The sequence below is a fragment of the Aquila chrysaetos genome, chromosome 25, assembly GCF_900496995.4.
Source record: "Aquila chrysaetos chrysaetos chromosome 25, bAquChr1.4, whole genome shotgun sequence".
Classification (NCBI taxonomy): domain Eukaryota; kingdom Metazoa; phylum Chordata; class Aves; order Accipitriformes; family Accipitridae; genus Aquila; species Aquila chrysaetos.
In genome coordinates, this window is record NC_044028.1 from 18,328,614 (window position 1) to 18,607,229 (window position 278,616).

General features: G+C 49.6%; 8 protein-coding genes, 2 long non-coding RNA genes and 1 other non-coding gene across 31 annotated transcripts; 6 read left to right on the forward strand and 5 right to left on the reverse strand.

Annotated features, from left to right (window-relative positions):
• Positions 1–344: 344 nt before the first annotated feature.
• SEC14L5 (SEC14 like lipid binding 5) lies at positions 345–47,411 on the forward strand. 7 transcript variants are annotated; one of them, XM_041120119.1, is made up of 19 exons: positions 345–454; positions 909–997; positions 3,938–4,041; positions 4,688–4,808; positions 5,985–6,060; positions 22,049–22,198; positions 22,337–22,468; positions 24,429–24,557; positions 25,242–25,461; positions 27,223–27,335; positions 32,182–32,371; positions 32,713–32,801; positions 33,340–33,410; positions 34,051–34,222; positions 34,905–35,039; positions 35,447–35,584; positions 36,415–36,660; positions 37,088–37,266; positions 38,411–47,411. In XM_041120119.1, exons 5-19 carry the CDS (start codon positions 5,998–6,000, stop codon positions 38,514–38,516), a joined length of 2,133 nt encoding a protein of 710 aa, XP_040976053.1. In that variant the 5' UTR covers positions 345–454; positions 909–997; positions 3,938–4,041; positions 4,688–4,808; positions 5,985–5,997; the 3' UTR covers positions 38,517–47,411. The 7 variants fall into 7 exon arrangements, with proteins under 7 accessions (XP_040976053.1, XP_029857475.1, XP_029857473.1 ...); XM_030001615.2 differs by lacking the exon at positions 4,688–4,808 and having other exon boundaries at positions 909–1,023; XM_030001613.2 differs by lacking the exon at positions 4,688–4,808.
• A 342-nt stretch (positions 47,412–47,753) lies between these two features.
• NAGPA (N-acetylglucosamine-1-phosphodiester alpha-N-acetylglucosaminidase) lies at positions 47,754–71,096 on the reverse strand. Its single transcript, XM_030002402.2, has 13 exons — positions 71,050–71,096; positions 70,664–70,869; positions 69,812–70,298; positions 55,458–55,597; positions 54,776–54,884; positions 54,319–54,447; positions 53,241–53,449; positions 52,053–52,100; positions 51,592–51,720; positions 50,342–50,473; positions 50,096–50,156; positions 49,194–49,439; positions 47,754–48,367 (listed from the first exon to the last, which is right to left on the reverse strand). Exons 1-12 carry the CDS (start codon positions 71,094–71,096, stop codon positions 49,217–49,219), a joined length of 1,920 nt encoding a protein of 639 aa, XP_029858262.1. The 3' UTR covers positions 47,754–48,367; positions 49,194–49,216.
• A 10,980-nt stretch (positions 71,097–82,076) lies between these two features.
• On the forward strand, positions 82,077–93,436 carry ALG1 (ALG1 chitobiosyldiphosphodolichol beta-mannosyltransferase). 2 transcript variants are annotated; one of them, XM_030002149.1, is made up of 13 exons: positions 82,077–82,290; positions 82,447–82,524; positions 83,121–83,224; positions 83,721–83,869; positions 84,493–84,582; positions 85,255–85,365; positions 86,277–86,398; positions 87,155–87,193; positions 87,787–87,846; positions 89,368–89,478; positions 90,452–90,566; positions 91,339–91,414; positions 91,752–93,436. In XM_030002149.1, exons 1-13 carry the CDS (start codon positions 82,077–82,079, stop codon positions 91,884–91,886), a joined length of 1,404 nt encoding a protein of 467 aa, XP_029858009.1. In that variant the 3' UTR covers positions 91,887–93,436. The 2 variants fall into 2 exon arrangements, with proteins under 2 accessions (XP_029858009.1, XP_040976330.1); XM_041120396.1 differs by lacking the exons at positions 82,077–82,290; positions 83,721–83,869 and adding an exon at positions 83,919–84,033 and having other exon boundaries at positions 82,320–82,524.
• Positions 93,437–93,771: 335 nt separating this feature from the next.
• Positions 93,772–99,818, reverse strand: EEF2KMT (eukaryotic elongation factor 2 lysine methyltransferase). 2 transcript variants are annotated; one of them, XM_030002151.2, is made up of 8 exons: positions 99,568–99,818; positions 99,422–99,484; positions 98,726–98,806; positions 98,401–98,502; positions 98,078–98,211; positions 96,947–97,254; positions 95,435–95,584; positions 93,772–94,728 (listed from the first exon to the last, which is right to left on the reverse strand). In XM_030002151.2, exons 1-8 carry the CDS (start codon positions 99,643–99,645, stop codon positions 94,628–94,630), a joined length of 1,017 nt encoding a protein of 338 aa, XP_029858011.1. In that variant the 5' UTR covers positions 99,646–99,818; the 3' UTR covers positions 93,772–94,627. The 2 variants fall into 2 exon arrangements, with proteins under 2 accessions (XP_029858011.1, XP_040976331.1); XM_041120397.1 differs by lacking the exon at positions 98,726–98,806.
• On the reverse strand, positions 99,738–99,810 carry TRNAK-UUU. The gene has a single exon. It is a non-coding gene; the product is annotated as a tRNA-Lys (tRNA).
• A 109-nt stretch (positions 99,819–99,927) lies between the features above and the next one.
• Positions 99,928–102,528, forward strand: NDUFB6 (NADH:ubiquinone oxidoreductase subunit B6). Its single transcript, XM_030001506.2, has 4 exons — positions 99,928–100,211; positions 100,295–100,387; positions 101,021–101,065; positions 102,377–102,528. Exons 1-4 carry the CDS (start codon positions 100,032–100,034, stop codon positions 102,443–102,445), a joined length of 387 nt encoding a protein of 128 aa, XP_029857366.1. The 5' UTR covers positions 99,928–100,031; the 3' UTR covers positions 102,446–102,528.
• Positions 102,529–107,166: 4,638 nt separating this feature from the next.
• Positions 107,167–108,584, reverse strand: LOC115335593. The gene is made up of 2 exons (XR_003921469.2): positions 107,596–108,584; positions 107,167–107,433 (listed from the first exon to the last, which is right to left on the reverse strand). It is a non-coding gene; the product is annotated as an uncharacterized LOC115335593 (long non-coding RNA).
• Positions 108,585–114,417: 5,833 nt separating this feature from the next.
• Positions 114,418–170,657, forward strand: CAPN15 (calpain 15). 9 transcript variants are annotated; one of them, XM_030001497.2, is made up of 16 exons: positions 114,418–114,818; positions 114,910–115,096; positions 117,709–117,749; positions 119,412–119,557; positions 125,403–125,722; positions 154,593–156,090; positions 159,791–159,999; positions 160,248–160,431; positions 164,364–164,587; positions 165,630–165,755; positions 166,525–166,677; positions 166,911–167,072; positions 167,391–167,620; positions 167,830–167,990; positions 168,313–168,492; positions 168,681–170,657. In XM_030001497.2, the coding sequence occupies exons 5-16, from the start codon at positions 125,547–125,549 to the stop codon at positions 168,714–168,716; spliced, it is 3,339 nt and encodes a 1,112-aa protein (XP_029857357.1). In that variant the 5' UTR covers positions 114,418–114,818; positions 114,910–115,096; positions 117,709–117,749; positions 119,412–119,557; positions 125,403–125,546; the 3' UTR covers positions 168,717–170,657. The 9 variants fall into 9 exon arrangements, with proteins under 9 accessions (XP_029857357.1, XP_029857355.1, XP_029857362.1 ...); XM_030001495.2 differs by lacking the exon at positions 119,412–119,557; XM_030001502.2 differs by lacking the exons at positions 119,412–119,557; positions 125,403–125,722.
• A 3,915-nt stretch (positions 170,658–174,572) lies between these two features.
• On the reverse strand, positions 174,573–207,049 carry LOC115335607. The gene is made up of 4 exons (XR_003921472.1): positions 206,733–207,049; positions 186,434–186,861; positions 181,547–182,613; positions 174,573–175,002 (listed from the first exon to the last, which is right to left on the reverse strand). It is a non-coding gene; the product is annotated as an uncharacterized LOC115335607 (long non-coding RNA).
• Positions 198,844–224,918, forward strand: PRR35 (proline rich 35). Of its 2 annotated transcripts, none has more exons than XM_030001560.1 (3): positions 198,844–199,438; positions 218,339–220,050; positions 221,099–224,918. In XM_030001560.1, exons 2-3 carry the CDS (start codon positions 218,429–218,431, stop codon positions 222,030–222,032), a joined length of 2,556 nt encoding a protein of 851 aa, XP_029857420.1. In that variant the 5' UTR covers positions 198,844–199,438; positions 218,339–218,428; the 3' UTR covers positions 222,033–224,918. The 2 variants fall into 2 exon arrangements, with proteins under 2 accessions (XP_029857420.1, XP_029857419.1); XM_030001559.1 differs by lacking the exon at positions 198,844–199,438 and adding an exon at positions 206,196–206,459.
• Positions 224,919–236,693: 11,775 nt separating this feature from the next.
• On the forward strand, positions 236,694–274,591 carry PIGQ (phosphatidylinositol glycan anchor biosynthesis class Q). 4 transcript variants are annotated; one of them, XM_030001562.2, is made up of 11 exons: positions 236,695–236,800; positions 241,172–241,872; positions 246,955–247,086; positions 248,289–248,409; positions 253,950–254,076; positions 255,114–255,267; positions 257,845–257,956; positions 259,847–259,927; positions 260,942–261,056; positions 264,883–264,944; positions 269,317–274,591. In XM_030001562.2, the coding sequence occupies exons 2-11, from the start codon at positions 241,199–241,201 to the stop codon at positions 269,467–269,469; spliced, it is 1,731 nt and encodes a 576-aa protein (XP_029857422.1). In that variant the 5' UTR covers positions 236,695–236,800; positions 241,172–241,198; the 3' UTR covers positions 269,470–274,591. The 4 variants fall into 4 exon arrangements, with proteins under 4 accessions (XP_040976070.1, XP_029857422.1, XP_040976071.1 ...); XM_041120137.1 differs by lacking the exon at positions 269,317–274,591 and adding an exon at positions 268,589–269,281; XM_030001564.2 differs by lacking the exon at positions 236,695–236,800 and adding an exon at positions 236,942–237,063.
• The last annotated feature ends 4,025 nt before the right edge of the window (positions 274,592–278,616 follow it).

A 278,616-nucleotide genomic window follows, 5' to 3' on the forward strand; every position in this document is an offset into this window, starting at 1 on the left:
AGGGAGCGGGAAACGGCAAACCCTGTGGTAAAACCTGTGGTAAAATCCCCGCGGCGGCCTCGCCGCGCTCTGCCAGGCGCTCGCTCCTGCCCAGGCCCCGCCTGCCCAGGCCCGCCGCGGGGACCCGGCCCGCTTTTGCCGAGGCCACCGGGGAAGCCCGGCCGCGCCTCAGCTCCGCTCGACGACATGGCGCCGGGCGGCGCACGTGCGCGTGGGCGGGGCCACCGTCCCGTTCCGCCCCGCCCCACCCCCCCTCGCCCCACCCCCCCACCCCCCCTTTCCTCCGTAGCACAATGGACAGCGCTCTGCGGCGCCGCGCGGGGCGGGGAGGGGCCGGCGGCGGGGCGGGGCCGGCGCGCGCGGCGGTTGAAGCGGCGCGTGGAGCCGGCGGCGGCCGCCGGGGTCGGGTCCGCCGCGCTCGGTATGGGCCCGGCCGGGCTCCGCCGTGCCCGCGGTGAGGAGGCGTGGGGCGGAGGCGGGGGGGGGGGAAGGAGGGTAGGCGGCCGCGCTGGGCCCCCTTCTGCGGGGGTCCCTCGGGGCGGCCGTGGGAGGGAGGGGGCGCGAGGCTTTTCCCGGCGCGGGGGGCTGAGGGGCGGCCGCCGTCCCTCGCCGTGTGCCCGGGCCCTTCGTACGGCGGCGGAGCCGGGGTTGGGGGGGGGGGCGAGGGGACCGGTGAGTGGGTGTGGGGGGGTGCCGGGAGCCGTTATCCGTGCAGCTAAGGGAAGCTGAGAAGGAAATTTTAGTCATAATCCTGTGGGGATTAGGGAGGGAGCGGGTGAGAACCCGAGTGGCGGTGAGCGGCAGGCTCGAGCTGGCAGGCTGGCTGAGCATTGCTTCAGGTTTACTTAAAAAAAAAAAATCCTTCCAAACCCACGGTTTTAAAGTTTTCTGGTTTCTGTCCTACTTAGAGGAAGTTGGATAAACGTTGGATCTCCTCTCGACGAAAGCTGGCGGTGGTTTGCTCCAGAGCGGGCTCACCAGCAGCGTGGAGGGAGCAGTGAGTAGGACCCCAGCTCCTTTTGTGTGAGAGCATCAGCCTTACTGCTGGCGTTGCTCCTGAGAGCTTGGCTTTCTGTCTGCTGAGCTCTCTCTGGGTGTTAAAAGTTTAAAAAATAAAACCAAACCACCCAAAAAACTGGCACTGAAGTATTTGTAAACTCAAAGGCTGACCCTGGTAAGTTGCTACTAAATGTATTGATGTATTTGGGTCAGCTTCTATATAAAACCCCACTGGCTTTAGGGCAGGGTTAAACCAAGCATGTGCTGTTCTCTGGGTCACTTGGCTTAACTCCTCCAAGTAGTAAAATCGGCTTGCGGGCAGTGAGAAGGGAGTTGTGCTGATGGCACCGCTTGTCTGATTGGGCTAATGAGTGAGCCTCTGTACAGCATACCTGTGTTCAGAGAAAATATGACTGCAAACTTTACTTGGGGCAAGCTGAAATGGTTTGTGCTGGTGCTTTGTTGCAGTCAAGTGACCTGCTGACTGGACCTGCTCTTCTTTTACGTGTTAAGCTGAAGCATGTCTCCATTCTTAAATTGAACTTGAGTATTTAACAATTGACTATAGTGTTGATGGATAAAATGGCATAGTATGACTTCCTATGGAGTAGCAAGGTAAGAAATGAGGGGCTTTCCTTCAAGAAAGCTTATCTACTGCTGCAGGTTGGCAAATACCAGGGATTTAGTATGCAGTTGTGTGTAAAAGGTCAGTAGTGGTTCTTTGGTGAGAAAATTAACTTATGAGATGAAGGTGTGGAAGTGTGAGGCATGGAACTTATTTTGATACATGCATGGAAGAAACTGCTGGCTTTACAAGGCTTTGAGAGCAGAATGCTGTATGCTGTTGCTTTTTCTTCTTCCCCTCTCAGCCAAAGAGACTGTTCCTTATTGTGTTGTAAAGAACATGTGAGTGTTGTTGTTTGAATGTTTGTGTTGCTTGTCTTTGATTATAATCCGCAGCAGGACTCCAGGCATCTCTGTGAGGTGTACAGAGCGGTGGCCAGGCTCCACAGCAGTGTGCTGGCTTGCAGCCCTCTGTGCTGCTTCACCCCTGCACCATAGGTGTTTCTCAGGGGTTAAGATGAAGTCTGGCCTGAGAAGATGTCTGCTTCTAAAAGATAGTAAAGGCTTATGTTGGTGCTGTTCCACTTTGAGCCTTCCTTCTATCAAGCTACAAAAGACTTGTTCCTGAGTTCTTATGTGAAAGAACTCTAATAAATATCCTACAGCTTGGTACCATCTTATTATGTGTGTAAAGCATCAGCTCCTGTGTCAGCATCTACCTAAGTGAAAGGCATTTCAGGCAGAGGAAATGTCACACACCTTTCTCTCCACCTTACTCTGGAAGCAGGGAGGAAAGACTACAGCCCTACAGTGTCCCCCTTTTTCTAACTGGAAGTATCAACTTAGCTGGGTGCCACAGCTGGCTTTCACATGTTGTAATAGTATTTGAGGAAGTCTGGAATTCTGCTATTTTCAGCAGTTCTTTGCCAAAACAAAGCAAAAAAACCTGCTCAGTAGTTCTCTTCCAGCTGAAAAGAAGCCACCACAGGTGGGAGAGGTTAATAAAGTCACTTGCTGCTGAGTTTCACCATCCAACAGGCAGCTCTAATGTGGAAAGAGCTGAATGAGTTCATGCTAGCCTGGATGAGAAGCAGGGGTTGGCGACTTTGATTCAGGGCTTTATGTATATTTAATATATGAACTCAATTTCTGATTTCCAACCATCTGGCTGTATTCTGTCAAGTAAGCCTCTCCTACAAATAGTAGAATGAAAGTTAAGTATATGGAAAACCCTTCAGGTACATACTGCATGATTCTAAATAATGTGGAAACATGTAGTTAATATCACTGCCTCTCGTCCCTTTGCTGTGTGTGTACTGATGTGTATCCCTCATGGGAGTCCTCACAGTCTCCAAGCTCGGCTAATACGTAGTGGTAGCTTTGCATGCTGTGTATACACCACTTCTTATTAAGAATTTGCCATTTCTCTGAAATGTTACCCAAGTTACAGCAGGGAAATGCATGTGCTGTCAGGGGTTTATATCCTTCCATTCCATGCTCCCCTTCCCCTGGTACAATGCCAGCTGGTGTATCTCAAGCTTATAATTAACTCTCTGCCTTCTAGGGTTTGGTTCATCTGTGAATTGCTGTATGGGTTGTAGCAAAAAGGGGTACGTAGGCCAGCTGGACTCTGCAGGGAGCTGCAGGCTGTTGAGTCTGTGCTGTTGGCACTGCTGTCAGTGTGTCATGGGATGCTTTGTGAAATGTGGTAGCTGCCACTGTTTTCTGTGCTCAGGTGTGCTATTGAAACACTTTTAATATCTAATTGGGATGGCTAAAGTGATTATTAGCTAGATATGCTGCTTCAATGCATTGACAGCTCCAGTCTCTCTGAATTTTTACAAACTGCACTGGGCTTGGCCAGCTGAAATCATGCTCTTCCCTGGTGTTACCCAGTGAATGGCTACAGGTCTGCCTCTAGCTGTGGATTGGGGTTTCTAAGTGATCATGCTGCAGTTGAGTGAGTCACTGCTCTTCATCTGAGCTGTGTTTCCTCATATGTGCTTTTACCCAGATGCAAATACAAAGTAGAGCAGGTAGCCTGGGCTGCTGTAGAGGCTGGAGTGGTATGATGGATGTTTAAGAAGCAGACATATTCGATAGTTGTGTAGTTTCTCTCTGTTTTTCTTCACAAGGTGGTTGAACATGTCTGTTTATAATTTGAGTGGAATACATGAGATGACTTTAAAAACATGTCTGTCTTTTTGGTTCTAAAGCCCTATGAGGATGTGTGTCTTTAGCTAATATGGCCCAGCTGCCCAGTGGTAACACCTGAAAAATCTTACATCATTATCAGTGCTGATCATCCATCTGTATCTTTGTGCACTGAGTAGCTACCTTTCACTGCCTTTTCTGATTTTATTTTTTTTCCCAGGAGTCATAGCTGGAGTCCCTCTGGCTTTGAGAAGCAGAATGATTGTCTCGCAGCTCTGTTTTGAGGAGAGGGCATAGAAGGTCTGCCACTGCACTTTCCTCAAGGTATGAAAGGTTTCTAGGGCAGGTGTGAATTATCAGCTGTCTGTCTTTCCCAGCTTCCCATGGATATAATAGTCACTGGCTCTTTTTCTTGATCTTCCCTCAGCTAGAGAAACAGGGGGTAATAAATCTGTGGCAGTCAGGTGCTACAGCTGCCAGGGAGCAACAGATCTGTCCAAGAAGCATGGTTAAGGCTGTTGAACTACAGCTTGTGCCATCCTGTTGTTCTGTTGCTGGTGACTTTGTTTCTGGGCTGTGGGTGATGCTAGACTGGCTGATCTGTCCTGAGACTTCCTCCTGTGGAGGTCCCTGACCCCCTCCTACAGAGGTGCAGGAATTCTTGGTTTAGCAGGTGAGGTCAGAACAGGGAGCAAGATCACAGCTAAATACGTTTGATGAGGCTTCTTTTGCTATATTTGCACTTACTCGGAAGGTTCCTGCACAGCCTAGGTATTGCGCTTGCATAATCATATTACAGCGTTGCGTTACAAGGTGCCCCATGCCTCTTGGCTCGGGTATCTGATATGTGATAGCAGCCCGGGCTTCCTGGGTGTTTGCTTGTCCCTGCTCCACTCACTTCACTTTGAGTTGGATGCTCTGCTGATGCATTCTCTCTGGATTTACTTGTTCTGCGTGGACTGGCTTTTAGTACCAGTAAGACTTCTAGAGATCCAGCAAATCCTGAACATTGCTCCTTGGGTAATGTGATCCTCTGCAGAGTAACTGTCTGAATGCGAGACCCTTCTTCTACAAAAATTCCCTGTTCCCAGGTACTCAAACTTTTAAAGTCTTTTTGCCCTCTCCCTTGCTTAGATTTTATTGTGTAATGGCATTTTGCAGCAGTCTTTCTGAGGGAGAATCTATTGCTGTCTGCCTTTTAATTCATATTTTGCCTCCATTTTTGGGCTTAAAATGTCAGGGATAAGTTGTCTTAATGCTCTGACTGTTGAGTTCAGTGCTACACTGCGTCATGTTGCCGAGGGCTGTGTCTGCTTAGCCATGGAATTTGAGTGGGGTGGAATCAGCACAGTGTCTCAAACCAGCCATCCAGTCTTTTGTGTTTCTGATGTTCATAGATGGTATTAATAGGAGTGATATAAAGGAACCTAAAGGAATTGCAGAAAGCAGCCTAATAACCTTTTTTTAATGGTTTATGTACTTACTCGAGATGCTGGTTATTTATGCACATTTGAGGGTTAAAACCCCAGCAGGAGAGTCTGAGGGAGGAATCCTGATGAGAACAGTGAGAGGTGGCTAGAGAAATGAAATGCTGAGAACTGAATTGTTTCCATTGCATGCAGTTATTTCCTCAGTTCAGCTGGAAGCAGTGGGCATCCAGTCAGTGGGATGTGATTGCTAGCTTAGCATCAGGCATGTTCTTTAAGCATGCTGTTTCCTTTTCCTTTCTTCTAGTGTGTTAAAACAACTGAATGCTACTTTGTGCACAAAAGCTTTTAAAACACCAAGATATGGGAAGCTGTGGAAGCTTTCAGCAAGGGAGATTTTGTGTAATGATTACAAACGTAATGCAGAAAAGGGGGATAGAAGAAAGCATTGCCATTTAAGCTTTGCAAGGCTCCTAAGACAGGCTCCTTCTCCAGAGTACAATTGATTCTGGCTTTACATCTCTGTTTTGTGCTTTAATTATTGTGAGTTTTGCTGGACCTCTAAGTTGAATTTACTGCAGTAGTGTTGGGAAGCAGCAAAGGACGCTACTGTGTGCTGGACACAGCACTGACTGGGACTGCAGAGACCTGTCTTGTTCTGTCTCTGCCACTGACTTGCTAAGCTATGCTGGGCAAGATACTCTACCTACTGTGTCTCCTCCTCTCTATTTGTGAGAAAGAGTTAAGGCTTCTAGTTAGGTCTGTCTGTGAAAATTGCTAGAATGTATTGTGGTGTTTGGTGTAAGGGAACTGAAATTTTCCAATTTCTTTCTATTACAGGTGTATAGTAAAAATGGTGCAGAAATACCAGTCCCCAGTTCGAGTCTACAAATATCCTTTTGAGCTCGTCATGGCAGTGAGTAATACTCAGCATTTTTACTTCTCCAGCTGTTAAGGGCTGCAACCTCAGGCCAGTGGGAGGTGGGGGACTGCAGTTTTGGCTAGCACGTCTTTGTGGCAACCTTATGGGTATGTTGCGGGAACAGAGTTTTACCTCTCATTATCTTTTTGTCCTTTCTTCAGTTTTCCATGAAAAATAGGAATCAACATCTCAGTGTTTTGAGAGGCAGTTTAGCCATTAGAAGGGGAAAAAAACCAACAAAACCCAACCTTCTGTAATTACTCTTTCACAAGGAAGGAAAAAATTTTGACATTCAGGTAGGCAGGGCTGATTTGTGGCCAGATACTGTCTTTGCCTTATCACCAAATGCCATTCAGTTTAGAATCTCTCTAGATATGATCCCAATCAGTGTTGTAGGATGTATGTATCTAGAACTTGATTCTAAATCATACCGAGCTTTTTGATTTGGTTAAAAGCTAGAAATCTTTGGAAAAACTCTTCCATATTGTTCTTCCCTGTTCATTCCCTGACTGAAATGTTGGGACATCTCTCTCCAAATTTTGTTATTTCCACAAGGGGCTTGAGGGCTGTAATTTAAGTTCTTTTGCTGGTGATGCAGATAGCTGATGTGACCACAGCAGCTTCCTTAGGTAGAGTTTAAAGACATTTATGATATTCTGGACTTTGTCACAGCTCTTCAAGGTGTGAGTCAAATATCTTTCTGAAAGGTTTGCTGTTTACATTTCAAGGGCAGCACTGAGCATTTGGACATTTATCCAAAATACTTGCTTATAGACTTTTGCAAGGCTTTGTTTTGTAATCTGTTGGGCATTTCAGACTACTGTAGGGATCCCCAAGACTTAGTATTTGCCACTTTTCATCTGCTGCTTTCTCCATTGTCTCTCTTCCCTGCTGAACATGGACACCAGTTTTCTTCAGTCTATGACAGATCAAGAATGAAGATGGAAAGCTATAGCCATTGCAGGTAGCTGACATCATTCCCATGAATGGAAGGGAGAGCCTGATGTAATACATTGTGTTCCTCTTGACAATGTTGCCTCTTCTAGATTCCTGGGAAATAACTGCCAAAGAGGGTTTTTTTAATCCAAAATGGCCTCCAGTCTTCTATTTCAGTAGTTAAAACTGGGGGAGAGATTTTTTGTTTGGTTCTAAGTGTGAGTAATGGACCCCAAAGGTAGCAGCAGTTCCTCAGCTGAGAGTGGTTGCCATTCACTTCAATGCTCTCTGATCATCAAAATGAACGCTTTTTTTTTTCCACAGTTGTGCTCCATCCCAAATTCCACCCCCCCCCCCCCCGGTCTTATCCAGATTTCCCATGTCTGTTAGCCAGCTAAGCCAGTAACACGCTGTAGAAGTGCCCCAACCAGTCTGGGGCTAATGTTTGTGGTCGTGAAACTTTTCTGGCAATGTTCTTTTGCTCTCTTAGCGCATCCTGTATTAGAATAAGACACCAGTACTTGTTACAAAGATACTGGTAGTCTTTGCTCTATGCATACCTCTCCACATTCCTGTTGTCTATATTAGCAGGATAAACCTAACACCAGATGCCCGTCGATAGATTGGCTGCTAATATAGGAGGGCTGTCTCTAGACAAATCCTTTGTAAGCTTGTTAGCAGAATGCCTAAAGGCCAGGGTTTGATGGGTTTATTTTTCAAGTGGTTTAGTTTGATTTGCTTTCAGTTTTTCAACATAACAGGACTTAAAATTCCCTTGGATTTCAGGGCTGGGATTGTAAATGTCATCCTTTAGTTGTTCAGCAAACTCAAATTCTCATTATCTTAGCAAAGTTATTAGTCCTCTTTCTTACGAAGATCAAGTTACTTGTCCAGGGTCACCCGAAGGACTGTGTAGTGGAATAGGGAGCTGACTATAGACCCCTTAGTCCCACTCTAACGTCCTGTGGAAATCATATGTTCGCAGCAGGATCTGCTTTATTATGAATACTGGCATTATAAAGTAGTGTTTCAATCTAGTGGCAGTCCATGCAGGCTGAGTTGGATGCAGGCTTTGTTATCGCTTTTGATACGTTCAGATGGAGTCTTTCATTTGTGTGGAGGCAGTGCAGATTTCACAGAGCTGTCAGGTGCTAGCTGTCAGTTGCTGGAAGTTTTGCAGGGAGAGTGGGCGTACAGTGAAGCTGTTTTGCTCCTCAGCACGTGGCATTGGTGTTAATCTGCTTCAACATAAATCTGACAGCAGCTTCCTCAGCACTGGGAACCTGATATTCAGCTGCTTTCAACTTTTCCCCTCAAATGCTTTGTGTGAACCTTTGGAGTGTTGAGGTCTCATGCTGTGGTTGAGGGTAGGAGAGCAGAGGTCATATGGGTGACCTCAAGACATCTCCTTATTTTATGGGTCTCTATGCACCCTTCAGCTTGATACACTTGTGCTTGATTCCTCATCTGTATAATGGGGAGGGTCACACTTCCTGTGGTCTGTTCAGGCTATGTCATGAGGTAAGCAGTGTTTGTTAGGAAAAGTATTTTTCCCCCAGAACTTCAGATGTTTGGATCACACTATAGAAAACAGTGCGTGTGCTTCATTCAGATATGAGGATCTGAGAAATAGGGTTGTCATAGCCAAATGAGGCAAACGATTCATTGCTTCCTGGCCTTGTTCAAACATACAGTGTTTCCTATGCCTTTTGTTGAGCCCTGCCATCAGGAACACCATTTATCTTCCTTGGACTTGTACAGAGTGCATGTGTGTGCAGCTCATCCTCGAGACGGCACAGGGCTGTGCTTGACAGATGAGCCGGTGCTTTTACTGTTAATACCTTTGTTATTGTGTGTCTCTGGATAATTGTTTATGGATTTACACTCTGCTGCTTACTAATGCTTCTGCAGCTTGAGTTCTGGCATTTGCAGGCAGTAGATTTGATGTATCTTCCCAGTCCTTGGAAGGAAGACTACATTCCCCTTCTTGCTCTCTTTGCCAGTCCTGTGCATCTGAGGAAGTAAAAAGGAATCGGCTTTCCAAGTCTTTTTTGGTCATTCAGGAGTTCTGAATCTTTTCTTTTTCTTGTTAGAAGAGTCCTCCCTTCTAAAAAGATTTAAACAAATGACAGTCTTTCCACACCTGTCCAAATTCACAGTAGTCGTTTTCACCTGCTTTGTTCCTAATCTGCACTTGCACTAAAGGATCAAAAATGTTACGCTCTTCAAATTATAAGCAGTGCCTGACACCTTTATCCCTTATACCTGAAAAGAACCTTGACATTTGTTATGCTTTGTTATCTTGTCATGTTTTTCCTTTCCATTTTATATCTCTTTTTTTTTTTTCTTTTGTGTGTGTGTGTGTGTCTCTTTTTAAATGGAGCTGTTTCCCTCAAATGGGTTGTCCATGGCTCTCTGGTCCTGATCTTGTCTTTTCAATTAGATCAGCAGATTTGAGATTGTATGTCTCCTGATTTTATTTTACAGCCAAGAAAATCCCCAAGTATAAACATACTTTTTGTTTTCTTTGTGTAGTAGTTGTAGTTTTAAAGCTAAAAGTTTTTTTTTTTAATGAGATGTTATAATGAGGGAAGAATCCAGAAGGAGGGGTAATTCTGCCACATAGCTCATGAGTGATAACTTACTCCGATGTAAACTGTTGTGAGCCTTCTCTGATGTATGGAGATGAGAATTTGATTTGGGTGAGCAAGTCCAAAATATGCATAGCTGTACAGGAAACAGAGCTAAGAGAGATTGCATATTTAATATTATTTGTTGCCAATGAATTATTAGGTTAGATGAGATAGTTCCAGCTGGAGAATTTTAGCTTTGAAAGTAGTAGGGAGTTTTGTTCCCATTTATTTTAGTAGTGCACTCAGCCATTCACACTTGCAATTGATATCTGCCATTTTCACACACTTTATAGTATACACTGAGTTTGCTTAGGATGGTTCCTAAAGCTACAGATCTGAAATAACCCCCCAGAGACTCTTACATGGTCTTCTGTACTTGATGTATAGTTTGAGTTGCTGCAGTAGTGGTGTAAATGAGAAACTTCATGACAGCGCTTCTGTCAATTGTTTGGTCCTCTTGCCACATTTACAATACACTTCATGTTCAGCTGTTATTGCGACTAATAGCAATTTATGGTTTCTGCTGCAAGCGAGGGGTCTTTCTGCACAGCCTGGTGCCAAGGGAATGGTAAAGGATGCAGATCCTGAAAAGGAGAATGTTCTGCTTGCGGGTTTTACACCTTGAACCAAATCAAACCTTTATCACTTTACTATCTGAGATTCTATCTTTTCTATTAAATGAAAGCTCTGCAAAACACAACTAGTAGGTTAAAGGCTGAGTTTAGTTAAAAGCTAAAGCACTATATGTATATGTGAAAATATATATATGTAACTTGACATTTAAGCTTACTCCATACAGGATATCAACTTTATGTTTGTAGCCTTTGAGAGGTTTACTACTGTTCTCTAAAAATAAGTCATGGTCTTGAAAAGACAGAATATATCATGGTTTTGGAAGTTTGCAGTAGCATCGGTTCTCATTCTGTGTACCGGTTGTACTCCATGCTTAAGATGAAACTGTTCTTGAGCCCCACATGTGCATGATGTGAGTCAATGCTGCTTTCTGCTTGACCTCATTTCTTGGTGCTGCCCACAGCATGTGTTGACACATATATGAGCAGCGGAGAGCCTGATGTCTTGAAAATGCACACATGGACAGCAGTGGTGTATGTTTCTCACTGCAGTAGTTGAATGGTAATCTTCAGTCTAGGGTGCTTCTGCTATGTGCAGTGTTAGTTTGGGATGGGGGGTGGTTGTTCTCTGGGTTCATGTGTGGTGTACAGGCATTTCTTATCTTGAGCATCACTCAGACTCTCTAATGGATCTATTAGGTGGCAGCTCGTGATTCCCTCGCCTGTGCCTGCAAGTGAAAGCTTGGTCATCTGAGGTCCTGGCCTGCCACTTGTACTTCCAAGCAGCTCTGTGACTCTCTCTTCTAGTTTTAGCAGCAATTCAGTGTTCTCTGCATTTAGTTGATCTGCAGTTCTTTATTTTTCAGGTAAGATAAAGTAGGAAATTAATGGTGTATACTTCTGTTTCTTCTCAGTATGATTGGAGTGTTGGGGGGCGCTAACAAGCTGGGAGGCAAATTTAGTTCAGGCTACAAATGCTGCAGGTTTATTTAGAGTCAGAAATTACTTCACATGGATTAAGCAGCAGAAAGTATTCCTTCTCCATCGTCTTTACTCATGCTGTAAAACAGGGTTGTAGCCCTTCAAAAGCAAACATCCGTGGTCCCTGTGTGAGATTGCTTCAGCAGGGTCAGGTGTGTGAGACAGTCTTGATGATAGTCACTGGATTTGGCAGGGGTCCTCGTTCTTGCCCATGAATAATGCACCAGCAGATCAGCCTTGAGTACACTGGCTATTTGCATGCTCACAAAGCTGCTTTGCAGCCACTGAAGTTTTTGCTCATTTACAGCAGTTGAGGATCTGGCCCACAGTTACATACAAGAGTCAAACATCCAGTATGACTAAAATAAAAATGCATCACTTACTTCACAATTGTCCCAACATTCTTTTGTGCCAGTGGTGTTGGGAGGCTTGTATATGCAGTCTAATTGAAAGCAGCTCTTTGCTATTTTAGCTGTCAGGTTTAGCTGCAAGAGAAGAAACTGTGAATACTGAAGTTCAGGTCCTGACAGCTAGAATTGTTTCCAAACACTTTTTCAAAATTATTTTTATTTGTGCCTTTTCAGTATCAACATGCATTGTGTTAAAGATGTTCGATCTTTAAGTAGCTTTATTTAAAGACTTCTTCCTGTTGCATTTAGCACACTGAGTGTATAAAGAGACTGCTTAAATCCTGATACATCATGCATGCTCTCCTCTCTAATTCTGTGGTGTCTTAAAGGATTCCATATTTCACCGACTGATGCGGTGGTGCTTTTGCAACAGAACCTCTGAGCCCTCTTTTGCTAGGTAGGCACCACAGTGTGACCCAAACAGCTTGCAGTACACATTGGTAACAGATAAAATGGCGGGGGGCGTGGGGGGTAAGAGATAAAATGTTGTGTGAAAGCTGTATAATGTACAAGCAGACTGATGTCTAGCAAGGATCATGTTAGTTCTGTGGGTTTGTTTAGAGCGACAAGTTCAGTGTGTGTGTTCACAGCCCATCCCGGTCTCAGAAAGGCTGCTGCTGTCTTGCTACATAAGATGTGCAGATTGGCTGTCTAGGTCAACTACAGCGCAATATCTTGCAGTGCCTACAGCACAGATGCACCACGGAATACAGTTTTGGGGGTTCCTATATACTTAATTTTAATTACAGCCTGGGATAGTCCTGTCTGGAGCTCCAAGTTGTTGTCATTATTCTAGTATCATCGCAGGCTGGTGATGTAGAAAGAAAAGTAGAATCTTAACTAAAATATTTGATGCCAGTTTATAGCCTCTGTGTTCAAGTGTGACTTCTGGAACCAGAAGAGCACTTGCTGCAGGGGGGGCGGAGCGGTTTCTGGCAGCTGGAATCCCTCTGAAGCAGCAGTGGTGGTGCAGCTGATCAGAGGGCTGTGCAGAGTAGTCAGAGAGTGTGGAGTGGAGCTCTAAGTGCAGCATCTGCAGGAGTGCCAGAGAAGAGGTTCCTGCAGTGGCCTGCTAACCACTGTGTCCTTGGATAGCTGCAGATGACATGGGGTAGAGCTTTGCAGTGTGTACCCGGTATGCTCAGTGCTTGAAAGCTCCTTTGGAGCTGCTGTGACATAGATAATGACACAGTTTTCAGATACTGTCTGAAATGGTATTTCTGGTTGGCAGTACCCTAGAAACTGAGAGAATCAATGTGCAAGGGGGAAAATGCTTTAAAATAGTTATTCTTTGGTGTTCAATCCATGTCACGTATGACATGAAATGTCGCAATAGTAATCTGAGCAGTAGTTAGGAAATGGATACTCCCCTACAAAACAGAATCTACTTTCTCTGGCAGGATTGTTAGGTCTATAGAACTTGCCTCTTTAGTGCAGACAAATTGTCTTTGGATGTGGATGATATGTCTGCAGCCATGGTCTGTGCCAGGTATTTTAAAGAAGGCAGCTTCCCTTGTCTCTTCTTTTTGCCATGTTTTGAAGGTAAATTTGTTGTGACTGTCAGAAGCTACTGGGTTAACAATTTATGCACTTACAGAGGATCTAGTGTTGACTCAAGACATGATGCTTCAGTGTGACTTGATGGTTTGAAACCATGCTGTGAAGATACTCTATAAATATCCCATCATCTTACTGCTGAGAAGCATTTGGCAACAAAAGTCTGAAAGTAATGATCTCTGTGTCAGTTGGGATGATTCTTCACAGCTGTATTCATGTGTTCAGCACCTGTGCCCTGCCACCACCACCTCCTTGTATTAAGCAGGTTGAGAGTGAGCAATAGTCAGGCTGAGCAAAGAGCTGACATTTCTCTTGAGATTATGGTGTGGGACATTTCCCCTCAAGCAAGCAGAAAATGTTTGGTAAGTGCTGTTTACCACAACTGCTGGAAGCAGGTGGAAGAACTGCTTATTCATTCAGGGCTCTGGAGAACTGCTGGCAACATCTGCACATCTGGGCACCTTAGTGTGCCTTGTGGGGATCATGCAAGTCTCTTTGATAGCTTTGTATTGCCACTGCTAAGACTCCATTTGCTGGGCAAAAATGGTTTAAGAGCAAATGGTGCTGGCACCATGTGTGGATTGGAGAGAAGATTTACAGTAATTCAAAGAGTCTGTACAGGATAGTCTGTATTTTGTTTAATCACCTTCTCCAGCAGCAACATGGAGGCTTATTTCCTTGAAGGATGAATTTTGTCTCAAGCTTAATCTGATCAGTGCAGTCTACTGCTGGAATGGATGAGCTCTAAAATAAGCTATAGTTTAATGGCACGGCAGCATAGCACAAGGAGATACAACATAACTGGAGGTATCACCATTATCTTGTATTCCAGTAGTGACTAAAAACCCCTTCTCTCTTTACTGAATGTGGAGGTGCAGAAGACAAATAATAAGCTCTTCAGCAGAGACTAAAAGAGGTGAGAAAACTTGGAACCATCAGCAATTGTTACATCTCAACCAGCATGGATTTTTTTTTTTTAAACTAAGCACAGTGACCTGCCCAAGTTTGACCCTGAATTATGGCTGATTTGTATAAATTCTCACAGCAGGTTCTGGTGATGACAGATTGCCCTTCCAACTAAGCATTACTTTGTAAGCCAGCCTTTTTGATTTTTGGGGTGATTCACTGAGCAGTAAGTGTGTGATGTAACACTTGATTGCTGTGTCTTGCTCTTTAAGGTGTTAGTCACCTGAGATGTCTGCTTCCTTGCCTTCCTATTTCGGTATATCTGTCTTTCCGCAATGGGCTGTGACAAATGTGTCCAACCAGCTAGCAATGGTTCCTGGATAAGGTGTCGCTTCCATAGCTATTTGTAAAGGCCAATGCATTGTGCTGTTTATGACTTGAACTGCTCCACACCAAGTTTCTTCTCTCTGGTAAGCAGAGAATGCTATAGCAGAATAGCTTGAATGGGGTATTGTTTCTTCTCAGACAGGAGATCGGGCACGTTGGTAGTTTCCTGAGTTAGCTTTGTGCAGCTGCAGTGCATGTCCTGGTTTTAGTAGGTTTGCTGTGTCACTCAGTTGTGTGTGTATTGTAATAGACAGCTGCTGCTCCCTGAACTGTTTCTTTCACCAAATCTGAAGAAATGAAGCAAATTATTGGCTGTAGTCCAGGGAGAGATAACACTGGCTCAGCATTTGCAGCCTGGATAGTGTGGTCCAGTGGACTTCTCACTGGCAAGTCTTTTTCTTCTTTCCAGCAAAAGGTTTTTTTTCTCAGGCCACAAAGACTTTCTGCTATTCTACAGATGCTCTGCACCTCCTTAAAATGAAGTTTCATTTTCCCTGACTTCAGTGCATTTCTGCACCCAAAATATCCGTTTGATTTCTCCCTGCTCTGAATTGTTCCACGTGTATTTTATTTTGCACTATTATGGCTAGTGAGAAGCAGTATCTGTTTTAGTGATTACAAAGCAAATGGATTATTGTGTCTGGTGAATATGTACGCAGACCCTGTGGTTCCCTTCAGCAGTTAGACCAAGTAGTAGGAGGGACTGCAAGATGAAATTATTATTTTCCTAGAAGGCCATAATCTGCAAACACCTGAATCTGGAGAGAGATGTTTATGTATCATTAGAGCTGCTCAAAAGCTGGTCTAAATGCATGTACTTCCTACTTAAAAGTGATGAGGGGTCTTATCTTACTTTTCATTATCTCTTTTCAAAGGGATAATGATCTGGACATCTTTAGTTCAAAACTTGATATCATATCTCCTCCTCATTTCCTGTTCATCTCAACATAGATATACATTTTCTTCCTTTATCCTGGCAAACTGCACATGGCTGTAACATCACCTTGTGGAATCTTGTTAATACAGATTTAAACTGTGCTTTGATCATGAAAGTTTGAAGTGTTTTAGCTCTTAGAACAATGATGATGTCTTATCCTTGTAACATAGTCATATAATATTGACTATAACAGTTTCTGTCTACATCAGGTGCATAACAGTTTAGTTCCTTCATGTGTTCTACACAATATAATTTTCCCCAATAGCTGAGCTTTTACACTCTTGAAGATCCCTCTCAAGATCATCTTGGCATCATACAGGAGTCAGGCCATAGTTTTTCCATCTCTGTGCTCTTGCCCAAATCTGAAACAGCAGATCTCCATGATGCCATCGCTAAGGAAGCCCTACCAGTATATTAAAACAAACAAAAAAACAAAACCAAAACCCAAAAACCAACCAACCGAACCCTAAAGACATGAGGGCCATGCAGCCACTACAGAGCACCACTTACCAAGCAGAAGATGAATGTTTTCTTGCTAACTGCTGTTCCTAAATAGCTTGGTACATTTCTGCATGGTTTCATGGACAGCAGCATTTAGCATGCAAGCTCTGTATAGTTACTTTACTAAAGGATCTGTGTGCGGATAGGGAGAATCCAAACCAGTTTGCCTGTTTACTGTGTATTAGTGGGAAGCTTGAAGAACCAACTCTTGGGTGACTGGTGTAGGGAGAAAGCCAGAACTGCTGCCCTGGGAGTCAGTATGCAGCCCCAAGACTGAGAGGGTAACATTCCCTGTAGGATATTAAGGTATGAAACTAGATCATCTAACAAAAGCTGCCTCTGGTTGGAGCACATTGCAACCACTCAAAACTCAGCAGACACTGGTCTGGAAGAAACTGCCAGAAGCCTCGATGTGTGCAGAAGAGTTTGGTTTTTGGAGGTGTTTTGTTTCATGCAGTAATTCAGTGCTTGGAGGTCCCTATTGTTTTGGATTCCGAAGGCCTCTGTTGTGTAATTGATTTCAAGGTCACTTGCTAGAAAAGGATGTTGAAACCCACAGAGGAGAAACAGGAGTAGCTGCTATAAAAGATCCTGCCCTCTGGCCATGTTCTCTGGATCGTATAGGAAACAGCAGTGATACAGCTATTGTCAGTCTACAAGAGATTAAACTCGGGGGGGAGCAGGAACACACTTGCACTGTCAATATGTGTAACACCTTGGTACTAGGAAGGTGAAGGACTCGGAGGACCTCTGCGCTCTAGAGGGGAAGGGGTTAAGCAGGTGAAGTAGGGGGATTGTAGAGGAGGGTCATTTCCCCTTTTCTCTGTGGTTGTGAGGCTTTAGAATGTCATTTATTTGTTTTTGACACTTGTATTCTCGTTTGGCATTTGTCTGACCCTCAGGGCAATCTCTTCTCACAGATGCATTTTTTTGTACTGGTTATTGTGTATTTGACCAACAGTTAAGAACACTTTTAAGTGTGGCTTCCTTTTGTTGTTCTCAAAGACTCTCTTCTCACAAGCTGATTTTAATCTGTCACAGTGCTGGTCCCATAAACCGTTTGGCCAGCATAGGTAAAACCACTCAGATGCATCTCCCAGGAAATCGCAGGGCAAAACCTTGGTCAAAGCACTCTTTACTGATTTCATAGTCAGCCATATCACTGTTGATTAATCGTTGCTTGGTGTGATTAATCATTTGTCAGCTTCTGTGGCACTAAGGGGGCTGGGATGCAGAGGTCACTGTGTAAGCAGTTTGAAATAGCCTTGTCTGTGCTACCGCTAATCTGGGTTTATGCACTAAGGCTGGAGACCCCCCCTCCAGCACCCCATGCCGTGGCAGACCCCGTGGCTGCTTGGCCACGCACATTCAAGCAGCACATTTGCTGAGGCGCTTTGGGATAGCGGGGCAGGTCGTGCCAGTGGTATGTTCACACAAACAAGTGCTGCAGCCTTGCACAAATTTCCCTCATCTTCCCTTCAGTGTGAAAGGAAGATCTGACGACACTACTTGAGTATCTGTTATGACTTCCTTGCATGTTTTAACTTTTTTTTAGCTAGAAATTTTCCCTTGTAAATTTTTTCATTTATTTTCTACGTTTTTGAATTTTTTTAATTCCAACAGGCTGTCAGCTGTATCTAATTTTTTTTTTTTTTTTACACTTTAGATGTACCCAAAACCAATTGGTTTTATTTCCAAGCAAAATATCTTGGAGAGTTCAAACAGATCCCAAATCCCTCTGTCTTCACCCAGCCCTCTTGTGAAGTTTAATGTGTAATTTCAGTCTGAGGGAGATGACTGCAAAGATTTAAATGGCATTTGTATATTGGTCCCATTATGTATAAAGTCCACTACAAAAAACCAATATTGCGTTGTTTTTTGCAACAATTCTTCTGCAAGAAATCTGGGGAAAAACCAGCTTGATTTAGGGAAGGACACTGGTGGGCCTGAGCCACCATCTCTGGTGAAATGGTTGGTTTGGGTATGAATAGAGCACATTAATCTGAACCTTTAAGAAAATAATTATTGTAAGCTGAGTTGTTGAGATAGTTTTCTTGGTATATCAGGTGTATGCAGTGCTCTGGCTTGCCTAGACAGCTCCTGCAGCTGTGCGACTGCTTGGGGATCTTCTTCAGTCTGATCTGGTGTGAAGTCAATACTAAAGACTGATTATACTAGAAAAGGAGCCCGAGCTGGGATTCAGTGTGATGTGCTGGCTTGCTTGGGCTGGAGGATTTGCAGGAGGTGCGCAAAGTGTTAGCTGGTTCTGCCTATTGATGTTAATCCTGGTGGGGTTTAAAAGAAGGGAGGGAGTGGCTTCATGGAGCCATTCATTTTTATATACATATATATGTGTATGTGTGTGTATATATATATATATGATCCTGTTCAAGAATTCAGTCATCAAGGTGGTTGTCTTAAAGCAATGTTGCAGGTATACACTTAAGAGAAAGTAGTGGCACAGTACTGCTGTTATTCCTTCTGGGGAAGGAGGGGCAGAGAAGGAAGAGACAAATCATAGTTCCTATATACTAATCAGTGCAGAGCTACCGCAGCAAGGAGATGAAAGAGCAAATGCAGGCAGATTAGCAGCTGAAGTATTAAAACAAGCTAATATTAAGTATTCTGTGCCTTTCATTTGACTAGTATATTCTGTTGTTCACCTTGCACTCTGCAGAATCATAGAGGAGAAAGTAACAGCTAGTTCTGGCAATGGCTTGAAAAAAATTTAAAATATTTCTCTGTCTTTATAACTTCGTTCAATTTCTCTGTTGGAGCAGAAATGTACTGTTGTGTATAGATACTGATTTTCATAAGAGGATGCTGGATGCAAAAGATGGGTTGCTCTCCTGACAGCTCAGTCTCTTCAGTGTTGAAAGATCAGGCATGTTAACAGTACAACTTTACTGTGACTGCAGCATGGTGCTTCAGCTGTCCTTCATATGATCTCGGGCATCTTCAGCTGCTGTATTTTTAGAGTTGTTGTGCAAAGAAGATTAGCAAAGGACTTAATATCAATGTGCAAAAGGGATTCTTTCTCAAATATGGAAATGTTCTACCTATTTAGGTGATGGGTTCGGGCTGTTATCTTAGTTATATCACCAGGGCTGGGCATAGACATGTGACTCTCTGCCCTGACCTTTCTTCATTCTCCAGATGTTGTTTAGCTGTCCAAAATAGTGACTGCACTCTGTTAGTAGTTGTCCTGGTCTTGGTTATGCTAGATTTAATGACAGTTTATCAGGAAGCCTGTCTCCAGCTGGGTCAAGTGCATACTTAGTGGAGAAACAAACAGCTGTGTGTTGAGATCCAGTGGCTTTATCTTCAAATCAGAGCCAGAGGCATCTGGATTCAGTAGTGTGTGGGGCTTCAGATTGGCCATTGTACTCTTTCAGTGGTGAGGAGGCACTTACAGTTCAGTACTCCTGGTGAAGCTGTTGAAGTGAGGCCTTTGGAGAGTATCTGTGCTTTGATTGCTCGCTGTCCTGGTAGAACAGCTCTTGTTTCTCTGCAAAGTCCCTCAAATGTTCGTGGCACAGCTCCACTCCTGAAAGAGTAGAAGATGAGAAGCTGAGATCACCCTGCTTGGGACTTTCTTCCACTCCAGCTGCTTTGCACCTCTTAAATTTGTGGGAAGTCATGAGTATTTGGGGCAAGAAATCCTTGGCCAGCCCTAATCCTGACAGAGAAATAGATGGTGTTGGCTCAGCCTTTGCTTCCTATGGTTAGTCGTTGCTCATTGAACATGGAGCCCTGGAACGTACCATGCCCAGAGCTGTGAGCTGAGGCAGTGGAGAGCGTGTCTGAGTTCGGGCAGCAAGGGATATGGTGCCTGTGTAGCTGAGGGCGAGGAGGGCCTGGCAGTCCTTGCAGGAACGGAGGTGTGGGATTTTAGGAGTATTGAGGCGGACTTGTGATTTGCTGTCAAGCCTGTGGACAATCCTAGTACCATTCTCACGTGATCTTCTGGCACTCAAGGTGTTGTCTAGCCTCTGCGCTAGCTGCTGTTTTCCGAAGTCATGGGATTAACTGGAGCAGCCTTCTTTTGGGATAAGTTTTTTAGGTACACCTACAAGTGTGATAAGGGCATGTGTAAGGAGCGGCATGGAACAAGCAGTTGATAAATAGTTGCTAAATGTTCTGGTATTCCTGTGGCCTACAAAGGTGTTCACAGCTTTCACTGCCTGAACACTGAGACTCTAGTAACTAAGAATGGGTGGGTTGGAGACACTCTCGCTTGTATGTGCTAGAATAGAAAAGATTAGTGAGGGAGAAGAGGGTAAAGAGACCTCAAGATAGCACAAGATGGTAGGTTGGAGTCTAGAGGATTGGGAGAGGGCAGGTGGAGGCAGGAGTAGGAAGCATTAACTTTGAGAAGATTAATGTGCTGGCAACTGCAGATACCAGAGAGCAGGTAATAAGGGATGCACCCATTATGCTCTGTGACCTTTGAGGAAAGTGCAGTATACCAGGAGTGGATGGCTGAAAGCATCCTGTGGCAGTGCCTGACAGCCATCTGTGAATTTCCGTCATAACAAATTAAGCTTAAAACAATGAGTTTGCTTTTGTTGTATGGAGCCGGGTGGATTGGTGCTGGAAATAGTCACTTGCCATGGGAAGTTTTATATCTAGAATGTTTTAGTTTTTCTTGTGGTCAAGAGAAAAAAGCACAGGTAGAAGCCTCACAGATATGGGGAAAGTTCTCCAAGAAATGTAGCAAAGCAAGCAGAACGTTACTCAGTGACTTGGAGAGGATGATTTAAAGACCTGTGTGCTTTGTTTGTGGCCAGAACTCCAGCTGGTAGTCTGCTTGCACTTTCCTCCTGATACTAGAGCAATATGATAATCCGAAATAACTTCTATTCGTTCAGAGGTCTAGGAGCAGGAGATATGGAATGTGTCCTTAAGTGCCTGAGCTATTTTAAGAGCAGGTATTATTCACAGCACCAGGGTATGTGAATATGTACATGGGCAACCAGCCTTTGAACTGCTGTGGTAACGGAGAATGCAGCCACCCTAAGGGTGCCCATGGTGCTGTGCATGTGCTGACAACTGAGCTGATCTTGAACATTATCACATTAATATTTTCTTTTGTGGTAGATAAAACTATAAATACTCATGAGAGAATTATGTGCTGGATAAAATGGTTGTGTCTTACAGAAGATGGGAAAATGGCAGCAGTTCATAGAGGTTAGGCTCAGCTGTGAAATGATAGCAAAAAAACCTTATGACCAAAATGGTGTAGCTCTCAGAGTGCAATGGGAAGAGAGCACAGGTTCTCCTCCTGTCACAGCTGTAGTTGAATCCTGGGCTTCTTGTGCAGCTTGTGCTAGTCTTGCTTCAATTACATATTTATAACAGCATTGCAACATGCAAGACACTTTCAGAAATCCAAGGAAAACATTCCATCCTGCAAAGATATTTCAGTATAATGAGAGATGGAGAAGTTAGGGAAAGAGGAGCAATGGTAGGTACCATTTACACAAGTTAACTTTGTTTGCTGCAAGTGTTGTGGAAAGCTGTGTTTTTGCTGGAGCTGATAAAGAAGCTTTGGATAAAAGGCTTTTCAGAGGGATGTGGGTTAATTTAAACAAGGAAGATTCAGAACCAGGACAGAATTGTTTTAGAAATGGATAAATCAAGGCAAAGTGAGTAGCCAATAATTGGTGGCCTTACCCCTGATAGTCTAGGGCAACTAGAACTGTTTGACACATCACGTTTTAAGGTACAGGAGTATTAAATATTTTTCAATAGCTTCTTCATAAAGGCAGTATGTCTGACTTGGATTTTATTATCTCTGGGTCAAGTCTTTAGCTAGAAGAAATCAGCGGAGCTGTGCTTGCTTTTGCTAGCTAAAGATAAGGTTCCTGATGCTCAAGTTGTTATGAGTCCCTTCCTAGTACTCTTTAACAACAGGCTTTTCTTTCTACTTCATGTGTGAAAGAAAAGTTATGTTAAGACATGCTTAGCTTGATGACTGACATGAGCAGATGCTGGCTCTGTTCGTAACTACTTTGCTTTAACTTCAACCCCTGCGTTGCCTCCCCTTTTCTCAGAGGTGAAGGGCCTCTGTTTTGTTGGACTTTTATTGTAAGGGAATTAATTCAAAGAGTTAAAGCTGATCTAGCCAGAAGCTGAAACTTGCTTTGTTTTTACTTTCAGGCATATGAGAAGCGCTTTCCTACATGTCCAGAGATCCCAGTCTTCCTGGGGAGTGAAATCCTGCATGAATCCAGGAGTGATGATGGAGCTATACATATCATTGAACGGAGCTGCAAACTGAATGTGGATGCTCCCAGGCTGCTAAAGAAGGCAAGTGGAACCTAGGGGACAAAGAGTCCTGGATTTTGTTGGCTGGCTCAGATAGGTAAAGGCTCCTAAAGTTACTCTTTTTCTCTCTCTCTGTTTCCTACCCCCCCCCCCGCCCTTTTGATTCTTCATCCTTCTCAGATTGCAGGGGTAGAGTATGTTTTCTTCATCCAGAAAAACACAGTGAACTGGAAAGAGCGAACTCTCCGCATTGAAGCCCACAATGAGACTTTTGCCAACCGTGTTGTTGTCCTTGAGACATGTAGCTACTCGGTAAGTGCTTTGTTTCTATTTGTCTGTGAAGGAAGTGTTGAAAGTCATGCACTAATATACAGGGCGAAGTTGCTTGAATGAATTTGAACACTGGACCATAGCGTACTATGATTAGATACTCTTGGACTGGAAAGGCTGTTGGGTCTTAGGGTGCAGGATTTTTTCCAGTGCTTTCATAAGGCTTGAGAAACTTTTTAGGTTGATTGTGATTCTCTGATTGGAGTGTTAGGCCCTAGGGTGAGAGTAGAAAACACAGATGGTGCTCCAGAGCTGCCAATATTCCCTGAGTTTCTTTTTGGTTGAAATTCAAGTTGTTAAAAGCTTCTGGAGCTTGGGCATGTATTTAGATCTGGATATTTAGAAGGAAACCCTTAATATTTATTATGATGAGGGCCAGAGGGAAGTCTGGCAATTACTTTTACCCACAAATAAGTAAAAGTTTTAGCACCTTGTCATGATCTTCATGCTCTAAATATTTGGAGAAAGGTCTTGAGCCTTATTTGTGGCCTGGGGTGTCTCGCTTTGTGGCTGTATCTTCAGCAACAGTGTGCCATTTCATTGTAATTGTGCTATTAGGGCTCAGTCACCATTAAATAGCTTCATCTGTTTCTAGAAGCAATCAGATACTGCTTTTTGTTCTCTAAACAAAAGTCCAGATCCTGTTACTTACCTGCTCTTTTGGCAACTGGACAACAGCTCAGCTTCTTGGGAGTAAGCAAACTGTAAGTAGCTTCTGTTTCAAGCAAGACAAAGAGTTGAAAAGCTATTAACGTTTTGGATGGTGAGGGGGTTTCTTGAGCCAGAGATCACTTGGTGACTATGTAGGGCTTCCTAAAAACTACAGTAAATCAAACTTCCATCATTGTGAAAGGTGCTGACAGTTCTGAAATGCTCCCAGGTCAACTCGGGAATTGCTCAGACATTGCTGCACTTGCTGATTTTGGCTGTGTTGCCTCTGGTTTGGGTCCTTCGGAAGGAAATGTCAGCAGCTGGGCTTTGAGGGGAGCGCTTTTCCTGGAACAGGTCAGGAGCTAGCTGTCTACATCCTCAAGATGGTTCCCTGCTCTATTTTTACCAGTTCCCTTTTCCCTGCCAGAGTGCACCGGAAACAGGTTTATTCTCATCTTTCCTTTTCTGCGGTGTTCTCTGAAGCAACTTGGAGAAATAAGATCCTGCTCTTACAGTTACTTAATATCTCCCCTGGGGGAATTTGTGTCCTTTATAGAGCTAGTATCTTTGTGTGTGGGCTGGAATTTTTTTCTTTCATGTCAGTTTGTGAACAGCAGCACCTACAGAGAAAAGGCAGAGCCCTCTCAGAAAAGGGTTAAGTTTAAAAGAGGAAAAGATTATATAGGTTTTTACCATATATAGAGTAACTGAGGGGAAATGACTGGAAAAGAAAGGTGTATATTGATCTGACAGTGGGAAAACTCCCTGCTCTGCCATGTCTCCTGTGTTTTGGGGTGAAGGCTGACATTAGTGGCTGAGTTTCCTATCCAAAACTAGAAAAAAACTGTTTTGCATTTTTCTTCCTTTGCAGATATAGGGGTTTTTAATTGCATGTTCTGAGAGGCCATCCATGTCTCTCTGTAACAGGATCTTGACATGATGGTTTCAAGTGGGCAGTCTCACTACTATTTTAGTGCAACTTTTGCTATGAATATTACCGTTTGGGTCTGCTGGGGCAGGGATGGGTTTTAATCTTGATTTCCTTGTGCATGTGAAGAATGCTGGGTTAACCGCAAACATCCATATGTCCAGTTCATTATGTGCTCCTATTACTGAGTGAGTTAATCTGACTGTTAAATATGGGTCTGTTGGTGCCTCATAGGAAGCCTCGTCTGCCCCCTCACTCTGTAGCTCTGGAGATTAAACAGCCCGTTTGGTACCAGAGACAAGGGCCCTGCCATATTGTGAGCTGTCTGCTACCATCCAACCCTATGTATATCTCTGCACTTAGGTTCACCCTGAGAATGAAGAGTGGACTTGCTTTGAACAGTCTGCGTCTCTTGACATCAAGTCATTTTTTGGCTTTGAAAGCACAGTGGAAAAAATTGCCATGAAGCAGTACACTTCAAACATCAAGCGGGTAAGATGGGCTTCCGTTTGTGCCATAAAAAACAAAATCAAACACCTGCTCTCAGTGTGCCTCTATTTTCTTTTCTGTAAAATAGACCCAGTATAGTTTTATACCCTTGCTTATGTCTCTGAAATCATTCAGTAAGGCAAACGAAGAAAAAGCCAGTGTGCAATGAGCAAAAAAACAATCTGCTTGCTGGAACGTGTCTGTGCAGGGGAGGGAGCAGGCTGTACCAGAGGAGGATTGCAGTGGATGCTGTGGGTGCCAGGCTCCTCAGACACTGAGGACACTGTTCTCATGCAGGAAGAGAAAGTTCTGGGTAAAAATCAGCACCCTGTCTCTCCAGTAGCTCGGGCAGAGGTGCTTCCTTTCGGTGGCCGTTTCCCCTGGGCTGCAGATGAACAGGGCAGCTAACTGATGGTTTGGGAGCAGGAGAATGGGATGAAAGTGTTTATAATGGTAGCTGCATCCATGGCATTGGAATGTGCCTGACCAGTGTTGCAGTTCACCACTTGTATGGTGCTTTCATACTGAAATTTTTCCAACAGGGTCATGCAGATGGAAGGAGATAACTATTTCCCTTCTGTTTATCTTTAACAGCGTTAGTCATCTGTCCTGAGGAAAGCTCTTCTGCACCTTGCTGGTTCTGGGGAGATGGGATTGTTTTTTCCTAATGAGAGTTTTCCCCTTCAGGGCAAGGAAGTGATTGAACACTATCTGAAGGAGTTGATCTCCCAAGGGATCACATTCATCCCCCGCTGGACGCCTCCCCCAGTGTGCAGACAGAAGGATGAGGGAGCCCCAGCTGTTGGACACGATGCTGATGACTTACCCCTTGAGTCTGGGACTCGTGGAACTACCAAAGAGCAAACTGGCAGCTCCTGCCCTCCAGCAGAAGCTGTCAGCCCTGATGGTATGCGGTGTCTGGGCAGTAGCAGCTGCTGGCAATCTAAATGCCTTGAGTAGCACTGACTAATGAGTTTATTTTTATTTTTTTGGCATGAGGTTTTTCTTTTGGGTTGTGAGTGGGGAGGAGGGAAAGTTATTTTCTTTCTTCAAGAAAAATGCAAACATAAACAATGGAACTTTTTTCCCCAAAACTGAAAAGCCAAGAAAAACTGTGCAGGCAGTATGTTTTTGTTTGAGCTTAGAAAAACACTTGGTTTTGATCTGACCCTTAAGGTATTTTATACCTTAAATTGGAGAAACTTAAAGGTATCTTGAGTATGCTATGATTGAATTACAATGAAATATTTTGGCTGTTTCAAAATTAATGTTCTTGGGGATTGGTTTGGATGTTCTTTGCACCTATATCGGCCAAGACAAACTTGCAGAATGTTGCCTAACGCATTTCTTGCACAAAATGCCGGAACTGGACTTTATCTTTCTGTGTGTTGATCTGATGATATCTTCTAGACTAAATAAAATTCTTTTCTGACAAAAAGAAATAGGGGGGGCCTTTTAATTTAGACCTGTGGTATTAGAAATAGGAGTTGTCGTTCCTCAGAAGGAAAGACAGCATTTGTTTTGCTGAGTGTAACTAGGGCAAAAGCTTGGAATTCAGAATTATCAATGGTTCTGGTCTCACCAGACCTTCTCTGGTAGCTTCTCTGTATTGGAAACCATCTGGAAAAAGGATCGAAATCCACAGAGGAGCTAACTATAAGAAATGTTCATGTGCTTTGAGGTTAAACTTAATCTAAGAGTGGCAGACCCCATCTAGCAGAAGAGGAGAGTAACTCTTATTTTTCTGCTTATATTCATGTTTAGGAAGTGATTAGCTTCCCTGGGACTGCTCCACAGCTTGCTAGCTCTGTGGATTTGGTGGGGGCGTAGTACTTAGAGAAATTACATTTGCTATTATCAGTCAGCAACAGCATATCCTGTGGGTGTCCAGGCCCTATTCTGTAGTTAATGGTATGTGCTGAAAAAAATCCTGCCTGATGAAGAGCTAGCTCAGAGGTGGTCTTCCCAGCCCTCCTTCTCATGTGCCTGCATGCCTCCAGCACAACTACTGGCCTGTGCTGCTCCCCTTTGGGTACCACGTTCTCCTTGCTGGCATCTGGACATACAAGCCTCAGATGGCACATCTGCTTCTATCTCTGAATGCTGGCAGTCTCAAACCGCTTGTCCTTTGTCTCTGATCTGGAGGGACCTTGAGCTGCTGGCATGCACAGAACTTCTCCTCATGCCAAAAATCTCCCTTGCTGTCAGAAATGGTAGTGTTATTCTCCCTGTCTCTCTGGTGTCTGTAAGCAGAATAACATTTCAGTTTTCAGCTAGATGCTTTTTTAGCCTCTTGTCATTGGAATTGTGTGAGATCTTTAGGACACCAGGGGATTTAAGTGCCCAGGTCTTGGAGTGGTTAATGGCAGAGCTCATGATATTTCTTTTAAAGCTGCTGCTGGAGCATTTCAGGGTTGAGTGAAATACTAGTGTTCTAAGAGACAGGCGGCATGATCTAGCTTTGATACCTTATGTGCTGTCTGCGTCCTCATGCCCTCATCACCGTAAGAATATCACTTACTTTCCTCAGGCAGCTAAAATGAGGGCTTCTGTGCTCTTCCAGTGTAAATCATAAGTAACCTGATGTGTAGAAATAACTGCACATCTCCTTTCTGGCTATGCCAAGTCTCCTCTGAATTGTTCTTTTTTTTTTTTTTTTTTTTTCCAGCTGACAAATTGGATGCTGATTACATTGAGCGATATCTGGGCCAACTGACTCCAATGCAAGAGAGTTGTTTGATCCGCCTTCGCCAGTGGCTTCAAGAAACGCACAAAGGCAAGGTGGGTAGGTGAGGCAGAGAGTACCCCTTTGTAAGCCTGAACACAGTTGTTCTCATAGTTTGTGTGCCTTCAACCCTCCAATAAAACTCAGGATCACAGACAATTTGTGTGTTGAGACTCACCTGTTTTGGCAAGGTTAGGTAAAATGCCAGACATGGAGAATGGCCTGTGTGATCTCGCAGCAGGATCCAACGGTATCACAGACTGCACCTGCATTGCCCAGTTCAGTGCTGCCAGTATTAAAAAGGCCACTCTGTTGTCCCCAGGCATAGAGCCTTTGCTGTGTATTGAGAGTAGGCATTGACGAGGGCTTGGTTGCCCAGACTGGCCTGTCTGGAAGGGTGGTGCTTCCCAAAAGCTGCAGGGTGGGGTGGGAGAAATGGTTAGCTGCAGTGGTGGTGCAGCCCATGTCTCTGGACAATGCTGCTCAGCAGAGGCAGTTGGTAGCACTGAGCTCTCAGCTGCTGACATGCAGTAGCTATGCTGTGTGCGTTACATCAGGCAGGTTGTGTAAGCTTGTATGGCTAAGGGCTGAATTATTCTGAGGAGAATTCATTCTGTTCTTGTTTTAATCTCCTTTATCTTAATGTACTATTTCAAAACCACATAGGATTCAGGAAGTAGAGACAGCCTCACCTTGTGGTGTGAGGTACATTGTGTAAGTCTCTAGAGCTGAGGGCACTAGATTAGGGGAAGTACAGCTGGGGTTGGCCAGCTAGTATAGAAATATTTTTCCCTGAAAAGCAGCATGGGTGTTATGGGCTTAGATGTATCTCTGCTCTGCTGTAATGTTCAGCAGCTGCTTGGCCTTCTGCTGGTTGAAGGGGAGTCTCTATATCAGGTCAAGAGGGTAAGGGGTATGTGGCTGAGAAAAGATCTAGGGCAGCTTGGATGCCTCAAGAGGGATCTAACTGAAGATTTCCTGATGGAGAGAGGTTGGGTGGGAAGGAAGGACTGACCAAGGATAGCAATAGACAGAATAATTGGGTGGGCTGAGTAGATAGAGTGCTTAGGAAGAGGGGAAAACAGGAGAAAGATGGTTGGAGCAAGTGATCCCCCTTGAAAACAGAGTACAGCTAGATAAGGTTTCAATAGTAATAGCTTCCTGGCTTAAAAGGTAACTGCTCAGTCAGTCATACAGAATGGGTTAGGAGGTACTCTGCATTGATGAGCTTTGGAAGATTTTTTTTTTTTGGTTTGTTTGTTTTTTGTTTTTTTTTCTTTTAACTGGCCTTTCCAAAAGAGGCTACTGTTTGCAGGGAGCTTTGCCAGTACTTTCTGCATGCCTTGCTGTATCTTTCTCAGAGTTGAGAGAGCATGTCTCATCTGAGTACAAGAAGTTTAAATGTGATTTATAAAGCCCTGTTTTTTCTTGGAAAAGCTAATGTGTCACCCATGTAGAAATAAAATGTAACAAAGATTTAGTGCTATAGTTCTGTTGTTATTGAACTTGTGAAGAAGTCCCCTTCTGTGTGAGCGTGCGCTTGGGTTTTATTGGTACTGATGAATGTGAATGGAGAAACAGTTACCAGAAAACTGCAGGCTGAAGAGAACAGTATGTGTTGAGGTAGTGTGTGAAAGTCTCCCAGCAGCTGATAAGCTCCAGAAACTAACAACGCTGTTGAATCTGTAAGAGCTGATAAATTCAGAACACCAAGCGTTTGCCAAATCTGTCCAAGGCCACTGGTATACAGTAGCATCAACAACAGGTTGTATAACTTGGACCATGTCCAAGAGTATGGTGGCTGCTAGATGCAGGTAGAGACTACAGGAATATATATAGACCCAATGGAACAAAGGACCCCTTGAAGGACTGTCTGAACACCTACCGGCAAGCTGTTATCATGTCACTGTGATGCTCTGCTTCTGAGTAAACAACTGGGGCTGGCCTCCCAACTAACCAGCTAACTGTGTGTGAGAGTGACCTGTGTGAATAGTTACCTGCTGATAATAACAGCTTAAGTAATAAAACGGGCTCCACTAAATATTGGTTGTGATCTGTCTCCCCTTATTCAGCTTCCTGTCAGATAAAAGGTGCTTGACAACAAGCAGGTGCAAAACAAAGGGCAGGGATCAATCCCCACGCATAGTTATGCTCTGAAATGTAGGACGTGAGGCTTTTCAGGTCTACGGTAACCTGTCCAGTAAAACAGTGTGGACTCCTGTGTGGTAGGAGATATCTCAGCTATTGGGTATCCAGCTGAAAATGAGCCCTAGATGAGAGTAAGACAGTGAGACTTTATCCATGCATGTGATCTGCAAGGATCTTGGTTTCAGGTGAAAGAAGCACAATCTAAACATTAGCCTGTTTTGTTCTATGGGTTGTTTTTTTTCTGTCCCTCCTAGTCAGAGGCTGGGGAATGGAAGCTGAAGAAAGTAGAAGTGACAGCATATGAGCAAAAAGTGAAACAACTGCCTCTTGGGATGCTTGGAGCTCTGAGTGTGTGCAATCCCTTGTTCTTCCTGACAGCTGCTTGCTGTGTAGGTACCTTGGCAAGGTACAGCTGATTGCAGAGTGCTTTTAGTGACAGCTGGGAGCTGTCTTGTACCTTTTGTGTAGGCTTTGTGAGCTCTGTTCCCTATGTGGTCTCGAACAAGTAGGAAGGATGGTGCTGGCTATTGAAACTTTATTCTAAACCCCCTTACTACTCCCCTGTTTGCTTCTCTTGATTGCCTGTCAGAATAATACAAAATCAGGAACTTATCCTACATGACTTGTTTTCTCTGGAGAGGCTGTTACCTTGCTGTGACAATCTGTTCTTTTAATTCGGAGCAGGGATGTCCTTATTCCTCTGTCAAAAAATATTTGTAGATCTCCTGTTTCTTGGAAAATGTCCCTTATTTTTGTCCTCTTCCTCCTATTTCACTATCCATTCCTTGTTCCTTTCAAAGCAGACATTATCCTTTAGAATCACAGTTATTAGCCTTTAAAAATCTGAGTAGTTGAAGAAACAAACTTCAGATGGTGTTAAAATTGCAGATACTTAAAGCTAGTAGTCAATGGCTCTGTACCATGTAGAAGAGTACACATAGTTTCACTAGTAAATGGAAAGCCAGGCTGAAATGAAAACTTTGTTTTCTTGCATATGGAGTTACTGCTTTGATTGGATAAAGATAAGAGACTAATTCCACTGTGGAATAAGTCCCCTCAGAGCTTCCTGCCTTTGGTCCAAACAGCAGCGCTGAATTTGCCTCTTACCTGAAGCTATGTACAGTAAGTATAGGTTTGAAAGGTTACAAAACCTTCTAACAGCCATCCCCTCTCCTGGGACTTACAGGAGATTGAGGGGCTTTTGTAGTTGTTTGTGGCTTTTGTCTGTTGTCTTGTGAATAACAGCTTCCTCTGAGCAGCAGAAATGCAAATGTAAATCATCTGATGAAAACTGCTGTCTTTAATCTTGCTATGATGCAGAAAGTTTTGGTGGCATTCTTCTAAATACATCTGAGATCCTATTTGGGAAGGCTGCCGTTTTCCTTTCTATGATATACAAATGCAGTGTTTGCAGTGTTAGAATATGCTGAACAGTGTTAATCTGCCATCTTCTCTTCAGGTGCTTCTAGGCTTGGCTTTAGGCTGCCTGAACTGTACCCCTTTCTTTAGGTGGAATCAATTCTTAATATTTCTTGCAGCTTCATACCAGCTTGTGAAACTGAGATTGCTCCCAGCCTGACACTGCTGGCTGCTTTGCTTTCTTCCCCGCTTTCTGTTTTCGTGAGCATGTCAATGAACAAACAAAAGAGCTTTGACTCCTGAACACATGCTTTTTTTGTATTACAGCAGGGCTCAGATTGCTTGCATTGTGCTAAGCGCAGTACAGATATTCTGGAGGAGACTATCCCTGCTTGACAGAATTTGAATTTTTAGTGGAAACTTGATGTAGCGAATGAGGTCAAATGCTTTTGGAGCAGTTGGGGTGAAGGGACTGAGAAATCATCGGCATATGCAGCTATAATCCAGTTGTTTTTGCAACTGACAGGCTTTTAGTCAAATTTGGCACTTCTGTGGAATCTATTAGGTTTATTGTTAATTCCTGCTGCTTAGTATTACTGGCAAATTTTCTTTGATTTCTTCCCCCCCCCCCCCCCAAGGGAACGTGGGAGATTGGGAAGAAGGTTGGAATAAGCCATTCTACAGACTTGGTTTAGGAAAGTTTTTGTGCCTGTGATGCTAGAATTACTGATAGAAAGTGTTGGGATGAGTGATACAGAGAGGGTATATTGTAGTTTTGGTTGACCTGTTTGTTTTGGCAAGAATTAGTATGATGTGATGGGGCAGGGAAGCCTGTGGAAGAACACAAAAGCTTTCCTGTTCAAACAGCACCAGGGAAGCATGGTCAACAGCAAAACAGAAGAGGCACCTGCAATAAGAGCTGGCATTGGTGCTAGTGGGTAGTCATTTGAAGACTGTACAGTCATGATCCCCTTCCAAACCACGCGTGCTTAAATTGGTTAATGTGTTACCTGTGGATGCTTTCCATTCTTTGCTGATTTGCCCTATGTGGGGAGGTAAGCTTGCAGTTCTCTCACTTTCATACCGTATTTTGTTTGTCTTGTGGATAGCTAGCTGAGGGAAACTTTAGCCAGCCCAGAGTGTGCTGGGGCTTCTGGCAACCATATCAGTGAAAGACTTCTCACAGGCTGTGATCTGGTCGCTTCTTTTGTGCTCTTCGCGCCATCTGCTGCATTCAGCTGGATTAGTTAAGGAGGGAGGGAGAAGGAATGTAGGTTTAATATTTGTTATCTTAGTTTTAAGAGATGATAAAAATGGTGCACGCTCTGCAGGCTTTATGGAACAGTGGTACAGGTAATGTACCAGTCTTGATCCTTGGACTTTCTCTTGTCTCAGATCCCCAAAGACGAACATATCCTTCGATTTCTGCGGGCTCGTGACTTCAACATTGACAAAGCTCGAGAAATGCTGTGTCAGTCACTGTCTTGGCGAAAGCAGTACCAGGTGGATTATATCCTACAGTCATGGAGGCCCCCAGCCCTCTTAGATGAATACTACACTGGAGGATGGCATTATCAAGACAAAGGTTAGAAGCTGCCCCTTACATTGACACTACAGCAGTTTGAATTATAGGACCTCATAAGTAACGTGGGATTTTTGGAGAAAGTTGTATTGATGCTTTAAACATTAACAAAGCAGTTCAACGCCTGTAAATAGCCACTCTGTTTTGCTGTAGTTTTGTTATTTTCTCTGCACAGATCAGGCAGACTAGAGCTAGTGCAAAGCAGCATCTCTTTGATAAGGTTGCCTTTAGATATGATATTTATACCTTTCAAATATTTAATGTGGCTTTTATAAAAGGTACTAGAGTGATAGCCTGGGAGACTAGAGTACTTCCCTCTTTCAACCCTTATGTTTGTTTTGAAGATGGACGACCACTCTACATCCTTCGTCTCGGCCAGATGGACACAAAAGGTTTGGTGAAAGCTCTGGGAGAGGAATCACTGCTGCGACATGTAAGTTGCACTTTCATTTCTCCCCTGAGAAACTCTATTTCCCTTGGGGTGTTTAGAAGCCTTGGTATAGTGCAGCTGGAACCTACCTGCCTGACACAAGTAATTCCTGTGTTATGTGGCTGGCAACTCAAAGTTGGCTTAGTGACTTTGGCAAAGCATAGCTTCTCTGTTTTCCTCCAGAGACAGAAGTGAAACTTTTATAATGGTATGAATGGGCCAGAAGGATATTTTCTGATAATTTGCAGTTTAGCTGTAGGCTTTCCATGGCCCTTTTGTGCAGCTCTGCTAATAACATTTGATCTTGAGACTCTTATATTTCATCTTAAATTTTTCAATATCTGTACCTTGTATGATGAGCAAAACTTTTCAGTAGAGAAGCCTTTTTTTAATGTATGCTCTTATTCTCTGTTTCGCACACTGCAAGTTCTCAAACTGGTATACTTCTGGGTTCTGTATTTTTTGAAATAAGATCTCTGGGCTATCCTGGTTTCTCGGTCATACTCAGGCTAATCCTAGTCTGTACTGTGTTTGATTTCAGGTTCTGTCAATTAATGAGGAAGGACAAAAGAGATGCGAGGAAAATACCAACATCTTTGGCCGCCCCATCACGTTAGTATAGTTAGTTTTCTTGTATCCTTACAGAGTTTGAACTGACATGATGAGAAGAATGCTCATGTGAAGGTTTTAGATTATGTCCTTAGGGTTAAACAGCAGACAGCAGTGTGTCTCCGTTATGGGCTGTTCCTGGGCTTGGGGTTATATAGGGGACTTGAATGCAGATAAATTCTACAGCTTTATATGAGATCAGGTATTGGTCCTTCCTTATATCTTTTTTTGTCCCCCTTCTGTTAAATGTAATCTTGCTAATCTTGCTGATTTTAATCCAGATCCATGAAATTCTCTTTTTTTTTTTATACAAGACACTGTCTGCCAGATTCCACTTTCATTTAAAATGTATTTTTGAATTATTTTTAGCGATAGGCCTGCATACCTTCACCCTCTTCCACACTGACAGCATATGTTCTTGCCTTTGGAGTTGGGTGTCTGGTTTACCTGAAAGCTGACTGGATTCAGGCTGTCTGCTGCCTGAGTGGAGACCTACTTTTTATTGGAACTGCTAGTCTCCCTTTGTGGGCTTCACTAGAGCCTGTACAGGCTATGGTGTTACTGAAATATTCTGTGGATCGTAAATGAGCAGCCACTGTGCAATGAAGGTTCTGACAGGTCTTTTTCTGCATGTTTATTTTAGATCCTGGACATGTCTGGTAGACTTGGAAGGGCTGAATATGCGGCATCTCTGGAGGCCTGGAGTAAAGGCCCTGCTTCGGATAATTGAGGTTGTAGAGGACAACTACCCTGAAACTCTGGGGAGACTATTGATTGTGCGAGCACCCAGGGTTTTTCCTGTGCTCTGGACTCTGGTGGGTGAAACCCGGACTCAGGATCATAAGCACTTGTGCGTGTACAAATAGCTAAATCATCCAGTCAGTGTAAGTTCTGCTTATTTAAAGAGTTAGGGAGGAAAAAGCTTCCAGGTATCTTGTGGCTAAACTCCTGAAGAGACCACAGCCTTGCTACAGAGCAAGCCATAGCATGCCTGTACCTCATTTGATTCTAGTGGCTATCATCCACCAGGGCAGGACAGGATGTTGGACCTAAACTGCAAATCCTTATGTAGCAGTGGTAGCCCAAACTTGGTGAGTTTTCATGTTGATGGGAAGAGACAAGTATTTTTTAATCTCATGCTGGAGGATACTGAAGAGAAGAGTAATAAATATGGTTCTGCCTGGTGCCTGCTGACTGTACTGGGAATGTAAGAACATGCTCGTTAAATTTCTCATGAGGCTTATGTGGTGCGATTATTACAAACTTATTTCACATACAGTAGAGAATGTTGTGAGACAATATAGTACACTTCCCATTTGTTACCTCTTTCTTTGGGGAAGTGGCTCAGAGTTGTGAAGCTCTGCACAACTACTGGTCTGCATTCCTGCTGATAAGGCCTTCCGGTCTAGAGCCTGAAGCATCTGTGTAAGATAGTATAAAAATTGTCTCTAACTTCACTCTGTGACAGTAGTGTCTTCTGTCTGCTTTTTGTTTCAGGTCAGTCCCTTTATCAACGAGAACACAAGGCAGAAATTCCTCATTTACAGTGGGAATAACTATCAGGGTCCAGGAGGGCTGGTAGACTACGTGGACAAAGATGTGATCCCAGACTTCCTGGGAGGAGACTGCATGGTGAGTTTTCCTTCCTGTTGTGCAGGTGGAATCTGCAATGTGCAAGCTCCCTCGATTCCCTCCTTCTCCACACTCTGGCCTTCCACTCCCTTCTGAAAGATGGTTAAACCTCTGTTCTGGCTGGGATACCCTTAGGCTGAGCACAGTGCAGTTAATTTGTGCACAGGAGACTTTACCCTGAAGTGGTGATGCTGCACTGGAAAAGGGGGTTAGAGGTCAGCTCTCTAAATGGAGCTTAGATAAACCATTGTAGTTCAAGTAAACTTAGTCCCACTGTGAAACCTTATACCAGCTGAGGGTATCGTTCTCTGTGTCTGACAGCTGGCGAGTGTTCATGGTACAGATGACTTGATACATTACCATTAGATTAGTACGAGCCCTCATACTTGTTTGTCTGACTCTTCCAGTGTACTGTCCCAGAAGGTGGGCTTGTTCCTAAGTCACTTTATCAAACAGAAGAAGAGCCAGAGAACTCGGATCACATCCGGTTATGGACAGAAACTATCTATCATTCTGCGAGTGTCCTCAGAGGAGCTCCACATGAGGTACAGACCAGAACCGCATAAGGCTGAAGGAGGTGCTGAATTGGTATCAGTGATGTGTTCCTTCTGTTAAGGCTGACTAGAACAATGAAGGGCTCCCAAAGTGTGAGCATGAGATGGTTAAGCAGCAACGTGCCTTTCTTGGGAAGGCTAATGCTAGTGAACAGCTAGAAGAATGGAAGTTAAGAACTGCCATTTGAGAAACAGTGTCGCTTATCTCTACTATGGCATGATCTTCTGCAAGATACAGTCTCTTCCTCCTCCTTCTTGAGGAAATAAAGCTCCCTCAGTTTCCCTTCTGATAGTACAGCTTCCATTCTCAGTGGCATAGCTAGGACAGTAATGGTGGTGATATAAGAAGGTATGTACTGGGAACATCCTGATGGGGGTCATCAGAAAACAGAATGTTCAAAACCAGAGCACTTAAGTGTCAAAACAGTCCACTAGCTTCACTGACGATGAGTAACTCTGATTTGGCCTGCTTAAGACTCCTTAAAAAGCAGCAGTGCCTTTTGGAGTCTGTAGCTGCTCAGAAGGTCTCTTTGCTTTGTCCCAAATGCTTTGCTTCAGTTCCATTGAGGTTTTCCTAGAACTAGTAAATTATTTACAAGCAACTCTGATACAGGGGAGAGATGGGGTAAAAATGCCTGAGGAGATGTACTGTGACAGAAGACTGGCAATGGGAATCAGTCTATATCCTCCTTAGGAATCAAGACCAATAGCTTAACTGAAGGATTGTAAAGAAAAGCATGTTTGCAGAGTGGGAAGGAATAAGCTGGCTGTCACCTGAAGACTTGACTCTTTGCACTGTGCTTGTTCTGTTCCCTTCTTAGATAGTTGTGGAGATTCTGGAAGGGGAATCTGTCATCACCTGGGACTTTGACATTCTGAAGGGAGATGTGGTGTTCAGCCTCTTTCACTCCAAACGTGCTCCTGAAACAAGTCATAAAGAAGCCACGTTACCAAGTACCTCTGCTGCTGGGGACAATATGCAGCTAATTGATAAGACGTGGGTCCTTGGGGTGGATTACAGCCGTATGGAATCTCCACTGGTTTGCCGGGAAGGAGAGAGCATCCAGGTGTGATGTGTTTGGGTCCTGGCAGGGACCTTATAGTCCTAGCAAACTCCAAAATGGTCTGGTGCTGGGGAGGTGAAGGAATCGATCGTGTGGGAGGCGACAGATGGCATGGGAAATCATGTATTGCTTGGAAATGGTGGTTGTGGTCATCATTCTCTGGATTGCCTGTGAAAGTGGTTGCTATTGCAATCCTAATTTAGACTGAGCCATTGGAAAGAGATTCAATAATCCATGATAAAAAGCTAATTGAAAATAATGTTTATTTTTTATACTAGCATTACAGGGGTGTGGCTCAGGCAAGTAAAATAAGTGAATGGTGTATGGTCCCCAAAGTAGTCAGCTCAATAGTTTCTTTTGACTTTGCCAAGTCATTCATCTGTTTCTTAAGATGCCTGGTAGTCACTTGATGGCACTCTTCCTCTCCCAGGGATCTCATGTGACTCGCTGGCCTGGCTTTTACATTCTCCAGTGGAAAATGCATGGCCCTCTGCCCTGTTCTGGCACTAGCCTCCCTCGGGTGGATGATGTTCTTGCCTCTCTGCAAGTTTCCAGTCACAAGTGCAAGCTTATATACTACTATGAGGTGCTTGCATCCAAGGACTTCAGGTAAGAGATTTACTGGGGGGCACTTACTGTACGACTTGCAATAGAGAAGCCAAATGAGAGGACTGAGTGTGAGTTAAACATCCAGATACCAATGACCTCTGCAGGGTGTGCATTTCATTGGTGAGAAGTTAGATGGACATGAACTTGGTGGCATTTTGCACCAAGAATCTCCTTTAGTGCTGTAGGTAATAAGGGACCCCTTGGACCAGTGCTTCAGTTTTTGCTTACAGCTACCTGAAGAAGGGGAGGTTTTTGACTGAGGAGTTTTGTGATCTTAGTTGGGAACATTTTGAGAAGTTACTTTTGGAGTAACTTAACAAATATCAGTTGGGCTATGTCATGCATATTTTGTTTGGCACTTGAGAAGGATGTCAGTCATGATTTTGAGAGTGCTTTCTGAATAGGTGAATACATCAACCTTGGCAGGATTTGCCTAGCCTCCTTTAATGCTAAAGGTACTTTTCAAATTACCCAGTAATTTGAATTCTTTGCAAGTACTTGACCTTTCACTAGGAACTGGAGGAAGTGTTAGGGATAACAGACTTGCAGATGGGCAGGTGGTGACCTTGAGAATGTGACCTGGCCAGATCCTGTGGAATCAGAGCAGCAGCAAATTCCTCACTCCAGTCATTCAAACCTGTTCCTTGTTGCTCTACCTACATAGAATGTGTCAGGAACAGTAGGCAGTCACAGCTACAGTGAACCTATTCTGCTTTTGGCAGAAGGAGCTCGAAGACCATGGCTGGACACGCTGAAGTTGGGACTGTCATGCTTAGCAGGCTGGAGTTCTCGGGTTAGCAGTGGCATTGCATTTGCTGAGCTATGCTGCATTTGGAATGCTCTTGAGTTTTCCTTTCTGCTCAGGGGCAGTGAATGCAGCCCCACAGAGGCTTCAGCTGTGTCCCACTCCCAGAATAACTGCAAGAAACAAGGTATGATACCTGTAACTAGGAAAAAAGATATCTCTGACAAATTAGTTTTTCATCATGACGCAGAGATTCTTAGAGATCAAGTTGAAAATGATGGGACAAAAAATAAAATACTTTTGTAAGTGTTATAGAATGTAAGCTGATCTGTCAGATGTGTAGAGTTATCCATTAATAGCTGCCTTCCTAACAAATATATCTGTTTTGTCCCATCTCAGGGGATCCATGTCAAGCCTGGAATCCTGCAACAGCGGCTTTTCCCAGCTGAGTGGAGCCACGACATCTTCCAGCCAGTCCCAGAGCAGCTCCCATCTTTCCAGATAGCCAAGGCTACAGCAGCAAGGAAAAATCGCTCGGGGCTTCCTGATGCCCCCCCAGAGCTGCTCTGTGCACCAAACCAAAGAGCCTCCAGGGGCTGAGACTTGAGGTAGTCGTTCGTGTGACCACAGGTAGCAGCCATTTGGACACAGAGCGGCCTCTGGGAGCTACTTTAAATGTGAAAACTTGGAATACAAATGGCAGATTTAGAAATTTTGTATCAGATGCCTACTTCTCAGTAGGCTTTTCAACAAATTGTGGGTTTTGGATGAATGTCAGTTTGCATGAATCCATGTATTACTCAACTTTAAAGGGCTCTTTCCAATCAGTCCTTTTCCTAGGTGTGGTAGAGGAGACTGATGTTGCCTTATCTGTTTGATCTGTAGGACTAGATTATTCATGTGTAGCAAAACTAATCTAGTTTTCTGGGTGCCCAGGGTACCAGTTACACATCAGAAAGTAAAGTGGGCATTTCAGGGGCAGGAACTTGAAGCAAACTGTAAATACCTTTATACAGATAAGATGTTTCAGAAATCAGTTCCAGGTCAAACCTAAAACCTCTTCCTATCTGACAGGATGCTATTAGGAAATGTGTTGGATTTTTTTAACCCGCTGAGACGCAAAAGTCAAAATGGTTTTCGAGAAAGTGCAGGCAGAGAGTCTGCCTCCAGTAAGCAGCATCTTTCTTAAAGATAGACTATTGTTCCTTTTTCCTCAGGTTTACAAGCAATAATGAGTAGATCTGACCCATCTCATCAAAGTGGATGGGAACTGAATCAAATTATAAAGGGCTAAGAAAAGCAATATTTTATTTCCTGAAGGCACAAAATTTTATGGCAGTATTATAGAACTTGCTTCTTTAAAACAAGAGCGAACTTGAAGAGAAAACTTAAAAAAAAAAAAAAAAAAAAAGCATGTATGTATTTAAGCACTTACTGAAAAGTATTTATTCAAATACTAGCTTATTTTAAATTAATTTTTAACTTATTTATAATTTCAGAAATGACTATTTATTAAATCCAGTCACCTTTTTTAATGGGATGAACTTTGTTTTAGAAAGGAGTTAACTGATTGTCTTCAATCCCAAATCTTTCTACTTAGGTTCTAATCTTTGTGATTGCTGGGTGTTCTTGTGTAAAGGGCTGTATCATACATAGCATTTGCGGTAAGGGCTGTGTGTCATCTTTTCCTGCAAGGTGAGGTTAGTCCAATGCTTTTTAGACTCAAGGGATGTTTCTTAGGATTAAGAAGCAAGGATTCTGTTCAGGAGTTATAAGAAGATGGTGCATCTTCAGAACACACCAAAAATACCCTGTTTGTCCATGATCTCCACTGATTATTCCACAGAGTAGATGTGTAGCAAAGGTGCTAGTGATCCATTTATCAGGTTGGGTAGCAAAGTTATACATGTTCTTGTCTAGGTGGCAACAAAATGAGAATAGATGTCAGATACTCAGTTGCCCTTGGGCAGTAGTTGCAGCTGGCAGACACACAGGACTTGCGATGTGGACAGATGTCTGCTTTTGGATCCAGCTGTGCTGTGTGAAGACCTCATCCCCACCAGCTGGAGGTTACCTCTGCACAGATCTGCTGCCTACAGAAGGGTATTGCAAGGGTACTGCCCCTGCAGTTGTTCAGGTTATCCCAGCCAAGTAGCTCATGTCATGTAATGTGGTGAATGTGGTCTATAATGACTAAGTTTCCAGTTCCCCAGCTGGGGAGCAGCACAGACAGTTCTGGGCTTGGGGCAGGGGAAAGCACAGGTGGTGGTGGAAGTGTGGCGGCTTCCTCCAGCACAGCAACCCATGTATCCATGGCCATGCTTCTCAGTAAAGACTTGGGGTTTCTTTCCCTCTCACCAAGTTTTTACTAAGGTTGATGGAATCTGTGCAGCTGTGAACTACAGGCGTGTCGAGTAGTTCCTTCTAACCCTGCTTTTTTAATTACTGGTTTTGAAGTACCACGCATTGACAAAGGAGAAAAGAGCCCCAGTATTTGGAACAATGGGAGATGAAGAACTTGATGTGCTTATATAAGTTGCTTGTTGTTTTTTTTTTTTTAAAGGATTGGAGCCAGGGAAATTACTCTCCCACCTTGCATCTCTCACTGTGAGAGCAGAACAGGTAACTTAGTTATGCAGGTCCCAGGAAAGTTCTGATTTCAGAGAATTCTGCAGTTGTTCTGTGGACTTTACCGTTTCTCCCAGATGAATGAAACTTCTGTCTCTGGCATGTCAGCATAATTGGAGTCTGATAGAGAGGGCGAAATACTACCTTTGCTCTGGAAAATCAAGAGTTCCAGAATTAAAAGTGCATGTGTGTATCACTTATGTAAAATCCTTTACCCCTAATTAATTCTGATGCTATTTAACAAACATACATACATACATATATATATATATATATATAAAAAAAACACCCCACTTATGCCTGTTTCTTTTCTGAGTTAAGAAAAGGTGGCCTGTCCACCTCTGTCAAGGCTGGTAATTAATGTCCAATTCAGAAAAATAGATGACATGTCCAATTTAAAAAATTAATGTCCAAATTAGAAAAAATTAGATGACATGTCCAGTTAAAAAATAGATGACATGTCATGAATCAGTCCCATACATCCCCACATACTATCATTTATATTCAAAAAAGGTCCTTCCAATTAATTACCCCAGGGGACTAGCAGTAACCCTAATTGTCGTGAAGGAGTTAGTTTTACCCTCGATGTAAGATAGAAAAGATAAAGACTTTATTGAAAAGTTCATTAAGCAATAGAATTATAATTGCTACTACAATCATACATTAAGATCTTACAGTAGTTCATGTTTGACTCGCAAATATATGCACAATAGCTACTGAAGTAAATAATGCCCTATTTGATAAACAACACGCAGCCTTTTCTTCTCGGGAACTAGAGAGTCCTAAAGCTGTTAGTACTTTGTAATTGCCTTGATACCATTTTCCACATGCTCCCAAAGGAGATCTCTATTAAATCTAATAATCATATCAAATTCAAGAATTGATGAATGCTCTTTAAGGTGATGATATTTTCTTACTTTTTCTGCCACCGCATCCACCAATGATGTTGGTTTACTCTCATATCTAATTGTAATATCTACAGCTAAGGCCTGATTTCCCTTAACAAATACTAAATCAGGTTTATATAATTGATTTTGTTCATGTTTTAACAATGGCTCTTGAAATACCATTCAATCTTTCTTTTTAGCTTCCTGCGCCAATATTTCGCATAGTTGTTTATGTCTCTTTATCCTGGCATCTTGTACCACGGGACAGTATCCAATGATATGTGAACAGGTTTCATTCTCTGCTTGACAATGCCAACATGATTTAATTTGGGACTCTTGTCTTCCTCTTGCCAAAAATTCTTTTGTAGGGTAGATGTTTGTTCTCAGCTGTAATGCTGTGATGAGTTTTCTATGGGGAATGCCTCTGTAATATTCAATCCAGTTGTTGCTGATTTTATCCTTCTCAAAGTTGGAAACCCCCCGGCCCTGGGAGACCAGCTAGGTCCAATTCACAAATTCTTGGTTTTGCCAGTAACAGGGTTTCGGAAAGATAGTTTTTGGAGCAGGTATCTCCCATTCTGAAGATGGTTCTTCATTGCCCAACTCCTCTGATATCACCATAACCGCCCTTGGGTCCCAAATGATGGAATTTTATCCTTATCTCTTCCAGCTGTAATCCATAGTCTTTCAAATTCTCTCTCAATTCCCTCTTGTCTCACAATTGCTCTTGTTGTATCATCCGAAGATTGAGCAATTCTATGCAGTCTTCAGGCTTGTACACTAGGGATCAATCCCAAGAGTCTGGTAATACCTAGGCCTGCATCCCGAGTACTGGAATACAGGATGGTGTCACAGGTACTTGCTGGTAGATGTAACCATCCCGTGACAGCCGTTCGAATTGTCAGGTCAGGTGTTTCCAGGTATGTTACTTTTACATCAGCATGGTCTGCTAGGTAGATCAATCGTGGGATAGTATATCCCTTCGAGATGTCCACCTTCAGAAATGGTTTCAAAGAGGACTTTCCATTGTAACCAATCCTTTATTTTCTCTGGTAGTTCTGGTTTCGATATTCCAGTCTGTGGGTCTATGCATAGGCCCAAGTACTTTTCAGAGCTACCAGGTTCAATTTTGTTGAGGGGGCTGCCATTAATTAGCCATGGAGGACAGTCATTGATCATACACGAGTCTCTAGTAGGTTGGATGTAGAAACCATGGCATTTTTCCCCCTGTGTCTTGAGACCTGTTAGATCGCAAAAGACCTCTAAAATTTTGATATTCTGCGTGCTGTCCCATGATCCACTCAGCAGTACTAGGTCATCTGCAAAAGCCATGGCTGTTATATGTTTTGAGCAGTGTTGGAATCCATTTCCCTCTTCCTCAAATTTACACAGTAAGAGGTCCACAGATAAGGTGAATTAATTCTGATGCTAATTAACAAAGTGTTACAGAGGCTCACACAATCAAATCCAACAGGTGTTAAAACTCAGATTTATTATTCAGTAAAAAGTTAGTTAGAACTCTGATAACATTTGTGAACCACAGGTTCAATGATGTAAGGGGAATCAGTACTACACAGCTGACTTAAGAATTCTTAAGATTTAAAATGATGACTCAAAATGCACATATCACTCACCTAAAAGATGAGGGCGCTCAACCTGCAGGAGTTACCTAGGGCAGCGTCCCAACCCAAGGGGGAGTCCCCAACTGCAGACCTGCTGCTCCGAGGAGGACTGAGTCAAAATGTCCTCTGGCGGGACCCTGTTTATACCCTTGTTGAATCTGACCTGTGGTCATTTTACTCCCTATTGGCCAAAAGGTCAACACCTCAGTGTACCTGGTGCATCTCAATTGGTCAGTTTCAGGTCAATTTTCAACCTGTGGCCTCTCGGGTTTGGGGTTTTTTTTCTTCTCCCTGCCTGGAGAAGTTTCGTTTCCTGTCGGGGCGGGGGGGTGTGTGTACCTGCCACACAAACACATATAAATTATACATATTTCTTTACCAAGTTAAGTAAAGGTGGCCTGTCCACCTATGTCAAAACTGGTAATGATATTCCAAATTAGTAAAATGTTGACATTTCCAATTGATCTTTTGTCCAAATTTAGAGTAAGTGATATGACATGACCACAAGTTCCTTATTACTCTCCCAACCTTTCCAGTGCCAAGGTTGATCCTTCCAAGATTTTACCCAGGGACTTCCCTATCTCTAAACATCGTGAGTCAAGTTAGCAATACCCCTGATGATGTAGCAGGCAGGGTAGGGGCAACTTTATTAAAGAAATAAATGGCAATACAGCAAAACAGCAATACAGCAGAATGATAACAATCAAATACTTAAGTTCTTACAGCAGTTCTCGATTGACTTGCAAAAATATATATAATATCAACAGACGTAAATAATGCTTTCTTTGATATAGAACATGCAATCTTTTCTTGCCGGGAACTTGAGATTCCCAATGCTTTTAACACTTTGTAATTGCCAGAATACCATTTTCCTCACACACCCACAGGGAATCCCTTAAATTTAGTATTTTTGGCATTCGTTAGTTCTTGAATTTGGTCTTTAAGATGACAATATTTCTTTACTTTTTCTGCTACCGTGTCTGACAATGATGTCAATTTACTTTCATATTGAATTGTCACATCAATAGCTATCGCCTGATCTCCCTTTATGATACGAGATCAGGCTTATATATTTCATTTTGTTCATCTTTTAATATAGGCTCCTGGAACGCAATCCAGTCCTCCTTTTTGGCTTCAGTTATTGATATTTCACATAACTGATTATGTCTTTTGATGCTAGCATCTTGTAGTGTGGGGCAATACCCAATGATATAAGCACATGTCTCATTTTCCGCTTTACAGTGTCAACAGGATTTTATTTGTGATTCCTGTCTCCCCCTTGCCAGGAATTCCCTGGTGGGATACACATTAGCTCTTAATTGCAGTGCAGTGAGGAGTTTTCTGTGAGGGATACCCCTATATCGTTCAATCCAATTGTTACTAATTTTATCTTAAAGTTGGTAATACCTCAGCCCTGGGACTGCAACTTGGTCCAATTTATAAATTTCTGGTTTTGCCAGTCATATGGTTTAGGAAAAATAATTTGGGGGGCTGATAGCTCCTGTTCTGAAGCTGGTTCCTCTTCGCCTGCTTCCTTAGATGTTACCCTAATAGCACTTGGGTCCCCAATAGATGGTATTTTATTCTTGTCACCTCCAGCTGTTACCCATAATTTTTCAAATTCTTTTTCAATCCCCTCTTGTTTTACTATTGATCTTATTACTTCATCTGAGGACTGCACAATCCTATGCAGTCTTTGAGCTTGTATACTGGGGATCAAATCTGAGAGTCTCGTGATGCCTAAACCTCCATCACGCTAGAAATAGAGTTTCAAACTGACTCCTAAAGCATCAGGAGAAGACCCAGCCTCGTCCTCCCTGTGCTCTTTGAGGATTTCAGCTTCTTGTGGCTTGATTCTTACATGGTTGGTCATGTCCCGTGGTGGTTTGCTCTGGTTAAGAATCTCTTCCATCGCACTGGATTTTTTTTTTTTTTTTCCCAAATGTGGCATGTGCTGTTCTCCTCCTGCCAGTAAAAGTTTTGGGTGTTTAACTCCTGTCAGTGAGGCACCTGGAACCTGGCACCCCTGGCAGGTCTCTGAATGAGCCAGGAAGAGATGAAGGGCTGGTCCTATGGAGCACTCCCTCCAGCTGGCTCCAGAGACATCACAGCCACAGTTTTTCCTCTTGTTCCTTGGTAGTACCGCTCTCCTGCCCCACAAGACACTGCTGCACACATCTGTTTGGGAAGCATTTTGTGATCTCTCTCTTGTCAATTTTAAGCAGAACTGCCTGGGTTATTCCACCTACAAATTTACTTTGCTACCAATTTAAATAATGCAATATAGGGGTTTTTTTCCCCCCTTTTTTTCCTGAATGTTAACATAACAGGAGAAAGGGGGCAGCAGCCTGGATCTTGTGGCTGATGCCGCGCTGTGCTTTTTAAATCTGACTTTGTGAACTGCAGATACAAGAGAAGCAGAATACTTCTAAAACACCTTTTCCCCCCTGAATGACATCGGCACGCTTTAGAAAATAAAACATGCAGTTGCCTTCACAGCAGCCTCTTGTGAGTTGAGAATGGGAGGAGTTCTGGATTCTGGGTCCCTGGGAGCCACTCATCTCTCAAAAGCCTCTTAAGCCAGAACCTTGAAAAACAGACTCCAGTTTTGGGTGCTGAGCTAGTGATGCAGCAAGGCCCTCCCTGCTCCCCAGCAACATCCTGGGAGCTGGTCCTCAGTGAAGTCGGTGAGCTCAGGCTGTGTTCAGGTAACTAGCTGGGTACTTTAAAAAATAACTCCTCGGTAGATTGGGGCTTTCCCCTGTTTCAAATACTCCATATGCAAAACACAATACCTACCTCAAAGAGCTGTTGCCATGTTTAATGTGGGATATGAGACCTCAAGAGCAAGGACGCTATGCCGTAGGTACGAAGTGTTGTGCCATTGTTTACAATTAAATATGGCCACATGTGAAACCTTTATTATTAGTAATTTCTACAGGTTTGCCCCATCCTGCTGTTTACTGGCTTCTGTCCCAGTAGGATGGGGAAAGGCAAACACGGAGCATGTCACCAGTGGGCACGCACTGAAGGTGGATGTCAGACTAGACTCGGGGCAAAGCTGGAATGCAGCACCTGAGTCATTTGGCCTAAACATCTTGCCACCTTTCAGCTTTGAAAAGGGCTTTTTTAACTGCTGTGGACAGAAGAGCTTAGCCTTGTGGAGGGACCGAGGGGGGGCTCTAGCCCAGGAAAGTGCAAAAAGCAGCAGTGCTGGCTGCTTTACCACTTCCATGTGCCATGGGTTAAGCTGGAAACTGGCACTCTAATGCACTCCCAGCAGGGAGGCACCAAGAGCTGCGTTGGCTGTTTCTCAGCTTCCTGTACTTGCTGTTGGGGGACGAGTGATCCTGGCTGTCATTATGTGAGGAAATTCTGAGCGACTGCAGTCGCTTTGGCTGCGCAGATGGGTGTGCTGCGGAGTTTGATGCTGCCTCATTTGCTTCAGTCTTATGGTTGGCCAGTTTGGTTGTATCAATCCCCTTTCAGCAACAGGGAAAAAAAAACAACTTTTAATAAGAATTTCTAATCCCAATTTGGTTTATTCATCAAAAAAATTTTGAAAATGCCATAATCCAGTCATCTTAAATCTGTAATGCTTACTGCAACTCAGAATTGCTGGTAGGAAGGGGTGAGCCCAGCTGTCCACTCAACTCAGGTGTGAAGCTGCTATGTATTGATGCAGTAGCTAAGGCCAGCTGTACTAGAGTCAAGAGGAATCCCTTATTTCAAAATGCATTTTACTAGCTCATGCTTCCTTAATACCTGCAATGTTTATCCTGTGAGCCAAATAATGCAAGAAACAGAGCTATTAGACTCTTAAGGACTAAAGTTGACAAGCATTTGTCAAAGATTCCTGCATGCTATTAGCTTTAATATTCTTCCAACATGTTTGTGATGATTCTTATACCTGATTATTTCTCTCTTGGAAGGCTAAATTGGAATCATGTGACATGCATTAGCTTTTAATGACATCAACATCTACTTCCAAGCTATTAGTTATGTATATAAGTTAAATGGGCATTAATTTTTTTTAGCAAGCACTTACTTTCTCTCCCTTGCAGCTGTCTTCATTTTTTACATATTGAAGTCCTGATTTTTCTCAGCCAAAAGACCCCAAACATTCTTTAAAAGCACACTAGCAAAATGCAGAGTGCTTTGTAATGTGTTACATGACAACAAATGTACTTATTTACAGTATTTGTAGGTTCTGGTAAGAGCTGTACATTTCTGTATGTTGGAAATAAAAAAAAAATCTCTAAAGAACATGTCCGATTGTTTGATGCAACTGTTCAAATTGTGATGAAATTTTCAGTTTACCACGTGTGCTGCTGTCTTTACCCACAGAAACAGAGGTAAAGCTTGCTTGTATGCAGTTATTCCTACTTTTTAACTAAAATATTCTTTAATTTTTTCCTGTAAAACCAGCATTTTTTGTTTGTTTTCTTACCACAGAGCAGGCTGGTACAACACATCATCCTGTAGTGTAATTGGTTATTTAAAATAAAGAGGGCCCACTGGGTTCAAATGGCCAGCCGAGATTAACTGGAAAAGGATCACATCTTCATTCTACAACTGCATGCTAAGAATTTGAGTTTCAGGCAGTTATCACTAAAAGACTTTATTCAAGTTTCAAATAGCCTTCTGTAAATAGTAGAAAAATAGAATCTTCCCTTTACAGATTGATTTGATGCCAACAGTGGCACAAAAAATTACATATCCTTGGAGAGGTAAAACCAGAGTGCATAAAAATGTTAATATTCAGGCTCAGACAGGCTTTAAAACCCCCCTTTGCAGCATTAGAGTAGCACATTAGAGGCTAGTTTTCCCTCACATGGAAGCAAACTCACTTTTTTTTTTTTAAATGTGTTGTGCAAGAATGTGTTCTAGTAAAAGGTCAGATTTCCAGCTGAGATGTTCAGGATCTTGGGTTGCCTGAAGCTCTTCCTGATGGAGGCCCCAGCTCGCTGCTGGCGGCTGTTCCCTCTGACAAGGGAAGGGCAGTTCTAGCAGCAGTGAGCAAGGGCCACCACATGGACTGTCCCGCTGGGCTGATCAGGCTGGGGTAGGGTGAGCCCAGTCCCACGACTCGGTCCGGTTGTGCTGACCATGCCAGGCTGCTGCTGTCTCTTCTCTTCCCTTCCCTTCCCCAGGTGGGAGAGCTCCAGGCTGCGGTCCCTCAGTGGCAGCCCACACAGCTGAATGGAGCACACCAGCTTCTGGGAGATATGAGAGAATGCAAGAATGAAATTTTTTAACTGACAAGGCTTTTTATGTTGCTGTACTGTAAGAACCTACCAAAAATGCAGTGCTCATCATGCACCCCTTCGACTACTTCTAGGATTAAGTATTTGGTAAGAAAACACTCTGGCCCTCCAGTCAACACAGGTCAGGTGCAAGAAAGCCCCAGCCCTGTGTGTCAGCCTTTGAGCCTACCACTGTGGCCAGGAGGAGGAATGCTGTGGTTTTATTGTGTACTGCACCCGTTTCAAGATTTTAAACCAACTTATTTTTTTTCAGTTTTCTGATAAAAGTCTGAGCTTACCAGGGAAGGGCAGACAGGTATAGACTACACCATCCTTAAGCCAGCTTCCTTAAGCCTAGCTTTATGCTAGGGGCAATTTATCTTGCATCTTAAAAATACTTACCACTACTCAGGTGAGAAGGGACCTTTCTGAAGTGCCTACAGCTTACATTTCTCACCCGTTTCCCTCAAGTATTGGAGGGAACCAGCCCACTTCCTCTCCTGCTAGAGCAAAGGAATTCCCTTATCCACTTGTGTGTGTGGAAGCTGGCCCCATGGCTTGTGCCCTGCATCCTCTCATGGCAACTAAGTAGGCAGTCCTGTTTGCTCCAGCCGGGGCAGCAGAGGAAGGCAGGGAAGCTAGCCATGTTCTCAGCAGGGCTGGGCCAGAAGCAAGGCAGTTTCTTGGACTGAGGGATCTTGCTGCTGCTCTGGGGTTAGTCAGCAGTTTTATACTCTAGTCTGAATAGCCTCGGTAATGGTCAGTGCTGAGTGGCAGTACAAGGGGCAGAGTGAAATACCTCATCTCTTCTCATCTGGGACTCTACAGGAGTGCCTGGCTTTGGTCCTGAGTATCTTCTGTCTCGCAGGCAGCAGATGTGGAGGTGTGACTGGCTTTCCCATTCATCTCCCTCAGGGGGTGGTAGAGATAGTTGCCACTCTCATGGCGCCTCTCTGACCTGGCCTTGAGAAAAAGGCCTACGTTTCCCATGGTGCTAATTACCAGAAGCAGAGCCAAGACAGAGGTCATGAAGATCCAGGTTTTTCTGTCAGACAGAAGCAAAATCCACATAAGCAACATCTCTTGACCTGCTTTCACATGCTCCCAGCGTGCAAATGATTTCTCAAAGTTTGTACTCCCTCCTCTGACATCACAAGCTTGCGGTGAGAACATGCTCTGTGAAAGCCTTTGAAAGGCTGCTCCGGCAGCCAGAGCAAATGGCTGTTTTTAGCTTTCCACTCAGTTAACAAGTGACCAGCTGCGCCTGCAGAGCGACTGTAGCTTCACCAACAGCACAGAAGCCATGCTCTGGTGTCAGAACTGCCCTCATCCGTTTGTTGCCTATACAGTGCATCAGTGGGAGAGGAAAGGTGGCTCTCGTTTAACTGTGAGATGCAGAGCACCAGGCTCAGAGCATCAACTGTCACTGGTGGGGGCTTCAGCTCAGCACTCGTCTTAAGGTGCTAAACGCTTAATCATGCCTTCCCTATCCTCATCTTTCCTGTCACGAGAGCTGTAGGTGATACAATGAAGTCAGAACACAGATGCTTTGGGCAATGAAGCAGCAGGTCTCTAAGCTTCACTGACACACGGCTCTGCCACCCAGGAGGTGGTGTGAACAACTCCATCTCACAGCAAGCAGCTGATGGCATGGACTCAGTGTGTACATATACATGTATATGACAAGTATTACACACTTACTCTGACAGAGAGAATTTTTCTTTGCTCCTTCCCTTATTCTGGGAAGCCAAACACCGCCCAGCTGGAAAACAAAGAATAGCGGGAAGAAAGGTAGTATTGGGGGACAGTGTAAAATTCCACTAAAAAAGAGCAAGCTTAGGTAAGATGACAGCCAGCCAGAGCTGGTAACTAAGCAAACACAACATTATGCATTAAAGCTGCTCTTCTAACTTTTTTTTAAGACACAACCACTGTAACCAGAGATACCTTTGTTTAACTGGTCCTGTACTGCCAATTCATAGGTGACATTGCAGTTGCCTGTCTCCCGGTCGCAGGGACACATGTGTTCACATGCACATCGTTTCTGGCAGTTTGGCCCATACCAGCCCATGGGACACTCTAGGGAATTGATTACAAAGAAGTCGGTCATTGTCAAAGCTCCACCTGCTTTGAAACCATCCAGCCTATGACTGCAGCTCCCCCTTGCCCCCAGCTCAACCGTGCCTGCTTCCCCAGCTGCACCAGCTCAGTGCCAGGAAGGATGGGCACACTCAGAACTTTAGGAAAGGCTCAAACCTCAGCTACATCTCACTGAGGTATTTGTGTTGCTTCTGTCACCACAGCAGTCTCTGGCCTTGTTGCTTCCAATGTGTTTTTCTTCCTGCCACATCTGAGCTACGGTCCTGCAGCTTGGGCTCATAAGCAAAGGTGGAGAGGGGGCAGCAGTGGCCAATTCCTAAAGGGAAGCAGTCAGGTTCCCAGCTCTCCTGCAGCCTGACAAAGCTGTTCCGCCTGCCCACCCTGCTTCCTCCAGCCTGAAAGCACCCAACTGTGAGTTAACTGCTATTATTTTGTTTACTTCACAGAGAAGATTTTGTAAAATAGGGATCAGGCTGGCTGGGTGTTCCTAGGCTGAGAAGAAACCATGCACACCAGAAGTTTACACCCACACTGTAATTAACTTGTCCTGTCACCAGAGCAGGCTGTTCAGTCAGGTACACGGGGGGCCTCAAGCACTTCAGAAAAGCTGGAGCTGTTACAAAATCAAGAACATCCCTAGCTCTGTTAGCACTAGCATGTGTACAGCCTGAGTTCAAAGGTCATAAGCCAGAATGGCCCTTTGGAGCATTTCACACTCACTGACCCGGACCACCTGAAGCCCAGGCTGCAGGCAGGGCCTGGTGTGACACCCTCAAGCGAAGGATATTCAAGTACTCATGTTCTACACTCACAAGCTTGGGAAAGCAGCCCAGTTCTTTGGGGCAGAGACTAAACAGGCATCCACAATTTTCTAATGATGAAGAAAACCCTTTCCTCTCCGCTCCTTCCTTTTGTTTTTAGCCAGTTTGGCTAGGACAGGCAAGCCCTTAAGAGATGGGAGCTGGCAGGTTACGCTCCAGCTGTGAAGTTCAGGCCTGAGCCTGCCTGGCAGACTTTGTGCTTGCTTTGCCCACAAGAGGTGGCCCAGATGTGACACAAAAGCCTCTCCCCAGGCCGTTATTCAGAGCAGCCCTTACCTTGCTCACAGCTGGTGCCATAGTACCCAGCCGGGCAGGAACAGGCTCCATACACAGCATCACACGAGCCACCGTTCTGGCACTGGCATTTCTGGGTGCAAGCATCCCCATAGAAACCACTAGCACAAGCTGCAGGAGACAAGCAGAGATCTCGTCAGGGCCCTCACTACAACGGCAAGCAATCCCACCCCATGCTTATACCCCTGGAGTATTCACTGGCACAGGGAGCCAACAGCTGCTCAGAGAACAGAAGCAGAATAAGGAGCAAGGGCTTAAAGTGCTTCGCACCAAGCCAATCTTAAAATGCCCAGGCTCCAATTAACCTCACACTGACAAAAAGGAAAACACTGCTCCCTCTTGGGGAGCCACCCACCACTGCAGGCTGCCAGCCATTAGCAAGTGGTTCACATTACCCTCTTGCTGGCTATGAAGAAGTGGAGTGGAGTGGAGGTCAGCATTACCTTCACTGCAGTTGGTGCCAATCCAGCCAGCATCACACCGGCATCCAGCTGTGCAAACACACACGAACAAGCATTAACAGTAGAGAAAGACTTAGAAATAGCAGGAACTCAAAATTAGGAGCTTCTGCTTCTTGGGGTGCTCTCTTAACTCTCCCTGCCAGGGAACCCACAGAAGAGGAATCCTGAACTCACACACAGGTGAGGTTTAAATATGCAACTCCCTACAGCTGCCAAACACAGCAGAACCCCCTGCCGATGGGATTTCGAGAGATTAACTCTGGGTGAACTATTAGCAACAGCTGCATCCACTGAGCTCTGCCCAGTCACTTCACTGGTGCAAACCTGACTGTGATTTGAATCAGGGAGGTAGCACAGAAACAGGGCAACAGGATTGAGCAGGCACAGAGGAGCAAAAGTTGCATGGTGTACATTATGGCAGTCCTTAGGTGCAAAATGAGTTTATGGAAGAGTAGCAACTGCATACTTGTAAAAATCATGAAGCAGGAGAGTCAAGTAAAGAAGGAACATTAAGGGAGAGGGGCAGAACTCAGCTGCTCTGTCACACAACGTAATACACTGCCCTTCCCATCAGCAGATTTACAAACAAACTGGGAGCACAGCCCCAGGGGGCAGAAAGAGAAACTGAGACATAGAGTTTGAAGTCAAGTCCTATTTACAGGTCCAGTTTCCAGATCTGAGTCCCAGCCTGGCCCTGCTGCTGTCTCCTAAAGGAAACATGTTCTGACCATCTCTACTGCTGCTTCAGATGCTGGAGGGAAAGAGGAGAGCAGTTCCATACACACAGAAGGTAAGACAAGGGCTAAGGCACACAGCACCTGCTGGCTTCCAGAGTCAGGGCATGGGCTGGCCAGACAATCAGCACCGGCAGCCCTAAAAGGCTGGGCTCCTGGGCCCAGGGAGCCTCGCCAACGGATGCTGCTCTCTGCAGCGAAGGAAGCGGCTACTGCTGGTGCCAGTTCATGTGAGCTGCACTCCTTCACACCAGAGTGGGAATGGACTTTGTGAACCAGCCAGGACTGCACACAGCGATGCGCTGAGGTGCCTTGCAGGCAGGTAAGTGATATTCCCCATGTGTACACTGCCCGGGTCTGTGCTTCCCCTAGAGCTACCCACGGGCACCCACTGGCATCTCCGTGTTAGAAGCCTTTGCATACCACAGTGACTTACAGTCGGTGCAGATGCCGTGCAGGCTGCAGTTGGAAGGGCCACAATCCAAGATGTCACAGGCTGGACCTCTCCAGAAGTCCTCAGTGCAGTGGCACTCCCCTTCCACGCAGTTCCCGTGACCGCTGCAGTCCGCAGGTTCGCAGGCAGGCTCGTGTATACACATTATGGTCGAGATGCTCCGAGGGCAACGCCACATGTTGTCAAAGGAGCTGGGGACAGAAGACGGGTCCCATAAGGCGTGCAAGCACTGTGCTGCTCCCAGCCCTACGTGAAACCAGTTGATCTAATGCACAAATTTTCATCCTGATTCACACTGGCAAACAAGAACATTAATAATGGGAAAATATAAACATAAAACTAGATTTGAGTCAATGTTTTAACTAAGTGTTAACTCCTAATGGATAGGAGTCATTTCAAACATGGAATTACAGAAAGCAACATGCAAAGTCTCCCTTTAAGCAGTCCCAGCTTCCCTTAACTTGGGCGTTCAACATGCCTTTTCTTGAATGTTATTTGCTTTGACATAAGTGACGTCGTTGCAGTTATAGCAATGCCTGCCTTTCAACTGTCAGACTGCAAACTGAATTTTAAATGTTTTCATGTTTACAGTCAGAAATGACTAAAAAGCTAAATTTAAAGTAAAATATTCTTTAGGTTCCTTCATGTAAGGCAGGGCAGGGTCTCTAAGTCAGTGTTTCTCTTTCATAATAAAAAGCTGTTGACAGATCTCTGCTAATTCCTGTGAATTTGCAGCTCTGACTCTCCCAGTCTAAGAGCTGTTTCCTTATCTGATTCCCACATCAGGCCACTCAGTGATGTCAAACAGCTTTGTTGCATGTCTGAAAACAGCTAAACTTTAATCCTGGATGACTAAGTGGAAAAAACATGTAGTCACTAAATCGCTTTAAATTTTAGGGTCACTCTCTCTCTCAAAATTTGTCGCTTGCCTTTACATTGTGATCTCCCAGCAATGCAGACTGACTCCCTTGCAGAGCAGAAGGGTAGGACTGAGCTCTGCACACTAACAGGAGCTGCATGGTTACTTGTGCAGCCCTGGACATGGGCTGCCAGCACCTACCAGTGCTCAGACGGATAGCTTGCAAGGGTCCCATTTAAGACCAGCGTTGCAGACCCTCCACCATCCAGGTTGATAGCATTGACAATTCCCTGATGCTTCAGAAATTCAGCCATTTCCCAGAGGTTGACTCTGCAAAAGCAAAGTTGTTCATTGCTCATTCATGCTATTTGACTTCAAAGAAACTGCTATGCTAGAAGCTTGGTCCCTCGCCTCAGTGGAAGGGGGGAAGCTCTCCCACCCCAGGTATGCTGACTTGCTGCCTGGAGGCTGCCTTAGCCTTTTCTGGCTCTGCCAGAAAGACACCAAACAGTGGTGTGTTCAACTGACCTCTTGAGCTCTGCCAGTCTCTGCCTTAAAATATATTACTGGCAGCCACAGAGTCCCTCCAGTTCCAGCGACAGAATTTAAAGACCGACCTTGCACCTGCCCCAAGACCTTACCACAACCCTAGCCTTACCCTCTGGATTCTGTCTGTCCATCCACATGAACCAAGACCAGCTGCCCCTGACGGTCGTGTCCAACTGCGGTCCTGGCTGATATCACATTGATGAACTTGTCAAAGGTTCCTGTGCAGGAGAGGGAATAATTCACACACCAGCTGGGTGACAGAACTGGCTGTTTAGACACATCTGTCTGCAAAACAGCTCCCAGCAAGGAGCTCATCTAAACTGAAACACAATGAGAACAGAGCTCAGGTTCCTCTTGTTCATCCAAGCCCATCTAGGAATAACATTTCCAGAAGCACTCATGTTAAGGTTTTTGTCTGGCACAGGCACAAAGAAGGGGATTCAGAAGCCCTCAGTTTAAAACTCCTGTAAGAGGCATCTGCTTTGAGTTTCTCTGGACAAGTATTAACACCAATCATGCCACCACTATTGACAGTCCTCAGTGAATTCTGTTCAACAACCTTGAACAGGTGAGTGCAGCCTCATCTTGCAGGCAGCCTATTTCTTGTACTGCGCTTGCCGCAGACTCGGGGTAAAATTTGTTTTCTGTAAAAACAGAAGAAATTTGGACCTCTTGAGTGAGTAGCAAACTGCAACTAGACAATATAGTTTCCACTGCTACGCCCTCCTTCCAACAGCCCCATCAGACGGACAATCTATACCTAGGCTGAAGCTAGGCTTTACAATATTTACCTGTGGTTTGAATTTCACCACACTCAGCCATTTGACTCTGACTGACGTACACTTCTCCATCTCTTAGGAGCCAAACTACCCCACTCACAAGCTGCACAAAAGGGTTTGCTTGATCCAAGACATCTTCCTCAGACAGGTAACTAGGAAAGAGAGAGCAGGAGGGGTTACCCACAGTCACAGCAGTCTCATGTAAAAGCCTCTTCTGCTGCCAGCAGGCTCCAGAAGCAGGGAGAAGGGGAGAAGGTGGCTGAATGAAAGCTAGCTACATCTAAAATTAGAGGCCAAGCAGTGTGAAACATCACTTTAGCAGCCACAGTGGACCCTGTTCTCCTCTATTCTGCACAAAACCACTGTTAATGATGGTCCCAGGCCACTGTGCATGAAACAACTGCCAACAATGCGGCCAGTGGACCTGAGCCAGGATAGTAAGGGCAGAGCCATTGCCAAATACTCAGGAGCTGTGGAAGCAGCTGTAACATCTTGCTGTCTGTCAGCTTCCATTCAGCAAAACAGTGACACCAAACAGCTTTTGAGAGGATTTTCAGCAACAGCATCCAGTCTGCCTACAGCTGCACGAGGGGAACACACTGCTGGATGCTACCTACTCCCCTCCGTCTGGGAAAGAGCTTCCTCTACTCTTCCAGACAGCAAAACCTTTCACTGAACAGTCAGACAGTAAAAGTACTGTTCAGCAACCATTTCCATGATCAGGCATTGTGTGTCACTGCAGAATGCTTCCCAAGGGATATTCTTCTCTCAAGAATTAGGGTGCTGACTAACATCTGCCTCATCAGAACCTGATGCTAGGTGATGTTTGCAACTGACAGGAGAAGATAGCAGCAAAGGTTGGGGCTGCAGAGCTGTGCTTTTGCTGTAAGTTCTGCCAGTGGTTTTTGGTTTAAAACTGATTGCTCTATGTGCTCCAGACATGTCTTGTGGGAGCTGGATGCTCAACTTTTAGCTTTTCAGTATCCATGACTGCAGCTGAACAAAGCTTCATGCTTTGTAGGAAAGTGTAATTGAAAATACCTGAATGGAAAACATGCAAAAAGAAATCCCTGTACCCACAGGAAAGGAACACAAAGACAAAATGAACACAGCTGAAAATGGATCAAATTGCACAACAGCTTGAGCATGGACTAATCAACAGTCAGCTTTTAAAGCCTGCAATTATCCATCCTCAGTCCAGGTGGTAGAGGCAGCATCTTTGCTAGGTGGGGGGTAACAATGCGCGCCAGTGCACCCTCCTGCTGCTTGTGATATAGTGTGAAAGCGCCAAATGTGAATTACTTTCCCCACTGCCCTGACAGCCCAAATTATTTACACCAAAACTATTTCTAGTGTCATGTTTTGGAAGCTGCAAAGACACCAAGCAGACAGCAGCTCACACAGTGCCCTGACTCCATTTAACATGGGAGACCTTGCTGGAGCAGGAGAGAAGCAGGGCAGAGCTGAGATTAAGGACTCAACGACGACCTTGCAGCTGCTGTTGGTGCCCTTGGCAGAAGTCCCCTCATTAAAGGGGACATGTCACCAACTCCGCCAGCCCCTCTGCCATGTAAATTAGGGCTGTGGTTCTCAGGGCTGTCAGGGAATGGCTGCACACTAAAGCCCAGGCTTGGTACAGTCAGTTTGGCTTTGCTGAGGTCTGAGGGCACATGGGAGTGGGCTAACAGAAGGGTGGAGAATACAGCCAACAGATGCAGCAGCTTCCAGACTGTTTCTCAGTCTTCTGAGGTGATCAGAAGGACCTCTGGGAACCCTTCTAGGACCTTTAGGGTGCCTGCTGCTGTTGGGGAAGGGTAGCTACTGGGGGCCTTTACTTCCAGCAAGTACTAACAGTTCTGTCAGCTATTCCTCATCAAAGGGTGCTTTGAGCTTTTGTCTCCAGCTGATTAGGGAGTGTCACACCAGGCTGAGACCACAGCTCCCAAGAGTCAAGAGATGTTGCAGCTCATGTGGTGGGGAGCTGGAATTTCTGTACAGGGCAGTGCCTGTGGTCAGCTCTGGTGACACACCACAGGGCACAGTCTCCAGCACCAACTTCTGCAACTATCTCTAGTACAGCAGACACCTCAATTCAGCTTGAGCTGTGGAGGGAGAAGGCAGTGCTCCAGCTCTCAGGCTGCAGGGATACCTGTGCCTCTCGCTGAAGCTGATGGTGGGAAATGGTGTCCTCGTGCATGCTGGCTGAGGAGCTACGCTGCTGGGACAAGGAGCTACAGGAGGAGGTCTGCACACTGCACAGCAGCAGGGATGATGAGAAAGAGATGGACAGATCTTTCCTAATAGCCTGCAGAAACAAAACCCTGAACCCCACAACACCCAGGAGAACCCAGGACCTGTTTGCTGGGGTGGCAATTCCTGTGATGATGAAGGCTGGAAGACTCTGAACTCTGGCACCAGGAGGGAGCTCTTCCTCCACCCAGGTTCAGTGCCCTGGCAGCAAGGAAGGGGCTGGGAGCTCTGTGAAATAAAGTGTCTGTGTTGGCTGAACCTGAAGCCTGCAGCAGCACCAGAGGAGGTGGGTGAGTGATAGGTGGAAGCTCCCTGCTGCGGGGCAGAGAGCCCCCCATTTGCTAGCCTGCCTAGCGAGGTTTGCTGGGGGCTCGGATCTGGGATGTTGTGGGGAGACTGCTGAGACTTCTCCAGCCCCGAGACTGCTATCCCCTGCCGCTCTTCCACGCAGGCACCAACAGCACTGCCAGGGGAATCTAGGAGTGTATCAAGAGCAACTGCATAGCTCCGGGGGTGATAGCCAAGGGCGGCCCAGGTGGTCCTCTCCTCAATCCTGCTGGTGAGGAGGAAGGGTTTGAGAAGCAGCAGATGGATTCTGTGGGTCACTGTGCAAGTAGCATGGCTCATGTTGACAATAGGAATTTGCTTTTTACAAAGCTAGAACCCTCTCTGAGGACTGACTGGCAGAGATGGCATCCACATGACCAAGTGAGGCAAAAGTAACTTCTGTAGAGGCAATCTGGTGGGGAAAGCTTTAAACCAGGAAAGACACAGGAGGGAAATAATCGCCCACAGTCAAGTGAGGAAGCGGTAGACCAGGCTGGCAAGTGAAGGTTACAGGGTCACATGGACAAGAGAACATGAAACAACAAAGTATTAACAAAAGGTGAGTGCACCATATGCACACAAATAAGGAAGTGGTGAGGGGACTCATGGGGAAGCTTTTGCCCTCTTCCTCGAAAATCAGTGGGTGCCTGTGGGAAGTTGTAGAGTAACGCAAGCAGTATAAGCACAAACAGGAGGAATCAGAGGTCTGTGCAGCTGCAGGGCTACAACCTCGCTGGGATCATGCAGACATGGTGGGACAGTGCATGTGACTGGAATGCTGCAATGGATGGATACAGGCTCTTAGGAAGAGCCTGTACCCAAGGAGGGTGGTGGGAGAAGTGGGAAGCAGCTGCCCTTTACATGAGACAGCAGCAGGAACACCTGGAGGAGAGGCAGTGGGGTAGCCCTGTATGTTAGGGAATGTATTGATTGTCTAGAGCTTAATGATGGTGATGATAGGGTTGAGTGGTTTGGGGTAAGATTCAGAGGGAAGGCCAACAAGGCAGGTATCATGCTGGGAGTCTGTTGTAGACCACCCAACTGGGATGAAGAGGCAGATGAAATATTCTGTAAGCAGCTGGGAGAAGTCTCACAATCGCTAGCCCTTGTTCTCATGGGGGACTTCAACTTACCAAATGTCTGCTGGAAATACAATACAACGGAGAGGAAACGGTCCAGGAGGTTCCTGGATAGGAAGATAACTTCCTGACACAGCTGGTGAGGGAGCCAACTAGGGAAAGCGCCCTGCTGGACCTCTTGTTTGTGAACAGAGAAGGACTTGTGGGTGATGTGATGGTTAGAGGCTGTCTTGGGCACAGCGATCATGAAATTCTAAGTTTTCAATTCTTGGAGAAGTAAGGAGGGGGTCAGCAGAACTGCTACCTTGGACTTCTGGAGGACAGACTTTGACCTGTTTAGGATTGGTTGACAGAGTCCCTTGGGATGCAGTCCTGAAGGGCAAAGGAGTCCAGGAAGGCTGGACGTTCTGCAAGAAGAAAATCTTAAAGGCGCAGGAGCAGGCAGTCCCCATGTGCCAAAAGACGAGCCGGCAGGGAAGACAACCGGCCTGGCTGAACAGAGAGCTTGGGCTGGAACTTGGGGAAAAAAGGAGAGTTTATGACCTTTGGAAGAAGAGGCAGGCAACCCAGGAGGACTACAAAAATGTCATGAAGTTATGCAGGGAGAGAATTAGAAGGGCCAAAGCCCACCTAGAACTTAATCTGGCTACTGCCATAAAAGACAGTAAAAAAACGTTTCTGTAAATACATTAGCAACAAAAGGAGGGCTAAGGAGAATTTCCATCCTTTAATGGATGCAGGGAGAAACAGTGACAAAGGATGAGGAAAAGGATGAGGTATTTCTTTGCCTCAGTCTTTAACAGTAAGACCAGTTGTTCTCCAAGTACCCAGCACCCTGAGCTGGAAGACAGGGAGCAGAATGAAGACCCCATAATCCAAGGGGAAATGGTTATCGACCTGCTGCACCACTTAGACACACATAAGTCTATGGGGCCAGATGGGATCCACCCAAGGGTACTGAGGGAGCTGACAGAAGTGCTCACCAAGCCACTTTCCATCATTTATCACCAGTCCTGGCTAACTGAGGAGGTCCCAGTTGACTGGAAGTTAGCAGATATAACGCCAATCTACAAGAAGGGCTGGAAGGATCCAGGGAACTACAGGCCTGTCACTCTGAACTCGGTGCTGGGGAAGGTTGTGGAGCAGATCAGCTTGAGTGCCGTCACGTGGCATGTACAGGACAACCAGGCAATCAGGTCCAGTCAGCATGGGTTTGTGAAAGGCAGGTCCTGCTTGACTAACCTGATCTCCTTCTATGACAAGGTGACGCACTTAGTAGATGAGGGAAAGGCTGCAGATGTTGTTTACCTGGACTTTAGTAAAGCTTTTGACACCATTTCCTACTGCATTCCCCTGGAGAAACTGGCTGTGCATGGCTTAGATGGGTGTACTCTTTGCTGGGTAAAAAACTGGCTGAGTTGTGGTGAATGGAGTTAAATCCAGTTGGCAGCCAGTTACAAGTGGTGTTCCCCAGGGCTCAGTACTGGGGGCAGTTCTGTTTAATATCTTTATCAATGATCTGGATGAGGGGATCGAGTGCACCCTCAGTAAGTTTGCAGACAACACCAAGCTGGGCAGGAGTGTTATCTACTGGAGGGTAGGAAGGCTCTACAGAGGGATCTGGACAGGCTGGATCGATGGGCCAAGGCCAACTGTATGAGGTTCAACAAGGCCAAGTGCCGGGTCCTGCACTTGGGTCACAACAACCCCATGCAGCGCTACAGGCTCGGGGAAGAGTGGCTGCGAAGCTGCCTGGTGGAAAAGGACCTGGGGGTGTTGGTTGATAGCCGGCTGAATATGAGCCAGCAGTGTGTCCAGGTGGCCAAGAAGGCCAACAGCATCCTGGCTTGTATCAGAAATAGTGTGGCCAGCAGGACTAGGGAAGTGATGGTCCATCCCCCTGTACTTGGCACTGGTGAGGCTGCACTTCAAATACCATGTTCAGTGTTGGGCCCCTCACTACAAGAAAGACACTGAGGTGCTGGAGTGTGTCCAAAGAAGGGCAACGAAGCTGGTGGAGGGTCCAGAGCACAAGTCTTACGAGGAGCGGCTGAGGGAACTGTGGTTGTTTAGTCTGGAGAAAAGGAGGCTGAGGGGAGACCTCATCGCTCTCTACAACTACCTGAAAGGAGGTTGTAGCGAGGTGGGGGTCAGTCTCTTTTCCCAGGTAACAAGCAATAGGACAAGAGGAGATGGCCTCAAGTTGTGCCAGGGGAGGTTTAGATTGGATATTAGGAAAAATTTCTTCACCTAAAGGGTTGTCAAGCATTGGAACAGGCTGCCCAGGGATGTGCTTTAGTGGTGATTGGCAGTGCTAGGTTAACAGTTGGACTTGATGGTCTTAAAGGTCTTTTCCAACTTAAATGATTCTATGATGCTGCCTAGGCACTGACCACAAGCTAACTGAGGGCTTATGGGATAGGATTAGAGCTCTGGCAGATCAGTGTGGGTGACATCATGGGATCTCTGCCACAGACTGCCTGGTTGAGAAATAGTAGATAAAACTTTCAGAAAACTGGAAAAAGCCTCATGTTCACAGGCCCTGGCACTTATGGGGGACTTTAACTCTCCTGGTACCTGCTGAAAGGGTGTCCTGGTTTTGGCTGGCATAGAGTTCATTTTCTTCTTAGTAGCTGGTACAGCATGCTTTGGATTTAGTGTGACAATAATGTTGATAACACACTGATGTTTTAGTTGCCGCTAAGTAGCGCTTATCCTAAGTTAAGCGTTTTTCAGTGTCCCATGCTCTGCCAGCAAGCAAGTGCACAAGAAGCTGGGAGGGAGCATGGCCAGGACAGCTGACCCGAACTAGCCAAAGGGATATTCCATACCATAGAACGTCAGTCACGCTCAGTATATAAACTGGGGGGAGTTGGCTGGGGTGGGGGTGGATTGCTGCTCGGGCATCAGTCAGCGGGTGGTTAGCGATTGTATTGTGCATCCCTTGTTTTTGCTTGGATTTTATCTCTTTTTTTTGTTTTTATATTCCTTTTTATTATAATTATTATATTTTATTATTGCTATTATATTGTATTTTACTTTAGTTATTACACCATTCTTATCTCAACCCACGAGTTTTACTTCTTTTTTTTGATTCTCTTCCCCATCCCACTGGGAGGGGGGAGGAGTGAGTGAGTGAGCGGCTGCATTGGTGCTTAGTTGCTGACTGGCCTTAAACCACGACAGTCCTTTTTGGTGCCCAATGTGGGGCTCGAAGGGTTGAGATAACAACCGATCTGACCAGAGCATGTTAAAACAAATTTGTTATAAGCATTCATTATATTAGTTTAATAGTCGCTGGTCACAATGTTGACTTATTGGCTCTTAAGAGTTGTCGCGCTCATTCTGAGTTATGTTATGTATCACCTTACCTGTGCTGCTGCTTATCATCCGTGGGAGGTGGATTAAGGTTTTCACTTTGTTGTACTATGTAACACTGATTTATGGTACGATAAAATTATCCGTCATGGCACTAATCTGGTATTTGTACTCAGCATTGCTGTCATCTCTGTACTTCGGGAGCCATCTATCGGAAACTATTAATAATTACACCCTTTACCTTTTCTCCACGGAGAGCCAACCTATGGGGTAGATGCCTGCCTTCACCTTCCCCTTCTCCTCCAGGCTAATTACAACAATGTTTGAGAATTTTTAATATCCTTGGAACGTTAAAACTAACATGGTCCTATTGCTAGGAACTAGCATGTTCCTGAATGTGGTTCAGGCCTTGTTTAAGGTTAAACAACTATTTAAGAGTATCTCCCAGATACCAGAGTGGCAGGGTGTGTGGAATACCATGGGCAAATGCCTAGGGCAGTGGGCACCTCCAGTGTTTTAGAACTTCACCTTTGATCAAGGGCAGAATCCTGAAAAACTAGTAGAACATTTGGAAAAAGTATGCTGTCACCCTGACAATTCCAGGGAGACACAAATCACTGCAATGTGCTGGGGCCTGGCCTGTGCCTACCGAGCCCTGTTCAACACTATTCAGTACCCTTAAGGGGAAGAGAAGGTCTCTGGATCTGAAAACAAAATGACAGGCACTGTGGTTACTCCAACCCCTGTGACAGGCTCTGTAGCTGAACTAGAGAACCAACCCGTGCCAGTATCAGTCACCCCTGTAGAGAAGAAGAAATACTCAAAAAAACCCCATCTTGCTTAGCAAAGGATGAAGGTGAACCAGGATCATCACGAGAACAAGAGGAAGAGACAGAACCAGAGATAATCATCCAATCCCTATCCCTGAGTGAGCTGTAAAAAGACTTCAGCTGTCATCCAGGCAAGCACATTATCACCTGGCTGCTCCAATGCTGGGATAATGGAGTCAGTAGCTCGGAATTAGAGGGTAGGGAAGCCAAGCAGCTGGGATCCCTTTCTAGGGAAGGGGGCATTGACAAAGTGACTAGGAAAAAGACACAAGCCCTCAGCCTCCAGAGGCGACTTCTGTCAGGCATGAGGGAAAGGTATCCCTTCAAGGAAGATATTGTATATCAACCAAGCAAGTGGACTACCATGGAGATAAGTATCTAGTATCTGAGGGAAATAGCTGTGCAGGAGATGGTTTATAATGACCTGGACAATGCGCAGCTACCCACAGATCCAGATGAAGTCCGATGCACACAACCCATGTGGTGGAAGTTTACATGGAGCGCACCATCCTCGTATGCCAAGTTGTTGGCAGTAATGGACTGGAAAGATGAAGAGGGACCAACGCTGGATGAATTGGCCAGCCAACTCTGGCAATACAAAGAAAGTCTCTCTTCCTCCCTCATCTCAGCTGTGGAGAAACTGCCAGAGATACTAATCGAGAAACTGTCCTGAGAGTTCCAGTGATTTGAGGGCAAGTTCTGCCTCCCACATGCACAGACCAGTATCTCAGCTATTAGGAATAAGCGTCCCTCTGGTCAAGAGAGAGGACATAAAGGTACACACCACGAGGTACCCTGTGGTCCCACCCGTGTGAACACTGAGAGGATATGATGAAGTGGGATGGAAAACTACCTTGGCCCTAGATGCATGGGTATGTGAATTGCAAGGAAAAACAATCACAAATGAGGGTTCTTCCAGGAAAATTGCTGCTCCAGTCTCTGGTGGGCAGTGTGAGCAGTGTGCCAGACAGAGTGGAAGGGCTGATCTTACTCCTGATCCTATGAGAAGGAATTCTAATCCATTTTTACAGGAAGTGAGTGGAGAATCCTATGACCAGGACTAGAGGGGGCCTGCCTCCACCCAGGTGAGGGAGAGGGACAACCAGGTTTACTGGACTGTGTGGATTTGATGGCCTGGCACATCACACCCACAGGAGTACAAGGCTCTAGCAGACACTGGTGCACAGTGCACCCTAAAGCCATCAAGCTACAAAGGGGTAGAACCCATTTGTATTTCTGGGGTGACAGGGGGATCCCAACAGCTAACTGTATTGGAGGCTGAAATAAGCCTAACTGGGAATGAGTGGCAGAAACACCACATTGTGACTGGCCCAGAGGCCCCCTGCATCCTTGGCATAGACTACCTCAGGAGAGGGTATTTCAAGGACCCAGAGGGTACCAGTGGGCCTTTGGTATAGCTGCCTTGGAGGAAATTAAACAGGTTGTCCACCTTGCCCAGTCTCTCGAAGGACCCTTCTATTGTGGGGTTGCTGAGGGCTGAAGAACAACAGGTGCCAACTGCTACCATAATGGTGCACTGGTGGCAATATCGCACCAACCAAGACTCCCTGATTCCCATCCATACGCTGATCATCAAATGGAGAGCCAAAGAGCGATCAGCAGGACTTGCTCATCTTTTAACAGCCCCATATGGCCAGTGTGAAAGTCTAATGGAGACTAACAGTAGGCTGTTGTGGCCTGAATGAAGTCATGCCGCTCCTGTATGCTGCTGTGCCAGACATACTAGAACATCAATATGAACTAGAGTCAAAGGCAGCCAAGTGGTATGCCACAATTGATATCGCTAATGTGTTTTTCTCAATCCCTCTTGCAGCAGTGTTGGCCACAGTTTGCTTTCACCTGGAGGGGCATCCAGTACCCTTGGAATCAACTGCCCCAGGGGTGGAAACAGAGCCCCACCATTTGCCAGGGACTGATCCAGACTGCACTGGAAAAGGGTGAAACTCTGGAACACCTGCAATACATTGATGACATCATTGTACAGGGCAACACAGCAGAAAAAGTTTTTGAGAAAGGGAATAAAATAATCCAAACTCTCCTAAAAGCTGGTTTTGCCATAAAACAAACTAAGGTTAAGGGACCTGCACAGGAGATCCAGTTTTTAGGATTCAGGAATAAAATGGCAAGATGGATGTCATCACATCCCAATGAATGTGATCAACAAAATAGCAGCTATGTCTCCACTGACTAGTAAAAAGGAAACACAAGCTTTCTTAGGCATTGTGGGCTTTTGGAGGATGCATATTCCAAATTACAGTCGGATTGTATGCCCTCTCTATCAAGTGACTTGGAAGAAGGATTTTAAATGGAGCCCTGAGCAATGGCAAGCCTTTGAACAAATTAAATGGGAGATTGTTCACGCAGTAGTCCTTGGGCCAGTCTGGGCAGGAAAAGATGTTAAAAATGTGCTCTACGCTGCAGCTGGGGAGAATGGCCCTACCTGGAGCCTCTAGCAGAAAGCAGTGGAGGACACCCGAGGCCAACCCCTAGGGTTTTGGAGTCAGGGTTATTGAGGATCTAAGGCCCACTATACTCCAACTGAAAAGAAGATACTAGCAGCATATGAAGGAGTTTGAGGTGCCTCGGAAGTGGTTGGTACTGAAACACAGCTCCTCTTAGCACCCTGACTGCCAGTTCTGGGCTGGATGTTCAAAGGGAGTGTCTCCTCTATGCATCATGCAACTGATGCTACATGGAGTGAGTGAGTTGCACTGATCACACACCACACTCAGATAGGAAACCACAGTTGCCCAGGAACTCTAGAAGTGACCACGGACTGGCCAGAAGGCAAAAATTTTGGAATATCATCAGAGGAGGAGGTTGACAGGTGCTGAAGAGGTCCAACTGTATAATAAACTGCCAGAAAATGAGAAGCAATATGCCCTGTTCACTGATAGGTCCTGTCACATTGTGGGAAAACATTGGAGGTGGAAAGCTGCTGTATGGAGTCCTATATGACAAGTTCCAGAAACTTCTGAGGGAGAAGGTAAATTGAGTCAGTTTGCAGAGGTGAAAGCCATACAGTTAGCTTAATATTGCTGAACGAGAAAAATGGCCAATACCTTATCTCTATACTGACTCACGGATGGTGGCAAATGCCCTGTGGGGGTGGTTGCAGCAATGGAAGAAGAGCAACTGGCAGTGCAGAGGTAAAGCCATCTGGGCTGCCGCACTGTGGCAAGATATTGCATCCTGGCTAGAGAAGCTAGTGGTAAAAGTATGTCACATAGATGCTCATGTACCCAAGAGTCGGGCCACTGAAGAATGTCAAAACAATCAACAGGTAGACAAGGCTGCTAAGATTAAAGTGGCTCACGTAGATCTGGATTGGCAACATAAGGGCGACTTATTTATGGCTTGGTGGGTCCATGACACCTCAGGCCATCAGAGAAGAGATGCAGCATATAGATGGGCTCATGATCGAGGGATGGACTTGACCACAGATACTATTGCACAAATTATTCGTGAATGTGAAACGTGCTGCAGTTAAGCAAGCCAAGCAGTTAAAGCCTCTGTGGTATGGAGGACAATGGCTAAAATAGAAATATGGGGAGGCCTGGCAGATTGACTGTATTGCACGCTCACAAACCCGCCAAGGCAAGCACCATGTGCTCACAATGGTGGAAGCAACCACTGTGTCCTGGTTTTTGGCTGGGGTAGAGTTAATTCTTTCCAGTAGCTGGTATAGTGTTATGTTTTGGATTTAGTATGAAAAGAATGTTGATAACACACTGATGTTTTCAGTTGTTGCTAAGTAATGTTTAGTCTAAAGTCAAGGATTTTTCAGCTTCTCATGCCCAGCCAGCAAGAAGGCTGGAGGGGCACAAGAAGTTGGGAGGGGACACAGCCAGGACAGCTGACCCAAACTGGCCAAAGGGGTATTCCATACCATGTGATGTCATGGCTAATATATAAACTGGGAGGAGTTGGCGGGGGGAGGAAGGGGGCAGATCGCTGCCTGGGAACTAACTGGGCATCGATCGGTAAGTGGTGAGCAATTGCATCGTGCATCAGTTGTATACTCCAATCCTTTTATTATTATTATTGTAATTTTATTATTGTTGTTATTATCAGGACATTGTTGTTATTATTTTATTCCCTTCTGTCCTATTAAACTGTTCTTATCTCAATCCACAAGTTTTACTTCTTTTTCCTGATTCTCTCCCCCACCCCACTGGGTGGGGGGGAAGTGAGCGAGCTGCTGCGTGGTGCTTAGTTGCTGGTTGGGGTTAAACCACGACACAACGGATGGCTCGAAACATATCCCGTGCCTCATGCCACCGCCCGGAACACTATCCTGGGCCTTGAAAAGCAAGTCTTATGGCGAACGGCACCCCAGAAAAAATTGAGTTGGACAACAGGACTCATTTTTGAAACAACCTTATAGACACCTGGGCCAAAGAGCATGGCATTGAGTGGGTATATCACATCCCCTATCAGGCACCAGCCTCCAGGAAAGTCAAACAATACAATGGACTGTTAAAGACTACATTGAAAGCAATGGGTGTTGGGACCTTCAAACATTGGGACACACATCTAGCAAAAGCCCCACCTGGTTAGTCAACACCAGAGGACCTGCCAATCGGGCTGACCCTGCCCCATCAGAACTTTTACGTACTGTAGAAGGGGATGAACTCCCTGTAGCGCACATAAAAAATATGTTAGGGAAGACAGTCTGGGTTAGTCCTGCCTCAGGCAAATGCAAACCCATTCGTGGGATTGTTTTTGCTGAAGGACTTTGGTGGATGATGCAGAAAGATGGGGAAGTCCGATGTGTGCCTCAAGGGGATTTGATTTTAGGTGAGAACGGCCAATAGATTAAATTGTATGATGTTGATTGCTATATAATCCTGCCACTGTATGTCATCATTATTATAATTGTTAAATGCTATATCAATGGTAGTACAATAAGAATCACTTAGATTAATGAAGAATGAACTTTGATAAAACTGAGCAAAGCGCAGCAGTGATGGAACCAGGACTGACTGCATGCAACAATCCAACATTACACATCATCCTCCTGCTGTGCCCATTGTCAACCACCTGCTGCACCACACCAAAGCCCGATCCTGCTCTGCTGACTGAGCAGACTTTGCACCATGCCGCCTGCCCAGAGAGATTGTTATGACAGATGGAACCCAAAGTCATGGACTGAATGAACTCAACAGACATTTTATAGAGATGGCCCATACACTGCAGGAATGATATCTGTGTGTATGTATTATAAGAGAGGAAAAGTGGTGGTGATTAATTGGAAATGTATTGGAAAGTGTGGGATCTGGGCATGACATAAATGATATAAGGGGTGGATATTGTCCTGTTTTCGGCTGGCATAGAGTTAATTTTCTTCTTAGTAGCTGGTACAGCATGCTTTGGATTTAGTGTGACAATAATGTTGATAACACACTGATGTTTTAGTTGCCGCTAAGTAGCGTTTATCCTAAGTTAAGCGTTTTTCAGTGTCCCATGCTCTGCCAGCAAGCAAGTGCACAAGAAGCTGGGAGGGAGCATGGCCAGGACAGCTGACCCGAACTAGCCAAAGGGATATTCCATACCACAGAACGTCACACTAAGTATATAAACTGGGGGGAGTTGGCTGGGGCGGGGGTGGATTGCTGCTCGGGCATCAGTCAGCGGGTGGTTAGCAATTGTATTGTGCATCATTTGTCTTTTCTTGGGTTTTATTTCTCTCTCTTTTTTTTTTATATATTCCTTTTCATTATTATTATTATTATAGTTGTTATTATTATATTGTATTTTACTTTAGTTATTACACCACTCTTATCTCAACCCACGAGTTTTACTTCTTTTTTTTTTTGATTCTCCTCCCCATCCCACTGGGAGGGAGGAGGAGTGAGCAAGCAGCTGCATGGTACTTAGTCGCTGGTTGGGCTTAAACCATGACAAAGGGCAACACAGCAGAGCACAGGCAATCCAGGAGATGCCTGGATTTCTACTTAGCAGTAAGTAACTTAACGTGAGACAAACTCTTCTACTGTAAAGGGTGGTCAATCACAGGAACAGGTTTACCCAGAGAGGTTGTGGAGTCTCCATTTTTGGAGATGTTCAAAACCCAATTCGACATGGCCCTGAGCAACCTGCTCCAACAACACCTGAGCAGGGTGTTGGACAAGGCACCTCCAGAGGTCCCTTCCAACCCCAGTGTTTCTGTGCTGCAGCCAGAGCAGTTACATAGTCCACCCTGCCTCTCCTCTGTGGGGAAGACAAAGACCTCTCCCCCTTCTACCATAATCAAGGGTACCTGTTGCATGTTGGGAGAGGAGACACAGGAACTTAAGCAGCTAGAGATCATCAGATAACTCACCCAGCTTCTCTTCATCCTAGGACAAAAAGCCAATGGCCAGAGAGATAGCTCAATGGGCTACAGGTAGGACATCCCTAATTTCAGCATTCAAAGCCTGCTTCTACTCTAACTGGGAGAGGAAAGGAGGCAGTGCCTGGGCAGTGCTTCCTGCCTCAGCGATGCCTACCAGTCTTCAGGGAGGAGGAAGCGCTCTCCAAACAACCCCCAAGTTCTTACCCGAACACCATGGTGCCATCCTTCCGGATGCCAAACTGAGCGTTTTGCAGGCCTCCAGAGTTTTTCACCAGCTTTCCATCACTCACAACGTTCCCAAGACACTCTCCGGTTCCCATGTCAAAGTACCCGCCGTTCTGGGCCACGAGACACTTCCCGAGCTTTGCGGTTTCTTCCACGGGGGCTCTGCGTTGAGCCTGGCAGCCTCCCACACCGCCCGGCTCTAGCACAGAGAAGGTCCTCAGGGGGTTCCTCACAAAAGTGAAGTGGCCATAGACCACCTTGTGGTCCTTGCCCTCCGGGGGGATGTAAGAAACAAACGTTCTGGTGGTAGCCACTGGGCCGCCCGTCCTGTTGTCGCTGGGCCAAGTTTCGTGTGTTACGTTGCCGTACTTAAGGGGCTGACAGTCTCTGACATACCTGTGGTTGTGCCGCGGGCCGTGGCGGGAGGGGAAATAGGGCTGCAGCAGAGGGTCGCCGGGGGGGGCTCCTGCAATGAGAAGATCCGTTTGCCCCAAGGCTGCCCTGGCAGAGCCCGTCTGCAACCCTGCGCGCTGGGACACGAGCTGCTCGCCTCGGGGAAGGCCTCACCGACGTCCCGGGCCCTGCTTCCCCCCTCCCGCCGGGCAGTCCCCGGTACCGCTGTATCCCACCCGGCTTAAGGGGGGGCTGTCTCGCTTAGTAGCCCCACCACCAAGCCGACCTCGGGACACCGGCTCGGCGGCGCCCGGCCAGAGCCCCAAGAGCGAGAGCGGAGCGGCGCTACGGGCCGGGACCCCCGGAGCCCTGTCCCTCTGCCGCCCGCAGCGGGACGGCAGGGCTGGCACCGCCACGGGCACCCCCGCGGACACTCACCCGCCGCCGCGCGCCGCCTGCAGCCAGCCGAACGCCGCCAGCGCGGCGGCCACCACCGCCCGCCCCGCCGGCACCGGCGGCCGCCGCCCCCCGCCCGCGGCCCCCGCCGCTCTGGAAGCCGCCATCTTGGCGGGCGCTCAGCGGGCGGGCGCCGGTAGCCCGCCCTCTGCCGCCCGGCGGCCGTTTCCCGCCCTTTCCCGCCGCCCCTCAGTCAGGCAAGGCCGGCGGAGCCGGGAGGTGGTCGCCGCGCCCGGCCCCCGGTGTGTGCTGCGGGTGCGGTCTGTGCTCAGCCCCGTGAGCTAAGAAGACATTTACGACTAGAAAGATGGGAAGAACTACTTTTAAAGTCTGTTGTTTCGATAATAAGCTGTGGCCTGTCCCCGTACGGTTGATGTAGAGGTGTCTGAACTGGCTTTAGCCTCAGGGAGGACATGGTCTCCGTTCTTCAGAGTCTGGCATTTTCCCATCACCATCTCTGACAGATTCTCACAGACAACGACGTAAATACGGCCTTTACAGCCACTACAGCTTCATCATCTTCATTTGGAGGATTAGGATTTTGTCCATTTTCCAGCAGTAAAAAATAACTAAATTGGGGGTGGTGGTGACGGGGGGTGACGATATATTTAGTCAGCTCCAGAATTTCCTAACGGTAACTTCAGTGGCTTGGGTTCTGTGATACCCCTTGGCTAACAGTTAGGACGAAAACTCTCGGAGAGCCTTAGTTTACAAATCTGGAAATTTTTGCTTTCAAGAAATATCCAAGTCAAATACATGATTAAAAAAAGCAAATCCTCCACTCCTGTATCTGCCTGTAAGGTAATTATTTTTTCTAACCAGGAACTATATGCCAGACCCCTCATTTTCAGTAAAAATGTTTCTCTTTCTAATCTCTGTAGTTCTATTTTGAATCGAAAACTATTTTGTTAACAGTAGTAAGGGCACCTGCTTTATTCACTGTGCTTCATCAAGTGCTTAGTCCTGTCACTTCCTCCAGCCATACTGACTGCTCCAAACACTTCTTAAGTTTCGTATTTCTTTCTCTTGACTGCAGTAGCTGGCTCTTGGCACTTGCAGCCCATTTTCAGCTCTAGCACTGACCAAACAAAAGACTGTTTGGAAAGCCATAACCACTCAAAAAGCAACAGTAAAAGCAGGCACCCCTCAGTTTTCTACTAAATTCTAACAGGTTAAATAGCAGAGGAAATTAATTGGAGGGGTTTTGCCGGGGTTTAGGGGCTAGTTGCTGGGGGGAGTGTAAATGCTAACTTCAGGACGTTGTTTCAGTGTTTCATTGCTCTGTTCTGAGCCATACCCATCACTGAGGAAAATATTGCCTGTATGTCATTATATTGCAAATGAAATTTCAAAATGTTTATATTGGGAATAAAATACATCTTTTAGGCACGCAGTCTGCTCCCATGCTGGTGGGACTAATCTTAAAATTCAAGGCTCTGTTCCCCCTGGAGACACGGCTCTGGCACGGAGTTTGACATCTGTGAAAGCAGAGGGCAGGCCTGCTGCTGCTGCCTGGCAGCAGATGCTCCTGTCCTCTTAGGATGGGGGATGCAATTAAACTCTTTCCTTTTTTTCCCTGTGTGCAAATGTCGCTTTATAGAGAAGTTTCATATTTTTATTGCAAAAAAATCAAGCCTACTGCTGGGCTGCATTGCACACAATTTCCTTGAGCTACTTGGTGAGTGGGGGAGAGGGGAATTCACAGAGGAAGCATTGGGAAAGCCCCGTTCGCATTGTGGAACGGTTCATTACATTTGCCTGATGTGTGTTTATGTCTGTTCAGCCTGCATGAGACTGATGATGAGCTCAGTTAGCTGTCTCCTTATTTTCAGGCATTTGATTCTGTAAATGATGTGATACAAGGGCAGGTATCACCCCTGTGTGAATGGGGGAGTGGGGCTGTGGAGCCGCATGCCCGAGGCTGTATTGCAGAAGCTGGTCTTTCCATGGCCAGTGCTAAAGCAGGGGGGTTAATGCCACACTCCCAGGGTAAGTGTACCTGGTATATGTAAGTGTGCTGCTGTCTCATGTACCTTGCAAGTGGAAAAATGTACTTTTATTTCAGAAATGAACTGGAAAACTCCCTTAGCACAAACCAGTGCATTTAAAGATCTTAGCAAATGGCTTATTATGCCTCCACTTTCATTCAGCAGTGGAGACCTGCATGTGTCCTGCTTCTGTTTCGAGCTGGAAACAAGACTATCCAGTTGAAACTCCAGTGTGGACTAAAGATGTGGTTTTAATGGTCTAAACTCAGCAAGCAGAGTACTCTGGGAGTCCATTCAGGATCCTGCTTTGTCTTTTGCTCAAATGCCTTAAACTTTTTTCAGGGAACATCCTGTACTAAGGGCTTAAGCAGAAGGCTTCCATCCAATTCCCAAACTCGCCCTGTCTTTTCTGTAGCTTACAAGAGGGGCCAGGATCACAATGTGGGGTGTAGAATCCACAGGCCAAAAGCTACCTTTAGAAATCCATAGGGAACAGAAACCTCATGCAAACTGGAATGAAAAAAAAAATCCAAAACAAAACAGTATTTGAAAACTGAATAGTCTTTCCTCTCCATACAGGGCATTTACTTTGCAATTTACTTTCCTCTCTAAAGCAGCCCTCCCACTGCACTAATATTAAGTACTGCACAGAATATAAGTAACTTGTTTTTCTACAACTTTTCAAAGAGGGAAGGGTGGGCATTGTCAGAATTTCAGTGTTTGTTTGTGGTGACACAAGATTTCCCCGTTAATGGAGATAACTACCTGTTGTTAAAGACAACCAGTCTCAATTTCAAGCATGTCACAAACACACTTACCTCCCCAAAATACAGGTTCTAAAGTATATGTGTGTGCAGGTGCTGGCAAACCACCTTATGACCATGCTGGACTGAATGAATCTCAGAAGCTAAGCTGTCCTGGGCTTTGGTATGAAGACACAGCTCCAAACCTAAATTAGGTTTTAGTCTAAGTAAGTCAGGTTCTAAATCAGAATATTTCTGTTTTCTCCACCCAGTGGAGGTCAGCCAAGCTTGCCATTTTTTTTTTCCTGTTACCACAGTGAATATCATGAAAGGAACGTGCATGCTGATGTCTAGATCTAATGCTAGCTCCATCTCTGCCTTGAACCTAAAGTTCAGCCCAGCTCTGAAAATTAGGGCGTGAACACAATTGACAGGTGTTTGACCCTTTTCCTGTAATTTGAAAATTTTTAGTTGTGGAAAAACATGTCTAATAATTACTAATTTGAATTGGCCTATGGGAACTCACTGGGAATCTTATAAGCCATACATACTGGCTCTTCTCTTTCTGATTAGCTTACTGGCCTTCTTCCTCTTTTATGCCTGTATCTGTAGAACCCGCTGGAAGTAAAAAATTTATTTCTATAAAGTATACCTGTATTTGTCTGAAAATATGTCTAAGCCAATACAAATCAGTCAGGAGAGACTCTCTTTGGGAAGGCGTGTAAAAATTTCCTCTAACTAGGTTACTTCTTTTTACCTTCACACTTTCCTTAGGGGTTTTTGGGTGTGAAGAAAAGGAATAAAGCAGATAAGCAGCTAGTGAGATTAAAAGGCAGCAACTGAAAGAAGTGTACAGAGTTTGGAGTGGTAAAGGGTGCTATGGGTGGAAAAAGCAGCATTTTTAAAAGGGTCTTTCCATGCCATTCTCCCTTCAGAAAGGAAGATTGAGGGTGGAAAGCTTGGTGAAAAAATTATATGCTATGGTTCTATCCAGTGGTAGCTGTAGTCTTAGCATAAAGGGGAGAGCGGCTCACATTAGATGAGGTTAGGCAGGTGTACAGTTCACATCACAGCATGTACTAAACAGAATAAAATTAATTTTATATTTTAGAGCATGGTGGTCTTTAGAGGAACGCTTAGCTTGGAACCAGGGAGTCCTACCTTTGAAACACCCTAGTCTTTCCATCTTCAGTGTAGAGAGCAAAGCACAGGTGATTCTCAGCAGCATCATAACAGGCTGAGGGCTCAGCACTAGGCTACCTGCAGTAGCATTTCAGGCTACCTAGAATTGCTTCCAAATTGAGCTCATTCTGTGACTGACTCCTTTCATCTCCACTGTAGCAGGGGTTGCACTTCATAAATGAAGCAAACAGGAGAACAAACACAAGAAGCAAATTACCTTGCTGTTAAAAATAGCAATAATTTATCATCTGGTGATATAGCACAGCTTCAGCAGTCTGAACCCTTTGAAGTCACATGGGGTTTATGACTACTGTTAGTCCATACCCCCACAGTGCAGGTGTGATGGGTGCAAATATTTATTACTGAGATATTCCATGTTAATTTTTTCAGTGCAAATGAAAAAAAACATAATACAATTTTTAAAAGGTTTGTACTACATATATTATGTGGCAATAAGAGTAGCCAAGGTAGCAGCTGGTTCTTGTGAGGTTAGCTCGAGACACTTGGGTTGGTGACTACTGGGATTAGTGAAGTTCAACTAGTCAGAAGGATTTAGGCTTCTGTGTGTCTATTTATTGCACTTGCAGCAATCTGTCAAGGGTAGGAAGATGAGATGGATCCTAAGTGCCTACACGCGTATGTAGTGTGTATCTGTCAGGAGAACACGTTTGGTGATGTTCACAGGAACAGACATGACTTAAAAGCTGTGTAGCACTTTGGTTTTTTTAAGTGCTCTGCAGTGTAACCCAATGAATAACATAATGGCTAACTGGTTAGTCTGTTTTGGCAAACATCCTGAGATATTAACAGGGATGACAAAGGAATTAAAACCAAAAGTGTCTTGGAACAAAAATCTGCTAACTCAGCGCTGCTCTTGAGAGCAAATATTGCTGGGATGCATACAAATTGACCATTTAAGCCAAACAGTCTTAGGAAACCAGTGCTGGGTCTAGATTTTTGACTCACTGAGCAGAAGTAGACCATTTCCAGAATAAACTGCAAACAGCGTTTCCAAACTTTCTGAAATGTCACAGGAAGAAAAGAAGGGAAAAGCCTTTAAAAACATAATTGTTATTGAATAAATATGAAAAATTTTACAAGCAGAAGGAAGTTCTCTCACAAAATGCATTTCTCACAGATGCATTCATCTCTCCCTATTTTCAGAACCTCAGATGTAAGCGGTGACTACACCATATTTATCTTTCTCCAACTAAGTGCTCTGAAGACTAGATAGGCAAAAGAACATTTATTGTGACTCTACCTTTATAAACTCAAGTCACTGTATCTATAAAGCTAATATAAAGCTTGTAATTTTAAGTAGTTTGATAACCTGCCAGAAAATGCGGGTATATGCCTGCAGGCCAGTCAGTCACTCATTCCATCACAGGATGTGATATTTGCACTCTATTCAAGGAAGTAAATAAGAAAAGCAATTTGCATTTCACATTAAAGTGATACGCAGCAAGTAGCTGTCAGATGAGCCAGGTGAGAATGAAATGAGAGATTCCCAAAAGAACACATCTCCTACAGGTTGGTATGGATGTGTGACTGCCATGCCAGGGATGTATGTGTAAAATCACAGCAGGGACATGAGGCAGCGGGGCTTTTTTTGAAGTCACCTTGGCTGCTTTCCTAGTTAGAAAAAGATGCATTCTGAACAGGATCTTTGAGCAAATATTCCAGGCTTTATTATCTCATTGAACCAGTCTGCCCACACTTGTAATTAGTCACGTGCTTTAAGAGGAAACAGTGGTTTAATTGCCTACATGCTGGTAGACAATATGGAGAATTACAAGGGAAATAAAAAATCTGACATCTGTTTTTGTTATAGGCGTAAAAGAAACATAACCAGCATACCATTCAGGCTGGGTGGCCGTTAGGGTCTGCAGAACAGCACCCTTTATTTGTGTCTTTATTCCTATTCATAGTGAAGAAATACCATTTGTTCTCTGCGTTGTGCGACACATCTTATTTGATTCCTGGTCAGTACCTCTAATCTAGTATTAAACTCTTGCGCAAGGCTCTAACTTAATGATTTTTCACTGTGGGGTTCAGTTACTTCCACAGGGCCTAGGCAAGATAATGTGGCAAATGTTTCTGTCAGGAGGCTTCTATTTGCTCTTGGCATCTGCATTTCCACCAGAAAACAGGGATCATCAAACTGAAAACAGCTCAAAATTGTTTATTACATACACGTATTAGAACCCAGCAGAATGCAGATGGTGAAGGTATTTAGTACCTTGTAGGATCAGGACTAGAGACAGCAAATTGAGAGATATCACAGAAATATCCGGGATATTAATTTAGATCCAGTGAAGTTGAAGATCTCTTTAGAATTTGGTAGAATCTGAGCTAAAGAAAAATGTATGCATTCAGTGGTAAAGGGGCTGCACTGAAATCATCCCCGACTCTCTGGGATACTTTAAAAGTTACCAGGAAAAACCACATTGTGGACGACTGTCCAGTATTGCTATAATTAAAAACTAGCTGCCAAGGTGGAACTCCTCTTTGTATTGCAAGACAAGATTGTGATTTAAAATGTCTAATCCTATTTCACTGTGGAAGGAGCACTAGTATTGCTCAAGGACCCGTCACCTCTCTGTGCAAGCAGCATTCCCCATTGACAGTCTGCAACTGTGAACTGTCCTCATTATTGAACGAGGTTACATGGCTTGCATAGGTGATGATCTGTACCAATTTTAAAACCATATGCATTTGGAAGCCTACAGTACAGTTTAGTCAGGGAGATCAAATGGTAAAACTGAACTGCAAGTTAGAACTTCAGTTGGACTTTATAGCCATCTCTGCCCCATGAATTATGTGTGACCCTGAGCTCAGCCTTTGACCTTGGATAAAATACTTTCTGTGCTCTACCATACCCAGCTGTTGAGATAAGTGTAGTCCTATTTTTTTACCTAGTGGGGATATTGTCAGTCTTTGCTGTGATAGCCACTGAAGAAAAGAACCTATCCTTTATATAATGAAAAACATTTTATTTCATGATATGAATTTGTATCAGTATGAATAGCTTCAGTTGGCATCTGTTATGTGCAGGACTTCTGTAGTTCCAAAGATGAGAAACATGGACAGACAGATAAATACTGGAGTTTCCACATGAGTTGAAAATGTAAGATTTTAAAGATTTCTGAATTTCCTAGGGCTGGGCATCCTGCAGTATAACTCAGATAGGGAGATATTTGACTCATTTTATGGATGATGATGAACATTAGCTCTCTGACTAAGTTAAGCAGCTGGCCTTAGATAACATGTAGCATTTGTTCAAGTGTTTTATCTTACAAATGCTGTATCCATCATGTCTTCCAGGACCACCTCTTTTTTTTTTTTTTTAACCTATATTGATACATGGTAAAATGATCATATGGCTGGTGAAAGTGGAATTTAACCACCTTTGCTGACAAGCCACCTGCAAATGGACTCGGTGTTTCCCAGTACTAGTTTGTCAGGGCCCTGAGTGCAGCAGCAGGCCCTAATTGCCCCGAGCAGACCCACCGGGGGCCTCCAACCACACCTTCTGCCCATGGGCCTAGAAGGCTCATTTAAGCTCAGGCGTGGCCTTCAATTCTTCCATGAGCTATGTTGTAGATGTACCTGTTTCCAGGCTGGTTCCTAAATTGTTGCTTAGATTTAGTGGCTTGACCTTGGCCTCATTACCTTGCTTTTGTCTGATAACCAATGGACTGGCAATGGGACCTGTTGCTGTCATCACCCAGCTGGGGTTGCTGTCGGACTGTGCCCTGATGGTGAGACCATTGCCTGGCCTGTGCTGTGGTCACCCTTGGCCTGTCTTCTCTTAGGACACAGCTGGCTCTGGCTGCTCCCTTTGTTATTCAGTGGTTTTTCCAAACCTGTTTCAGGCTGTGATTATAGTGGCTTATTCGGTACGGGTGCAGATTGGAGTTCTCATTCTGCATTCATGCTGTGAGATCTGTCTCCAAACTGTCTTTTAATAAAAGGATTCCTCCCTGACAAAAATCTTGGGGACTATTTCAGGAAAACTTTTCTTATTCATGCAAGCATTTGTGATGCCTTCTTTCTGCAAACATTCTTAGGGGAAAGCCACTCCTATGTGTAAGAAAGGGAAGTTAGAATTCCCATGGAAACAACTGCCTTGATTTATATTATTGAATAATTTATGCATAGTTGTTCAGCAGTAACTGGAACAAAGCTTTCTAAAAGATATACCTTCCTTTAAATATATAATTTATTTTCACCTGCAAACAACTTTTCCTTTCTCTTACCTCTCCTCAGCAGCTGCTTTTGGTCTGCTACTCCAGAGTTGTGTTCAAAACCTTTACCTGGAGCAAAAAAAGAAGAAATAAGGGGAAATGGATTGCTCCACAATGCTGAGGGCACTTTCATTCCCAGTGAAGACTCTTGTTAACACCTCTCTCTCTGAAGTTTCAGCTTTCTTGAAGCAGAGGAGATAGCCTTGACTTACAGCTGATGAAACAGACTTCAAGTGAGGAAACTTACTACAGATGGGCTAAGGTTCCACAAATCTATAGGACCAGGCACGTTCTATGTGCTGAAGGTCATGTAGCTTTTGTGAAAGATTCTGGACGTGAAAAACATTAATGATTGTTCCTTTTCCAGTGGAGACATGGGGCACCTTTTGAATTGGAGTTTTCAGTAAGACTTGACAGAAATACTGTAAAACAGCCCTTTGATTTGCAGTCTGTATTTTATATGTTTAGACAAGGTATCACAACACCTCATTCCTGTGAGGTAAGGCTTACTCACTAGGTTCTCCAAAGCATCCTTCCTTAGGCTTCTGCCAAGTGAGAACCTTCTCCAGCCATCATCTGAGTTCCAGATGTGTCACGCAACATAACCAAGGGGAACAAAATGGGACAGAAAAACACAGCTTTTTTTTTGGCATTACTGCTTTATATGCTTAATCTCCAGAAAAAAAAAAGCTCATAAAGCTTAATCAAAATCATACCACATTAATCCTAGCAATCTATTTTAACAGATTTAGGCAAATAAATTCCAGGTTTGGAAATGATGGCCCTTACAGTATAGCTAATGTATGTAACAATCATAAACTTTATACATCTTGCTTAAAGATAAAGATTGAGGCTCTAAGATTTGAGATAAATTAACTGATGCTGATGTTTCAAATGTTGTATAACTCATTACTTTAACATAACAAGTATATCTTTTGTTAGATGATTCATTGCTGCTAAAGAAAAAGCTTTGCTTTTATTATTTCACAATAATGTTTACCACATCGTTGGTTAACTGAGAATAAATAACATACATATATTCTCAGTTGGTTAACTGAGAATAGATAATGGTTGGACTCGATGATCTTAAAGGTCTTTTCCAACCTAACTGATTTTATGATTCTATACTGTTTCCCATGAAGACGTCTCGAGAAGAAAACTTGAATCTATTGCTTTCAATCTCCAAACTTATTTTCATCATGCTAGCACAGAAAATACTCTTGTAATACCCAAGAACAGGTGATCAGAGCATCTTCTCTAGGTACAGAAAAGAGAACTGAGTATTGCACGGCATTTTATGAGACTTTTTCTTTTCCTCTGATCTGGAGTAGGGAAGAAAGGATCTGAGAGCTGTGAATTGCAATCAAAAAATCTTACACTGGATTCAAATACTCTGCAATAAGTCAATCTAATAACATTATTTTTTAGCAGGATGCATCTTCATGGACCATAGGCTCCCCACAAATATAATGTGTCCTTCTAAACAAGCCTGGAGGGAATGGAAAAGAACATCAGTATCTGGTATGCCTACGCAGCAAGCAGGGACCCTCATCATCAATCTGTTTCAAGTCTAACAATATATGAAATAATATTTTCAGCTGGCTTGTTTGGCTCTCGACACATGGAGTTGTCCCAATAAACACGTAAGCTGCCTGATGCCTAAGAACTAATTTGGTGTAAGTATCATACTGTTGGTTACTGGTAATGTGTCATGTGAATAATGTGCATGTTATCCTTTGCAACTGGAATGTCTGTTCTATAGATTTTTGGGATGAAGTACACAGATCAAATATTGGTGTTAGTCAGGAGGGAAAGGAGTGGCCCTAAAATTAATTTGAGAAGTTGGGGAAAACACAACCAGTAAAATTACAAATATGTTCCTAGCTATCTGAGGTGTATTGCCACAGTTCAGGATATTTGCAAGCAGAATCAAGGAACTACAGGCTCTTTGCTCTGTCTAAACCTAGCTTAGGAACGGTGTTCAGAGAAACCTGTCATATGGCAGAGGCTAGGTTCATTTCCCTTTCCTATGTCCCTTTTTCTCAGCCTCTTCTTCCTCAAATTCTGAAAGCAAATCAAAGAAGAAAGCCTGTAATTAATGATGCAGCAGAGGGAGTTCTCAGGTCCTGCTTGATTTCTTGAGTGTTTGTGTACACCCAAAGGTATGCTTACATGCATGTGCATGCAGCTATTCTGAAGTAACGTCCATTTAGCCATTTCTTTTGAGGCTAAGCTACCACAGAATAAGGCACTTTATTTCTGCCCAAAATGACAGAAGAAAAAGAGTCCCTTTAAGGTTAATGGTAGTGCCACAGAATGACAGGATGTCATTTGCAAATAACCTATATGCCAGAAAAAATCATTTCTGTCTCTCAACAGATATCGGCCAAATGCATCACTGCAACTTCACTGCCAGCCACCAGACAGCTTGGAGGGACCAAAGAGGGAAGCTATGGAAGGGACCACAGATTTAGTTCCAGTGACTTGAAAACAAGCACTAGGCACATGATGCAAAGATGTGAGCAAGCCCTAAGCTGATCTTGCCTCTCTGTGGCTTTCGGACTTAAATTCTGTGCTGTGTACACCTGCCCTCAGTGCATTTCTCCAGGCCACCCAAAAAATCAGCAGCAGATTCTTCACTCTGAAGAGCCCTTCTTGCCTAAGCCCGCTCAGGATGGATACCAGGTGTTGCCCCTCACTCCAAGTAAACTGTTTAGTTAACTTTAGCATCTTTGTTCTTTCACAGATCAAGAACGTAAGGGCAGAACACTCCAATACAAATACCTTGAGCTTGAACAAGAACTATTTTTCTTCACCACCGCAGGTACGAGTTATTTTTATCTTTGAAATATTTGGGGTCATTCTGCACTAGAGAATGTGTCACTTTTTCAGTCAGAGAAGACAGCTCCTTCCCTAAGCTTTCAACTCGGGCACACTGAGCAAGTAATTCATGTTCTGAGGACTGCTCTTCCCGGGCTCCTTTCACGTACCCTGCAGAAAGAAAGAAAATTCATCTCGCGTACTACCGTAAACTCGTTTTAAAATACGGAGTTTTGGAGCCTCCTCTAGTGACAGCTATTCTCCCCCACAACCGTCTTTTAAAAGGAGGTTGAACCCGGAGCCCATCGCTGCTCTGCTCGCTGCCCCCCGTCCCACCGCCGCAGAGCCCGGGTCCCCTCAGAGAGCGGCGTCGCCAGGGGGCGCCCTTCCCCCTTCCCGCCGCCGGCGGCACAAGATGGCGGCGGGCGGCGCGGTGGTGCTGCTGGCCGCGGCGGCGGGGACGCTGGTGCTGGCGGCGTTGCTGTGGCGGCGGCGGCGGACGGCGGCGGGCGGCGCGGGGCGGGTGTGCGTGGCGGTGCTGGGCGACCTGGGCCGCAGCCCGCGGATGCAGTACCACGCGCTCTCGCTGGCCCGGCACGGACGCGGCGTCGAGCTGCTGGGCTACCTCCGTGAGTGAGGGCAGGCGGGTGGGTCCTCCCCCCCCCCTCCCCGCTCCACAGGGGACGGCGCCCGGTTTGAGCTACGCTGAGGCGGCGGCGGGGCTGGCGGCGGGCCGGGGCGGCGTGCGGGGGTCGCTCCTCTGACGGGCCTCTCCCATCTGGCAGAGACTAGGCCGCACGGCGACGTGCTGCGGAGCGGGAAGATACGCCTGGTGCCCGTGGCGGACCTGCGGGGGCTGCGAGGTGGGTGCGGGACGGCTCCGACTCCGGCTCCCGGCCCCGCCGGGCGTCCTCGGCCCGGGGCTGCGGGGGAGCGGGTCGCCGGGGCCGGGCCGGGGTCCGGAGCGTGGTCGTGGCGGGTGTTTGTGTTCGGGGGGCAGCAGAGGAAAAGGGGAAACGAGATTTTAGGTGGAAAAATAAACAAGCCGAAGAGGGTTCGGGCCTCGGTGCCGCGGGGCGATGGGGCTGGTCCAGATGTGTGTGCTGGCTCAGCCCGGCCGCACGCAGAGGCTACACATCCTTGGTGCCTCCCTACACTTGCCTCTGTGGTATTGGAGCACATTAATGCCGTTCTGATGCAGGCTGAAACAGGGACACTTAAATTTTTTTTTTTTTTTAACCTTGTGTGTATGTTTACCCATAACTGCCCCGATTTCTTTGTGTACAAAACATAGAACAGGAATTTGCAGGGATTGTGAGATGTTTGTCTAAAAACAGGTTTCCATTTTTACAGCGTACCATTATTTTAAAACTTTCTCTGCAGACATGGCTGCTTCTGTATGAGCTGCACATTTCCAGAGGGCTGTAATATTCTTACCAGGTTTTCTGTTGTTTTGCAGTTGGCCCAAAGCTTTTCCAGTATGTCATAAAAGTCATTGTGCAGGCAATACAATTGCTGTACACAATGCTGAAGATAGATCAGCCATCCTATATTCTTCTTCAGGTATGTTTTGTGTTAGGACTAATATTAAGAAAAATAAATAGTACTAAAGTACAGGGCATTTTTAGCAGTCTCAGACATTGTTCTAATTATTTGAGAACTAAAACTGGCCCGATCAATGGTATAAACCTATATCAAACTATTTGGCTCTAAACTTTGATTTTTCTGTTAACAGTTCACATCGGTTCTTCCTGTTAATTGAGCTTTTGAGCTTCATTGGCATGGATAGCAGTAAAAAATAAATCTTAACAGAAATGTTTGTGTGTTTATTGGAGGGGAATTTTGATCCTGATCCAACAGTAAGTTTGAAGTGCCTACCAATCTTCATCGGAGAAACTGGCAGTTCTATAGTTGGTAAATACAAAATTGTCTCTGTTCATTAAGATCCTTTAAAGCAGCGCAATTTCAATCATTTGGTTTTCTGTTTCTGGTAGTTGCTTAGTGTTTGTCACTTGATCACAGCCTTATGCTATTTTTATTTGTTTTATTTATTACACAGAATCCTCCAGGCTTGCCTAGCATAGCTGTTGCCTGGGTAGCATGTCTTTTCTGGAGAAGCAAACTGATAATTGATTGGCACAACTATGGATATACTATAATGAGTCTGAATCATGGAAGAAATCACCCGCTAGTACAAATTGCAAAATGGTTTGTACAGTAATTTCTTCTCCTCTTTATAAATTACGTACCTTTGCAGAATTCAGAAGAATGGAAACCAGTGGGGAGAATATAATAAGCAAAGGGCTGTTTCCGTGAAGGATTTTGGGATTTTGCTGTGTTACAACTGCTTTCTATTTCAGAAAGTGTGTTCTGTAAGTCGCCTTTGTTAAACACATAGGAAGGTGATTGATGAAGTAGGCAGGTTGCTTTTACATGCATATGCAAACTTTGATCTTGTTATTAGAGTGACTTTATATGTACTGGGTTTTTTTACTCTCTAATGCTGCTTTACACTCCTGCTCATCTTTAAAGGTCTGTTTCTTGCTGAATCTAATTGGTTAAATGTAGAGAAAGGCTATAAAGGCTTTCAAGTTTTGTGTTCTTAGGTCTTAGAGGATAAGGAGTCATGCTGTATCCCTTCTCATAAACTGATACTGCTTCAGTATAAGGAGTCAATCAATAATTGATAATTAAATTCCAGTTTCTGGGGGCAGTTGGGTTTCTTTTGGTTTTGTTTGGCTTTAAATTGGCATGGGCACTGGTGTGCAGTTATTGTTTGGCTAAAGCAATTGCCTGTCTGTGGTTTCTAACTAAGAGTTAATTTTTCTCAGGTATGAAAAGCTTTTTGGGCGTCTGTCTGACTATAACTTGTGTGTCACTAATGCAATGAAAGAAGATCTGTGGGTGAATTGCAACATAAAGTAAGTCATATATTGCTAACAAATTAGTATGTGCATATGTGAAGTAAAATGAAAGAACATATCCCTGATGATTCTGGATTCAGAGGAATCTTAGAAAAGAAACTTTCCCTAGCCCATCCATCACCACTGAAACACCTTAGCTCTGTTTTGTAATGAGCTAGTGGAGTGTAGGCATTCAAGAATCTTCATTACCCTCCATAATTAACACCCCATTGACTAGAAGGTAGCAGTCCAGGTGTTATGGAAGATTGCTACCAAGCTGCCTGTAGAATCGGAATGAGGCAGACATCACTGCGTATTCTAACAATTAGTCTGCCCTGCAAATTTTTCTTTTGCAGTCAGAGGGCTTTAAGATAAGAGTTGCTCAGGAAAGGTTATGAAGTAAGTTTAAAATCAGGACAATGATGTCTGCAGTTCTTACGGTTGCATTACACTCCTTGAATATGCACACAAGAAAGGGGTCCTTTGTTACAGGATTAATATGTCCACCTTGGTATATTCCAGCAAACTTCAGGAATATAGAAAGTTGAAAGTAAAAAAAAAAAATTAATTATTTTGCTGTATTGATTTGCTTAATTACTTTCTGCATTACATTGTTGTAGCCTGTCACTGTACTGTATATGTTTTGTTACATCTGTTTTTTATTTAACTTGTGAATTTATTTCATTATAGGGCGGTAACACTGTATGACAAGCCAGCTTCTTATTTTAAGGAAACACCATTAGAACTTCAACATCGTTTGTACATGAAACTTGCCAAAGACTATGAGCCTTTTAAACCACGGTATGTGTAAGTAAAGCATCAGTTGCAGTCCTTAACAGAATGACATAAAGTTATTGCGCTTAGTTACCAGAAATACTTTTGCATGGAGTCACAAGTTACTGAACATCAGCAGGCAGAGTGGTCTCTGTGTGCTCTTAACCAGCAGCTGATGCTGTGCAAATTAGCTTAATTGTTGCTAAGAGAGGCCAGAGTGAGTGAAATCACTGAACTGTGGTAACACAATGCTTGGTGTGTGAAATAATAGAAGTGTTTTATTTTTAAAGAAGTTGACGTAAGTACTGAGGCAAGCTGTAATAGAATATCTCTGGGGTGGAACTCAGCAGTTGTCTAGTTCCCATTGAACTAGATGACAGTGACTGGATGCTTTGTTAATAGCATCCCTTCCTTTTGCTTACTGTGGAGAGCTTTCAAGATCTTGTTCTGTGTGTTAAACATTCCCGTCTGGCTACGTGCAGGATGTCTCCTATAGCAGATTTAACAGGGAGTTACTTTACCAAACTAATGCTTGAAAAAGAAGTGAAAGTCATAGTGTATAGTGGGGTTTTTTTTGGGGGGGGGAATGCCCACCACAGAATGTAGAGGTTCTGAGTTTAAGTGAATAAATGTACTGTTGGCCTCCATGCTCTGCTATATGTTTGAGACAGAGCTGGAAAGAGAGACTATTCTCTCAACTTGTTAGGGAAAACACTTTGTTAGAAGATGGAATCGTGCCTATAGCAGTAGTGTCACTAGGCTCTTGGTAGCAATAGGAAAGGTGATCAGGTATCTCTCTGCAGCTCAGTACTGTAATGACTGTGTTTCTAAAGTTGAGCAGCAAATCTGAAACAAAGTGTTTGGAAATTTATACCAGTTAAGCATAGTATTTCCTGCTTGTTTGTGTAGTCCATACTCAGAAAATTCTGTTTCCGTAGTACAGAGTCTGACAGTTCGAATGCTGAGTGGACTGCCTTTACAGAAATGGATGAAAAAAATGGACACGTGATAAAAACCAGAGGACGGCCAGCTCTTCTAATCAGCAGCACAAGCTGGACAGGTTTGGAAACAAATGGTTTTATTTTTAATATTTAACCACTGTTTAACAAAAGATAAAACTAGAGCTGTTTATACTTCCTCACACTTGACACACCATAGAGGCATGTTTACATCATCAGTGGTGAAGTTACATTTTTCCTTCATTTGGCTGGAAGAATATGAAGACAAGTTATATATGATATACCTCTGTGGCTAAAAATGAATTATTTTTTAAGTTGTATTTTAATTATAGAGCTACAGTCTAGAGGCTCAGCTTCAAGAGTGATTAAAAGAGATTTCTTACTTTTTTTTTTAACTTTTATTCTAGGCATACAGTCTTGCATGGTGGTGTAAAATAGATGAAGAAACTAAAATATTTACTCCTTTATTTCCGATAATGTATATTATGTAATTTTCTCACTTTTTTGTTCTCTGTGGGCAGAATTGTCTATACCTTTGAATTAACAGGGCAATTTCTACCCTTAATTCTCTAGCTTTAGAAATGAGAAAATTTTAACTTGATAGCTTTGAGGATGTGCAATATTTGTGGCTTGTTTGTCTGCCATGTTGCCGTTAAGGGGATCAAATAAGCACCGTATATGGTTATAGACTTCTATTTATGAAAATAGTTACAGTAGATTTTTAATAGGAAGAGCATGGTCCATACTTAAATCATGTAGGTGAAGGTGAGGAAAATCTCGATTGTTGTTATTTAAAGACAGTAATTCATTGTAAGTGATAGAAATATGAATGGCACTAATAAAGCCTTCTCTTTCAGAGGATGAAGACTTTTCAGTCCTTTTAAAAGCTTTAGAAGGTAGGTATGAAGGAATTAACCTTACCTGTTCAAAGGGGAATGGTTGTATTCTGGACAGTTATGAAGGGTTTCACTAGAGACCAGTGCTTCCATGTTCAAGTGAAAATGCAGGTGTATTTGATTAATTAGCAGTGGTTTAAGAGTAGTAGTTGAAATAGAGAAGTGCAACATCTGGATTCAATTAGAGTAGTTGTCAGGGAGAATTGTATCTCTAACTAGCTTGTAAATTGTGATTTTATTTTCTAAGCTGTTGCATATAGTCTCCATAGGCATCTGCTAATAGGAAAGAAGGGAATACTCATTGTCTTATTTTGTAGACTTTGTAGCTGCAGTTTCTAAATTGATACATTGAAAGAGCTGATATGGTGTAGTCAAACAAATGCTTTATGAGTAGTGCATTTTAAACAGACCGTAATTTATTTCTATAGAAGTTTGTAGTAAATTTAGAAATGTTAAAACTGACGATTTTACTAGGTATATGCTTGTAAATAAACTACTTGAAGTAGGAAGCTAAACAATTAACACACTGTGACCATTCTTAAACCAAGCATCCATATATTTGTCGACTCTAAACAGTTTTTTATCTTCTCCAGATTATGAGCGGTATATCGATGAGGGAGTCGAGCTTCCATCTTTAGTATGTGTGATAACAGGTAATAGTTAATATGTGTTACAATTCCCTCAATGCAAATACAGAAAACTTCATTTTCACTTTTGTTCTATGCTGACTCTTCTGTTGATGGTGAAGAGAGAGGAGGAATGGTTGCCTTTATGTCTGTGATTTATAGTTGGTCTGTTACAGCCATACAGGCCTCCCTATCTAGTACAGCTGTACATTACTCCACGTTCAAAAGAATTTAAGCTGAACATTGAGATGATGCTGCAAAAAAAATGTAAAATCTGATGTTTGGAGTGTTAAGCAGAAAGATTTTTATTTAGTGCTGGAAAAAAGGACCATCAAATGAGGTTTTGCCAAAAAGTTGTATAGGCAGAATGAATGCTGTTTGGTTAACTTTCTCACTGAGAGCAAACTAAAACTTAGTGTGATTTTGAAGGGCCAGTTGTGCTGATGAAATTTGTCATTAGTTATTTGGTTATCTTAGGGCTGTAGGCAAAATACAGGTCAAGACTGGGTGATATTGATGGGCCAAGGCCATTTGTATGAGATTCAACAAGGATCAGTGCTGGGTCCTGCACTTGGGTCACAACAACCCCATGCAACGCTACAGGCTCGGGGAAGAGTGGCTGCGAAGCTGCCTGGTGGAAAAGGACCTGGGGGTGTTGGTTGATAGCCGGCTGAATATGAGTCAGCAGCGTGTCCAGGTGGCCAAGAAGGCCAACAGCATCCTGGCTTGTATCAGAAATAGTGTGGCCAGCAGGACTAGGGAAGTGATGGTCCGTCCCCCTGTACTTGGCACTGGTGAGGCTGCACTTCGAATACCATGTTCATTGTTGGGCCCCTCACTACAAGAAAGACACTGAGGTGCTGGAGTGTGTCCAAAGAAGGGCAACGAAGCTGGTGGAGGGTCCAGAGCACAAGTCTTACGAGGAGCAGCTGAGGGAACTGTGGTTGTTTAGTCTGGAGAAAAGGAGGCTGAGGGGAGACCTCATCGCTCTCTACAACTACCTGAAAGGAGGTTGTAGCGAGGTGGGGGTCAGTCTCTTTTCCCAGGTAACAAGCAATAGGACAAGAGGAGATGGCCTCAAGTTGTGCCAGGGGAGGTTTAGATTGGATATTAGGAAAAATTTCTTCACCTAAAGGGTTGTCAAGCTTTGGAACGGGCTTCCCAGAGAAATAGTTGAGTCACCATCCCTGGAGGGATTTAAAAGACGTGTAGGTGTGGTGCTTAGGGATGTGCTTTAGTGGTAGACTTGGCACTGCTAGGTTAATGGTTGGACTTGATGGTCTTAAAGGTCTTTTCCAACCTAAATGTTTCTATGATTCTATATTGATGGCAGGCTCTTCTAAATACCGAGTGAGAGAAGTCTAGGTTCACATTTCTTTCTACTAGACTTAGTCTTTTACGTGTCTTTTGGGGAATTGTGTGTGGTATCCTTTTTGATGTATCTGATACAACAGGAGTTTGTCAGCTGTACAGCAAGACGCACGGACCACACTATTTTCAGTCATCTTAAAAGAACTATTACATATATTTCTTTTCTGTTTTAAACAGGTAAAGGACCTCTAAAAGACTACTACAATGGACTGATAAATAAACTGCACTTTAAACATATCCAGATCTGTACACCGTGGCTTGAAGCTGAGGATTACCCTCTTTTGCTTGGTAAATAGTGGATTATGAAACAGGCTTGAGAATGTGTGAAAAACAACTTAGCGCAGTTGCAGAGAGCTGATACAGATTTTGCACAGAAGGTGGTAGAATATAGTAAGTGACTGAAGTTGCTGGTTAGTGACGGTATATTTGTGTTTTTGACGCATGCTAGCAAAATTGCTAAATTTCTCTAACTACAGTTTTTCACTGTTGTCCCAAGAAGTAGGCATAGTACCTGTATTGCTATTTTAGCCTCTTTGTTTCTTCTAACTACGCTGAAATACAGTGTGCCTGTGCATGTTCCAGTTTACTTTCAGGGTCACTTCAGTAAATGAAATCATAAAGTTTTTGGCTGAGCAACCAAAAGTAGCTGAAATTCTAAATTAACGAGTCCTTGGAATAGTATTCCCTCAGCATGTTCACTGTATTAGGATAAAGTGTGAGTGAGCTTAAAAGTGGTAAAATACATATTCAACTTGATCTACATTCTGCAGGGTTAGAGCCTGCCAATTTATATGGCTGTAAAACACTGTTTATTTGGTACTTTTTAACTAATGACTATAAAGTCAACGCTGTAATTTCTGTATTTCGAAATCACTTGAACTGGAAGAGGTTGCTAGTGAGCCATGCAGCGTATCCTGTCTGGATTGTGATGGAGTTCTCCTGTGCAGTTACCTGGTTTTAGCAGATTAAGAGGCAGAAAGGCTGTTTTAAGATACGTGAATTTTAGAATTCCCTTTAATTTAATATGCACTCACCTGATATGTTTCTAAAGCCTCACTAATTTTAGTCACAAAATATATTGCACTTCTTTTTTTTTTTTGTCCCCGAGTGCTTGAAATTGAGCCAGTCTGGATGGTGTTGAAGGTAGCTCATGTTTAGTTTGCATTGCCCAAAGTAGTACATAACTAGAAAGGTTTACAGTAAGGCTAGAAGAGCTGCTTTCAGAGAATTCAGCCTTTTGTCTGTTTTGCTTGCTTTTCAGGCTCAGCAGACCTGGGGGTATGTCTCCATAAATCATCTAGCGGTTTGGATTTACCCATGAAGGTGGTAGATATGTTTGGCTGTTGTTTACCTGTGTGTGCAGTATATTTTGAATGGTAAGAGCTTGCTTATTCTGATACAGTTTAAGTGGATCATATAAGAGTATTCTTACAAAGCAAGAGTGCAGGAGCTACTCTGTGTATCAAATGAGATTCCAGCATTATGCCATAATAACTTTCTTTTATTCAGTAAGATAAGTTAGAAATCAAGGTTGTTTTATTTTAAGTTAAAAAATTAAGACGAGTCTCTACAAAGTTGGGAGCACTTAATGCAACCACTTGCCTTAAAAAAATAACTACCCTGTAATTCTTTGTTTCCATATACTTCATTAAAAAAAAGCTTCCTTCTGCATAGATGTGTCTCTGTTCTGTGAAGGGGTGAGTGTATGCATAGTCAGTCTTAGAATTTATGGTCCTCTGGGGAAACAGTAGCTTTTCTAAAGAAAGATAAATTCTCTGTGAAGATCTCATGAACTGCATCATGGACAGATTTTCCTTGTGGGTTACTTCTGAAGTAGATTATAGCCCTGATTTTTAATGTATGTCTAGATGAGTGGCAGAAAGACAGAGTGAGGGCCCTTTTGTACTGTAATGGTACGTTTAAATAGTCTGACGTAGAAGGGAGAAACAAACTTTAAATTGAAATGTTTAAAACTGCCACCTTTGTTCCATTTTGTCAGGTATGAAGCTCATATCTAGATATCCAGGATCATTATGTTACAGATAGCCTAGCACGATCTTCTTTGATGTCACTATGCAACTTTTAAAATGTATATGTCCCTCTTGCTGCTTTTTGTCTCATGTTTTCTTCTATGCCTTTTGTTCACAGTTTACATGAACTTGTGAAACACAATGAAAATGGTCTGATATTTAGGGACTCAAATGAACTTGCAGAACAACTAAAGGTAATGGCTTGACTGATTTTTCTTTCCCACTAGCTGTAACTGCAAAGGTGCTCCCATGTAAGCCACCTTTCCATATCTGGCTATCATCTGTGCATTTTGCATTCTCAGAAGATACTGCTTTGCCTGGTCAATGTTACTGGCCTCACTTCTATTTGAATATGAATCTGAAGCTGGCAAGAACATTTTAAATATTGTCATTGTTCACTATTCATATGGCCAGACCAAAGAGCACTCTCTTACTGCAGCATTGTAGTTGAGGGTTAACATTGGGGACGCTAGAATGAACCTAAAATGTAGTATGATGGTATTTTTCTGTTTTTTCCTTTTTAACTTACAGATGCTTTTCTTGGGATTTCCTACACTGGAAGGCAAACTTCACAACTTCAGAAAAAACCTTCGTGCGTCCAAGCAGCTGCGCTGGGATGAGAGTTGGGACCAGACTGTTCTTCCTTTGCTTGGGCAGAACGAATGACTTTTTGTGGGAGAGGAGGGTGTCACAAAAGCTAATGCATTCCTGAAGCTGCACAGATTTGATAAATAGTGAATAAACACTTTGTATTGTCTATAGTTGCAGTTTTTAACTACATCTTGGAACAAGTGTTTGGACACACCTCTTCCTTTACAATTTGAGCTTCTCATGTGAGTGAGAGTAGTGCTGAAGGTGCAGTTGAGGCTATTTGTGGTCTGCGAACAGTGTAAGTCTGGAGGGGAGACATGGTTCCTGTGCTGAAGAGCTTGAGCCTTGCTATTTGGACTGCCTTTCCTTCCTTACCACTTGGGATGGATCTTGAGAAAGTGGGAGGGAGGTTTAGTTACTCTAGGAACTCATATGTGCAAAATCTGTTACCTGTGGTGCTTCAAGGTCACTTTTTGGTGAAGATACTTGAATACATAGATAAACTATTACCAGTTATACCTGTTGTACAGTAAGCACTTCAGTAGGTGATTTGGATATGTTCTCTTGCAAATGGGAGATGCCTCTTACTTGAATTAAACTGAGGATACAGTGGGGGTTTTATTTTTTCAACCAGTTAATATTCTTGGCTAGTCTTCCCTAGACAAGCGCTGAATATCCTCTTTTATGATTTTGAGACAATCATTTTGTTTCAAAGTTGTTTTCCTTTGTACAGAGTGTGCAAGAATGTGAAAGCGCAGCCACTGGTATGTGACGGCTTTATTGAACACTTAGAGGAAAACAGACCTTTCAGTGAGTGTTGTCCTTATATACTGAAGTGAATGTGCCCATTTACCTTGAGAAAGAAAGTAAAATGTATCCCTTTTTGAACAGATGAATAGAAAAGGAAAAAATAAAACCAAAACCTATTATTAAATTATGTATAACTTAATAAAAGGGCACTTCACTTTCTGACTGCTCACTCAGGTATACCCTTCATCTTTTTATTGTTAATATCAGTATTCACATGCAGACCTTGTGCCTACAAGATGCTTTTTTCATTACCTTTTTCATTATAAAATAGATGTTACCCATTTAAAGATTGAATGTGCTTGGTTTTATCACGTGGTTACTGCTCTTCAGAATTCCTAGTTCAGTGGTGGTAGATTGTTACAACCTGCACCAGCATTTTTAAACCTGCTTACTGTGTAATCATTTAATGTCTGCTTTTAGCAAATGCCTGTCTAGCTTGACAATCTTGCCTTTCCCCTTCTGTGCTGTGGTTACAGTAGACACTCTCTCATCAAAAAAGGTTGTTGGCAGTGATTTGGTTCCTCTGGTGGGAAGGTGAAAATAAGAGTCCAAGTTGCTTACTGCAGGAGTTTGGCAATTTCACTAGTTTATTGACTGAAGAATGATCCATAAAGATTTATTTGCTGATTTTATTTTGGTTTTAATTTTTTTTTTTTTCCCTAGTTTTCAAGCAAATCCTGTCTGGTGGTTTGGCTATTCCCCTTTAGCCACTGATGTGCACATGGGGGTAAATTAGGCACTTCTCTAATTAAACAGTAATGCTGAAAGCTTTAGAGAGATTTCAGCTTCCTACAATAAATTTTTTTGGATCCAAATGAGCCATCTGTACAGATCTTTTGAGCGACTTGAAGAATTTTCTGTAAGGGGAGATAAAGAACCTCCTGTTTGGGCTGCTAGCGTGCATTTACTCTGTAAATAGTGCCTTTGAATTCTTCCTTCTCGAGGAGAGGTAGCTAAAACCTGGGGTGGGGTTACTTCTGTATATCCAACTTAATACTAGCAGTCATGGCCTCCTTCGGCTTGAAGAATAAGATGATTCTTCATGTTTCAAGTTACCTATCATCCATTTTCTCTACTACAGAGGGAGAAGGCTAAAGTATTTGTTCATTTTCTTTTAAGTAGCTTTTAAAACAAGGTACAGAAAAGGAAGTCAGGAGAAAGCAGCATATTTTATTTTCTGCTTCAGGATTAATACTGTCCAACAGGAAAATTATTAATGGATTATGGAAAGTTTCAAAGAAGGTGAGCTCAGTTCTTCCTCCTTGCAGTATACGTAGAGTATTGCTGCAGAGTGCGATTCTTTATTTTCTGGCCATCTGAGAGAATGGCTTCCCAATAGTTAGTTATGAAAGTGATAGTCCTTATATGAGAGAAATGTAAATCAAGTTCTGATTTTTGTCATCATTGCAGAGTAAAGATGGACCTGATTTACAGCAGGGTCTATTACTTCCTCTTACAGCATCATGTAAGCTTGTGACACTATCTACTATGTTCACTGTAGGTATTGTTCATAATTTATTTTTAAGATGACCCATACTGCAAGTATGCTAGTATATACAGACAAGTATAAAAAAAGAGTAGACAATTACAGCTGGTTTTAATATTTAAAAAATATTTATTACTATGAAACACTGTTTTGCTCCCTTGTCAGTGTGAGATACTCATTCTGTGATCCTGCAGATATGCCTCCGTTGTTTACAAATCAAAACACAGCTGAAAAAAAAAAAAACCAGTTCAATTCTGTTGTCTTCTACAGAATCAAAGCGCAGTATGAGGGGGGCCTTTCTTTTCTGTTGCTTGAGGTTCACAGATACTTTTCAGGGGCAGCAGCTTGCTTGTGTACATGCTGACAATTACAGGAACAGGCGTAACTCACTTTGACAACAGTCCATGCATATAGTTGTATCCTCAGTGCCTCTCATGTACGTTTCTAGAATTCAAGATAAGCTTGTTGCAAGGACAAGATAGCTCCTGTTGGTCTGAAAATTCTGTCATATTTGCCAAGTCTATATAAATAGCTGTAGAATAGTTACGTTTGGCTGCATGTCACAGAGAAAAACAGTGTTGCTGTGGGCTGGAGTAATCTGCCATCTGATTCCAGCTTTTTCTGTAAAGAGAAACACTGGGAATCATTTTTCTGCTTAATAAAATGAAGAGCAAAAGTTGCACATCACGTTCTGTAAGAAGAAATTGTTAGCATGCTGTTAAAGCAAGCTACAGGCAAGTGCTTATGAGTATGTACTTTTAAAAATTAACAGTAACACTTCTGCTATGCACTCAGCATAATTTTGTGAATTAACCAATTGCTGTAGACCAGCTGTACAGCTAGTAGCCTGCAAAAGACAGGCTTTTGAAGAGTATATGAAGAAAAATCAAAAATCCCTCCCTATTTTATTTAATCTTTAGTTGTTCTTTTTTAAACCTCAAAGAACAGTTAAGATAAAGGTTTTAGGCTGCATCTTGAAGGTTATCGCTGTGACAGCGCAGCACAGATGGTTTTCATTCTTTAAGCTTAACCCTTTTTTAGTTTCCTATTGCCACCACAGTTGCAATTCGTCTCAAGTTGGCACTAACAGATGTAACTTGTGATAGACAGGATGTAGCAAAAAGCTTAAGTTCCAATCTCCTGATCAAATCTCTGTGGAAAAGTTACTGCTCTTAGGCAAACTGCTCTTAAATCCAGCTCTAGGATAAGAATCTCACTATTGGACAATACCCATCACCAAAAAATGCTCCTGTTCATCTCTACTGCAGATTAAGTAATGGGGAAAGAGGCCAAAGCTATTGATACACTTCACAAAAAAGGCACTTACCAAGTTCAGCCTGGAACAGGTGATACGTGTCTGGATTACGAATGGTGAAAGCAATGTAGACCTCAGGAGGTTTTCTGTCTGCTCTGGAAGTGGAGAGTTTTTGTAGCATACCAATAAGGACTAAAATGATCTCTGGATCATATACCACATCTGCACAGAAGGGAAAACATTCAACATTTATTGAGAATTGAGCAAAAACCAGAATGAAAACTACAAACCAAAACCACAAAATATTCATCTTGCAGGAGAATGTTATTGTATTCAGGGGTTAAAAATTCCCAAGAAGAGATCTTAGAAAATGCCTCTATTTTACATGCTATGTCAGGTTGCCCTCATCTTTAGTATCAGTCCAAAAATCACTAAAAATCAATGCTGCTTTTTGTAAATGGATTGTCGGATATTGTATTTAAGCCCATCTTAAGGGAGACAGCAAAAACGTTGAGCATTGGTACTCTCTGTTATGACTGTCCTTAGCAGAATGAGACTGCGTTGTTAAAAATCTGTATTTTAGAGGCTGATCGCAAAAGACTTGATTTGAACTGCAGCAGTTTTCATCTTGAATAATTTTCTTGAGAGCAGAAACAGCGATGAAAGGTAAAACTGATCACTAAGGGGTACAAATTGTCAGCCTTACTAATTAGCACTGTAATTCTGAAATGTGTCAGTCTTGTGTTCAGGACTGATATTCAAGAGGTGGTGGTTTATTACACAGAAATGTCGAAGGATGTACGCGTACCAGTGACAGACGTAGCAGTTACTCTTGATGCAATGTAATAAGGGATTGTCCTGCAGTAACTAGTAACAGCAAATAGTAGATATGTATAAATCGCCTTCAGTTTTGAGTTGCCTTGTCTTCTTGAGTTCAGCTTGGGCTGGTTTGTGCATTCTCTGAACAGTATGGTTGGCATTAGGTAACATACATACAGTGACTTCGTTTTACAGAATTCACGTATTTAATGCATCGTGATACTCTGATGACAAGGGCAGTATATTTTGTCATTTTTTCACCTGAATTCTTAGGTAATTTTTGCTTTGCAAAGCCCCAAATCAGGGAGTAAAATCCTGTAGCTACAGCTAAGAAATTCTACTATTGCTAGATTTTCCATTATTAGATTTTTATAAACTCCCTCTGGATTTATACATAGGCAAGTCCCAAAAAAGTTACTTTCTTTTAAAGTATGTGCTATCCCTCAAGAGAACACCAAGACTGTCAGTTATTTATGAGGCTCTTAAAAGTAGCAGATTCATCATCTTCTGTTTCTGGAATTTCTTTTCTGTATTTAAAAAAAACCCCAAATTTACTTTTCAGTCTGAACATAAAAAACTGCTGAGTATCTGAAAAAGACAGAATGGTGAAATGAACTGGGAGAAGATCTGTCATACGCTTGCAGATATGGTAACTGGAGTAGGGTTGAGTGAGTCCTGCACGCAAATACCTTTGCATTTATCTCTCTAACCTGCTTCTTCCTGCATGATAGCACACAGTGAGGCATAATCAGGAGTGTAAAGTACCTGCTGCAATGATGACATCAGGTTGAAGATCCAACAGTTGTTTTTCTGTAACTGAGCCCCAGTCAAGTTCTGCAACAATTAGTTTTGGGTTTTGGTAATGTGTTGCTTCTGCCTCCTGGCCTTGGGACTCTTTTTGGATGTGCTGGGTAGTTCCAGGCTCCAAGACAAAGCCATTCAAACAGATGTTTTCTGTCAGCTGTTTGAGAACACAATGGTGGTAGTCACTAAATATATATGTCTTGGGTTTGCAGGTTTTACAGATTGCAATTCCAGTGAAGCCGATCCCACTTCCTAATTCCAAGACTGTCCTGAAGGGTAATGGAGTAAAAGAAGTAATTGTTAGGACTCTAAATTGAGTTAGGAAATCAAAACATTCTAAGTATATCTAAAGATAAAATCAGTTACAGATTATTTCAATAATTTTTGAGTAAACCATCTACAGTCTAATCTTTGTCTCAAATAACTGGGAGAGGTGGTAAATGCTGAAGATGCAATCGTAAGCATAAGAATTAATTACTTGAAATACTGCTTTTGTGCATGGTACAAAGCATTTCCACCTGGTTTTAGACTTCTGCAGCATGGTTGTCTCCATCTAAACTGGTTGTCCAATTCTTCTCATAGTGGAGAGAAACAGGCACTTCAGCAGTGCAGTTCCTTTCCTTGTGAGGTCGATACTTAAAACTAACTTAGCTGAATCTTTCCTCAAAAGTGCTTGTTCCTCTCGACTGCTTCAAGTCAAGATGATGAGATTGGATATGCACACCTGCACATCGATCATCTAAAGTTAGCTGAGACGAATCCCATCATGGAGTGAAATGCACTAGTTAAAGTTACTGGTTAGATGGTGCAGTAGCTGAAATTTAACAGCCTACTTCACAGAGCAGGTCAGACTGCATGGTATAATGGTTTTGATTGTAAAACCTGTCTTAAAAGAACTACGAGGTCCTCTCCTGGATTAAAGTTTGACTGTTGCAGAATAGATGAGAGCAGCAGTTAGCCAGTAGCAAACGGGTGTAGTCATTGCAGTTATTTTGGGGGTAAACGCTGATTATTACTAAATTATAGTTGTGTAGCTCACCATATGAATGAAACTCTCTTTCCCCATCTCCCCGTCTGTGCTGCTCTGATTACCTGTTACTGAAAACAGCGGAGTTCTCTATTGCCCATTCAGCAAGATGAAGAGCAGCATCCCATGTGACGAGCCCCGTGGTTCCTCCAGAGATAATTGCCACGCTCTCGGAAAGGGTAACAGGTTCTCCCGTGGGCTGGAGGACACACACAAGAAGAGAGAGATGGATCAGCACAGACAACGCGTTTTACAGTTTACAATCAACATTAGTGCCTGGAAAAAGGCAGGAAGCACTTTGGGTTTCTGGGGGGTTACTTTTAAAGCCAATTATTGGTTAGATCAGATGATTAAAAGTGATTTATAACAATGCAGCATAAGTTCTTACCAGTAAGTAGTTTTTGTAACAGCGAGTAGATTCTTCTTCATTTAAAATGTCTGCCAGCATATCATACAGTTCATCCAGGGGTTCAGCTGCTGTGGATTCATGCTGTGTGAAAAAGAACAGGGCAGTTTCGGGTATCGAATTGTTTGTCATGAAGCAGAAAACGTACACACATCAAGTCCCATTTTAATACATCATTGGCCACAATATTTTATACTGAATGCTATTTTTTGTTAATACAAATAATTCAGCTTGGCCCATAGTGTAAAACTGGCATATTTTCAAGGAAAAAAAAAAAGTTGCAACCAACATGAAAAGTAAGCACTACCTTTTTGATGAGTTCAGTTAGAAAGCATCTTCTGTACTTGGTGGAGGGGGGGTATTTTACAGACAGAGGGTGGAGAATGGTCTAAAACAACAAAACAAGAACAGCAACTGAAACCAGTTACCAAGTGAAGATTTTATGAAAGGCAGTAAGGGGCCAGAGAAAGACAGGGGAGCCATTGATTGGTTCTTTGTGTCATGAAATGCATTGTGATTCAAGTCTGTAGCTAAAAGAAGTGACGATGCTGAGCCACAAAATCAAATTTGGTGATTTCTGATCAGTTCCTTAGTTTACAGATCCGCAGCAGGAAACGTGTTTTTCGCTTTTCAGAAAATAAATAGCAAAACCAAGCGGAAAGAGAGTCCGGTTAGCTCTATGTTGCTCTTCTCTTCTCTCTTTTTTGGTTTGCCATGTTATTTGCCATTTCCCGCCCACACGCAAAGTTTAATCGCCGTACGGGCTGACGCGCAGCCGGGCTGACCCGCTCACGGCACGAGACACCTCTGCTCAGGGACACGGGTCTTAATTTTGATGCTAATACAGAACAGCTAAGTAACAGGGAGAGAACGAAATCTGTTCTGCTGGGCCCAAAGAAAACCGGTGACGCAAAGTCACTTGTCTTCGTAATTAGGAGCAAACCCCAGCGATCGCTTTGGCTTTGGTCACATCGCGCGTTCACGGCAGCCCGGGCCTGCTCACCTTGTGCAGAATGTCCACGAGCAGGGAGGAATCCGGCGAGGTGCGCAGGTTTTGTTCAAGCTCCTAAAACAGAGGAAATAAATGAAGCTGAGGCTTCGCCGTCCTCCCGACGGGAGGGAGGGCGGCCCGCTCGCTCCCCACCGTACCGGCCAGGGGAAGGAAGGCAGCTGCCGGGCCGCCAGGAAGCGGCGCTGGAAGCGGGTCCCCAGCTCCCCCTCGGCCATGGCCGGGTGAGGCCGCGCATCCCCGGCCTCGCCTGATCGCCGCCCCGGGGCGGGGCCGCGGAGGAGGAGCCGCCAAGAAAGAGGAACCCTCCCGCCTGAACAGGGGCTCGAACCCTGGACCCTCAGATTAAAAGTCTGATGCTCTCCCGGCTGAGCTATCCAGGCCCATAGGGGGCGCCACGCGGGGCCCCCTCACCCACCCACCCACCGGGCTCGGCCTGCCCCTCCGCGCCCGCCGCCACGCCCCCTGGTGACGCGTCGCGGTGCGCCCTGAGGACGTCACCGCCGCGCGCCGTGGCGAAGGACACGGCGCCCGCCCGCCGCGCAGAGCCGGGCCAGGCCGCACCGGGACCGCGACCGGGACCGCGACCGGGACCGGCGGCGCCATGAGCGGCTACAGCGAGGACGAGAAGCTGCGGCTGCAGCAGCTCCGCGCCCTGCGGCGCCGCTGGCTGCGGGACCAGGAGCTGAGCGAGCGGGAGCCCGTCCTGCCGCGGCGGCGGCTGGGGCCGGTGGCCGCCTTCTGGGAGCGGTTCCTGCAGCCCGGGGGGTTCTGGAGGCACCAGGTGAGCGGAGGGGTGGGGGACGGACACACGGACCCGGTCCGGGCGGCTCCGGGCCTGAAGCGAGTCCCTGTGCCCCCCCGCAGGTGTTCAAGGCCTACCAGACCAGCGGCTTCATCCTGACGCGGGTCCTGGTTCCCGCCTGGATCATCCTCTACTACCTGAAGTACCACGTCATGGTGCGTGCCGCCCCTCTGTGCGGCCCCTGAAGGGAACGTGAGGAAGGGAGTTAAGGGAGAGGGAGGGAAATTTAGGTTAAACCCTGGGAGAAGCTCTCTCGGGGGCGGGGGGGTGGCGGTGCAACAAGCAGTCACTTAAGGGCTTGTACGAAGGGCTTAAGCGTCTGCTGCAGGCTCTGGTGACTTCCCACGGTCTCTTCACCCCTTCTTTTTCCTTGCTTGGGTGGCAGAAATGTTTATTTTTTTTGTGGTCTTTTATGGTAGTGACCAGCTTTGACCGTGTTGCCTCCTGCGAGCCAGAAAGCTGTGTCTTAATTGTTGGTTTCCTGGAGGAACAGTGGCCCTGGGGATAACCAGACTGCAGCTGCTGGTGTGGGGAAGGGGAACGGCCAACGTGCTGCCGACAGCACAGACCTTCCACTTCTACAGTCTTGTCTGACTTGGGAAGTGTAATTTTATTAGCCTCGGGTGTCTTTTTAAGTAGTGGAACAAACCCGGCCTAATGAGCCTTGTACTCAGTAGAGCTTGTGTTTTAGAAGGGTCATTTTCCCCATTTTGGAAATCCTTTGTAGTTCCTCTGGGTAACACTCCTTTTTCTTTACCCCTTCTGCCTCTTTTTCCCCCCACTTTCAGAAAACGCCACATGGAGCTGTTATGTCAAATCCACGGATATTCCCAGTAAGTCTACTAATACTTGTTTTATCTTCCAGCTTTGTAAAACAGGCAGAAAAAGGGTGACTTGGAGAGAAGTGCAGGTTTGCGTAGTGGCCTTGCAGGGAGAATTTCTAGAAGGATTAACTTGATACTGTGGGCAGGCTGCCCTGGAGCAGCACAGTTACAGTGTTTTTGAGCAGTTTTCATCTTGTCCTCAGAGCAGACAGTCCCTCTTTCAGTGGTACCTCCCTCTGTAGCGGCAGACTTTTGAGAACGTGGCTGACAGCACTGCCCATCCTGGGCGGAAAACACAAACATTCACTTATGGGAATGCAAGCGTTAGTTACAGCACAGTAACAGCATCTTTGTGAAGGGGTTTGGGTGTTCAAAGCTTCTGTGAAAGCGTGATTATCGATGCACGGAATGACAGAGAGGAGTGGTTCTGCTTCTCCTTGCTGGCAGGAGCGGCGATTGGCAGGAGTTGGGAGGAGTTCGGCGCTAAGTGTGTCAGTTCTGGCCGCACAAGCTTGGTCCCTGAAGGTCCCCCACGCTCAGGTGTCCCCAGAGAGATAGACTCATGCCACCTCAGCTTGGGACGAGTTTTATGAAGTGGGGAGTGTCCGATTGTTTTGTCTTTACTGTTTTCAGGCTGCTCTGAGCCGTTACTTGTTGATTGGTGTAGCGAGTCGGTGGGCAAGTATTCTCATAGCAGTTTAGCTCTGCTGTTTCTGACAGTTGCACATTTTTTGCATAACACCTGCCTAACTGTGCTTTATCTAAAATAAAATTATAAAAAGTTCCATCCGTAACAACCACATGGCAACGTACTGGAGGTCAAGCTGTGGGCCTCTGACTTCAGCCTAACTACTCACTCGAGTTAGGTCAGCTCAGTAGGCCAAGACAGTGCCTGAAGCTGTAACAAGCAGCAGTTGGGCATCAGATTGATTTTTGGGGGATTACGTAGCTCTTCACGGGCTATAGCCTGTGGGTTTGGAGACTCCCTTAGAGCTGTGCTGTGCTGAAGGTGGTTATGCAGTGCTGTAAGTCCAATGTACATTTTTAAAACAAGATGGTCTCAAAATGTTTGGCTGCTGTTCTGTAGCTGAAAAGAAGGGGTAAAGCAAGTACAGATTTCAGATAATTTGGCTGTTATTTCAGTGTCCTGGGAAATGTTGAGTGAATGAGAGTGTTCTGAGTAAGTTGTTGTAAGTTTTTTTTTTTTTTTTTTTTTGTCTGGAAGTGGGGACAGTTACAGCTTAAATGAAGGACTGTGCTATGTGAAGGGAGAGACTGGGTGTAGGAGGAAATGCTCACTATGCTCTCTCATTCCATCAGGGGGACAGAATTTTAGAGACGGGAGAAATTATGCCACCCCTGAAAGAAGAACCCGATGAGCACCACTGATGGTTAAAGCTGATTTCCTCCTTCAGCAAACAAGGCGAGAACAGCAACTGCTTTTTCTCTTCTATAAAAGAGTCTTTATTCTGTATTGCCTCAGCTTTTCTGTCATTTACTTTCTCCTTAGTCCACATTATTTCACTTGCTCCTCACATGGGAGTTTTTTTTGCCTTTGGTGAGCTTGATTGCTAAGCCCTGGTGATCTCCGACCGCCCCCTTCCTCAACTTCCTTGTCTGACCTGACAAGATCTGGCAGCAGGACAACGTGGGCCTTATAGTAACAGGAGAAATGGTATAGGTCCCAGGGGATTGTGGAGTACTCTGCTCAGAGGAAAGGTGTCGCGGTGAGCTCCTGCATACACACACAACGGCTGTCCTCTCCAGTCTAGCGAGCCCTTTTCTACCAACCAGTTCTGACAGAGACTTCCAGTGAAAATTAAGCTTCCACCTATGTCATCCCACTTCTCTGCCAAGAGAGGGTAGCCCAAGTGGCACTGCTGCCAAAACCTCTTTATTCTTTACCCTTTAGCACTTCCTTCTCTGTCTTCAGCCCTTTTTGAGTTGGAGTCTTCCTGCCCTCACAGGCCCCATGTACCTGAGGTGCTTTGTACTGGGGAAGACTGGCCTCTTGATGAGCAGGGAGTTGGAGTTGATGATCCTTATGGATCCCTTCCAACTTGAGATAGTCTACAATTCTAAGTGTTTTGGTGGCTACTTTGGGTATAGAAAAGGTTAAACCAGCAATCCAAAGGGTAACCTGAGGAATGTAAGGGGAGGGGCTGGGACAGAAGCCCCTCATGACCTCATGGAACCTTGTGTGACCAGTATAGCCTGTGCTTGTGAGGTCAAGGTGACAGGTAGGAGCCCCCCTGGTGTGCCCAGGGGCAGCCAGACCTCTTGTAACCCCTCTGGCAGGGACTTGCACCAACAGAGCCATGGGCAATGCAGGGGTGAAAACTCTCCTGTAGTCGACGGAGCTCATGGAGGCCACGGACCCCAAGTCAGGCACCCCTGCTCAGCCCGCAGCCCCCAGGCCCCTGCTGGAACTGGGTGCTCCCCAGGGCCTCACCAAGCCCGCAGCCGTCTCTTTCCTCGGGTAATAGGCAGCTCAGGGTGGGACAGCAAGTGGGGAATAAAGTGGAGGGGCAGCTGTGGGCTGTGAGGGGGCAGCAGGATCCTGCGGGTCATCACTGGGAGGCTCTGGAGGGGGGCACTGGGGAAGCTCGAGGGTCTCTGGGGGAGCTGGAGAGTCAGCGGGGGCTGTTCAGGGGCACTGGGGAGGGAGGAGACTGGAGAGTTGATGGGGGCTATTGAGAGTTATCAGTGGCAATAGGGGGGCAGTGGGGTTAATAGAGGAGTTGTGGGTGCTGCAGGGGGGCTGAGACCTGTGCTTCCTTCCCATGGCCATGGGGGTCCCTGTCAGTACCTCTGCCCCACGGTGCGTCAGTCCCCCCAGTGCGGAGTTTCCCAGGAGCCCTCCTCCCCCAAACTGCTGCACCCTGAAGCGAACCTTTGCCTGCACCAACTTGCTGCTGCTCAGCCTGGCCGACCCCGATGGCGTCGCAGACGGGGAGGCTTCCCCTGAACCCCACCTACACACGCCATGCCCCAGGGATAACGCCGAGTCCACCGCCCCACTGGTGAGTGACTGCTGGGGATGCCCCACCTCCCTAGGGTCCCCTGACACCCCCACCCCACTAACGAGAGACTGGTTGGGGTGCCCCACATCTCCAAGGTCCCCCTGCATGCTTCTGCAATGCTTGTGAAGAAGTGGGGACTCTGACATCTCCTGAGGACACCCCACACCCGTGGGGATGCCTGATACGCCCAGGGCTCCCAGATTCCCCCAAGGAAGCCCTGACACCTCTCCTCCTCTAGTGAGAGCCCCCTCCCCAGGACTACAGGGAATTCATAGCACTCCCACAGGCCCATGGACATCCCCACAGCTCTAGCACCCCTAGAGCCACCCCTGATCCCCCTCATCCCTACAATGTGGGGCTCAGCTGGCTGTTCTAGGCCACAGACTCGGTCCCAAGTCTCAAGGACAGGCGTGGGTCAGCTTGTAGAGCCCCGGGATCGCCTGGGCATTTTGGAACAGATAACCCTCCCCGAGCAGAGGGAATGGATACCTCTCCCTCAAACAGGGAGGGGTTTGAGTGTCACAACCCCACCACAAAAGACAATACAGGACATGGAATGTGTCCCGGCACAGTTACAGCAGGAGCATTCATCACCACCGCCTCGCCTGTCCCACTGACGAAGACAGCATGCGGCACTCGCTGAGCAGGAGCACTACCCACCCGCTGTAAGACACCACACTGCTGACAGCGTGCTGGACCTGTGCAATGAATGTGCCTCTCTACAAATACAGTAGTCTCTTCGGGGCTCTGGGCCTCTGTTACACCTCTCAAATTCTTTGAGTCTTATTTCTGACTTGTGCTAAATGTGGGTGATGCATTATCTTGACAATGAAATCAAAACTCTTCTGGGTTTGTAGAATATTGTTCCCTTAAATGTCCTCTGTATTACACAGGCATACACCATACACATACATGTAGACACAGGAGTACATCTTGTACGTAAATTTCTTTTGAGATCCCTACTGGCTAAAAAAAAAAAAAAAATCACTCTGATCAGTGATAGATACACATATATATAATAAATATATATTTAGTCAAGAATTACATTTCTGTAACTCCTGGTCTGCTCCGGGTGAGCTCCCAGTTTCTCCCACCCCACAGGGTATCCCTTTGCGTACTAGCTCACACACAGTGCTAGGCAAGTTCATTTACTGGAGGAGGAGGCGGCACTGAAGATATGGAGCCATCTCATCAATGCCTGTGTCTAGGCTGACATACAGTGGGACCTGTGAGGATTCGTACGGTGTTTGCTTGTTGGATCTTGACTGTGCGAGTCCATGGGGCTAGACAGGCTGCAGCCTGGGGCGCTGGGAGAACTGGCTGATGCTCTTGCAGAGCTGCTCTCTATCAATCAGCTTTGAAAAGTTGTGGTGATGGGGGGAGACCCTTCATGACTGGGGGAAAGCAAGTTTTGCACCATTGTCAAAAAAGGCTCAGGATTACCTGGGCAGCTACAGGACAGTCAGCTTCGCTTCAGTCCCTGGGTAAAAAGATGGAATGACTTTTAGAAGGCATGGCAGGTGGAGGAGGAAAAGATGGGGAACAGTCAGCGTGGAGTTACAGTGCCTGAAAAATGCGATTGCTTTCTGTGATAAGATGATGAAGTTTGATCAGGGCAGAGCAGTGGATGACATTCGCCTTGCCTTCAGCGAGGCTTTCAGTGCTACTAAGGCATTTGTTTCCAGGAATGCAGTTCACTGAAATATTGATGCCTCTGCTGCATCGGCCAAATGTTTGATTCTCTTTATAATTAACGACAGAAATAGAAACTTTTCTGGAATAACTGGCACCCTCTGTCTTTCTCCATTGGTTGTAGATGAAGACGTGATGGCCAGTACAATTTACATGCCTCAGTTTATACATCTAAAATTAGGTGATGTGAATCCCAGTTCATGTGACTTCCTAACAGAACACACTAGCATTCATCCACTACTTGAAATCGCTTTGTAACTGGGCAAGGTTAGTCTTATACGTTTATTCTCCAAATACAGAGGACCAAGCTGATAATGTTATTTCAGCCAGGAACTCCCCCATCACGCCAGAAGAGCTGGATGTCAGCAGTTGGTTTTTTCGTGCCATGTAGATACGATGTTGAAACCCACACTGAGTATGCAGCATCACCTCCACTCCTTTCTTCACTCAGTACTATGCAGTCATACTTCTCACGTCTCAATTAATAATCATATGCATAACAAAAGGGACTTAATTCACTTGCTCACACGTAAGCCTGCAGAGACACTTTAGCTGCTTTGAGGATCCTTCCTTGTCTCCAACTGCTACTCGGTAAGGTTGAAGATACCAAGGATGAGGACATCCAATAGGTCCCGTGTGACGTGTGCCAGACCTGTGTGGACATCACGGACACCCTAAGGTACCTCACGTGGCACCAACTGCCAATGTGCAGGGACTGAATGGTCTCCAAATGTGTCACTGTGAGCTGAGTGCCCAAGCTCCCGTTACAGGTAACACTCAGTAGCTTAGATGGTGATGGGTCTTACTCAAAATAGCCACTGTAGTGTAGCCAGCGGTTTTGTTCTAAGCCCAACTTCACCCTTTCCCCAGGGGATTCCGACAGGTTTTGCCCCTACAATGGGCAGAGGAACCCCACTGGCCATTTTGGGGTGCTGCCCCACATGCCCGTGCAGGGGCACGTGCTGGGATACCCGCCCTGTGCTTTCCTTGGGCGCAGGCAGGGCACTGGGGGAGCACTGAGCCCTGCGATTTCCCCAGTCCAGGAAACCCACCTGTGAGTGAGGGCTGCAGGGGACTGTTTCTCCCCTGCTCCACCCCTGAAGAACAAAGGGAGAGCTGCTTCTGCAGCCTCTGGAAAAGGATCTGTCTACAAATAAATGCATTGATACAACTAGCAGTTACGAACAGAAGCAAAAGCTATCCACTTGGCTTTTGGTCCCTGCATCATCTTTATGGAAGACTGACAGGTCTCCCAAATGTGTTGCTATCACAACTGCCCTCAACTGCCCACACAGAAAGCCTCGGGTCCACTTTGGAGAGGGTCCAACAACCTAAAGATAACATTTCCCCTATTAAGCAGCCGTCCTTTTTCATTTAGCAACCATGAATCCCCTCTTCAAGTGCGGTGGCATGAGCGACGCCGCTTTTACTGGAACAATGACCATTTATTTCACATCCGTGCGTGCCGGCCCATCTTGGCCGATTCACATCTGGGATCCCCCTTCCCATTTTCACTTGTGACTCTGGGAGGGGAGCACCGTGCACCCTGAGCTCAGCAGGTGCTGCTGCACGAACTGCTCCCGCTTCTCACCTCAGCGGGGCGGGAGGGTTTGAAGCTGCTTCTTGAACAGGTGAGTCTGGCAGGGGGCTGGGTTGGGACGTCTTCATCTATGACCAATGGAGAAAGACAGAGGGTGCCAGTTATTCCAGAAAAGTTTCTATTTCTGTCGTTAATTATAAAGAGAATCAAACATTTGGCCGATGCAGCAGAGGCATCAATATTTCAGTGAACTGCATTCCTGGAAACGAATGCCTTAGTAGCACTGATCTCAAAAAGTGAGGGATTGTAGATCTGAAGCTGGATAGAAGAGCAGGCCCCACCTGTACCTACCTGGCAGCCCAGCCGCACCTCAAGCGCTGGCTTCGCAGCACCCGAAGGCTGCGGTTCACGGGCGAGAGCTTTCGGGAGGCTCACCGAGGCTCCCGCCGCTGCGCGCCCACGCTCTCCACCTCCCCGCCGGTACGGCTCCTTGCCAGCCGAAGCTGAAGCACGGCTGCGCATCGCCCGGAGGGCCCAGGCAACTCCCTGCCAGTTTCAGGTTGGCTTCATGTGCCGCCAGGTCATTAAGAGCTGTAATTAGCCAGGGTTCAGCGGCTTCTTCCAAGGCGGCTGGGCTGGCCGTGCAGCGGGAAGGCCGGGCGGCCCGGCTTTGCTCAGCCCCGGGCTTCTGATCTCTGCACCGGGAACGCCCGAGCCCTCATCCTCCATCTCCTAACGCTGCCGCTGCCCGCCCCGGGGGAAGCGGATGAGGGCCGCTCGCCCCGCGGCGCCGGGACACGCTCAGGGGCTCACGTAGCCTCGGAAGAAAAGGCCGCCTTCGCTTGAGAGCTCAGAACCGCGCAAGAACCCGCCGTCCGCACCCACGGCCCCGAGCGACCGGAGACCCGGGGCCCGCCGGGCCGGGCCGGGCCTCGCCCCCCCGCCCCGAGGCGGCGCGCTGCCGCGGCGTCCCGCCGGCCGCAAAGCACCCTGGGAGTTGTAGTCCTCCCCTCAAGGCAGGGGCCGCCGCTACCGGCCGCGCCTCGCCGCCTCCCGCTCCCCGCCGGTCCCTCCGCCCGCCGGGGGACCCCGCCGGCCGCGCCCCGGCCCCGCACCACCGCTCCCGGTGCGCTCCGCTCGGGCCGCCGCCTTCCGCTTCCTCCGCGCGGCGCCCCTCGGGGCTTGTAGTCCCCCCGCGCTATTCACGACGGCCTCTGCGCTGTTTCCGCGCCGTAGCGCCCGGAGGCCGGGATGGGGCGCTACGCCACGGCGGCGGCGTAAGGGCGGGCTCGGGGACTCCGGGGCAGGCCGGGCCGGCGGCGGAGCGGGAGGAAGGCGCCGGCGGAGCGGCCGGGCTCCGCGGCGGGCGGGCGGGCGGGAGGGAGGGGGTGGAAGTTGCTCTGCCCGGGGGGAAAGTGCGGGGCCGGGGTGGGGGACGCGAGCAGCAGCGCGGCCGCCTCCATCCCCAGGTAAGCGGTGGCGGGGGGCGGCGGGGGCCTCCGGGAGCGCGGGGGAGGTGGAGACGGGCCGCCCGGGGCCTCCCGCCGCAGCCCCGCGGGCCGCGGCTCGCACCAGCGCCGCCGGGTCGGCGTTCTCCCGGTCGGAGCCTTCGGCTGGGCCCCGGCCTCCCCCGGGCCGCCCCGCACCACCTGTTGCCGGTGGGCCCGAGCCCGGCTGGCCGCGGGCGGGGGGCGGCGGCGGCGGGAGCCGGGCCTGGAGGCCGGGGAGGGGCGGGGAGGGGGGCCGGTGTCGGGGTCCCGCTGCTGGGGCAAGCCGGGAATCCCGCCTCGGGGGTCTGCGGCTGTTGGGGTGCCTTAGCCGGGGTTTGTGAGGTGACCTGAGGCTGCGGCTGCCCTCCTCTTACCTCAGCCCCGACGGGGTTTTAACGAACTCGGGAGTCGTGCAGCAGCCGTGGGGAGACGGGAGAGGCTTCGTGAATGCCCGTGCTGCAACGCCTTACCTGCCTGCGCCGAGCCCCTTGCAGTGCGCTCTGGTCTCGGTACAGGGAGATCGAACCTCCCGGTTCTCCTCTCGGGCAGGTAAGCCTCGCTTATGGTAGCGAACGGGCACGGTACTGCTGCGGGGCTGGACCACGGCAGAGCCCCCGAGAGAACCAGCGACGCCTGTCCTTCAGGTCTGCACTCTAACCTCCAGGTTAGAAACCCGTCTGCTGGGGGCTAAGCCGGGTTTTGTGCAGAGTTTCTAAAGCATTTGTGAATTTGCCCTTTAGAATTGCTTGGCTGGCTCTTATGCTTCGGTCTTTGAAGCATCCTAGGCTGCTTCGGGCCCCGGTGCCTCATCGAGACCCCTGGATTTTACTGCACGTCAGCTCAGCTGCAGTTGTAAGCAAGTCAGCCTCCAGATGCTGGATGCAGAAGTCTGTTACAGTGGATGGAAAAGGCTCTGTATGCTGGCTAGCCTCTCCATTTTCTGAGCAGCTCTCCTCTCCCCTCCCTGTGCCTGCTTCTGGGCTACATCCCTTCCCTCCCAAGCATCAAGAAACAAATGTTTTGGGGTGATCGTCTGGTGAGCTGTTGGGGGAGATCAAATAACGTGCACGTTGTGTTTGAAATGTCATATTGTTTCGTCCAAGCGTTTTTTCAGATCGAAATCTCAGCTGGTGCTCAGCGCTCCGTAGGCCTTCAGGCCCGGGATGCGGATGGGTGGTTTTTCATGGTCGGACAGAAGGTTATCTGAGAAGCGCTTACTGTACATGGCCTGGGGTGTTCGTGCATGGACAGTGGTGCGCTGCTGTGGGTCGGTCAGGAGGTAATGGAGACCAGGAGATGCGTTTAGAGGGAGCTGAGGTAGAGATGAGCGGTGCAGGTCACAGCCGCTGGCTGATGGAGATAGGCTGCAGGTCCCAGACTGTAGCCCTTGTCAATCTGAACACAGAGATCTTGCCATACTTTGCGCGTTGTCACCTGGGACTTGTAGGGACTTGTGCTTCAAGGCTGTACGGTGTGTGAGCTGCCACGTCTCCTAGACTGGAGGAGACCTGCGGTGGGAGGGTGGCCCAGTGGCAGATCGGCCTCCTGTGACGCTGCAAGTCTGCCGGTGGCTTTTGTGTGGCCATTTCTTGAGACCCGCTGCTGAACAGACTGGCTTGTTCCCGTGAGTGAACCAGAGCAGGACTGAGCTCTGCCTGAGGAACAAGCTGCGGTAGCACATCATGTGTCAGACAGGCATGATTCAAATTGCCATGATTTTATGTACGTGGTGATATTAACTAGTTTAAAGTTGCATCAGCTTCTGTTTGTGTCCAAGGCTTTAACAGTTGAAGGCAGAAGGCAAGACCCAACATTGCTCCCTTCCCCGGGTGGGGTTGGAGGGCTGGAGAGGCCTTTGAAGGTTTGATGTGACTTGCTGTGTTGGCTAAGCCATATTACTTTGGCAGGAAAGCAAGCAGCCTCCTTGAGCCTGATGACTTGCTGCGTAAGGGAACCCAAGGCGTAGGCCAGGCATAATGTCTTTTGAATCGGAATAAGTATTGAAAAACAAAACGAAACTGCTAAAGTTGCACATAAAAAAGGTCGGGCGTCCTGCCCAGACTCGGAGCTGTCTCATGGTAGCGGAAGGGCTGGGTGACCCTGTGGAGGGGCCTGGATGCCCTCGTGAGATGCACTGATTACCCCGCCACTCTCCTGGGCTGTCCACAGGGCACCCTTTATCTTTGCTCTGGGCACCCTTTATCTTTTCTCTGAATACCACTAGCTTTGCAGAAGGAAATGGCCTGGGCCCTGGTGTTGCCTCAGCCAGCTGAGCGCGATTGGCTTTATCTTGTGGAAAATACGCTACTTTTATCTGTCCCTGAGGTTTTGTGGGAGCTTGCCAAGTTTGCAGCGGTTGCACGTGAGACCTAGAGAGAGACCCAGCCAGTCCCCAGGCTGGCGTGTGCGGACATGGCTGTGCTGATGTCTGCTGGTGGGGGTATCGTCTGCTCTCAGGTGAGATGCAAGTGGAAGAAATGCTTTTTTCCTCCCATCTTCCCGCTTCGTCAGAAGCCAGGTTTTTGTTCGTTTCTGGGTTCATTGTGACCTTTTCTCTGAGCAGAGGGGTCTGGGAAGGATCCTGTGGCATTTCTTCAAGTGAGGGTCTTTACAAAACAGGGGGAGGCTGGACCGAAGGGCTGTGGCTGCCTGCAGTCAGACCCGGGGGCAGGGAGAGAAGAGGCTGATTTGGAAAGTGCGTATCAGAGCGCTGTGTCCTGCCGAGATGGCTGTCTCCTAGCACACAGTGCTGGGAGGAAACTTGTGCGCAGCCGATTTGCTGGAACTTGGGGCTCTGAGAAAGGTCATATACAGTGCAGCCTTGGAAAAGCTGCTTATGCGGGTGGGACAGGTGAGTCAGTGGCTTCCTCCTCATTTTCCATCATAATCCCACTCTTCAGAGCGAGACGTGCTGTCTGCCTGCTCCCCAAAAGCCTCCTGGATCTGCCTGCATTTGCCTCAACCTTGCGGTTGCAGTTGGACCCTGTCTGAGTATGCAGCCCTTTCCAGGCCACCGTCACCAAGCTGGGCAGGGAGGAGCAGGCTGCTACTGAATTTCTGTTGCACTGTCATTGCTATTTGGAGTGTTGATGCTTGCCTTGTATTTAGCAATGGCAGCTGAGGAAGCCAAGGGAGGCAGAAGGGCTGTTGCCTGCGCAGGAGAAACTTTTAACTCTTGCCTTCACAGCTCCCTTCCCCATGCCTTGGCAGCTCTCAGGTTGCCTGATAGGAAATGCTGGTGATGTTCCCAAAATTTGCTCGTTTGGCCGCTTAAAAGATGAGGAGGGGTTTTGTGTGCTGTTTCCTCTTGCTCTGGAAAAAAATGCTGCTGCCCTGGTGCCTGGGCAGAAGGAAGGGGGAGCCCTGGAAAGGAAATAAGATCCAAAGAAATGTGTCACCAGCAGAAAGAGCAATTGTTTTCCTGCATTTACATTGCAGAGCGTAGTCCTGTTCAGGCAGCCAATGTTTGACAGCCGAGATAATACATTTATATTGATGTAATTAGCGGGACGTGGAGTTTGCTGAATGGCTTGGGGGCAGCATGATTTTCAGTCTAACTCCAGCAAATAGATCAGGGAGGATTGGAAAGCTGCCGTGAGTTGCTAGAATTGGCCCTTTGGGTTTCTGGAGGTTGAGTACATTACTGCTGATATTTCCTATTGTGCTGTACCCTGCCTAGTTGAAAAGAAAATAACTTGAGGGAACACGGGGCTATTTTTGCCAGCTTGAGATGATCAAGTTTGATTTCTAAAAACTGAAGCTGAGTCTTTAGGCTTGCACATTAAAAACAGTATTGGCACCATTTCTCTGTTCCTCTACAAATGCATGCCTCTGCACTTTGCCAATGGTGTAAACTCTAATGTGTGTTCATAAAAAAAGAAATAGCTTTTCTGTTCCTGCAATGCAGCCCCTTTTGTAGCAAGCCAGGGCGCTCGCTAAATGCTGTGGGCCTGAACAGCGTCAGCATTAGAGGAGGGTGGCTATTGCACTGTGTCAGGGAGGCCAAGCTGGTGTCTCGCCCCACTCCTGGGATTAGCAGCCCTTACCAAAGCTGCAGGCTTATCAATACACATTTGCTTTGGTAAAATAGAGACTGAGACCTTACAAAAAGGTGTCGTCCCCCTCTGGTGATATTGCCCAGCTGCATTTCTAACGTGGCACTTCCTGCAGCACTGAAGTTTTCCCTTCAGCATCTTGTTCCCAGCACCAGCCCAGATGACTTTGGTTTACTGAGGATATCACAGGCAGCTTCCCAACTTGTGTTGTGTTCCTCTGACAGCAGAAGGTCCTTCTGCTCCTGTAACAAAGAGGTTTGCAGAGAAGCTAACTCTCAGACAGCTTTGCCGGGTAACAAGTTAACTCCCCCGTGTTTGTGCTGGTCCATGGAAGTGGGAACACAGCACGAGGGTCCTTGCGTGCTGGGCTGTGCCCTCCCGCTCTGTGGCAGCTCTGCTCTCCAGAGAGACTGCAGCACTGATGTGGTCAAGGTCTTGCTCTCCAGCTTGTCCGTATCGGTCACCCGCCTGCAAGACTCAGGCCAGCAGGCAGAGCTCGGGCAGTCCTTGGAATTTCAGCACAGCCAAAAGGTTTTATTTTAAACTGCTGGTTGTTAAGCGGTTTCTCTTTCTAGCCCATGTGTATGGAAGCACATCTCCTGCAAGAAAAATGATGTGGTGTCACGTAGACTGACGTAGGCATTTGTGGGGTACTCCGTCCTCTGGTGTTTGTCTCGCTCTCTCTTTAGCTCTCCTAAGCCTTAAGCCTTTCCAGTGAGGAGGAGCGGCTCAACTGTCTGAGTGCCTTGGAGATGCTGTGGGCCTGGAGCTCCCTATGTAGCCAGTGCTGTACAGACCCTTGGGCTAAAAGGATCAGGGTGGTCCTTTTGAACCTCAATGAGTCCCGTATTTACTTTTTACTGGTCCCCGCGTGGTGTCTCTTGCCCACTCCATAACATTCTGCATTTGCTGGTTTGACTCCATTAGCAGCACATGTCTGGGTGTTCGCTACAGGTCGTCTTTTCCCCAGTGCCTCAAAATCTCATTGGTGCAGAGTGCTGGAAGACAAAAGCTCTTTGTGAATTTGCCATAACCTACCCCAGGGGCATCCTGCTGCACCTGATGGTGTGGCTGTGGGGAGAGTGGGCAAGGTGGTGGCCGCAGAACCGGGTCGTTGCTCTTGCATGCTTCTGCCGTGCTCCCAAAGCACCTCAGTGATCACATTGTTCTGGCTGAATTCTCATTTGCTTTTTTGCTCCCTCTCTGATCTAAAATAGAGAAAGTGAGAGTGTGCTGGTGAGCCAAACAGTTATGGACAAGGGTTCTTGTTGCCTCCATCTGATAAAAGCCCGTCCCAAAGGAGACAGCACTTTCACAGAGTATGAATTTCATTAAACGGGTTGTTTTGAGAGCAGAGATTATGAAGGAGGAAGGGGAAATGTCTTGGGGGAGGGAGGTTTGTCGAGGCAGGTATTCAAACATCATGCCTTCTTGGGGTGGGATGGGCACGTTTGACATAATCAGAGGAATTTGTGCTTTTGAATTTCCAGTAGATGTAACTGCTAACGATGTCCTGGTCATGCAAAGTAATTAACATCTGTTTCTGTATTTCAACATTCAGGCAGTGTGCCCCTCCAGACATCCCTACGTTCACATCCAGACCCCTTGGGAGATCCTGCCCTGTTGCTAATTGTCGAGAGCTGTCCGGAATCTTTATTGTTAAGATCCTGCTGTGCTCGTGAGGTGTTACATTACCTGGTGCGACGACAGCTCTCACCAGAATGCTAAGCAGCAGCCGCCGTCAGAGAGACTAAGGCCAGTGGTGGGAACAGAAATATAAAGTCACCGCCAAAGGTTCTGAAACCACGAGTGAAGAATCTGAGTTGACCCAAAAGCAGGCCGGTTCCTGTCTCCAGGCGGGACCAAGCTCCAGCTCATTGCCAGCCAGATGCAGCAGGAAGCACAGAGCCTTCTGAGAGCTGTAGTTCAAGTGGATGCTGATTGAGTGACCTAAAATGTGAGGTTGGTTGCATGTGCTGGTGCGATGCTGATCAGCCCAGAGTCTCACCAGCCATTTATCCTTATGTGCCTTTCTTTCCTCTCAGTTCGCCAGCTTGGTGCAGCAGCCGCTCCTTCTAGCAGGCTTGGTGTGCTACCAGCAGCTCTGTGCAGAGACCATCTAGCATGCTCCTCCAACCGGGCTGCTCAGCTGGTGCCAACAGCAGCCGTTCGATTCCAGGGACACCAGGCTGAGTTCATACCAACTGGGCACTGGACCTGCAGAGCAGAAACTGTGTTGGGTGAGAGGCTTTTCTGACTGCACTTCACTCTGTGATGGGCTGGGAGGGGCTGAAAGACCTTTTCTCCTCTGGTTTGTAAGCACGGTTACCCCACTTCTTCTCTCCCACGCTTCTCGTTCTTGTCTTTCTTCCTTGTTTTGATTCCTTCTTTGAGTGTTGCCCTCTCTTACTGCTGTGGGAAGGCCGTGTACTCTTATAGGTGGGGATACTGGCATCTCCTGGTTTTCTTATGGTGAAGAAGAAACTGTAGGAGCGGAAGAGAAAATGTGGGGTCTTCCAGGACCTCACAATCTTAAGCTGTGGAAACTGCATGACTGTCCCAGGGTGTGTGAGGCAGTGCAAGGGCAGGGAAATAAATTAATAATCTAAGAAACTCTGCGTTGCTTTGCCTGCAATAACCACAATGCCATGCCAGTTCCCAGCCCAGGACTGGGACAGAGATATGACTGTGTTGTACCTTAGGTGGCTGGGCTGCTTTCAGCGAGCCTGCTCTGCAGAGACAGGATGAGGTGGTGGGAAGCCAGTCTGAGCTTGTACCTTCGGGATATGCTTGCAGTGCCTGCTGCAGGAGAGTGTCTGATGGTATTGTCCTTGTGTTCAAATGAGCCAGGCTGATGTGGCCTTATCCAGGCCAGGGCTTTGGGTTAATGGAATGGATGCTAGTGTGCTGTGTGTTGGCCGATCTGGTCTGCCTGGATGTGTATGGGCTAGCTGGAGTCTCCATGTGACTTTGGTGTCCAACCTCAGCAGAAGCTCTGCAGGAATCTCCTACAGTTTGGGGTCAATGAAGCCAGGCCATGAGCACTCTGGTCTTTGAGTGGTGACTGTCACCAGGCAGGTGTCGGCTGAGATCTGCACCATGGCTAGTTCTCAACTGTGGGAGGGATGAAGTAACATTTGTGCTCTTGGATCAGTTTTGATACAGCCTCGGAGTGTCTTGTGAATGCTGCTGCAGGTGTGCAAAGCCCTTGTTCCCGTTGCCTGACCTTGCCATGCAAGGTGCTTTAGCAAGCAGAGCCTGGTGGAGGGCAAGTTGGGGTTCTGTATCACCACATGAGGCTAAGGCAGCTGGATATGTCTTGCAAGGCATTTGAGAGTGACTCCTGTAACATGATCTCCTCTCCATCTGCCTCTTTGGGTTAACATGGGTTCAGGATGCAGCTGGCTGGTCTTGGTTAAGAGACCAGCTCCATCACTGTGCAGGGAGTTGTGTTGGATGGCCCGTTAGGGCTGGCTTTGCTGTAGCGAAGGCAGCTTCTTACTCAAAGCATCTGCATTATGTTTCAGCCCTCTCATCTTAAGAGTGTAGCATTTTCCTCATGTGATCATTATATTTGTTCAAATAACTGCTCTCATGGGCAAATATTGCTTAAGGCGTTGTGTAATTGAACACATCCTACAGTTTCAGCTGTATTGGTGTAGCTAAAGCTGCTTGTGATGGAGACAGTAAGCCAGTATAGCTACTCTGGTGAGGAAAGGGGAGTATCATAGTGGTGTTAGGCACTGTTATATCTCTGTCACTTCAGTTGTACCAGGTATTATTCCAGTCATATAATTTCAATTACAATATTGTCTCCTAACAGAAATAATGGCATGGCTATGACATCAGTGTGCGGAAGGATTAATTTGTTTTTCAGGATGGCCCTGGACAGAGTACGTGTGTAATCTGGAGGTGGAGAGGGTTGAGCAGTAAAGTGATGCTTCTCCATTAGGTTATAGCATGGAGCTGTGCTAGAAGAGGAACTATCTTCTTGCCTCCTGGGTTTCATTATCCCTGTCCAACCTCCCCTGTGGTGTCCTGGTTCCCTGTGCTCACAGAGAAGTCGGTAGCCTCTTGTGCAGTTCTTGGTGTTTCTTATGCTTTTATCTCCTGGTTGTTTCTGATGGAAGTGCCAAATGCCACTGTCGTCTGTCAGGTGTATCCTACCTCTGTGCTTGCCTGAGGCACAGCCAGAGACATGGTGGTTTAAATCTAGGTCAGTTGGTTGGAAACTGGGACATGGTGTCCGGAAAGTCCAAATTGCATACAAATGGCAGAAGGAGGCACCCAGGTACTGCTGCCCCTGGGAAAAGAGCCCTTATGGCTCTGGACAGGGCAGTGCGGTGGAGACTGGGAGCTGTCTCTAGCATGGGATACAGCTGGATGTGGCTCGGATGAATTACATATTTACTGTCTGTCTAATCCGTGTTAGAATTAAAGCTGTGGCTGGAGTGTCTGCGGACAGTGTGCTCAGGGGACATCTTCTCCACCTCCTGTCTCTGAGACTTTGCTTTCCAAGTCCGTGCTGTGGGTTTTCACTGGCTGTGAGACTCCGCTTCTTGCTGCAACTCTCTTCCCCTCCCTTCTGCAGTGGCCAGCTCTTCATCTGCTTACCTGTCAGCTTAGCACGATCTGAAGATACAATCCCTGATGTCCTTTTGGGTATGACCTCATGTTTGTGCTATGCCTGGGCACCTATGGCCCACTATGAATTCAGCTTGCTGAGTGATTGGGAGGAACTTCATGGGTCATCAAGTCCAGCTCCCTACTGCTGAAGACAGTCATCTTGTGCAGGTCATGAATTTGTCCAGGAACGAATTGTTGGAACTAACTCTGTGCTTTTTTCCCCCAGTGCTTCTGGAGCAGCTGGTCCAGAGATCTGCTCTTTGAAAGGTTAGAAACCCTCCTCTGACTTCCAGTATCCAGTTTTCTTGGGCTGGTTTATTGTACTTGTGCCACTGCACGGTGTCATCTTGCAGATGAGAGATGACTTGCAAATTTTTTTCCTTCCCTGGTTCGCTGTAACCTTTATGTCCTGCACCAGTCATGGCTCTCGATGCAGATTTTTCCTGAGAAATGTGTTGAAAGCTACTTTGTTTTTCCATTGCTTCTTTTTGGGAGGTTGGTTTTGGTGGGCCCATTTATTTCTGTGTTGTGCTTTTGAGTGTTTTAAGTGCAGGTGGAGTTCTGAGCTGCCCAGTTTGTGAATGTTAGCAAGTACAGAAGAGCACTTTTTGCGCTACTGTCACTTCTGTCTTCTTTTTTTAATGTTTGTCCTTGCTACTTGTGCCATCTTGCCCCTTCAGGAGGGAGAGATGTTGTCAGAAACAGTTGAATCAAGGTGAACCTGATAAAGCAATGTATTGAAGAGCCAGGCACTGGCTCTTCACTCGTGGCTCTTATTCATGTTTATCTCTAGCTGTGAATGTGCAATAACAACAGTTCTGTTCTGCACAGGCTGGCACAGCCTCAGACAGGAAGATCTGCTGTTTACCAATCAACACTCTGCTATAAGTGAGAAAGGAGAAAAAAATGTTTTATTGCTGCTGGGTAACCCAGAGTGTAGTTAAACCTTCCTGAAAAAAAGAGGAAACTAAGAGCACATGTGTTACTCAAGATGCATTTTTCCTGGCAAGAGTCCCGTGTCTGTGTTCTTCCTGCAAAGCATCCCTGCTTATGCTACTTCCCATTAAATCTATAGCATATTGGTAGCAGGCAAGTAAAAGCTTCCTGTTTGTATAATGCAACTGGTCTCAGCAGGCAGTCTGTCGAGGTGATTTTTCAGCCTGGCATCTTTTGTAGCTAGGGCAGTCTGTGGGCTGAGTAGGATGACAGAACTCTGCTACAAGGATTATAAATACAGGGAGGAAAAGATCTTGAAATTAGATCCGCTGGCAAAGCTTCCCAAGATTGGATGCTGTGGCTTGTCTTGTTTTGTTTCTTCCCCTTGTCTTTCTTTTTGTGGCATTACCGCGATGTTGCTAATGAGACGAACCATGCCAGCCCACACACGCTTTGTTAACACTGCACTGAAAAGTCAGCCACAATTGGCTAGTAAACTGGAGGAGACAAGCAGCTCGTTTCACTTCATTGAAGCAGTGTTAATTGACTTAATAGAGCATTAGGGTTTCAGAGATTTGGTTGTGGTTTTTGGTGGTGTTTTTTTTTTTTAAGTGTGTGCGCATTCAGACCCTTCTTTTGCAGTGCCTTTGTTGCCATTTTCATGCTTATTCAGAAAAGGACCTTCCTGCTCTTCAGTTGTCAATGGAGATGGGTTTTGAAGTTAACCCTTATTTTGAAGAAACCTTCCTGTCCACTGCGTCTCCCTCTTTCTCCCTGTAGCTTGTAATTAAGATGTTGATCGCCCTTTCAAATCTGTATAATCCCCTCTCTCAAAGTGACCGTGATAGATTTCCAGTAGCTCACTGGATAATCTATCACTGGTTAGATGTGCAAGGGAGAAGAAGAAACTTTTTTCAGACTTTGACGCTAGTTGCTTTGTGGCTAAGCTGGCTCTGGAATAAATCTACTTTTCGTATCAATCTTTCGCTTCAGGCTTTGAACACTACTTCCTCTGCCTGCATACTTACGAAGAGTCAGTGCTGGGCATTAAATGCAGCTCAGCCCAACTCAGCTGCTGTGCATGAGTTTCTTCTGTGTTAAAGTTGGGCCAGAACCAGTTTCAAGGCAGCCGAAAGAAGGTAAAGATCCTCTAGCTTGCCTTTGCATGTTAATGTCCGTGGCCAGAAAGATGTGCTGCTGTTCTGGACTTTGCTAAAGTGTAGCATGAAGCGTGAGGTCCTGTTCTGTGCTGCTCTAGGACTCCAGGTTAAATTATCTTGTTACCTCATTAAAAGCCCATCTGGAAATCTGTTTCCAGGCAGCTAATTTCATCTAATGATATCTCTGCAAGTAGTGCACCAATCTTGTTTCTCGCTGTGATTTGGAAAATAGCTCATTGGCAGCTTCCAGTCCCCTAGATTTCCTCTAAGGCCAGAAGACCTGACTTGCCTCTCTTCTCTCAGCCCTGCTGCCCCATAACAAACACTTGGGTGGGTAAGTTTTACCCTTCTCTCCATTTTCCCTGTCCTCCCATCTGTGCTGCTGGCGCACTGCCTGTCATCCTAGTGCCTTGCGAACCTGAAGACTTCTTGGCCCTGGGAGGTAAGGCTGTGCTTTCTGAGTCAGAGGACTATGCCCCGAGTCACACGGGAAGCTCTGTGGTAGAGCATGAGGGTTGAAAAAGCCTGCCACGTCCCAGCTGGGTGTGCCAACCACTGGCCCGTCCTTCTTGTTATACCTATGCCTCAGTCTGTCCTTGGAGGTACCTTCCCACCCCTCCCTGCCAGACGCTTTGCAAGGAACTGGAGCTTGCTGACACCTTAATTTCCTGCCAAGACTGCAGCTCTCTGGCTGCCTTGTAGTGCTGGCTTGGCAGGTGAGGGCAGGAAGAAAGAGCGGCAAAACTTTGTTTCTTGTCACCAAGACACCAGCTTTGTGCAAGACATCTGCTCAAAATGGAGCATTCCAGTTTGCTTGACTGCTTTGCAACAGAGATCCAGCAGGTGATCATGCGAGCTCTTGCTTGCACTTGAGCTGTAGAGCTCTCATTGGGTCGGTGTTTAGCATCTTGAATTTCAGTCTGTACTGCATCTGTCTGAGGTGGATGTCTTGTTGCTTGTCTGTTCTTTCCCCCCTGCCTTGTGGAAGAAGAGAGACTGTTCACCCTTCCTCCCCTGGGGTTATTTCTTTTATCAGGGTCATCTCAGCCTGGTGAATACAAGTCACGCTCTGCTTGGTGCCGGTACCTGGCTTTGCACGTCCTCAGGTTCTGCCACCCTGCCTTGTGGAGCTGGGAGCCTGGCTGTGTATCACTTTGCTGTGCACACAAACGCTTGAGCTTCTTTTCCTTGTTTGGTTGGCATGACACACCATCAGGTCTCCACTCTGCATCCTTCTTTAGTTATCCCATGCCTGACCACTTCTGGGCTTTATAACCTTCTTATGCCGACATTGTGACTTTATAACCTTCTTACTCTGACATGTCTCATTCTGTGTACCTTACCTGTTCCTGCACACTGTTTGCTGATTACCTTGGACCCTGTGGGCATGCACCTCCTTCGGTGGTACGTGGGGAGATCTCCTGCTGTGCATGGTGGCAAGACTGGTAGAGGGCCAAGGGTTGGCCATGTCTTCATGGTGTATGAAGTGGCCTCCTCCAGCTTGATGCCCTAAGTCAGCCACAGCTCCTCCAGCTGCACTCATCTGCCCCTGAACTAGTTTGTGTTTAAGGATGTGTGAGTCACATCCTGCAGTCCCCAGAGAGGAGGTTGCTCCTGCCAGGGCTGTGTGTGGGGACTGGACATTCAAAGCTCTTCAGGAACCCTTATTTCTTCCTGCAAGCAGCAGGTTGCATGTGAGTGAGAGTAGAGAGCTCCTCCTTTACTGCTGAGGGGGTAGCAGGTCCCAACCCATTTTAGCCAGCCCCCAGGCAGCAGAGTTCACACAGCACAGGGAGGAGAAGGGCTGGTACTTGCAGCTTGAGCCCTAGAAGAAAGCCTCCTGCTATGTGGCTTCCTCTGGGCACAGCTTTGAGGGATGTTTTTCCCCCAGGTACGTGGTGTGCCTTCTCCTGGGCCAGCTGCTGGCCCAGCACCTCAGACAAGAGCTGTCTGGTGTGCGGGTTGGCTGTGTTTTCATTGCTGGATCTTCCCTGCAGCACGGGGGTAGCTCAGAGGTGACTTTATTTGTAGGTTGGGGGAGTGGAGGAATTAATGAAGTGACAAAGTCTTGTCCCTGAGCCTGGGAGGCTGGGAACCAAGAGAGGCTGGAAAACTCAGGGAGGAGCTGAGGTGGCTTGTGCTGCATGGATGAATAAATTAATAAGAAAAGGAGTGTGTGGGGTATCCCATCACAAGGAGCGGGCTTCTGCACATGGGACCAACTGGGGTGAGTCTGCCTCACTGGTTTACTCAGTGGGCTGGAGCAGCTCTAGGGACCTCTGTCTCTTCTTCCTGCTGCATGCCAAAGAGAAGAGCTTGGGGCTGATCCTAGGAGGATCCTAGGAAAAGTTGATCCTGAAACTTCCTAGATATGTTGAAACACGTGGGCTACTTCCCTTTTTTCTTTTTTTTGCTCTCTTCAGAGCCAAAACCTACTTTGAAGCCAGAGGGAAGGAAAGGGGGTTGGGCAGACCCAGATCCCCACCCTTCCTGCCTGCTTTGCTTTGGGTGGTGTGACAGAAGAGCTGGGGCCCAAAGGGTCAGCGCTGCTGAGTGCTGTTGAGGAATAGGGTTTATCTGGAAGCCTCCAGGCAACTGCTCTGCTGTCCCGGCAGCAGGAGGAACCTCCATGGGAAAGCTTTGCTGTCCTGCACTTGCTGTAAGTGCCTGCTGCTCAGGGTGGTGGTGGGGCAATTTGAGGAAGGGTCTGCATCACGTACAAAAGATCAGGGTAAGTGGGTGCGAGCTTGGGCTTGGGGAAGGAAAGATCAAATCTGGTTTTATTTTGGAAGCAATATTTCCGGAGCAGTTAAAAAACATCAGCTGAAACCTGGTAATTATTGCAGCTGCACGGGGCAAAAATGCAAAACCCAAACTCAGCATCTTGCTAAGGTGCTTAACTGTTAATTTCCATGAGTGAGATCCACCCTTCTCAAGACACTTCAATGTGTTCACATTGTTGCTTCCTCTCCTGATTAGATAGGTGGAAGCAGTGCTTTATTAATTAGAAGGAAAATCCTGCTCCCTCCTGCCAAGGCAGAGGAACTCTTGGCAGTTTGCTCCCCTTCCATGGCTGAAGCTCCCCTGCTCAGCATGGGCGATGTGCCTGCAGTGCATCTCCTGGGACATCTCCTTGCCCAGTGGGAGAAGTTCCTCAAAAATAAGGCTGAGTGCTTCCAGAGAGGTTTTCTTCTTTGTAGGCTTCTTTAATTGACCCCTTCCCTTGCTAGAGTGTAGTTTTCATGCTCACCTTTACTTCTTGCAGGTTCTTCATTTGTTTAGTGTTGGCCAAAGGCATTTTCTGGCTCAGCATGGCGAGCACGTACATGCTTTGCATTGAGCTGTAATGCTGCCACTCCTCCTGTTTCCGAACAGGTTCGCCCTCTCCCCTCCTCGGGCCAATGTTCCCCCCTAAATATTGTTCACTGGCTGCTCTCACCTGGCATGAGGGGTGACCCTGAAGAAAAGGATTTACTGCTTTGTCTGGAGAAATCCGATTTCATGCAGCACTTGCAGGCAAGCAGCCCACTTAGACCAGACAGTCTTGGAGATCACTACGACTTAGCTAGGTTATCCTACACCTATTTATAGATGCCTTCCTCTCCCCAGCTCCACCCACTGTGGAGTTTTACCGCACCGCTTTAAAGCAGGACTCCCAGCCTCTTCTCTCCCTGCAGAGCGTTTGCTTTGAGCTGCCTGCTTAGACTCCCTGGTGCAGACCTGGCAGAGGAGGACGGGCCAAGACACAAGCAACACGTTGGGAGCCAGCAGTAATGCGGGCAGCAGGCATGTCTCTCGCCTGTTGTGGTGAGCTAAAACTGGCGTTTCCGTGTGTAGGAGAAGGAAGCAAAGGGTTCTGCTTTTCCAGCTTGAGAGTCAGCTGAGAAAGTGGTCTTGAACCAGCCTGTGGAATTGCTTTATTTGGCAGTTTAGGTCTGCTTGAGGGAGTAAAAAGGCTATTAACTGACTGAGCATCCTGCCCTCTGTTTTGCTCAGCCTGTGGTGAACTGAATGGGGCTGTGTTTCTACCCATCTTGCCTTTATTTATTTACTTTTATCATGGTAGAACCGAAGTCTTGAGGTAAGAGACAGAGTTTGTTCTTCTAGCAGGTCTCTTAGTTGCATCCCCTGTGCCTTTGCTGCTGCTGTGCAGCATGGCTGCTGGAGCACGTCCAGCGCTTGGGATGGGGCAGCTGTCGAGGGCTGCAGCAGAAAAGGCAGAGATGCTGCAGGTGTGGGACTACTGATGTCTCCAGTTAGACTTGAGCTGATGATACTTGGAAATGCTCTTCCCCTCACATCACATGGCTTTCATTTAGCCAGAAAATCAGATTTGTTACAAATTAACTGCTTGAATAGCAGGAAATGAGAGGGGAAGCACCAGGGATCCACTTTGGCTGGATCTGCAAAAATCAGTGAAAACTTGCTGTTGGGCAGGTAGCGGGAAGCAAAGCGTGGAGATGTGTTGGCTGATGCACAGCAGTTAGGCACATCAATTAAAACAAGCAAATTGAGGTATGGAAAATTGTGTTCTTGGGCCTTTTTTTCAGTCTTATTTTGTTAGTCCAGGCTTTGCAGGTTACAGAGAAGAGACCATGACAGAGCAGTTAACATTCTCCAGCTAATCGCCTAATACAGGCACATTCCAGTATTAAGCTCATAGCAAAACTGCACCTGCTCCTTGAGGTGCCACATTCGAGAGTCTGTAATCTATCAAGCCCTTTCTTGATCCCTTAGATCAATCCTGGGATTGAAAAACTGTATTTCAGCCTTTTTATGGCACAAAGTAGTTTCTTTGCAAAGGTCTTTCTGTAGTTCATTCATCTCTATAAATCCTGGTGGGTAATTGAATAAGCTCAGCTGTGCTAATTTTTTCTTCTTCCTCATTTCTTCTTTTTTGGTCTGTTAAATGTTCCCTTGATCCGTTCCTCCTGACGTGCATCCAGATTGCCGTGCCTTTTTCCTTTAAGGAGAGACGTGTATGTTTAAAATTCTTTGAATACTAGAGGACACGAAACATTTCTGTAGTTTAACTGTGAGGATGCTCAAAGAATAAGTTCTAAAAAGTAGGAAAGAGAGAGGGAGAAAAGGAAGAACAGTCAAAGCCCCAAACCTGCTTCTGTGGGTGGGGGTATGCTCGGTATCAGCTAAAAATTGGCTTGAGCTGAACGTATTTCATTGCGCTGTGTGAAATAGTCACAGAAAACGTACTTGTGCAGATACCCAGTCTGTCTGTTTTCAGCCATACTGTGGTGTTAGTGGGGAACAGGAAAAGAGGGATATTTTATTTTACATACAAGAAAAATAAAATTTCCTCACTGCATACAAGCCATCAAGTCATACTCCTTGTAGCTGGGGTAACTAAAAAGCTGTTGTGCCAGTCAGAGCCCAGAGCTTTCAGAATAACCTTTTTGTGCGTGTGATTCCCAAGGGCTGCTGGTTTGGGCTCTAAGTGAGGCTTGCTTGTCCCCTTTTCTGCTGCTTTACCATTGTAGCAAGGGCTTTCTGCTGGGCTCTGGTGTGCTTTCCTCCGCTAGTCCGGCTGCTTCCCTGTCCCTGGGAACTCCTGACACTTAACTAGGGAGAGCCTCTTCTAGAGCCCTCATAATCCCCATCTCCAGGCAGCAAAAGCTGGATTCAGTGAAATGGCCTTTCCCATCCCAGTGAGCGCTGGGATGGGGATGCTGGTCAGAGCATGCATTAATAGGCTTCTAAAACTGGGAGGGTTGTTGCTTAAATCATACCTTATCTTTCTCTCTTTTTCTTTCCTTTTTTTTCCCCTCTTTTTTTTTTTTTTTTTTTTTTTTTTCCAACTCTTGATCAGAACCGACCTTCCTTTCTCCAGTGTGTTGGGAACTTTACAGCAGCCCATGCCGCAGCGCCTCGCCTATTCCACCCGAACTGCCCGTGCCACTGGCTTGGACCTAACCTAGGATAAATCTCAGCGTGGCCTGGGTAGGGGGGAACCATGGGGAGCTCTGCCTCATCGCTGGCCGCAGAGACGGAGTCGGACCATGGCTTCACTAGCGCACCCTACCCGGGGCACCCAGCCGTGAGCTGGTATAGGAGTAGTCACAGTGGCCCTGTTTGGGAAAGTGCCCTTATAACGCGGCAGCATCAGCATTTACACCAGCGGGTGCGAAGGTAAGGAGGAGGGGAAGGAGCCTGCTTACCTGCTTACCTCTCAGCTTGAATCCGGGGCAGTGCACCTGGGAGATAAGTTGCTTTGCATCCTATTGGGTGTCAGGTCCTTTCATTCAGAGGCTCAGTTCAATTCCTCGTGAAAGCTAGAGCCAAATTCTCACCAATTTGAGTGACGCCAAGCCATCTCCTTTTTACAGGGCTGCTGATGTCTCCTGCAGAATAGACTGCAGGACTCATCCCAGCTCTTCCTCACTCACCTAAATTGTGAAGGTGGCTGCCTGGGAATGGGATCTCTGTTCCTTTAACAAGTTTGCCAAGTTCTTGTGGCTCCTCTTCTTTCTGACCTCCCAACTACACTGTAGGTATCACAGATGGAGGACTGCGACTCCAGGTTGGGTGGAGATAAGTAGCAAAAGGTTCTGAACTCAAAAGAGCAGGAGAAGCTGTTTTTGTGCAAAAGCAGTGAAATGCTTTTGAATACCAGATCCAGGGGAATGAAACACTCCAAAACAGAATTACTCCGAAAAAGAGCTCAGTGTTTCCAACCCTCAATTTCTATCCCTCATCGATGAAATCAGCACTTCAAATGTGTCTCTGAGTCATTGCCTCTGCCCCTTCCCTGTCAGCCACTTGCAGTGAGGAATTTTTCTTCATGTTGGAGGGCTGGTGTCCTGCATTCAGTCTCTGACAGGTTGAGAGGTATGTCAAAAGCATCTAAAATTCCTCTGCCCGGGGGCTTGGCTACAGAGGCTGCCACTTTTTGTGCTAATAATATTTGAGCCTTTGCCTAATGCCTGCTTTGTGTAGAGTCCAGCCTGGTTGGGTGTTTGTACTTGCTTGAGTCTGTTTGGAGCTGCTAGTCTTTTAGGAATAGCTGCTTGCTTCTGAGTGTCCCCGAGCTGTTGTGGCTTTTCACTGGAGGCGTTTGCTGTGATGGTCATGTAGTATCTGTCATGTAGTCCTTGTTTTCTTGCCTTTCTGCTGCTGCAAGTCCCGGAATGTGCTTCACGGTGTCTGGTGCACGACTCCGGGAGACTCTGAGGCAAGCAACGTCACGCTTTGCTCCTTTGTAGCCCTGTCTTGGGTTTCCTTGTTGAGCTGGTAACAGTGTGAAACCAATTAGCTGTTGTCTTGGCTCTCAATCATGGACTTGAGTTCCTAGCAATGCCCAAGAGGCCTTTAAAAAGGCTATTTTGTGCAGTTCCCAACATCTATTGCTGTGTGTACCGACCTTTGTGGCTGGTCCACAGTTCTGGTCGGTGATCTGTGCTGTGTAGGTTTGTCCCCTCTAGTTTAGAGGGATCCTGCAAACAGAGCTGGGTCCTTCCTGCAGGATTATTCCTTCTGGACTGCTGGTTTTTGCTCTGTTGCCTTGAAGAGTTGGGGAATGTGTCGACAGCTCATGGATGAATATGCCTGTATGCCCGTGCGCAGCCAGCACTGAGATTTAGGAGCTTCCAGTGCAAAGCTGGCACCGGGTACTGAAAAGGTTGTGTCTCTGCAGCCTCATGTATGCCAGCTGAGAATGCTCATGATTCAAAGTCTGTAGCTTGGAGGAGCTTGAGAAACTAAGTGAAGTCTTGACATGTGGAAATAAATTTCCTGAACAACCAGCCTTCATGGTGGAGCGGATGTTGGGGCAAGAACAGGAACTGCCGGTCTTGGTGCAGATAAAGCCGGTGTCCTGTTAGGACAGGAGTGGTTTTTCTGATAATTATGTATTTCCCCTGCTAAAGGGAGAAGAGAACTCATCCCGGCTAAGTGCCGCATGGTTCCTGGAGACAGGAAAATGACTGGCCGTGATTCACTAAGCAGTGAATTGCGTGGGAAGAGCTCGCTTTAGGCAGTGATTATGGAAGTGGGTTCAAAAGACCTGCTGAGATCAGCCAGGCTGTCAGGCATCAAAGTACCCGCGGTTCCCATGGCGAGACGGGTGAAACAACAGGGTGAAGAAGCAGCAGATGATTGGTTTCCAGAGAGGAACAGATAAATACATTCCTTTAAAAAATTAAGTAAGTCAATAGAACAAGTCAGGGTAGGTAGCCTTGCCTCTGAATGTCCTCGTCCCTGGAGTCCTGTAGCACAGGAAGGAAGTGGAGTACTGGGGAGTCAATTTGAGGCTGGACAGGAGTTCTGGGATAGACTTTGCTTTTCCTGCTGGTTTCCAGTCCCTGCCTGTGGCTGCCTTCAGAGCTGATAATGCTTTGGCTGCTCTAGAGCAGTACAGAGCCAAGCCTGCTCTGGTCTGTCGTGGGGATGAATGCGGGCCTGCCTTGGCAGGAAAACAGGGATGCAAGTACTTCACAGGTGACTTTGGTTTGTACTTGGTGGGGGAATTGGGGGAGGCTTCCCTCATGGTGGGGTGGGAATAAGGGAATAGATCAGTGCTGTTTGGCTTTCGAGATTTTAGAAGCTGGGAGGAGGCTGCATTGTCTGGGTGAGGCTGGTGGTCTGGAGTTCCCTGTCTGCTAAAGACAGGTGGACAGGAGGGAGAAGAAAAAGTGCCTTAACAGTAGAAGCAGTAGACTTATGACATCCAGATTTGAGTCCTTGGTCTCTTCTGCACCAGGCTGCACAGGCTCTTTCTGTGTGTCAACATCCCGCCTTTTAAACAGGAGCATGTCCCTCCCTTCCCCAGTGTGTCAGGAGGACATAGCTACTTAAAGACTGGAGATACCAAGCATTATATGCATGTTAGTTAGAGGGATCTTATTGCTAAAATCTCTGCTTAGGGCAAAGATGTTGTTTTTAAATACATCCCTGGTAGCTGTGTGTAGCCAGACAAATTCTGGCTTAGTTACATGTCTCCTTGGCCTCCTCCTTGCTCATACGCTTATGTACCTTGGCCTAGGCTGTTGTTGGATGAGAGCGTTCAGCTGAGCCTGCAGACCCATCATGGCTGAGCTTCCTGACATGGCAAACCCTTCATGAAACTGAGAGCAGCAAGGTGCAGTGCCACAAGTCTGGGTGCTGGCAGCAGGACATAGCTCCGTTGCTGCAGCTGCTGCAACTGAATGGTTTGGGAACCATGGGCTCGTGGTGGCTTCTCCTGCTGCTGCTGGAAGTGGCGGTGGGACCTTTCCAGTGTGCACCCTTCCACAACTGTAAGGTGTTAGGAGGGAATTAGGGCACTGAACTGTCTCCCAGATGAGATTTAAGGGAGTGTTTCTGTTCATCTAGTCATTATTCCCCAGAATTTGTAAAGAGGGACGACAGGGTCCTGTTGAGAACTGAGGACTGCTTGAGTTTGCTTTGCTCAGGAGAGGCTTTTTGGGGAAAGTGTTGCAAGATCTGTGCAGCTGAATCTAAGCGTCTCTGCCCACCACTCAGTTTGGCCAAAGCTCTCCGAGCTCCTTCCTTTTCCAGAGAATATGCATTTTATGGAGTTTCCCACAGCATTCTGCAAAGGCTTTGTGTTCTTCTATAAAAGCCTCTTCAGAATGAAATACCTCTGGGCCTCAATGACTGTGAAGGGAGAGCAGACTCCTTTATTTTGTTTTTAAATGCTAAAAATATATAAATCCATCTGCTTTTAGAGGGAGGCGAGGAGACCTGCTTTTGTTGTTGGCAGCTGGTGGGAGGGCACTTGCTGTACCACCCCCCCGGCTCCCCAGAAGCACCACTTACTTCTGGAGAGAAACCCAGAGTGAGACATCCATGATTTGTGAACCCCGTGGCTTAAATGCTTGAAAAGCAGCAAGTCAAAACTGCTGGGTAGCATCACACGGTTCTGCCTCGGGGCCTTTGACCATCTTGAGGCTGGTGGAGATGTTAATAATGGGACACTGGCATACCGATGAGTGGCAGGGAGCCGTATGGAGGGGGAATGTTGTTGTGTGCAGCTCCTTTCCACCCTCCTGTGTTGTGGCACTTCACCTCCGAGTGCAGCATAAGCAGAATTGGTGTCTGGAGGATGTTTCTTGTTGGGGAAACAAAGGCCCAGAGGAGAATTGAGATGTCTGGGAAGAAAAGCTACTGACAAAGCATCACGTGACTCTGCAGGGTTTCCCTGCTTCTGTTTTCTGTCATCGGACCTCAGGTCAGGCATCAGCCTCAGGAGGTCTGACAGCCTCAGCGAGCCAGCATCTGTGCTCTTTGGAGTATAGTTACCCTGACAGAGCTGGGGTTGGGGCAGGCACAGTTCCTTGTTTTTTATCAGCAACCTGCTTGGATTTGGGTGTGCTCAGAGAGTTGATTTTGCATCTTGCAAGAATCACAGACTGGTTGAGGTTAGAAGGGATGTCTGGGGTCCAGCTGGTCCAACTCCCCCTCCAAAGCCTCCATGCAAAGAACAGAGACATGTGGCTGTGGAAAAGCTGGGGATAACCAAAACCTGCTCTGACTCTATATCCATGGAGGAGGGATGAGGCAGGAAAAAGAGACCACTCTTCCAAACCACAAGGGTACTAACATCAGCTCTGATATTCAGGACATGCCTGTTCATCACACCAGAGTGGAGCTTGTGTTCCCCAGGTGCTGCAGTGAGGCGGATACGTGATGTGCAGGTTGTGCTCCCTTTGGAAGTTGTTGTGGCATCGAAGTTCAGCTGGGATTTGGTAGAGTAATGATGCTGCAGGTTGTCGTGGATACCTGCTTGATGGGAACATTGGGCTTGTAACTGTTTGCTTGCCAGTTCTCACCAAGCACGTGGCAGCTGGAATAATGTCTTGCTCAAGAAAGTGTGCAGTGCCAAGGAGTTGGCAGCATGGTATGCTGTTTCTTCCGCCTGAGGCTTCCAGTCCTGCCCATCCGCTTTCCATGCTGGCTGCTCCAGCAGTCCGCTCACTCACAAAGCCTCTTAGTTGTTTAAATTGAGGCTATTTATAGCTCTGGAGCCATGAAGAACTTCGAGGATGGCGCAGAGTAGCAGTGACCAAAGTTCTCAACAGGTACCCAGGCAAACTCTCCCTTTGCTCCCCATCTGCCCCCAACCTTCCCCATCTCCATCTCCATTTCCCACAAGTGCAGGTAAGAGAGCTATCCTGCTCACTTACCCTCTCCAAAGAGAGGACAAAAGCAAGGGCAGAGAGTCAATTGGAGCACGTGTCCTCATCTTACGCAGCAGGGTTGGCTAGAATCTGAACAGAAATGCCTGAACCCCTTGCCTGGAGTGTTGCTGTCACAGCATGGAGAGCACAGCAGACCTGTGCCTTTGATACTGCCAACCTTAAGAAGGGAAAGCAGCACCTTTACCTGGTTTTGGGGCACTCCTGACTGCAGTAGCTGAGCACTCTTGCTCCAGGAAAGTAGGTTCAGGTCCTTCTCGAAGTGCAGGCATTGGGTAGTTTTGCTTTGGTGCTCTCAAGATGCTGCACTGCATGAAGGAGGTTAGCATCCAGCTTTGGCTGTGCATAGATCTGTGGGCCCATTCTCTTCATTTGTTTCGGGAAGAGATCCTGGAGATGCAATTTTGCTGTGAAGGAAGCTGGCCTCTTGTACTCCGTGCTGCAGCAATGTGTGGTCAGAGGGCCTGGTAGAGCCCTTTGGTACTGTGTTTGGAGCAGACGTGTTTCCAGATGCAGGTATGTTGGGGGTGGGGTGGGAGAGGGATTGGTGGGTGGTGAATTTTTGGAGTTTTTTTCATTTTTTAAGAGTAGGGAATAGTAAGAGGAGCCAGAGCAGGGATTTTTTTCCAGAGCAACCCTTCTGCATTGCTCCCTTGACTTTTTTTTTGCTGTAGAGGCAGGAGCTTGGTCTAGTGTTTCATGGCAAATCACTTGCCCCCCTGAGAGGTGTCATGCATGTAGCCTGGAGCTGTGAAGCGGTCTCAGTCCTCCAGAAGGAGCTGATGGATGGATGTGATGACAGCAGGGAGCTCAGGAGCCTGGCCGAGCTGCTGCAAGGAAGGAGAAAATGTAGGAAAGTGTGTGTGGGGGGGGTTATTTCTTCTTATCCCAGGGTAACATGAAAGAGCTAGGATGGAAACCACAAGCCCATCCACCTAACATTGTGCAGCATCTGTCCTGGAGGGAGATGGGCCTGCATTAACCTCATGCTCCTGCTGTCCTGGGCTTGTGAGAGGGCAGGTGAAGGCAAGAACAGCCTCCTGCTTTCTGCCTGTGGGGCAGGCAGGGAACTCCCTTCCCCTCCAAGCTGTTCAGTGCTGCCAAGTGGCCAGCCATTTCCTGGGTTCATTCCGGAGCTCATTGCTTTCCTCCAAAATTATCCAGCTGAGCCTGCAAACCCATCACGGCCAAGCTTCCTGACGTGGCAAACCCTTCATGAAATTGAGAGCAGCAAGGTGCAGTGCCACAAGTCTGGGTGCTGCAAAAAGCACATGCTGGATTTCTCTGACCGGTGACTTAATCCAGTTTGACACCAGTGGGTCTGGGCTTGGGTCTCCGACTAACGTGATTCAGAAATGAAAAGGGGAAGACACGCAGAGCTGCAGTCTCCCTTCGCCCGCATCCACCCCCTGCTGCAAGCGCCTGGCCTCAAGCTGACAGTGGCACTGAAAGGCTGTGTTGATCCCATCTGGGCTGCAGGCTGGTGCTTGTGTGTGGAGGAGACAGAGGGGAGCGTGTACTGAACGAACCCTCTGCAAGCCTTTGTTCCCTCGAATGAAACAGCCCCCCCCCCCGGTGTGGGGCTACCATGAACAGAAGGGGATTTGTTCAAGGGACACAGAGAGGAAAGATAAGCTGTGGTTTGATGCTGTTTGCATTTGGCAAGCTGGGGCTGCATCTGTCTGTTCCTGCCCAGGGATCCTCAACCCACCCAGGTAGCTGTGCCTTATCAGCCGCTCTCCTCAACAAACTGCCCTGGGCTTTTATTTGAATTGGGTACCTTCCCATGCTTCTCACCCTGCCGCGCCTGCCAGCCTTCCCACTCTGCCTGGTACTGGCAAGGCACCAGTATTGCAGCCGGCAGCCCGTGCCAGCCGGTGCATCTCACAGCATCCGTGCCCACAAGCATCATTGAATCCCTGCGAGGGGTAGGTGCTGAAGGTCACCGTGAGGAGGTGTGAAGAACTGATCTGAAGAGAAAGAAGCTGTTCCTCTGTTACAGATGGCATTTATGAGGCTGCAGCAGGACATTCAAACCAGAAGGAAACTTGAAGTGAAGTGTGAATGCACCCCGCAGCCCTTCTGGATGGCAGTGGGACAATCAGCAGGAGAGTTGGGGCAGTGCATGGGGTGAGGATGAGAGTTTGGGCTGCAGGTGCTTAAAGGCTGCCAAGTCGGCAGCTTGCTGGGAGCTGGAGGGGCCTCGCCTGCCCTTGCCCAGAGCAGTACAGAGCTTAGCTTTGTCTCCAGACGCATGGGTTCAAGCCCTGCTGCTCCCAGCACTCAGAGTGATATTGCATGCTGGTGCTTGTAGTTCCATAGAGCTGGGCTCCTGCATTTGGAGCATGGCAGATTCGTTAGAGTAAAAGGAGACACTGGGAGGCTGGCTCTTGCCACCTTTTGGCAGGGCTTTTCCCAACTCTGGAACGGGAAGAAGATGGGCACAAGCAAGATCTTTTGTCTTCCTGAAAACCTGATTTTAACCTACATACCTTGGAAAAGTGAAACTATAAATAGATAGATGGATAGATGTGTGTGTGTGCGTGCGCACGTGTGTGTGTGTATGTATTTTTCCTCCCGATTCCTTGGGACACCAAGGAAGAGACATCTTTTATTCAGAGCCCTGGTGTTGGCTGGCACATGCCCCATGCAGCACTGGGACTTCCCATTAGACCTGTGCCACCAGCTGTAGCAAATGGGTCCTCTTTAACCTTCCCTGCTGGGGAGCTGAGGCTTCTCCTGCTGCCTTACCCCACGGCTGTTGTGTCTGTCTGTGGGGAGGGACAAATGTGGAAACAATCGGTGCTTCTGAAATGTGGAAAAGATTTTTTTGCAGGAGCTGCAGGGTTGCAGCCAGTGGCACAGAATGGACTGATCATTGATGCTGCTGTTGTCTTGCCCAGCAGCCTCCATGACATATGTGGTGATGTGTGTTGGGCACATCATTGCTTTACACACGCCCTAGAGAATCTCCTAGCAAAGCTTGGCACAGTGGCCTGTTTTCCTTGGCTTATGTTTTCCTACAGCAAATGTTTAGATGCTTTGTGTCTTTGGGCATGCTGGTGTGAGCACTGCAGCCCCTGGCTCGCTCAGTGCATGTGTGAGTGGTTATTGGAGGGGCTGCTGTCAGTGGTGACGTGGTGGGGAGGGCACAGCAGCTGACAAGACCCATCTGTCTTGTGCAGTGTTTAAGTCTGCTGCAGGCAGGGCACGTGCAGTCTTTCTCTCCTCTCTGTCCCATGTCCGTAGGTTGACAGTGATGTCCTTCAAGTTGTCCTTGAGGAGCATGTATGCTGAGGTTACCCAAGAGCTGTTTGTGAGAGTGTGTGTGACTTGAAGAGGTTCAGGAGCTTTAAACAAGAGCAGGAGCTGCCCTCCTTAGTAGGAAGCGCTGTGTCCTACTGCAGGGAAGGAATGCTGAGCTGTTAGAGGAGCCCCAGCATGGCCTCTGCTGGATTGCTGTGATGGCAGGATGCTTCTCTGTGGCACGTGGACACGTGAGGGTTAATTGCATGTGCTCAAGCCAGAAGCATCCTCTAGATTCCAGCTGTCAAAGCACTAACTTAAGTATGTGTCATCTTTACGAGGCAGTAAACAGTACTATGGTCTGAATTACTGAGTCCAGAGGCCTCCAGGGTACAGTATAGCTTGTAGGGGCTTCCCTGGTAATTACTGCCTGATTGACTGCTCGAGGAATTGGCCAGATGTGTTGCTGGCTCAGTTAGGGTGGCAGTAGCTATAGAGCATGGGGCATGAACAGAAGGAGCAGGTTGGGTTGCTTGGTGGTCGTATGGCTCAGCCTGCCCCAGCACAGCATTGTTCGGCTCTGCTCCTGGCCCTTCCAGCTCCACATAACCCACCCAGTCCTCCTTGCTGTCTCCAAGAAGCCAGAGAACCAAATAGCCACCATTTTCAAAGTGCACAGCGATGTCAAACTGAATCTGAGGCCAAGTGTGTGTTCCTGTGTTGAACCTTTGTTTGATGGGGTGGTGGGAGCGTGGTGGGCTTCTGATGTGGTGGAACGCTCTTTGTGTCCTCCTGGAACTCCTTGGTTTGCCAATGGTATCCTGGTGGGTGATCTCCTGTGATGCGGCAACTGCCCTGGGTGGCCTCAAGGTGCTGTTGACTGCCACATTTCACTTGGTGCCAGTGGGGCAGGAAGGTGCAGGGGAGGGTTTTAGGCTGGTGGGGATCACAACATGCTGAAGGAGCCCGTCTTGCTGTCTGCACTGGATGCTGTGCCACAGAGGGAACGGTTCTGGGTCTGCTCTGCACATCCAGGGGTATTTTATATGTGCATGCTGGTACTTAAGATTGGCCCAGGGCTGTCCTAGAAGCCATCATTGCAAGGAAATGAAAATGACAAGTAGGCTGTGCAAGAGGAAGCATTCACAGCCAAACCACAGTAAGATCAGCATGTTTTATCCCACTGAATTTCTTGGAAACTGTTGATAATTGTCCCCTCTAAAGTTCAGGCACATGAGAAAGAGAAGTAAGTGAGCTTTATAGGTCAGCTGCGCATGTGAAGACAGATCCATTGCTGTTGGTGTGGGACTCAGCCTATGCACAGGATCCCATCTTTTCCCAACTCCCCTGCAAGAAGGAACTGGACTCAGTTGCTGGCTGAGCACCGTGAGAAGGTACTTCAGCAGCAGGGCTTGAGAGCTCACCAATGCCTGTATGGTCAGTATTGGATTGATATTTGGGCCTCTCACCAAATTGCCCAGTGGTGGTTTCTGTAATAAGGTGTGAATCCTCAAGGCTGGCCTGGCTCTTTCTGTAAAGAGCAGGGATGCTGAGGTGGTGAAAGGCCAAAGTCTCCTTGGATGCAATTCTGAATTTCCTCCAAGGTTTCAGCAGTATGGGACAGAGCAGCTGGCTCGGGGTGGGGTGAGTTTCCCTGATGTCAAGAGGAAGCTGTTCTGTAAAGTTCACTAAGAGGTTTTGCTTTTGATTTTTTTGAAGGTCATCTGTCAGCATCCAGTCCTGAAGAGCAGAGCCAGGATTCCGTGAGAGCTGCAAGGTGCTCTGAGCTTTCCTTGGTTTCTCCTCAGAGGAGGGGTCAGTGGGGATCTTGGTGGGGGGAATCCTGTGGCTCTTTGCATGTGCAGGCATATTGATCCATGACTTCAGCCTTTTTCCTGCAGAGCTGGCAAGCTCCTGGAGGTACAGGGGGTAATTTAGCTCACCTCTGACCTTGGCAGATAGAAATGCTGTTTAACCAGTGCTGGAATGAGAAGGTAGAAGGCAGGGGGTTACATTTGGAGTAGAGGGTGTCCATTCTCCTGTCCTCTGGAGCCTTGGTGGCTGCATTGTGGAAATCCTGCAAGCAGCCACCAGCCTGTGGATGCCCAGATGCCCTGGACTTTTCATGCCATTCTCTGCCTGCGCTGTTTATTGAGCCTGACACTTCAGCAGCTGTGGAGATGGACAGTTTTCTATTAACTGTACCCTGCATGTGCCCCCCCCCCCGTGAAGTGAGTCCAGGTATTAGCATTGCAGGAACTGAAGGCAGGAGCACAGCAGTTGGAAATGCAGGGTGATTTATTCGATGGAGATGTGAGAGATGGGAGCAGACAGCTTTGGAGCTGTGTTGTTGCTCCTGATCCATTTCCTCTCCCTCCCCTCTCTTTCATTCTCTCTTTCTCTTCCCCCACCACTCTTCCAATTTTATTTTAACAGCACTACAAATTGCGGCATAAATCTTAGCTGAGCAGCAATTCGGGTTGGCGGCCACCAGTAAATCTCTTCTTCCAGCCTCTCCACGTGAGAGGGAAGTTGCAGTGGGAGTAAGGGGCTATGGCTGAGTCCTGAGCATGCCTGGTTTACAGTCCCATCAAGTTTTCCTGGCTGTTTCCAGTTATAGGCCCATAGCATGTTCAGCCTTAGTCCCACATCTCTCTAGTCCTGGGAAACAGGAAAATTCTTCTCCCACCCTAGCCTCCAGTGCTAACAATTGGTGCACTGGAAAGTGGCGTGAAACGGCCTCAAACATGGGATAGGAGGGATGCTAATGTAAGTTGCAAATGCTATTGTTCAGGTGTGTGATATCTAAAGTTGTTCCCTGTTCTTAAAGATAGCAGAAGGTAGTCTTCATCTGTGCAAATGGACCTGTACTTGCAAACTACCCTGCACACACATGTGCTTGTGTTTTCTGATGCAGAATGCATGTATCCTCTACAGGCTGTGCTGGGAAGAATGGCAGAAAATAGCCCTGTGTGGTGTGTGAAGGGCAAAACCTTTGCCGTTTAGTTCATGCAAGGGATCTATCTACAGAGTCCCACACCAGGAGCTGTTTGTCCTGGCAAACATGTTTCCCAGCTGCCTGTACTGTCTCCTTGGATGTGTGCTCCGCCTGTGTTTGTAGCCTCCTCCCCACCGTGCTTGAGCTTGACCACCCTGCATTGAGACTAGGTATTATGAGAGCAGAATAAAAGTACAAGACCATGCCTTCATCTTAGCCTCTTCTTAGCTGTCTGTGAAGCTTCAAAAGCATTTTCCATGTTGGGTTCTTAAAACACTGGGCAAGTGTTGAAAGATGCAAGGATAGGTCTGCCTGATGTCAACAAGACTTGCTTTTTGTGTGATGTACCGGTGAGAAAACTGGAAAAGGCATCTGCTGCAGACGTGTTAGGAAACAGTGAGATTCTGGGGGTTTGGAGTAGCTGGGATTTTTGCAGAGAAGCACAGGGCCAGCAGTCCCTGCAGTGTCTAGGGACTGCAGGGCTCTTGACTCCAGATGGCCACCTTGCCCTTGCCTTGCTCTTTTCTCCAGGGAGCGCAGGCTCTTTTGAGGTAGACCACAGACCCTCACCTAGAATGAAAGTCCTTCATTGGCTTAAAGACAGAGAAACAAAAACAACAAGTAGAGCTTCCTCTTCATCTGGCTTTCTTGCCTCTGCAGGGGTTGCTTTTGAAGTGATTGTTCAAACGTACCTCAGGTATGGGTAGCTAAATGCTGGGAATCAAGTGTCCTTTGGTCCCAAGAGTCCACCCTCCTTGCTGAAGCTGTCCCAGATGAGAGAGCATCTTAATGAGTTCAGTTTCTTGCTCCTTTCCTTGCCTCCCGCCCTCCCTGCTGAGAGCAGGTAAGTCTTTATTGTAAAACGTAACTGTAGAAATCAGCCCCATTGGCGCTTTCTTTCCTTCCCACTTTCTCAGGTTCGTAGCACTGAAGGGCTTCTAATCTTTCTGTGCCTCCATGCTTAGATCCTCCTTCAAAGAGCAGCCTGTGCTCTGCTTCTCCCTGCCTGCCTGCCTCTCTCCTTGTGTGCAGGCAGTGCCGGGCACACTGAGTCTGTCCTTAGCCAGGGCTCCCCTGGTTGTAGAGGGAGAAGGCACAGCTTGATTCAGCATGAACATCCTGCTTCCAAGGGCCATGTGTAGCTGCTTCAGCTCCTAGTTAGATCCTGTTTAACCTGATATCTGGCTCTGGCCTTGTCCTGGAGATTAGGCCTTCATCCTGTTCAGGGGCTGGCAGCTGTTCTAGAAAGGGAACAGGAGTCCTGATGATGTCTCGGGCTGGTATAAATCTCCTCGCTAGCACTGAAGGACCTAGTGTGATGTAGGTGAGAAGCTAGAAGCTCATTTGCAGCCCTTGGTCTGATGTTTGCAGACAGAGGTGGTTCTTTGCTCCTCTGTGGCCAGGCGATGGTGTCTAGTGTCTGGGTGCTCAGAGGTCCTGGTAGCTCTCTGAATCCCAGGCTCAGATGCATGTTTTGTTCTCTTAAGATTCCCCCCACATACATATACAAACCCTTTAATAGCTGTAATAAACCATATGCCCCTGTTATTTAAATAGAATAAATAAAGTTGGAAAAGCCTCCCAGGAGCATCTGGAACTTCACCACCTGTGGAAAATCGGCAGTTAAAGGAGCTGTATATGTAGTGGAGAGCAGGGAGAAGAGCCCATAAAGACAGAGTCAGCAGAAAGAGAGGAGTGTCTGAAAGTCTTTCAACTTCCCGTTGGCAGCACTAAGATGCGATTCCAGCTGCTTTCTATTCTGGGATGCAGGCAAGTGAGTGCTCCCACACTTGGTTATTACTACTTGCAAAGAGCAGGTCTGGATTGACCCAAAGGTTTGGAAATCATTATGCTAGCGAGTAGGAATAATTCAGAGGATGGTGAAAGAGCATTGCCAAGACTTGAGAAATTAACGTTTGGTTTCTGGACTTGTTGTAGACTTAGCAGTTGGGCAGGACACGTGGTCTGTCAGTGCCTTTGTTGCTGTCTAGATAACAGGTCCCATGGAAGGAGAATCCAAGGCTCTCCAAAACACCACCGTCTACTGCAGGCACAGGGCTGCACAGATACATAGGTAGAAGTGTGTACAGGCATGGAGTCTTTGTTTTTTCAGGTGCTGACGGTGTTTCTTAGGCTGCAGTGGGAAAGCCATTCCCAGTTCTGTCCAGAACCCCTCCAGCTGCTTTGTGGAAAGAGGGAATCTGGCAGCCAGGCAGGCAAGCGAAGAAGGACACAGCCATATCTGTACATTCACTGGAGACCAAATGGACACTGGAATTATGTTGCTTCAAGAGGGAGCTTCTGTGCTGTTGCCTGTTCTCTCTTGACTAATCCAGACACCTAGCATCCCAGATCCTTCTTGTTAGAGGTCCCCTACAAGTTAAGAGCTTTTATTTCCTGGCCTCCTGGACTGTGAACACTCCACAGCCAACCTGAACTTCACTTACAAGCTCAAGATGCAAATATGAACGTCCTACCTGTGCCACATTGCTGGATGCTCCTTAGCACTGCGTCTCATCCCAGAGGCACTTATGCCCAAACGTTCAACCCCTTTTGAGGTGGAAAAGTTGAGACATGAACCCTCTAGAGAGGGGTATGTTGAGAGGTGTCACAGTGTGTGTCCGAGTGCCCTGTTGAGCCCCTGCTGCTCACTGGCAGCCCTGGCAGTGTTGGTGGGCTAGCACACACTGTGCCTGCCTGCCACCAGGATCCCAGGTGGATAGGCAGGTATCTTTTGCAGCTTGGTTCTTCTGAGTTGCTAATCGCCTCCCTCTGTGAGTGATGCATATATCACTTGACTGCCGGTACCCTCCCCTCTCTGCTCCAGCACGTAAGCCTCTGTGTGGTACACCAGCTTTGACAGAAAGGGCCAACCCCGCTGCAGGCTTTCACAATTTGTCAGAATAAATTGCTTCTTCCTCCTATTGCGTGGAGAAGATGCTGGTTCATTTGCCCTGAGTCTGAACAGCACCTGAGGCGGCTTTTCCCTCCTTGTTCTTCCTCCCTCCGAGCCTGCAAGGAGAGCAGAGCCTGCTGGCTGCAGAATGGCAACAGGCTCCTGAAACCACAGCTGATGCAGCAACAAATTTTGTGCAGTCTTGCGTTCATCTGCTTGACCTGACATAACCTGGGAAGGGGAACAGAGCTGGAGAAGGTGCGGATGATCGAGGAACAGGAAAGGCTGGAGCCATCTGTGAGGTTGCGGGGGGTTTACTGCTGTTCAAAGCCTCTGCTCTCCATGCTGGCCCAGGCAGCCAAGGTGACCAAGCAAGCCCTTGGCCCCACTTCACCCCAGGTCAGTAAAGCGTGGAGGGACGTGGCTCCAGCGCAGCAGGCCTGCACTGCAAGCCTTCGTGCATGTTTTTTCCAGCACCTGGCAGTGAATGTGAGTGCACTTGAAAGTTGCGTGTGGAGCCAAGGACTCGATGGAAAGAGTGAGAGTGTGCATGTGTGTGCAAATTCCAATACCCAGTTTATCTGGGATGTTGCCCTGGGCTTCTGCTGTGTGCATTGAGATCTTCCTCTGGGATCGGTGTTCTTTGGAGGGGTCGCAGGTGTGGTTCCTGAAGTAGAAGAGAGGACATTCAGGTTTGCCCTCTGCCTTCTGATCTCCTCTCACCGAAGGAGCTGCTCAAGCATGTTGAGAGATAGCAGGGCTTGGTAGTTGGTGGCATTGGCTCTGGGAGGAACCTCCATCCTCACATTTTCCCTCGCTGCCAGATAACATTTGTAGCGTAGCTGCGGTGGCTTGATTACTGTGCCCTGATCCGACCATAGGCTGAACTCCAGGGATGTCAGGAGTTGCCAGAGTTGCTCTCTCTTCCTCTGTCCCTTGGCAATCTTTCTTTCTTCCTGCAGATCAGTGCAAAGCTTGTTGGCTGGGTTATTAAGCATGAGCTGCTTTCCTGAGGCACAGGACTGGCTTAGCTTTTCATTAAGGCCTGTTAATCATCCTGAAGAGAGCCTGACAGCCGCTGGCGATGGACCACAGTGCCCTGCTGCCTTCCGTCTTGCCCGGAGGCGTGAGGTCCTGCTCGCAGTGCCCCAGGCGTGGCTGGCAGTTGCGGGAAGGGCGCTGCGTGGTCTGGCGTGGGACAGTGCCACTGCAGAGCTTGGCAGCGTGGACTTGAGCCCCGAGAAGTTTCCTCATTCGCAGGAAGAGCGCCGGGCAGCAGCTCTGCCAGGAGCTGGGGTGATGGCCAAGTCAAAGCCCCAGGAGAGGAGGAGGAGGAGGAGGAGGCTGGGGGCTCTGCTTCCCACCTCTGCCAGGCTGCAGCCCCGCTCTCATTAGTCTCAGACCTCACAGAAGCACGAGTCTTTCCCTCCATCCCAAATGGTACTGACCTCTTGATTACTGTTGTTGTTTTCTTAATTGCACCTTGGAGCTATGCCTTGATTCATTTTTTCAGGGAGAATTTAGGGAAAATATGGTTGTTTCTCAAGCAAATAGTGGCCTGCCCCATGCAGCTGATTATGGGCAGGGCTGGGAACTGGTGAGACAAAAGGAGAGAGGGGCTTGGCAGGGTCCTCCCACCTCCTTCCCTGTGGTTGTGCCTGCATTGTGATAGCCCCCACCACCCCACAACCCCTGCAGGGCCACACAAGGGGGCAAGTGGCCCTCTCCAACAGCAGTATTTTGCCTTTCAGTCCTCAAAGGCAGCAAATAGCTTTGAATTTCCTTTTCATCCTGGGAAGAAGGGATTTAATTTACTTTCTGAAAGTACAGGGTGGTGTTTTGGAGCTAAGCTGGTGGCACTGGCTGTGACAGTGATGTGGGGGTGTGGAGTTGCTCACAGAGCATCACCCAGAGCTCCTCAATCCTCTCCATGCCATGCTCTCCAGACACGAGACATCCCAAGAGATGTCCTCTAGTTCATTCCCTCCTGCATTTCATCTGAAATCCTTCCACTTTGAGTTCTTCTGGCCATCCCTCCCACTTTTCCCAACCCAAGCAGCATAGATAATCATTGGTATAAAACTGTCACCATCCTGTTGTTTCTGGGCAGGCACCGTGCAGGCAGGCAGGCATTCCTGTGGCCAGTCTACAGGTGTGTATAGCAGATGTCCCCTCCGGGCTTGGTGAGAAGGGTTGATGGCAGGGCCTGGAACAGAGCCAGCCCAGCAATTCTGCAATGGAGACGCTTAAGAGGCAATAACAGAGGAGGGAGCTCAGAGGAAGACCCTTCAACCAGCAGATTTGAGGGAGTGGCACGCATCCTTGATGGAGCAAAAAAGGACATCTCTCCTTGGTATGTCAGCCTTGTTTAGGTCTCAGCGATGCATTGAAGACAACAAAGTCTTGCCCTTCTTCCTCTCTGGGCAAAAGACACGGTGAAGGGGATGTTATGTGGCCTCCCTGAATGCCATTTATTGGCAACTGTTAACGTTGTGAGGGAGGCATTAGCCCTGTGCTGCTCTTCCCTGGGATCTTCTCCTGGTTCGTTGCTGTTACCGGCTTTTGTGCCCTTTTTAAAGGGCACAATGTCTGTTGGCTTTTTAAATTAAAACCTGCCATGATTTGAAATGAATTGGTATAATAGTAGTAGTAAAGAACATAATCTTCCCAGCTGTCCTCCCTGCCATCTTGCTAGTCCTCCTACATCCAGCATGTCGGTCATAAATCCTCCCCCTGTTGTTCTTGATATCCCCTGATTTCTATACATCTTGTGCTAGCTGAACTTCAGTGGAGGCTTGGAGGTCTGTGCTCCTAGTGGGAGTGGTACCTGTATGATGTGTCCTGCTCACATGTTCAGTGTTAAACTGCTCACCGGTTTGTCCAGATCAGCAGGGAACCCTGGTGACTGCAAGAGGAGAGACTGCCTCTAGGCCGTGATTTGGCTTCATATTGCTCTAGGTGTGTTTGTCCTCGGGTTCCTGCGGGCACAGGAGACCATTACATGCTCCTGGTATCTCCCCTCTTCCTGGCACACCTTGAGGTTTAAAGGACACTGCTCCATGGAGGGGTTGTGCTACAGCTCATCCCAGAGGATTTGGTGTCTCACTGGTCCCTGCTGGGTGTGTGATCGGATCGATGGTATTCCATCAGTCCATGATGTGCTGATGTCACCCAGGGCCATGTTTGCTCTGTAATAATCTCTTCTCCTGCCATGTTCAAAGGGCCAGAGTTTTTTGGGCTGAGAGTCCAGGCTGAATGCTGCAGCCAGGTCAGCAGGCAACACTCCTCTTCTGCCAGATCTGAACTTGTTTGGCCTTTGACCGTAGCCTGCCTTGCTGCCTGCTGGCTGAACCGCTCTTCCCTCACCCTGATTCACCTTTTTTCAGTTCATCTGGATTATCGACCAGGGTAGGTGTCTACCAGGATTGACCCTTCATAGGCTCTTGAGAAGTTTTCTGAGCTGCCTCAAGGCAGGGAAGGATTTATGGTCCAGTCAGGGAATGATTAAATAAGTTTTTGGAGCCCCTGTACTTCCTTCAAAGTCTTCCTTCCTAACCAAGGGGATCTTTTCAGAGTTTGAAATTTGTCATTCTTTTCCACAGAAGCGCTCAGGCTTCTCCACGTGTGAATAATTGCAAACTCCCTCCTGCTGGGGCCATTGAAGTGAAACCGCAATGCACATTTGTACTAAACCTGTTCTGAACGTCAGCGAGCGAGCAGGGCTCTGGGGCACCCACCGGCATGTGTACACAGCAAGCGCCTCGCACAGCGAGGAGCACCCCTGGTGCCAATGTTTGAGTCTTGTCCCTGACTGCTGGGGCGTGGGATCAGCCCTCTTCCTCGGTGGTTGATGTTGAGGTTTTGTCCTGTCATCTTGGCGTGGAGAGTCAAAGGTCCAGGAGATTTGTTTGGTGTTCATGGGCATTGCCACCCGCTGGATGCTGGCTGGAGATGGCTGTGGGACTTGGGTCAGCAGCAGGTCATTCTCATGAAAACCTCTCAAGAAAATATAATTCCCAAACTCATTTTTGCTGCTTCCAAAAGACTTTCCCCTGGCATTGCTTAAAAGATGAAGCTGAAGGGCCAAATGCTGAGTTAAAGCAGCTCTCATAATCCTTGTGTTTGCACATAATGTTGGCAAGACCCTTACCCTGTTTGGATTGTGGATCACATCTTTCAGTTTTTTCAGCGTGGAGGCCTTGGTTTGATGGCTGTGAAAGTCTGCATTTTTTTGAGCCTTTCTATACAAGCCATCCTGCAAACAGGTAATCATTTTATTCAGTAGCAGATCTGTAAGATGTATCATCCTGGTCTGTGGGATTGATTTCAATGGAGTCTGAATATTCCTCCATTTTAGGCGCTCAAGAATTTTGTGAGACAATTTCATTGTACGTGGGAAACTTTCTGGGATGCTGCTCAGACCAAAGATGGAGTATAATTATAAAAAACATACAAAGTAGCTGAACCAATTTTTACCAGGCTTTCTAAAGAACAAAACTACTGTTCTCTAAGTGCTTTCTTGCTCCAAGTGTGCAAGAAGCTGAAGCTACCAGTATCCAATGTAACTTGGGTCCTTCAGTCTTCTAGGGTTCAGGCCTTTCCAGTCTGTTGGCTTTTTAACAAAAAAAATTAAGTTCTTGAATTCTTGTGTTGCGTTTGCTGGAAGACTGTGGACCTTTTTCCCTGAAAGAGCAGCTTTTGTGGGAGTTGCAGGCATGCTGAGGCGCTCCCAAATGTTTTAGCAGAACTACGGTATCTGCAGAGATCCTTTACGCTTTCTGCACCTAAATTACACCAATTTCATGCAACTGTAACAAAAACCTATAAAACTGGTGTACCTCCTTTGTGTATTTGCTCTTAAGTGGGTTCAAATATCCACTGTATGTGGATTTTGGTCAAAGTCAATGTTGAGTAGTCAAAAGTAAGGCAAGATATGGACTGAGGCCATTTAGTTCATCACCGCCTTGAGCCAAATCCATGTATTAAGGCATTATCAAACCTGTTTAAGCACATACATAGTACAGTGCTGGCCTGAGTTAATGACACAAATTTTCCTCACCTAGTATAATACTTGGGTGCAATTGGAGCTTGATATTGTTTGCTCTTAATTTCCCCAGATACCCAAAAGACCAGGAAAATTAGGTACAGAAAAGGTAAATAAAGTAGTTGAGTACAGGAATGATGGCAGCAGTAGTGCTGTGCTAAATTGGTTTCTTTGAAGTGAACTGTGATTGCAACTGCAGAAATTTCCCATACTTGCATGCAGGGAGGCAAGGTGAGGTTATTAATTATAACAACAGGCTGGAATTGGTCTTAATGAGAAATAGTGTAGCTTGAAAGGAGCTGAGGCTGAGCTGATGGCTGTCCCCAGGGCTGGGCCTCCAGAGAGACCTTCCCAGGCTGTTCTTCTGCCAGCCTTGCTGCAGCAAAGCCTGTCCCATGATGATCCTGTGCGACTGATTCCCAGTGTAGCACATTCCCCATGCCTCCATCCCGAGTTTTGAAGAGGTCACGTTGCCGTTGGCCATCTTGTCTGGGCCTTGCATCCCAATAATCTTGGATAGGCACAGGAGGTGCTTCTTTAGGGTGGGACACCTGGTCCTTCATTAAAAGCTTGTGAATCCAGAGCTTGCAAAACCTCATGACATTTGAGCAAAGCTAGAACCTGGACTTTGCTGGCCTCTTTGAAATACTCAGTCTGCCTCTTCCTTTCATAGCCCCAGGGATTCTTCTTGTTGCCCTGGCAGAGATTTGGGTAACTTGTTCATTAGGAAAGGAGCCTTTGAGAATGATCTTGTCTCAGCATGCCTATACTGCACAGCACTCTGCCAGCCAAACTGGTTTTCTTCTGAAAAATAATATCTTACAACATCGAAGCAATTAAGGTATATTAAAGGCTAATGATGCACGTCCTGTTTTTCTCACAAGGCAAGCCTTCCAGATTCTGATTCTGCTTTGATGATTTTGCATGAAGAACGATAAAAGTCTCTTGTCTCCAGCCCATCAGTTTAGGATAACACTGCCTGTATATCCGTAGCCTTGGAGGAAAGCTAATGTGAGGCCTGGTCCCTCCAGATGTGTGTCACTTTGCATTCTTGCAGCAGCATTGGGCCTGCAACTCCAGTGACCATGTATTCAGATGGGCAGATCCCTTCAAAGACTGCTCCTTCTCTCCTTTTCCTGGGCCAAATCCAGCCAGGGATTTCAGCCATGAAGAGGACTCTCCAAGTGATGATGGTCTCCTCAACTTCCTTCCTTCATCAAAGCCAGACTTTGGTGCATGTGACAGGAGTTTTCAGGATGCTCCTGTCCCAGCTGTGCCTCTGCCCTCCTGTTTCCCACCTTGGTCTTGACAGGTTCCTTGGAGCCTCTTCATGGCCAGTGAAGGGTAGAGGAGCATGTTCTCTGTCCCACTTTCATCCTTTGCAAGGAGTTGTACTTAACAGAGCATTGTCTTGAACTCCTTTCTTCTCTGTCCTACAGCAAAATGTCCCCTCTCACCCTTAACATCTGTCTCTCTTAAGACAGGCAAGTCCTGTTTTCGGGGAGGTGACGACAAAGTAAATTGCAGGGAAAGCTGCAGTTTGAGAGTGTGTTCTGTGGTTTTGTTGGCTGCTGGAAAAATATACTGCTGAATGAACTCCATACATCTGGGGCCAGTGTTTTTTCTCTCAGACCTCTCATTAGCAGAGTTCGATTTTCCCTTGGGAACTTCTCATTAAAACTCGCAGCCTGTTCTCTCCCTGGCCAGTGGAGCACATCTGAGCCAGCGGAGCACTTTGTGAGCTGTGTCCAGTGTGGGAAAGTAGAAGCTAAATAGAAACTGTGCAAGAACCCTCCTGAGGTTTGGTGCAATGGGACCAAGAAATTCCCAGGGACTGGAGTGCATCATTAGCTTGGAAAACTCTTAGCATCTAATCAAGCCTCTTGGCACCTTTTGGGGTGGGTACATGGTGTGGTGTTGATGCGTCTTTAATGGCCCCATTCACCCTCAAGTGCTCAGCTTTGCAGGGTCTCCTGCTGCAGAATTAGATTTATTTTTTTCCTCTCCCTTCTGCTTTGATGAGTGATTTTCCTCTGCCACCATTGCTTTATTAAACAGAACAAACTCAGTTGTCCTGCTTCAATTAATTTCAAGTTATTACCAGTGGAAAATGCTATTTTCTGCATAAATGTAATTGTCCTGCCCCAGTGAATAGTTAGGAGCACTGATACTGCACTGGGGCTGGGAGGAGGTAACCTCCAGAAAGAAGCGGTGTCCTGGCATGGAAGTGGAATGGGCTGGTCCCTCAGCTGTTTTTCCTTTCCCTATCTAAGCTGTGTTCCTGGGAACTAGTTGACAGTTTGTCCTGGATTGACTCTAAAGAGTGAGAGGAGATATATGATAAAGCTCTGGAGCACTCAAAAATTGATATTTCAGGATCAAGAAGTCTTTGTTTCATCAACTGCTTCAACAAAAGGAGGAATTTGTGTAGTTGTAGCCATTGTGGTTCCCTTCCACCAGACTGAAGGAACAAAGAGAATGGTGCAGCCAGGAGCTCAGACCAAGGTCCCAGCTCCAGTCCTGGCTGAAAGGAGCTGCCTGGTGTGAGACGGAGGTTGCACAAGGAAGGTGGTGTCCTTTTTGGAGTTGTTTTTTCTTTCTTCCTCTGACCTCAATGGGATGATTCATATGGGGGGCTGCAGGTCCTGGATGCTACAGACCAGGTCTGCTGTGAGGCCGACCTCTGTCCTGGGCTGGACAGCTGCTTGCAGTGGTGGTGCCTGGAACACCATGAGATGTCAGACATGGTGATTAAAGCCAAGCTATTTTAGCAAGAGTTTCTTAAAAAATCAGTTTTGTCCCTTTGTAGTCACCAGAAGGCTGAACTGCTGGTGCTTTTGAAGTTGGCAGGTTCCTGCTAGGGTGAAGCTCTGTTTTGTAGCAGCTTTCAACCAGGGCTCCCTTAGCACTTTCTCAGCTCCCCTGGGGAGGATGTGTGCCACCAGCCCTGTTCTGCAGGGTGGCTCAGACCCATACAGTACCACATATTTCCCCGGTGCTGTGCAAGGGGAGCAGGAGTGCAGCCCAGAAAGGTGTAGTTGTGAGACTACTACTAGTAGTAGTCTCCACTGAACTACTAGTTCAGTGGAGGGGCACTAAGATGGTCAGGGTGCTGGAGCATTTGTCCTGCAAGGAGAAGATGATGGACCTGAGCTCATTCAGGCTGGGGAAGAGGCGGCTTTGGAGGAGGTCTACCAATACCTACAGGGACATCATCCAGAAGACAGAGCCAGGCTCTTCACAGCAGTGCGTGGTGGGAGGACAGGAGCATAGGAGCATAGGGAGGACAACAGGCATAGGATGAAACAGGAGAGGATCAGACTGGATATAAAGAGAAGCATTTTTGTCCCAAGGACAGTCAGTTAGTAGAGTTCACTGCCCAGAGAGGTCATGTAGTCTCCGTGCTTGGAGGTTTTCAAGACCAGGCTGTATAAACCTGAACAACTTGCTGTGATCTCTTAAGAGATGCATCTTGGAGCAGGAGTTTGAACTGAAGACCCCCTGAGGTCCCTTCTGACCTGAGTTATCCTGGGATCCTCTGTGCTTGCTCTTGTGGAAGTGGGGTACTGCTTTTGCTCACATGTAGAGAGGTCCAGCAAGGAGCCCTGTTTTGTGGGCACGTTTGTGCCATTGCAGCAGGCCTGCCTGGCGCTGCCTGACTTCGTTGTTTTGATATGATCCTCCAAGAGAGCATAGGTGAGCGTAGGGGAGGTTTCTTTGCTGTCTCTGCCCTTGCTCAGCAGATCTGTGCTGGTGCAAAGTGGGAGAAGAGGGCAAAGGGACAGGTCCTTTCCACTGCTTTGTTTTTGCCTGCGCCTCTCTGAGATTGGGTGAAGGTCACTGGAATTGAAGCCTGTCTCATTTTCTTGTCTCATTTTGGAGGAGTGGGAAAGGCAGGGTTTGGAAATACTTATGCAACCTGCCTTGTTTGTATGATGCTAACATAGAGCTGGTGACACTTACTTCTATAGCCTCGGGGGTTTAGAAGTATGAATCAGAGACTGTTTTTCTCCACTGATGCTTCTATAGAAATTTGTAAAAAGTGGAAAGTCCCTGTTCATAGTGTTTCTGTGCTGCTCTGCCAGTATATCTGCTGCAACCTTCCTGTGGTCCAGCCTACCAGCCCTTGCCTGGCTCTGCAAGAGTGAGTCAGCTCAGACAAGAGCATCTCCTCGCCTGGGCTTCATGACGTGCGGGCCATGATCCCAACCTACATGCCCTTCTAACAGTTCAACTGCCAGAGTGATGCTGTGTGGTTCCTGACCTCCTGCACCCCTTCTTGCACCAGCACGGGTGTCTTCTACTCTGGCTGGCTCTGGAGATGTGGTAGGTCCATGCAGGAGATGGCTCAGCAGTCCTCTCTTAGGTCAGAGCATGCGCTGCCATTGAAAGAAGGAGTTAAATAGAAAACAGCTGGATGGGGAGGAGGGGAAATGATATGCAGCTCACAGACAATTGAGGCAGGATTTTGTTTGGGTTTTTTGTGATTTTACTTTTTCTTCCACAAAGTTCTAGTGCTTTTTCTTGTATTTGTTGAACAAGAGGATTTTGCTACAGTGTGTTCTGTTTCAGAGAACTCAGGGTTTGTACGTTGCTGACTAGAACAATTGATTTTTATTTATTTGTTTATTTACCGCAGGAGAGAACTGAAGCAGTAAGTTTTAAGGCTTTAGCTGTTCTGGAGGAGTTTTATTTAGAGAAACAGCCTGATTCTGTTGCTGTGTGCAATTGACACAAGCTCATATAATCCTGTTGCCAGTGTGGGCTCTGCAGTGGAGCCCTGGGATCTCTTGCTCCAGTGCTCAGGTCACCTCAAGCCATTTGCTCTGGCAGTCCAAGGTGCTTCTGTCCAGGGCTGGTTGCCATCTCTTGCCCTGGAGCTCAGCTGCACATCACACAGACTTGGCACGTCACCAGCTCCCTGCTGGCAGGAAAGACACAAACTGCAGGTTTTTGGGCACTTGGTCTCGCACCCTGCCCTGTTCCTTCCTGTGTTGCCCTGCTCTGGTGAGGCTCCAGAAAAGCCTTTGGTCCCAGATGACACCCAAAGGTGGTGGAGACCCCTGGCTTGTTTGATGGCTGTGTAGGAGCCAGGGCTCTGTAGCAACAGGACACGCAAGCTCAGCAGAGCCCTAGGAAGGGGATATCACTGTCCTAAGGTGGGTTTGGGAGGTGACCAACTGGTGCCGCCTTAATCCCTTCCTTGTCTTGTCCTAACAATTCTGCCCCGCTTTGGTTAGAGGAAAGTTCCGACACACCAGAGGGAAGCAAAGGGCCAGCGATGACCGTGCAATGACTCTCCATTCCCTCCTAGTGACAGCCTTTCCCCACCACCTCTGTGCGCTCAGGAATGGTGTCCAGAAGGAAACAGCCACCCACCTTTCAGGCAGCTCTGCTGCCGGATCCTGCCTGCAAAGGCTGCCTGGGTGTACCAACCAGCATCCCTCTCTAGAGGCTGTCACCTCGGCGGTGGGCTGTCTTTGGCATTCCCAACTCTTGCAAGGCAGAGCGAGCAGTGAGGTTCCCTGGGGTCTGATCAGCATGCTGAAAGCATGCCTACTTGGTTGAGTACCTTCTATATTCTTTTTTAAGTATTATAATTACATTGTTGTGATTGCCAAGGTAGGTGCAGTTCTGCCAACATGGTGGTGTCTCCTCCTAGCTGATGTGCACCCTGTCTTGGTTGGGTAGAGCTGCTGAGGTGGGAAGCATGGCCATGTGGGGCCAGCCCCGTCCATGCTGCTGGAGGTATGGGGTTGTACGACTGTTGCCCTTTCCTTGCCGTGTGCACCCAAAAAGAGCTTCTAGCCAATCTGTGCCGTCAGGCTGCTGGGCTTCTGAGAGCTTGCGTCATCGTACTCCCTATAAAGTGTCCCCTTCCCAAGAAAAGCCCTTCTGTGGGTGGATGACTTTGCCAGGTCACTGTGGTTTTGAGAGGAGCTCCTCTCCTGCACAGGCGTCTGGGAAGGTGGCAGGCGAGGTTTATCTCAGTTGCGTTTTCTGCGGCTGGAGAGCATGTGTGTTACCATACAGCAGATGGGCCTGGTGAGTAGATGGTGGAGACAACTGTATTTCCTCACGCAGGCTTGTTGCCTGCTGGGAAAGGAGCCAGCCAGGCTTTGTAGGGAGAATTACAGGGCTTGGACGGGCTGTGGTTGGGTTTCTCCTTCAGCCCATTCATTTTTGAGAGGTAGGTGTTGGTGTGGGACAAAGGCTGCTGCTACAACCCATCATGTGCTGGTCTGGGCTGTACTGTGTAAGGATGGACCAAGGGCCAGTGTTCAGTGCTGCCCTTCCAGCCTTGTGCCCTCTGTGATCTTTGGACCCTTAAATTAAGTCTGGTGTTCCAGGCAGGGACTTGAATTGTCCATCAGTCCTAGGTAGGAATCTGGTGGGAGCAGGCTGCAGTCTGGTGCATTGCCAGTCGTCAAGGCTGGGGAACCGGTGGCTTGTGGGGGACAGCCGAAGATGCGTGTCCCGTGTCCTCTCCCATTTCTGTGCATCTCCGACTAGCTTGCAGGGAAAGCTGTGTGGCTGCTGGGCACCGTGACATGGTGCGACAGCCATCCTGGGGAGAAGCAGGCAGGGAAGTCTCCTGCCAGGGCTTGCCACACTGGTGGCCCTGCCACTGCAAGGGGAGCCACAGACCTTTGAGGGAAGAGCTGATGGCCTTTCTTGGGAGGCTCTTTGGTTTTCCTGAGAGCTGTCAGTGGACAAAGTCAAGCAGGTGGAAATCCCAGCAGTGGGCAGGATGGTGTCCCTGGAACACTGTTGGGAGCCGACTCCTGTGGCACGGGGGAGAGGAGAGGACCGGGAGGGGGACAGTGCAGCCAGGGAGCATCGCGGCTCCCCAGGGCCAGTATTGGAGCTTGGAGGAGAGCACTGCAGTGTCCTGGCTTCCGCCTCCCTTCTTGCTGCCTGGAGCTTGGATCTCCTGCCCATCCAAGTGAAACGGTGCTGCCTTCCCTGAGCCTGCAGCTTGTCGCTGATGCCACGTCAAGCAGGTCTGGCAATGCGGCTCATCTCACTGTCCCCTCGTGTGGTACTTCTGTCTTTGAGGTTATCCTGGTTTTTCTGTTCTCTCTGTTGGTATGGGAAGGGACAAGGTGATTTTTTTCCATGGTCCTGTTGTTGCATGGCTAGAAGCCTTTGCCTGCTGGGTAGGACCATGGGTGCAAGAGTGATGTGTGCAGCAGGAAGATTGGTGGCTGGAGGGTCCTGCTCTGCAGTAAGCAGTGCAGCATCTGCATTTAGGTGTGGATTTTCTGGAGCCAGTGCTCTCCAGCACGGTGTATGGTGGGTAACAGCATGGGACGCTGCAGGAGGACGGACGTGGATGGCGCAGGTTGCTGACAGCCTTTGCTTGCCTTTTGCTGATGCCTGTGGTTTGATGAACCTCATCCAGTAAGACGAATGGATGTGACAGGATCACTGTGCCCTTCATGGCCCCATTTGCTTCCCCGCCTCTACTGGAGCCAGGCATGCAGCTCCTTCCCTTTTGCTGTTTGGGGAGTGATCTCCCTTTCAGACAGCTGTGGGCATGGTGCTGCCAAAGGGGAGAGGACTGTATAGTGGCTCACAGCTGTAGGACTTCAGGCAGAAAAATCAATGTTTATATTTCTCTTAGCTGGGAAAGATTCCTTAAATAACTCCAGTAAATAAATACCTTGTAAAGTTCAAACTATGAAGGCATGGTATATGAACCAGAATGAATTTTCAAGCTCTCTCTTGCAATAAAATGGATTTCTTGAGTTCAGGCTTTATTTAGAGAAACATTTGATTTAAGAAGGGAGTTGAAGGTTGTATCTGATCTCTTTGTGAGAGGGAGCTGCTCTTCCAATGGCTGTGGAGCATGGTCTGGAAATGTGGTTGGATTGCTGCTGCTGCTGCTGGAGTATTCCCAGGAGAGTTTCTTGTGTACCCAGCCAAATGGAGGGTCACTCTCCTCCTCCCCAGGGTGGCTCTTGCTGCATCCTCTGTCCCCTCAAGACCCCGCTGCTGCAATGCAGTCTGCTCAGCTGCCTTGGGAAGCTGTTGTGCAGGTGCTGCTGCTTGGGATGCTGGAGACCAGCCAGGATCCGGTTCCCTCCGCGGACTGGACCGGTGTCTCATAGCTTTCTGTGCCTGCTTTCTATGGCATAAAACATCTTCTATCCTCTCTTTGTTCCAGCCGGTGTTGCAGCTGAACTTGCTTGTTGAAGGGATGCTTGAGAGGGAGCCAGCAGTGAGCCTGCTGGATTGCAGGTCCCATGATTTAGGCTGTTTGTTCCTTGGTCTGGGTGCCTGTCTCAGAGGCTTCTCCTGCAGAGTTGGCCCTGCCCGGGGTCTTGGGCAAGCAGGGTAGGGTGGAAGGGGTTGGAAGGGGACCAGCTCAGCTGGAGAGAGGCGTGGCTGGCCTGGAGCTTGGGTTCAAGGTTGGGGCTTTAGACTTGGCTGTGTTATCTGGGAGCAGGAGTGCACGGAGGGAGGGCTCTGGGCTCATGCTGCAGATTTACCTGAAGGGCAACTGTTTTGTCCTTGTGTGAAGGAGGAGGAAGCAGAAAGCTCTGTTTCAGCCCCACCTTTGCTCAAAGCTCCAGGAAATGACCCTGAGCAGGGGATAAAGGGCACCGCACAGGGCTGGCATTCCTTCTGCTGTTTGTCAGCATGCGTGTAAGCAGGGCATTGCCTTCCTGAAAGCACCAGGAGGGCCGCGGTGAGGGAGAGCTGCTCCCTGCAAGCCCAGAGGTTGCCATGGCATGTGGAGCTGGTGCTGCTGCTGTGCTTCACTTTCTGAAAATTGAACCTGCCTGGAAAACTTTATTACGACTTTCTGCCCTGGAATGAGGTGGCTCTGGTGTGCGTTGGACCCATTCCCCCATCAGGGTTTCAGGCATTCGCGGGCAACACTGGAGGTTGAAGCCAAGGGCTGCTGCTGACGACAGGGCTCTGTGGCCTCTCTGCTTCCCAGGTAAGCAGGGCAGGAGCTGGAGCTGGGACACGGTGCCCCGCTCTGCAGAGCTCAGAAACTGCTGGTGAGCTGTCCCGGCACTGGTGCACCATGACTTACTTTGGCCCTGGCACAGAGCTACTGCTCACAGGCTGGCTGGGCCAGGCTTCTGTCCCCAAAGCCTATAGCCAGGTAAAAGCAGCACCATACTTCACAACCTGCTTTTCTTTGCTTGGCGGTGTCTGGCGTGGGAGCGTGGATGAGTTGTGTACCCATGGTGGCAAGCCAAAAGGAGAGGAGAGAGACAGGAACAGAAGATGAAACAGAGGTGGGCCAGAGTGACACCGAAGGAGAAAGAATTGACCTTGGGAACAGCAAGAAGGCAGAGCAGGGTGTCACCTCATCCAGAGAGTTACAAACAAGCTGCAGATGTACAAAATTATTGAGGTTAGGTGCAGAGGCAGTGTGCTTGCTCGCCGGGGCGCATCCCCGCCATGACAGCGGGGTCGGTGGGGTTGCGGGACTGTTACTTGTGCCCTTCCTGAAGTGTTTTGGGTAGAAGCCAATGCATTGCCCTGTACTTGGAGAAATCGGTTGTTGGTGCCAGACAAACAAGTGCCTCGAGAGCAATGACTGGATTGCCGGTTGTATTCTTCTGCAAGTAAGGTCCTGACCATGCCAGCCCAGGAAACACATGGTGCCCCTGCGTACCGGGTAGCCTGGCCTCACGCTGTCTTCTGTTTTCTTCCAGCCACTCCCACTCTCCCGGCTCCATGGCTGCCGTCCGCGAATGGTCCTGCACCCGCTGCACCTTTCTGAACCCCGTCGGCCAGCGGCAGTGCTCCATATGCGAAGCCCCCCGCCAGAAGCCTGACCTCAACCACATCCTGCGTCTCAGCGTGGAGGAACAGAAATGGGCTTGTGCCCGCTGCACCTTCAGGAACTTTCTGGGCAAGGAAACCTGCGAGGTATGTGGCTTCACCCCAGAGCCAGGGCCCAGCGGCTCCCCTTTGCCCGTCATCAACGGCATTTTGCCCAAGCCCGCCGTGCTTGTGGAGCCCAAGGGCACGTCCAAGGAGGAGGCTGCCAAGGCAGAAAGCAGCAGCGAGGACTCAGAGGGGAAAAGCCCTGATGAAGCGGAGCTGGAGAGTGGCTGGGCTTGCCAGCGCTGCACACTGCACAACACGCCAGTGGCCAACTCCTGCTCTGCCTGTGGCGGCCCACGCAAGCTCTCCCTGCCCAAGATCCCACCAGAGGCGCTGGTCGTCCCTGAAGTCATCACCCCTGCCGGATTTCACATGGCCCCCTCTACCCCGCAGCCTTTAGTCTCTGCAGAGATCTCTGATGGTGACGCGCTGGCCACCCAGGGCCCAGTGGCTATGGAACAAGAGGCCCAGAAGATACCAGCCTTCAGTCCCTTCTCCCCGGGGCTCCAGAACAACCCTGTGCCCCGAAGCCGCCGGGAGGTGCCCCCCCAGCTGCAGATGCCGGGGCCTGAAGCCTCCCAGCCTGTGGCTCAGAGCACAGCAGGGCAGAAGGGCTCTCCGCAGGGTCAGGCCAGAGCTGCCCCGGCTGCCCGCTTCCAGGAGCTGCTGTCCAACAAGCGGCTGAGTGTGCTGGAGGAGGAGATGGAGGTCAGTCCATCCCACTGGAAGTGCAGCTCCTGCTCCTTGCTTAACTCCGCTGGAGCCAGCAAATGCGAGGCTTGCAGCACCCAGAAAGGCAGTGACACCATCAATCTGGTGGGGGACTCAGTGAGATTCACCCCGTGCAGCCCGTCCAGCCCTGACTTCACCACCTGGTCCTGTTCCAAGTGCACCCTCAAGAACCCCACCCTGGCCCAGAAGTGTAAAGCCTGCGGCTCCTCCAAGCTGCATGGCTTCCAGGAGCATGGGACGCAGGGCGAGCCGTCCCCCCGCTGCCCCGACTGCGGGGCTTGCGACAAGGGCAGCTGCTCCTCCTGTAGTGGCAGAGCCCCGTCCGCCCGCAAGGTTGCCCGCCTCTTCCCATCCCAGCTGCCCACCAGCCAGGAGAGGCCGAGCCAGTGGGCTTGTCCCGCTTGCACCTTGCTCAACGAGCTCAAGGCCAAGCACTGCGTGGCCTGCCATACCCCGCAGCAGTACATGGCCCAGCGCAAGGGCCTCAAGCCCCTGAAGAGACGGGAGAGCATGCACGTGGAGAAGAGGCGGCAGACGGACGAGGGAGAGGCCAAAGCCCTGTGGGAAAACATCGTGACCTTCTGCCGGGAGGTGAGTGCTTGCTGAACTAGTCCTGCTCCTGGTTTCACTTGGAGGGGGCCCTCCTCACACCTCCCCACGGGTCTAGGGCATCGCTTGGCACAGGCAAGCTGCCTTCTGTGTCTCAGGTCCCAGAGAAGGTCTTCACCTGCAACAGCTGGATGCTGGTTGTTAATACTGAAATGTAGTATTTTTAATTGGTGCAAGGTAATCTCTAGGGCGAAGGTGACCCATCCAGTTCACTCCCAAGGGTGAGGAAGTCTGAATGTTAACTCTGAAACCTAGTGATATTTTAAATCAGCAAGAGAGAACATCTGGGTTGAAGGGGACATTCTTAGGTGGTCAATACAGCTCTTTCCCTGTCCAAGGGTGGGGAAGGCTGGGAGAGTGTGTCCAGGTTTGCTGGTGGCACCACTGTCTGTGGGCAGCAGCTGCGATGTGTGGGTGCAGGAAATCTGGGGACACAGCAGACAGAGGCTCAAGAGCACCGGCAGGGGTGTGGGCAGAGGAACTGCTGGCACTGCGAGCGACTGCAAGTGTTCAAGAACTGTGAGCTGGGCCTTGGCGTTCTTGGTTTTGGTGTTTGTGAATGCACAGCTGCAGCTGCAAATGGCTCGCCCCTGTTTTGGGAGGGACAGCTGAGGTTTAGCTGTACCCTGGCTCCAGGTGAGGGTCTCAGGAGCACATGCTATCACCCTACCCTTCCACTGTGAATTATCTGGCTTGATCTGTTGGGTTTCAGTCTCAAACAGTGCTGTGATGACCCCATTTTTTCCCTGAATGGCATAAGATGCTCTTGTGAATGCTGCTCTTTCTCTGCCCTCCTTCTGGGGGAAGCCTCCAGCTCTTCTGGACCAGATGGAAAGGGAGTTGCAGTCCCATTTTGACGTACAGACAAGGCTTTTTCTGCCTGGGCCGAGAAGTGTGTCCATGCCTGTGCCTCCGCTGCACAGACTGGGGACCACAGAGGTGTTTGGCTTGGGAGGGAGCTGTTGAGAATGATCCTGTTTTGGGGTTGTGGGTTTTATTAATTGCTATGTGTCCATCCTAGCAGATGTGAGTGTCTTTATAGCAGAGACACCCTGATTCTGCTTATCCCCCTCTTTTAAGCAAGTGAATAGCCTCTTTTGTAGGCAGGGAACATCTGTTACCTCCGGTGGAATCGGGCTTGAAGGATGAATTATGAGATGGACAAGTTGAATTAGCAGCTTGCCGCTGCCAAGAAGGGGAGTCTGCCTTGCCGCAGCCAGCACAGCTCTCGGTTGGAGCCTTGGCTGAGCCCGTTCAGCTCGCTAAGCCGGCAGTAAGTCCTGGGGAGGTGGCAGCGGAGAAGGTCACGTCTCTGGTCCAGAACGGCATGAAGGGGGTTGTTGGCATAGCAGGAAGAGTGAAGGAGGTCCGATGCCCAGATTTATCACCTTGCAGGAGAAATAAGCAGGGCTCCTCGTCTGGCACCATCTGTGAGCAGGCTTATCGCTGCTCAGGCATGAGACGAGTTACCTGCTCCTCTCCGTGCTGCTCTGCTGCTGCCCCTGCAGCTCTTGTACCTCTCTTTCCCTCCATCTCCAGGGATATTGGTAGTGACAACTTCTCTAAAGCATTTAGAAATATGTGAAGGGAGGCATCATGGTATATAGGTAATTAGCTTGTTAGGCAGGCTTTCCTGACGCTGCTGGGGGATTGCAGTGCTATGGTTCTTGCATTGCATCCATCATCAGTGCTGGTGAGGTCTGTGGGCTTGTGTTCAGGCTCCTGCAGTCCTGCTGAGTGCTGTCCTGGCCCTGGTGAGACCCTGGCCATGATACTGGGGAGGCTGAAGGTTTTTTCCACTTCTGCTACTTGGAAAAGCATTGCAGCAACTCCACAGGGGACAGAAAGCTTGTGATGCCCACAGGCTCTGACTCACAGACTGCTGCCTTGCTCTGTGTCCACACTGCCCTGCACAGTGGGTTCCTGGGGAGCCCCAGGTGCACCCCAAGAGGTGAGCGTGTGAGGCCAGGACGTGTCAAGATGAGGTTGCTGGCTGATATGGCAGAGGTGGCTGCTTGTCAGCTGCACAGTCCAGATGCTCCCCTTGAGAAAGCCAGCAAGCCCTGGGACGTGTCCTTTTTGGCCCGCATTGGTATTTGGATAGTGACATCTAGCTGAAAAACATCCTTCTGCAAAAGAGAAACTGGAAGTGCTAATTGAGGCACCATGTAGAAAGCGTTCACATAGGATTGCAACAAAAGAGGAAGGACAACTACTAGTTTGGTGTGCATAAAAGCTAATTTAAATCAGAGCTGGCTTTTGCTGAAAGAATTTAATTTCACTTAATTAACAATAACAAAGTGTCGTGGTTTAACCCCAGCCAGCAACTAAGCACCACGCAGCCGCTCACTCACTCCCCCCCCACCCAGTGGGATGGGGGAGAAAATTGGGAAAAGAAGCAAATCCACGGGTTGAGATAAGAACAGTTTAATAGAACAGAAAAGAAGAAACGAATAATGATAATGATAACACTAATAAAATGACAACAGCAATAATGAAAGGATTGGAATGTACAAATGATGCGCAGTGTAATTGCTCACCACCCACCGACCGGCACCCAGCTAGTCCCCGAGCGGCGATTCCCCGCCCCCACTTCCCAGTTCCTATACTAGATGGGACGTCACATGGTATGGAATACCCTGTTGGCCAGTTTGGGTCAGGTGCTCTGGCTGTGTCCTGTGCCAACTTCTTGTGCCCCTCCAGCTTTCTCGCTGGCTGGGCATGAGAAGCTGAAAAATCCTTGACATTAGTCTAAACACTACTAGCAACAACTGAAAACGTCAGTGTTATCAACATTCTTCTCATACTGAACTCAAAACATAGCACCGTACCAGCTACTAGGAAGACAGTTAACTCTATTCCAGCTGAAACTAGGACACAAAGAAATCCTGGTTCTTATTTCAGCCTGTGTTAAACTGTCTGAAAAAGCTGCCCTTCTCCCCTTGTTGAAGTTCTGTGCTTCCATCCTGCCTCTATGGCTAATACCTATGGGATTATCTGCCCTTCAGTCCATCCTATTTTATTTAATGCAAGCAGCTATTGCAGGTGGGCTTAGACACGGGATACCCTCACTCTGGAATTGCTTGCCTATTTGTGGTCAGGCTGAATCCAATTGCGAAAGGTGCCCCTAACATCCCCCATGGCTGTGTCTTGGGGATGGCACAGGACTGCCAAGCCCAGCGTGTCCCCTCCGGAGCAGGGGCAGCTCAGCCCTTAGCACGGGTCTTGGGTTGAGGAGCATTTGCTTGCCAGGTGGCTCCTCACAGGCTTGCTGCTCACATGCTTTGCCACTTATAGAGGCAGCCAAGGTCCCCCACGGTCCAGCTTTTAGCACCAGCACAAAGTGCGAGACGGTCCCTGTCCGGGGAGGTTCCTGTGAAATGAGAAAAGGCAGATTTGAGTCGCAGTCCGGAGCTTGAGGCGCAGAGAGGTGAGCCAGCTCATGGCAGGGCTGAACACTGGACCTGATGCACAAAATGCATCTGTGCCATTGCCAGCAGACACCCAGTCCCAGACCTGCTCCCTGGCACGGCATCGGAAGGGGCTGCCCAGGCCTGGCAGGCGGGCTGGGGGCTCCGCTCTCACTCCTGGGGGTGCAGTGGGAGGCTTTCCAGGCCAGCCCCGTCCAGCTGTGTGCTGCACAGCTGCACACTGATGCTCTCCTTGCCTTTCGCTCTCGCAGAACAAAGTCAATTTTGTAGATGACAGTTTCCACCCTGGGCCTAAGTCCGTGGGATTCCCGGAAGGTGACAGCGTGCAGCAGAGGGTGAAACAGTGGCTGCGACCCCACGAAATCAACTGTAGCATCTTCAAGGACCGATCGGTGAAGTGGTCAGTGTTTCGGACACCCAGGCCCTCGGATATCCTGCAGGGACTGCTGGGAAACTGCTGGTAAGGGGGAGTGAGCTGGGCTGACACTCTCCTGCCCCTTCCTCCTTTCCCCCCGCTTCATTCAGCTCCAGATCAGACCTCTCAGCCCTACTCAAACCCATTTATACCCCCAGGAGTGTACCCCATCCTCTGCCTCACCCCTTACCAAGCGGCTGCGGACCGCAGTCCCCTGTTCTGCACGGCTGGGCAGCTGCCTGCTGCCTGCCCGTGCCCCGCTGAGACCGTCCCACGTCCCGTCCTGCCGGCAGGTTCCTGAGCGCCCTGGCTGTGCTGGCCGAGCGGCCGGAGCTGGTGGAGAGGGTGATGATCACGAGGACGCTGTGTCCCGAGGGTGCCTACCAGGTGCGGCTGTGCAAGGACGGCACGTGGACCACAGTGCTGGTGGATGACATGCTGCCATGTGATGAGTGCGGATACCTCCTCTTCTCGCAGGTCAGTGGCCCTGGAGAGGAGAGGGGTGCTGGGAGGGGATGGGCAGTGCTCCAGGGGCAGGGGGAGGCTCGACCCTGGCTCTCCCAGGAGAGGACCGATGGAGGCAGTTGGAAGAGGTACTGCTGTGGTTCACGTGAGGCCCCTACTCTGTGCTGCAATGGTCGTTTGCAGCTCGGGTCCCTGCTTTTTGCTGCGCCCTTAAGACAGATGAATTCTCTGAGGCCACAACATAAATCTATTTAGGCCCCTTATGGCATTTTCCAGGCTGAGATGGAGAAGTTTCATTTGCAGTTGCTTTTCCCTCACTCCTCCCTGCACCACAGCCGCTTCACTTGCAGGGGAAGCCATCCTTATTCTTCACAGCAAAAGGAAAATATTTTAACCTGTGTGTTTTGCACTGCAAGGGGCTGAGAGAAAGCTGTTTCTTTCCTCTGCGGGGAGGTCTGGCAGCTTGGCTTTGCCAGGGAGGGACTGTGGAGAGGGAGGGGATCGCAAGACAAATCAGCCTGTTTCGAGCCAGTGCCCAGTTGCTCTGAGCACACTCAGGTGGCATCTGCTAGGGTTAACGAAGCTCCCTCAGCCGCTTCAGGACGTCACTGCGCGTTGTGCCCTGCCCTGCCTGCCAGGCCCAGGGGCTCTTGCTGGGATCATGTCCATGAAGGAGACTGAGAACGTCTTTATTGAAACTCAGGCGGCAAAATCTGCCAAACAAAACAAAGTGCCACTGTCAGGAGGAGACAGGGACCCAGGAATGTTGGGTTGGGCTTTGTTCTGCAAATCCTAATCCTCTGTTTTAAAATACACACAGCCCCCAAACTGCATCATGTGTAGATGTCAGGACAGGACTCTGGCTGGGGAAATGGGGCCTGAAGATAAGTATTTGGGGAACCTTAATGTCGGTACAACTTGAGTGGTAGCCTGTGCCCTCCGCAGCCTGGAGGTGGCCAAGTCCTGGGGCAACTGCTAATTGCGTCGGAGCTAATGGGCCCTGTGGGGCAGCAGTCCTGGTGCGGTGGGCAGCGCTGGGTCCTGAGCCCTGCTTACCCCTGGCTCTGGGCAGAGGGACAGGGGTCCGGGCAGGGGCTTCGTGCTGTGCAGGCACAGGTATGGTGCTGCCAAGCCTGGGCTGCCTGGCTGCTTTCTCAGCACAGTGGGTGATCCCCCCAGGGACACTGAGTGGGGCAGAATGATTGCCAGCGCTGCTGGAAGCTGGTCCTGTTAAGGAGAAACTTTGGAGAGGGGAAGAAGAAGGAGTCTGTGTCTACATTTTGCCTCTTGACAGACAGAGACAATCGAGATGCATTCCTTTATTTTCAGCGTAAGATTTACCTTTTTTTTTTTCCATCCATCTTTCCCCTCTTAAAAATTTCAAGTCTGCTTTTTTTTTTTTTTTTTTTAAGATTGAAGGTTTTCACATGGGCTGGGCTTGCCTTGCCTTTTGTTTCCAGGGACATCTGAATCGTGATGAGGTGTTTCTGCCGAGTGTTTAGCTGTATGAGCTGGATGTGAGGGCTAAAAAAGGAAAACCAGAGTTTTAAAAATAAAGGAAAATCAGGCTTTTACCTGAGCTCCCTGGCCGCAGCTGAGGCAGAAATAAACAACATGGATTTTGTTGACTGAGGGACTCAAAAACCAGTGAAAAGCACTTGTAAACTTCACTGCACAGAAATCTTCACTGCCCTCCTTTCCTCTCCCAGCTCTTGGCTGCCACCTGTGAGTCGCACACAGTCACAGTGTACCAGTGCTTTTCCCCTGCTGCCCTCCAAGCACAGGTACTGAACCCAATTTGCTGGGGATGCAGAGGGCAGCAAATGTCTCCTTGCCTTCTGTCCTCATATACCTTCTTCTTCTCATCCTTGCTGCTTCCCCCCAGCCTCAACATGCCCAGGACAAGAGGTAAAGCACGGCTGGTGACTGCACCCTGCGGCACGCTGAGGAACTGTATCAGTGACTTGGACATAGTGGTAAAGGCTGCGCCCTGAGCCTGCACTGCTGTGGCCGATAGAGGCTTTGCAAACCTCTGAGTGCATTAATGCAGCTTCTGCATTTCTTTCTGAATCTGTAATCAGCCTAGCGATCCCAAGAGCGATAGCCTGGCACCAGAGCAAAGGAACTCCAGGGAGAGTTTCCCCCCTGCAAAACTTGCATCTTGTTATTACATCTTGCCCCTGTCCCTGTGCTGGAGTAGAGGACTGGTGGGTTGACCCTGGCTGAATGCCAGGTGCCCAACAACGCTGTTCTATCACTCCCCCATCCTCAGCTGGGCAGGGGAGAGAAAATATAACAAAGGACTTGTGGGTCGAGATAAGGACAGGAGAGATCACTCACCAATTACCGTCATGGGCAAAACAGACTCAACTTGGGGAAATTAACTCAATTTATTACCAGTCAACCAGAGTAGGGTAATGAGAAATTAAACCAAATCTCAAAACACCTTCCCTCCACCCCTCCCTTCTTCCCGGGCACAACTTCACTCCCGGATTCTCTACCTACCCCCCCCCCCAGCAGCGCAGGGGGACGGGGAATGGGGTTTATGGTCAGTTCATCACACGTTATTTCTGCAGCTTCATCATCCTCAGGGGCAGGACTCATCACACTCTTCCCCTGCTCCAGCGTGGGGTCCCTCCCACGGGAGACAGTCCTCCACGAACTTCTCCAACATGGGTCCTTCCCACAGGCTGCAGTTCTTCACGAACTGCTCCAGCATGGGTCCCTTCCACGGGCTGCAGTCCTTCAGGAGCACGCTGCTCCAGCGTGGGTCCCCCACAGGGTCACAAGTCCTGCCACAAAACCTGCTTCATGGGCTCCTCTCTCCACAGATCCGCAGGTCCTGCCAGGAGCCTGCTCCAGCGTAGGCTTCCCACGGGGTCACAGCCTCCTTCAGGAACCCACGAGCTCCGGCGTGGGGTCCTCCACGGGCTGCAGGTGGATATCTGCTCCACCGTGGACCTCCATGGGCTGCAGGGGGACAGCCTGCCTCACCATGGTCTTCCCCACGGGCCACAGGGGAATCTCTGCTCCAGTGCCTGGAGCATCTCCTCCCCCTCCTTCTTCACTGACCTTGGTGTCTGCAGGGTTGTTTCTCTTACATGTTCTCACTCCTCTCTCTGGCTGCCATTTCTGTCCATCCCAGCAACTTTTTTTCCTTCTTAAAAATGTTATCACAGAGGCGTTACCACTATCGCTGATGGGCTCGGCCTTGGCCGGCGGCGGGTGCGTCTTAAAGCCAGCTGATATTGGCTCTGTCGGACACAGGGGAAGCTTCCAGCAGCTTCTCACAGAAGCCACCCCTGTAACCGCCCCCCCCCCCCCCGCCCCCGGCTACCAAAAACCTTGCTACACAAAGCCAATACAAGGACTTTGCCCATCTGCCTGGGAGTTTTTGGAGCTTGTCCTTGAAACAGTGTCTCTGTTCCATGGGTGAAATCTGATCAGTCCCATGGCCATGTGTGCTCTAGGCAGCCTCCTCTGCCAAAGGTGTGTTGGTTTTGGTTTGCAACGGCATGTGAGTGAAAGGCAGCTGTTCCAGATGTGCTTGATATCCTCTTCCATTATTAAACCTTTTTAAATCCAGGTTGAAGCAGAAGGAAAGGACTGTTAGCTTGTGAGGGGGACACCCACTCCTGCCAGCCTGACTGCCTGGGCACCCCAGGGTGCAGCTCTGTCGGCATCCAGGCCTCTTGGACATTGATTCCAGGACATTTTCCCGAGGGGAATTAAACTGTGCAAACAAAGCACTGAGCAGGTAGCGAATGGGGTCACCCTTGGCCTCATGCAGGCAAGCTCCTGGTGGCTTGGCCTTGCTGCTCCTGCCTCTCCGTCTCCATCGCAGGGGTGGGTGAGAGGGGCTTTGCCTTGTCTGCGCGTGCTGCCTTTGCTTTCCCATCTCCTGCCCAGGACGGCTTGTGACACATTTCTTCCTCTTTCTGCAGGCCCAGAGGAAGCAGTTGTGGGTTGCCCTCATTGAGAAGGCGCTGGCCAAGCTTCATGGTTCGTACTTTGCCCTCCAGGCGGGGCGTGCTATTGAAGGCCTGGCTACACTAACGGGTGCCCCCTGCGAGAGCCTGATGCTGCAGGTCAGCTCCACTAACCCTCGCGAGGAGCCCATTGACACTGACCTCATCTGGGCCAAAATGCTGAGTTCTAAGGAGGCTGGGTAAGACGAGGCAGGAGGGTGCCGTGGCAGGAGCATGGACACTCGGAGAGGGGGGCGGGGGCGGGCCGCTCTCATTTGTAAAGGCTCAGAGGAGAGGGGCTAGTACATTACCTAGGGTGGAGTCCACCACCCTTGGCACCCATCTGGAGCATTAGTAGAGCTTCTCCTCTAAGCTCTTAAGAAATTATTTCTCCTTTGTTTAATTTTCATATGAAATTAAAATCCTGGTGAACTTCCTTGTGCACATTTACTGGTGTCTTGCAGGAGTTCTGAGGTGGCTGGCATTGAGCCCGCTTGCTTTGCTTTGAGTTTTTTTGTATTGTTAAGTGCTTGACCCTGCACGTGTCTCCCACCCATACGTGGCGTCTTTGCTGGCCATACCTGGTCATGACTATAAGCAGTCTATAGGAGACAAAGCAAAAGCAAAGACCTCTTATCACTCCGGACAGAGGAGCAGGAGGGCAGTTAGGCTGGCTGAAGGCAGGGTTGCTCCTGCCAGCCTGCAGTACAGGGCCACATGGGAGGCTGATAGGTCCCAGCATGTGGTGTCCCCCAAGCCTGGCTGGTGCAGACTTCCCGCCCCAAATAGCCTGTCCTCACCCCTGCAGAATGGGCCAGCTGCCTGCAAAGTGGAGGCAGACGTACCGCTTGCCTTTTTGTGTGGCTGAGCCCTGCCAGCCATCAGAGATGGGCAGGACCTCAGGGCCTGGTAGAAAACGGGTGAGGTTTGGGCAAAGCTCCACTGTACGTGGACAGAGCTTTCAGCCCTGCAGGTGAGGGTACTGCTCAGAGAAGCTCACCACGGAGCCTGGGCTCAAGCATGCGTACGAGCAGGTGGAGGGAGCTCACTGCTGCCCAGGCAGAGCTTTGGCCAGTGGGGCTGGGGCACTGCTCTAGGGAGGTTTACAGCGTTGCTGCAGAGAGGAAATATCCAGGAGCCTCCTTGGGGGTGAGTCTGTCCCATGCCTCGAGCAGTAGGGATGAGCTTCTCCCCCATACCAGGCCTGGCAGGACACCGAGGGTTTTGCTGTCCCCTGTGCAGGTTCCTCATGGGCGCGTCCTGCGGCGGAGGCAACATGAAAGTGGACGATGTGGCCTATGAGAGTATGGGTCTGCGTCCACGGCATGCCTACTCCATCCTGGATGTGCGGGATGTCCAAGGCTTCAGGTGAGTTCAGGGTGGAGGCTGGTGTGGTACAAGAGACATTCCTGCCAACAGCCTAAGCAGAAACCCTGGGGACAGATAATTGAGTGCATGCTAGACAAGACCTCAGGGACTCTTCAGTGTTCCATCCTCATGGCCAGCAAGGGCTGTTTCTCCATCCCAGGGTGTCACATAAATGCTGTTGTTGTATAAGCTGTGCTTGCCTGGCACTGGCTCCACGTCCAGGGCCGCTCTGCTCCAGGACGCCCTGTGGTGCAGAATGGTTCACCTGGTCTCACAAGACACAGAGGATTGAGTTGAGCTCTTTCAACTCAGTGAGGCAGTGAGGGCATCCTTCTCACCTGTGGAGGGGGGGTTGCCTCTGGGCAATGCCAAATGAGTGTGCAATACCCACAATGGGCAATGAGAAATGGGTGCTGCCTCTGACAGCCTGGGTGCTGTATGCCCCGTTTTCAGCCATGTCACACTCGGCAGCCTCTTCCCTGCTGAGCCCTTTCCCTGCAGTGCCTGGCTGGAGGCCCTTTGGGCAAGGAAGGGCAGAGGGAGCTGCAGCAGGTCCGGAGCTGCAGGACGAGGGCATCTGGGGCCACGGTGGGGGTGCAAATTAGGTCTAGGATGTTGTGAGGGCTTTGAAAGGCAGAGGCAGAAGTGAGATGGTGCCCTCTGCAGGGGGCTGGCTGGGTCTGTGGAGCTGGGAGAGCATCTCAGAGGTGACCTTCCTTGTGCTCCCCTTCCTTCTGGGCCTCTGACACCCTTTTCCCCCTTCCCCCAGGTTACTGCGGCTCCGAAACCCCTGGGGCCGCTTCTCCTGGAACGGCAACTGGTCCGATGAGTGGCCACACTGGCCGGCTCCCTTGCGTCACGATCTGATGCCCCATGGCAGCAGCGAGGGCGTCTTCTGGATGGAGTACAGCGATTTCATTAAGTACGGTAGCGCCCAGGAGGCAGAGGCTGTGGGGCGGGAAGCCAGGCAGGGGACACAAAATGGGACATCGGGCTCAAGATGGGGCAGGCAGGACCGGGCATCCCCGGGGGGGTGTGGGTGACCTGCCGGTGCCTGCTGTTCCCGGCTGCGTGAGCTGCAGCGTGCTGGGGTGTGGGGGCAGAGCAGTGTACCCACAGAGGACCCCGCCAGGGCTGAGCCCAGCTTCCCCACAGGTACTTTGACTCTGTGGATATCTGCAAGCTCCATTCGGACTGGCACGAGGTGCGTGTGCAGGGCATGTTCCCCAACAAGGCCAACGGGCCGGTGACGGTGACATCGCTGACAGTGTTGGAGCGTGCCGCCCTGGAGTTTGCCCTCTTCCAGGAGGGCAGCAGGTGAGCTGGGCAGCGCACAGGCTGCAGGCGGTGACCCAGACCCAAGAGGAATCCCAAACACATCGCCCTCTCGCCCTATGCCATCCTGCGGGGTCACAGAGCTCAGGGATGGGCCCCCAACACCATTTCTCCAATTCTCAGGGTCCGCTTGTGTTTTAGCCGAAACCCAAGCCCTGAATGTGCGCTGGTTCCTGGGGCTGGATACTTGGGGCAATGGGAGGACTCTTCCTCTGGATCTGCCGTCCTGCCGGTGGCCTCCATGTGCTTTGCGGGGCAGCGCTTGGGTGACGTGTGACCCTTCTCCCCCTCCCGGCACAGGCGGTCGGACACAGTGGACAGTCACTTGCTGGATCTGTGCATCATGGTTTTCCGGGCCACCTTCACCAGCGGAAACAAGCTGAGCCTGGGCCGACTGATGGCTCACAGCAAACGAGCTGTCAAGAAGTTCGTCAACTGCGACGTCATGCTGGAGCCGGGCGAGTACGCTGTCGTGTGCTGTGCCTTCAACCACTGGAGCGTCGCCCTGGCAGGCCCTGCCGCTGCCCAGGGTAAGGGGCTGGGCTGCCCTCCCCACAGTGATGCTGGCGGAGACCTTGGGGGAGGCAGAGGTGGCAAAGCCCTTGATCTTCACCGTGGGGACCTTGCTGGGAGTGGAGGTTGCCTGCACGTGCAGTAACCCAGCAGCACCCTGCTCCTGAGGGTTGTGGGCTTGGTGACGGTCTCACTGATCCCCCCCTTCCTCCGTGTGTCTCCACAGCATCCAGTCCCACCAGCAGCCGGCCAGTCACCGATTATTCCAGCTATATCCTGGCCATCTACAGCTCCCGCCTGGTGATGGTGGAGCAGGTGGAGGCGCAGCCCACCACGCTGGCGGATGCCATCATCCTGCTGACCGAGAACAAGGGCGAGCGCCATGAGGTGGGTGTGGATGGCACGAGGCAGGGGCTGGCCTCCCCGTGGCTGCGCTGGGGAGGGGGGTGATGCTGCCAGCGGGAGCCCGGACCCTGCCTCTGCTGTGTTCTCAGTCTGGCAGGGGTCGGGCAGGGCTGTGCCAGAGTTGGCTGCCACCTAGTCCACTCCTAGTCCGTGGATGCCCACCCCCTTTGCTCCTTGGGGCAGCATGGGGTACCCCAGCAGATCGGCAGCCCTTGGCTAGAGGTGGGAGATGCTGGTCCAGTGGCTGGGATTTGGAGACGGGTGCCCGGAGGCTTCGCACCCCTGACCCTGCTGTTTGCCCCAGGGCCGCGAGGGGATGACCTGCTACTACTTGACGCACGGCTGGGCAGGGCTCATTGTGGTGGTGGAGAACCGGCACCCCAAGTCCTACCTGCACGTCCAGTGCGACTGCACCGACAGCTTCAACGTCGTCTCCACACGTGGCAGCCTCAAAACGCAGGACAGCGTCCCCCCCCCTGCACAGGTCCGGGGTAGGCAGGGCTGGGTCGGTGGGGGGCTGCCCAGCGAGGGCAGGCAGGTGCTGGCAGGAGGCTTGGAGCCAGGCAGAGCCTGGGGCTGGCACGGAGCTGTGGGCACTGGGGTGAAGGCAGGGGATGGGATTGCCGGGGCAGAGGCAGCTGCCTGGCCCTGAGCCCGTCCCTCTCTTCGCAGGCAGGTGTTGGTGATCCTCTCCCAGCTGGAGGGTAACGCCGGCTTCTCCATCACCCACCGCCTGGCGCACCGCAAAGCCACCCAGGCCTTCCTCAATGACTGGATGTCGACGAAGGGCACCCACAACCCGCTGCTGACGCCCGAGGTCGCCGGGCTCCACGGCCCCCGGCCCCTATGACGAAGCGCCTCCCCCTCCCCGCTCCGCTCCCCCGTTATTTTCACCGAGTCTCTGGCCTGGGGTCGCCCCCCGAGCTGTCTGCGCTGAGCCGTGGGACGGAGCCGGAGCATCACACCCAGCACTTTGCCCTGCGACACAGGGCCGGGGCGAACTCTCAGGGCCAGGACCAGCTCTGCCCGCTGCCCCCCGCCCTGGCACCGCCGGCCCCCCACGCACTTTATGAGGAGCGGCTGGGGGCACGGGGCCATCTCAGGATCCCACCTGCCCCATACCTGCGCTGGGGCCCGGTGCCGGGGCTGCGGGAGATGGGGGGGGGCCGGAGGTTGCTGTCAAGGCCCTTCCCAGGCACCACGCTCAGGACTCTGCCCCCTCCCGCAGCGCCAGGGCCCTGGCGCTGCAAAAAAAAAAGAATATACCTCTGACGTCTGTCCGTCTGTGTGACCCTCCGTCTGTCCCCGGCCCTTCCCACTGTCTTGTTCCCCTCATCGTCTGCTGCCAGGACCAACGTGGCACCGAGGTACCGTAGCTGGGTCGGGGGGGGTGCCGGGGTCACTGCCGTGGTGCCGCCCGTGCTGGCTGCTCGTGGCAAGGATCTGCTGCGGTGCCTAGACCCCCATCCACCTCGCCTGTCCCAGGTGCTGGGTCTGGGGAGGAGAGGGTGCTGGGTTGTTTTGGAAAGCTGCCACTGCGGGGTTTTCACCGCACCTCGGGGTGAAATGCAGGGGTGCCCTCCTCCGCCGCTGCTCCGGGGCGTGGAGCGGGGCCACGGGGTGATGCTCAGAGACCCCCCCTCAACTCATCACACAAGTGTTACTATGCAAAGGCGGCCGCTGAAAGCAGTGCCTGGAGAGAAGCCATGCGTCCCGAGCTGGGCTCAGCCCCCCCGGGCACTGCCCTGTGGGGGCCTCCCCCCTCCCCGTGCCCTGCGGAGGTGAGGGGTGAAGGGCAGCAGGTACGGACCCGGGGTTCGGCTTTACCATGTTGCCATGTGCCGGGGGTGGGGGGCCTGATTTTGTGGGGGGAAGCAGAGACCCCCCCATCCTTCAGAGGCCAAGTCCTGTGAAAGGTAGTGAGCACAAGGCGAAGGCTTGCAAGAGCCTCGGGGTGCCGCTGGCCCCAGCGGGTGCTCCGTGGCGGGGAGTGACCCCCACGGTTTCAGGGCGTCGTGGCTCTCCGGCTTGGTGCAGGCGTGTGTGTGTGTGTGTGTGTGTACGTGTGTGTGTGTGTGTGTGTGTGTACGTGTGTGTGTGTGTGTGTGTGTGTTTTGGGGGTCCCCCGGTGTTACCCTCTCCTTCCCAAGCTGTGTAGACCTGCAGCTCGGGGAGGGGGGGAGGTGGGAGATGCTGGGCCCTGTTCTGGCAGGGACCATGCTGGAGGGCAGCCTGCGCCCCAAACCCTGCGCTGGGCTGGGCAGGGGGAGTTGCGGGGTGTGGGGTTTGCCCAGCGTGTCCCTCTGTGTCCCCACAGGGTGGGTGGGGGGGGTGGGCTGCCCTGACACCTTCCCGGCCCCCCCGGCCGGGGCTGATGAGCCAAGCTCTGTCCGTATTTTTGTTGATCTGTTTTCTCTTCCCTGCTCCTTCCTCCTCGGGATGATTTGTCCTTCACTTTTTTTTTCCTCTCTCTGTCTTTCTGAGCTGTGAATATTTTTAACCCTGTAAATACTGTCCAGCTCTTAAGAAACATAGGATATTTTATCAATTGTAAATCAGATCCGTAATCCCTGTATGATACGAATTATCCATGGGTGGTTTTCAAACTCAGGTTCTGATGGACCAAATAAAGTTTTGTTTTTTACTGAAGCTGCCTGGTTTTGCTGTGCTGGGCTGTGGCACCGGGGGGGGGGGGTGGGGGGACAGGATGGTGGGAAAGGGGTGCCGGCCGGCACTCGGCTGTAAGATTTTGGGGTGCAAGCAAAGAGTTGAAGCCATTTCTACGGAGTGGTGGGCATCCTTTGGTGCCCTGAAAGTAGAGCCGAGCACAAAAAAAGGCTGAATTTGAGTTTCAGGTTTCTTTAGCTGCGCTTCAGGGCGCGGGGGGCCGGGAAGGGCCGCGCAGAGGTGCAGAAAGGGGCGAAAATAAAGCAAAATCCAGAAACTGTAAAGCGAGCTGCAGCTGCCCTCTCCCAGGGCCGAGCAGGGCTGCGTTGCGGCCGGGAGAGGGCAGCCGTTGCCTGCCCGCTGCTGCCGCCCGGCCGGGGCAGCGGCTCCGGCTCCCCGGGAGCGTCCGGAGCTTGGCTGGGTACCGGGGCCGGCGTGAGACTCCAGGTCCCGGCCAGAGTCGAGCATCAGCCGGTGGACAGGGCACCTCCTGCCTCAGTTTCCCCATCCGCATCACGACGGGCTCCGGGATGCCCGAGAGGTGTGACGGCGCCAGGGCCACGCTCGGTGCATCACCGACACCGTGCTGGGGTTGGGGACGAAGGAGCAGCTTCTCCATCCTCACCACCACCCAGGGCAGCACCCATCCTCCCTCCCGCCTCCCCGTTTGGGCCGGGGGCGAGGCAGGCTGGCGCTGGGGAGAGCTTTCCGGCTGAGCGGAGGCGGCCGGCTGCGTGCCAGCCCGCTCTCGCCCGGGGTGGGCACCTTGAGACCAGTAGGGAGAGACAGAAGGAGAGGATTTCGGTCTTTCTTACAGCAACTTGTAATAGATTTTTCCGGGCGAAACATCTTTGCATTCAGGAGGCCCTGTCACAAGCCATCAGCCTCAGCCGGGGAGAAACAGATGGAGAGTTAATTTTGGCGGGGAGGGCACTGCCTCGCTCCCCTCCTCTCCCCTCAGTCTGTTCAGGGAGAAGAAACATGTCGGCAGAGGCAGGGTTTAACCCTCACGGCCGCGCAGCCCCTTGCCCTCGCCTCTGCGGGCAGGCTGCCTGCGTGGGCCCTGCCCGGTCCCTCCCGGGGATGCGGGGTGAGTTGTGGGGCTAAAACCGCTGCCCGTTGCCACCGCGGGGGTGCCCCCACGCGTGAACGGGGTTCCCCCCCCCCCCCCCCCAACCCGGCTCTGTGCCGCTCAATGCCAAGGACGCACTTGGACTTCTCAGCCCAGTGGCCTGGTGGTGGCCCTTGTCATGAGGGTGGCTGCGTGGCCAGCCCAGGCGGGCAACCGCATCCTGCCTTCCCCACGGGCCACGGCTCTCCAGGGCCACGTCTCGGCGAGCCCAGCCAACGTGCTGAGGGCAAATCCTGCCATGCCGGGCGCTCGGCAAGGCAGCACCCGGTGCAGCTGGGGACGCTCGGGCACCGGGTGGGCTGGTGCGTGGAGGGGACAGCATCTCCCGGGAGCAGGCGCGTGGATGGCAGCGATGCTGCCCGTGGCCCTGAGCCACTGGGACGCTGCGGGGAGCCCTCAGGACACCCCCAGGGTCACCGACTGGGCTGAGAGCAGTGGCGTGGCCATGGAAGGGACGGAGGTGAAATCAAATTGTAATTGTGCGTGATTCACAAGGGTTGAACCAGCATTAACTGCTTTATAATTACGTATAATTGTGTGTCAAAAGATAAAATTGTATTTGACACATCAGCTTCGGAGTACTGTGTTGCTTCGTCAGTAAATTTGTCATCCCTTGACCCTGTCGCGCCTTAAGCCTGAGGTCTGAAGGGGGAGATGGGGATGGACAGTGAGAGCCGTGGGTCAGAAGGGAAGGAAGGACAGAAGCACGGACAGCAGGACGGGGGGCAGATGGAAGGAGAGTGCTGTTGTACCCACCCGTACGAACAGCAGAGAGGCTGGAGCACGTGTGTGGCAACGAAGGCAGCAAGCAGGCAGGGGCTGTCCTGCCAGACCCTGACACGGCTGTAAGACCCCAAGCAAGGGGCTGTGGCTACAAAAAGCCAAGTGACGGCACAAGTCACCCCCGGGGACGCCAGGTCACGCTTGCTGGGGCAAGCTGCTGTGGGCACGTGAGCCCACCACGCTGCCTGCCGCTCCTGCTGCCCGCTGCTCTGGTCCCCTCCACGCGCAGGGTTGATGCTGCTCGTCCCTGGGCAGCCGTGAGGATGCTCGGGCAGGCGAAGGCGTTTGCCGTCCCATCGGCGTGCTCACCACCCCTCGACCCACCAAGCCTGTGGGTGTCTCCCAGGGCCAGAGGTGGAAACGTGGGTCCTTGCCGCGGGATCCAGGAGGGTGCTGGCCGCTCGTCAGGACCTGGCACCGGCACTGCCGGTGCCCCGTGGCTGCGCCGGGGCTGCATGGGGAGGGGGCATGTCAGGGAGCAAGGGCTCGAGTGCTCTCCGTGATTCACTCTGACTATAATGGGAGCTGCTGGTGAATATTTTATGGCTCCCACAGGGCAGATAGAACATATTGTGCATTTTACGCCACAAATCTCCGCCTAGAGACAGAAGGAGGCTTAAAAAAGAGCAGCACCAGCGCTGCGTCGGGCTGGAGGGGGGGGGGCAGAGCTGCGGCGCCGGTGCCAGAGCAAGATTTGCAAGGGCATCGCTGCCCACCCGTGCCACCCTCCCCAGGGTGCGCTCATGGGTGCCCTGAGCCCAGCATCATCCCGGGCAAGGAGCGTGTTTTGCAGCCGCAGGAACAGGCCGCTGCCGAAATGCTCTGCGGTGGCTGCGGCTGCCAGGCCGGCTGCCCGCGGCCAGGCCTGCCTGCTCTGCGGCTCTGCGGCGCAGGCAAAGTGCTTTGCCCGGGGCTGAGTGCTGCGGGAGGGGGCCCTGCCTGCACCGCTGCCGCCTGCACCGCTGCTGCCTGCGCTGGGGGTCTGCCTTCCCCTTCGTCAATAATGCAGTCCCTGCCCCGGACTGCCCGCCGGCACTGCCCGCAATAATGGATCGGGGATGTGAGTAACCGCCCCGGCTCAGCTGAACAGGAGGCTCTGCACCCCCCCATCCATCCCCCCCCCCCCCCCGGCCCCCTCCTCATCCTCGGCTGAGTCGGATGCTCTGCCAGGAGCTGGCGAGCGATGGAGGAGCCGTCACCTTCGCGTGCGGCAGCGGCTGCCTGCTGCTGCTCAACTTGCAGACACCAGGATGGGGTTTTGGGGGGGGGGCTGCCAGCAAGGAAACCCCATGCCCACCCTGGCAGCCCCCCCCCCAGAGGGAGCGGGTGCTGCTGGGGCCAGGGCTCCTGGCCGGTCCCACTCAGCAAGGACGAACGGCCCGGCCGGCACCGTCACCGTGTGCCAGGATGGTGGCTCAGGGTGGGACTCCATGTTTGCAGGGGGGAGCTCTGGGTGCCGGGGGTGCTCATCCTGCTCCCCTCGAGCACGCCCCGCTGCCTGGCAGGCAGGGAGCCATTAGAGAGATCGCCGGCAGCTGCCTGCGCTGGCTTGGTCTGGGCTGGAGCCGGGGGAGGCAGCTCGGAGTCTGGCAGCGGGGCCGGGGGGGGCGAGAAGGAGGATGTAGGTGCAGGCGCCGGGGGATCAGGGCCAGCCCACGGGTGCCACTGTGGGTGCTGAGCAGCCCTTTGCCCCCCCCCCTTGGAGATCCGCAGCTCCCCACACAGCCACCACCCAGCAGGGTGAGGACCTGATGCTTGGGGCCAGTTGGACCTTCAGGTGGGGGAGAACCCCCTGAGGTCTGGGTCAGCCCTGGGCACCCCCCCACTGCCCTGGGGACAGCCCCCCGGCCCCCCGACATGGCCACGCGGGCAGCGGGGGCGGAGGGGGGGCACGCAGCCACCACAGAGGGCCAGCCTGGGCCCCTGCTGCATCGTGGACCACCCCCCCGCCACGTTCCCAGCTCTGATGGGTGAGGGGAGCCCTCCAATGTCGTCCCCCCCCACCTCGAATGGGGGTACGGCAGAGCTGGGTGGGGGGGAGCTGCTGTGGGGTCCTCACCTGGGGGGGGGTCACGGTGGCACATGGCCAGGTGGCTTCATAGCAGGGCTGCAATGGCATCCTGGGGGATGACGACTGTGCTGTCCCCCAGCTGGGTTTCCCCAGGGACGGAGTTCAGGAGATGACACAGGCACTCGCCCCATCTGGACCACGAGCATGGGCAGGCCATGGAGAGGACTTTGCCGGGATGAAAAGGAAAGCCGTGATCCAGAGCGGCTCCTCTCGTCCTCCTGCCCGACCTCTCCATCCGAAGGCGGGTGGGCAAGCGGCCGCACCGGGGGCCGGGGCCGGCTGGCACAGCTGGGGCTGCGGCGGCCACGTCGCCCGGGCTGTCACGGGTTGGGCTATCGAATCTGAAAGCAATTAAAGCCATCATCAGTGCTCGCTCGGGGCTGGCTCCAGGCTGCAGGGAAGCTGCCACAACAGATCATGTGCTTGATGCTGCTGGCCCGAGGACCCGGCTCAGCCCCGCGCCTGCTCCCACCCGTGCCCCGGCACACGCCGGTGCCGGCCCTGGCCAGCACCCACGCAGGGGAGGACGAGGCAGGGCAGGGCAAGAGGCCACGGTGAGGGGCCACGCGGCATCCCCGCCGCTTGCTCTCGGCGCATCTCGGATGGGGTCCTGCCACCCGGGGGGCTCGGCGGAGGGGCTTGGCCACCAGCTCTTGGCCACAGTCGCCATCGCCCCACGTGCTTGCTGTGACAAGGAGATGGCAGCGTGGGGCAGCGGGACGGGATGGCTCAGGGGTGTTCCCGTGGGTGCTGAGGAGGGCTCAGCACCCTGGCGCTCTCCATTGGGGCTGGGTTGGGCGCTGCTGAGACCTGCCTGCACTGGCAGCTGCCTCCACCGGCGGCTTTTCCCAGCTGGAGCCCATGGCCCACGGCTCCGTGGCCCACGGCTCGTCCCACGTGGGCATGATGGGGACACCCCCAGCAGGTCATACCCTGGGCGGGGGGGGGGGCGAGAAGGAGCAGACCCCGACCCGGGGAGGTGCTGAAAGCAGGGTGGGTGACGGAGGGGTGCTGCGAAGAGCCCGTCCCTGGGGTGAGGAGGGGGCTGTCACCGAGCCCCTTCCACCCCGACAGCCCCTCTCCCGCTGACAGGGAGCGGTGCCGGGCTCTGCCGTCCCGTCCCCCCCCCCCATTTTGGTGAGGCTGTGGCTGCCTGCCCACGGCCCCCAGCTCGGGGCCTGATCCATGCGCTCCAGGAGCAGCTCCTGGGGCTAAAACCATCCCCGTGCTCCCGCCGGGGCACGTCAGGGCGGGGGGTCCCCCCTCCTCGGGCACCGCACAGTTAAGCAGAAGTTTGCTGGTACGGAAGTTGCACATTGTCTTGAGGCACATTTTCTGTTTTTTCACTTGTGAAATATTTCTGTCAGAACCAGTTAATGTACAAATTAGCAGCGGTGGTCTCTCTTACGTCTTCTGACTCACTAATTTGACAGGGGGTGTTTCGGTGGCGGAGCTCGCTCTTGACAGGCAAACGGGAGGTCAGAGACCCGCAGGGGGAGGAGGCACCGAGCTGCGGCTTCCCGGGGGTCTTCTCCTTCCTAGCCCACCCCACCGCTCCCGTCTAGTCATGTCTGGCTGGAGGAGTTGAGCTTGGGTTTGGGGTTTTTTTAACCAAATGCATTTCCCCCCCCCCCAAAAGGCTCCTGTGCTAGGTAAGGAAATGGGAAGGGAGCCCAGGGGTGGGGGTTATGCTTTTGGGGTCCTGCAGGCAAACCCGAGGTGCACGGCAGGAGTGAGCCTGCACGAGGAGGAGACATGGGCATAGAGAGGGGCCCCCCGCACCACGGCCGTGTCCTTCACCTCCCTGAAGCCAGGTCACTCGCGGGACTCCAGCTCTGCATTTGCAGGATGACCCTCCCGCAACAGCCCCCATCCTCCTCCTGCCATTAGAGAGAACCTAATTGATGCTCATGTTATCTCTGCACACCATCCCTCCACCCCAGCTTATCGATGAACCAAGGGGCTGCATAGCCCATTTTTAAATCTCTGTCGGCGTAATTGGGATGTTAAGGCGGGGGGGGGGGGGGGATGACACGCACCGCTGCCTGGGAGGCTGGAGGCACCGGCTGGGCATCACAGCAGTGGAAGGGAGCGTCCGGAGCCAGCCGTGCCCAGGAGACACGGCCCCAGCATTGAGCAATGCTCAGGACCATGTCATGCAATCTGTCCCCAGGCTAGAGGCTCACGCGACAGATGGACCTCACGCCATGCCCGGGAGGTCAGCAGCATTTTGGGCCATGGAGGGATGTGTGCTAAAAACCACCAGCCTCTGCTCGTGCCACCCTCCTCTGATGTCCAGGGACCGAGAGGGACTGCAGCGAGTTGGCCCAGGACGGAGCTGGACAAACATGGCCACCTCCTGACCACGCTCTTGCTGGAGCCATGGTCTCTCCAGCCCTGGTCTCCTGGCCGTACGGCTGCTGGGGGCTGGAGATGAACCCAGGAAAGTGACCACCACCGCGGGAAGGGCAGCTCAAGAGCACGCTCGTGCAGCCCCATGTTTTCCTCATTTCCCCTCTTCCTACTGATGTTTGCTGAGGGCTTTTTTGAGGGTTGAGCTCTCCCTGCTCATCAAGTTTACTCCTAAAGACATAAACCCACCCATCCACCCTGGATGGTGGTGTTGCGTCCTGTGGCCAGCACCCACCCATGTGTACCAGATGCCTGCAAAATCCTCCCTTTTTGGGTCAGACAGGGTGCCTGGGTGACCAGATCTGGTATTTCACATCAGGGCAGCACCCTGAAGAGTTTTGAGCTGTCGCATCCCGCAAAGGTCTCAAACCAGCCAGACTGAGTGGTCCTTACCTCCCCTGAGATTCAATTCCATCTTCAACCATTCTGGACCCCCGAGATGTTGCCCAGTAAGATTGAGACACCAGGCTCCAAAAGCAACAGTTGAGAAAACCAGTTTTATACCACACAGCATAGAAAGAGTGGCTCAGCCCAGCCTCTTCCAGGAGCCCCTTGGCAGCAGCATCGAGTCTGGAAAGGAACTGGGAACTCCCAATTCCCCTTTCTGAATGAAGAAATGGAAGTTGGCTTTCCAGGGATGACTGTGTGCCCAGCTGGCAGACGCAACCGGTCTCTGGTTATGCTGGCGAGGATGCCCAGAGCGGTTACTCGCACAACCCCACACCACGACACGTAGTGGCTCATGACCCTCGAAGAAACTGCTGCAGCATCAGTACCCTCCTCTTCCCGACACGGCCAACTTTGCCATGAACCTGCCCACGCCAGGTGGCACGGCAACCACCCCAACGCCTCTTGGCAGCTTCACAGAGATCTTGCACTTCTCCCCATACCTGAAAAGTCCCCACTGGTAGTGAGCTGGCACGAAACCCACCCTGCTTAAAACAAGGAAAGCTGCCTGCTACATCTACAATTTTCTAGCTTGCTTTTGGCAAGAGTATTTGGACAGATGAATGGGAGAGAGCTCTGGATTAACACAACAGCTTTCCCTCTCAGCCAGATCCAGGCCTCCTTGAGGCCACCCGAGATGCCACATCATGGCAGGGTATCGGTGCAATGGAGAGACCCTGAGGAATTGCTGCCCGGGGCACAGGGCAGCGGCTCGAGGAGGGCTCTGCGCAGGACTCGCGGTGGCTTTTGGGGGCTGCAGGGGAGCTCTGGTGGGGAGCAACCCATCTGCAGGAGAGCCTGGCGTGGTTGGAAAGCAAAGACATCTCAGAGCTGATGGAAACCCCAGGGCTGCGGGCGAGATCTCCCCAACCCCAGCCCTCTGCCAGGGTGGGCGTCAGGGCGTCCGCACCCAAAGGTGCCCTTTTAACCATGCGGCTGCAAACCCATCCATCACGCCAGCCCAGGCACCCGTCCCAGCAGGGTCCAGCTCCCCACACACCGCCCCGGCACCACGCTGGCCGTGTCCCACCAGGGACAGGGAGCAGGACCGTGGCTGGTTGCACCCCACGGAGCTGCCGGCCGGCCTCCCCGGCACAAGGGGCTGCAGGAGCAGCGAGCACCAGCCTCGCCGCTGCCTGGGAGGGAGCTGCCGGTTGCAGAGGCGGCTGGGGCGAAACAGCTCAGGCAGCACAAATCGACTGTGACAGCCCCAGAAAGGCTGAGCCCGGGGGTGCGGAAAAATACAAGTTAGTTTCCTTTTCCTTACCATATGCTCCCCTTCAGCTGTGGGCGGCACGATAATTACTGCCATCCACCATGCTGGTCTAGCTTGTCACACAGGCTGCCGGCTGCTCAGCAGCGGGGGCTGAGCACAGCACCGGGTCTGCAAGCGGAGCCTGCCCCGGCCCCGCGCATGATGGGGAGCGGAATTTGGGTTCCGGGTCCCCAGATTTGGTCCTTCCTGGCACCGGGGGCATCAGCCTGAAGGCAGCAGAGGTGGGGAGCGAGCTGCAGACCCCTCTTCCCCTGGCGGTGCCTCCTGGGGGGTGCATGCCACCTTGCTGTTCACTCTGGCATGGGTGCCACTTCTCCACCAGTCGCCCCTTAGCAGGATGCTCCCAGGGAGGTCCCGTGCCAGCTCCCGTGCCTGGCTGCCAGGAGACTCTCTGGGGCCAGTTACTGCTTGGTCAGATTCGGAGAAAAGCCAGGGTGGACCAGACCAACCCCAGAGGTCCTTCCCATCCCAAGTGTGGTGTGGCTCTGTCAGGGTGCAGCTGGTGCCATGCAGGGAGGAGCAGCACCATGCCCCAAAGAACACGCAGTCACCCCGGCATGCACAAGGCACAAGCTAAGGGCACTGTTCTCCAAGGCAGGAGCTGGCAGGGGGGTAGCTCTGTGTCTGGACAGCCCCAGGACCACAAGGTCCGTACAAAATAAGATGGAGCTCTTGCTCCATCCAACCCTACAGTCCCCTCCAAAACACAACAGAGACTCTTCAGGCCTCTCGGTGCCCCACCAGTGATGTCCCTATAACAAGTACCCAGGCTGGTGTTCTCCAGGACTGCATAGACCAGAAAGCTTGCGGTGTGACTGGTTCTCATTGCCTTAAAAGATGTCATGCTGGGGCAGTGACAGGTTTGTCTTTGTCAACCCAAGAGTTGCCCTCCCCGTTGCATGGATCAAAGTGGGTCTTCATTTCTCAGATTATGCCTGACATGAACACAAGCTTCTTCAGTCCCTTCATTTAGGAAGGGAAGGATGATCCCAGTGGCCATGTTGCTTCCATGTCTCTGTACCAGAGGTGGACCACGAGCCCAGTATAGATGGCTGCCACTGGTGAGGAGGTTGGTTCGTCACCAGAACAGCCCCTCTTTCCCACATCTTCACCAGCCAAGCCTCCTAGGTGCAAGGTGGGAGAAGGGCCTTGGCACACACTCTGCATCTTGCACTACTTGCTCTTCACCACGGGCGATGGGAGTAGGATGGGGACACGGTGCCACAAATTGGTGTAGTCCTTCCAGACTGTCACAGCAGCATGTGTCCAGCCATGGGCTGTGCTCCCCCTCGCCACAGCAGCTCCTTCTGTGGCTCCTCTGGTACAAACAAAGCCAACAGCTTCATGACCATCCTAAAACCCATCCACCATGACTTTGGATAGCATGTGTGCTCAAGCATCTGGCCCCTGCCTCAGTTCCCCCATCACATCAGAGCACTTTCTCTGGCCTCAGCAGCATCCCACAGGTGCGGGGAGGTGGGGTGCAGAGGGGACAACTGCAGGTGAAACGCTGGAAGATGCAACAGCTGAATAAAATAATCCAGACTGGCAACTTCCCCAGGATGCCCTTGGAGGCTGTGATGGAGAGAGGAATGGATCCGGCCCCTGGCTGAGCCGTCCTTCCCCAGCCCTGCCCCGAGGGCTCAGCTTTGCAGGGCATACACGTGGCACAGCAAAATTTAGGAGATCCGAGGTGCCGCAGGCTCGGCACCACCTCATGGGGTTATCTGGAAGATGAACTTTCCCACACGCTTTCCCTTCTGTGTTTCAAAAGGAAAAAACCCTAAACCCCATCTTTCATCCTCCGCCCCATCCCTGGGAGGTCCCTGCGCCCGGCGGTGCCCACGCCACCCCTGGCTCTGCCCAGCCGGTTGAGTGAATCGCTGACTCTTTAACCGGTTCTGCGGCGAAGACCTTAATCGAGTCACCGCGCCGGGGCTGGGATGCTGATGCGATGTGACAGCCGCCCCGCACACCTCCCCGAACGCGGCCGCTCGGGGCGACGGCCAGCGCGGCACCCCGGTGCCGGGGCGCGGGTGGCAGCAGGGCTTTGGCAGCACCGGAGCGGGGGGCACCCACCTGGGGAGGGCTGGGGGGCTCAGGGCCAAGGGGGGCTGGGGAATCCTTCACCATCACCCAAGTGACCCCTGACGTCACTGGAAGGCAGTTTAATATCCGTCAATCGCACGGAAAATCGCATGTTTGGCCCCAGAGCCCTCCTCCCCCACGCCCCCCCCAGCCGCCTGTCCTATTTTGAAGGGCTCATTTTCTCAGCGCTAATGAAAGCGACAGCCGTGCAGCGCTGGTATTTGGGGTTATCAGTGAGAATATTAATGGCTGATGCTCAGCATTAACTCTTTGAGAGTCCAGCCAGAGGTCAGAGCTGGGCTGCCTCCGCCACCGCAGAGCCTGGCTGCAGTGGACCCTGGTCTCCCCAGCGCCGTGTCTGGGACTGGGGGTGGGATGGGGATGGAGACCTTGTTTCCAGGCAGTTTTAATTGCCTGTTTTCAGTCTCAGGGGGAGGCTATTGACCCAGCTGCCTTCTGCTGAGGAGGCTGGGGAAGCAGAAGGGTGGAGGCTGCAGGGATGGTGGTGGATGCAGCTACCTGGTGCAGCCGTGAGGGAAGGGCTTGGGGCAGTGGTGGAGGATGGGTGCCTCCAAGGGACCTCCTCAGACCTGAGGGATAGGCAGGTGCCAGAGGTGACCTGTCATAGCCAGGATATGGGTAGGGAGAAGGGACAAACTCACCTTTTAAGCAGGAAGGCTCTGGCAGTCCGAGCATGTTCATGTTTGGCTGGAGAAGTTCATGGTCAATTGGGATGCAGAGTTCCCCATAAGGACTTTGCAAACACCTGCTGTTGAAGAACAACCACATTCCCGAGTCCATCCTGTAACACTTTTTTCACCTCCCTCCTTTGCTCCACCATTGGCATCTCATTTGGTGTCATAACTTAGGACACTTCAATGCCAATGGAGTTGCCCGTGTGAAATCAGTAAGACACGAACTTTCAGTGGGACCTCAGGGTGCCTTCTCGTTGTTGATCCTATTGGGAATGGGCTTGTTGCTGTGGTGAGGGGGTGCTTGTGGTGGACAGCCTGCAGAGGACATTCATGTGTGATGGCTTCTTGGGAAGAAAGTATCTCCTTGGGCTGCATCTCAGCAACAGATGATTGTGGTCATGAAGAAACCAGCTGAGAAGTTGGCGCATCAGGCACATCCCGTCATCACACAGGCGAATCCTACCAACAAAGAAGGGACAGGAGAGTTGTACTGTGTCCAGAGACACCAGGCAGCAGTTACACCAGTTCCTCTGGAGATCCAGGACTGGTGTGCATAACCCAAGGAAAACAGAGACTGATTTTGTATCGACATCTACCCAAGCTTTGAGTATGCTAGCATTCACTTGCAGGTTTCTTGGTTCTGCCATCAGCTGTGCTGCTGTAAAATCAGGAGCAACGCTGGGAAGACCAGCAGAGCAACAGCAGTGGCAGGTCATGCTGAAGGGAGGATCATGTTTACCAGGGGAAGAACAATTTGCCATCAGTGTCCAGTTAGGACATGAGGTTTTTTGGCAGGGGCCCCTGTGCGTTCAGGAGCTGACTGCTCGTCTCTAAAGCCCCCTCTAATTGGATGCATTTAAAGATGCCTCCTGAGCTGTCTTTGTCTCCTTGCAGCCAGCAGGACACACGTCCCTAAAATGACACCAGCTAATTAAGGCCGTGGAAGCCCAAGAACTCTTCTGTGCCTTGTTTGTTATCCAAGAGCCTGAGGCAACGCTGAGGCCAGTAGGACCCTGACAGGCAGCTGGGGAAACCTGGTAATGACAGAGCCACCAAACCAGTCAGGGAGAAAGAGGCAGAAGAGTACAGAAATCAGCAACGACAATAACAACCAGCAACTCTAATGGTGCCGAGGTGCCTACTGCGCCTTGGAGAGATGGGATGAATGAACCAGAGCTCTTCCTCCCTGCTCCTCACCTTTTTCCAGGCACCTCCAGGCTAACTGGGATGGAGAGTAGGGGTGGCAGTGGGAGGGCTCTGGGGACGGAGTCCACTGCATGAAGGTCAAGAGATGAGTCTCTTGTCAGGCTGTTTTCATGCTTGCTGGGAAAACATAGCAGCATCTCCCTGGTTTGGCTAGGGAACGTCCCACTCACAGCTGCCTGGGATGCTAATCCGGCAGCCCCTTTCTATTTGCCTTCAGGAACTAGAAGCCAGGGCAGAAGGTATGTGTTTAATATGCATGTATGCAAGGCTGGACCTGGGAGAACAGTTCATGGGAGGACATCACCTTCCTCCCCTCCCTTAAGCATCTCCTGCTGTTCTCCACCCTCTGCTTTTGCCTTCTGAGAAGGAACACCACCTGCACATCCCTGAGCCCATTCCCACCTCCCTCACCCTGCACCGTTTGCAAATCCTCAAGAGCTGCCTCTGCACCTCTTCAGCGTGGTGGGACACACGTGAATGCCTGGGTTAGCATCAGCTGCTCTTCACAAAGGCCGCACTGCTGGGAGTCCCCTGTCCATTGGGATGGAAGAAGGCAACTGATGCCGAGGGACATTGAAGCACATGCACTAACACCAGAACTGCTCCTCATCAAGGCCTGGGACAACTGCTCTCACCTCCCCCAGGCCCTCAGTGCCCCCACCCAGACCAGCCTTCACTAACACGCTTCCTCTAACACCAGCCCCAGCAGATCAGCCACCCATACCAGCACCCATCAGAGAGCCAGCCGCCTTGACCTCCCCCTTCCCAGCAGTACCCATCCACAACCTTGTCCCCAAAAGCGTGGTCCTGACCTGCCGCCAGCTCTTCAGCCTCCAGAGCAGAGATAGAACCACCTGAAAAGATGGAGCATGCCCTGTTGCTGAGGGCTGAGTTATGAACCGCACCCTAGGAGACATTAATTATTCCATCTCCTTTGTCTCACTGGAGACACACATCTGCTGGAGATGTCCTTTACGCAGCATGTGCGTCCAGTCCGTCATTCCTTTTTCTCTGACACCACCATATCAGAGATGAAAAGAGATGTTTCTTGTGTCTTCTGCCCTGTCTGTACCATCTCAGCAAATACTAGCAGTGCAGTAACACGTCATGGTCTGCTTGACCCTTTGGCCATGCTCTGGTGAGAGAGGAGCTGCTGGGGAATTTCTAGCTTTTGTTTTGAATTGCTCTGAAACAAAGTCAAGGACAGGTGTCTGGAGAGGTGAGGACATTCAGGCTTTCTAAAAAGGCTTCCCCAGCGGTATCTCGTGGTCAAGAGAAGCTGGTTCTGCAGAGACATATGATTCTATGTAAATCTTCCACCGATCACTTGAGGTCCACATCTCAGGTCTCATTTGTGCACAGGTTGGATGTGATGGTGGATGAGATGGTGGCCTGTTGCTAACACTGGTGGTAACAGGCTGGAACGAAGGTACCTGGTGAGCTCTTTGGGCGACAAGACAGCTTCATGTCCGAAAGTGGAAGGGGTGCAGAGAACTGTCTGTAGCCAGCATTTTCCCCTGTCTGTGGCCAGTGCCACAGGAGGAACATCCCTGCGCTCAGAGTTGCTTTCAAGAACTGTTTCCAATGATGCTTGTCCATCCCAGTTTCAGTGGCGTGAATTGTTATTTGTACCCATGGGGGGGGGGGCATTAAATTCAGCGCTGGCCAGAGCAAGGTACTAGAAATACGCAGAGTGCACCTGAGTAGGGTGACCTTGAAATAAAGAAGATAGACAAGGGCAGGAGAGCGGCAAACAGGGCTTTCACCAGCATGTATGGGCATTTTCCCATCATGTCTTCACTCTTCCAGTAGAGACCTCTACCGCTGGCCCGTGCCATGCCATTGTACCATGGTCGGCAAAGGCACCACCAGCGCCAAAGCCGGGTGACCAGACCCGTTGGCATGCCCTTACCCAACCCACTTAGGTCGCAAGCGCTCTGGGGCTGGATCCATCCCTTGGGGAGCGTTGCGAGGCACCAAGTGTAACAGGGGCTTGACCCTGGCTGGCTGGTTGCCCTGCTCACTCATTGGAAAAGGGATCAGTACTGACTGCTGAGCACGATCCCGGTCTGGGGAGGGACATGGTGCCAGGCTGATCTGAGTGGCCAGAGCAGACCAGTGGACACCAGGTGATCAGGATCTGCAGAGACTTGGTTTGCTGTGAAATCCATCCATTTGTTATAATTTAAAAAAAAAAAAAATTGTCTGTTAATCATTACTTTTTTTCCTAGCAATAAGGAGGTGGGGGCAAACTGATGTGCTCAGGAGAAGATAAAGAAGGGTCAGTGCTGCAGCAGGGTGTTTGTCTCAGCTCTGTGTGTGAGTGCTGTGTTCCTGAAGATGCTCTGGGGACATGCAGCTCTCCCAGGGACCACATTACGTTTTGCTTTTCTCCTTCCAGTTACTTATGATTCTTTGAGCAGCCAAACCCGGCAGTTTGCATTATATGACAGAACAAAAATCTCCTATGGGCAGGGGGCTAGGAAATCACACAAATAGCAATTTACTAATTTCATGCTGCCCATAGAAATCCTGAAGGCCTGGGAGTCTGGGGATGGCACATGGAACTTTTTTCTTTTGGGGCAATTATTTTCAATCCAGCCTTTCTAATGACTGAAGGTTCTTGCTCACCTGAAGGCACTTCAGAGGCCTGCAGGAAAAGGGCCAGGGTCTCTGTGTCGCTCAGGTCTCTGGATCGTCACACCCATCTCTACAAGTTGGACTGTCATGGGCCAGCTCAACAGGATTTCACCCTTTAAGCTGGTGAAAAGATTCATGATAAAGATGAAGCAGATAGACAGAGGTATGGAGAAGCCTAAACATCCAGCCTTTCCACGGAAATTGTGGTCCCAAGTGAGACTATAAAGGCTGCTCATGGGCTTGGCTGCAGGGTCTCTACAAATAATTTTCATCCAGGCTTGGCCAGACACAACCAGAACTCACAGCCCATCCAGCAACCACAGCAACAGCAATTCACCCAGATAAATGAGGTCGTTTCTCTCCTGAGCTGGTGTCCCCAAGCTCCTGAGCTTCCCTGGAGTGCAACTCCTCAGACTGCTCTCCCTGCATGGAGCAGGACCTTGTTGCTTCCCTGGATTACAAGGACTATTATGCTCAGGAAGGCAAGCGGCAGGAGACAGCATGCCATTTATTTTGGTCTTTTGGAGGTGAAATTCATGGGGCATCATTTGGAGTCTAAATTTCTTCTGGTGCCAGCGAGGGTTGAACATTTGCCTGAGTGAAGACACAATAAAGACTCCAGGATCCTCAGAAAATATTTGGAGGCCTTTTGGGGGGTTGTCTGACATGTGTGTAACCTGGGATTTTTTTGCCAGACCTGCCTGGGAACCATCCCCATGTGAGGCTGAGAGCAGACCCTTGGGAGAGGCAGCTGGGAGGGGTAAGCAGATATTTTTATGGAGATGAGATGGGGTGGACCTTCTTTCCCTTGAGTCCACCCCTCCCTGAGCAGCAGCTCTTGTTCCTCGCTACACAAGCCCAACAGAAAAGGCCGTTGTCTGGGGGTCGTTTCGACTGGCACGTGAACAACAGGCAGTGCCCCAGTACAGGACTTTTCCCCAGGGCAGCAGGAGGGACAACATTCCTGCAGCAAAGCTACAGGATGCTCCAACAGCCCCTGTCACTCACCCTCAGCAACCAAATCTGAGAGCCTCTATGCTCCATGGTTGCAATTTCACTGTGCTGGCTCCTCCAGGTATTTTTCCTGTGGTTTTTGCCAGGGGGACCATCATGCTGCAAGCATGCTCTGAGTGGCCCAGCTCAGCTCCAGTTGCAGAAAACCCAGCTCGAGCTCACAACTGCAGAAAGGCATTCCGACATGTTGCTTTCTCCAGACGTTTGCTACAGCAGCTATTGAAACAAACTCCTCCGCACTGTCATAGCATTGTCACCGAGCTGAGGGCAAGAGGGCAGGATCTCACCCACCGATATGTGATTTTTTTCTTCTTTTCTTTGCTTGGATTGATAGGAGGCTGAGCCATGCCTTTAGCTAATCTGTTGACCAACATGCTTGTCTTGTTACAGCTGGAAGCACCTTCTCTTCTGGAGCACTTGCCCTGTACAAAGCAGGTTGTTTAAATGAGAAGCAAAGAGAAATGGTGCGTTTGTGCCTCATTGCAATGGGACGCCACACAGGTTTTAACCCAAAGACTTCCAAGGGGTCCGCCTTTCTACGAGAGACCCAGGCTACATGGTTAGCAACAGGATGGGAGCATCCAGCCAGGCAATGCGCTGCCCTCCCCACACCCCCATGGACATGGGGTGCCTGGGCAGACCCCGCTGGCTTTCCCTCACCCTCCTCCTCCCCAAAGCCACTCTTGTCTTACCTCTTACGAGCTTCATTTGTCCAAGTGTGAGAACAGCCACCAGTGCGGCACGCAAAGCTAGGACGTGTCCCCTGCCCTTAGGGACCCCGTCCCGTCCCCACGCATGGTGAGAAGCCACGACCGTCCCCCCTCCAGCCCAGCCTCCCACTGCCACCGCTGCCGCGCACGCTCCTGCCGTCCCAGCTCCCCGCGCTGCCGCTTCCCCCGTGGCCGTCAGCGCCGGGACGGCTGATGGACCCTGACAGCGCTGCTCTTTTTCTCACGACCCGTCGGCTGGCTGCAAGCGGGGGGACCCAGCCCATGCGGATACAATGCCGCTGCCCCCCCCCCCCCCGCCACCCGCCGCGGGATGTTGCGTTGCACCGAGCAGCTGTTCCACATCACATCGCGTCATGCTGCCCGCGCCGATGGGCCGCGGCACTCACGCCGCTGACGCGGTGCCGGGAGCCGTGGAGCTTGGTGGGATGGGGATGCGCCCGCGGAGGGTGGCTGGCGCAGTGATGGATCCCGCTGCCAGAGACCCGGGGTGTGAAGGCGCTGCAGAAGGGGTGACAGGAGCCGGCAGGTCTCCGCACGGCGCGGCAGCTCTCACCCAGCCGCTGTGTTGGCCCAACACGCTGGTCCCAGCCTGCCTGCCAACCCTCATCTGTGCCCTGCAAAACTCTGCCTCCCTGCTCTTCATCCTCCACCTCCAAAGCTGCATCCAAGCACGCTGTACCTTTTCTTTGCTATTCTTGGCTCACCCAGCCTACGGCCAGTTCTGGCCTGCAGCATCTTGCTGCAGAAGACAGAAGGTGTCCAGTGCTCCTCCGCTTCGTGTCCAAGCCTACTCCTTTTTTCACACGCCAGCCCTCCCCTGCAGGGAGCAGGCAGCTTTGCAGAGCCGGCAGCAGGTTCACCCTGGACGCAGTAGCCCCTCAAGATAGGTGGGACATGAACCTGGTGTCAGGACCTACTCCAGGTCCTGGAGAAAGGAGCTGGAAGACAGTTTCCCTTTCAATCCGGATCCTGAGCAGGAGTAAACCAGTGCAACAGGGGCAGTGCAGGTCCCGCAGCCCGCTGGGGGCTGCACAGAAGCGAGGACACGATGTGCACGCTGCTTCCCCAAGCACAGGCTCGCTCATCCTGGCCTTCCTTGGGCAGCAAAGCTTCCCGGCCCTGGCGCTTGCAGTAGTTCTGCAGCCTCACTGCACAGCTTATCCATTTTTAAAGAGCACACCTCATAAATACTTTGTAAACCACCTTCTAGCCAACGTGCTAGTTTTGATTTTTTTTTTTTTCTTCCCTGGCTGTTTGGAAGGGATGCTCACTCTCCCATTCCTCTCTGGTCTGCGGCTCTTGCCGTTATCTTGTACACGTTTGCTGCTTTGAAGTTACCAGGGGTCTGCCTTCAACACTCAAGGTGAGCTCTGTGCGGTGCGGCGTGTTGTCCCCCGCGGTGGGTCACAGGGAAGGATGACAGCTCTCCCCTTCGCTCCCCGCACCCTTCCCAGCACCCTGCAGACACCGTCGGTGCCTCCATCGGCCCCGCTGAGAGCAGCCCAGGTGAGCAAGTGTGGGCTCCTCCGGACCCTCACCCAGACCTTCTTCACCCTTCCCCTCCCAAGGGACTTCCTTCCCTGCTGTCCCTCTTGGGCACCTTGTACTAGGAGAGCGGGACCTGCCCTCTTCCCTCGCTGCTGCTCTCACATCTTCACATTTGCCTCCAACTCTGCCGTTTTTCTGTTGATTTCCATGTTCAGTTTAAAAAGTGGGTGAGTGGAGTGGAGCAGGAGAAGGTGACAACCTAGACACAACTTGCCGGAGCTGACTCCCTGCTTGGGAGATGTTCCCAAGCCAGGGTTTGGCTTGTTAAACATGCAGCAGTTTATTCTTCTCTTTCCCTCTTTTCTGAATCAATATGTTGCATGGTACCAGACCAGGCACTTCCCAAGCAGCTTGCCACAGAGCTATTCTCATCATTGGCCAAACTTCATCCTCTCCAAAAATGTGTCAGATGAGCTGGAGGAAGTCTGTTCTTCCCCAGATCATGTCAATTGACACGGACTTTTCTCCAATTCCTTGTTGTACAGCTCCAGCAACCCTTGACTTCACCAGGTACCGACATCTGATCAGCAACTTGGCAGCTCCTGCCAGTTCATCCCCGTTCCCTGCTCCCAGCTCCTGCTTATCCACTGGCCCCTCTTCCAGTTTAAATGTAGTGCCATGGCTTTAGCTTGCTGCCACAAATGAGCAAAGGCTCACGTGGTCACGCTGGCTGTCCCAGCCTTCAGCTTCCCAAGTGCTTGGTCCCATTTCAACCGAATTGGACAAAATAGTCAAAATCTCAAAAGTGGTAAGAGGTTTTGTGAAGCTTCTTGGCTTAGCCTGAGAGAAAGACCCACAGTGCTGCCCCATATTTCCAAAGAAGTGCTGCCACGTGAAGTCACCAGTATCTTCTAGAACCACCACCAGGTCAACCAGTGTGTGCATGGCCAGCCAACCAGCACCAATGGCCCAGGAGATGCTGCCTCAGGTCCCACGGGCAGAGGATACGACAGGGGACAGGGATGGGAAGGTCCTGCTGAGAGCTGGGGGAGGTGGGATGAATGGGGCTGGAGGACAGCAGTGTGTCCTGGGGGACAGAGGCTGGGGAGCGAAAGTGAGGTGGGAAGAGAGTGGCATGTGAACCCAGAGAGCTGCCTACGCCACAGATTTTTTCCTTCCTTTATAACCACCTTCACTGGCCTCTGAGCCTGGTTTCTTCTTCTTACCTGGGTGGTAAAACCATCCCAGTCAGGTTACAGGGGCTCTTGCCATTTTTCTGCTTCTGATTTTTTTTCTTTTTTGTTCTTATTTTTCAGCTGTGACAGTCTCACTCTCGTCCAGAGCCTCGCCTCTGCAGGCTTTGGCACCCCCAGCCCAGGGAGGACTTTCCCAGGCACAAAAGGGACGGCTTCAGAGACTTTTGTTGTTGCCTTCTCCCTGCTGTGGTGTTAATGGCTCTTGAAGGCAGCCTGACTCCATAAGGCAGCGCAGAGTAACCTGTGCATCAACCAGACACCCTCACCCTCAGGCAGGACCCGCCTGTGCACAGGGTCAGCTTTGCCGCTGTCACTGCGAGACATCGTAAGGGTCTGTCCTGATGACCAAGGCTGTCCGTGGCAGCAGGTAAGCTGGGGAGGACGGGGTCTGCGGCAGGTGCACAGGGCTCAGAGCTTTGTTTCTGCCTTGCTGTTGGCCAGGGACCCATCTGCTGTGCCTTCGGTTGGGTTGTTGAGTTTTGGCTGGAGATCCTGCATCTGGCATGTGCCAGCCATCCCCAGAAGACAGGAGCAAGGGGCACACGCTTGAGCCGGCGGCTGACAAGAGATGTTGCAGAGCTTCCTGATTAGGCTGGAGGGAAGCGGTTCTGGAAGGGGATGCAGAAATGCAAGCCCTCATTTGGCTCCTCTTGTGGCTTTGGGACTGACAAGGAGACCCCTGGAAGAAGGGGCTGGAAACGAGCATGTGGAATAGGTCCCCGCTGCGCGACTCTAGGATCCAGTCAGGGATGTCCCCCAGCAAGGACACTTCTTTGCAAGGAAAGGAGGTGAGACCCCCCCCTTGGTCCCTCATTAGAAAACCAAGCTGTGTGAGATCCATACACTCAGAGAGGGAAGGCAAGGGCGAAGGAGACCGTGCCCTGCCACGTGCTCAATTTTGGAAGGGGTCTGGGTATTTACTGGGCTAGTGAAAAGCACCTTCCCAAAAAGCGAGTGTGGTGAGATCCAGAAGGCAGAGGTGTGCCCAGGAAGGCTTGGCTTCAATGCAAGTGGTGGGAGCATCCCAACAGGCAGACAGCAGGATCAGCTCTGTCTGCAGCGAGAGTCCTGCAGTCTGGTGGCTCCATCTCTCCCAGCTGCCAAGAAAACGGCCATGCCACCAAACACAGACCAAAGCTCCGTCCCGGGAGAGTTTCGAGGAAAAAGGAAGAGCAAGCAGTTAAAAGGCCTGCCAAGAGGAAAGTTATTGATATGCAAGTCACATGCTCCCATGAAACCCTGCCAACCAAAAAGACCTGTGTCAACCAGGACATCTGTGAAAGCATTTAACAGCAATGAAACAGAAGATCAGATGGGTAAAAATGCTTCAGATCTCTGTGTCCAGCCTCATCTTTTGGAAGATGTTGTACAAGTGATGATGCAACCAGGTGAGCTGAACTGGGCAGGCACAGACTGGGTGTTGTGCAGAGCCTCTCACAGCTCCTGTACTACTGGAGGAGTTTGGAGAGACCAACCCTTGAACAGAAAAGCAAAGCCAACAGCTCCTTTCTCTGAGTCACTAAGCATGTCTGCACCCGCACTGCTAATGTGCTCTCCCGGCAAGTACATACTCTCTGGTGGTCTTGGTTGCCCAGATTTTATTATGAAATAACTCTGGCTGCGTGTTTGATATAGGTACAAGATATAGCAGCTTCACACAAACAGAATGAAGACTTCAGCTTTCCATTTTTTATTACTCAGATCATTAGCTATGCTACCTTTGCTCAATTTGGTGTCCCAGACATCTTTGATTAGAGCAGTTGTTACTTTATTGAATTAATGGCATGCTTTCCTCTTGAATGCTACTATACTGTCCTCATTCTTCCACCCTATTCTTCAGGTTTCCATAATCAAATTAAGATGCCACTAGCTGCTGTTTTGGAAGTCCCTTGAAGATCTGCATATCTATTCTTTGCAGCATCTTTGGGAGACGACTGATCCAATCCAGCCTGTCTCTCCTGTGTTTTGTCCCTAACGCGATCATTTGTACGTGTTCAAAATGAATACAGGATGGGGATGAAGCACTCCAGCATCTGAATGTCAGCAAGGCAATCATAGAAGCTGCAATTTTAATGATATGGAAGAAGTCTCTTGTTTAAAGCCTGATTCCTGATGGTCTATTACCCATGACAGCTTATGCTGGGACTATATTTGCTTCTGCTCTCACCTTCCCACGTTTCCTTGGATCATTTTTATTCCACAGCTTTCTTTAACTCATCTGCCCTGATTTCCAACTGTCCTTAGTTGGCTAAGAAATACAGAATTAACCCTTCTATAAACTATTTTGCTTTTTCAATGCTTTTGTCCCCTCCGTTCTTAAGCAGAGACTCACCTCTGCCAGACAAACGTGGCTTTTGGTAGCTCAGTCACTGAACTTATTGATTTATCTTCGTCTGCAACTCTCCCTCCAATTCCACCCTGGGTGTTGGAAACCAGCTGGGAATTACCCAAGTGTCTTTGCCTTGTTTTCCCTATGGAAACACCTTTCACTAGCTTTGTTGGTTGATGGGTTCTTATCTCCTAAACAAGTCGTTATAGCGATGTTTACTGCTTGGTGTCGTGTTAAGCGATGTTATAAATAAGCACTACTAGAGGTATTATTGTTCAAATCCAACAGGAGGAGTGTTATGTTGCTTATTCTGGCATTTGAATTGAACCATGACTAGCTGTAATCAGCTTCAATTGCATTGAGTTTTTAGCTTCTTGTATGACTTTGCATAAACCATTGAGATCACCAGTCTTCATCACAGTACTCCCTTTTCCCAGCTGGTGGGCTCTTCTCCCCAGGCAGCCCGGCATCCTCCTCCCTGCCCTGCTGGCTGTGCTCCTCCACTCCTGTGAGCATCCCCAACCCACTGCACGGGGCTGCCAACACGGAAATGTCAGTGCCTCCGTTTTGAGGGCTTCCTCGCCAGCGCCATAGCAGTGAGGGAGATGTCCAACTTGTCCTAACCGGTGCCAGGGATTTCATGCCTCCTTTGTTGGTAAGTTTTCCTTGAAACTCCAGTGAATTCAGAGGAAAAAGGAGCTTTGGGTTGCTGTAATTCCCAGCTCCTGAAGTTGAATGTTTGAAAGGACAGCAGTTGGACTAGATGGTCGTTGTTGGTCCCTTCCAACTGAACTATTCTATTCTATTCTATTCTATTCTATTCTGGAGAATGGACAAAGTCCTTTATAGTAATTGCGGCAGCACTCGGAGCTGGGAAATCCCCTCAGGTGTGAGGAGATGTCTGGCCCAAGTTTGGGAGCTGGGGTGGGAGGCTGATATTTTTATCATTACACAACCCATGGCCTGGTGTTGGTGAAGTTTCCTCTCTACAGCACCCATGTCATGCTGGAAAACTTAAGGCTGGAAATTAAATTGTTCCTGTGCTTCCATCCATGAGCAGAAACAACCCAGTTACCATTGTCAGCTGAAATTTGGAGTCCATGGCTGAGACCATGATGTAGAGGTATCTACAAAGACCCATAGCTTGATCTCCTATGCACCCTTCTTCTAATTCTGTCCTCCTACCTCCACTGGAAAGAGGCAAGTCTTCTGCCCCCTTCCAAACAGCCCTGAAGGTGCCTACACATAGTTTTTGTCCAAAAATGAAGACTGGCCTTTCAACTGCAGAAAGACTCACGTCGTTGCTGGTTCTCAAGGCCAAGCTGGTGACGAGTCATGTATCTCTGCTGGGGTAGCTATGGCTGGTGGCCTGGGGTTTCCAGTTCCTTAGTTTCTGGGATTAGATAGGTAATACTCCAAGGAGCTTTTCATTAGGAAGACTCCAGTTCAGGCACAATTTAGTAGTAGCTCCCCAAAGTTGGTACAACAATCCTAAGGTTGTTTTGTACCCATGGTAAATTTGTGATAGATGATCTCAATAGGTATTATTGCAAAAACATCAAAAACGCATGCCAAGTGAGGTGAACTGACATTGTTAGTATCATCTAAAGAGTGAGTGAGTGGTCTACAAGTACCAAGTTTCCTCCAGCCCCAGAAATAACCTCTTCAAGCACAACTGAATGGGATGGGTGGAGAAAATCAAGGGAAGTGGTGACATCTCTCTGTTAACCATACAGTACCTGCTTCAGAAGAATGGTAAGACAATAGCAGTACCCATGGCTGCGATTTCCTATCAGCACCAAATTCACCCAGGATGAAGAATTCAGTATGACAGAAAGGACAAGAGGGGAGAGGAGAAAAGGGGAAGACGATATCCATAGGAGAAGAAGAGGGAACAGCTACACTGTCTCGCCGTGTCCTCAACAGCTGGCCTGTTCCTTGGCCCTGAGCAGCAGCGAGCAGCTGGGGTGGCGCTGGGACTGCTGCGTCCTCTTTCCAGGTCTGCTGCACCTTCAGCTATGGTCTTGGACAAGTCCATTTGTCTTCCTCCCTCCACTGTTGAACCGTTACTGCTAATACGACCTTTTGGGACAGCTTTATGGCATCATTAATGTTTATGGAGAGCTTTGAGGTTCTTGGATTGGGAGGGCAAAGGGCTGTTATTTAGTGGGCATCTCTACGGAGCAGTGGAGGTGCCCACCACACAACGGCCCTTTGCCTCTCTTCCAAGACCATTTAGGACCCTTGGCCTTGCTGAGTTAATGTGTTGCTGGTCTTCGCCCCTGTTGCTGCTGCTTTTCCCCCCCTCTCTCTCGCTCTCACTCCCCCTTTCTCTCTCTTCCTCCTCCTCTCCCGGCTCCGTAGCAGTTTCCTCGGGAGTGTTCAGCTAGCTGACACATTTGCCACAGATGGATGGTGCACACAGAGACAGCTGTCACTCCCGATTTGTGGTCCACTGCGTGACAGCGGGACTGATGCCTTCTGAAAGGCCGTCTCGCGGAGCACATGCACTCTGACATTCTTCGAGATGAGCCCTACAGACACCTCTCAGTGGACCTCGGGAGAAGCTGGCAAGCTAACCCTTCCCGCTCCCCCTCCCCGAAGCAGCCTGCAGGCTGGAAGAAAGCAAGCACTCTGGTGTGCACACACACACACACACGGCCAACCTCCTTCGGTAGTTCTGTGCCACTACTGGTCTGCCAGGTCCCAGCCCGGCTGTTTGCTCCTGATGCTGGTGTATGAAGTGAGGCGGGCTGAGATTTGCAAGAGGGAAAGGTCACCAGCGATGCTGCTCTTTTCCCCTTTTCCGCCTTTTTAATTGCAGGAGGGAGGGATATGGGCTCCAGTTTCATTCTGTCAGAGCAGCTGCCTCCAGCCTCTTGAGTTCCTCTGTCACAGCAAAAGCTGATAGACTTTGCAGCAACAGCCCCTTCAGGCCTCTCTGTCTTCTCCATCACTTATGGTGGCCTCCATCACCGATGATGGTTTCCATCACCTATGATGGTTTCCATCACCTACGATCCACACAGCAATATGGCAATTCCCCCTCTTGGCAGGGGGGGTTCCCCCCACCTCTCCACCCCAGCACTGCACACTGCAGTGGGGCAGGCTGCCCTAGTGGGACTCTTGACATTTCTTATGGAGGTTCCTCTCACCAGCTTGAGACCAGCTGCAAAGGTAAGGCTGACTTAGGCAAGGCTGGCTCCTTTGAGAACAAAGCCCGCGGCCCTTAGCAAGGCTGAGGCTCAGGTCCCAACTACCCATACCTGTCTTATGCATTGCCATATACACACATGTAGACAGAGTATTCAACTCTGAGGCCTTTAACAAAACCCTTCTGGTGGGATTTTCAGTTGGACGGACAAAGCAAAACAGAGGAAACAGTCTTTAGCTCTGGGCAGAAGAACAAAATCTTCCAGATGCTAGACTCCATAGGAATGGGAACTGGTCCTGCCTTTGGTCCTCAGAGAAAAAACTTCCTTCCAAAAAACAGATACACACAGCTGTTAATTGTCCATCTGACTTGCGGAAGTTGGTGGTCAAGGGAATAGGTCTTCCCAAAAGGGAAACAGAAAGTTTGAACTAGATCTAGAGAATATCACCTGGGCCCCCTCTGGAACTGACCTGAGACTTCCCCATCTTGTTCAGCATCTGAGCCCTATTCCACGTTACACAAGAACCCGGTGGCTGCACAAAGTCATGCCAAAAGTCCTTCTAGTTAAGGTCCTTGGGTGGTGTTCAACAGTAGAAACCCAGGGGAGAAGACAAAAGCAGAGCAAACTTATGAGACCTCTCTTGGATACTCTCCAAACTTTCAACCAGTCATAGCCGAGGGACTTTATGAACTGGGCATGATTTCTCTGTAGTAACTCCTGGTGGAGTTCCCATCCCAGCAGTGCCTGGCTAGGTCTGCTCACTCATCCCCTTCCAAAGTCTTTATGAGGCATTCGTAAGATTTACAGAACTGCAAGGACATTAGTTACCCTGGTTGCTTTGATCCCTTGACTCCTGTTCCCAACCCCTCAGAGCAGGCTGAGTGTGTTGAAGAGGAGCCTGATCAGCAAGACACAGAGAAAGTGTGAGTTTGCACCAGGACTCAGCTTTCCTGGGTCCTTCAGCAACAGGAATGGTGTCTCCCATCAAGCTCATCATGAAGGCTGCGTAGTGGTTCAAAGCGGTCAGCAGGTTACAGGCACAGAGGGTTTGTGCTGCAGGTGTGTTGCCTTTGAGCTTTAAGGCTGAATGCAGCTCATTTATCCGGGCAAGGACACCTCTGGCTTAGTGGGAGGTCATGCCAAGCTGGCATCAGCATGAGATGAAGGCTTGTATTCAGATAAGATGGTGATCCTGGGAGGGAAGATGGGGCACTTACCCAGCGCAAAAGCTGGCAAAGCATCTCCGTGTGTGGCAAAATATTAAGAAAAGTATGGATCCAGCAAGAAACTCCATCATCATAACTGCAAGTTCAAGACTGCTGAAAGAGTCACTGACAACCTTAAGAGGCTGAAACGGACCAAGTGCAGTTGAAACTAAGGAGAAAAGAGCAGTGCCATTTCCCTCTTGATGAGAGCACCCCAGAAAGGCAAAGACGTACTGTCTCTGGAATAATTCACCTATACCTTTCCATCAAGCCATCTCTAAGTAGGGCTGTCTGACCCTAGAAGATGGGACCTCCCAGGCCAAAAGCTAGCAGCAGTGGCTGTGAGAAAGGGTCCTGAGAGGGGACTGTGCTCCTCTGATGGAGAGAAGGAACTATGGGCTCCTACAAAGTCTGAGGAGGTTCTGGTCTCAGCTGGTACCCTCAGCCTGGTCTGCCACACAGCAGTGAGTCCCTGGAGACTGGTGGTCCAGGGTCATATCCTTTACTCTGACACAGCTATTTTAAATGAGGTTGGGAAGACCAGACATTTTGGCCTTGCCATGGGTCCCTCTACAGTGGCATCACAAGGCTCCAGAACATGCAGGGACATGAGAAGCAATTATATTGTGAGAATGTGGCTCTCTGGGGAAATTATGGTCCATCTGGGCAAAGCATGGTCAGAGCAGGCACTGGCATCTCCAGGACTTTCCCTCTGAGATCCTCAGAAAGACGAGAACTGGTGAGGCTGGGCTGCCTAAGGAAGAGCTCTCTGAGCTTTAGCAGGATGGATGAATGAGCTCCAAGGTAGAAGACCTCAACTCAGTCCAGCTCTGATGAACCAAAGGCAGTAGACACAACCCCTGCTAGATGCCTTTGGCTCAGACAGACCCTTCTGTGCAGAGACGTTACCAGCCTGACCCTTGGCCCTTCAGCTCCTAAGATGGTTATAAGGAAATCTTTGCTCACGACCTCATGGGGCTCAGTTCCAGATGCTGTGTAATTAGATGGTCCTATTAGATGCCACCTCAAAGTCAAATTCCCCATGTTTGTGTCAGCTGGAGAATGGAGAGTCCCTCTCCCACATTCAGCTGTGAGCACACCCAAGGTTCCAGCATTGTTTCAATTAAGTAGTGTAGCACAATGCTATTTTTTTTCCCAAATATTTTTGAAGGAGGTAGAAATGCAGGTCAGAAGAAGATACAGGTTTGCGGGCAGGGTCTCAGAAGTTGTGACCACATTGTCAGCCCAGCCAGTCCAGGCTGGGATGTTTTGGGAAGGGAGCAAAACAAGTTTTTCATAAAAAATTCTTAGTTTTTGAACCTTAACAAAATACAAATAAAAAGAAAAACATTTGGAAAAGGAAACACCGTATTCATAAGAAAAACAGGAACCCGTAATTATGGGAAGAGAAACGATTCACCTGTGCTGTACATGACCAAGTCCACCAGAAGACAGCATGCTCCAGGGAAGACTCTGGGTTTTGGAGGGACACCATTACCTTGGTGTCCCCTTTCTGAGGGCAGGCTTGCTTGGCATGGAGGCCAAGTCACCCGCATGGCTGCTGGGAGCGCCGAGGCACAGTGCTGGGCTGACGATTCCTGTGCTGACCCAGAGATATCACTTGGGGTGTGCTTTCCTGGAGGAGCTCCAGCTGGGAATGCCCTACCCAAAACAGGAGACTGATATGCCCCACTTGGCTCCCAGCTGAGAGGCACAGAAGGTGAGCAGAGAAACAGGACTGGTGCTTTGCCGTGGGGAGCTGGTGGGATGGTGACAGTGGTACCAAGGGCTGAGAAGCCACCGGGTAAAATTGGGTGGAGAAGGCGGTGAAACAGGGATTTTTGCCCACAATCTGCAGCCCCTGCTCTGCACAACTAGGTGTGCACCCCAGCTGCTGGAGAGGCTGGAGATAGAGAAAAGGGACGAAACTTCTCTGTTCCTGCTGGGGAAACGTCCTCAAACCACTGGGGACATCTGGCAGGACTGTAGGTGCAGCAGCCTCCTGCCTGTCCTCACAGTCCCACCACGGTGGTGGCTGGGACACCTATGTGCCAGCAGCTCCCCACCTACACCCCTTTGCCTTGGATAGGTGAAGGGGGCTGCCCCGGTCCCAAGCACTGCACAGAGCTCCTCCTGGCCAGCACCCCACTCCAGGAGATGCCATCTTGGATGTTTTGCACCAGCACGGTGGCCCTGATGCCTCAGGACCTGGTCTCCAGGCGTGTTCGGGGAAGGATGGTTGGAAAGCCTTGGGAGCGCCCCATTCCTGCCCAGCCTGGCAGCAGCGGGGGCATTACTGGGGAAGGATGAATATTCTGCACTCAGAGAGCTGTAGATGGACGGCGGCATTTGGAAGCGAAGCCGTAGCCCCTCACCTGCTCGGCGGCGAGGCAGGCGCAGGATCAAGGCGAAGGCGCCTTCACATCTCGCTGGCCTTGAACAGCAGATGAAAGGGGGCCACTGGGAGCCAGGGATAACAAAAGGAGAGCGGGGAAAGTTCGGGTCAGGCAGGGATTTCTGGCTGGTGGGTTTTCCACTGAGAAATTCTCTCTGCCTCTTTCATGATGATGAAGATCCTTTTAATTTTTTTCTTCCCCCTTTCTCCTCTCCTTCTTCTTTTCCCCTTTCACCAGGCTGATAGCTGGGAGCCGCGGAGCATGTGATGCATCTTCCATATAGGGGCAGGAGCAAAGCAAGACCAACTGATGGACGCCCTAGGGCCAGACTTGCAGACAATATATAACCTACTGCATGATCTAAAACGCTTCCCACTTTCACAGAGTGAACATCAGGCAGAGCGGAGCCGCAGCGAGGGAAGAGGAGTCCTGCGTGCAGGTAAGTCCTCGTCGTCTCCTTCCCCAGGAGGCTGTCCCGGGGAGGGGGAAGGTGCGAGGGACCCACTCCGCTCCTGCCGGTGAGCGGCAGCGCCTGGCTGTTGTGCAGGCAGGAAGGACGGGGCAGTTATTAGTGTTATTAGTGGGGCTTTTTTAACCCTTTTCGGGGCCAGCGGTGCCCGTGCAAGTCAGAGTTCAGGATGGCGGTCGGGCATGTGGGAGATTGGGTCAGGCAGAGCCCAGCCTCAGCCCCTCTCCCTGCAAACACCACTGCTGTGAGCTGGAGAGGATCCCGAACCAGCCGCGGGTTCGTTTGCTCGTATTTCTTGCTGTCGACGTCTGCCTGGGCTGCAGGCAGTGCACGGCTCTTGCCTGGCTGCTCTGAGACATCTCCCACCCGGGCACCGTCCCGTCCCACCTGCCTGCATTGGGGCTCCCCTTGCCTTTTACAAAGGAGCAAAAAGAATTCTCAAACAACTTTAACAAGCACTTTTGCTCAGCCCGCTGCCTCCAGCGCCTGCCTGGCTGCCTTCACCTTCCTGTGCTGGAATCTCCTTTGCAAAGGAAACTGTTCCCAGCCGGGGCTGAACGGGGGACGTGGGCTGGAGGCAACGCGGCGGCAAAACGCAAAACAAAGCGCGCCGGGCGAGTGTCTGTGTGTGCGTGTGTCTGTGTGGGTATGTATGGGGGGGTCTATACAGCCCACCTGCTGCGGCTTTCCCTATACCATATACTTGTCCTCACAGTGGGGGAACAGAGTTCGTGCCTGACATAGTTTGTGTCCTGCTGAATGGAAAATAATCATAGCAACAGCTACGTGCTCTCCATGGCCACGCAGAGTTTATAGCAGGGTTGTTGGGGGTTTTTTTCTGGTTTTCTTTGGGGTATCAACTGTGTCTGACAGTGATGTGGGGACTGAAGAGCCCTGGCTGCGTTTGGGGCTGGCAACCTCCGTGAACTCCCAGACACTTGGGCAAGCTGTCGCGGACCAAGGCAAAACGGACAGCTGTAATTGTAAATGACTTACAGAGGGACAAAATCATTAAAATGTATGTTTGGGGGCATTTCTGCTTATACACCCCTAGCGAGTGCATAGATCATAAAATTGCTCTGTGTGTGCAAGGGGGAGACCAGGCTGCGGATGTTCCCTTGTTCTGTGCCTCAGTTTCCCCGTCTGTGCACTTCACCTTCCCCCGGTCCTGCCCGTCAGCCCCGTGCAGCGGTAGCGTTCGCTGTGGTCCCCCTGTGCATGTACAAAGGGGTCAGCCCAGGGAAGCAGCTTTTCATCGGGGCATCAGAATCTAGCAACACATCGTAACTGAGATTGTAATTAGATGAGGGGACTCAGAAAATCTGCAACGTTAAGTCAGAGGCACGTCTGCGAGCAGAGCCAGCTCTGCGGGGTGGCGTGGGTGGGAGAGCGACGGCTGCGTCCCCACCACACCGGACTGGGATGGGGGGAAGCCCAGGCAGCACCCTGCACCCTGCCCATGGACGCCAGGGCTCTGGGCATGGCTGGAGTTGCCGATCCTGAAGGCAATCGTGCGTGACCAAGTTGGGTTATGGACCCAAGGTCTGATGCCCCCATGACACACAGGGCCAGAGGTGTGCCCGGAGGGTTTGGCAGTGATGGGCAGGGAGCTGGGGGTCTGTGCTGGGCGACCTGCCATGCGGTCAATGATTTGGGCCAAACTCTCTCTCTGCTACCATAAGCTTTTCCTGGGCAAGGCGGGGAAAATCCGATTGCTCTCAATAGCTCAGCATCGCCAGGATTAGGCAGTGCAGGAAAAGCTGGCAGGGGCTCGGGGAGTCCCCTGCCCATGGCTTGGACCACATCCCTGGGAGAGGAGAGGACACCGGCCGGTGGCTGTGTCCCCTCGGCTCCAGGAAGGTGTCAGCTGATGGACCTTTGGAAACGCCTCGTGGTGGTAAATGCTCTCAGATTTGCCCCACTGAAATGAGGCAAATGCCCACCCCCCAGCTTTTTTGAGCCCACTCCTCTCCCCTGCCAAGCTGGTTGCACTCAGCTTCCCCACTGCAAAAATCCCAGCCACGAGCAGGGCACCGAGCCGTACCCCCTGGGCCAGGAGATGCAAGCATGGCGGGAGCAGAGCAAAATCAGGCGAAGGGGTAGCAAAGCAGGTACCACCGGCTGCCCCTGTCCCAGTGCCCGCTGGCAAAGCTGGAGGTGCCCAGCACTGTACGCTAGTGCCCAGCCAGAAGGAGAAGCAAAGATGTCAGGGATTTTTTTTCCCCTCATAAGATCAGATCATCCCCATCTCCCATTGCTTTTCTCCTCACCACTTTTCTCCTCTCTGACCCTTCCCAAATTTCAAATCTGGGACAAATTTCAGGGCACTTTTGGCCAAGCTGAAGCCTAAAGTCAGCCCTGCCCTTTCTCCCATCCCCTAGACTGGTTTTGGCTAGCAGTGTTGGTTTTAGTGACGGGGACCTGAATAGCACAAAGCATCCATGCCAGCTCTATCCCTACATATTCCCATTCTTGATAAGCACCATCTGCAGAAGGTTTTACCCCTGCAGTGCCTTGCCCTACACCAGGGATCGTACCCTGGGTTTCTCGGCGGCACCTACAGCCCCCACGCAGGTGCGAGGGTACCGCCTGTATGGGAACACCAGCCCTGCAGGGACCAGACCAAGTGCAGCTCCAGAGCTGAGAGCAGGACCTGTGTCCCTGGTCTCCTGCCAGGACCAGTGCTTGCTGTACCCGGAGATGCCCTCAGCTTGCTCTTCTCGTGCCGAGAGGTGGGCTTGCTTGCCCACCTTGGCGCTTGGACTGTCGTCTCTGTTCGCATCAGGCTTGGGCTCGTTGTTATTTACAATTATTATTATTACCAATCACAGAGGTGTGGGGCTGGCGGGTGGGTTGATGGACACAGAGGGCAGAGCCATTGCTGTTCCATAGATCCTCAGCACAGTGCTGCAGAGCTTGAGGGAAGCATCCTTCAGATCTGGGGAGAAAAGGGACCAACCCCATTTCCAACGTGCCGTTATCACAAGGAGCAAGCTGCAAGCCTGGCCAGAGGGAGCCGCAGACAGGGCAGGGATTGCAGAGGCATCTAATCTCTCTCTGGCGCGGGCTCCTTTCTGGGATGTGGGGAGGTTTCCTGGGCACGACATCAGCCGCCCCAGCCCAAACCCAGGGCGGGCACCGAGCCCGGCACTGGGAGCACTGGGAAGGGCTGGCAGAGGCAGCAGGGCTGGCACAGCTGTGTGGCTTTCAGAGATACTTGATCGATAGCTTCTTCCTAACACTCCCCCATTCCCCCAATCCCCACATGCATTTTTCATGCTAACCCCTCCTGGGCAAAGGCTGTCTACGCAGGAAAAGAAAAAGAAAAAAATACAAAACACAACAAACCACAACCAAAATCTACTTTTGTTTCTCTGGTCCCCGGAGGTTGTTTTAGTTTAAGGGCCAATCTATAGATTCAGGGCTGGGAATATCTTTGCTCCACGAACAAAGAGGCATGAAAAAGCTCCCCGGGGCTTTTCTTAAGCCTCTTCAGGTTGGCCCAGAGCTGGAAAAGGCTGGGCTCTGTACAGTGAGGCCAGATCTAATGATACAACACCGTCTGGGCAAGCTGGGGAGGCTGGAAATGGGAGCTGGGCTCCTCTGCAGCTCTTCTTGGGTTCACAACCCTCCCAAGATGTGCCGGGATGAAGTGGGTAGCAATGGGGGTCTGCAGCTGCCTCCCTGGGGTGCAAAGGGTCTCCGGGGCTCCTCATACAGTTGCAAGTTGATCTATGCACACAGAGCTGGGTCTGGGGTGATCCCAGGCCACTGCGGTTGGGAAGCCCAGTAGATCCCCGGGCTGGTCCTGCCTGGCCCCCCAGGAGAGAAGAGCTCAGATGAAGGTTTGGGTATTTCCCAGAATTAGGTAAAAACCTGCAGGGTTTGGGCAAAGGGCAATTTTTAGGGTGAATCCCCTTTCTCTGTCTCCTGTTGTCTGTGAGGGGTGTTCCCTTTTTGCTCCCCATTTTTGGGTGGTACCAATAAGACCCACGAGCTTCCCACATCCTGTGACTCTCCCTCTCGTCACCAGCACCAGCCCAGGCTGTGCAGGGATGCCGAGAGCCCTTGGCAGCTGCCTGCCTGCCAGTGTGTGTGTGCTGAAGGACCGATCCCCTGGGCGAGGGCTTGGTGCTTCCCGGGGTCCCTCTAGACCCACGGTCCCCACCGCACCCCCATCACACCACACCAGGCACGGGCTGCTTCAGCCCCATTACCTTGGGAGCACATCTGTGCCTGTGACACCCAGGCCAGACCCCTCTCCCGGGGGTTTTGCAGCAAGGAGATTCCAGCAGCATCACGTGCGCTGTCTGCATCCCAAAATTCCCATTATTTCCCTGTGCTGGGGCTGGAGCTGAAGGCACCGAGCCTGCACACAGCTCTCATCACCCCACAGCAGTTTTTCTGGTCTGTAAAGAGCCCAGCTGGTGTGGGCAGTGTGGGGGCAGCCAGAAAGCATCCTCCCCGCAGCCCTCCCACGCGCCTCCAGGGTCGAGGCATCAGGGCTGCGGCCATACCGAGATGGCTTGTCCGGGGTCCAGCGGACGGGAGCGCTTCCCTGCTCTGATGGTGAAAGGGCATGGGCCAGAAATAGAAGGGGGAGGAGGACGCCGTGACCTTTCCAGCAGCCGGTGATGAATAAAACTTTCCGGCTACCTGTAGGAAGGCGCAGGGCAGGCTCCGTTATCGTCTCATCAAAGGACGACGTCCCCTGCAAGCAGGACAGCGATTGCCGCAGTGCCCATGGGGATTCCTGGAATGAACCTGCCAGTGCCCAGCTCCTGCAGTTGTACAGCTCCAGACACACGGTGGGCTCCGGGTGCGGCCGGGAGCTCTCAGGATGCCCCTGGAGCTAAGCAGAGAGGGATGAGGGGATGGCGGCTGCCACCAGCATGAGCAGGAGGGCAGATCAGAGCCGTCTCCAGCTCCCCTGCCTGCTAACAGGCTCTTGGGGCTGCACCCCTTGGGACACCCCTCTGCCAGAGCCGGGGCAGTCCTGGGCTGGAGGGGATGGGACCCCCCCCATGCTCAGCCATGTGCACAGCGTGGGGGGGGGGTCTGGATCCGAGAGACCCCCAAAGACACACCTCAGCCGGGGTCCAGCCCTGCTCCCGTGCACAAGGGGACGCGCAGAGGCAGTAGGGAGTGTGGTGCTGCGGCCGTCCAGGGGGACAGGGGTGCAGCCTGTCCCCCCCACCCCAGGCACCCCACCAAATGGGTCCCCGCAGCCCCGCGGCAACAGACCTCAGAAGAAACCTGAGGGGGCTGCCGCCATCCCCTCCTCTTCCTCCCGCCGGGTGCGGGTGGCAGTGCCAGCACCCTGGGATGGAGCGAGTCAGGCGTGCCCCCCCCCCACCCCCGGCTGTCCCCCTGCTCGCTGACCCGGGCGGGGGGGGTGGCAGCCGGCTCCCCCCGACCTCCCCCCTCACAGATGGCATGGGCAGCCAGCACAGGTGGCCCTGCGCCACGGCAGATTGGGACTGGCTGCCTGCAATGCGCCCGGGAAGGGCTGCGTCCCCACCATGGCTTGGGGACAAGAGCAAAGCCAGGGCCCCCCCCCCGTAGCACAGGGGGTGCAGAGCCGAGGGGAGCAGGTCTTTGGGTCCCTGCACTGCCATGCCCGGTGCCAGATCCGGGACTTTGGCACTGGCACCAGAGTCCTGTAAAATACTAAACCAAGGATGCGGCCGGGTGACACGGAGCCGGTGGGTCAACAGCGAGGGGGGACGCACGGTCCCCTCACTTGGCCCCAAAGAGATGAGCTGGGCCAGAGCATCAGGCAGTTTTGGGAGGGTCCGATTTTAAGGAATTGCATTAAACAATGCCACGCAGGGTCAGCCCGACGCGGATGTCTTGATTGGATCCAGCACCTTGCAAGGGGTTTCAAGGCTACAGCTGCCCCTGGTCCTTCCAGCCAGGGCCAACGCTTAGGTGGGTACCAGGTACCAAAACTGGGTGGCCTGGGGCTCACTATTGTAGGAGAAAGGGACCTGCAAGGGGAGGAGACAGGGGCACCCACGGTCTGAATCACCCCCATCGGAAGCTTCTTTCTCTCTCCACAGATGATGGTGCTCAGCCCCACACAGGGATCTCAGGGCACGAGCTCCAGCGTGGGCATGGGGTGAGGATGATGGAATGAGCTCCAGGGTGGGCATGGGGTAGGGACGATGGCGGGGCTGTCCCAGCTCAAGGTGTCCATCACGTCATGCAAAGGGGGGGGGGCATCTTGCGCTGGAGATGTGGTGCAGGAGCTGTCAGGGCAAGGGTGGCGGCTGGAGCAGGTAAATGATTAATGCCGGAGAAAACCAGGCTGGCATCCTGCCCGTCACTCGTCAATAGGAAAAGTTGGAGGGGAATTTTCACATCTAACCTCCCCCTCCCACCTCTGCCTCCCCGCCGGGGGCAGAGGGCTGGAGCAAGGAGCCAGCCCCGAGCCATGCACGCACCCAGCCCCAAACCAGCCTCTTGCTGAGCACGTTCTCCTCCAGCCCAGCTGGTTTTGCTCCCAGCCTGCTCCGTCTGTGCACATTAAAGCTTTTTCTAGGTCTGAACTGCTTTTGGCAAGCCAGGCTCCTGTTGGCCTATCCCTCTCCCCATCACCCTCCCCATGGCTGGCTCCCCCCCATCCGCTCCCCGTCTGGCTCCCGCTCCCCCTCCCCGGTCGAAGCCCTGCCAGGGACATGGCAAATCAGCGAGAAGCCTGCGGGGCAAATCGGTACAAATGAGACCAAGCAAGAGGGTGGGGAGGGACGGCGAGGGGGGGGGAATGACTCCTGGGTTGGCTCTTCTGTTCCCGAGTTTGATGTTTCCTGCAAACAACCCTGTAAATGCTCAGGAGCGGCTTTGGAAGTCACCGGCCCCCCGCCTCGGCGGGGTTTGGGAACGCTGGGTCCCAGCCAGGGGGGACAGCCCTCACCCCGTTCCCCCATCCTCCCCGCAGCCTCCCGGCCCCCAGCAGGGACCCAGCTGGGACAGGAAAGGGGGCCGAGCTGTAAGTCCTGACATTTCAATCTGTTTCGGGGCTGGATGGGGTGGGCAGGGGGGAAGGCGCTGGGGGCGGCTGAGGGTCTTGCTGCAGGTCCGGGCAGGGCACAAAAACCCACCGAGGTCCTGGGCGGGGGAAACATTCCCCCTGTTAAAAGCTGCCTTCTCCCATCAGTTTTGCACTCTCCCCCCCAAAAAAAGGCCAGCCATCTTATGGTGCCCGGGCAAGCCCGGTGCCGTGCCGCAGGCAGGGGCTCAGCCGGGAGCCAGGAGCCAGTACCTGGATAGGGGATGTGCAAACTGTGGGAACGGGCAGAGAAACCGCTGGGTGCAGGGACGCGATCATTTCCAAGTGATGCTCTTTGATCCAAGTCGCCAGTCTCTTTGCAAGCCTTGTAACTCCTTCTTATTAAAGGCGCTCGGCACCAGGGAGGTCATATGGGGCCTTTCTGCTTGGGTTGCTCTCCTAATGACATGTCCGATTGCCTTCGCTGGGAATTTGCTCACGCGAGTCTCTGACAATAGAAAGTTTGTGGTGGATTTTTGGATGGTTTCCCCGCGACCGTGTGGTGGGTTGCAGAGGTCTGACTTTTCTTCCCACTGAAAAATGAAGCAATGTGTCAGGAAACAGCCTGGGCGGGCACAGAGCAAAGATTAATTTTAACGTATTAACCTCTCCATGTTCGTATAATAATCAAGAAGAGCAATGGTTTTCTGCAGGCTTGGAGATGTGATAAGTATTTGCAATTGCAAAAAAGAAATTCAAACAGAGGGGAAGGGTGAAATTTAACAGTAAGACAATATTATCTATAATTTTTTTTCTTCTAAATCCTTCTTAATGGAAGCGAAAACTAAACTGAGCTGCTGAATTGTTGGAGGAGGTTAGTTACCGAAATGCTTAATGGTGTCGACTAGGAATATACCTCCTCACACCACAGAATGTGTGTTTACAATAATTTTGGCAATTAAATCAAGAGGTCACGTAACAAGGAACGGTTCACAGCAGTCAGAGCCTTCTTAAAAATAAGGGCAAGGAAATCAGGTCAGTAAGTCCCAGATGTGTATCATGGTGGTGGCAAATCCTGGGACCTGGATGGAGAGAGGTTTTGGGCATCTGTCGGGCGCTGCCTGCACGGCTGCATGGGGTCTCCCCGCTCTTACCCCATCCCGCTCACCCATCTCCACGAGGAGGATTTGGGCTCCCCCCCCATGAAAATCTGGGATGGGAGGTTGTGGATGTGTCACCCCCTCATCCCCTTGGGTCTTCTCACCCTTTCCTGGAGGCCCCCAGGCATTTCAAGAGCTCTGCCTGACCCACGGGCAGATTGGGGGGCACCCAGGTTTGAAGGGGGGGGAGGCAGAAAGTCACCCCCCTTCCTCCACAGGCACCTCAGGGACTTTCACAGCGGCTGCTCCTGACATCGCTGGCCCGGCACCCGCCGGTGCTGCCGACGCATGGTGCCGGGCAGCCCAGGACTTGCAGAACGTGGCTGCACAGCCATTTTGCGTGGTCCTGCGGCACAGCACAGGTTAATGAGCTGCCTTCCCCACTTTATGCACCAGCTAATAACATCCCTGCGTAAAGTCCCCGTGGCTTTGCCTCAGGCCGTTATTACTCCTCCTGGTCATTCCTTGGCCAGTACAGACCTTGCTGGGTGATTTTGTGGCCAAGCGCTACCTGCCCGCTCAGCATCTCAGCGACATCCCTCGGCTCCCGTCCCTGTGCTGCAGCCCAAACACTGCTCTACCCTTTTTAGGCGGGGGGAAGGAGCTGGAAACAGAGGGAGCAAGACCACCAGGCAGCAGCATCCTGGGAGCTGCCTTGATCTGCATTTAAAAAAAAAAAAAAACCAACCAAACACCCTTATCAAGAAACAGGCAGAAGGCAGAGAGGTGTCCACTGCCTGCAGGTGAGCCGGCAGCATCGCAAATGTTCCTGCCTGAGACTAAATACATGTTTGGGGTGGGGGGAAATCTGCCTGCAAAGCGGCTGCAAAAAGAGTGCTGCCTGGCGTGCTCGAGGTCCCGGCTGGCCAGCCTCCTCCCAGGGCCGTGTCCCTCCGGCTTCCCTCCTCTCTGCTGGGAGAGTGCTATCCCCCAGGAAAAAAAACAAGAGTTTCTCTCCTGCAGACTTTGCAGGTCTCCCTGCCCACTAGCCCAGAGCCAGGGTGGTCCCATCCCTGCAAGAGGGCTTCTGGCTGGTTCAGCTCCTGCACCTTCACTGGAGTCGATCCCAACCATCTCTCCCACCCTGCAATTTCCCTGCTGTTCCCACACTCTCCCAGCCAGCAGCAAACCATTTCCCCTTTAGTTTTTTTATTTAGCAGGTGGAGTTGCTGCTGCTTATGTAAGGATGGAGAGGGAGAAGCAGGGGAGGTTCCTAACTGGGGCCGTTTTGAAATGGGTTTTACAACAGGCTGGATTTCATGGACGTGGTCACCAAACTGCACCGGTGCCACAGTCTGTACTGCATGCACTGCTGCCGGGTTGATGCATCAACCCCCCCCACCAGTTTAGTTTATCAGCTTTTACCTTAAATATACTCATTTCTTTGCAGGTGGCAGTTCCTTGGTGGCTGGTTAGACCTTGTTGTGATTTAAACATCTTCCTCATGGCTGCATCCTAAAATCGCTGGCTGGAGCCGGTGCCGGGAGCTCGCAGGCAGGAGCAGGGACGAGCCCGCATCCTCCCGGGTGTGGGCACAGCATTGCAACAGCCCCCTTTTCTAGGGGTGGTTGAAGTCACTGCCCCATCTTGGCCACGTTTTGGCTAAAAAGAGGCCTGTCCTCTAACCTAGGAGAGGGGGGATCTTTTAGGCATTGCCCTGGGACAGTCAGGATCCCAGCCAGGAAGAAGGAGGGGTGTACTCTGCCTGTGCCAAGGTCTGTCCCCCACAACCTGCGGTCCCCTCTCCTGCCCTGCCCTTCCCTGCCCACCCCTGCCCTCCCAGGCTGGCAGGAAGGTCCAGCAGGAGGGAGGGAGTGAATCAGTGTGTCTGCTAGCGGGTCCGTGTCCCGGGGATGCGCTGAGGAAGGCTCTTTGGCTGCATGGGGCGATCCCAAATGAGGGCTGGGTGGCTGCCACTGGCAGGGCTCTGCTTGGGAAGCCCCCGGGGATGCTGACCCATCTCAGAAACTCTCAAGAGGGTCAGCTGTCGGACAGCCAAGCAATCCCCCACGCACTGCTTGCTCCATCCCACGCTCTGCTGAGATACGCAGAGGTCCCTGCAGGGACGCGATGGCCCCTGGCTTGAGGTACCCTGTGGCACAAGCTCAGACCCATCAGGGAGCACCCAGGGTGGGCCAGCCTCATCTCAGTCGCTGGGAAGGCTGTGAAGCAAGTCCTCAAAGTCCTTTCCAGCCTCGAGAATGATGAGAAGGTGCCAGGGTGAGTTTACCGGGGCAAATCATGCTGGAGCAGCATGACTGCCTTCTGTGAGAAGATGACTGGCTGCCTGGATAAGGGGAGGGAAAGGGATGTTGTTTATGTGACCTTAACAGGACCCTTGACACGGTCTCCTGCAGTATCCTCATGGCCAAAGTGGAAACATGAGGACAAGGTGGGTCAAAAGCTGGCTGGACTGCCAGGCTCAACGGGTTGTGCTGAGCAATGCAAAGTGCAGCTCCTGGCTGGAGAAATGGGCTGGCAGTGACCCACTGGAGACCAGCAAAGCAAAGTGCAAAGTCCTGCATCTGGGATGGAGTAACCCTGTGAAGCAGGACACATCCAGGGCCAACCGGCTAAAAGACAGCTTTGCAGGAAGGGAGCCAAATCCATCACATGAGCAGAGCCAGAATGTTGTCTTCTGAGAGCTGGACCAAGAGAGGAGAGGATGGGAAAGACCCTGAAGAAAGCAGGATGCATTGAATGGGGACACGAAGACATGGATGGGGAAGGTTGAGGGAAGTACTTGTGATGTCCATATGAGGACATCCTCTCCTGTAGCACAGGCAATGAGGCAACTGAGGATACTGCAGTGGACACATAACAGGAGCAGAAGAGGGTTGGACTGCAAGGGAGGAGGTGGGCAGGCAGAGGAGGAGTGAAGGCTCCCTGGCCCTGTCCTCAAAGGAAATCAGGTGGATTTGAACTGGAATAAGGTGAATTTTCTTGTTGCAAAATGGAGACTGATTCAGTGGAGCAAGACATGTGAGCAGCTAGTACAAGCGCAGCAGGTATGTTGTGGGAGAGAGCTCAGGATGTGAGAAAGGTTATATCAAGACAGGAACCTTTGGCCACCTTTGGGGTGTCTTAGGAGACATGATAAGAGCTCTTCCTTCCTTTCCTATCATTCCCATCCCCAGCACAGTTAAGGAGTGTGAACTGTCCAAGGATAAATGGAAAGTGAAAAGGAGGAGAATGTTTTAAAGTATTGGTGCTGAGGAACTTGACTGCAGAGGTTTGGGAAAGTCATGGAGCCTTCTGGTGGGACAAGGGGTGTCAAAATGCACCTCGTTGTGCAACAGAACTCATTGCTTTGCAGGGGAGGTGACAGAGTGCACGGTGGCCATACCCAGCCTGGGAACCTGTGCTTGCAACAGGGCAGAAGAGATGACCTAATGGCTGTGTCCACATGGAGGACCCTCACGTGGATTGATCTGTGGTGGGAGGAAGAAGTGGATTTTGGGAAGCAGTGCAAAGCTGAGCCCCACATTGGCCTGCTCAGACTGCTGCCTGTGTGCTGCAGCACACGGGAGGAGACGGGCCCGGGTGACCAGGAGGAAGGGGCTTCTGGAGATGTGCCACCATCCCCAAAGTTCTGCCCAGTGGAAGGCTGAGAGGGCATCTCCCAGGGCAGTGGTCACAGGCAGTGGGACGCCATCCTGGGCTGTCAGACCAGCAAGAGAAGGAGAAACCTGTGAGTGGGGAAGAAACTTCAGAGGTCATAGAAACTGGAAGAAGTTATGGAAATTTTTCATAAGCAGCATATCATGTCCAGCATGAAGGTGACTACATCAAGCACCCTTCCAGCCCCTGGGAACAGGGAAGGTAACTCTGCGGTGCCATTTGGACCTCCAGGAGCCCTGCACATCACAGGCATGACACAAACTTTACCACGTAGGAGAGCTGGACTGTACCTTCCTATTCCAGCTGCATGCACTTCTCAAGCATCCCCCATTTCTCTCCAGATGTTCATCCTCTTCCCCTGCTCACCATGCCAGCCTTGGACACCATCTCCTCTGCATACCTTTGGGTGCCAGCCACACTGCTGACCCTCCTAGCTTGCACACGGTCACTTTCCCCTCTATCCAGCTGCACGTTTTCATTTGGAGACTGATGGCTTCACAGATTTGGTGGTCTGTTTGCCATTGAGCCACTGACTCCACGGCTGGGAGCCTGTGGTCTCCTGGGGCTCCATTAGCAGGTAGAAGTGGAGGTGGAGGAAGGCGTAGGAAACTCTTGTAGTGGGGCTCAGGCACAAGCTTGTGCGGGTGGTTGATATAATGTGGAGAGACAGTCTTACATCTCCTCACCAGGAGATGTACATCTCTTCCCCTGAAGGGCTTGCGGCAGGAAAGTCTGTGGTAGGAAAGCCTTTTGCGGTGAAGGACCCTCACATCTCTGGAGAGTAGGTAGCCTGGAGGCTGTGACGGCCTGATCTCATCTCTCAAGAAGCCTGTGAGTTGTGTTGTGTGTGTCACAGGCAGAAGACAATGACTCCAACCCATTGTCACTTGGTTGAACGCTTGCCACCACGTGTGCTTTTCATAGGATGCCGGTGTTGCCCCAGGGAGTCTTCAGGCTAACTGAGATTCAGGGAGAGACAGCTGCTTTTTTGGGATGGAGGCTAGAAGCAGAGGAGCTCAAGAGAGGTCGGAGACATAGAAACACCTCTTGAACAAGTGCACAGAAGGAAGATTTTGACACAAAATTAGGGAAGACTTGTACACATGAAGGTGCTGTGGCTCTGGCACACAGCAGGGAGTGGGTTCATCATCTGGCCTGAAGGACACGCCAAGGCTGGGCAGGTGATCCCAGACGGCCACCTCATGTCTGGGCTGGTGTTTGGGAAGGGCTACAGACTGGCTTTGGTTCTGCAGGTGGCCCTCACCAAAAGCTGCCTGGGAAGGGAACGTGAGCTTTTCTAATCCGAAACTCCAGATCCCTCCAAATGCTGGAAAACTAAAGGTTGGGAATCCAAATGCTATCAGATTTTTAGACCATGCCTCTGACTTTCGCTTGCCCCCGGGATGTGAAGCACATGGTTTGGTGACCCCCACACGTGGAGATGTGCAACTGGTGATGAAGAACCCTCCTGGCAGCAGAGTCACACTGAGCTATGGGACATGGGTCACAGCCTCTGGGCCTCACAGGCAAAGACATGGTAGGTAGGCAAACATGGAAGGATTGGCAGTTGGGGGCAGATGGGAAATGCCAGGCCTTTCTGAAGACATTATGTGGCTCTGGGAAGAGGTGAGATTTTGGTGCAACAATAGAGACCAAGCCAGAGGAAGGCACACTTTGAGATGGGAATAGTTCAAAGCCGCTGATGTAGGGACCCCCAAAGGTGGACGTAGCAGGACAGCCTCACAGACTCACTCTTGTACAGCACACAGCTGCCGTATGGGGTGAGGTTTGGGAGGTGCAGAGCTCCCAGGCCTCACCAGCCCAGGTTTTCTTCCTCTTGCCAAGTGCCTGCTGCTTTGCCATGGCCAATTGCCCTCGTCCCAGCCTCCAATAAATGCTTAAAAGCTTAAATCACACAACCCCAGGCTATGAAAACGAAAAGGGACCCGATATTCACTAATAGCCAAGCAGCCCCTGCGGCAAAAGCATGTAGCGTAGGGAAAGTGGTTTGCATTGATCGGTGGCTCCCCGCTGCCACCCGCTCCCCTCCCTGCAATGCCTGTGTGGCTGCTCCAGCCTCAGCACTGGCCAAAAAGGGATAAAACCCCACAGGAAGCACCAGAACAGGACAGTCTGGGTAATGGCAGGAAAGGGATGGTTTGTGGGGTTCGTGTGAGATCCCATAGAAAAGCCACCCTCCCCCCGGTCCCCACTGTACCATCCTGGCTAGCGCAGTCATCAGGGCAGCTTGCTCCCTGGGATGGCAATTGCTGCTGACAAATAGCAGTGCTGGGACCACACAGATTGGCATGATGCTGAGCCCCAAGAGCATGAGCTACCTGGACAGCCCAGAAGGAAACAGCTGGGTGGACACAGGGACAGGGAATAGTTGTCCCTGCATTTTGTGCTGGGTGTGCAGGGGACCGCAAATGAATTCCCACATGTGCAGGGTAGGACCAGCTCATGAGAGACCACGGGAACCCGCAGCTGCAGGACCATGTGCGACGCAGTAGGTTCATCCCAGCATCACTGAGTGGAGAACTTCAGCGGCTTTCTTGAGCCCCTTCCTCCATGCCATGTCCTACAGCCATCTGGGAAAGGTTGAGGGCAGCCAATTTCCATGGGAGCATTGCGGGTCCCTGGCAGCCTACACGCAGCGTTGAAGGACTCAGAGGACAGCGGCAAAGAAAGGAGGACATCATTTTGAGAGATGGGGTCTTTGTTCCAGCCAGAAAAGCTCTTGGGGGTCTGAAAAAGCTGATATCAGGAAAAGTTCACAGCGGCAGAGCCCCTCCAATGGGCGCAGAGTCTGCACAAGACCTGTCTTTGAACCAGACTGCTGCACTTCGACAGAGTCTTTTTGTCTCTCCCTCCCCTAAGCGGTGGGTGCAGCTATGCCTATGTATGGAGGGATAGAGCTGCAGTGCTGGTTTGTATTGATAGAGGAAACCTGGCAGCCCGAGCCCCCACCTGCAAAGAGCTGCCACAGACTGGGAGGAGGCTTAGGGAAGGGGAAGAGGTCTGGAAGGGTTTGGCCTTATGTCCAGCTTCAGCCTGGAAAGGAGACAGTGAAGCAGGGGTGTGATGATGAACCATGTGGCTGGAGGGTGGACAGGGACCATGGTTGCTGCCTCCGCTAGCCAAAGAGTTGGGGGACATCAAAAGAACTTGTGGGGACCAGCAGGCTTGGGAAGCCAAAGGAAGAAGCTCTACAAAGTGTGCCGGGAGCTCCCTGCTGCAGGATGCTTTGGGGACTAAACATTTCCACAGCTTCAAGAGAAGCCCAGGTAGATTCACGGCAGGGAGGGCCACTGACATGTGCTGCATGCAGCGGCACCCAGTCTGCTGTAGGGATGCGCTGTGATGGCTGAGGGGTTAGGAAAATTGGAGCAGTACCACAGATGCTTGCCCTACATCCTGGGCATCTGCTTTTGATTAGAGACATGGAGCTAGATGGACTCTTGATGTGATGCGGTTCAGCTGCCCCGATGGTTGCGTGTACTTCCCTGCATCCCTGTGTCTGCAGCTCAGGCTGGGACTGGGGATTTTTTACATACTGGAGCACCAGGGACTGTAGATCTCCTTCCTGGGCATCTCTCCCTTCTTCCTTCCCTTTGTCTCTCCCTCTCTTTCTTCTCCCCTTGCCGCTCCACTCCCTCCATCTGACCATGCCCCCCCTCCCCTCAGCAGTCCTGGGGAGGAGAGCAGGGATGCTGCAATTCCCAGGCACAGGTGCGCGGTCCCCGCCGCGCGCTGCCCCCAGGCACGGCCCCCACCGCCGCAGCTGACAGCCCACTGGAAATAATGTGTTGTGGCAGAGAGAGACTCAGCAGACCACGAAGATCTGCTGGTGCGGGAACTGCTCAGCAACCAGGAGCCGCAACGCCTGTCTCCCAGCTCCGCAGGGCCTGATCCGGCCCTGGGGATGCCTCCACTCCGCTAGAGCCTGCCTGGCTCACACACGGGGCACTTTCTCACCCTCTCCCCTTCTTTTTCTTTGCTTTTTCCTCTTCTCCTCCCTTGCTGTTCCTCTCTGCAGCATTAGGAAGGTGGAAGCAGCCAAGCTGCCTGTCCCCGCGCGGGACGGCTCCCTGCCATCTCCCACACCACCGGGCAACAAACAGCTTTCACAGCAGCATTGGAGGAGGAGGATCAGGTGTGCAGGAATGGAACAACCAGTTCCAGTCTCCCAGCAAAGATTTAATCTGCCTCTGGCATATAAACAGCAAATGTTTGTTCAACTGACCTGCAAACAGGCGTCGTGCATTGCAGCCGGGCCGAGGCACCCGGCTCCGCGCTCAGCTGCTCCGTGTTTCTTGCCCTCTAGCAGGGTGGGTGTACAGGGAGATAGGGCAGGGGACCAGGGCACAGCAACATCCAGGATGCTTGGGGCACCCCAGGCTCGGTGGCTGGAGCCAGGGAGCGATGCTCAGAGGGACCCCATCCTGCAGAGCTGCTGCTGCATCCCTTCTGCTCCCCTGAGCATCGCAGCGGGTGTGCAGAGCTCTCACGGCTCACAGGCGTGACGCACGCAGAAAGTGTCTGAGGGCTCAAGGACAAGCGTGTCCCTCTGGGCAGGCGGGCAGGCTGTCGCTCGTTGCGGTGAACCTGCAGGCAGGGGCCCCCGAGCTCTGCCTGCGCATCCCACTGCGATGGGAGAAATCAGCCTTGGCTGCTACAGGTCAGGTCTGCACTCCTGGAGCTCCCCTCAAAATCCCAGGGGACAGGGGTTCATTACAAGGGGACATTTTTGCCTATTTTCTGCAAGACCAGATCTTAGCGGCAGGGTCAGCTTCCAGCTCAACTGACACGTGGGTATGCAGAGGGCTGTCCCCAAACCCTGCCTGCGGCTCAGCCTGCCCCGCACGCTCCTGTGCCGCACTGGGGAAGCCACAGCACGGCTTGTTCCCTGTCCCCATCGCAGGCAGGAGATACTCTCTGCTGTTTGACAACAAACCTCGGGAAGAAAGTGGAAAGGGTCCTACGCAGGTAATTCCCTCTCCTGTCACGCAAATGCTCTCACCGTGCTCCCAGAGGAAGGTGCTGCCCCTTGGTGCCAGTGGTGAGGAGAGTGGGTAGCAGAGCATGGAGCATCTTTCAGCCCAGCACAGCCACCGCCTGGGCATGGACCTGGCAGTACTGTCCCCAGGGCCACCGCTCCTGCCGGGCACGTGGTATTTCAGATCAGTGACGTGTACTTGGAGCAGGGTGCTCAGGGGAGGAAGCATGGGGCTCTGAGGTGAGAAGCCAGCCCCAAGGACGTGGGCTCACCGAGGGGAGCCATCTGCAGCAGGCATGCAACCCAGCCCCAGGAGGTGGGGAGCATCGTAGGGCCACATGGCAACCTGCCTCCTGGTGTGGTGCTGCTGCCACCAGAGCCCCTTCCCTGCCCATCCCACTCTGATCCCAGCTCTTCGGCCCTGCTGTGCCCGTCCCCCCACCGGGAGCTGCAGTGCTCCCCCGCAGCCGCACAGGGAAGCCCCCCCAGGCCATGTGCAGAAGGATGCGGGCTACGACTGGGCTGGGCTGGGCTGGGCTGGGCAGGCTCCGGTCCGGTGGGGGGCAATGCCCGTTGCAGGGGCTGTCAGCTCCTTGAGCCACTGCCTGGACCTGCCCCTGGGCAGGTCCTCCTGGTCCTGGCTGCCCAAAGCTGCAGTGTGCCCCAGTGCACAGAGACGCGCTCTTTCCCTTCCCATCCTGCAAAACTCATCTCCTTCTCCCCAAAAGCCGGGGAGCAGATTGTTTTCCCAAGTGGCTCCGGTTGCCACATCAGTGGCAATCTGGAGATGCTGCTGCTTCCTTCTCCTTCCCAGGCTGTGCATCCCCACACTAGCCTGGCTGCAGGGTCTCCCGGGGCAGAGTTCTGCCCCAGGACCTGCCGCGTAGGGGAAGGATTTGGCCCTTGAGAAATGAGCCCCACCCATGCCAAATGAGCCCTCAAATTTGCTGCCCTCCCCAGGAGAAATGCACGGTTTTGTTCTGATGGGGAAGCCGGCAAGTCCCTCCAGGGCAAAGCTGGGTCTGGAGGGGGTGACGCAGGCGTGTGCATTGGTGTCGGGTGCCTTGTGACTGCAGGAGACTGCTGCTTGGCCATCTGTGGAGGAGCCCAATTTCATCAGCGTGGAGCCTCTGCAGATCTGGCTCCTCTGGGAGGCAAGGAGTCGGGGTGCTGTGCTCACTTGCCCGCTCCCAGGGCAGGCAGGGTGACAGGCTACAGGACAGGCATGACCCCACTGTCCCCAGGGAGGCTGCGGTGGGAAGCACACAAGGGCCAGTCCTGCGTCGGGGGGCTGCGGGGGATGTTTCCCAGACATTTCGATCTTGGGGAAGACACCTGGAAGTGGGCAGGTGTGTTTTAGCCTGGATTGTTTTTCCAGGCCGGATTACCCCTGTCCTGGCAGAGGACAGGGTCAGTCCCATGCAGCCAGGGAGGCAGGACCACCTTTCCAGCAGCAATGCCAGGTTAAAGGCAGTCGGTCCGCAGCCTCTCCCCATCCTGTCTGTCCATCTGACTGTCCTCTTTGCACCACGATTGCACATTCACGTGCAGGGTTGCAGGTATCTGCATTTAGCCCAGCTCTGCACCAGCTTTGGTGCATGAGCTTTGGAACATCTCAGTCGGCTCTGGCACTGCAGCACCCCAGGAGACGGCAAAGCCGTGCAGCTCCGTGCCCAGCACAGCGTTCAGGGCTGCGGACGGGTTTCTCTTTCATCTCCTGCCCTCAGCGGGGAAATGATCCCTGGGCTGGGCTGGGGCTGCCCCAGGGAGCCTCCAGCTGGGCAGGCAGGTCGCCTGGGCGCTTCAATGTCAGCTTGAGGTGGTTTAGCTTCAACGCCTTTAATAGTGTTTGTTTTCCTTTTCCTCTGAGGTGGTTTGACAAAAGAGGGTTAATAATGGGGCCAGCATGTATGAGAACACCAATAGGGTTTGAGCAAAAATTCCATCACTGGCCTGGGTTTAAATCCCAAACATGGGAGCTCCAGACTGAGGTCCCAGCAGCTCCACTCCCCGGGGGCCAGGAGGTGCCCACAGAGCAAAGCCATCTGCCCGGGGAGCTGCAGGCACAGCTCACCAGCTCCATGCTGTCCTTCTTCCAGGGCACACAGCGGTTCCTGGGGAGGTGTGGGAAGATTCACGTGCCGTGCCCCTCTGTTCCCACAAGGAGCCATCTCCAGGCACCTGCCACCATGTCCAAGGACGACGTGGGCTGCAAGCTGACCTCGGTCTACAAACACAAGGAGAGGAAGCCAAAAAAGCCTCACTACATCCCAAGGCCATGGGGCAAGCCATACAACTACAAATGTTTCCAGTGCCCCTTCACCTGCATGGAGAAGTCCCACCTCTACAACCACATGAAGTACAGCCTGTGCAAGAACTCCCTCTCCCTCCTCATCGAGTCCGACTGGCCCTACAAGAAGGGCAATCTGCTCCACCCGGAGCTGCGACTCCTGCATGCAACGGAGACCTCCCGCCTGCGCGGGCGGCGGGATGAGCAGGAGACCTGCGACTCCTCGGCCATGTCGGGAGGGTCAGTTAGGATCAAGCAGACCTCCGTCAGGGATAGCCATGAGGACAAGCCGATGTCAGGGGTGGAGATCCTGCCTGCTGAAGGGGCTGGTGAAGAAGGTGGCCCATTCCAAGAGGAGGAGGAGGATGTTGCTGGCCTGTTGAGGGAGATGGATGCGGGGGAGAAGAAAGAGAAAAATGAAGAGGCAGGTTGCCAAGGTGACCCAGCTGAACCAGAAGTGAACGCTTTGGTCTTTGGTTTCAAGAACAAGAGGGAAAAGCCTTGCAAGGAGGTAGAGCCCGACTTCATCATCACAGACGTCTTCTCCCTCAAGAACCACGTCATGAAAAGCAGGGAAATGGCCTCCCCAGACCTAGATGCTAAGCCAAAGCATTGCAAAGTGCCAAAGAAATGCCTGGCCAGCAGCGGGATCCTCATGGAGCAGTGGAAGCTGGTGGCAAATGGGCAAAGGAGGAACACATCTGAGGTCTCCCCACCTTGTACTGACAGCAACATCATCCCATGCTACCCGCCTCCAGCCTACAGTGACTACCACGAACCTCAGGGCCTCAACCTCTCACTGCTGGGTATTAATTACCCATTAAACCCCAGTGTCTTCTCCTACCTGAGCCCAACCATGGCCAACAGTGCTACAACTCACCCACACTTGGCTCAGCTGCCCTTCCTGGCCTCCACGGCCCAGCTGATGCATCCACATGCCTCCCACTTCCAGCCTCTGCAGAGCCCTGAGCGCTCAGCCTTCCTTCCCCGCTTCTACTACCCCTTGCTTTTCGAGCACACCTTCAGCTCCACTGAAAGCAAGATGTCGTCCAGTAAGCCAGAAGCCCAGCAGCTGGTGGGCTCTGTCATGCCCACAGCGCCCCAAGCCAAACCTCCCAGTGAGCCAACCAAACCAGGGCTGCTGAAGGTACCAGTTCTGAAGACAAGTTTTCCTTGGTCCAAAGGTGTCAGAGAGGAGCCAGCCTCCGAGCTCAGCCACCCTGCCATGCTGGGGCAGGAAGAAGAGGAGAAATGGCTGTCCCAAGAGAAGGAGAGCAACCCAGCTTTGGGCCTCAACAACCTACGCAAAAAGCCAGCCACTGACATCTACCAAAACATGGTGGGGATGAAGGACGGCACTTTTGCCCCCAGCAGCATCCGGAAGACAGAGTTACCGGTGGTGACCTGTCTGGAGACCAGCAGCCCTCCAGGCAGCTCTCTGAAGAGGAAGTTCACTGCCAATGGTCTGGACTTGATAGGACCCGAAAGACTGATGCCTGGAAAACTCAGCTACCAGAGCAGGTAAGGTGCCTGTGATCTCTCTGCCTCCTCCTCATATCTGGTTGGCCCTAAACACCATCTTCACACCCCATCGTATTACTGATCCCCCCACTTGCTTGTAAACCGTGAGATGAGTCTCCAAGGGCTGAGCACACTCCAGGCTGCTGGTCCATACCAATGCCCGCTCAGAGCAGGGCTTTCTGCCCTCCAACAGCAAAGGACCTGAATAGCCTTCAGATGCATCCAAGCACCTGGGCTACATCACCACTTGCTGTCCCTCACTTTCCCCTGTTTTATACAGAGCCAGAAGTGAGGTGGTGTCTGTGTGGTGTGGACCTGCATCCCCAAGCACCAGGAAATCTCCTCTTGGGTCCCCAGATATCCCAGGGTTGCTGGAACAATCATTGCCTATTTTTAAACACACACATTTGCATTCCTTTGATTTGCCTTCTGGTTTCAAAGCCCTGAGGGAGGGTCACGTTTCGAAACATTTCCCTTTACCTGGGGCTAGAAATGTGCACAGCTTCTTTTAACAAAATTTCAGTTCCTCCCCTGGTTGTGCAAGTCCAGCTGTGGCTCCAAGAAAAATGTCACTGTAAAACCACTGCTTTTGGCACCCGGAGGAGCTTTCTCTGGAGAAGCTCTCCATGGTTTTCCATCTCCACCTGCTTCTTCCCTGCTCTCAGGCTGGAGAGATCCCCTCCAACTGGGCCTTCAGGACTGTGGGATGGTCGTTTCCATCAACATTCTCCAGTGTTCCAAGAAGGAGAATCCAGGTTTGGCTAGTTGAGGTGGGATCACTTACCAGCCCCCGTCTCCCCAGACTGGTCTTGGTGGGTGTCATGAAATGGCCTGTGTCAGGGTCCATCCACCTCCTGGGAGAACAATTCCAGGAGCAGGTCCAGCCAGGGGTCTGCATGCTCAGACCAAAGTCCTCTCTGGAAGGGCCTCATGCTGGCAACAGACAGTGGAGGAACCCTGGCTGAATCTGGTAATGCTGGCCCTGGACATATGCCCAAGGATTTTCCTATCTCTTTCCCTACTGATTGTATCCACTTCTTCTCTGCAGTGGTTCAAGGGCCAACCCTGGCCACATCCCCAAGGCCCTGGACCACTGGCACACGGAGGTCCTCACAGGCCAGCCTGAGGAACCGGAGAGGGGCAATGACACTGAAGTTCTTCCCTCTGTGGGTGCTGGCCTAGACCACGGTCTCTGCAAGCAGAGCAGACCCCAAGAGACTTTTGCCACCATGATGGACTCTGAGGCCACAACCGTGCTTATTGGGGACCTGTCCAAAACCTTAGAAGAGTACCAAGAGGTGGAGAAGCAACTGTCTGATCTGGCAAAGGAGGACACCCCTGGGCAAAAAGAGCTGAGGGACCAGCTGGTCAAAATCCGAAGGGAGCTCTACCACATCCACCAGGCACTGGAGAAAGCCACCAAACCCCATGAGGGGCCTCTGGACCTCTCGGTGAAGAGATCCTCTGAAGGTCTGGAGAAGGTCCAGCAGGCCAAGAAGGAGCCCTGCAACATGAGCCTGGGAAGTGAGAAGCTCCATGGCAAAGACCAAGGGGCCCTCAACAAATGTACGGCCACCGGGGAGGCGGGAGATGGGGACGGGCTGCCAAACTGCCTCCTTGAGGCCGAGAACAAAACCATCGACCTGCTGATCAAGATGAGCCGCTCCGAGAGCCTCCGGGCATCCTCGTCCGAGGCCCACCTGGGCACTGTGATCAAGGCTGAGGTCCTGCCGCTCACCATGCCCCTGGAGCTCCGGCACGTGATGGAGCCCTACTACAGCCGTACCACCAAGTGCGAGGCAGACTCCAGCGTCCTGCTCTGCTCCGATGGCAGATCCAGCACCACCCAGGGCCCTCAGCTCCCAGTCACCACTGAGGATGGGCCCCTGGGCTGCCGGGCCATGCAGCGCTCCCTCTCCTGCAGCCTTCCCAGCGAGACAGACGCGGTGTGTGTCCACAGCCCTCTGCATGCCGACCCCTAAGTCCACCTTGCTCGAAAGCTCTTGGATCTCACTGACCACCTCATGCTTCACCTTCCTAGTGTCCCACCTCTCCGCTCTCCCTCTTCCCCATGGATGAAAGCTTAACGACTGCCTGGCTGGGGCCACGTTGAGTGGGGTCCCAGCTAGCTCCCCCAGCTGACTCCACAAGGTGTAAAAAAACAGTCCCTGTCCTACCCCAGTGTCAAGGATGGTGCTTCTGGGCTCTGCATGCTCCACAGCCTCAGCTCCCTGGTCCTGGAGCTCCCTTCGAAAGGGAAGTCACTGGCAGGTAAGAAAAGAAAACTGCCGAAAGCACCAAGCTTTCGGTAAAAGGCTAATCCAGCTGTCTCATCAGAGACACTCAGGGACTTTTGCAACCTAGCTCCCATGATCTGTGGACAGGGGAGGAACCACAGACAGGGTATCTGCAAGGCCAAGCTTTGGTCCAGCCATGGTTGTGCTCAGACTGTGGCTGTCACCTTGTACAGAGCAAAGACATGGTGGCTTCGCCCCACGGTGGCTTGAGAGTCACAGCAGGGATGCCCAGCTGGACTGACCCAGAGGCCAAGTACTTTCTGCACTGTGGAGGCAAGAACATCTTCCCAGCCACAATGACAAAACAACATGGGAGCCACCTTGCCACAGCTCCACACCTGGGTCATGAGCTCTCCTGCCAAGGGCATGTGCCACGTGTGGGGACTGCTGGGCTGTGGGGACTTGTTCCTGCCCACCGGTTCTCCAGTGTCCGGCTCCTTCTTTTGCCTTTACCCAGAAAGGACTTTCCCTCCCTCTGCTCTGATGGCCTCTCCCCATGCAGACATGATGCACATTCCTCACAAAGGCAGAGTACAGCTCCCATGAGCTCCTGCCCACTAGTCCCAATCCCCCAAATGATGACACGTGGGACAGCAAAATGGGTGAGACGATGCTGCCATGTACCCCACTGCTTGAGGGACCCTAAAAACAACTGCGAAGGGACAAGCTTGACCTATCCCAAGCTGGAACGATGCTGAGCGGTCACCCCTCAGCCAGACCACCAGAGAGCCACCCATCCGGGCAGGTGCCTGCTGGTTGTGGGATGAGTGCTGGCCTTCCCAAAAGGCCACCTTCTCCCCATGCTTGCTGGGGGCTCTTGCCTCTGTTGGGCAGGCTGGTACCCACCGCAGGGCAGTCACACCTCCCTGTCCCCTGCCACCCTGCTGAGCAGCATCTGCTCTGGCTCAGGACGTCCCCGTGCTTGGGCCAGGATTTCTTGGACTCCCTCCCACTGTGGCAGGTATAATGTGCTCTCCTCAGCCTGGAAAAGCCAGGTACCCTTTCCTCTCCCATCCACGCTCCCTGTTCAAGAGGTGGTGGGGTGTCCTGTTAGCACCCAGGGCCTTCACTGACTTGACCTGGTGGCTTGTTCTTTGCAATGAGAAGAGCTGGGATGCAGGGCAGAAGGGCAGGACAAAGAGGACAGCAAGCAAAGCCACACATAAGGACCAACACAGCAAGGAAGCTTTAGAAGCTGGCTCTTCTGTGGGCACAAAGTGGACAATCCTAATGCAGGTGGCTGAAGAAGGCAAGCCCGTACCTAGGACCTGGGACTCCCAAGTACTTTAATGGACCCAGACAACAGGAAGAGTTGACTCTTCTCACCTGATTGCTCTCTGGACAAAGCTTCCACCTCATTGAAGTGGTTTATTTCTCACTCAAGGACTTTGCTTAGGGCACACAGGCCTGTGGAGTTATTGGTCTCTTCTCTCTCTCGAAAAGTATGGGGCGGGGAGTGGCAATCAAAAGGACAGATGCTCAGCTCAGCACCATGGCCCTTTTGAGCCAGGTCCAGATCTTCCTGATGGGCCATGTCCTGCTGCTTCCCAGCACGGCCCTGGCCCCACAAGGCCCAAGTGAAGGTCATGAGATGCCACCAGAACAGACCTGAGTTTGGGTGCAGGATCCTTGATCCCAGAGCCCAGGGGAGGTGGCATTGGGCCTTCCTTTCTGGGTTTGAATAGTGCTGTCATCTTTGGATGCTGTAACACCATCAGCTTGCTCACATTACCATACCAAGCACCTTGCTCACATTACCCACTGCCAACAGCCTGCCAGTCTCTCTCCAGCCTCTTCTGCCACCCTGTGCCCCTCTGTCACCCACCCCTTCCCAGCTCCCTCGTTCACACAGTCCTGGCAGCCGCTGTCCCCCATGCCAGCACCTCCCTGTTCCTGTATCTCAGGGCTCCCTACTCTCCCCCACACCAGCTTCTCTGTGCATCTTTCATGCCAGGACCCTCATCCAGCGCACAGCAGGGCACCCACAGGCACAGCCAAGAAGTTGGAGCCCCATTTTCCCGTGACATCCTTCCCTGCCCACCCAGCCTTTACCTCCTCTGAGGAACAACAAGACGTGTAGGTCCCTCCGCCCATCCGGGAGCCCCATCTCCTCCCAGCCCCAAGGATCGCACTGTTTTTCTTAGCAGATCCCCATCTGAAATTGGGCACCTTGGAGGTCCAAGACAGCAGAGGGGTAGCTGAGCTCTGTGACCAGCAGCCCTGGGCTTCAGCAGAAGGTCTGTGCCCAGACCACCAGGCAGTGCTGCCTTTCACCCCTTTTTAGCTGAGATATTGCCTGCACACAAGTCACCTCTCCCTCCCCAGCCCCTGACTCCATCCTGCCACCCTGAGCTGGGATGCTGCCCTGCTCCGTGATGCCCACGCTGTGAGCTGGGCACATCTCCTGCGAGCGGAGCCGGTGCCAGCAGCCCTCGCCGCATTGCTCATGGTCTCTCTCGCCTCTGCAGAAAGCCGGGGGGGGGCAAGCGGGAGGAGGAGGCCGATCACACAGTATTTATTGTTCACAGTTTTACGAATGTACAAAACAAAAACCAAACCATTAAAGGGAAAACCTCGAATGGGAGTTGCTGCTGTCTGCTTTGTTCTCCTCTCCGGGAAGCCCTGCCTGCTCTGCCCAGATCCTGCAGCAGCCCCATGCCATGGTTTTCCATCACAGAGCCACGCACTCCCCGCATTTCGGAGGCTCAAGGTTAGCCACCAGCAGGATGTGGCCAGATGTTAATGCTGGCTGCATATGGTCAGTCTTTACATGGGTGGGTTTTGACTGTTTTCTTCTGCTGGATCAGCACTGGGACCCCAGTGGCTTGTCCCATGCTGGGGAGAGGGGCAGCCTGCTGTGTCTGAAGGCAGTCGTCAGGAGGAGAAATGCCCTCACAGGAGCCATGAGGGTCCTAATTCCTCCTGCAGAAGTCACTGCACACACACAGAGCCTCTTCCTTTGGAAAGAGGCAGCCCAGCTCCCTTGACAAGCTACCATGGCTGGGCCATGGGGCCGTAGCACTTACACCTGGGTCCTGGTGCAGGGAAGAGCAGATAGGAGGGTGTGGGGTAAAGTCCCACGTCCCCCATGCCACCCTGCCGCTCAGCCTTTGCACCTCTTCCCCAGGGGTGCTGGTGGCACCCCCGCAGAGGGGATGGCTCCCCTCTCTGCTCTGCCATGGCTGTCCAGGGCAGTCCCCTGCCCAGGGACTGCTGCCTGCGGGCCACCAGGATGGGACACTCAGGAGGTGGCCGAGCTGGTGGCACCATTCCAGTTGAAAAGATGAAAGCATTTACCTTTGCATTTAAATAATGGATGGGAGTTGAACTACCAGGGTGGCTTATCCAGTCTGCAATCTGCACCCCCAGGGCCCTCAGCCCACTCCAGCACAGGGCCCATTACACTGCTATTTGGTCACCCTAAAGGCATCTGATAGCGAGCCATTACCTACCCTTTACGGCAGGCCCACCTGATAGCCATCTTTCTTGGTCATGGTTGACCAAAGTCCCCCTACTTGCATGTCCCCCCCCCCCTTTCCTGCCAAGCCAAGACCAGTCCCAATCAACAGCTGGAGGACCCAGCCAAATCCCTCCCCTGCCCTGCCGAGGCCAGCAGCCCCCCTTCTCCCAGGGCTGGGGGGACGTGGGGTCACAGCAGGTCCCCGGCACAGCTCGGAGCCCAGCAGCTCCTGGTCAATGGAGCTGCACAACTTTTATGGGTTCCTAACCCCAGGTGGGTACAGCTGCTCCTGCTCAAGTATTCCTTCTCCTCCGGGTTCAAGAGCAAAGGACAGCTCAGGGATTGGGAGGGGGGGAAGTTTCCTAATAAACAAACCCTCAGGGAAGGCTTATCTTGGGCAAGGCAGTGGAAGGAACGAGATTTCAAGGTTCTTTGTAAAAGAGGAGGTCGTTGCTTTCCCGTCCCATCAGCACAAGGACGTGGCCCCAGGGAAGCTGAGAGCAGAGGACACTGAGGGTGGGTTTGCTGCATCCCCGACCAGTTTTCTAGCCCCGTTGGTGTGGCTGTGAGCTCTGGCTCGATGCACTGCCAGGGTGAACAGCAAGGGGAGACAGCGCAGGGGCAACCCAGGCACCCCGGGACACAGGGATTGGGCCACAGTTTGTGGGGAAGGGTGGCAGGACATCACATCAGGCTGCTTCTCGTGAGCAGGGCAGCCCCAAGGACGAGGTAGGAACACCCCACAGACCCCACAAAAATGCCGTGTCCCCCGATTTCCCTGGTTTGGTGTCAAAAGGCCAGTGGCAAATTTTGGGGATGGATCCCGTGCTGGAACAGGACGGTCGCTGCAGAGACACAGTCCCAGGGTTGCATGGAGGATGGCAGGGGCTGCGGTGGGCATCGCCTCCTCCCGCTGCAGCCCAGCCTGCCAAGGGAAACCACGGTCCAAGGGACGGATCTGCAAACACTCTTGCGTTTGCCCACAAGTTAAAGATGGGGCAGACCCAACCCCATGGTCAGGGGAAGAGGGTGCTGCCACGCACTGGCAGGGTGCTTGCTGTGGCACCAAGAAATGGGGACGTGTTTGATGCCAGGGTGAATTAACCCCTTGCACACACCAATCGGCAGCTGGGTGGGGGATATCCAAGTGATTTGGGACCATGCAAATCCGGAGGCTGTGTGTGGCTGAAATGACAGGGGGAAGGCAAGCGCTGAAGTGCCCTGCCTGCTGTGTCTTGCCTGGCGGTCCGTGTCAGTGCATCCCGCGACCCACCTGCGGCAGGGCCGGGGAGCTGGGCGCTCACTCGTAACAGTGGGCTACCAGGTGGAACCAGCTGGGGACAAGAAGTGGTTCCTGCTCAGCACAACCAGTTTTCTCTTACCCCAAGAGCTTGGAGCAGTGGAAAGTTACCAAACATGGACTAAAGAAGGGCCAAGGTCGGCCAGGAGATTTCTGAGCAGACGTGTGAAGCTGCAAAGACAACCTGGAACAGAATCGCTCTGTCTCGGGCAGGAGGGAGGTAATGAACCGGCTTTGCAGTGGCAGCAGGGCTGAGTACAGCGTCCGCTCTTTAACTGCGAGCTAAGGGCAGCTGGAGATACCCGGTTGCGAGGACTCTGGAGCTGGGAAGACAAACTGGGAATTGCTCCCAAAGGGTCCCCATCATCCCAGGGACCCTGTCCCAGCCCAACTTGCACTTCCCACCTGGGAAAAGGCATGCAAGGTTTTCTTTCTGCCAAATGACTGCACGCCAGGGGGAGTTTCCCCATGACCTTAAGTAAGGATTGGTGGTGTTTTCAGAAGTTCCAAGCAAAGTGTCCTAGAAGGTACTAGCAGTGTCAGGAGGAAGACCATTCTCTTTGTCTCCTCCTCAGTCCTCTTCTCAGCCTTGTCCCTCCCTTTGCTTGGAAGCGTCTGCACACTAGAAGCAAGCAGGGGAGGATGCTGACTCTCCTCGAGGCAGAAATGTCATCCCCAGGGCTGGTGGCACACCAGGGAAGCAGCACAGATGTGCTGAGGGCTGGCAGGGGGCTGATCTGCAAGGGCAATGCAGCTGCATGGATGGACAGCCCAGCCTGCGATGCTGCCTGCTTTCACTCAAACTGCAGCTCTTGTGGAGGAACCACAAGCCCTCCTCGTCCTCCTCAGATCCTCTCTGTAGGAGGAAGAGGAGCAGAGCTCGGGCAACCCAGAAGGCACCACTCCATGCATTGCCTGTGGCTCATCTTGGATCCTCTGGTCCCAGCTGTTTGTGGCAGCAGCACTACTGTTCCTCACCACTCTCACCATTACAACCACCATGGTGGCATCACTGTCTCCAGCCATCTCGCTGTGCCCTGGTGACCGTCCCCTGGCTCTGCCGGGACACTGCTGCAGTGTTTCGAGTCCGCCATGAACACTTCAACCCCCAGCAGCCACGAACACCGAACTGCAGGGCAGTCCTGGGGGACTGCAGCTCCAGAACTGCTTGGGTAACAGTTGTATTCTCCATCCACTCCATGCAGTGCAGCCAGCATGAGCGAGCGCAAAGGAGCAGCTATCCCATCTCCTCAGTTTTAAGTGAGGAAAAAGAGTACAAAAAGCTACAAAATTTCCCTGCTGCATTTTCCCCCTGCCCATCTGTTATTGCAATTGGAGGTTTCCTTTCCCTGCTCGTGGATGCCTCCGAACGGATCGTTTCCCTGGGTATTTGCCCAGGGCAGAACCATTCTGGCTTTGGAGTTGGATCAAAGGCCCACAGAGGGAAGCACTGAGGGTTTAAGTAATTAAAAGAGCTGGGGCGGACGAGAACAGCGCTCTGGCTCTCACCAGGGCTGATGCTCCCCGAAGGCAGCCAAGCTGAGTGGGAAGAGGGTTTCCCTCGGGCACCGCAGGCTAAGGCGGGCTGAGATCCCCGCTGACAATGATGTTTGATCAGCTCCTGCCTTGCCTGCCCGCTCCCCTGCCTGGAGGGTGCATGCAAGGGGGCCAGCGCTTGCTGGGACGGAGGCAATGCAGGAGATGCTGAGTAGCACCGAAGCAGCAGGGCTGGGTGCTCCCTGCTGCTGCACCCTTGGGGTGTGGGGGAAGATGCTGAGGGTCAAAGAGTTGAGAGGGAAGGAAGAAATGTTCCTGCAAGGCAGAAGCTGCCTGAAGACCCAGGAGTGCCTGCACGGCCAGGTACGGTGCCTGGGCAGCCCTGGCTCCCCCATCCCAGGCAGCAGCCGCTGCAAAGCCAAAACAGCCACATCATTTTCCCAGATCTGGGGCTGCAGGGGGTCAAACCCCCCCCCCAGCCACTGCTATTTCCTCTCTAATTTTAGGTGTGGGCTACCCAAGGATGTAGACAGTTTGTGTTTGGGGTGGGAAAGGGGAACAGAAAGTGCAGTTGCTCCCTCGCCCGTATGTAGCCGGTGCCCACCAGTCTGCAGCACACCAGGACGCCAGCCTGCATGCTTCCTCGCCAAGAGCTGGAGCGACCCTTCCTGGAAGACCAAATGGCCCAGTACCATCCATAAGAGGATGTTTCTGGCACAAAGTTTTGCTCCAGTAATACCCATGCCCCTGGACCTCCAGAGTCCTCCCCACCAGGCTGAGCATGAGGCTGTGTTTGCAGAAAGCTTCTGCTCCATATAGTCTTGGGATGCTGTCCTCTGCCAGGACATGAGGACACTTCGCTTTCCTCCCACCACCCCCCTGGAGCCAGTGTGGAGAGGCTGCAGGAGCCAGGCCAGGGCAGGATGGAGGGAGCCAGCCTGGGGGGGGAACCACTGCCTGGCTCCCATGGCCCTGGGGACAGGCTGGTGTCTGGGGCAGGTGGGGAAGGGGGTGGCAATGGGGACGCTGCCACCAAGGCCAGCTGGGACTCGCCCATGGGGCTGCTCCTGGCAGGAAAGGGGCTTTGTGCCAGTGCCCCGCTGTGCTTCACAGTTTTTGGCCCTTTCGGTCAGGCTCAATGGGGAGCTTGATGTCTCAAAGAGGATTAACTTCCTAATCCTCTTGTGAGCCTTGTGAGAGCAGGAGGCTGCGGAGGATGAACACAACAAGGGAGAAGCCGAGACGTCAGCTCAGCCCTTATCAGTCCCTGGAGAATCTTCTCTACAGGTTAGCTAACTGGCAGCGGGGACTCCGGGGTGCCCATGCTGGCCAGAGGACAGTGTCAGGGCAGTTTTAGGGACCAGAGTAGCTACAACCTTCCTTCCTGGAGGGCTTTCTGTGGTGCCTGAAGAAGAGCTGAATTCCTGCTCTTGCCTCCATGTAACTGGGTTTAGGAAGCCCCAGCCCCAGTCCCAGCCTGCGTGGGGGATCAGGCTCCGAAAGCACTGTCCCCCAGTGTCCCCCCAAGCCCCTGCATGTCCCCAGCTGGGCACTGCAGGCATTTCAGGGACAGTGGGGGAGTACAGCTGGGACAGGGGCTCTGCTCGGGCTGGACATCATGTTTTGTGCGTGTGGCTGTGCAGCGGGTACTCCAGCTTCCCACCAAAAGCTCCCACGCAGTCCTGGGACACCACTTTCTATCATGCGCGCGCACATGCGCACACACACACACACAGAGTACATTGCATCTTTTTGATAATTAGTGCCAATCATCCCCCCGGTTGTTCAGACAGACGGAGCCGCCTCGCGTCTGCGCAAAGAAATGACAAGCCCATGTCCAGCCCCAGCCAGCCGGACACCCACCCGCCACCCTGCTTCATCCCCACGACCGCCCGCTTCTGCTCCCAGCAAACAATCACAGCCCTCGGCCAAAATCTCCCTGTGCTGATGGTGATCTGGAGCAGGCTGGGGACTTCTGGGACCCTCAGGGCTGGAGTGCTCCGGCATCCAGCATGGACCTGAGCTACAGGAGGGTTTTGTTGCACCACGACAATTAACACTCCACTGACACAGCGGCCATCCATGTCCCCCTGACCCTCTCCCCAGCCATGGAACTGTGCTCTAGACAGGGAAATATTCTCAATGGATGGGTTTGGGTTTTTTTCCACAAGTTTGTGACTAGGTAGCAATGACATCGGCTCATCCCATGGGATCTCCCGCTGGCTCCCTGCACACATGCACAGTGCCAGGCAGGTGCTGTGCCTGTCTCCCTGGGCATGGGGACTGGCAGAGACCCAGGGCTTGCACGTTCCTTGTGGACACTCAAGCAAGAGTTGCTGTCTCTGGGCCAGGGGAGGAAAAGCCGCAAAGGGAGAAGTTCACCACTGGTGCCTGCAAGTAATGTGCTCCAGGAAAGCCTGAACCGGACTCAAACTCTTCCCCTTGGTCCATCTCCAGTGCCAGCAGCCTGACCATGCCCTCGTCCTTGAACCCTGCAGCTCCCGGTGTCGGCGTGGGCATGGGCTGTGCCAGGGCCCTGCCATGACACAGGCATCTTCTAGGGTCCGGGGGTGGCTTTCAAACAGGTTGTGACAGAGCCACGGTCCTGGAAAGGTGAACGGGAGCCCCAGGGCCAGGCTGTGTTTGTTTATCCTGGTGATGGAGCACACAACAGCGAAACAAAAGGTCAGACCCTGTTGCCCTGGGAGATGGTTTTTGAAGCTGCCTACCATCCTGCTGGGGCTTAGATGGAGCGGCCCCAGTGCTTGTCATGTCAAGTTATTTTTGTAATTTTGGCTGGTAATAGGTCTGAAGGAGCCTCCCAGATGCTGTGAGCTTTGGGGATACACTGATACAGGACCAGAAGGGCCCTAAACACACCGAGAGAGGACCACCCATCCCTGGGGCTTCAGAGGCAGATCCCCATCCCACAGCTCCTGCAGCCAGCCAGACCCCAACCCACTTCTTCGTCTGAAGGGCCAGGCACACACAGCCCCTCAAGCATTCCAGAAGGTGAGGGGAGTCTGATCCAAACTTCATGTACCTTTTTCCCAGCTGAGTAATGAATGGACACAAACTTCTTCACACTTTGGTCAGGTTTAAGGCGGATGCTTTGACCTCACTGCGGGCAAGGTTGGACTGAGCACTGTTAGCAAGCTCTGCCAGGGAGGGAGGGCAGGCTCTGACCAGCCCCTTGCAGGCTGGTCCGGGCTGACTCTGCTTTTACTCCCGATCCTTTTCGTTTGAGCTGAACCTACAAATGCCACCGTCAACTCCACACATGGCCTTACCCAGCTGGGGGGAGCCAGGGTTGAGCAGTGTGGAGATGGAGAGGGGGGCTGTGCCCAGGCGTCCCGGCTCTTCCTAGAGCTTCTCCATTGCTGGACCTCAAAGCCCGACATGGCAAAAATCACCAGTCTCCTTTTTGCAAGTGGGGAGACTGAGGCACGCAACCACACAATGCCCAAGCTGGGAGCGCACAGGCAGGCAGTGAAGAAGCAGTGAGATGAGGCAGGAGCCCTGATTCAGGGTGTGAGAGTGTCCCTGTCCCACCCCGGCAGCTGTGTCTCATGCTAAGGCTGAGGTGCAGCAAATCAACCCCTTTGCCTCTAGATAAAAACCCCAAATTGTCCCTGCAGCTGGGCACCTTGGGGCTTCTCCTCCCTCTGGCAGGAGCAGGTAGATGGGACATAGACCGATCCTGGAGAAAAGGCACCTTCTCTCTGGGCATGAGACCAGCAGGGAATAAAAACCGCACATATCAGCCCTTGTCTCGCTGCTTCTGGTTGTCAGCACAAGGAGCTTTTGTGTTTACCCAGACTCAAGGGCAATTGCCCGTCACTAACAACACAATATCCCTCGGCCCCACTGCCCTGAGCCTGGCGAGGGAGCAGGACGGAGCCGGTGGGAGGGCAGCGCTGCCAGGGAAGGACAGGCAGCCCCCAGGACGTCAGGACAGAGGTACAAGTCCTGTTGAGCTGGGCTCGTGGTCACACATGGTCGTTAGCCTGAGCTGTGCTGGGGACAGCATCAGGGCCCTCTTTCTGGGCTTAGACCCACGAACGAGCAGCTCAGGCTTGGCTCAGGAAACACCATCAAGGGTCTGATGGCAGCTTTGGGTGCCCAGCGCCTGGGAAGCGAGGTGCACACTCCTGGTGCTGCGTGTGTGGTGGCTGGTATGTCGGCTCCCTGATGGTGACTCAGTTTCCCCATCTGTAAAATCCAGTTTCTTGGATTTTGAACAGTGTCCAGCTCTGAAAGAGGACCCCAACAAGCAGTCACGGTGGGGGTGGTGGAGGGCTTGCTTCCACTGAGCAGGTCTCTGCTGCCGGAGACACAAAGCACAACCACTTTGGGGAAGAAGGTGGCAAAGCTGTTCCCAGGTCCCAAAAGCAGCAGAAATTGGATTCCCTCCATATTCACACTCATCCCCACCATCATGTATTTGCATTTGATAGTTCTGCAAGTATTCAGGGGATGACTTTTAGACAGTTGCGGTATTTGCACATGGGAAGGACAATTTGCACCCAGTATGCCTTAGCCCAGCCCAGCTTCCTTCAGCTATGGTTTGGGGAAGCGTTACTTTTGCAGGCAGTATAGAGCACATGATACCAGGCAATCATGGGACACAGGGCAATAAAGGTGGACCGGTGGCTTGCAAACAACTCAGAACAGTCAGGTGTGTCCATTATAATATTAATTATAATCACATTTAAAGGAAAGTTAACTTCTGCCTCTCCAGGAACTTTAATAGGCCACATTTCTCTTAACATTTTTCTTACCAGCTCCTGGCTGTGTGGTACGAGCTGTGCTCCAGCCAGCCCCTGGAGAGCACACAGCAGAGCCGGGCTGTCATCTCTGCCTTCTGGGGGACTCATTTCTTATGGTTTTAAAACAGAGGGAGAGTGGGCAAAAGAGAAATTGTGGTTCTCATGGTGGCTCTTGCATCCGAAAAAATTGTGTAGTTTGAATGTGTCCTTCAGAGCAGTACCTCCCTTCTTCTTTCCGACAAGTTGTTGGCTGTTTCAGGAATAACTTAATTTATTTGGATGGGGAGGGGGCTGCCCTTAGCAAAGACACGCGCTGGCCACGTGTGACATCTGACCCATGTGGGAGTGGAGGAATAGTCATCCTCAGTGTCTCAAGTGTTAGCATGGACTGAGCATGGTTTGGAGAGATGAGGCTTACAGAAAATAGGGTTAAGAAGTGTTAAAGGCCTAAGAGAAGCCACTAATCCCAGGAACTGGAGAGGTGGAGATTCCATTCAGTGTGCTCACACACAGGGAGCTCCTTTACACATAAATCCTCAGGCCAGATCTGGCACCAGCCAAGCTGTCGTTGAGGCCGATGGACCTTTTTGGCTGGTTCCTCCAGCTGCAGATCCAGCTTGCAGACTCTTTCATTTTTGCATCATGGTCCCTGTTTTTCTTTATATCCTGAGCACGTAATTAGCTGGCAGGGCTATGATCTGGTCTCTGTTGCATTGGAGTGAATCCAGACTTATACCAACACCTTGACCCTGGGTAGACAGCAAGCACCTGAGCTCAGAGCATGTCCCCAGAGATGGCAGCAGGCAGGGACAGTAACGGTCCTACTGCTTCCCAAAAACAGGGACAAGAGATTTGTCATGGACTACACTCTGGAGACCAGCCAGCAAAAGGAGAAGCTTCTGAAAACCATCTACACCCTCCAGCTGAAGTCAATCACCACACTCCAGACAGCCAGCCCGCTGCTGAGCAGCCAGCGTGGCATGGGCATGGTGACACAGCACCAAGTCCACCAGCTGGTGGATAAGGCCAAAAGCCTGTGCGGAGATCTGGACAACATTAAGAACCTCCTCCACTATTGCCAGGATGACCTGGTCCGGCGGATCCCCAACCCCACTGGCAGCCGCTATGGGGAAGTAAGTGGAATCCATTGCTCCCTGGATGGCTCCATCTACATGACAGCTGAGAGTGCTCCCTGGGTCCACATCCTCAGCAGCACAGGCCAAACACTGCAGTCCCTGCCCTGCCAGCAAATGGGGAAGGAAAGTGGCACTTTCTTGCCAGAAGATGTGACTGTGACTCGGATGGGAATGGTGGCTGTAGCCGACATGATGAATGGAGCCATCTGGGTCTTCAACCCTCACACCAGCCCCTCCAAGGGGGAATGGATAAAAATCAGACAGGTTGGTTCCCCCAGGGGTATTGGAGTAGACTCCATGGGCAAGATCTTGGTAGCAGACTATGCACAAGGTCAAGTCCACAGCTTTGCTCTGGACCATGCCTTCAAGACATTCAATATCCACTCGGTCCCCAACCTGCAGGGACCTCGCTACGTCAGTCCAGCACCCAACGGAGGCTTTGTGGTAAGCGAGGAGTGTGGAGACGTCAAGGTCTTCATGAGCAGCCGTAAACTCCTCTGCTCCCTCAGCAGCAAATATGGACACCGGTTTGGCAACCCAGCTGGGGTCTGTGTTGACGTGGATGGCAGCATCCTGGTGGCAGATGAGCAGCGACGGACAGTCCACTTGTTCCCAGAGCATGGGGCTCCTGTCTGCCTGGTGTCCGCAGGGCTGCGGAGGCCTGCTGGCGTGGCTTGTTCTTCCTTCGGGCACCTCTTTGTGGCAGATGCAGGGGAGAACTGTGTAAAAGTCTTTAAGTACTGCGTGAGGCCCCCTTACAGCCCCACCAACCCTGGGGTACCACGTGGTGACCCCAGCCTAACACCCAGGGGGGGAGTGGGGTTGGTTCCACTGCAACCCCGCTGAGCTTTGGGTCTGCTGGTGGGCTGTGAGCTCGACTGCTCCCATAGCTGGGCATTGTCCCCATACTTGACTGCCTTATTGCCCTCCAGCTTCTCCAGATGGCAGAAGCAAGGACTAGACCAGTTCCGAGTTTCTTGGACCCACCAGAGTAGCTAAAGGGGGACTGAGCTACTCAGAATTGGCCACACGTTGGTGCCTTGGCAAACTTATCACCACTCCCTTGAATCCTTGTGTGTTTTTGCGAAGATAATATAAATACTTCTCTTCCCTGCACGCTGTTTTTATGTAGCCATTGTTCCACCTTCGTGATGCCAGAGTATGACTGGTGGGGTAAGGCCAGGCCAGAGCTGGCAGCGGTCTATCTGGCACGCTGGGTTTGCAGCAGACTTCAGGAGAATGGTAAAATAAAGGTAACTCATTCCATGCTGCATTCCTGACCTCTACAGGGAAGCAACAACTACTGCATGGAGAAAATTGCATACGGGCATGTAGAATTACTCACACCAACCCATGTCCATGTCCTAGGGCTGAGCCTGCCCGGCCGTCCTGTTCTCCCCTTGGAGAGGAGGGCTAAGAAACCACAGCCGCTGCCTTTATCAGCAGAGGCCAGGGAGAAGCTGGCAGGGTGCGGTGGCGGAGGGAAGGGCGTTTTCCTCTCCCCACTCCAGCCCTCGGCACGGGCACGGTGCTGCACGACTCCTCGGCCTGTGCTGATGTCCAAGACCGGAGTCCAGTCGCCACCTCCCACCCCAAACGAACCCCAGAGAGGACCCTTTCTTCTTCCCGGCCCTGGAACGAGTGCTAAAGACCACGGACACCCTGTGGTGCCCTCCCAGACCCCCTCTCCCTGCAGGGCAAGGCAGCCCCAGGAGCGAGCCCAGCAGCAGGGACTCCGTGCACTTTGCAGGAACAGGGATAAGCCTGTCCCGTGCCCTCCCTTCATTTGAGCTCCCAGAAAAAACGCATCTTCCCCCACCTTATTTCCAATCCTGCGGCTCCCAACAAAAGAAATCCAAACCCTTTTCTCTAGCCCGCCCCTGTGGGGCCTGCGCCCTCCACCTCCGCACCCACTCTCCCTTTCCATGCGGGACCCCCTCCAGCTGCCCAGCGTCCTCCCGGCACCCCCGCGGCCCCAGCCCACTGCCGGCTCACAGGAGGGAAGCTCCCGGACACCGCCATCCGCACCCACGGGCCTCTGCCGGGCCGGGGACCCGCCGAGGAGGCAGCGATGACGGGGTCCCGTGAGGAAAGGCAGGTCCCTGGCCTGTGGGGATGGGGGGGACAACGGGGTCCCACGAGGGAAGGCGAGTCCCTGCCCTTGCCCCAGGCCCGGGTGGGCGATGGCGTGTCTGAGGGCTGGGCGAGCTGGCGCTCCTTATCGGCCGGCTCAGCCGCGGCCCCGCCACCTCTCCCTCGGCCCCGCGGGAAGGCGTTGGGGCGAGCCTCCGGTGAGCAGCGCTGCCGGGGAAGCCGGGGCAGAGCCCCGCTGCGGCGGCTCCAAGCCCTCCCCAGGCTGCTGGGGGACGCGGCCTTAAAAACCAGGGGGGGAACGAGGAGGGCGGGAGAGGGGCGCCGGGCGGCCCCGTAGGGCGGGCGGAACGCGGGAGCCCGGTTCCCGGCGCTGGCCGGGCCCGCCGCGGTGCACAGCCCGGCGCCACCGGCGTCTCCGAGCAACCGGTCCCCGGAAGCGGCCGGTCTGGCGGAGCGGGCGGTAGGCGGCAGCGGCGGGACGGGCAGGGACGGGACGGGACGGGACGGGACGGGACGGCGGCGGCGAGGGGGGGGCGCGGGGCGCGGAGGCCTGCCCGGCCGCGGGGCTCTCCCCGGCCCCGCATGCCCTCAGCGGCCCGGCCCCGGGGCTCCCCCCGCGCCGAGGCCTGGCCGAGGGTGTTAGCCCTTACCGGCTGCTTCAGCCCGGGGATAGCCTGGGCTGCGGGCGGCAGCGCGGGGTCCCGTAGGCGTTGTAGGAGCGGCCCGGGGGGCCGGTGATTAAATCTGCCTTAGACCTGAACGAGAGGTGTCGGGGAGGAGGCGTTTCATTGCTGTTGTCTCTCAGCCTACCCGTGCCTTAAGATCACATTTAAAAACCGCAAAAAAAGCTGGGCGAGCAAGAGGTCGGTGGGCTTTGCGGGGAGACAGCCCAGCTCCTGCTCCCCTGGGACAGCCGTGGCCAGCTTGTCGGTGCTTTCTCTGTCTCCTGGCCTGGTGGCCGTGGAGAGACCTCGGGATGCTCAGGCGTGGGTGTGCCGAGGGGTCGGCACCCCTTGGCATGGCAGGTGGCAATGGGGCAGCCCGCGCGGTGAGAGCGGGGCCGCGTCCCGCTGTTCACCTTTGCTTTTCTGTCTAAAATTCTGAAATGAATCAGCCCTGGGGTACTTTCTTCATTTGTTGGTTGCACTAATGCGTTTTAGGCGGTGTCCGCTGTTGGTTTTGCTGCGCCTGAAATCATTGTGTTGATGATCTGTGGGATCTCGGGGAAAAGCTGGGGGTTTCCAACAGAAATGGGCAGATCTGGAAGACTTTAGGCACTTTATGAGCAGGGACTAAGCAGATTGGTAGGATGTTTGTGTTAAAATTACCAGCAGTGAAACAGTTGGCCGTGGTGACATTTAAAATGTCAGCTTTAGATTTCAAACAGTCTATTGAAATGCATAAGGTAGGATGCAGGACCAGTAGTGGATTTGGGAATACAAGCGCTGCCGCCTGAGCTCCCAGGCTGGCTCCCTGGTTACTACCGTATGCTCTATTAACTTATGAATAGTTGATCGTCTGGTTTTCAACTGTTGAGATATTTTGTACAGGCTGAAAATTTTATCAGTCTTCTCTGCCATATCTGCAGCAGCCAAAGGACAGATGGTGTGCTTAGGTATTATTTAACCTGAGCTATAGCCAAAGTACTTAGCTGCATAAAACTAAGTTAATTTAAAAGGTTGGGGAAGGTGTGAGAGGAAAAACTCACAAACTAGAGAAGATAAGAGTGAGAAGTGTTTCTCCTCCATAAGAATTTTTCCCAGATGACTGTGGCTATCTTTAAAAAAAATCTTAGTCAAAAATAAATGTTTTAATTAGGAGTCAGTTGATAATTCTTCTCCGAAATGTCCAATGGATGGACAAACCTTTAAGAAGGACAGCCATGCAGAGGCACTGGAAGTCTCTTGTAACGATACTCTCAAACAACTGTGACATCTCTTGAGGAAAAAGAATAATAAAAAAATCAACTTTAAAAAGTTATCTGTTCAATATTACTGGTGGTAGCTTTGGTAATTAAAAAAGAAATACTGAAAAAACCCATTCAAGTACTTATTTTCTTCATTTTTCTCTGGTTTCTTTAAAATATCGAGCTCAATTTCACTTTGTAGAGTATTCAGTTATTGCTAAACTTCACTTCTAAAGTTTTGGTATTGCGGTACAGCTAGAATGTTATCACTCTAGCTAAATTTATATTATTTTAAATAATTTCTGAGCATATGCACAAATGTACAATCCTCATGTGTTCAATCCGTTATTTTACCTTTCAGAGCCCCTATATTTATGTGATTTGTTTCCTTTTTCCTGGGAATATGTCAATGGGTCTTAGGGAAAGAGAATGAAAATCCTTTTTCAAACCTAAAGCTAAATCATGAAGCAGATTTCATCTCGCCTTATAATGTTTCTTTAACAACCTGAGTTAGGCAAGGAGGTAGGAGAGGCAGTGAAGGGAAGACTATTTTGGCCAGTATCCTTGGACAAACTGCAGTCTTTCTAAGAGAAAGAAAGCAAAATGTAGGGGACAGGTTTTATTTCAAACTTTTTTAAAGACCAACCTAATTAATTGTGTCTGTTAGCTGATTTTCCCCAAAGTTTCCTATGTGTGTCAGGAGCAACTCTTCTAGATAGGATGTCTGTCCTTTGATGTCTGTGTGGTCTTCCAGAAAGAAAACACAAAAAAATACCTGAGTCTTAGCTATTTCAATAGAAGTGAAAAATAAGCTTGGATGTCTTGTTTTTCAGTCCATTTGGGTCTAATAGTCATTAAACTTTGTCTGGTGAAAGATGACATTTTTCAGTTGTACTGTAAGTCTTTGGTCTTTCCCACGCCTGGTGTCCTGCACCCTTACAGTCACATCTGCCATTTTTCTACCCTTCCTTTGATATATCCTTCTGCTTCCCTTCCCCTTCTGCTGGAGGCTTGCAATCCTTTGGAAGAACACATATTATTTGAGGTTCTTCTGAGATCCTGCTTCCTCACAGACCCTACGTCTCTGAGGTTATCCCTCTGGTCAAAGAGGGAGAGATGGAAGTCCCTCTGTGGCCTCCAAATCTTGCCATGGGCTGGAGAGTCTGTGGGGCAGCGAGGGACGATGCTTGGTGCCTTCAGCACCTGCAAATACTCACTCCTTTCAGCAGCATGATGCGAACAAAGTCCCTTACGAGCACCCTTATGCCTGTTTGAGGGGAAGTCTTGGGGTGTGCTTTGGAGCTTTGCAGTAAAAAGGAAAATTCAGTTGCAGGAAAAAAAAAACATTATTCCTTGCAAACACAGCAGCTGTGGCGCTTTTCCCATCAGAGGAGCGAGCTGTGCACCAAGGAAACTTCACCTTGCTGCCTCGAGGGGCTGACAGCTCATCCATGAGCAGACATTTCCTACTGCTGTACTTGGCAGGGCTGTGGGGCTGGGAGTAGGTTAATCACTCGCCTTTGCTGCTTCCCCATGGCCTCCTCCATGCCGTAGCAAATTGCCAGGTGCTGAGATTTACTAGATCAATTGTATTGTATTAAAAAGAGAGAAAACAAAACCACCAGGGACCTTCACGTTGCGCATCCTCTCTACGTGTTATAAATACACTCTGTGTTCCTCTTTCCGATTGACTGGGTCCCTCGCAGAGGAGCCAGCCTCGGGGGCCTGCAGAGTTTTCACATCTCTAACAAAGCACTGAAGGACGGGAAAGGACAACGGGCGCCGGATGCCGACTGTTCTGCGCCAGCGCCCTCCTTACTGCAATTATATTTCTGTTAGAAACCTCCACCTTATTTAAAGAGACATTGTCAACTGCCTCAAAGCTCCTTTTTGTAAAAGTCTTACAAAGCCATTGAGATGTTTGCTTAATGACATGAAGAAAAATATTGTAGCTAAAGAACACTGATAAAGCAGAGATGCTTCTCCTTTTTTAGGATCTTGTATCTAATGAATTAAAACTACTACGTAAACTTCAATCCGTTAATCACTATAGTCCCTTTTGACAAAATCATCACCTCTGTTTCCAGATGAGGGGAGTGAGACAAGAAGAGATGAGTGATCTGACCAAGGTTGTTCAGTGAGGTTGTTGCAGAGCACAGCTCGGCATTCCTAGATGGTAAAGGAGGCTCTGAAATTATCTGGCTTTATAGCATAAACCACTATTTGATTGTCGGTAATAGAAGGAAATTCCCCAGATGCATCACGGTCTGCTATGATGTAGTCCCTTCTCTAGGAAGTGCTCAAGCGCATCCAGTATCAGATGCAAGATCTGAGGCTGGATGGATTCCTGTTCTTGGCCGGTCTGATGGATTGTGCAGTATCATGAAAGACTGCTCCAGGACTGGGAAAAGGGCTTTGCTGAGAAACTCACCACCCCTCACTTCAAAGGCTGCAGATTCTTGGGAACGTCCTAAATACTCCTCTGATTTGAAATCCCTGTTGGCTGTCAATAATGTCATTATCTAGTTTCAGTGCAGAGGCGAATGGTTGGACTTAGTGTTTTAAAACTTGACTGGGCCTCCTCCCCAGTGGCTTTGGTCAGCTCAAATTTTCCTTGCATTTAATTGCCATTCTCAAGTTTTATTTCTGTGTTTATTGGCAGGTGTACCGTTCTTCCAGGATCACTGCCATGGTACTTAAGGTCTTCTTTCCGTCTTGCTGCTCTTCAGCAGAAAGTGGCATTCTGATCGGGCGCTGGATCTCCGAACAGAACTCTGCTGTTATCCTTGCCGTGGTCCATTTCCCTTTTATTCCTGTCCAGGTGAAGCAGTATCTCAGTGAAGTCCAACGGGTGACTAAAGTCAGTGTTTCGGTGCTTGGCTCATGGAGCAACAGCAAACAAGAGAAAGAAGAGAGTCTGAGTGAGTTCTTGGAAGACCTTGGGACAATATTCTCCCATGAGCCATGGATTCAGATAAGCAAAGAGGGAGACAGCAAATTCTGGAGCTGTTCTACCCTTCAGAAACACTCTAACAACCCTAAGGAGGAAGAAATCATCTTAGTATACTATGACCAGCGCAAAGTCATGCTTTCCCATCTACATCCCCCTTTGGCCACAGCTACCTCCACTGACCACAAGGCAGATGATGCTTCAAAGCTCTCTGCCGTCTTTGACACAGTTGCAAAGAGTAAGATACTGTTCATGACGGACAGATACGATGATGGGCCCATCAAGCTGACCCACTGGCAGTCAGATGGTGTTGAAGCTAGTATCATCGTGGAGTTGATGAAGCAGGCCTCTGTGCCTGCGTGCATGCTGCTGACATTCCTGCTTTCACTTATCTCTGGGATCTGCAGGAGCAGGTAAGTAATGTGACATCGGCCAGCTTACGTTTTGCATGGAAATGTAATTCATGTTTAGGCATTTGCAGGGTTCCTGCTCAACCCCGGTGAGAAATACAGTTGATACAAAATCGTTCTGTTGGAAACAGGCTGCTGCAGAGCTGCTATTAAACTTTTGGGAGCTCCGTTGAAAACGCAAGGCTAGAGGCTTAATGCTCCTTAATGGCTTGATAGCTGGGACTCACTACTCCCAGTTTGCTATGAGTCCCTCCACGGCTGTGAAACATCAGCAAATACTGTGTCTAAATCCATAGCCTCTCTAACAGATGGTGGTGGTGCAACCTTGGCACCTCATAGTAGGTTACAGGGAATGCTGGTCAACATGAATCCTTGGTGAAATCCTGTTGTCGCAACCATGAAACTGAATAGGATGCTTCAAATGTAATGTGTGGCAAGTGCTTGCACTAAAGAGCGATTCTGAGCAGATTGGAAGGGGAGAAGCTTCTGCATATAAAGCTTAATAACACATCTGGTCAGCCTGCCTAGAGAGGTTGTGCCAGAGAAGGGAGTGGAGTTCAGGTTCCAAGCTGCAAGGGGACACTTTAATTGATGAAATTTGGATAACAGCTACTAATGTATTCATGGATAAATCTTCTCAAGTACAGCCTAAGGGTATGGGGAATGGAGTCTTTTAACAGGTTTCCAGTTGTAAGAAACTGTCATAAAAAAATTACAGTGGAACTCTTCATATGCGAAGATTTTCTAAACAGTTGGGTTATGCATTTTGGTACACAAAGGGAAAACTGTCCGGTTTTGGACTGCTCTATTGAAGGGATTTAGAGTCAAACACAAACCTGATATAATCAGGAACCACTGGTTCCTGGGACTGCTCTGTAGACACTGACTATGCATTAATGTTGTTAATGATAACTAAGTCAGAACTTTGTGGTTGGGTAGAATATTGGGTGTCAGCTCTGAAGGTCCTTTTTCTGGCTGTCCATGGACTGTATGTGACTACCAACAAACAGGATGATCCTTTTCTGCATAGGCACTTGGTCTCAAGGTCAGACTTGCCCATCTTGATCAGTGCTAGGACTCAGACCAGGCTTAGAGTCAGGTTAAGCCCAAGTCTCACTTGTTTCCAGAAGGCCACAGTCTAAGCATAACTTGGGAGCTTGAGCTCAGTCTGGCAGGTTGTGCACAGATAGCTGCTACCCAGCGTATCCGGAGCTATTCTGATTTCAGCTTTTCCTAGGCCCAGTACAGACGTTCTGAGCCAGAGCAGCAGCCAGACTAGCAGCCAGCTGTACATACCAGCAGGCAGAACGCAAGGCTTGCTGTGCGTAAACCTAGGTTGAACTTGTTCTTAACCTTGGGAGGTAGCTACAGGTTTCTTTCTGCTTTGTTTTATTCACCCATAGTATCAGCATTTTATTTACTTATCTTACGGATGTTTTAAAACATCAGTCTTGGAGAACAGAGATTAGCACCTGGCTTTATAACAAACCTCCTGCTTGACCTTCTAAGTCATTTAATGTAATTTGGTTCAATTTAGCACATGATGTGTGGTACAACCTCCTTTATGCCAACATACACAAGGCAGAGAGGGTTCAAGATGTCATGTGCAGGTGTCCTTCCAGTCCCCTCCTCCCTGTGCTGGGACAGGACATCCCATAAAATAAGATCTACCAGGTTTTTGCTCCTCCTGGTCGCAGGGCTTCTTTCTTTCCCAGGTTTTTGTGATGTTAAGGGGTAACATCATTGACAAGCTAAAGAAAGAGGTCAGTGATGTCATCTCATGCTGCGGAGGCTTGGGGCTTTTTTGGATATGCCACTGTTGTGCATCTGCACCAGGGAAGCCGGGCAGCAGCATTAGAAATCTCCAAGTGAGCACTGACATCCATCCAAGCTCACCGAGAGCTCTCAAGTCCTGTACATCTCAAATTAAGGCATTTCTTCAGCACCACCTTGTGCTATGGGGTGGCTATTGCAATTCTCAATTCTCTCTTCGGAGGGACATGTGTGCAGGATTTCCATTACCACCGAAGGTCTCTAGTGTGCTGTTGGGGACATCAGGATGATTTGGTATTGAGGCAATAAACTCTGTATACTCTTTTTAAAAAGAAGTCCGTTTACAAACACCACGACCTCTGATTCCTCATCCAGAAGGGAGGTACTGTTCCTGCAGTTTCGAGCAAGAAGGCAGCTGGGGGTTCTCGTTCATGGAGTTTTAATATTTGCTTGTGATCCAGATTCAGAAAGATTGCTTTTCATCTGATATCTGAAAAATCCACTCTCACTCTTGGAAAAAAATTTGAATTGGAAAATCAAGATTTACTTGTGCAGGCTATGTTAATTTATTGCTAAAATTCCTTATATTTGGAAATACCCCAAAGATCTCCTGCTGCTTAAATAATGCAGTGACACAACATCACTGGTTTTTTGTTTGTTTGTTTTATTTGGTTGGTTTTCCATTGCACTTCTGATAATCATTCTGTATACTGTGTGGTAAGCAAGTGGGAGCATTTATGGCAATGCATAGTTGATATGCATAGGGGTAGGAGACCACGCAAGAAATATTTTTGGCTTTCTTCCTTGGTACTCCTGGAGATGAGAGTTACAGTAGCACATCTTGCAACTATTGAGCTTTTTGCAGTATGTTTGTATTTTTATTTAAATAAGTATGTAAATACTTATTTATGTAAATAAGTATATACTTTCCAAAGAAAGTATGTAAGTGGAATAGAGGTTGTCCTCTTGATGTTAAGTGAAAAGAAAAGAGAGTCAGTCGTAGTACAGACAAGCACAGACCTCTGACATGTCTTTTGGACCCATCCAGTTCAATCAAGGAGATGCATTTACCCGTTGCAGGCTGCAGTGGGTGCACGCTGGGTGCTCCTGGGGATGAGACTGCTTTGGAAATAATTCTCGCTTGTGCAAGACATTCCTCAGGCAGAAGAGAGCAGCAGCCTGTCCTTTCCTTTGACCAGGGGTGGTCTGGTCGGTGGGTGACCCACAAGCTAGCTGCGTCTAGCTTGGGGAGTTGTGGAGCGGCAATGGATGGTAGGAGACACATGCTGCTGGGAGAGGATGGGGAGACTGTCAGCCCAGTGAGTGTTCAGCACAGGGCCCCAGAGCCATTGCTTTCTACTTGAACTGAGATGGTCTGGCAGCTGTTGGTTTGACCAGTAATTTTTTACCTTCAGTCATCTCTACATATGGTAGCTCTACCACACAGGCAGAGCATTTCTCCTTCCCTCTTCTTTACATTTCAAGTGCAATGTTCTGCTCTAGCAAAGGTTTGCCACACCAGAATTTGTAACCACTGGGCTAGGATATAATTGGAAGAGAAAACTCATCTGCGCTTGTGCCTCGGTGAATCTGCAAACCCAGGTCTTTGAGATAAGTGGCCAGTGCAGTCCCCCCCGTGTCTCCTTCCCCTGCATGGTGCTTGTTCCCCCGCCACTTTAGATATTACCGCTTGACAAGTCAGCTGAAGAACAGTGCATTCATTTGTCTCTAAGGTGGGAGGCTGTAACGAAGAGCTGAGTAACTCAGAGGCCTCAAATTAAGAAGAGTGATTCACAATACACTGCATGTATTTCAAACCCAATGTGTCTGAAATTTGAATGGCGAGGGGGAAGGGGGGACTTCAGCACTCTGTTTTTTAAGCTGACAAACCTTGCATGAAGGATGGTTGAAAGGGCTCAGGACGATGGGGGGAGGAAGGGGATAGCAACCACAGTGAACCAAGCAGGATTTTGAATGAGCCATACTTTTGCGATTTGTGTAAAATGTATAAATAGCAGCTGGAGCCCCAGTCTGCCCATCCTGTGTTTTATCCTGGCCAGTCCTGAAGGCACTCTGCTGCTGGCCGACAGGCTGAAGTCCTCCAGATGAAATCTGGGGAAGGCATGCACACATTGCAGGGACGTCTGCAGGCCACGCTCACTAATGATCCAAACAGCTGTACAATTTCAAAAGCTAAGCAAGATACCGGGAATAATTTTAGCGTTTGGAATGAATGTAAACTGAAGGAATATGCCAAAGCAGTTAAGAAAGAGTAGGTGAAGGAAGTGACTAAAAGTGAACATAGATTCCTGGACCTTTAATGAGAAACAGTGAAACACTGTGAAAATAGTGAAACAACCATTGTGTACAGGAAAGAAATGATCCAAATTATGTCCACATCAGAATTTATTCCCTACAATAAACATGGTGCTTTGTGTTGCTGTACCGCTACTGTGCATTCTTTGACCAGCCTGCATCCAGTGGTATCATTTTAGACTACACAAATCACCATTGTTCCTTTCTTGATAGGTTGTGTGGTAATACAAGTAACTCCCCAAAATAATTGAGCATCATTTAGTACTTTTCTTCTGAGTCATAAAGAAAGAACCATGTGAATATTTCCTCCCCTACAAGCCTAATGTGGATGTTAACTTTGAAACCTAATTAAATGCTAAATGTTGTGTTATCAACATAATGCTGGTCACCGTTGGCAAGGTAGTGGAGAGAAGATAGACATGAAGATCCTGAGAAAGGAATTTGGAAGTAATAAAAAAAGAAGAAAAGGATCGAGTGGAAGAAAAAGAAAAGAGGGGAAAAGGGACAGAAACTGCAGGGAGAACACAGCTGTTTGTAACACCAAGCTCACACTAGACAGAGACTTGCGATTAGCGATACTGGGATTTGTGAAGCGGTTGCACCATGTTGTGTTGTTGTGCTGTACACACAACTGCCTTGACTCCAGTCTCCTGGAGACTGAGAGCAGTGTACAAGCCCAGTGATGTATCCCAAAGCACAGGATGGAATTGGGGTTGTCTTCTGGCTTCCTTGGAAGAGCGAGGCACATGGTTTTACAGAATGGAAATGAGCGGTTGGGTTGTCTGCTTTACATGTCTTGGTCTGGAAAAGCTGCCTTAATTCTGTTACTCTTTAAGAGAGTAGTTAACATCTAATATTCTTTAATCGTAATATGTTGACACCGTCCCTGGTTGCACAACCTTAACTTTACACTGAATGTTTTGCATGGAGTTTGTATGCTGGACAGCCTGCTACATGGCAAAAGCAAAAGGGGACATTCCCATGGTGTTTCTGCAGGGTGCTGAAGTTTTGGCCTTTGTCTTTCTTATGGAGCAAACTCTCAACTTGTGAGCAGCTGGGACATCGCCTGCAGCATCTCCAGGTCATCAGCAGCAACAAGAAGGCTCAAAACCAGACTCAACTAATGAGGTATAGACTACACATAAAGTCATGCATGTCTTTACTCTAGCCCTGTCTCTGGGGAACCCAAACCATGGATCCTGTGCCCGCACAGCACTACGGGGTCCTCACTGCACCATGTCACATTGCCTTCCTTGCTCTACTCCCTGCTAGTTTGCAGATCTTTACTCTGCACTCTGTTTATATTAATTATGCCTTTTGTCATATATATGCCTTTTTCCCTAGCCTGGGAAAGGCGACCGGGATGTTGCCCACAGAAAGATTGTACTGCACCCATATGTGTAGTGCTTTGCTATCACTACTCCCACAAGCTCATTGCTTTCACATATGCCGCTGTTAACCAAAAACTGCAATCAGTATTGAGTGGCACTTTCCATGAGAGCAGAAAGGTTTAAATGCTCCCCTCTTTCACCCACTCTTTTGGGGAATCTTTCTTGCAGTAACTGCAGACCAGAGACTCCAACAGCTGTAACAAAGTCACTGTAACAGAAAAAGTAAACACGCAGTGCAGGGAGTGGAACAGGGAGAGGCAGAGATCCGAGACAGATATTGAATGCCCTACGGCCATTACACAGTGAGTCTTGTTCTGTGTGGTTCTCTGATCCTGCAGTAATAGACTCCCAGGGAACACTTAAAATAGATTAGCAGATTTGAAGGCCAAAAGTAACTGTGATTGTTTAATCTGATTTCCCGAATAACTCACGTCATGGAATTTCATTCAGAAACTCTAGCAGTGAAGGGGCAGTTCAGCAGCCCTTTTGGGTACGTTTATGTACCCAGAAACACTATTTATTACATTGACTAGTGGTTCAACTAAAGTATACCTCTTGGAAAGCCATCTGATCTCGACGTGGATACTCCAGGTGCTGGTGCCCTTAGTATTGGTAAATCCCCCCCGAGTGTGTGTGTGTGTGTGCACACACACACTTTGTCTAGCATTCCTCTTTGTAGCTTCAATCCCACTCTTTGCTCCCCTTACTAAAAAAGGTTTAGTGGTGTGGCAGGCTCCAAGTCGCTCTGTGTCTGGCCACAGAAGTAGCAGCACACCAGTGAAAGTCAAAAGATCTCTACACTGTGCCTCTTCAGTAAATTGTCCTGGTGTCCCTAGGACATTAAAGATGCTATGTAAGTGAAGCTGACAGCTGTCATTGAAACATTAAACACTGTCCTTCCATTTTCTCTAACACTGTTTCTCTTTATCCTGCATGCAGGAAAGCCAACATCTTTGTCTCTCTGCTGATTGATGTGGCTCTGGGGATACTGCTGATGTCCTGGCTGTACAGAAAAAACCGAATTGGTCACCTTGCTGACACTCTTATCCCTGTGGCTGATGTAAGTGTGGCCAAAGCCGTTTCTCTTTCACCTGCTGTGGGTACTGACCAGCCTTTGATGCCTGGGGTAGTTGTAAGAAGGGAATGCCTTACACGCAAGGATTTCAGAGAGAGTCCTGTCTGAAGTCATGCAAATTAGGTCTCCTCAAGAACAATGAAATCTTCAAATCAAGCCTGCTGGGACTGCTCAAAAGGAACACAGCTCTGCTTTGCGTGTGCAGTGAATAGTAATTAGATATTTACCGGAGGGCTGTTCCAGCTCCTAAAGTAACAGTTATGGCTTGGACAGAGCTCTGCAGCTGCAGGTTGAGTGGCTATCAAGCCAGAATACTTTTATTCTGGAGTCGACAGGAAGTATCCTCAAGTTGTTGCTATATGGGGTGTTTGGAGAAAAAAAAAAAAAGCTGTAACCTGGGTTTAATCTGATAAACTGCTGAAAAGTCAAACTTGATAAGCAGTGCAGCTGTGCTTGTGGAGAGGAATTTCATGGGGAAATCCAAAGGCATTAGCTAGTCAGGATACAAACACCTGAAATCCTGTCTAAGAGCTCTGGTGTACAGATGGTAAGCTAGGAAAACTTGCTGTGTCCTGTGATTTTTCTCAAACATCACTCCTCTTGCCCACTAAGATCCCTTGGCATCAGCATAAATTCATGAAGAACAAGTATGACTCATACTATCCTGCTTTTCTGGTGGTTCATTTTAGGTGCAGTACTCCAATATATCTGTTTAGTGGCAGAAAGGAACATATAATGTACTTCAGAGGCTGGAGACCAGACCAGTAATCTGAAGTTAGCTCTGTTGTAAGAGCTTCTGTGTCCTGGGAATAGACGCGCGGCCAATGTTGAGCACTGTCATGCAGCTGTACAGCCTAATCCTTTCTCTGCCCACTTTCCTTTCATTTCTGGGAGGGAAGGTGGATCTTTCCACTGGTTTCTTTCTAGCAGATGGAGAACATCCTCTTGGTTCTTTCTCCAGCTTCTTGGTTGGAAGGAATTTTATTCTGATTAGAGAATTCCAGCAGCAATTTATTTTTCCTACTTATGCTGTCTTTCTTGGGAAGAGCTCACATTTCCCTTGATGATGATGTGCTTGGTCCATGTCTAACCTTTTAACTGTTACAAGCCATAGGTCTCTGATCATTCTTGTACATGCTGTGCTTTCAGAAAGTGTGTATGGATTGTCCAGCATAGCTGTGGATTGTGACTATTGCTATTTTAGTTATCTTTCATAGTCAAACTTCTAAGGATTGCATGTTTTAAGGATTGCTGCAGAAACTATTCAGCAGCAGTGGTGGGGGTAGAAAGGACCGCAATTCTTGCAATACACTTGCTCTTGTATTTGAGCTATACACTAAAAATATTTTTCTAAGTCTTATTCCTAAGTCTTTTCCCTTACAGATATTTCAGCTGGAGAAGTTTAAGTTCACTAGAGCTCTCCCTGTGGGATTACTCTAAGTGTCCAGCTCTCAGAAATCTGATTTCTTAACAAGTCTGCAAGGAAGTGGCTTTTGGCTGCGCTCCTGTTTGCACAGGTGGCTCCAGGAGGGGTTCCATCTGTCCAGTGTCTTTGGCAGATGGATGCTCTCTGTGCTCAAGGTGTATCCAATCCCAGCACCTGTCCTGGATAGGCTTGCTTGTGAGAGTTGCTTGTTCATTCCTCTTTCAGTAATTTAGCTCAGCTGTCACTCAGCTTAGGCATCATAGTGTCAGTTATTTTCACCATGTCTCCTACATGTGCAGACTTCATTACCTCGCTATCACCAAGAGCTGTTTACTTACTTTCCTGGAAGTGCTAACTCCTCCTTGTGTGGGTGGCCTGGTAGTCAGTCAGTGCCTTTCTTCTCTGCTTCTCCAGCCTTATCACTTCAGGCCACTTACGACTCTTCTTACTTTCCAGCCTTACTTTCTTCTTTCAAGCATATTAGATTGTGGACATAAAAATCATTTGGAGTCCTTTTACTGCCTTCGGTGGGCATTGATTTATATGCATTATGTGCAGGCCTTAAAAAATGCAGATCTGAGTAATCCCAAAATATACCAATGACTTCAGCATGTGGTGTGCAAGCCAGCACTACTTCTTTTCCAGTATGACAGCAAAATCTCCCCTTAGCCATTCAGCAGTAGGTTTCCTCTTTGCTGCTGAGTGTCCATCTGGTACGCATTATTCCCATCACTTGGGCTTTCTCAAGTGCTTATGTGTTGCCAAGTTCAGTAACGCAAACTTTCCCATATGCAGAATGAGTTACTTTTCCTTCCCTAATGCTCCTTGCTATTCTGCTTTTGGTATATCAAAAATGCCCCAGATCTGATGATGGCATTGACCTTACATCTCTGTATCTGTTAGTAAATAGAGCATTATATATATTACAATGTTTATTATATATTATGAGGTTATATACATAACCTTATTTTAACTTTATTGATTTGATTGATTTTAATATTGACAAACTAACCTTATATAACATATAAACTTATTGGTTTGATTGATTGATTTTAATATTGACAAAATCGTAGCTGTGTGGGGACTGGATACAGTGTTCATTTTTTTTCCGAGCAAACATCTCTCTGGAACGGAGCAGATGCAGGCAGGTTATTCTGGCTCTCGACAACTGCCAGGGTCACAAGCTCAGCCTGCTGATGTGAGGATGAAACCGTATTCCCTAGCCATCATTCGTCATCCCCTGCTATAATGGTTCTCAAATCAGCACTTAGCTAGCAATTGTTGATGATGCACAAGACATTGACTGCAGCTCCCACTTTCACAGCTTGATGAGCTGCGCTGTGCTGACTGTAATAACAAGTTGCTTTTGTCAGTAAATGAGGCAGATGTGATTCAGAGACACCTAGGGAGTAACTGGTGACTAGCTGTATGCAATATGAAGGGCTGATTTTTGGAGCAGGCTTTCAAATCCAAGAATGGAAAATGTGAATAATCTTCTCTCTGTAGGTGCCCTCACAACTCCTACCCTCCTCCTTCCCTCGATCCCACCAGGCTTCCCAATGGTTGTTCTTATTTTTGCCTTCCACGAGACAGCCTTCTTTCAAAAATACCCAACTCAAAGTGCTACATTTGTCTGGTTTGAAAAAAATTGCTTATAAACCATCTTGGGGGTTTTTTTGGTTTGGTTTTTTTGTTTGTTTGGTTGTTTTTTTTCTCCTTCACCTCTTTCATCTTTGCTGCTGTCTCTTTTTCTTAAGCTGTAATCTCTTTGAAACAGTTAAATATTTATCATAGATCGTGCCTCCAAAAATGTTACTGGGGTTTAGAGATAATTGGATGTAAGTTCCTATTCAGTCATGTTCTGCTAATCCATAAACAAAGCAAGCAGAGAGGACACTTCCTGAAAAATATTCTTAGATGTTAATTTGTAAAATAGTATAACTTAGAGCTCCAAATGCCTGCAACAGATGCAGGGCAGGTGTGTCTAGTAGGGAGTGCTTTGGCTTTCCTTGCTCTGACTTGCACTAGATGCTCCGCTCAGGAAGTTCGCACTGTGCTTCCCGGTGCCCACCTGCAGTGTGCTGAGTGTCCTTCTCCATCGATGTCACATCACCGTTAGACCCTCTGCATATGGAGACTAGAAAGAAGACCATGACAGTAAAGAAAATATTTCCACAGTGTTCTCATCTAAACCGTATTAGCTTTAGTCTCCAGTTTGGTAATGTCCCTACACCTCTCTACAAAACACTTCCAATTCAGTGTATCTTATTTATTAATACTGGCCACATTCAGTATTCGTGACTACAACAGGAGAATTGGACTCCCAGTCACCTTTTCTGATTTTACTTGCTATTGATCAGTCCTAAAATATCTGGCTGGAAAACAACCTCCAAGGTTATGCCTTAGGATTATGTTTTGAAATGCCTTGCCCAGCTAAATAACAGCAAGCTAGGGCACCTTCCCAGAGCTATGTGCCTCTGTCAGAATTTAGTAGCACCTCTGAGACTGGTAGCCTCCAGAAGTATTCAGTGCTGAAAAACAGCCTTGCTGAAGGACTGCTTTCAAACATTTAAATATTTCATTAAAACCACCAAATGCTTTTTCCAAGTTACCAGTCCAACACTTTAATTATTAAAAACAGTCTATTTATAAAGCAGCTAACACTTCTCAGCCACAGAGGTAAGATCCATGGGTTCAAATCAGTTCTGACTCGCAGTGAGACAGAGGGAAAATGAATGAAATAAAAAGGCAATCCTTTTGGGCAACTTGAAGATGGAGCCCTTAATTTTGCCACTACACTAAAAGTAAATGTTTACAAACTCATTTTGCAAGGATCCTGTTGGTTAATAAATAAAATGGAATCATTCCTTGGAAATAATTTCCCCTTAGGGAAATTATCCATATGAATGATGGGGAAAGTAGGCTACAGTGCATCAGCTTTAGTTAGCTTGTCTTGATTCTTCTACACGTGCACAATTTGCAGTGCAATTCACTTGCATGGACTTGACTGTAAGTAGAATTTTCAGAGGTAGAAGGCTTTTACTCACAACCTCTGTTCATGCGGGACAGTGTGAGAGGTCATTTCTTCTGGGTATGTTCCTGAACTGTTTGCTGGAAGTTACCACTCTCAGCTACCTCAATTCACAGCCTGGTAAATGGACTTCACCGCTGGTTTCAGCTTAGGTGAGTAGGTCAGGTGCAAACTAGCAGGGAGCAGAGCCACCCCATCTTCTGCCCTGTCGACTCCAAGGGATCCTCCAGCAGAGTAGTGGGGTGGAGAGAGAAAATCAGCAAACAACATCAGCCTGGGATTAAATCACCAGAAGTTGTGAGTCGAAGCCCTCGGTGATTTGGGGACGACCTCCATTAGGCTTTTTTCTCAATGATTGAGAGGGCTTTTTTACTGGTTTGCCACGGGTATCTCCTCATGAAGCCTGCAGAGAGACACAATAGTGGTAGGCAAGATCAGTGCTATACAGCATGGTTAATCTTGCCTAGTACACCACAGAGTATCAAGAAAGTTTGTTTATGTATGAAACACATTTATATAATTGTGTTTTCTACCCTGCTTTAAACATGTACAGATTATTTGTTTGTAAAAATTCACTTTTTTTGCCTGCGAGTGCACTGCCATCTTCCCCCTTTTAAAATCCTGACAGCCTTCCCCATGGTTAAATTACTTGCTCAGTTCTGACATTTCAGTTGACTGTCCAAAGAAGTCGATTTGTGCACCAGCATTTGCCACCTATTTCAAGAACTCTCATTACACCAAGAAATATTGTGCAAGTCTACAAGAGGTGGTCATAAAAAAACACTAGGTTTGTGTTCCCAGCACTGAGAACATTTAAGCAGTTCAGCTTCCTCACATTTAAGCAGTTCAGCTTCCTCTCTGCTGTTATGTTTGGATTCAGTGAAGAGTCAATAAAGGTGCATTTCTGATTTAACTAGTTGTAAAGTAGTGATTTGGATTTTTTTTTTCCATTGGTTTGAAGGGTGTGGTAAGAATACCTTTTGGGGGGTAGCACGTACAGGTGCACTGGACCTGTTCAGTGTGGTAGAAGTCTTTTATCTCAGGTGCCTTGCTTCCATGTGTTTGTAGCACGTAGCTGAAGAGCTCCAGGACCTGCTCCAGTGGCTAATGGGAGCGCCAGCTGGACTGAAAATGAACCGAGCTTTGGACCAAGTTTTGGGCCGCTTCTTCCTTTACCACATCCATCTTTGGATTAGTAAGTGCAATTATTTTACTTTTCAGCCTCCCTTTTCATCTCTTCCCTCCTGAGTGTTTAATGTTTGCCTAGAGGTGAATAATGAATCAAAATGCACTACTGCAAGTATGAACTTGTCTGTGAGTCTTCCTGCTGTGGGAACTCAAGCCAAAGTTGGATTCCCACACAAGGAAGTCATGCATATTAAATAAAGCACTTGCACTGATGCTTTGCAAGAAGTGCAAATCACAAGGGAGCTTACTTATTTGGTGCCATTAGTGGTGAGTGTCCAAGGGAAGGCTTTAGGTCTTATGTAGGCTTTTGTAGTCTTTGCCATGTAAGAGGCAGGTGATAGGATAGGGATGAGAAGTGTGCTCTCAGGATGCAAATGCCAACCCTGTCCTATCACTGATTTCACCTTAGTGCAATTTTATTATTTCAAGTCCCTCCTTGAAATAACACACCCCTGCTATCCTTGATAAGTGTCTTGATGAAGGAGTACAGTTGTGATGGACGTGAACTCCTTAGTTATTATACTGATTTACTTTGCTCACCAATCAAGTATGGTCTTGTTTCTGTGACTTTGCTCCACTTTAATGATGAAAGAGACTGTATGTCTCCACACTGTTTTATTTTACAAAAGCCATATGGGGTGGCTTTTGTGGGAATAGCAAGAAAAGGGGAATGGCTGCAGTAAAGGTTGATGTGTGCAGTTAAAAATGTAATTAGGAACCTGGACACAAATCTAGAAAAGCATATCACATGTGGAGCAAGGTGTGGAGCAAAAAAATAAAACTCTGTTCAAGCTGAGCACATCTTCCCCTTCCTCACAGAGCTGCCACACCTGGACAGAAACCTGTGGGGAAAGAGAGTTTTTGTTGGCCCTCCTAAACAGAAGATGGCATCTAAAGGAGCTTTCCAGTTTTACTGGCATGTTTTCATGCCTATGATTTCTGGAGCAATGTTCTAGGGCAGGGGGAATCAGTCAACAGGACTGATTGAGAGTGTCAAGAGGAAGATGTCTCAGTCAAATACTGACATTCTGCAATGTCCATTAGGCTACATTCACCTGATGTCCCCATTCATTGAGATGATCCTCTGGTATGTCGGTCTGTCAGCTTGTCTGGGCCTGACCGTGGCTCTCTGCATCCTCTCCGACATCATTGCACTTCTGACCTTCCACATATACTGCTTTTATGTCTACGGAGCCAGGTGAGTTGATCTCTCTTGGCTGTATCTTAGGTATATTTGGAAAGAAGGGCCACTGAACGCTCCAGGCATGTCTTTAATTCGTGGAGCATTCATTCCTGGTGTAGTTCTCTTCAATTCACAGTTTAGCCAGCAATTAATTTATTGCATTCTTTTATGCATGTAGAAATGATGGCCACAGTAGTACAAGCAACCTATCTTTCAGTTTTCCTGTGTTTAAATATTTATTTATTGTGGTAGTGACCTGGAAAAATAAAACTATGTGACAGGCAGAGAACAAGAAAGAAGTTTACTCCATCCCTTTGATTCAGCCTTACAGTACTCTTTTCACTTGCACCCTACCCAGTAGTTTTGAGGGGAACTGGAGGAGAGGAGGAGGAAAGGGGAACCCTTGTACTTCTGGTAGCCCCAGAGTCCCTGCCTCTGCCCTGCTTCAGAGGTTCTTGTCTGCATCGTGGAGCACAGATGACAGGTTTGGGGTTACAGCATGGGTGTGACACCATCCTGGTGTCATTGTCTGGACCTACTGGAGGGCCCCATAGCCTGAGAACCGGGCAGACGCTCTGAAGCAGTGTGTGGGAGCGCACGGGGCTTTGGGGCATGTCCAGGGCATGTCAGGGTTACTGTGCAAACAGTGCCCACCGATGTGCTGTGTTCCTGCGCTCCATTAACATGTGCTGCAGCAAGGATTCACACAGGCCACTGGAGAATAGCTGCTCTTGACAAGGAGATGAGAGACAAGGTAATAAATAAAGGAACTTTGGGCTTATAAAGTACGGAATGGTCATCGTTCCTCCCCAGGCTGTGAGCAGAGGGCTTTACATTGCAAACAACGGAAGAAATAGTAGAACTTTAGTTATGGGTAGTTTAGGGAATGGTTAGAAATATTGAGATATGATTTATCAGCTGGGTCTGTTGAGAGCATAGGGCTTACACCCGAAATCAGTAATGTCAGTAATGAAGAGTCTCTTCCCAACACCTCTCATTACTGGAATTTCTGGTTTGGTCTGTGAGAAGTGGCCTCGGTCCTCCTCATTGTGCAGTGAGTGGAAACAGGAAAAGCATTTTCTCAGCTGATTGCTTTTCCCATGTGAGCTGCAGGGAGCCAGTCTACCCGCCTCGGCTGTTTGTTAGAAGTATAGAGCAGCTGTATGTTATCTTGCCTCTGGCACCGAACTGCCCTGCTGTGCCAGGTGCCCCCAGTGGAGAGTTAGGAAGGGATAGCAGTCACCCACATCAACACAGCCACCACAACACCTTGCGTTCCTGCAGCTGGTGGAAGAATTTGCTGGTTCAGGTGTTGGTGAAGCCTGAGAACCCGTTCTGAAATAAACCACACAGTGAAACAAGGGCAGGCATGTGTGTGCAGGCAGCCAGTGAAGGTGGGGCAGGTGCTACAGCAGGAACACCCGCTTGGTGTCATGTCAGGGTGTGTGGGGGAGTGTGTGGCCTTAGTCAGAGCCACAGAGCAGGTGTGTACCAGCAACCTGGAGGAGTTGTCCCCGGCACCCTCCTGCCTAGGGATTAGTGCACTGAGCTGTGCCTGCCAGTCTGGAGGCACCCTGCCAATTCCTTGAAGCAGTTGGTGTTCCTCAAACCAGATTCTTCTCTTGGATAAGATGCCTTGCCTCTGCTTTCACAATGCTGCCTTGAAATCTGAGTAGCTTCCGTGCCTTAACTAGGCTGGTTAACCAGTCTGGCTTTTGTAGCTCAGGCTTTCTCAGGCTCTCTTCTGCCCCACACATTGGCTGTCCCCCCTTTATTTACATCCATATATGTTGGACATAGCTGCCCAGGGCTCTTTGTGCCTCTTCTCCATCCCAGGGGCTCTTTTCTTCCTTGATGTTATTCTGCAGGAGTGTCTATTTCCCACCCCTTATCACCACAAGCTTCTCTCACCAAGGACTCACCCTTTTTTTGGAAGGGAAGTAGCTCCAAGTGTCGTAGCACCAAGTTACAAAAGCTAAAGGAAAGGAAGTGGTAGGGGCCACCAGCCATTTAGTTGATCTGTTTCCCCTCTTAAGGATGTTTGAAGCTGTGCTTTACTAAAGAAGGTGCAGGGGCTCCAGTCTTCTCCCTTGTCTGTCCGTGCTGTGGAGGCAAAATTGAATTGCATTGACTCAAGAGTGAGGGGTGAGACCTTGGCCACTCCTGCCATGGAAGGGGTGTGAAGCAAGGGGATCAGGGCAGTTCTAAACAGGAGAGACAGAGGTGAACTTGGGGGAATAAGCTTGCTGCTTCTTTTGTTACAGGGAAGGTGGTGGCATGGGGCTGGCGATTGCTGCTTCTCGTAGGGGCCACCCTATCGAGAGCCTTGCCGCTGTCCCGGGGCATGGCATGGCCATTGCCCTCCAGTACTCCAGACCTGTGTGCAGCAGCCTGCTCTGCCCGCGCCAGGGGCCAGCCAAATACGGTTGACTGAGTATTTTATCTGCGTCATTCTCGGGTTGATTTCTTTTGCCACCCTGAGTTCTGCGGCGTCAGTAAGTGAGTGGGTGCAGGGGTGTAATGATGACAGCTGTTTTGTGTTGAAGCTCAGGAACTCGCAGCTCTGATGCACAGCGTCTTCTCTTTGCTCAGGCTCTACTGCCTGAAGATTTACGGCCTGTCATCTCTCTGGCGCTTGTTCCGTGGGAAGAAATGGAACGTCCTCCGGCAGCGGGTGGATTCCTGCTCCTATGACTTGGACCAGGTAGTGCTGCAGCACCAGGGGCTCGCTGCAGGACGCTGCCCATGGGCAATACAGTCCTATCCTGCTTCAGCTAATATTGAGACAGAAGCCATGGGAGGCTTTGTGGTGCCCAGAACAAGTGCATGCCTCAGCACTCTGCATCCGTGGCTCTTCAACCAAATGCTTGGACTCTGCTGCTCTGCAGCACACCTTTGCTTCTCTGCGTGTTCAGGGGGCCTAATTCTGGCAAGTGCTGAGCACCTGCAAGGCACCCTGGTGAACTGCAGTGGGTGCTGCAGATGCTTCCAGCTCCTGGAGCATGGGAGTGGGTATGGGGGAGGGAAGCATTTTAAGAAGTGGTGCCCAGCAGTGTTGCCACAGTAACAGACATGCCAGCGTTTCTATTAAAAGGCTCCGTTTCATTCACGTTGCACTGGAGCCTGGCCCACACGTTCTCACACAAGCAGCAGAGGCGGTTTTTTGTCAAATACTGTAAGCTCTTTTTAATTTCTAAAATGCCATGCAAAAGTTCAGCAGAGCCTGAACTGCTCCACGATGGCAGTTGCAAACATCACTAAAATAATACTAATCACTAAAATATTTGGTAACTTCCAGGGCCCGGGCCTCTCTCTCCATTGCAACAGATAACCTTGAGCTTCTTACACCAGTGGAGGTGTAAGTGGAGGTGCTATTTTTCTGTTTCTGTGGTGATTAAAAGCTTCCATGCCAGGAGACTGCATCAGGGCTCCTCGGTCCCTGTGTACTTTGAGGAGAATTGGTTTGGCACTTCAGGCTTCATCCTGCTGCTCTGGAGGCCAGTGGGAATTATGTTGTTGGCCTGGGTGGGAAGAGACGTTCAAAGCAGACCTTAAAAGACTTTTGGAGATGTTAAGCAACTGCAGTGGAGTGATAGAGGAGGGGAGAAACAACTGCTGTGAAGAGAGTGGATTGGGTTATGATCTGTTTCTGGTTACGTGCATAAAGCTGGGATGTTGATCCATCTCTGTGACACGGCTGGCTGTGTTATTTTCTTTTATAATATACCACAGCCATGATCTCTTTTCGCAGAAATGGCAGTGCCCTGTGTTCCTGTGGCCTCTCTGTTCTGGAAGTGGCAACAGAAAATTGAGGAGTCCGATCCCTATTTGTCAAAAATCTGCATTTCTCCCAGTTGGAATTAGTTAGACTTAAGCCAACTGGGCTGGCCCAGAATAAAAATAACTTTTTCTGTGGGCAGTGGAGCTAATGACACCTGCTTTCCTATGGATTTTTCTCCTTCATCCTCTGAATATTGCTCCACCCACCCCAGTAACTCCAGCTTCTTTCTGTGTCCCAGTTTCCCACCGAGCAAGAGGCAGAAGTCCTGTGGCTGGACTGACCAGCCTGCTGCTGCTGCTGGGAATGTTTATCAACCAGATTTTGCCAGCTTTTCACCGGGTGCCTGTTCTCCTAAAACAAGGAGGAACAAAAATACTTCTCAATTCTCTACAAAATTCCCTACCAAATTCTTACTTCTTTTTACCCTTCCACATTTTTCTGGTAAAAACTGACCAATGGCTCTAAAACTTACAGGGACAGGGAGTGGACAAATGGCATGAACGTGTAAGTCTTGTTTCCTAAGGAAACTGACCTGAAATAGGAAATCTTGAGTATTGTCTATAAAGGAAAAATTGCTGTCAGGATCCAGCTTGTTTGTCTTTCCAAACATACTCCTATAATAGGGAGCCTTCTAAAAAGGGCCAGTGAGAGAAGAAGTACTGAAAATATTAAAGGTAACAGCATTATTCACATAGGGCATAAAAAAGCACATTAAGGAGTCTTGCAAACTGTCGTTATCTCACAGTTTCCTATTATTTTATTTTATTTTGCCATTGCTCTGCTAATGATTGTTTGTGTTTCTCTTTTCCCTAGTTATTTATTGGCACTTTGCTATTTACAATCCTGCTGTTCCTCCTGCCTACAACTGCACTGTATTATTTGGTGTTTACCCTGGTAAGATTTAACCCTTGAAGCTAGTCATACACTGTCTTCTGAGATATTAAAAAAAAGTTTCCTAGTCATTCAGTGTCATCCACAAAGAAAATATATATTTGTCTGGGTGTCCCAGGAAGGGTTCTCACACAGCCCGTGTATGCCAAGCAAGTGGAATTCAGGATATGTGTTTGTGTTTCTCCAAAGGGAATTCCCAGCAAATCCTGGTCAGCAGAACAAGCTGTTCCCCTCTCTTTCACTCAGAAGTCATTTTTTTTATCTTTCCATCCCACGTCCGGGGTGATGGCCTCTCTAGTTTAATCCAGAACTTTTTTTTCAAGAAATTAACTCGCTGTGTTAAATGCTTTCAGCCAGGCTTTGCTCAGAGGGTTGGACTGCTTTATTTTTCTTTTCTTCTCCCAACATGACCAGTCCTCTCTGAGGCATGCCTGGAGCAAAATTTTCCACAGATAGTGGCCATCACATGGTTTCAACATCTTTTTTGAGCCCTCTCTTTTCAGATGAGCTTGGCAACAAAAATAAATGCAGTCTGACAAAAGGAGGTGCTTTAATCAGGGGATGAGAACACACTGAGTAGGAAGCTTATTTCTGACTGCTTTGCTCTTGCTTAGATGCTCTACATGGGGTTTCTTCAGGCAGAAATAAGCTACTTCAGCTCACTGTTGGAGAGAGAAAAATTTACAGTCACTGATACACAGTGCTGGAGTTTACTAGAAATGGAAGCCTAAATTCTCTCTTTTAGACTATGGCCATTGAAAGTGGAATAGCTCTCATGTCCTTGAAGGTCACTGCCTCTACAACTGTAGGACCTTCATTTCAGTTACACTCTTAAGCTAAGATTGTCAAGCAACCTCATGCAGGGTCATCCAGGCCCAGCACTTCTAGACATCAAACCCACTTGGGGAGGCTTTAGCTTAACACACAACAATGTCAGATTGCAGACCAGCTCATGAGTTTGCAAGTGTTGCATCTCCTGTTTCTCTGAGATTTTCTTATTAAACTGTTTCTTTGTAGCTCCGTTTGCTGGTGGTGATTGTGCAAGGCCTGATACACTTGCTAGTTGACCTGATTGACTCTCTGCCTCTTTATTCAATCATCCTTCGGCTCTGCAGATCTTACAGACTCGCAGGTAGGTCCTTCAGCACTGCACATGCAGAAGTTCAAGGATTTTGCATTATGCATTTAATTTTGATGCAATGGGTAGCTTCTGAATAGAAAGATGCAGGGGAGAGGGCAGGAAGGAACCCAAGGCTCAAGTTGCGCAGTTGTCCATACTGTTAACCAATTCCTGCAAGGAGCAGGATGAGGTTGTCAATGGAAAGAAATTTGATGCTGAAGCAGAATCGGGAGCACCTTTACAAAGCCTGTGCAACTAAAAGTGACATCCAAACAAGGACCCTATAAATGAGGTCATCTTTTGATTCCAGTACCAGGTCCGGTAAAACTTCTGAGAGTTAAACAAGCTGTTAACTTTGGGATTTGGGCTCTGAAACAAGCCAAATTACAAAAATCCTTGGAAAATCTGCTGTTTCAAAGGGCTGGATCTACAGTGGCTGTGAATCAATGGAACTGCTTCAGTTCTGTGCTGACTTGCCTAACTGAAGTCCTGAGCTGAGGTGTTTGGATTAATTACAGAGCTCTGGGCAGATTTCAGATAATTGTTCTCTTTTTGAGACTAATCTGTCACCATTTTGAAACTAGTCGTTGTTTTTCCACTTTTGGTAAGCATCAGCCATGGTTGGCACCAGAGTAAAGGATCATTTTGGAATGGGTTTAACTGTCAAACAACTATGGTTAATCTAGTTAAAATCAAGCACGTCTAAATTATTTTCTCCCATCCTTTTAAAGAGCATACAGCAGGAATTTAAAATGTAAGAAAGCTTGATCATCACTAAACCAAGGCTAGTCATCAAATGCAAGGGAAGCTTGAGGCAACTGATAACAGCTTTGTCTGTTGGAGCAGTGCCAGGCTTGATTTTGGGAAGGTATAGCTGAGCCATATTACCAACTCTGTTGCTTTTCCATGTGTGCCTTCAGCAGATTCTTATGAGTTTCCTGGCAGAAACTTCTTAACCCTTCAGGGCTGTCTTTGGAGAACAGGAGATGCAGCTGAAGAAAACTGACCCAGTAAACAGCAGGTTGTAGGGCAGAAGGAAATCTTGTTGCCACTGAGAGATGTAAGCCATATATTCCCATCAGTTTTACATTACTTCTCCTCAGTTTTGTTCAGCCAGCTACCTACTGCAGGATAATAAGCCTCCACCCAGGCAGAGGATTGTCTTCTCTGTTGAGCTTGTTACCTGACTTACTTTCCTTGTTGGCTGTTTGTTTGCTCCTCTTAAACATGTTAAGAAAGAGAACACTGCAATGCCATGCTGCCTGCTGGATGAAGAGGCATCTCTGAGAATTTCTGCAGCCTGTGTTCCTGCCCCAGCACAAAAACATGTCATTGCAGTGGTAACAGATGGAGCAATTGAATCAAATTCAAAGGACTTTAGAGAGTACACATCACTTGATGTCCTCACTGCTTAGGTTTTGCCTCTCTTTTCAGACTCGGAACTTGGATAAGAGATCCTCTGGCATATGTTATGGCAGCTGATTTTACAGGCACCATCAGGATGGTTCTACCAACATGAATGGATAGCTTTTCCTGTCAGCAAGGGGCTAGTGCAGTGTTTAAGTTCAACTCAGTTCAGTCGTGGCATCCGGCCTCCAAGTTCTTTGACTCAGTTTCTGAATTGACAAAATATTACATTGATGAAGCCTGGGCCAGGATAAGTGAACAATCCATGCGCACACAAGAAACAAAATCCATATCTTCTTTCCATGCATCCGAAGTGAAATACTTCAGACTTTAAAAAGCCTTTTGCACATATATCAAAGCTGATGTCCTCTGTGCAAGAGTTCTGTCCGCCCAGTGTCAGCTCAAGGGATGCCACCTTGGTTGGGATGGGTACACTGTGATGTCAGTTTATAGTGTGAAGTAAGGTGTAGCAGTGAGGTTCAGGGGTCTCAAACTCTGCCCACACACGAGTTACCAACCTGCTGTTTGATTGTGAACATGTCAGTTCATTTTCTCTGTATTTCTCTTTCCCCCTTGCCCAATATTCACATCACAAACTTTGGGGCAAGTTTTGTCATGGTTCTGTAGGACCTGTCATGGTGGTGTCTCTATGATTACTGAAATACAAACAAGCAGTGAGCTTGCTTTAGTGCGCTGTCATGTGAAACAAAGCAAATGGGTTTATGTCCTGACCTTTCTTGTGCCATCGATGGTGCCTGTGTACAGAAAAAGCAGAACCCTGAGCTCTGGAGTTGGCTGGCAATCACGGAATAGTTTAGGGCTCTTCTCTGTTAGAGTGATCTGCAGTAGACCGAGTCTTCCTGCTTTTTCTGTGAAGTGAATTGCTCAGACTCCTGAGCATTGTTGTAATCTATAGGTTATTCTAAAATAAATTTGTAGCCTTTTTGTGCATGTATTTTCCTAGAAGTTTAAGACTCTTGAACAATTAAATAATCTAAGAGATTGTTGGCTTGCAGCTGTAGAAGGGAAGTGTGTGGCCATGACCTGCAGAAGCAGCATTTTCTGGTCGAATGGACTGTTCCTAGGATAAGACTCCAGAGTGCTTGACCATGTACCTGAAACTTCAGTGCACACTTGTTTCTGTCTCTCTCTGACAAATTGCCTGCCTGAAAAGTTGTTGCTGGAATGGCTTAGACACTTCCTCTTAGCCAAAACTCAATGAATCACACTGTACACTTTTTGTCATCCAGCACATTTGCTTATTGAGACCCAGGGTACTCAAACATCTTTTTGAAGCCATCAGGGAAGCCCATGTTTCAATGTAGTCCAGTAAAATGCAGATAAATCCTTCCTGTCCTGTACAGAAAAGGCTTTATGGTTTGGGGAGAGAGTTTAAACCAGAGCTCTCTGCTATACAAGAGCATTCTCTCCCAGGAGTAAACTGTATAATTTTAATTAATTCAAAGCTAGAGGAAAAAGAGAAGATGTTTTGGTTTTTAAATGTGCAAGAGTCACATAGATACTATAGCAATGGAGCTTACACAGATGAAGAGTTTTATTTCTATTTGTACTCCTGAGTCACTGTTTGATCTGTGGCAGATCATTTCATTACTCTTGCCTCATCTTTTTACCTGTAGAAAGGAATAATAGGGGCACACTTGGCTGGTACAGGTTTGCAGAAGATGGATTGGTTTTATTTCTGTGAAGTGATTCGAGACCTTTCAAAGAAAAATGCCTCTCTAGTCGTAGTTGTTACCTTTCTTTGAAACATCGCATTAAATGTTCATGTGCACTATGTCACCGTTGGAATCCAAAATCTTTCCTATTTATCTGTCAGTATTGCGAATGTAGCAAATCCAAGAGGAAATATAAAAGTGGCAGTTTTGATGGGGTTAGTGGCGTGTTAAGAACATATGAATGCTGGGATTAATAGGCAGTGATTGCTCTGAAACGTTTTTAATGCCTCTAGGCCAGCCACTTTCCTCCCTTAGCCTGAAAGAGGGAAAGATTTGCACATGTGCTGTATCCACATGAGTACAAATTAAAGGCGAGTTCTCTGCCTGCTATTAACATGGAGTTCCCATTCTGATGGAACTTTGGGAAAAGAGAAAGATTTTTCCGTCCCTTTGTCATCATCAGGTCTGGCTGTCTGATTTCTAGGCTTTGTGCTTGCTTTAGGACTGTGTTTTCAAGCTGGAAGTCAGAGGGCTGCTTTTAATGGAGCTAAGAGAAACACATCATTTGTCATTATGCTTAAAACCACTATAGAGAGAATCTGTGCTTCCTGTTGCAAATGTGTAAGGGTTCACAAATCAAGAAAGGTCGAAGGCTCCATTTCTAGGAAATTGGTGCTTAGCCAACAGAGCTGAGCAGAAAATGGCATGGTCTTCTCCAAGCATGGATTTGGTTTCCTTGTTTTGTTTCTTTTCAGCTGGTGTGAAGTTCAGAGTCCTTGAGCAGCAGGATGGAAAACCTCTTCGACTCCTTATGCAGGTAAGCCATTTGTGCCCTCCATGACATTTTCTGCTGCAGGCTTCACCTCAGACTGACCCCAAGGTCCTTCTCTCTTTTGTAGCAGTTCTGAAACTGGTCCCACCGAAAGGTCCCACTTAAAAAATTTCAGCTGTGAAGTGCTGAAACGAGGGAAACGTGTTTCGCATCGCAGTGACTGGCTGCTGCTTTCTCTTCTTTTTAATACCTGCTTGAGTCCTTCCTTTAGAGAAAATGCAGTGTCCTGTATGGTATCAAATGAAATGGGAAAGATAGGAGAAACATGGAGCTCTGTTACTTCTGGAATTAAGACTTCATGTCATTATCACCCCGCTTCCTGGCTCTATGCAGCTTCACGTTAATAATTGTTGAACACCGAGAGAAGCAAAAGAAGGCAGCTAAACCATCCAGAATGAAAGACAGTTAAGGGCTTGTAAAAGATCTTCCCCTCCAGATGTGCTGGAAAGCCTTAGCTGCTCCATGATGCCAGCAGGATGAGTGCGTGGGCGAGACAAGAGAGGGAAGGGCCTTCTTATTCTCCTGAGTTGCTCTGGCAAAGTGCACAGAAAAAGATTACCTGTTCTTTTGTAAACTCGCATTTCCATGCTCTGTCTTCAGAGATACTAAAGGAAATTTTTTTCTGAGAAGAAATTACATGATGGTAGCAGTGAAGTTCTCATTACGCTTTCAGGAGTGATTGTGAGATTTCCATTTCCTCACTTTGCGGGAGTACTGCTATATCACAGGGTCGCTTTTCTTGCTCTTTGCATCCTAGGAGGAGAGTCTGCAAGTAGCATATAGAATTTATAAAAAACACTTGGATGCTGGGGGAATGTGTGGGAAGGAATTAACTGCAGCTTCCCAGTTCTCTTGCTTTTTCCATCACTGGTCTAGCCCCAGCCCTATTTCAGCAGAGGTCAGATTAGCACGGAACCAGCACACCAGCTAGCAGCAGTTCAAAAGGGAATCCCTTCAACAGATATCTTCTAGGGCAAAACTAGCATTTCATAAGCATGCTGTCTTCCCAGTTCCTGTCTTTCTGTAGGGTAGTGATGCAAGAACCAAAATCTGTCATTCGCTGTCACCAGAAGACTCCATAAAAAGGAAACCAGACACCAAAGATGAGGCACAGGAGCTGCTGAGCAGAGAATTTGGCATCGGTGTGTTTGTGAGATGAGGTCGATAGCTTCTCCAGAGGCAAAAGATCACGACTTAGAGAGCAGAGGCAGTGAGTCATACGAATATGATGAATTTTCCTTGGACCACTGCAGAAATGTCCTTTTGCTATCTAGAATATAGCATAAGTCATCATATCAAGAGGTGGAAGTGCTTTAGTGGATGTCTCTCTTGGCCTTCTGCTCAAATAATAATGAACAGCGAGTCAGTAAAGGCACTTTTTTGCTCATTTTGTGCTGGTGGAAATGAAAACTGGGTTTATGTCAGAAATCCTGCTGGATATACCACTTTCTGATAGGTCTTTTGAGAAGACAATCTAAAAAGCCTATTTTTAAGTGACATGCTAAAATTCTTATTTATGGTACATGATGATGTAGAAATTTTCTTTCTAGAAATTTCACAGTGGCTTTGTCCGCTCCCCATATGGTAACCCTCTGGAGCTATGCTTGGTGGAAGTAAGGCTGTATGCTTATAACTATGCCCAAAATAATTTAAGTTCTAGGTGACTGATACGTTCACAGCTGTCCTTTGGGGTGCTGGTAATGGATTAGAAATCAATAATGCTGGCTTTGAGCATTCACTTTGAGCTTGTGGTTCAGCCGAGTGTTTAAGATCGTGTCACTGGAATGCAAAGTCCAGACACAGGCAGGCGGAGGGTGGGGGATGATATTTCCATTCCAAATGCTACTTAATTTTCTCCAGGAAGTCTTACACAGTTCAGTATTTTCATTAGTGTTTAGAAATAATTTATTTTGGTGCAGAAGAAGAAGTATTTCTGGCAGTGTGGCTCAACTGAACTGATAGCCCAGTGAGAAGACATGATGAGTTTGATTCATCTGTATACTTTCTGCTAGAAGTGTTGTCTTTCACAGCAATTGCTTTGAAAAGGGTTAAGCAAAAGAGGAAGGGAAAAGGGAACAGCTCCATTATGAAACAAAGGATGTATATTATATCAGGGTATATTATAGCTTTGGACTAAAGAAATTGCATAAAAGGAACTCATATTGCCACTTCCCTAATAAACGGTTGCTTTTGTTTTGCTTGTTTGTTTCCATTTATAATAGGAGAGGCAGGCGCATATATTGTGCTGGGCATAAAATCATTTCTTGTTATTTCTCAGTAGGCAAGTGTTACTGCTCGGTATCACCACTCTGCCTATGGATGATTTTCAACGAGAAATGTTGTGTCCAAACCTTCCAGCCCACGTAGCTAATAGTCAAAGGAACACACGCTGTGTATCTCCCTTGTATAGCAGCAGTTCCTATCCTCCCCCAGCATGTTTTCACTTAAAACATACTGGTTTGCCCACAGCTGAGGAAATAGGCAGAAATAGTTACTCAAGTTTTACTGTTGTTTGTTTTGGGGGCAGGTTTCTTTGGTCTTTGGGTTTTTTTCTTTCTGTTTTCTTTTTTTCAGCTAACTGTCTATGACCACAATGCAATGAGGTTGGTTATAGTCATGCAGAATGTCCCATAAATGCTGTGGTCGATCCTTGGCCTTTAGGCTGTAGAATGTGTTTGAAATATGAGCTGCATGAGTTTAGGTTAGACATACCTCAGGTGGTATGAGCTCTGCTCTTCTGTTTCTGGTACAAATGTTCATTTTGATTGCATTCAGAACTAGCTTCCTGTGAATCTGTCTGGGACCCATTTAATATCTGCTAATGAGTCAGTGTCCCACAGCCGGACCATGCTGGGTCTGGCTGTTCCTTGGCTTCCTTCAGCCCCTGCGAGCTGCTGCCCTGGCCTTTTTCCTAAACTTCATAGGAATGCTTCTGTGTACAGGCATTTTCTCCTTCTGCTTCAGCAATGTTGTACTTTGAAACTAATTTGACAAAAGTCTCCAGGACTAATTCTAATGAACCTTTGCTTAATCACCCTTTCCCAGAGCTCCATCTTTGTAGGCACTCTGCGTTCATCCTCCCGCTCTCCATGAGCACCAGACAGCTGAAGCAAACTGGTGGTACAGGCAAACTCCCAGAAAACTGGTTGCTCTTCAGTGGACAAAAGAAATATTCAGCTTTTGACAAAGTAGTGACTGTCTGCATCGTTTTTGCTGTCTCTCTTTCCTTCTTGTAGCTAGATTTTCTACGGTGAATTACAGTCTCCTTTCACGCAGCTGCTTCATTGGTTCCAGCATAGCTGGACCCTTTCATTAGAGGAGGATGTCCTTCCATTTCCCCCCACTGTCCAAGCTTCCTCTAGCTCTGTAAGTCACCCCTTGGCATCTCTCATGGTATGTTTTCTGAGATCCACCATTTCTGTGTAATCTGTTTAGTCTTTTGGAGACAATCTATTGGTGTGCATCCTTTTCATGCATCAGATCTTGGCCAGATTGGATCAATCCTCTGGACTTCACCTATCTCTCTACCCTGAAATGCTTCACTGGAATGAGATTTTCCAAGGTCTAATGTGCTTCTGTTGCCCCTTGTCCAGCTAACATGTCTGTCTGCCTACCCCATCTTCCAAAAGGTTGATACAGCAACTTTGTGACCATAATCAGAGGCCATGAGCTTTTGTAGGCAGAGATTCCAGACATGGTCATTCTTGGGATGGTGATTGAAATAAAATTTTAAAAGATGAACTCAGAGAAGGAGACCTAATTTAAAATGGTAATGAGCAGCCCTGCATGGCATTGTGTGGTATGCATCCTGTTTTGCTAGGACTCCATTCCACTGAGTGTGTATCAGGTCATATCAGGCTTAGCCTAAAGCATAGCTGTGGGCTGAGGGCTTAGCACATTAAAGAAGTAGGCTTGTAAAGATATGGCTTAACTGTCAAGTTATAGAGGAGTTCCTAAGAGTCACAGTGCACCCCCAACAGAGTATTGCTGTCTGTGGTGGGAGGCCCCCATCTCTCCAGCCACTGCAACTTCCTAATACAACCAAGGCGACAGTTCCACACCCTTGTGTAATGAACATCACTCTCAAATCCTGCTGGTGCTTGTGTCTGCTTCTCTGCTTGAAAATTATTCTAATGATACTCCTTGCCAAGCTTGATTTGTTAATGTTTTGGGATGTTGTAGAAGGCTGAATAGCTTTAGCTAGCCAAAGAGGGATTCTGATGCTTTGTGAGTAGCAGTATTGATGGTTTAACAGAGGCCAGTGCTATGATAAAGTTGCACCTGCCCTCCTCAGCTGCCCGTGTTTCTTACTACAACACGTTTTCATTGCTCCTATCCCTCTTTCTTCTCCTCATAGATCAACCCTCTATCATATGGCAGCGTGATACAGACGTATAGGCTGCCAACCTACAGCTGTTACCCTAAGGATTCCTGGACATCTCTCTGCAAGAAGCTGTTCCTTGGAGAGCTAATCTACCCTTGGAAACACAAAGGAGAGAAGCAGGACTAAAGACAGCAAAAGAATTTGAGAGACTTGGTCAGAAAAACATATTGAATCCTAATGCTTTTGGACCAAAGGCATCTCAGAGCCAGCAACTGCTAGATCCCTTTAATTAGATTTTGGTAACATGGGAGGGGCTGAATTTTTAAAGGCAAGTATTTTTAAACATTATTTTTCAACTTCCCTACACTGTGTTTGTGTAATATGCTAATGATTATTTTTGAAGCAAAAGGTTAAACCCATCAGTGCCTTATGAAACCAGCATTTAGTGTAATCGAGGAAGTACCTCCCGAATGGTTTGATGATGTATATATCCTTCCATGTAAGCTCACAGGGCCGCATTAAAACATCCCTTCGGGTGGTTCAAAGCCACAATGCTGAGGTGCGTTCTGCCAAAGGGTATTTTGGACCTTTTATGCTTCAGCCTTCAAGCCAGCTGATCAAAACCAAGATGGAGGAACATCAGCTTGTAGAGTCATACACTGAAGACTGTACAGTGGGGCTATCTGGGTTCATAGGACATATTCTTTTCCTTTTGGGTGGGCTTGGATTCACCCTCACTGCAGCACCAGAGGAGGTGTTAAGCATAGTAACTGTGGGGAGGCACAGAAACACAGACTGCTGTACGTTTGTGCATATATGGTCTCATCTACATTTTTTCAAAAGCAAATATTGTTTTGGGGAGAACTGAGCCCTGAGCTGACACCAGAACTGAAGTGCAGAGCACACAGCCTCAGACCCCAGACTGCTCAGGTTTATGTGGCAGCGAGCCATGGTGGCTGAGAGCTCTGGACTCTGCCAGGGCTCAGGGCTTTTTCGCTTAGTTGCAGTGTAAGGCAAACGCAGCTTTGCTGAGTCCAGCTCTGGCTGGTGGGTCTGCCAGAGGACTGCAGCAGCCCGGCTTGTTACCCAGCTCAGCCAGCTCAGGGAAGCGTGTGCTGTACTCCCTTACAGGGCCAGTTCATCCCCCTGTTTCTCAGGGCCCAGGTGAAAGCCTCGCCGTGTGGTGCCTCATCTTTTGCACTTTCTGATAGTCCAGGAGCTTTTACATTTATCTCAGATATGAGACATTTAAAGCCACTTCTTTCCCTGAAACTACAGACACATTTCTCTTAGGAGAGTTTTCCTGCTTTGGATACTACCTCCACAGTGCAGCAGTGCTCAGCTTTTCGGTGTCCTGGTCTGATTGTGTGCTCATTTTGATGTGAGTCTCCTGTTCCCTGTCTTGGGGATAGTGCCTCTGCGCACAAGAGCTTGATGTCCCACTAGGTACTTTGTTGTTGTGTATACATTTACATACAATTGTTACCCAAAAGTACACTTTCTCCAGGTCTGCTAGCTCCTCTTGCCCCAGCTGAAACAATGATGTAGTATCGTTGTACCCCACTGCCACTTTGCATGCCTGAAGTGATTGCATTAACTGGCACGTGAGAGGTGTGCTGGATCCTGCCCCCTTTTCCTTTGTCTGTCCAAGGAACCAAGGATGGAGGGGGAAGAGGAGGATGTGTTGTGACTGCAGTGCTCAGCCCTTCTCTGGAGGTCTGCCTGTGTTTTCCAGTGGGAGTAGGTGGAGGCAAGGCAAGGAGCCATGACAAGGTGCCCTGGGCTTTAGTAGCCTTCAGTCAGCACTTCCACTGGCAGGATAAGAGTTTCCTACCCCAGCCCCATGTCTCATCCATGTACTTGAGGCTGTCACAGAAGAGAAGGGGTTATGGCCCCGCTGCTTTAAGACATCCCTGGCCAGATATATTTGGTTTGTCTGTAGCTACTAAAAGCCTCTCATGGTGCAGCCACTACCTCTTCAGTTATAGCTTGATCAGGAGAAAATAAGCTCCGTAGGCAGGTTCTTAGTTCAGACATTCCTTAGCAGGCAAACACGGGAGCTGCCAAGGTCTTACAGTTTTCTTAAGGACATCATGAAGGGAGGCAGTTGCTACCCAAAGAGGATGTCTTATTACCTTGATCCAGGGAAGAAGGGCACATCATTGAAGAAAGCCAGCATGGCAAAAGCCCCCCCCTGCACTGTTTGCCACTGCAGGCTCTGGGTGGGACACCACTGGCTGCAGAAACCGGAGAGATCTTTGGTCACTTTTAATGCTCAGTGCTTAAAACTCATGTACAAATACAGTATCTTCTTCTTTTGGAATATCGGTGCCCAAGTATTTCTCTCCACTCCAGGTGTGAATAACTCCAGGTTGTGATCCATTTAGTGGATGAATGGTCTGAATAATGTTTCTCACTTCAGCTTAAGTCAGTGTCATGGAGACCCACCCTTACCTGGCACTCAGCGGAGCAGATTTACACTTTACCTCCTTCTCATGTTTCCACTGGAGCTACTAAATAATATTCCCCCTGCTTCCTCCCACGCCTGCATAGTTTAGTTTACTAACTGCTGTGAGAAACTTTATTTTTGGTCTTGTGAAAATAATGTTCCTAATATCATGGCTTTTAAAATCTTTCTGTGAGACCAGACAGCTCATGATGGTCCTAATCGTGGCTGTCCTTTGGGATCAAGTGACCTGAAAGCCCCAGAGACTGCACAGAGCCATGAAAACCAGCAAATGTGACCTTCCTGTTGGGAACCTGCCAAACATATTAGACGTTCCAGTGTTGGGTCTGTTTACTAAAGGCTGATACTGACTCCAGGGATGGTGAAATATCAAACTGAGAAGCAGCTCCTCCTCAGACCCAAGAACCTGAATCTTCTGTGACACAGAGGACCTTGAGTAGCCCAACTGGGAAATGACAGCCCCTTGTGGGTGCGGTTCTCCTGTGTCACACAGAACTGTTGCCTGAGCTGTCTTACTGTTTCTCATACTCGGTGTTCTCCTTGCCCGTGATGGTATCTGAGCTTATGAGCTTCTTCTGCTGGATATTTGCCATGTCTCTCCTCTTCCTTTCCAGTCACTGCTGTGAAATAGTCTTCCCCCACCCTTTTCCGATTCTGCGCAGAGACATTACAACAACTTAGCAGACATCCTGCTCAGGAACATTTGACCTTATGTCATCTCTCTAATTAGAAGTTGGGATCAGCATCATCTTCCACAGCAGCACAGACTGGCCTAGTGCTGGCATTTCCTCAGGGAAAAGACTGCTGGTAAGGTTATGGCTCTAATTTATCCTCAGATCTATATTATCCATATCAGTCTTTGGATGAGAAGTAGTTAAAGATTTCAGATCTTTTCTGATTCCCACCACACACCCCTTAGAGCAGGCAACGAGCAGTCTTTGCCAACCATCATTCAAAGACTGTAATCTTGCAGACTTTTTTAATACTGCATTTCCTCATTATTATTTCTTCCACTTTATGGTTCCCAGTGCTGGCACAACACTCAATATGCCTCTTTAGGTAGGCTTGGGTTTTGTGAAGGAAAACGTGATTCACTGCATGCAAAACTCCATCCTAGATAGAAATTCTGCCTTTGAGAAATACTTTCCTTTCCTAACCAGAATAGCATGTGATGATGCTGAAAGGAAATCTCAATAATTACACTGCACTGAAGGCTCTGGTTATGGTTTTGGGAGTTTTCCCTGATCCTGCAGCTGGACTGTGCCTTGTTCTGCTGGCACATGTGAATATTCCCTCAGGCCCACAGAAAGAGCATTGCACGTATGTATAACCCATATGTCAACTTACACTCTCAGGAGTGTAAGGCAGGAAAATCTCCTGCTTTGTTATCATGCAGATAATGAGTTGCTTTCCTTCTACCCTGGGCTGCCTGATCCTGCAGCCACAACACTATCTTCTTGCTTAACTCAAGCCCTTAGTGATTTACTCTTTGTGCTTAGGCCTGCTGATTACACCATCACAGAATCACAAACTGGTGGACGTTGAAGGGGCCTCTTAAGATCAGCTGGTCCAACCCCCCTGTTCAAGCAGGGCTACTCAAAGCTGGTTGCCCAGGACCATGTCCAGATGGCTTTTGAATATCTCCAAGGATGGAGACTCTGCCACCTCCCCAGACAACCTGTGCCAGTGCTTGGTCACCCTCACAGTAAAGAAGTGTTCCCTGCTCTTTAGACAGAATTTGATGTCCTTCAATTCATGCCCATTGCCTCTTGTCCTCTTTTCGTGTTATGCTGAGCTAGGAGACACCATAACTCAAATCTCTTAGCGAATTTGAAGATTTGCAGTCCCATGTTGTCTCTGTTCCTGAGCAGCCCTATTCAGGGACTATTCAGCAGTCCCTTTGCCTTTTGCGGGGTATCTAAGCCCTCTGCAGTTAAAGAGGGTTGCCTGCTCATTGAGTCAGTTACCTGACCTGCTCTTTGCCAGCTTTTCACGGCCTCGTAGCAGAGAGAGTGCTTGCTCTCTAGCCAAGCTCACTGTCTGCATTCAGCATAGAGTGGAAACTCCAGGGGATGTGGGCAGAATCCCCTAAGCTGGCAGCGTGCAAGTCTGGCTGGATCGGGGAGCCGCCTTTGTGTGGTGCTCTGCATGGGTAATCGGTGGCAGCGTGCTGTGAATACAGATGGGATGTGTCTGGATCTCAGCGGATCCATCCACATGATGTGAGGCCACAGGGCTTACCAGCTAGTTCAGGAGCTTTTGGGTTGTATTCCTCTCTGCAGGATAAAACATGTTCAGAGCAGTCCAAACCTTATGTGGGCAGCTGATCTGCCTTCCTGGATGAGAAGAGTGCGCCCATCACCTTTGCATCTGGCTCACCATTTTGCATTGGGAGTGGAACAGCTTGCTGCTTGCAAGAGTCTGCCCCCTTCAACTCTCAGCTGGCAGCCTCACCTCCAGTCCTTATCCACATCTGGGCCTGGACCTCAAACCAAGAATCCTCAAACTCCCCATTTATTATCTCAGCAAGCTAAATACGAGGAGGGTACATGCAATTATGAATGCTGTAGGCGCAGAATGTAAACCCTTCATTTCCAGACAGGGGATGAGGCTCAGGAGTAGATGGAAGTGCTGGGTGTGCTGCTTGCCCAGGGAAGCACCAGAGCCAGGGCCCTGCTCCGCACTCACTGGGGGCACAGAGGGGCTGCGTGTGTGTGTCCTGCTCGGAGTGTTATTTAAGCATCTGGTATTGGGGAAATTTGTGAGAACTTCACAACTGTTGTAATCAATCCTCCTACTTACAATGTTTTCTGTTTTTAAATAAAGTATTATGAAAGAGTATGGAAACATTTACAGTTTAATTAAAAGTGTGTGTGTTTGCCTGTGAAGTTTGATGAGGAAGTTTGACCTACTAAGTGTTAAGCAGGAGCGAAGTGCTCACGTAGCAGCAACGCACTCTTTGTTTTAAAATGTCACCGTTAACACCATTTGAAGGTGACTTCCTTCCCACCCCGGCCCTGATTTAAAATGCAGCAGTCCAGCTTATCCGTCCAAGGAACAACTCCTGGCTTAGTAAACAGACTTGCTTCATGCTCATCACGGTACCATTTTTGCAGACAGAAGTGCCTGGCAGAGCGATGGCGTCACTAGCAGGGCCTGTGTCGGCAGGTCCGTGCACAGTAGGGACCAGAGAAGCTCTCCATGTACCGGTTGCAGGTGCTTGTGTTTGAGAGTTTCTGTTCTGCTGACAGGTGTGAATTTTTTGGTTAATTGAACCTTTTAATCAGAACTTAAATGGATTTTGATTACACTAGAATAAAGATGTTGGGAGAAAAATCAAGCTCTTCCCTCTTGTTTAACTTGCCGCTGAGGACCTGTGTGACTGCCTCAGCAGCATCAGCCACTGCCATAAGGACTGGCCAGGCTGGCTGCTGAAGCCTCGGCTTGTCCGAGCGGGCTGCTCATCCTGGTCCTGAGGCCTGGCCGGGCGGTTACTTGATCTCTGCTCTCCACACACACGAAGTATTTTGCCACTCATCCAGCTGAGAGTGTTCTGCTAAGGCCAAATCATGAAGCCCTTACCCCAGCTGATCCGGCAGATCCTGCCTCAGGCCTCGGAGACAGTTGAGGGGATGCTCCTCCAGCTCTGTTTTTTTCCTATGATTCAGCGAGGGGCTCCTTTGTTTTCTGTGACCCTACCTGTGTGATGTGTCACTGTTCAGTATGAGGGGGACAAGCCTCTGCAGCATGTACACTGTGCAATCCGAGCAGGAGCACAGGCTGCGCCTGGGAATGATGGGTGGCTCGTGGCCACTCCTCTCCTTCTCACATCTGAGCAGTCGCACCCCTGAATTCTCCTCTCCTCTCCTCTCCTCTCCTCTCCTCTCCTCTCCTCTCCTCTTTTTTTCTCTTCCTTTTCATCTTCCTTTTTCTTTTTCTCTTCCTTTTCCTCTTCTCTTCCTTTTACTTTTTCTCTTCCTTTTTCTCTTCCTTTTCCTCTTCTCTTCCTTTTTCTTTTTCTCTTCCTTTTTCTCTTCCTTTTACTCTTCTCTTCCTTTTTCTTTTTCTCTTCCTTTTTCTTTTTCTCTTCCTTTTTCCTTCTCTTCCTTGGCCATTTGCACCCAGCTGCCTCTTGCCCAGCTAGCAGCACCAAGTTCCACTTGCCTTCCACAGCGTGCCATCGTCCAAGCAGGCCTAGGGCTCCACTGGTTGCTGGTGGTTGTCTGAGGCCACGCAGAGCCGGTGCGTGACCACAACCGGAGCACTGTCACCGGCAGAGCCCTCGCGGCTGCCGTGTGCCGTGCTGCAGGAGCCCAGCAGCGAAGCAGTGTTGCTCCAGGCCAGCTGGGTGTCAAGCGCAGCCAGCTGGATGCAGGGCCGTGGCAATGTCCCCACGGTGCAGCGAGCCTCTGCCAGGATTGCACCTCTACATCTGCCTCCCGCTGAGGCTGCTGCCTCCCGCAGAGTTCTGCCATCAGCTCCTGAAACAACCCCATTGCCTTCTCCGTGCTGCTCCTCTCTTGTAATGATTCCCATCAGTCTGGGCTCGAGTTTGGTTTCCACCATCCCACCAAGGAGGTGGGAAATCATTTGAATGAGCCATAAACCAGGGCTCTGGGGTTGGCCCTGAAGGAGTAGCAGGATTGAGAACCAGAGGCTAAGAAAAGAGAAACAAAATCGAGGAGATTCCTGCCCACCCTCCTCCTCCCACCTGCTCCCCGCCGCTTCGGATCCAATGGACTGGTGGACAAAAATGAGAGGACTTGCTTTTCTCTCCTCCTGGGGAATCCAGGCACAGACAGGTCCCCCCTCTCCACTTCCCCTGCTCCACCATCCAAGGCTGTGCCCTGGGGCAAGAGTTTCTCGCCTGAGCCCCTGCTCCCCCAGGAATGCTGTCGGCAGCAGCTGGGGGTGGCAGCAGCTCCAGATAGAATCAGCAGGACATCTGCTATTTCATTTTGCTTTTATCTGCTATTTCATTTTGCTTTTGCAGAGACTGGATGAGCTGGGCTGTTTGGGAGGCAGGGGTGGGGGGGACAGAAGGGGGCTGTGTTTGGCCGCTGCCAAAGCAGACAAGCCAAACCGAGCAGTGCTGAGCGTGCAGATACCCTCACCCCGTGGGGATACAAACCCCTCATCAAAACAAGCCCCCCCAAAGGAGTTTACACCGCACGCCTCCAAGGCAGCAAACGAGCTCAAGCCCTCAGGCCGCAGGAGAGGAGAGGGAGCCAGGCTGGGACCACCAAAGTGAGGGGCAGCCCCCCCAGCCCAGAGCCCTGCCACCTCTCCTCACCCTGTGAGCACGGAGGGAAGGGCTCTACCATCTGCCTTGCCCAGGCTGGGCAGGGTCAGAGCATTGCCCTCCTGCATGCAGCACAGCACCCAAGGGGCAGAGGTGCTGCACGCAGCTCACCAGAGCACCGGAGGGTCCCTTGTCCCCAGAGCCGCTGGGCCCTGCCACCCCGTGGGGTGCTCAGATGAGGCATCTTGGTGCCCAGAGCCTGTGTCTCAGCCAGCTGAGGACTGATGCATTCGTCACTGCCCGGTCCATGGCGCTGCATGTTGCCAGTCCATCACCTCTGAGGGTGGAAAGTCCCCTTGGCTGCCTGGCCAGCGTGGTGGAGCCAGTTGGACTTTGCCAGCTGCCAGTTGCCTGGTCTCGGTCCACCCCACTTCAGCCCATTTTACAGATTCCCCTTTGCCAGCCCCATTTTTGGGGGATCTTTGGCAAAGTCGGTGATGGGGGTTATCCACGCCCCCGTGGCCGCGGCTGTCCTGGCCCATTGCTTGATGGCGGAGCAATCCCCAAGGGACCAAGGTGAATCAGCCGTGCAGTAGAAGACAGGTTTGGGCAGCAATTAATATTTTATAAAAGCAAGAAGTCTCGCTGCTGCTGCAACTTGAGGAGCGCGAGCCAGGGAGCAGAGCAGGAGGAGGAGGAGAAGTGGAGGCTGGAGGAAAGCAGAGCAGAGGAGCTGACTCACCAGCCCAAGGGAGGGCTGTGCTCAGCACCGCCGAGCTGAGAGCCATGGGCTTCCATGCTACTGGGCAAGGCAAGAGCCCTGATCCTGTGTTGACAAGCTGCAGCACCAGTTACACAAAGGCCAGGGCGGGGGGGGGGGGGGGTGTCTCATGCAGGATTGGGCTCCAAGACTTATAGAAATGGGGGAGACACAAGGGCAGGGGATCGGGGGGGGCAAGGCAGCAGGAGCAGAGGGGCCGAGGGCACCAGGGCTGCACGGGGACATCTTCGTAGCAGGCAGCAGGGACGGATGCGATTGATGCTGGTGTCCTCCCAGCATGAGGCAGAGGGGAAGGGATTCAAAACTGGGACGGGAGCAGAGAGGAGGCAGGACAGAGGGAGGTGGGACCACCGTGCCCAGGGCTGGGAGCTGCAGCCTGAAAGCTGGAAGAGGAACAAAGGTCAGGAGTGCTGGAGCATGATGGGCCTGGGTGGTGGGTGCCAACCTGTCCCCCCATCACCACTTTCACCCTGCGCTGGCCCAGCAGGATGGAGCTGAACCACTCGCCGGCATCTGTGAGGTCCCCGCACATCCCAGGTGTGTCCTTGCCCTGGGACCTGTGGTGCCACCAGTTTGCGCTTACGGCACAAAGCTGCTCCCGGCAGAGCGGAGGCTCGTGCTCTTCCCTTCCCCGGCAGCGCCCCGGCAATGCTCACCCAATGCCACCAGCACTGGGAGTGACCCATCACCCCATGGTGGGACACCACCATCTCCAACCCTCCTGTGGGACCTCCTCTGCCCTGCGGGAGCCATTTCCAGGACGGTTTGGCAGTGAGGTCAAGGGGAAAAGCATCTCCCCCTCCATCCATCCCCTGTCCCTCTCCATCCATGAGTGACACCAGC

What these genes read in the sequence shown, in the direction of transcription:
- NDUFB6 (XM_030001506.2), top strand. Translation starts at nt 100,032, where the DNA reads ATGAGCGGCTACAGCGAGGACGAGAAGCTGCGGCTGCAGCAGCTCCGC. An exon ending in GGGGGTTCTGGAGGCACCAG is followed by an intron (nt 100,212 to 100,294) that starts GTGAGCGGAGGG and finishes GCCCCCCCGCAG; the next exon opens with GTGTTCAAGGCCTACCAGAC. An exon ending in CAAATCCACGGATATTCCCA is followed by an intron (nt 101,066 to 102,376) that starts GTAAGTCTACTA and finishes TCATTCCATCAG; the next exon opens with GGGGACAGAATTTTAGAGAC.
- ALG1 (XM_030002149.1), top strand. Translation starts at nt 82,077, where the DNA reads ATGGCGGCGGGCGGCGCGGTGGTGCTGCTGGCCGCGGCGGCGGGGACG. An exon ending in TTTAGTATGTGTGATAACAG is followed by an intron (nt 87,847 to 89,367) that starts GTAATAGTTAAT and finishes TGTTTTAAACAG; the next exon opens with GTAAAGGACCTCTAAAAGAC. An exon ending in AACTTGCAGAACAACTAAAG is followed by an intron (nt 91,415 to 91,751) that starts GTAATGGCTTGA and finishes TTTAACTTACAG; the next exon opens with ATGCTTTTCTTGGGATTTCC.
- CAPN15 (XM_030001505.2), top strand. Translation starts at nt 125,547, where the DNA reads ATGGGGAGCTCTGCCTCATCGCTGGCCGCAGAGACGGAGTCGGACCAT. An exon ending in CTGAGTTCTAAGGAGGCTGG is followed by an intron (nt 164,588 to 165,629) that starts GTAAGACGAGGC and finishes TCCCCTGTGCAG; the next exon opens with GTTCCTCATGGGCGCGTCCT. An exon ending in AGGCCCTGCCGCTGCCCAGG is followed by an intron (nt 167,621 to 167,829) that starts GTAAGGGGCTGG and finishes GTGTCTCCACAG; the next exon opens with CATCCAGTCCCACCAGCAGC.
- EEF2KMT (XM_030002151.2), bottom strand. Translation starts at nt 99,645, where the DNA reads ATGGCCGAGGGGGAGCTGGGGACCCGCTTCCAGCGCCGCTTCCTGGCG. An exon ending in TGCCTTCCTTCCCCTGGCCG is followed by an intron (nt 99,485 to 99,567) that starts GTACGGTGGGGA and finishes CCTCTGTTTTAG; the next exon opens with GAGCTTGAACAAAACCTGCG. An exon ending in TCGTGGACATTCTGCACAAG is followed by an intron (nt 98,807 to 99,421) that starts GTGAGCAGGCCC and finishes TTGTTGTTTTAG; the next exon opens with ACCATTCTCCACCCTCTGTC.
- NAGPA (XM_030002402.2), bottom strand. Translation starts at nt 71,096, where the DNA reads ATGTCCTCCCTGAGGCTAAAGCCAGTTCAGACACCTCTACATCAACC. An exon ending in AGCTATCCGTCTGAGCACTG is followed by an intron (nt 53,450 to 54,318) that starts GTAGGTGCTGGC and finishes TTCTGTCCCCAG; the next exon opens with CTCCTTTGACAACATGTGGC. An exon ending in ACAGGACCAGTTAAACAAAG is followed by an intron (nt 50,157 to 50,341) that starts GTATCTCTGGTT and finishes TTTGTTTTCCAG; the next exon opens with CTGGGCGGTGTTTGGCTTCC.
- PRR35 (XM_030001559.1), top strand. Translation starts at nt 206,235, where the DNA reads ATGACTCCTGGGTTGGCTCTTCTGTTCCCGAGTTTGATGTTTCCTGCA. An exon ending in ACAGGAAAGGGGGCCGAGCT is followed by an intron (nt 206,460 to 218,338) that starts GTAAGTCCTGAC and finishes TCCTTCTTCCAG; the next exon opens with GGCACACAGCGGTTCCTGGG. An exon ending in AAACTCAGCTACCAGAGCAG is followed by an intron (nt 220,051 to 221,098) that starts GTAAGGTGCCTG and finishes TCTTCTCTGCAG; the next exon opens with TGGTTCAAGGGCCAACCCTG.
- PIGQ (XM_030001562.2), top strand. Translation starts at nt 241,199, where the DNA reads ATGGTACTTAAGGTCTTCTTTCCGTCTTGCTGCTCTTCAGCAGAAAGT. An exon ending in CTCTTATCCCTGTGGCTGAT is followed by an intron (nt 248,410 to 253,949) that starts GTAAGTGTGGCC and finishes ATGTGTTTGTAG; the next exon opens with CACGTAGCTGAAGAGCTCCA. An exon ending in TTTTATGTCTACGGAGCCAG is followed by an intron (nt 255,268 to 257,844) that starts GTGAGTTGATCT and finishes CTCTTTGCTCAG; the next exon opens with GCTCTACTGCCTGAAGATTT.
- SEC14L5 (XM_030001615.2), top strand. Translation starts at nt 5,998, where the DNA reads ATGGTGCAGAAATACCAGTCCCCAGTTCGAGTCTACAAATATCCTTTT. An exon ending in ACACTTCAAACATCAAGCGG is followed by an intron (nt 24,558 to 25,241) that starts GTAAGATGGGCT and finishes TTTCCCCTTCAG; the next exon opens with GGCAAGGAAGTGATTGAACA. An exon ending in TTCCTGTGCTCTGGACTCTG is followed by an intron (nt 34,223 to 34,904) that starts GTGGGTGAAACC and finishes TTTTTGTTTCAG; the next exon opens with GTCAGTCCCTTTATCAACGA.